This window comes from Schistocerca cancellata, chromosome 1 (genome assembly GCF_023864275.1).
Source record: "Schistocerca cancellata isolate TAMUIC-IGC-003103 chromosome 1, iqSchCanc2.1, whole genome shotgun sequence".
NCBI lineage: Eukaryota > Metazoa > Arthropoda > Insecta > Orthoptera > Acrididae > Schistocerca > Schistocerca cancellata.
The window spans coordinates 673,076,485-673,337,122 of record NC_064626.1 but is presented as its reverse complement, the minus strand read 5'-3'; the positions used below and the strand labels follow the sequence as shown (position 1 = coordinate 673,337,122).

At 43.5% G+C, this 260,638-nt stretch overlaps 1 protein-coding gene across 3 annotated transcripts; it reads right to left on the bottom strand.

Annotated features, from left to right (window-relative positions):
• Positions 1–102,867: 102,867 nt before the first annotated feature.
• LOC126184014 (titin homolog) lies at positions 102,868–259,669 on the bottom strand. Of its 3 annotated transcripts, XR_007536825.1 has the most exons (16): positions 256,222–259,669; positions 220,784–220,839; positions 208,566–208,765; positions 203,610–203,797; positions 182,775–183,073; positions 166,154–166,289; positions 160,258–160,428; positions 156,531–156,630; positions 150,044–150,280; positions 142,677–142,935; positions 137,518–137,649; positions 132,586–132,879; positions 130,829–130,959; positions 114,167–114,238; positions 107,529–107,576; positions 103,599–103,689 (listed from the first exon to the last, which is right to left on the bottom strand). XR_007536825.1 is itself a non-coding variant. In XM_049926370.1 (15 exons), exons 1-15 carry the CDS (start codon positions 259,646–259,648, stop codon positions 103,656–103,658), a joined length of 5,712 nt encoding a protein of 1,903 aa, XP_049782327.1. In that variant the 5' UTR covers positions 259,649–259,669; the 3' UTR covers positions 102,868–103,655. The 3 variants fall into 3 exon arrangements, 2 of the variants coding, with proteins under 2 accessions (XP_049782327.1, XP_049782339.1); XM_049926370.1 differs by lacking the exon at positions 114,167–114,238 and having other exon boundaries at positions 102,868–103,689; XM_049926382.1 differs by lacking the exon at positions 107,529–107,576 and having other exon boundaries at positions 103,551–103,689.
• Between the last annotated feature and the right edge of the window lie 969 nt (positions 259,670–260,638).

The following is a 260,638-nucleotide window of genomic DNA, read 5'->3' as shown; positions in this document are numbered from 1 at the left end:
CTGCGTCAATGGTAGACGAAGCAATGGACGTCTTGCGGACAGACCACTCTGCTGTAAACGGCGTCGAATGGTATGCGCAGACACTGAATGATGCGTTACAGACGCAATGTGCTGTGCTATGGTTCGGGATGTCACTGAGCGATCCGTCACTGCCATGCGCACAATTTGCCTATCAGCACGTGCAGTGGTGCACCGAGGTGAATGCGATCGACCACGTCGGTCCGTCGTACCCTCCTGCATCCAACGGTCACATATCCGCATTACAGTTGTTTGGTTTCGTCCAACACGACTAGCAATTTCTCTGTATGATAATCCACAATCTCGGTAAGCCACTATCCTTCCTCTGTCGAACTCGGATACTTGATCAAAAGATGTTCGCTGTGGTCTATGAGGCATAACTGATCGTCTTGATAAACAACCACAAGGTAAACACACGTGCCGAACGTACACTCGTCGAAATCGCCAAGCCTTAAATGGCGCTATGAGGTGGCGCCACAGGCGCGCGTGATGTGCGTCTGCGCTGAAATTCTAATCAGTTGCATATCGCATCGCTGCAAACCCATGGTGTAAATTTCACTTGATTCGGATGCACCCTTCAGGGTGTTGCATTTACGGTGGCCAGCAGTGTATATTGTACAGATTGTATGAGGCACGTTAAAGCTCTAAGCGCTCTTTGGGGTGCCTATGATGCCATCAGAATGTGCCTCGTGGCGTGACTGAAAGCTCCAAATTGTCACAGACTCCCCATAATTCTTTCATATCACATGCTCTCGTGATCCTGCGGAACTCACGCCTTCCAGATAATGTACGCTGCGGAAAGTGTGTGGAGAGTGTGTGTGGGGAAACCACGTGCTGTGAGGAGCGTGCTCTTAGTGGTCAGTAGCTAAAGCACTGTCCACCAAAAGTAAGCCTCCGGTTTGATGTCGCCTTCAGTTGCACTGTTTTAACTACCCACACACAAGCGACTTATCGTATTTTCAGCCAAAAGTAAAATAATTCAGTTACATCCACAACGCTACTATTAAGTCAAACCGACCTACCTTGGTTGCAAGAATAATAACAAAAATTCTAATGACAAAAATTCTCTCGCATTGCCCCAGCCTGACGCGTCGTCTACGGCTTTAGACTACACAAGACATTTTCGTAACACTACCACAGAAACCGAATAAACAGAAGAGAGAAGAGCTCCCGCCGCAATACTCTTGAGTTCGTTGCATTACCATCTCGGTAGTGTTTCCACAACTTTGAGAAATAAATTAATTACGACTGTTGTTTAAGTAGTCTCCTTTTATGAGATACAGTTTTCAAGTAGTCTTACATCGAGAACGCAATGATGGTTCTCATCACTACTGCAAAACACAGATACACACGGTTATCCGTAAGTCTCTCCAGGGTTTCAGAAGCACAGAAAATCGGTGCAGAAAGCACCTTTCAAAGCTCTAACTCACACACAGGTGCTCAAAGTGGGCCTGTTTGTGACGTGGAAAATGTCAATACGATGGTCAAACTCTTCCTATACACGTCGCAATACGTGACGATCGATATATGCGATTGCATTAATTGTCCTTCCTTTCAATCCTTCCAAATTAAGTGGCACTGTCTTTGACGCAACGCTGCAACATGAAACAGCATGAAGCCAATGTCAGGTGACAGGCGTAAGACTCTGCAAAATAAGTGTCCTGATGGTAAGCACGTCCAATCCAACAAAGGCAGTTCGGCACTGAACTTATTACGAACGTCTGAAATAAAGGATGGCGAAGCACCTTCTTGTTGCAAAATTAAGTGTCCACCGTCTTGCTGTATCTGTGCCATGAACCATTAGTGTTGCTTGCCCAGATACCCGGAACCAGTAACAGTTTCCTCCGCAAAGAAATATGGTTCAAGGAGACCTTGACGCAAAAAGCGTCAAATTAAGGTAAATCACGAATATGTTCCACTATATCGTATTGGCATTCTGTGCCCCAGACGCACCTTTCTAGATACGTGAAACCTGGCTTTGCCACTGAAAATCAGCTTTGTGAAAAACTTTTCTGACAATCTTTGCCAAAGCAAAACGAAGCTACTGTCCCGACTAATGAAAGCATGTAACGCCTCTAGCCGGTATGGTTTTATACACAGAAGATTTCTTAGAGCACGTCACACAGTTGACTGAGGTATCTGCAGCTCTCTGCTCTCGCTAGTCGTCAGTTACTTCGGGCTCCGGACAAATGGTTCTCGCTCACGGCCCACCGTCTCTGCTGAGGGTCCTAGCCGGTATGTTTCTTCGTACCACATAAGCAGCCAGTCTCACGAGATGCTACCCATGGACTGTTTCGTCTGCTGCTGCTTTCATCTGATATTTGGTACGAAAGCATCACCTCACGTCTAGAAAATTCAAAGACAAAACGCACGCATGGCTCCATTAATATGCCATGGTCCGCCAAGCCCGCTACCTAGTGGGGAGCTCTGCAACTACGTCACAGCGTATATTACGAATCGAAATATGTTCTAACGACTGATATGTGTCATTTTTCTGTATGTCTTGTGGTTTCGGGCAGTCGTCTTCTGAAACCTTGGAAGTACTTATGAGTAACACTGCATCTTAGACAACTTTGGCTACGTGATGCTACACAAATAGAGGTGACCCTACCCGGCCGGAGTGGTCGAGCGGTTCTAGGCGCTTCAGTCTGGAACCGCGCGACCTCTACGTTCGCAGGTTCGAATCCTGCTTCGGGCATGGATGTGTGTGATGTCCTTAGATTAGTTAGGTTTAAGTAGTTCTATACAAGGGCGATGTACTTGAGGACAATATTATGGAAATGGAAGAGGATGTAGATGAAGATGAAATGGGAGATACGATACTGCGTGAAGAGTTTGACAGAGCACTGAAAGACCTGAGTCGAAACAAGGCCCCTGGAGTAGACAACATTCCATTGGAACTACTGACGGCCTTGGGAGAGCTAGTCCTGACAAAACTCTACCATCTGGTGAGCAAGATGTATGAAACAGGCGAAATACCCTCAGACTTCAAGAAGAATATAATAATTCCAATCCCAAAGAAAGCAGGTGTTGACAGATGTGAAAATTACCGAACAATCAGTTTAATAAGCCACAGCTGCAAAATACTAACACGGATTCTTTGCAGACGAATGGATAAACTAGTAGAAGCCGACCTCGGGGAAGATCAGTTTGGATTCCGTAGAAATACTGGAACACGTGAGGCATTACTGACCTTACGACTTATCTTAGAAGAAAGATTAAGGAAAGGCAAACCTACGTTTCTAGCATTTGTAGACTTAGAGAAAGCTTTTGACAATGTTGACTGGGATACTCTCTTTCAAATTCTAAAGGTGGCAGGGGTAAAATACAGGGAGCTAAAGGCTATTTACAATTTGTACAGAAACCAGATGGCAGTTATAAGAGTCGAGGGACATGAAAGGGAAGCAGTGGTTGGGAAGGGAGTAAGACAGGGTTGTAGCCTCTCCCCGATGATATTCAATCTGTATATTGAGCAAGCAGTAAAGGAAACAAAAGAAAAATTCGGAGTAGGTATTAAAATCCATGGAGAAGAAATAAAAACTTTGAGGTTCGCTGATGACATTGTAATTCTGTCAGAGACAGCAAAGGACTTGGAAGAGCAGTTGAACGGAATGGATGGTGTCTTGAAGGGAGGATATAAGATGAACATCAACAAAAGCAAAACGAGGATAATGGAATGTAGTCGAATTAAGTCAGGTGATGTTGAGGGTATTAGATTAGAAAATGAGACACTTAAAGTAGTAAAGGAGTTTTGCTATTTGGGGAGCAAAATAACTGATGATGGTCGAAGTAGAGAGGATATAAAATTTAGACTGGCAATGGCAAGGAAAGCGTTTCTGAAGAAGAGAAATTTGTTAACATCGAGTATAGATTTAAGTGTCAGGAAGTAATTTCTGAAAGTATTTGTATGGAGTGTAGCCATGTATGGAAGTGAAACCTGTACGGTAAATAGTTTGGACAAGAAGAGAATAGAAGCTTTCGAAATGTGGTGCTACAGAAGAATGCTGAAGGTTAGATGGGTAGATCACATAACTAATGAGGAAGTATTGAATAGGATTGGGGAGAAGAGAAGTTTGTGGCACAACTTGACCAGAAGTAGGGCTCGGTTGATAGGACATGTTCTGAGGCATCAAGGGATCACCAATTTAGTATTGGAGGGCAGCGTGGAGGGTAAAAATCGTAGGGGGAGACCAAGAGATGAATACACTAAGCAGATTCAGAAGGATGTAGGTTGCAGTAGGTACTGGGAGATGAAGAAGCTTGCACAGGATAGAGTAGCATGGAGAGCTGCATCAAACCAGTCTCAGGACTGAAGACCACAACAACAACATAAGTAGTTCTAAGTTCTAGGAGCTGATCACCTCAGATGATAAGTCCCACAGTGCTCAGAGCCATTTGAACCATTTGAAGGCGACCCTTTTTAACGCCCATTCTACAGTTTGGCTTACGGGAACCATGCCCGTTTCAAGTACGTATGTGTGTTTATGTAATTATTATCAGCGGGGCGCTGGTAGGAGAATAACTTAGGCGATGGCAGGTTTCATCTACATCTACGTGACTACACTGCAATTTACAATGCCTGTGACTAGCATAGGTTTTTTTGAATCAGCTTCTCTATCGTTCTACTCGGTAACAGCGAGAAATGAACACTTAAATCTTTCTGTACAAGCACTGATTTCTCTTATTTTATTATGATTTCTCAATTTCTCCCTATGTAGGGTAGCGACAGTAAAAACTTTTCACATTTTGAGGAGAAAATTGGTCACTGAAATGTCGTGATAAGATTTCGCCGCAACGTAAAACTGCTTTGTTTTAATGATTGCCATCCCAACTCGCCTATCAGACCCGTAACACTCTCCCATCTTTTTTGCAGTTATCAGTATTCAGACTGTCCACAAATTTTTCCTCTGTCCCAACCTCTTCATCCCAAAGTAGCAGTTGCAACCTATGTCCTCAATTATTTGTTGGATGCATTCCGATCTCTGTCTTTCTCTACAGTTTCTCCATCGCTCCCTCTAGTACCATAGTAGTTATTCACTAATGTCCTGTCCCCTCTCCATGTAAATGTTTTCCACTTATTCCTTTCCTCGCCTATTCTGCGGAGAACCTCCTCGTTCCTTATCCTCCTAATTTTTAACATTCTTCTGTGAACAACATCTAAAATGCTTATATTCTCTTCTGTTGCTGTTTTCCCACAGTCCATATTTCACTGCCACGAAATGTTGTGCTACAGAGGTACATTCTCACGAATTTCTTCATCAAATTAAGGCCCATGTTTGATACTAGCATACTTTACTTCGCCAAGAATGCCCATTGTGCCAGTACCAGTCTCCTTTTGAAGTGCTACTTTCTCCGTCCGTCATGGGTTATTTTATTCCCCGGTAATAGAATTCCTTAACTTCATCTATTTCGTGATCATCACCCTGATAAGTTTCTCACTGTTCTCCTTTCTGCTGCTTCTCATTAGTTTCGTGTTTTTTCTATTTATTGTCAGTCCATACTCTGTACTCATTAGACTCATTCCATCCAACAGATCCTGTAGTTCTTCTTCATTTTCACTGAGGATTGCAATGTAATCAGCGAATCTAATCATTGATATCTTTTCACCTCGAATTTTAATACCACCCTTGAACCTTTCTTTTATTTCAGTCATTGCTTCTTCGTTATACAGAATATACAGAAGCGGCGAAAGACGAAATCTCTGTCTTACACCCTTTTCAATCCGAGTACTCCGTTCTTGATCCTCCACTCTTATTATTCCCTCTTGGATCTAGTACATATTGTATACTATCCGTCTTTCCCTATTGCTGATCCATATTTTTCTCAGAATTTTTAACATCTTGCACCATTTTCCAGGTCTACAAATCCTATGAACGCGTTTTGATTAATTTAGTCTTGCTTCCATTATCAACCGAAACATCAAAACTGCCTAGTGCCTTTGCCTTTGCTAAAGCCAATTTGACAGTGAAGTAACACGACCTCAATTTTCCTTTCCATTCTTCTGTATATTATGCTTGTCAGTAGCTCGGATGCATGAACTGTGGAGCTTATTGTGCGATAATTCTCGCACTTGACAGCTCTTGCAGTCTTCGGAATACTGTGAATGATATATTTCCGAAAGTCACTTGGCATATCGCCACTCATATATTCTACACACGAACGTGAATAGTCGTTTTATTGCCTTTTCCTCAAACGATTTTAGAAATTCAGATGGAATGTAATCTATCCTTTCCGCCTTACTTGATCTTAAATCTTCCAAAGCTCTTTTAAATTCTAATACAGGATCTCTCATCTCTTCTGTATCGACTACTGTCTCTTCTTCTATTACATCGTGAAACAAGTCTTCCCCTCCCTCTCGTAGAAGAATTCAGTGCACTCCTACCATATGTCTGCTCTCCCCTCTGCATTCAACAGTGTAATTCCCACTGCACTCTTAATGATGCCACCCTAGCTTTTATCTTTACGGATGGGTCTCTCGACTTTTCTATATGCCGAGTCAGTCCTTCCAACAATCATTTCCTTTTCGAATTCATTACATTTTGCATGCAGCCTTTTCGCCATAGCTTCCCTGTACTTCCTATTTCATTCTAAGCGATTTATATCTCTGTATTCCTGAATTTCCCTGATCATTTTTGTACTTCCTTCCTTCATTGATAAGTTGAAGTATTTCTTTTGTTATTCATAGTTTCTTCGCAGTTACCTTCTTTGTACCTAAGTTTTTCTACCATCTTCTGCGATTCCCCTTTTACGAGATGACCATTCCTCTTCAACCGAATTGCCTACTGAGCTGTTCCATATGGCAATATCTACAACAACTTCAAGCGTACCTCTCAGTCCATAGTAATTTCCGTATCCCACTTCTTAACGCGTTGACCTTTCTCGACTACTCTCTTCAACTTCAGCCTACTCTTCACCACTACTAAATCGTTATCTGCATCTACATCTGCTCATGAGTAAGCATTACCATCCAGTATCTGATTTCGGATTCTCTGCCTGACCAAGATGTAATCTAGCTGAAATCTTCTTATGTCTCTCGGCCTTTACCAAGTACTACCTCCTCTTCTTGTAATTCTTGGACACAGTATTCGCTGTTACTAGCTGAAATTTATTGCAGAGCTCAATCAGTCTTTCTCCTCTCTCATTCCTAGTATCAAGCCATATACTTTCTCTATATCTTCATCTTCGCCTTGCGACGTCGGCATGTATAACTTGTATAACTGGATTTCCGGAGGTCTTTTGACACTGTACCACACAAACGGCTTGTAGTGAAATTGCGTGCGTACGGAATATCGTCTCAGTTATGTGACTGGATACGTGATTTCCTGTCAGAGAGATCACATTTCGAGTAATTGACGGAAAGTCATCGAGTAAAACCGAAGTGATTTCTGGCGTTATCCAAGGCAGTGTTATAGGCCCTTTGCTGTTCCTTATCTAAATAAACGATTTGGGAGACAATCTGAGCAGCCGTCTTACGTTGTTTGTAGATGACGCTGTCGTTTGTCGACTAATATAAAGTCATAAGAAGATCAAAACAAATTGCAAAAGATTTAGAAAAGATATCTGTATGGTGAGAGAATTGGCAATTGACCCTAAATAACTGAAAGTGTGAGGTCATTCACATGAGTGCTAAAAGGAATACGTAAAACTTCAGTTACACGATAAATCAGTCAAATCTAAAGGCCGTAAATTCAACTAAATACCTAGGAATTACAATTATGAACAACTTAAATTGGTAGGAACACGTAGAAAATGCTGTGGGGGAGGCTAACCAAAGACTGCGTTTTGTTGGCAAGGCACTTAGAAAATGTAACACCTCTAATAAGGAAACTGCCTACACTACGCTTGTCCGTCCTCTTTTAGAATACTGCTGCACGGTCTGGGATCCTTACCAGGTAGTACTGGCGGAGTACATAAAAAAGTTCAAAGAAGGGCAGCACGTTTTGTATTATCGCGAAACAGGGGAGAGAGTGTCACTGAAATGGTACAGGATTTGGGGTCATATACCCTGTGGATACACGTTATGTACCTTTAATGCAGTGGTTTCCATTGCCTCGTGATCCAAATGCCGTTGATCATTACTGAATCTTCCGCCTTTAGAGGCAGCTTCCCAACCCAAGGGCAAGAGAGTGGACTTGGACCTCTGCCCGCTCATCAGATCTCTTTGAAAAGGACGTTGGCTGAATGAGTGTAACTTCTTATGCTGGAAATCTTCGGCCGCCATTATTTATCATTTTTATTCAAAGTTTAAGCAGTGCCGGGTTTCGATCCCGGGACGTTGGACGTTTTATTACTAATCAGACACTACCCCTGTTTCGCGATGATACAAAACGAGCTGCCATTTTTTAAACTTTTTTGATGTCTTCCGTCAATCCTACCTCATAAAAATCCCATAAAGCACAGTAATAATCTAACAGAGGACGAACAAGCGTATTGTAGACCTGTTGCACCTTATAAGTGTTCTCCCAATAGAACGTAGTCTTAGGTTTGCCTTCCCCACAACATAATCTATGTGATCGTTCCCGTTTAAGTTATTCGTATATGTAATTTTTCGATATTTAATAGATTTGACAGCCTTTAGTTTTTTGTAATTTATTATGTAACTGAAATTTAACGGATTTCTCTTTGTGCTCGTACTCATGTGGATGGCCTCACACTTTTCCTTACTGAGCGACAAGTGCCACTTTTCGCACCATATAGATGTCGTGTCCAAGTCATTTTGCAATTTGTTTTGATCTGCTGATGGCATTACTAGACGGTAAATGATAGCGCCACCTGCAAGAAATCTAAGAGGGCTGCTCATATCGTCTTCTAAATCGATTATGTAGATTAGGAAAAGCAGAGGGCCTATATTACTTCGTTGGGAAACCCCGGATATCACTTCTGTTTTACTTGATTATTTTCTGTCGATTATTACGTACTGTGACCTATCAGTCAGGAAACTACGAATCCAGTTACACAACTGAAGCGATACTCCATCAGCACGCAGCTCGACTGGGAGTCCCTTGTGAAGATCGGTGTCAAAAGCCTTCCGGAAATCTAGAAAAGTGGAATCAATTTGAGAACCCTTGCCGATAATCAGTAGTTCAACTGAAAGGACCTCGACAGGTTGTAGTGTTATTAAGGAATAATCAGATATATCCGTCCGCAGGTAGTTTCAGAAATGTTCCCAAGTTATAGTCTTTGGGGAAAGAACTGGCTAGCAACACTGTGACTCAGCCGATGTTGTATCAGTGAATAAGATATCTGATTCCAGTGTAATTTTCTGCGCTCGATCTTAAAACTCCTCTACTAGTGCCGAAAACGGTTACAAGTCTCGGTGAAATGCGTCTGTGCTTCTCATTCGAAAGAGTTATGGAAATGGAAACAAATGCACACATACTGATGAACGTGATGCAATGATTTTGAGGGGCTCAGTAAGAAGAATAATAGCAGGCTCTTATATGTTTGCACTTCCGTAGGTTTGTTTCTTGACTCGATACGTCCATGTATTGTAATTCTGTATGTGTTTGGTATAGTCTTCAACTTGTCGGAACAGCAGGTTTTAGAAAGCACATTTAGATGAAGCGGATGCTTCTTCTCTAAGCTTAACGAAAGGCGGCCAAATGCTGTGCTGACGTCACATAAGCAAAAGGCTTGGCATCAGGTAAGGAATGTGCAGGTGCTAGTTACCAGCAAATCGCTGGCGTCGTCGTAGGTATAGCATATAATGATGCCCCACGCACGAGAGCCTAACCTAACAACTGATCAAAGATAAGCATACTCCTTTTATACGGGGTTCAAGTTCGAGGTACAACTTTGACACGGGCATTCCGTTCCAAAGAGCTGATAATGGAAGGATTATGAATTATTACCGTGTTGAGATTTAAGTATTTCATACGGACAGAGGGAACTCTTTAAGGCTGTAAGCTTTTGCAAAAATTAAATTCTTTTAAAATTTTAATATAGAGCGACAGCACTCGTATATGTTTTTCGTATATGACTCTGAAGTGACAGTTCCTTTACGACATGATACTCTGTAACTACAGCATGCGGTTTGTTACATAACTGTTGTATATTAGAAAGTTTTAAAAATTATTTTTTGTGAACATGGGATTAGGATAAATTGTGATTTATTTCATTGTTTAACTGACCTAAAGATGGGCGATATTACCCGAAAAACTGTAATTTCGAAATAAAAAGCAGCGATCTGCAGACTAAATAAGTTAGACAAATTTGGGAACTCGTTCTTCAGCTCTATCGCCGTATAATAGAAAGCGTGCGGCTTTCCGTCAGTTCGTGTGGTTTTCCTCCGATATTCTGGAGCGGACGCGCTCACAACTAGGAGTGGCAGCGTGGTGACACAATAAATTCCGACCACATAAGGCAGGCGCCCGGCGTTCGATATTCGCCCTTCTTGACGCAACAGCGTCATTAGCAGAGAGAGGTTTCCTGTTTGTAGAGCGACACGTGCTACTGGTTTCCTCGAGAGGAAGTGGGAGGGACCGAGCGGACTGCAGTAGACTCCTCGCAGCGGCTATTCGAAATAAGCCTGTAGGACACGATAGGATAATTACTCATTTTGCAGGATGTGTTATGAAACCTCTTAAGCAGCACACTCACGTGGAAGCTAAAAACGATATAAGGCGTTCACTTCCTTTGTACCGTAGACCTCTGTGACAGAGTTATAACGGTCAGTATAAGGCGTTTCGTTCTTGAAACCACCGACTTGCCCGATACATGGCTTATAACTATCAGTGTCATATATAATAAACGTACTAATAGGTACAGGCATTTCATAACTTTTCCTCGTTAGCATTTGATAGAAATGATGGACGACGCGGCTCCGAAAGATTCTCAATCACTACATTATTCGACAGCATTTTCCGCCAAATTACAAGTCTTTCTGCAATAACTCAAGTGACAAAAGTTACTAGATAACTCTTACAGTGTTGTTTTCGTCAGATCGGAGTTTTTAGATGTGCTCTTTGGTTTAGAACTGGTTACTTTCGTCTGTGTTTTGCCTGATATTTCTAGCGTTTAAAACCACATAAATACACGATTATACGTTTTCAGCATTACTTAAGTTGTCCACAGCGACCAAATGCGCTTCAACTATAACGTATATCGTAATTTTATAGGTAAGGTGAGAAAATCGCGAGGAGCAGAAAAGCTGTCGACTTCTATAATACCTTGTCATCATCAGTCACGGGTTTTTTTTTTTTTTTTTTTTACAAAATTTATTGACAAGGCGCGTTTCAGCAACTTGCTGCCATTATCAAGTGCCTAACTCTTATTTGTAATCAATTCTTACATTGCACATTCTTGTGAAATGCGAAAGAGCTGGATGTGCTAGAAAGAGTATCTTTCAAGACATTTTAGCCCCTGTTCGGAAAACAATTGATGTAATGTGAGCCATTTTGTTTGTTGTTTTATTTAAACGATCATCATGACTGGTTTTTCACCCAGCTGCCCGGATGTGATTCACAAACGCTCTCCACTTGTGCCTGACCATGTACTATTGTTCTCTCACGTCCGTATCACGGCCAATTCCTCTTGTTCCTAAAACACCGGACAAAAAATCGCAGAAATTATTCAAGCACCACTTAATGTGTTGTAATTCCGCCCCTGGACTTGATAACCACGTGAATTTGGTTTGGAAGTGTGACCATAATGTTGTGCAGGTACGTCGCACCTGCGTTAAGCCACTCGCTGAGGATTTAATCGAGCAATTCCACCAAATTGCGGGGATGCTGATGTCAGCGTTTTACGCGCTGTTACAACAAGTAGCACAGATTTCCTATGTGCTTCAAGTCAGACGATGTTGCAGACCAATTGAAATGTAATAAGGTGGAGGAGAGTAGTTCAGAAAACCACTTACATATTCTTGCAGCCCAATGAACTCAGCTGCTGTCGTCTTGAAAAGTAGGGGTGTGAATGGATCATTATCATGCAAATGTTGAAAGGCAACACACGACCATTCAGAATGTTTAAATAAACATGCTGGTTTGTGCTAGTGGTCACCTCAGTGGACGGGCCCAATTCATGATAAACATCACAGATACACCTCCTATTTGCACCTCATTGAGAATGAAATGCTTCATTTGCCCATTAGTGAACTCGATGAAATGCGTGATTTGAATATAGGCAACAAAGTGATTCCTCAGGCGACATTACGTTCCACCCGTCAGCTACTGCCCACGTTCGATGAGTCCACTAAAGACACGCAGCATTATGTGCCTGCGTGAGTAGTGACCACTTGGGAGGTGACCGACTCCAAATGTTCAGTCCATGCATTTCCCCTTCCAGAATTCTCCCGTTAACAGGTTTCGATGGACCTTCATTCACTGCCTGCAGCAATTCCTGTCTGGTTTGGTAGCGAGTTTGATTCGCAAGCGTCACCGGTCCCTCCCAGTAGGGATCTTTTTCCGTCCACAATTCTGACGTCGTGTTCCGTGGGCACCGAAAGGCGAACAAATCCAGCAACTTTGTCACGGCCAAACACGATTGCCCCTTTTTCCCACCCCGTCAAGTACTTATATGTAGTCACATTTATGTACAATGTCCACCTGGAACATAAGAGTCTTATGGATCGCTACTTACTAAATCAAAACTTAGAGGCAGTCGGCACGCTGTTGCGCACGTGACTCAATAGCTGTATCGTCTATAAAGGCTTCATCTGTGCGTGTGTAGCAGGGCTAATTGTTTTCCAAACAGCTTATATTCCTCTTAATTTGTCCCAGCCTTCTCACCCGTTGTCTTCCTGCCATTATTATCCCAGATTACATCTGTGTATAGCTACTGTCTTGCTCTCCTTCTTTCCTCCGTTCGTTTGATTCGCCAAACCATCTCAGATTGGTCCTTGTCACTTTTTCTTTCTAGTGTGTGTGCATTCCAGCTTCTTCTCATATTTTGCCATTTATTACCCTATAGGTCGTAAAATTTTCATTTCTGTGGCTTGCAGTTTGTTGTCGGCCTGTATGGGTGATGTGCAGGTTTCTAGGCCACATATTATTATGGGGATAAAGTATGACGGAAGGAGAGCCTCTTTTGATCCAAAGGGATTTGTTAGTTCCAGAGTGCATTCCGAACTCTATGGTAGAATTGAGCTGATTTCTGAGTTCAGTTACTGATCTTATGCTGTACCCTGTTATAGCTTGAAATGATTCACCCAAGATATCTGTATTGGTCTGCTGTTTCCAGTTCTGTGTCTTCCACTTTCTCGTTCTCCTGGTTGATTGACAGTGCAACAGTTTTTATTTATTGTTAACCGTGTGCTTTTAGATTGTCTTACTTCTCTATATTACCCCAAATTACTACACCGTCTACAAAACAAATTCTTATTACTCTGCTTCATTCCTTTCATGATTTCATCCACGATACTGATAAAAAATTACGGGCAAACGTCTCTTCGTTGTTGAACTCCTTTAGTTGCTCAAAACCAATCAGAATCGCCATTTCCTCCCTACGCAACTTCAGTATACGTAAAGTATTTTAACTTTCTGGATTAGCCTTGTGGCTTTCTTTCTTAGACTCTCCTATTTGATGTTCCTTAGGACATAACCAAACACTTTTTCAAGAAGAAAAAACACAAGTGTTAAGAATCTGCTCTTCTCATAGTGCTTTTCCGGCACCATTCTAAGTGCAAATACGAGCTGCATATTTGCGCATTCTTCTCTCAATACCTACTGCACTTCCTGTAGTTGTAACTCTGTAATTGTCCTAGTGTATTCTCGACTTTTTGTTCAATTTTTCAAGACCACTAGACAATAGGACGATTTCTCAATAATTCATGTGTTTCTTTCAGCCTCCTTTTATGAAGTGAGTTGCTGTTATTCTCTTGCTCCAATCATTTCCCTGCCCTTCGCCATTGCGTCTATTACTCTAAGTAGTCACTGTATTCCTAATGGAACTTGCTTTGACTGACTCAATCAAATCCTGTCGACCTTTGTTTGGGGCTTACTATTTAAGGCTGCTTCTACTTCCTTCCATGTTGCAAATTCTTGGTCAGGAAATCATTACCGAGACGCCTGCTAAACCCGCAGATCAGAACAGGTGATTAGGATTGTGAAAATGGCCAAATAAGGTGTCAGTCAGGTTCACTCAAAATTGTAATTTATTATAATTTAATAACACCTTTAAACCAAAACTGCACATAGCCGAACGTTTGCCCGCATCTCGTGTTCGTGCGGTAGAGTTCTCGCTTCCCACGCCCGGGTTCCCGGGTTCGATTCCCGGCGGGGTCAGAGATTTTCTCTGCCTCGTGATGGCTGGGTGTTGTGTGATGTCCTTAGGTTAGTTAGGTTTAAGTAGTCCTAAGTTCTAGGGGACTGATGACCTAAGATGTTAAGTCCCATAGTGCTCAGAGCCATTTGAACCATTTTTGAAGGAGAAATATGTGCTCACTTTCACTTGGTGTAACTCTGATATCACATATGACGTTCCCTACTTCAGTCACTGGTTTGACGTAATCGACCAAAGTCTTAGATTCTAAATTCCATTGTTACTCTATGACGTAGCCGTTTTTTTGGAACCAGCTGTTATTTACTCTCAGTTCACTTCAATTATTTCAATAATAACGAATATGTTTTTACTCACAGGTAGAGGGAATGCATCTTTAGCTGTCACACAGAGCACAAGAATGACACAAATCCATCAGTTTCTCGTACAGTCTATTTGTTTACAGTGGAATGCCTAGAGGATGTCAAAGATTCTGTAACTCCTAAGATAATACTGTAGTGCCGCCGCTGAATTTTGGGCACTACCATGGAAGTAGCAACTTTGCTACGCCTGTGTTGAAAACCAGGGTCAATTGAATGGTGCTGAGGCGATGGTATGCTGATTTATTAAATAGGCTTGTCTATCTACCACGATGTGGGCCGAGCCTCGCTTCGCAGTCCTGGCAACGTAGCGGAAATTCAGCGCAACTGCGGGACCTGGCGGATTCTATCTCGTTGAGGTAAAGGGTTGTTGATTCGCACGTAGTTTCGTCCGTTCATCGACATAATTTCGACTTTGGCAGAGATATACGCGGTCTGGCAGCCGCCATCATGCACGAGGCCCACGCCAATCAACGCTGTGTTAATGCTCAACAAGTAGCAGACACCAGATAGGTCCGTCACCTCCACCAGACCAGCTCGTATGGACTAACATGCGATGGGTGCGCCACTCCCAGGTTCACTACAGCAGCATCCGAACTTTTATTTTGGAAAGCAGCAGTTCGCTTCCAGAGCACTGCAGTTGTTCACGCTCTACTACCTGGATGAGCGTTCCAGCAACTGCCATTGTCGCCGTTAGAGCGAGCTGTGCTTCGGCGTCCTGACGTCTCCATGAGTATTCTGGTAGATGGACGTGCCGCTGGCATTTACTTCATGCCACCGCTTCTCTCCCCCCCCTACCTCCCCCCCCCTGGGGCATGCATAACTGAGTGGGCAAAACAAGTGTCAGCAAATGATGGTCGCGAACGTCACAGCCGAGCACGCTGCCAGCTGACCGTGGCGCCACCGCACTACGAATCCGATAAAAGTGTTCTTCCTTCCAATTGTGTCTTCCTATCCACCACCGGGCACCACCAACATATCCGCTACCCACCACACATCAGCTACTACACCGCAGTGCCCTCTCATCTCCAGGACTCCACAGTCAGATGTCAGAAGTCCTTGGCTGACAGCTGACGATCCCCAAGCAGAACGCTGTGTCGTCACATAATGTGGTGAGTGAACAGAATGTTGATTTTTTGGTTGTCTTCTTGTTTTCGTGTGCAGAGAACATGGAGTCTAAGCAAGAGATTCGCTGGAATTTCAAGGTAACTTTAGTGCAGCCATCATAACCGGCTGAAATTTCTTGGTTCTTTGGTAACAACGGGGACTATTATTTATAGCCTGTGATGTGTACCCAGTGTGATTTGTTAGGTTATTCTACACATTGGCAGTAGTTTATTTTGGTTATTGTACTAATAGTCATATGGTTAATCATTGCACGGAATCGAGATGGCTCATGATTAGACATAGATTGTAACTTTTGTATTATGGTGTATAAGCTATTGCTGATTGTTGAAGCGGCTAAGAAAAAAGAAAATAAAGAACGGTCAGGATGTGTACCTCTGGACAAGGAATGCTTAAAGATGGACATACTATCAAATTCAGAAAAAGTTGAAAGTGCAATAAATCCAAAGTGTGACAGCACGCAACACATTGTAGTAGTGGAGTGTGATAGCACGTAACAGCTCATAGAAGAAGAATATGAAAATATACAGGTCATAGAACCTACAGATGGCAATGGGAATTACGAAACTAATACCAACAATGATGGATATGACATGAAAAATGGAAGACGTTTATGGCCAGACACGTGGCCTGTTTACTAAATGGGTGAAAATGCAATGAGACTGGCTAAATTAGAGGTTAAGCAAGTGTTACCAATAATAATTAGTCACCTGGTTGGGCACAGTCATCCAAAAGGCAGTATGATAAATTTGCTGTCATGGAGCAAATTGATCATATTTAGCTCAGTGTCAACAACTTGTGTACAAATACAAATGAACTGCAGAACTGCTGAAGGAGAATTAAGACAATTGATATTGAGCGTCTGTATAGGCAAATGACAAATAGCCGAATTGAATGTGATTACAGGTTACACTGCCCAATGGTATGTACTCACTAGGTTACCATAGCATAACTTAAGTCAATTGGCGCCCCAAAGGCAAATTATTAAGATCGGCCTAGTAAATGCAATCTGCAGTTCTATGGTGATGTAAGAACTTGAGAAAGTGTTAGAGGAGTTGCATCTACAAATACTGTGTATACTGAGGCTATATTCAAAAAATGGGGCATTGCCCTACCTGCCGGTTAGAGTACAAATCATAACAGCAGGTCAACATACAATGATCTCGATCGTGGTGACAGATAAAAAAAAAAAAAAACAGTGACAAAATTACATCAGCTTTCTTACGAACACGCTGTGACAGTAGAAATAATGATCACCTTAGCAAAATTTTACATTACTAATCAATATTTTCAATATAGTCAGGACATACAGCCACATACAGGAAACATAAAACAAGAGGAATACTGGGTCGATACGACAGACACATTCTCGTTTTTTTCCCCTTCAGTCATCAGTCTTCTGACTGGTTTGATGCGTCTCGCCACGAATTCCTCACCTGTAGTAGCACTTGCAGCCTACGTCCTCAATTATTTGCTGGATGTATTCCAATATCTCTCTTCCTCTACACAGTTTTTGCCATCTGCAACTCCCTCTAGCACCTTGCAAGTCACTCCCTGGTGTTTTAACAGCTGTCCTATCATCCTGTTCCTTCACCTTATCAGTGATTTTCACACATTCATTTCCTCTCCGATTCTGCACAGAGCTTGCTCATTCCTTACCTCATCAGTCCACCTAATTTTCAACATTCGTCTGTAGCACCACATCAGTAGTGGACCAAAGAGCGATCTGGCGCAATTTTTTTATTGCAGGTTGCCTACATCAGGGCAGGTATGCACTCAGGGGCAAACTTATTGTTCTCCTTTGACTGACAGGTACTTAACCTATTGTTCCCCTTTGATTGACAGGTACTTAACCTATTGTTTTGCTAAAAGGATCCTTCCTTATGATTGACAGCCACTTCACCATTCTTCCCCCAACCCCTTTCCCCCATCCCTCAGGAAACCTCCCCCGTTGCTGCTACAGGTACACTTTCAGGTTGGAGTTACTGGAATAGCCCCTCTCACTCTTATCAATTTGATTGACTACTTAATTAAATTGATAATTAATTAACCTCCCCCCTCTGGTAAAACCCCTCCCCTCCCACCCTCTCTCCTGGAAATTGGCAGCAAAAAGACCCAGCTGATCGGTATTTTGAAGGGAATTCAGTTGCAGTGTGTGGAATATTGTTTAAACACTTCAGATAATATGTAGAATATTATTAAATTATTTATGGCAGTGTATGGAATATAGTTTATTTACTTACTTAAGGAATTTGTCTGGAAATCGATTGCTGTGTATTGAATATTGTTTGAACAATTTAGACAAAGTGTGGAATATTGTTTATTTAAACAATTCAGGGAATTGAAGGCAGTTTATGGAATATATGGAAATTGGTGGTTCTTTGGTGGAGAAGAAGGATCTCATAACAGGAAATTCAAGGGTATATTGTTTATTTATAAAAAATTCAGCTTGTGAGGGTTGGGTTTCTCTCGCTCATCATTCTCTGCTGTTTGGAAACATGTAGGTCTTGTCAGAAGTAATTACATGGGGCTAACATGTTGCATAAGCTAATGTTTGGCACTGTACTCTGTGTGTCTTAACCTAATGTTTGGCCCTTTGTTGGCACTTAAACTATTGTTCTGTTAAGTGGTTTTTCATGTCACCCCCATTTCCTTAAACCATTGTACCGCCTTTGATACCAAATTAAGTAATTAGTTATGTCCTCCCATCATTTTCTGGTACGCTTTTCGAATTTCACATTCTTTTGAACGCCATTTCTGGCGCATTCTTCTTTGTCACACACCCCCTTAAAACTATTGTACTGTGTTTTACATAAAATTTATGCAAATTAACCTAGTGTTCTGCACTTAACCTGCTGTTCTGCTCCATGTCAATCACTCATGGACACCCTCCCCTTAACTACTGTGTCCCTTACACCATGCTGATATAAAAAATTTATGCAAATTAATTAAATCGACATTCTTCACATGTATGGGGTAATTTTTTTTTTAATTTTTAGCATTCTATTGGTCAGTGAATTTGATGGAATTTAGTTTAAACAAAAGATCGCTAGTAAAAAACACACCCTGCCACCAGACACCCGACACTGACACTGCCGACTCCGCACACGCCCCTAGGAGTCGGGGTCACCAGTGGGCCCCATGAAGTGACGACACAGCCGTCAGCTGCAGAGCCATGCACAGGTGTACATTCGGATCCCACAAGCATGAGGCGGCAGCGTCCCTTCCATACCTGACACCTGAGAAATCCTTGTCGAAATACATGTTCACCTAGGCACCGTTGACAGCACGATGGCTCATAGCTGTGGTGCGAGTCCAGCACCAAGAGATGTTTGCATAGCAACTTAAAGGTTCTCAGTGTTATACCAGTGTCATGTATCTATGTAAATAACAGCCAAGTTCCCCCTCTGGACAAGCTATAGAAAACTGTTGCAATGCTTCCCAGGATAACACAGCCTGATTTGTTCCTAGTAATCCTAATGGGTCATGCGAGCAACATCTAGCCTTGCATGCGTGCTTACCTGCCCAGCATGGCTGATGCCTTGCCGCAAAATGTTCGTCCAGCTGTCAACATACATCTCAGAAACATTAAACATTCTTACTGCTAAAAGCCTTCATCATGTCTGTGCATACTCGAAAAAACACCGTTAATCCTAAAAGCATTCTTAATGTTCGGAAAGAGAGCACTGTCTAAGCACAGATGGGAGGAAATGAAAACAATTACATGAACAGAATTTGAAGCACTGTCTCACAGAGGAGAAAATGGCGGTAATTTTCGGTATCCTACAGCTACTAGTCTGGAGATGTCCTAATGCCACTGCGGTGGATGAGTAACGGCATCCCTGCCAGAGATGAAAGGTCTTCTTCAGCTTGTCTTTGAACACTTGCCTTCTCAGAACTTTTCCTAGATACCTAACATCGATCTTGTTCGAATCAGTTTGTAGACACTCCTACGTCCTGGGACAAAGGATGTCTTGTGCATGAATGGAGCATTATGATTGGCTCTTATTGAATTTACCTGCCGAATTATTGATACCGCTGGTGTGGGAGCACTGTCCGCCTCTTTTTTCTTTCTGCAGACGAGACTTTCAGCGACAAAAACTATTTTGTACAGATCACCATATTGCACCGACAATTAAACACTGCAAAGTGCCCTACAATTCTTCAAATATTAGAGTGTGAAACCAATCTCCAACCCAGCAATATATCACCGCATACCATGTCGATACAATTCGTATCTTGCGCCATACAAAATCGCCCCTTTTACATCATTTGTACGGCTATCGACAGCAAGACACTCGTACATATACCGCAAAGACAGCACATGCACCCATAGGTATACTCCTCGCTTCACTAGATATTTCCCGCGATGTTGGGAGATCATCCATTCCTGATGCGTGACCAGAGCACCCTCAGTAGGCCGAAGTCACTCTCAGAACTGTTGTATAAAGGCTGGGTCGGTTCCCCTAGGCAAAACGACGTCACTGTTCCTGGTCCCAACCCGCTTACTTGTTTGCTTGTTTTTCTACACCAAGCCGGCCAGTGTGGCCGTGCGGTTCTAGGCGCCTCAGTCTGGAACCGCGTGACCGCTACGGTCGCAGGTTCGAATCCTGCCTCGGGCATGGATGTGTGTGATGTCCTTAGGTTAGTTAGGTTTAAGTAGTTCTAAGTTCTAGGGGACTGATGACCTAAGATGTTAAGTCCCATACTGCTCAGAGCCATTTGAACCATTTTTCTACACCAATCTCCAGACTCTAGCATTACAAGAAAATATGTAATTTCACATGGTTTGTCAGAATATCATACCATTTTCGCGATACTTCTCGATATCGGCACATAGTAATATCATTTGCGTAGCAGTACCACTCATGCAGCATAATTCCAAAGATGTAGACAGGAATTTATTTCTCTACAAACCCGAAACTTTAGCCAGGTAGAGTGTGCTGCAAACCACTGAGTAACTAGAAATTTATTCTGTCTGCAAATACCTTTACGTAAAAACTCTAAACAAATAGAGGAAATTGATATTTCCTCTCACGACTACCGATGTCGGTGATATAACAGATTCCAAATCATCCCTATAATTTAAAAAGTCAACTAACGTATTTCTCATGTCTACAGAACCAGAAAAGGTGTCTTCCACCAGTCTTTCACCTGCTAGACACGCAAACCATGGTCGATGTTCTCTCATCACAAAAGCTGTCCAACATATAATAAGTATTAGTTCGATATTCGGCCGTCTAGAGGACGACACAGTTAAGTCAGCTACATTCATGCATCCGAATACGTCTCTCCATTCAGACAGCTCCTACCGTTAGGCAGAAACGTGAATCATTCCCGCCACAGGCCACCGGTGCTGTGCTGCACGCACCCCCAGTCAGAGAATCATTCTAGAAAACCAGTCATATGTATATTTTATCACTGCACTTACAATTAAATATTATGATCACTGTCTCAGTTGAACGACATTCGATAATGAGTGAAGCATCGGAAATACATCCTGCTGACAGGTGTGGCTTTGGAAATAGAAATATCTCTACCATCCTTATGACTTGACATACTCTTCCCTTTACTATCACAGTATTCCACATTAAATCCATACCTTCCTTACGACAGACATAGTCATTTCCTCTGCACGTGGCAGAACACGAACACATACTTTATAAGCCTGATTCTCCATGTGAAGCTTTCATTCATACCCTACTACTAAGTATACTTCGCCTGTAACTGATTGCTGACGATACGAAATAATACTGACCAAAAATCAACGATGGGTGGACATGTCTCATAAGTTTTTCTTGCGAGTGGTACCACTATGTCTTAGAAAGAGAGACGTAATCGTCTTACAAACCGCCAGATGTTAAAAAACACGACCATATTACTATCACAAGCGGTCATGGTCCTACAGGTGCATACAAGTATCCAAGTTAAAAGCTATACTTGCTTTATAAATCGAGGTATGGCGTTATCTCCAAATGAATTGGTTTTTCCACACAAATACCGCGACGATGAATATAGATGGTGATTGTAGGAGTGTATATTATCAGACCAGCAGTGCGGTTACTTGTAGCCAACAATGCAACCTCGTGAAAAAATCGCTGAATTTTGAAAGTGATTCGGCTAAAGAACGTGGTATGAAACCGCTATTTGCAACTCCCTCATGCCACCAATAGATATTTCTCCAGTATTTGTAACATATTCTGTCTCAATACATGTCAGAGCTTCTGCATTATATCCACTGGATTCTAGGCGATGGTTGATTGAGAAGAATCACAAATAGTAGATGGTGTGTGATGTGTTGGCAGAAGAGCCAACACCGTATAGCTAGAGGAGGCCGAAATTCAGGCGTTAAAGCTCACGCAGGCTGGCGTGAGGTCTGGAAAATGACAAGGAATTATAGTAGCCAAAAATAGTACATAGCTTCTGGAATACTTAACTTTAATCCATAATTGGTGTACATCGCTCTTTACGGTACAGGTTTTACAATCTCAATATTAACTGGTAATGGCGCCTTGCTAGGTCGTAGCAAATGACGTAGCTGAAGGCTATGCTAACTATCGTCTCGGCAAATGAGAGCGTATTTGTCAGTGTAGCATCGCTAGCAAAGTCGGCTGTACAACTGGGGCGAGTGTTAGGACGTCTCTCTAGACCTGCCGTGTGGCGTCGCTCGGTCTGCAATCACTGACAGTGGCGACACGCGGGTTCGATGTATACTAGCGGACCGCGGCCGATTTAAAGGCTACCACCTAGCAAGTGTGGTGTCACAACAGTGTGCTGATTGATGTCGTAAGAAATGTACACAGGCTTCTCCGATCTCTAGTGTTACGGTATCGGTTAGAAATGATGACTATCATTTTGAATCAAGTCTTCCCATTCAACGACATACCTGCGTTGGATCCTATGGAGCAGTTCTTTAATGATTACAGCCACTAGTGAAACATATTTCAGGCACTCTCATATCTCGAAACAAGTCACCTTTCTCGAACCTGTCTGCTACCGCAAAATTCCAGTGTGGTTTTAGATTGTCCCTATGCGTCTTACAACTACTGCCATTTCTGCAGCTTTGTGCATGTGAACGTTCCAATTTAAATTGGAACTGAACAGAAGTCGAAAAGAGCCATATCCACCACCTTCTGCAACCTGTTTAGGATCACTGACCTGAGTTAGTGCGACAGATTTTTTTGACTATTCGGTGGAACTGGGAACAAATTGCCAACAGTGTACTACATTTAAGCTCAGTGTCAAACGAAACCTGCTCCTGCAGCACTAGGTAGTATAAACGACAGTACGGGAACTGGGAGAAGGACGAAGATTTTGCTACTTCATTGTGGTGCGTCCCCAACAACTTACAGGAACTGAATTCCAAAGCAGATCCGCGTCCATCACGGCCCATTCACGTCTATCACCCCAACATGCTATCTTCGTTATTGTGTACCATCCAACAGAGAGAAATTACGAGCTATAAAAGCTCCACTAACTTCATCTGATAGAGAACTCGATAAGATATTTACCACATCTCTCTCATCCCATATATCGAAAACAAATACCGTCTGCATGCTGGCATCGAGCACATGTGATGATCCTATTAAATATATATGTATTGATTCACTGCACAGACCAGGTTAAAGTTCCATCACATGTACTGTAGTAGGATGACCGTATCCCACAAACTATACTGTAAGTCGCAAGAGACGCTCCCTGTAACCCTGTTTGAACATTGCTCTTTTCTGCTGTACACTGCGATACATTTTGTTTTTCCCGCCACGACTTCGAGGTCTGTGTCAAGTTCTAAACTGACATTTACACGTTCTGATCCATTGCTGCTCACAGAAAACTAGATGTTGCAAGGTATAAGTCATGTTGTTACTGCTGCTAGAGTAACACACCACACACACTGGATGATTTTAAATAAGACAGTTACAACTTAAGGAAACTGGAAGAGTTCGGCGGTGTTGTGGGGAGTTTCCAAACTGCAGTCCAAAGGTGACTGACGATCTCTGCTTTTAAGCTCAACTGCCACAGTGACGGAATAGCTGATAGCTCTGCATTCAGTTTCGACTGATCCCTGATAGCAGTCATGTACACGATCACTGTTTTGGTGCTAGCCATCCCCAGAAGGTGTTGCCCCTTCACAAAAACTCTTTTTTCAACTCAAACAAGCGATGTGAGTCAATCATTATGTGGTAACCAACAGTGTGCCACTGGACGGATGGGATGGAAAAGACATTGTCGATGTACCGTAATAATAAGCATCACAGTTGATGGCGCAAACATTTTTAGCAATTTTACAATAATTTCAACACTGATCAATGATGCGACAGCATGTTTCCCCAATTTCAGTATCATAGATAATCCGCCCCTCCTTTGCGAATATCATTGCGAATGTAGATAGATGACTGTGCAGTACGTCCGTTCATTGTTAATTCTCGAACACATACATTACTAAAGTATACCAGACAGCGCTCTACATATTTCGAACACCTCGAGCATAGTGCATAATTCACGACCTATTTCTATGGAGATGGGAGTCACAGAGCATTTTCGCAGTCAGGATAAAATAAGAGACTGAAAGAGCCCCTCGCACTGTCGCACTGCATTTGACCAGCCCGCCCTGCAGCACCGTTACTAATTTAATGCCGGCCGCTGTGGCCGAACGGTTCTAGGCGCTTCAGTCTGGAACCGCGCGACCGCTACGGTCGCAGGTTCGAATCCTGCCTCGTTCATTGATGTGTGTGATGTCCTTAGGTTAGTTAGGTTTAAGTAGTTCTAAGTTCTAGGGGACTGATGACCTCAGATGTTAAGTCCCATAGTGCTCAAAGCCATTTGAACCATTTGAACTAATTTAATCTGCAGCTCACCAGAAGCAGACCACTACATTCCAAGTCTCGTGAATGAAAGGAGCTTGCCGAATCCTCACCCATCCAGGTGCACAAGTTTTCTCCAAGTGCGCCCATGTCGAGGTGCTTAGCACTCCTTATCGATGTACAGTAACAGATTTGAATGTGTTGTGATGTAATAGCAGACAGTTAAGAAGAACAAGAAACGGGTATTTTTATGCATGATGGTGTTCAAAGCATTTTACGTAAATCAACTACGTTATCAAATTTACAGTATTGTTCTAGTGTCTGGTATCAGGGTATTGGTAAGAGAGAACATAAACACACGCACTCCTAAGGCTACATGGTTCTGCACTTAAAACAGGCTATAATGTTAGACTGCTTGAGTTTCCGACCTATCAGTCGTGTGTAATGCAGCGCTGTTAATTTTCCAATGTAAGAAATATATTTCCAGAGCATTACGTACGTCCTTCTTGCAGGTTGCTCTACGATAAACAATGGTAACAAACTGTAAAACGAAAAAACTACTTTCTTAAAATAGTGACTCTGTGTGATATATGCGTGATATAGATTACCAGAGATGTATAGCGTCCACTGTTCACATCCGATCACGGTTCAGAAATTATACTATGCCCACATCAGTCCTATATAAAAAGATCTTTAGTAACGGTGAACACCTCTTACAAAGAAACGGATAAATGTATAGCAGCAGCGTCCAACATGTGAAATTACAAGCCATGCCACCACTAACTCTGTAAACAGCACATCTGTCAAGCAGATGTATACACGGGGATTGCAGTGTCTCACAAATACCTATAGTTGACGTAGTTATGAAACTTAAGTATCAATTTTACACCCAAAATACGACAGAGGAACAGAGTAAATTGCATAAATCTTCGTTCGTTTAGAGGAATGTGTCATGTTTCATCACACATGAGATGGAAGTCCTCTGATGCCCGAGAGATTTACTGTTATTGATCGCAAGTAGACACTGCTCTAAAACCCACACAGAACACACGGTTGTATACGAGTCGAACGAAGGCTATGTCACAAAACTGATGCATCCTGACAGAACATCAGGAAAAAATGGTCAAATGACATCTCTCTCTAGAATGCATCATCAGTCTACAATTAAATCGTACCTCGTTACAACTCCATCTCAACCAACCAATCAATCCACTCTGTCATCCTTCAACGCAGATGCAAGTAAGTTTAGAGGCGGATGGTTCTCTGTCTTCCTGAAAAGCGTCAAATACAGTAATAAACTTGCGTGTATCACTGTTACGTCGATAGACATACCGTAGGATGCTGCCTCGACGGAAAAAAAAGTGACTGTTTCCCTGGTTCCCTTCGCTTCCATGTCGACATTTTCTCGGATTCCTCTTGCTGTACCATACTTCTCATGTACAAATTTTTCTGCGCCAACCAGAAGACACGCAAGTACTTCCTCAATTTCCCCGCATTTCGGTGTACATTCCCTCGATTTATATGTTTTTTTTAGCAATTCTATCGATTTTATGTCAGTTCTACCCATGCGGTCATGACATAACCTCTCGTTCCGTCTTCTAAAATAGCTTGTAAATGTAGTACAGCTGCCAACACCTTGCGCAAATACACTGATCGGGAGGCATAGTATAGCACTGTACTCAATTGTACCCAGTAGCCTCCACACCACATATTCCACATTTGCAGAGCGTCTGGTCTGTTTTCCGTATGTCTGTGTATGTGCATATGTCACCTCTCGAGATCGCTGATCGTGGATTGTGAAGATACTAGTACTAGAAGGTGGCAGTGCCTTCCGGGCATGCCACTGCCATGGTAATACCCGTCAGGCGCCTCCCCTTTCATTTTGTTTCGGTGATTATCATACAGTTTCATTCGCCTTTGGTGTATCAAAATTTTCCTTGACTGATATTAATCTGATGGACTATTAGGGTTAGTGTAAAGCACTGATTGATTTCACACTTCTTGCATGACTTGAGTAGCAGTAGTAGAATTTAACTCGGCTATACGTTTGTTAGATTTCTGGATGCATTAGGGGTAGTTTTAGAACTTTCCCCGAGCAGCAAGCGAATTCGAGGAGTCCTTTGTAGTCACGGAAGCGGGCCGTGGGCACTGCAGGGCCATGGTTTGTGGGCCGCGCCATTTTGGCGGTCAGCCTCGTACCGCTGTCGGCCATGCAAGAAGGTGGGAACGCCGTGGCTGAATACGAAATGACACTTTTTTAGAAACTGTCGGCGCCGGGCATCCTGGCGCCAGCCTAAATGCTTTATTAGCGACTGGACGCAGTGTGGGAGGCTGGTCTCCTTATCCCGTGTGCGGGTCCAGGTAAAGCGCGTCGGGCTGGCGACAGGGTAATGTGTTCATTACAAGAACAGTGTACCCTATGAGACGGGACGACGAATTTCTCCGGATGTTTCGTTTCTTATATGCCCCAGATTCCGCCAAAACGGCGCCCACTAAATCATTTTAGGACGAGACAGAGCTTGTTTTCACTAGGAAACTTCCCTCATTGTGTGAAATGGGTCGGGGGTTAGGGCTGCAGGAACTCCAGGTACTGTGTGCTGTTTTTTTCGGAAAGCAGAATGTATACTGCACTGCAGTGATTCGTTGAGGCCTGCCGTTGTGGCCGAGCGGTTCTAGCCGCTTCAGTCCGGAACCGCGCTGCTGCTACGGTCGCAGGTTCGAATCCTGCCTCGGGCATTGGTGTGTGTGATGTCCAGTCTAGTGGACTGATGGCCTCAGATGTTAAGTCCCATGGTGCTCAGAGCCATTTGAACCATTTTGATTGGTTGAGGAGGATCCTGTCTCCCTGCTAGAAAACATGATTGGCACAGTAACCACAGCTAGGCCATGATAGGTTTATTTGAGAACATCGGAGGGAATGGGTTTTTCGGAAGGTTTTGAGCAAAAGGGAGAGATGAGTACTTGCTTCTCGACCGTCGCGGAGTACACTCGCTAGAGCTCCTCCGATTCTGTGGAGAGAGCAGTTAGTTGCAAAGACGTCCGGACACACGTGCGAGACTTCATATTTTCGCAGACCTGAGACAATCACTTGCGGACGTTAGGTCATCTCCCGCAGTACGGCGCTTCAGCAGCGCCCGCAAGCTGACGACACCGTCTCGTCTTCCACCAGCTATATTGGTAACGTCGCGCAGCTTCGGAAGATTCAGAAGCTATCAATCGTTTTCACGACCATCTTTTTGTCATAGCAGCCTTGTACTCGCAGTAGTCACTGCCAGTGTCCATTGCTTTCGTAATTGTATCTTGACGCAAAGTTACATCTAACTTATGCACCATTTCAGTGCAGTAATGTGTTCATTGTAAATAAGTATTGTAGTGGTTCTATTACATGTTTATTACCTTATAAATAAAAAAAACATTTTTTTGAAGTTAAATTCAATGCATTAGTGTAAGTAAAATGATTTTTTCATATAGTGCTCATTAAAGAAAATGACGATCATTCCACTTGGGACCTGTGGAAGGTACATCAACTTATTTGTTTCAGTTGTAAATATTTGTAATGTATTATTGTTTTTCCGACGTGTTGTACATCCTGGGGGACCTCAACACTACGGATCAATTGGAATGAAAGTAAATATGATATAATCTAAAAGACCAACCAGTGGAACAATAGAGCACAGTGTGCTTGCCTAGACTGGCATCCTTCCACTCACAGTAATCAGTCTCATCTGCACGTAAATTCCAATTAGGTTCCAAGTCTACTGCCATCCATCCTGAGTTCGTGTTAATGAAATGTTACACAGTTGAAGTTTCTGTTTATACGTTTGTTCTGCCTTAATCTTGATATTAGATAGTAAATCTCTTTGTGATACCGTAGGTCTATGTTATTAATTTCTCAACGATGCTCATTCTCAACGATGTCATCTATTTTGTTGTGGGTTTGAAGGAATTAAATTAATTTTATGAGGCGTTAGCCAACTCATGCGTGATCCTCACTGGGGCCACTAGGCAGATTTCTTTGCGCTGTTGATAACCCTGGCACCTGTTGGGTGTGGTGGTTACGACTTTTTAGTCGTTTGGCAGACGGCGAACTGCCGCCACCACAGGCTAGCTTGCATATGCCAGAATGGCGGCCCATAAACCATTGCTCTGCCGTGCCCACGGCAAGCTTCGGTGACTACAAAGGAATCCTCAAATTCGCTTGCAGCTCGGGGAAAGTTCTAAAACTACCACTAATGCGTCCAAAAATCTAACAAACATATAGCCGAGTTTAATTCTACTACTGCTACTCAAGTCATGTAAGTACTGTGACATCAATCAGTGGTTTACAAAAAAATGGTTCAAATGGCTCTGAGCACTATGGGACTTAACATCTATGGTCATCAGTCCCCTAGAACTTAGAACTACTTAAACCTAACAAACCTAAAGAGATCACACAACACCCAGTCATAACGAGGCAGAGAAAATCCCTGACCCCGCCGGGAATCGAACCCGGCAACCCGGGCGCGGGAAGCGAGAACGCTACCGCACGACCACGAGCTGCGGACAGTGGTTTACACTAACCCTAATAGTCCATCAGATTAGTATCAATCAGGGAAAATTTCGACACACCAAAGATGAATGAAATTGTATGATAATCACCGAAACGTAATGAAAAGGGAGGTGCCTGACGGTTATTGCCATGGCAGAGGCTTGCCCGGAAGGCACCACCATCTTCCAGTACAGCACCGCTCACCAGTCACTATGATTGACGAAGTTTCACTTAAAGGTGCAGTAGCCTCGTCTATGCTTCCCCACGAAACGACCACCTTAATTCCTTTTACTTATGGATTATGTATATCTTCAGGGAAAGAGGACTGGTACAAAGCCATGGAACAATGGAAAAAAAAAGAACCTACGGGTAGTTGCACTACACATATGCTGCTACTGACTCCCGATGATGTTGAGGGGTTGCTGTTTCAAGCTCCACCTGTCAGCTGTGTAATCTCGGCACTTGTCGATACGAAAACATTCTGACTCCAGTTGAAATGGCCACAGCGTCCTTCGACGCTTCTGAAACCAGTAGTAGTGATGTCAGAAGGCGCCGACAAATTCTGTCTCCACCTGCGCCAAATCGTTTCTGACACCAGACGTAACGGTCCAGCGACGACCGTCCGTCGCTGTAAGGTGGGGCACTGCCCTTCACTAAGGTGTTTGCGGTTCAGTGAACTGGCGAGGGAGACAGAAGTCCGTCGGAGGCGAGAATGTCCCAGCACTTTAGTCGGAGATCAAGAAGACTCTTTACTATTTATTAGATTATAGAGGGTACAGGTGCACAACTTTGTCTGGTGAGAGCTGTTTGGCGTCGATCCACGCCATCTTCGTACCAGTGTAGCGGCGGCGGTCATCCCTAAGAGCGCACACTCTGCTGGAAGGCAGCGGGCTTACACAGCGCTGAATAGCAACATTTATTCATTTCCCAAGTAAAGACCTGGTGCCTGATGTTGTATAGCAAGTCGCACACTGTGTGATTTTGCATGTTATGTCATGCAAATTCAGTTTTATTACTGGTACATTTTTTGAGAATTTTACAAAAGGGTTAAAAACGTACATATAGAGAAAATACAGATATATATATATATATATATATATATATATATATATATATATATATATATATATATATATATACAATTTTCTTTACACTTGTTGGCAACTTAGATAAGGATAATAAACAAGATACATAATACGTTGTGGCTGCATTATAACTTAAAATTAAAAGTGTATTTAATGGAAGAAACAAGAGATGGCAATTTGACTTAGATATGATGTGACAGTTCTTCCCTTTATACTTCGTATATGTAAGATTACATCTGTTGCCTATGCTGTCTTGACTGCGGTAATATTTAATTAATAATACATTTATCAATTAGGTTACAATGTGTTTCCGAGCTTAATGTAACAGTGGAGGTTGGGAGCTGATTTAAAATGTCGTAATCAGCTGTGTAAGCTGCGACGGCTCGGTAAAACTTGGAGCCAGTCGTACCTGACGCAGCGAAAGATGAAAAAAATTCACATCTTTAGATAGTGTTTCTTGCTATGAAATGGTATAGCAACCAGCTACATAGACAGTCACATACTTTTGCTATGTCAGTATGTTTGTCTCGTCTTCACTTCCTGTGTGTTATATAGTATCTAAAAAAATGGTTCAAATGGCTCTGAACACTATGAGACTTAACATCTGTGGTCATCAGTCCCCTAGAACTTAGAACTACTTAAACCTAACTAACCTAAGGACATCACACACATACATGCCCGATCCAGGATTCGAACCTGCGACCGTAGCGGTCGCGCGGTTCCAGACTGTAGCGCCAAGAACCGCTCAGCCACTCCGGTCGGCTCCTGCCAACAATATTCCTTAAAAAAAAAAATAGTCGTCTAACTCGAACGATAGGATTTTAGTCTTGTAGACAAGTTCGTTTCTACAGCTATAATTACATCTGGTTGAATTTTTCTTAATTCAGTTGTATATGCGCTCCTAATTCAATAAATTTTGCCCTGCAGCTCAGATATTTTCGAACTATCTATGTTCTGATCGCACGTGATGGTCTCAGGAACAGCGATATGTTGCTTATTTTTGTAATCAGCATCACTGAAATCCCACAAACACCTATGCAAAGCACAGTCATCCAAAAAGCAAACATTATTCTCCGTTCCCCACTTCATATTTCAGTTTGTCTACACTCTATGAACACACATAACCTCAAAACTCATGCAACTAGTGACGCCGAAGTTTAGTTTCACCGACGAGTTACGCAAACGCGCGGCGCGCATGAGCAGTGGCCGGTTTTGCAGTCTCCTGCAACCCAGTGTCGTCGTGTAAACTAGGCTTCATATGTCCTCATTGGGGTAGTCTGTATCTTATGATGTCGAGTCTTGCAATATTATGCATGAGTGAGGTCAGTTTGTTAATTGTCATTCTGCCTTGTTCGTTAAAGTGTAAATGTTCGTCTACATAATTGCAGAGGTTTCTTGTCATAGCTTTCTTTTTTATAGATAAACTTTATTACTGGATTTCTTTTCACTGCTATGCTTCTAGGACGCTTACAAAAGACTAGAGAAACTACTCAACTACAGAAAGAGAATGAATTGCTGTGATCTGGGCCATGTGCAAATTTCGACAGTATCTCTATGGAAGGCCATTCACAGTTGTTACAGACCATCATTCACGTTGTTGGTTGACAGGTTTAAAGTATCCAACAGGACGACTCACCAGGTGGGCACTACGTGTTCAATAGTATGACATTACCATAGTGTATAAAAGTGGAAGAAAACACCAAAATGCCGACTGTCTCTCAAGAAATCCTGTGCAATACCATCAAGACTTTGATGAAGATAGTGACTGTCTCGCTGCACTACAGGATTAAATCGGTCAGAGGATGTGAAAGGACAATTTAAGATAGCTAATGTACTACGTTGCAAGAAAAACTTTGATCCGTTTGGAAAGAGGTGGCTACCAGTGATTTCTGCACACATGCGCTTAGATGTTCTACAGAAATTCCATGACACACCTGAGGCCGGACATTTAGGGTTTATTAAGACGTACGATAGAATCCGCAAGAGATGTTTCTGGTCAGGTTTATTCAGGAGTGTCCGTCACTATGTGTCTCACTGTCGAGAGTGCCAGAGGAGAAAGGCAGTTCCTCAGAAACCACCTGGCCGACTCATACCAATTCCACCAGCCGAAACGCCTTTCCAGCGAGTTGGGATTGACGTCTTCGCACGATTTCCAACGTCTGCTAGTTGGAATAGATGGATTATTGTTTGCACTGATTATCTGACACGCTATGCCATTACAAAAGCCGTGAAAACAGCGGAAGCATCTGAGGTAGCCAAATTCATCGTGGAAGACATTGTACTAAAACACGGTGCCCCAAGGTCGTTAATTACGGATCGAGGGAAGATTTTTCAATCGAATCTTGTGACAGAGATAAACCGTCGGTGCAACGTTACTCATCACATGACGACTGCCTACCATCCGCAAACTGACGGGCTAACTGAACGCCTTAATAAGACCTTGGCCGACGTATCATTGTTCGTCAGTGTTGAGCAGAGCAACTGGGATGAGATGCTAACTTTCGTGACGTTTGCCTACAACACCGCCAAACAAGACACCACAGGATTTACGCCATTTTTCCTGGTGCATGGGCGTGAGGCGACTACGACGATGGACACTGTGTTTCCGTTAAATCCTGATGACGTGGACGACGACTACTTCGGCCAGGTGTTAACTAGAGCTTAGGAAGCTCGGCAGTTAGCTCGACTCCGCACGCTGCAGGCCCCAGAAAACGATTGCCGAAGGTATGACGCGAGCCACCGCCCTGATGTCTACCAGCCTGGTGACCTCGTCTGGATCTTCACTCCTGTTTGCACGGTTGGTCTCTCTGAGGAGCTCCTCAGGGGCTACTTTGGACCTTTAATGTTGTAAGACAGTTGTTTGATGTTACTTATGAAATTGAATATTTCGCCCCCGACACAAGACGACAAAAGATCAGAGATACGGTCCACGCCCTTCAAATGAAGCCCTATAAGGATCCTGCAACACAGGGTAAATTCGAGGCTTCAGCAACAGGCAACAAGCGGAAAGGTGACGGAAAGCGTAGCGGCAAAAGAAGTTCTAAGAAGATCACCGCCAGGGCGAGAATCAGGCATCAGGAGTCGGAGTATGCAGGACCGATGACTCGTTCCCGGACTAGGACGACGTAATACCGAGGCGCTGTTCACTTAAGGAGGAAGCAATGTCGCAGAAGAAGCTGAGTAGCTTCCTGTTGTAGTGGTTATGATACCAAGCTATTGCATGGAGGGTCGTGAGTTCAAAACTCACCTGAACTGTAAAATTGAAATTTCTATATTCGGTTCGAGTGGTTTCTAGAAGTATCCACAAATGTCAAGAATCGTTGTACTGGAATGTTCTGTAGCTGGATTTTACTCTATGTGTTCTGGTCGGAGGCAGTTCGCTCCTCGCTCTTGTATGTGCAAGTGCTGAATAAACCCTCCTTAAGTGAAGTTAGTGTTCGTTATTAATCTAAATACACCATCTTCTACTTGACAATATATTTAAAATTTCCTTGCTTCTTGATCACAAAATGGCTCTGAGCACTATGGGACTCAACTGCTGAGGTCATTAGTCCCCTAGAACTTAGAACTAGTTAAACCTAACTAACCTAAGGACATCACACACATACATGCCCGAGGCAGGATTCGTACCTGCGACCGTAGCGGTCTCGCGGTTCCAGACTGCAGCGCCTAGAACCGCACGGCCACTTCGGCCGGCTCTTGATCACATGATTTTCACAGTACTCCTTATTATTTCACTACTCTCACGATGAATAGTATGCCCCTTCTTGCGATCTGAAGACACTGTGGAGGTAGAAGATATCATCCCAGTAGCTAATGGCTTACCAGTCGCTGAACTATGCATTTTTCTTGACAAAAGAGAAAAAATAACGAAACAAAACAGCAAACTATACACATATAAATAACTGAAAAATATACAGGGTGTTACAAAAAGGTACGGCCAAACTTTCAGGAAACATTCCTCACACACAAAGAAAGAAAATATGTTATGTGGACATGTGTCCGGAAACGCTCATTTTATTACTTCTCTTCAAATCACATTAATCATGGAATGCAAACACACAGCAACAGAACGTACCAGCGTGACTTCAAACACTTTGTTACAGGAAATGTTCAAAATGTCCTCCGTTAGCGAGGATACATGCATCCACCCTCCGTCGCATGGAATCCCTGATGCCCTGGAGAATCGCGTATTGTATCACAGCCGTCCACAATACGAGCACGAAGAGTCTCTACATTTGGTACCGGGGTTGCGTAGACAAGAGCTTTCAAATGCTTCCATAAATGAAAGTCAAGAGGGTTGAGGTCAGGAGAGCGTGGAGGCCATGGAATTGGTCCGACTCTACCAATCCATCGGCCACCGAATCTGTTGTTGAGAAGCGTACGAACACTTCGACTGAAATGTGCAGGAGCTCCATCGTGCATGAACCACATGTTGTGTCGTACTTGTAAGGGCACATGTTCTAGCAGCACAGGTAGAGTATCCCATATGAAATCATGATAACGTGCTCCATTGAGCGTAGGTGGAAGAACATGGGGCCCAATCAAGACATCACCAACAATGCCTGCCCAAACGTTCACTTAAAATGTGTGTTGATGACGTGATTGCACAATTGCGTGCGGATTCTCGTCAGCCCACACATGTTGATTGTGAAAATTTACAATTTGATCACGTTGGAATGAGGCCTCATCCGTAAAGAGAACATTTCCACTGAAATGAGGATTGACGCATTGTTGGATGAACCATTCGCAGAAGTGTACCCGTGGAGGCCAATCAGCTGTTGATAGTGCCTGCACACGCTGTACATGGTACGGAAACAACTGGTTCTCCCGTAGCACTCTTCATACAGTGACGTGGTCAACGTTACCTTGTACAGCAGCAACTTCTCTGACGCTGACATTAGGGTTATCGTCAACTGCACGAGGAATTGTCTCGTCCATTGCAGGTGTCCTCGTCGTTCTAGGTCTTCCCCAGTTGCGAGTCATAGTCTGGAATGTTCCGTGCTCCCTAAGACGCCGATCAATTGCTTCGAACGTCTTCCTGTCGGGACACCTTCGTTCTGGAAATCTGTCTCGATACAAACGTACCGCGCCACGGCTATTGCCCCGTGCTAATCCATACATCAAATGGGCATCTGCCAACTCCGCTTTTGTAAACATTGCACAGACTGTAAAACCACGTTCGTGATGAACACTAACCTGTTGATGCTACGTACTGATGCGCCTGATGCTAGTACTGTAGAGCAATGAGTCGCATGTCAACACAAGCACCGAATTCAACATTACCTTCCTTCAATTGGGCCAACTGGTGGTGAATCGAGGAAGTACAGTACATACTGACAAAATTAAAATGAGCTCTAACATGGAAATTAAGCGTTTCCGGACACATGTCCACATAACATATTTTCTTTATTTGTGTGTGAGGAATGTTTCCTGAAAGTTTGGCCGTATCTTTTTGTAACACCCTGTATGTACTAATGAGAAACGATCGAGAGTTTAAATCTACATCTATATGAATACCCTGAAAATGAGATTTAAGTGGTTGGCAGAGGGTTCATCGAACCACCTTCACAATTCCCTATTACTGCAATCTCGTATACCTCGCGGAAAGAACGAACACCTGTATCTTTCCGTACGATCTCTGATTTCCCTTATTTTATCGTGGTGATCGTTTCTCCCTATGTAGGTCAGTGTGAACATATTTTCGGATTCGGAGGAGAAAGTTGGTGATTGGAATTTCGTGAGAAGATTCCGTCGCAACGAAAAACGCCTTGTTTTAATGATGTGCAGCCCAAATCCTGTATCATTACAGTGACACTCTCTCGGCGAAAAACGAAACGTTGCTCACAAGGGAACCTCCCCATCGCACCCCCCTCAGATGTAGTTATAAGTTGGCACAGTGGATAGGCCTTGAAAAACTGAACACAGATCAATCGAGAAAACAGGAAGAAGTTGTGTGGAAGTATGAAAAAAATAAGCAAAATGCACAAACTGAGTGGTCTATGCATATGATATGCAACATCTTGGAAAATGTAAGCTCATGAGCGCCGTGGTCCCGTGGTTAGCGTGAGCAACTGTAGTGCAAGAAGTCCTTGGATCAAGTCTTCCCTAGAGCGAAAACTTTAATTTTTTATTTTCAGACAATTATTATCTGTCCGTTCTTTCATTGACGTCTCTGTTCACTGTAATAAGTTTAGTGCCTGTGTTTTGTGACCGCACCGCTAAACCGTGCGATTAGTAGACGAAAGGACGTGCCTATCCAATGGGAACCGAAAAAGTTTGATCGCAAGGTCATAGGTCAACCGATTCCTCCACAGGAAAACACGTCTGATATATTCTATACGACACTGGTGGCGGCATATGTTGTCGACCCGCCTAACTTGTACACTTGGCGAATGAGTAAAAAGATTCTTCTACCTTGCACGATTTGGGTTTTCTTGTGGATGTGATAATCACTCCCAAAAAAGTGATCGCATCGGACGGACGGACGGACAGATAATAATTGTCTGAAAATAAAAAATAAAAATTTTGGTTCTAGGGAATACTTGAACCACTCGTACAGCAGCTGCTCACGCTAACCACGGGACCACGGCGCTCGTGAGGTCAAGGTGTCCTTGATGTGACATATGACATGCGTGGACTACTCAGTTTGTATATTTTGCTAATTTTTTTCATACTTCCACACAACTTCTTCCTGTTTTCTCGATTGATCTGTGTTCAGTTTTTCAAGGCCTATCCACTGTGCCAACTTATAACTAAATCTGAGGGGGGTGCGATGGGGAGGTTCCCTTGTCAGTAACAAGATATAGAGAAGATCCAACGGAGAGCAGCGCGCTTCGTTACAGGATCATTTAGTAATCGCGAAAGCGTTACGGAGATGATAGATAAACTCCAGTGGAAGACTCTGCAGGAGAGACGCTCAGTAGCTCGGTACGGGCTTTTGTCAAAGTTTCGAGAACATACCTTCACCGAAGAGTCAAGCAGTATATTGCTCCCTCCTACGTATATCTCGCGAAGAGACCATGAGGATAAAATCAGGGAGATTAGAGCCCACACAGAGGCATACCGACAATCCTTCTTTCCACGAACAATACGAGACTGGAATAGAAGGGAGAACCGATAGAGGTACTCAAGGTACCCTCCGCCACACACCGTCAGGTGGCTTGCGGAGTATGGATGTAGATGTAGATGTAGATGTAGAAGTTCAGTAGTAAGTCAAATTTTTTTTCGGATGGCCAAGATTACCAATACTCAGATGCGCGGTATGGAAGGGAGCACAAGGGAGGACTGGTTTCCGCTCCCCACCTCACCTCGTGGCCCGTGGTGCGAGAAACCGTGCCGCAACCACAACGCCACGCGACCTGGCGCTGGCACGACTCACCATAGCGTCGCGTCCCACTTTGCGCGGTCCCACCCGAATCTGTTAAGGGGGGTAGGGCGTCAAACGGGCCGACTTGGAGCAGGAGAGGCACCACAGGACATTTTAATTTCCACTGTCTATACTTTTACAAGTAAATTCATAAAACTTTGTCAGCATGACCAGGAAGGATTCAGGATTCACACTCGTAGCAGCGGAAGTTCAAAAACATTAAAAAATATTTTTTTTTACATGTGAAATTTCATCATTTTTTCACTTACCATTGGCTGCATTTGTTGCTATAGATACATTTTTCTTCATAAGTAAGAGAGACTGTTCGATGAATTTTGCACAGCATACAAACCATACTTACAGGTGTCTCAAACTCTAGAATCTATTTAATTTATGAAAAAATGAATGAGCTGTTACGTTTTAAACTTTGTGTTTAGAAAAAAATCAAATTTTGTAGTTAATTATCTACATTTTTACCACAGTTTTTAATAGATCTGGAAAACTCTAGAGTTTGATACAACTGTAAGTATGGTTTGTATGCTGTGCAAAATTCGTCAAAGAATCTCTCTTACTTGTGAAGAAAAAAGTACCTATAGCAACAAATGCAGCCAACAGTAAGTGAAAAAATGATGAAACTTCATATCTAAAAAAAACTTATTTTGTTTTGTTTTTGCATTTCCACTGCTATGAGTGTGAATCCTGAATCCTTCCTGGTCATGCTGACAAAGTTTTATGAATTTATTTGTAAAAGTATAGACAGTAGAAAATAAAATGTCCTGTGGTGCCTCTCCTGCTCCAAGTCGGCGCATTTGACGTCCTACCCCCCTTAAGTTACAACAATGCACACTGCCCAGCGCCGCCCACACGCACTATGCGCGTCTCAATTTGTGCCTAGCCTACCCAGCGCTGAGTTTAAAGGCTCTTCATCCACAAAACTCATTCTCCTTTGTGGGACGGTATATGCACGACGAGATGTGGGAGCACAAAATCAAGAGCAGGGTACGATTATTTTCAAAAGTCAATTGATTTCCTGCTAGGGAAATACTAAACTGAAATGTAAAAGTACGGCAGAGATTTTTAACCATGCTGTAACCATAGTATTTTCTGTTATCTGCTGATTTGCCCCGAGTGTGCTCCCACGATTGTCTGTTTCTTTGCTCGTAACTGCGCCTAATGGGGGAGGGAGAGGGGTTCTGGAATGTTGGGCAGCAGCAGACCTACAGTACAGTACACTCTGGAGAAAAACACCTGCACGCATCGTGACAGATGGCCGCCCGAGTCGAGGTCTCTGGCCCTGCGCCGGAGCAGCCGCGACACAACAATTCTCACGCTGCCTGTTTCGAATCGCTGATGGACACATCTGGTTCTGCCAGCAAGACGGCGGCAGAGCCGTTAGCAGTGTGACACATTCTCCAGTAGCGCTACGTGTGGCAAGTTACGTGCCAGCCGCCGTTATGTGGCTTTCCTGCCTTCAGACTACTTAACACTGTTGCAGAAATCAGGTTCCAGGCTCAACCACCGGCAGCTCACAGAACACTTATGTATCAGATTTGGAAAACAGATAAGGAGTTTCTGGCGTTTGTGGGGCAATATTGTTTTTTACTTGCACGCATTCGCCCGTCTGACCTTTTCTGTCCTCTCTTCCACCTCGGATCCCGTTCATCGCTCCTTCTGGAGGATACACGTAGTCCAATTGTCTTTATTTCACAGTTTCAGGAGCTTCAATATCAACCGTACAAACAGGACTACGTGTGTGGCGAAATAGTGCACTGCCAAGTGAAACGATAGAGAGAAGATCTACCGACTCGTAGCCCCATTCAGCTCACCGAGTCGTCTGACCACACGGCTCTCGAGGCTCCCCTGGAATCGTTACAAAAACAGTCCAGGCAACGTACTTAAGAAATGAAGATTAGAGTCTGAGCACAAACTATGATTGTACAACGATGGGGATGGAAATCGGCTGTTTTATTTTTCTACAAACTACAGCGGCATTCTTTTGTACCACTCCTCCTGGCGAACCCAGTACTTTAACCACTGCACCACTTCTCTCAGTAAACTGATGTCCAACCAGGGCTGTTGATGAAATATCGATATATCAGTATTTTTCTAAGAAATATCGATTTATTTAGGGGAAATAATTTTCAGATACATCGTTGCATCGATATCGAAGTTGCAATATCGAGTGTCGATATTATTATTTCATATTATATATTTTTCGCAATTTTAGGTAAATTAAATGTTCGAAGTTGTTCTTTTGAAATTACAGTAGAACATAATTTCACTTTCACTGTGTGAAGGAGTCTTACTACTTTCTGAGTTTTCGTCATGTGCAGTCTTTGTCTTTGACTGTGTGAAGCAAGTATAGGTGGCACAGAGAAGTCCGATTGCACTGGGGGCTGGCGGTGTGAATGGAATAACAAACTTTCTCATGTAAAGAAATAGCACACTAGTTGCGTTAAGAAACCATTTTTAACGCAACTAGTGTGCTATTTCTTCACATCGGCATTCTTCAAAAACAGAATGAAAGTTGCTGAAAATGATAAAAAATATCTAAATGACAACATTGCACTATGCGGTGGGCGGAGACATGAGAGGGGAAATCTTGACGTAATCGGCGCTACCTACAGAAACTGCAACGTTTAACTTCACCACGCAATTGCGAAAACGCAACTGCTAAGCCGCTGGCGTTCGCAGAAATGAAAAAATAGGGAGGTCGACATGAAGTGTTCCGGACAAATCCGTTACGTGACGAAACCGAACGACGGACCCATCAGGCACCTTACATTGTGCCACGTACATGCAGTTACCACTGCTAGCAGAGCGGTTATCGCCAAGCGTATAGGTGCATCGTTCTCTTTTCGATTCTTGCTCTAAGAGGCATAAACAAGCTGCTAGCTTGTTGAAGAGAATATCTAATAATAAATCAATACAGAAATGTTGTTGTGGTCTTCAGTCCAGAGACTGGTTTGATACAGCTGTCCATGCTACTCTATCCTGTGCAAGCTTCATCTCCCAGTACCTACTGCAACCTACATCCTTCTGAATCTGCTTAGTATATTCATCTCCTTGTCTCCCTCTACGATTTTTACCCTCCACGCTGCCCTGCAATACTAATTTAGTGATCCCTTGATGCCTCAGAATATGTCCTACCAAGCGATCGCTTCTCCTAGTCAAGTTGTGCCACAAATTTCTCTTCTACCCAATTCTATTCAATACCTCTTCATTAGTTATGTGATCTACCCATCCAATCTTCAGCATTCTTCTGTAGCACCACATTTCAAAAGCTTCTATTCTCTTCTTGTCTAAATTATTTATCGCCCACGTTTCACTTCCATACATGGCTACGCTTCATACAAATACTTTCAGAACGACTTCCTGACACTTAAATCTATACTCGATGTTAACAAATTTCTCTTCTTCAGAAACGCTTTCCTTGTTATACTTAAATATACAAGTCGAAAACGGCAGTGTATTTACAATGTGCAGCCGATAGTTTTATAGGCCACTACGTCGATATCTTTTCATCCATATATCGATTTTTTTTCGGTATGTTGAAGGCAGATAATGATATTTTTTAAATATCGATATACCGGGTTCCCGATATTTTAAAAAAATACCAACAGTCCTTTGTCCAACAGAGCTGAAGTATCGGAAGGAAATAAACTGAAAAACGTTGTATTTAACTCAGGCATGAAGGTAAACTTAAAATTTTAGACGAATAAAATACTTGAAAACTGAGTGGTAGTTAGTGATGTTCACATACGGCGCAATCCTTATGAGATCAACGTATATGCTCAGTATTCGAGAATGACGCGGTCAGCTTATGAGTATGTATAATAGTAAACATTGATCATAGAAAGCTCTGTACGACTCATAACCTGTAGTCTATTTACATGCCTCAGTGGTGTGTCAGGCATTTATGACTGTACATCATGTCCCAGTATACATCTTATGTTGGTTACACGCTGGACAGAAGACAGGAGACGAAGGAGGTGGGTGTACTTCTTACCGGGAAAATGATTCAGAGCCTCCCTCCCAGTGACGGACCGATGCATAGCCGCTGGCAGCAGGTGTGGAACCCACAACGTTGAGGAAGTACAAAATCACTACTTCGCCAGTGACAGACTAATAGAGGGGCGGGGGGATGTGATGATGAAAAAGTTGAATATTGCCTATGGAAAATAAAAAAAAAACTAGCAGAGCCACACCAATATGGCGGAACTGACAAGAGTACTGGATAACTAACTTAGTTTGCTCGTCTTTTAATACAAGCCTTTCATATTTTTTATGAAAAACAATTAGTTAGATCACTGTGAAATTAAGGGGTATTCATGAAATGGAATGAAAATGTCAATTTTCAATTTTATTTATTTATTAGTAGAACTCATGGACAAGGATGAAATCGCATCCGAAGTGCCTGAAAAATAATTAAATGTGTGACGCGATCTTCCTGCCACGCCCACTTTTTGAAGCAACACTTCAGTATCTACAAGTTAAGAGGGATAAAAACCCCAAAATTAACAAGGATAGGCTTCCAAATTGTATCCTGGATACTGTCAAGCCCACTTACAGGTTTCTGCCCAGTCCTGAACTTCTAAAAATGTGTGTTCATGGCAAAACTCAGAATGAAATGAATCTCTAAATTCAGTCATATGGAAACGATACCTCGATGCCACATCCATCTACTACAGGTTTTAGAACTGAAACTTATGATTTAATGACGGGAACGTAGAGACGATGAAGATATTAGAATAGATTTAAGATCGAAAATTTCACTCAAAACTTGTTGAGAAAAATAGATTTACGGTGCCTCTCAGCAGCTGTGCCTCTGTTGAAGACTCGGTAAAGCTAAAAAGGCAGAAAACAAGAAAAAAGAAGAGAAGCCTTGAAGGGAAAGAGGCCCCTGAGTTCAAATCTGGGGCTTTCTGACCGGGTGACATAAGAAAAAACGTTAAGTTGAACTTTAAATTGAATTTCCTAAAAATTATGTTTTTTAAAGTTCGTATGCCTTTTTCTCAGAGTTTTTGAAGGCTATACTTGTCAAATTTGGTACATTTACTTCTATAGACCCAATAAATGTTGTATCAAGAGTACATTTTGAAATTCTGATTGTATACTGAGATGTGGGGCAAAGTGCTTGGAATATTGCTTGAATTTTAAACTATACTTACAGAATTATAACTGAAAAAGTATTAACATTATCCTATTCGATATAATCAGTAAAACCTCATAAGAGAAGCTCACTATAGGCAAACGGATTAAACAGAGAACATTTTTGGAAATTTCTTGAATAGTTTTTGAGAAAGAGGTACTTGTATTACTTTTTGAAGATGACTTCTTTCATGGAAATTAAAAATTTTAAGTATGCATGACCCATGGAACTTAACCATAAACGTGCTGTTCAGTATCTTTACTAAGATGTTCAGTGATCGGGCAGGCCACATGACCTCTCACCCAGAGAAGTGTTAATCCTTCTTGTGGGAGGGTTAATCATGGCACATATTCTAGAAATCCTTCATGTAAGTGCAGAGACACGTGGTATCGAGATGCCAGGTATATATTAGGAAAGTCCTTTGGATAAAAGCTGTAACCAATAATATGTACTGTTCCATTTCTGTGACTCCAAACGGAGAGTAGTCCAGTGAATTGGAGCTGCAAAGGGCCAATTGAAATGCCTGCAATGAGCTCCTGTGATGATCAGCAAAAAGGGATGAATGGCAAAAGGCTGAATGTTAAAAGAATTTCGTGGAACAGTTTGGAAACGAGAGTCTCTTGCCAGGCCTGGAGCAGAGGTGCTGCTTAGAGACTACTCCTGATTCCTGTTTTCAGAAAAATAGTGAGTCATTGTGGTCCATAAATTATTCCTTCCATAACATAATAAGGAGGTAAGTGGTAAATCCAGGTCATATTAATGCCAACTGAGGGACCAAGAGAATAAAATCAGAGAGCAGAAAGTGGCAAGTGTAGAGTTAAGGAAATCTCAGAAAACAGACATTGTTCGTAGAGAGATAAAGCAACGGATGACGGCAAAGCAGAGGTCTGAACGCTCATTCTTAAAGCATTCCAAGAGACTACAAGCGAAATTCTCAGTTTCGCTCGCATATGGCAGGAGCATTTCCTGCGGTGGATAAACCGAACTCAGGGACAAAATAATGTACATTTTTCCAGTAACAAGAAAATCGATGAAACTGTTTTATGATTGCTGGGTGTGTTTCCTAAACAGATCTGATGGTTCTCGACGAATTTCTCGTTCCACTTATTTTAGGAGCGGATTGGCTAACACAAGAAGTGGTTACCGGACTATAAGACGCTACGGACTAAGATGCACTTTAACTTTTAAGCATTTTTTAAGAAAATAACATTTTTACCATTTTTATTACGAGTATTAGACTGCAAAGCCAGATTTTAAAAAATCTTAGTTTACAAAACCCAGTTGACCTTTCAGATCACTGTAAATCGTCGTATTCTAGTTTTGGCCATTTTGCATTCAGGCCTCTCCTCATTTTTTTTCAGTTCTTCTTTCTAGCCGCCAATCGCAAATATTCAAAATGTTCAAATGTGTGTGAATACCTAAGGGACCAATCTGCTGAGGTCATCGTTCCCTAGACTTACACACTACTTAAACTATCTTCTGCTAAAAACAACACACACACCCATGCCCGAGGGAGGACTCGAAATCTCCGGCGGGAGCAGCCGCGCAATACGTGACATGTCGCCTGAAACATGGCGGACACTCCGCGCGGCAGTCGCAAATGGTTTTTCTGTTGGTGGAGGACCAAAGAAGAGCTCAGCTGCTGTGTTTCCACGTTCTTCTGTATATGCTATTACTTCCAATTTATAGTCCGCATCATATGAATACCTTTAATTTTTTCCGTTTCAAAAGTAGCTACTAACAAAAATATTGTACTGTTGTTCATAACACAAATCGCTTTCAATTCAAGTTCGCTGGCACCATAGGCTACTATGGCGCATAATAGGCTAGACAGTGTTCTGAGATTGCGATGGCGGGGCGGGAGGGAGGCAGTGTTAGCAAGCTTATGAATCCCTACAACTCATATTCGTCGCATCGGTCCACTGCTGCCAGTTGAATCCAGTGTTGCCAGATAGAGATAGGTCTCCAGTGGAATCGAATATAGTGCTATTTTTAAGACTGGCGGGAATTTTAAATCAGACAGTGGACCTATATATTAATTTAGAACACAAGACGCAACTGTATTTTGGAGGCAATTTTTCAAAGAAAAAAGTGCTTCTTATAGCCCATAGGGTACGATGTTCTTAATTTTATGGCGGACCTACTAGCTACCAACAACTATAAAACTGTTTTCCGAGAGATGATTGAATCAAGAGAAACCCGAGGAGACATTAAGTATTGCCCCAGCGTCGCACCGGAGAAGAAGAAACAGAAAAGAAATTAGGAGAAGACTGCAAGTGAGAAGTAACGAATTTCTTAAGCAGTCAGATGGAATGAACAGAGAATTAAGAAACAGGAGGGAATCAGCGACAAAGGGGTGGTTCTGCAATAACGCATGTCAGCAACGTAAAATGGAACAGAGGGCGCGGCACAGAAGGCGCAGAAAAGTTCCGTCTTCTCACCGAACCTCGAAGGAACTGATAAAAACAAAAATATATGGAAAACAACTGTGGTCTAAGAAAAACGGGAAAAAAGGTACGGGGGGGGGGGAGGGAGAAGCACTTCATGCCAGTCGGCTTTCTACTCATTAGCGAGTCGTGAGCCAGAAGTCTCACGGGCAGCTGACTGAAGAAGGAAACTGAATTTCGGTAGGAAGGTGATTAGCATAGGACAAACGTAGTAGACCTTTCTCCGTCACATAAAGCAGTACAATCAGAATTCTTCTCCCTCAGCTATGGCTGGTGATACGAGTTAATTTTGCCCAATTCTAATTCTTCAAGAGGCTTTGATTCAAACAGCGTTCCTGTTCGTTATACACTGAAGTGCAAAACAAATTGGTGTAGGTATGCGTATTCAAACACAGAGATATACAAACAGGCAGAATACGGCACTGCGGTCGGCAACGCTTATATAAGGCAATAAGTATCTGGCGCAGTTGTTAGATCGGTTACTGCTGCTACAGTGGCAGGTTATCAAGATTTAAGTGAGGTTGAACGGGATGTTATAGTCGGTGCACAAGCAATGGGACACAGCATCTCCGATGTAGCAATGAAATGGGGATTTTCTGTACGATCATTTCACGAGTGTACCGTGAATATCAGGAATCCGGTAAAACACTAAATCTCCGATATCGCTGCGGCAGGAAAAAGATACTCCTAGAACGGAACCAACGACGACTGGAGAGAATCGTTCAACGTGACGTAAGATTAACCCTACCGCAATTTGCTGCAGATTTCAACGCCGGGCCATCAAGAAGTGTCCGCGTGCGAACAATTCAGTGAAACATCATCGATATGGGCTTTCGGAGCCGTAGGCCCACTCGTGTACCCTTGATGACTGCATGTTTGACACAAAGCTTTACGCCCCACCTGGGCCTGTTAACACCGACATTGGACTGTTCATGACTGGGAACATGTTGCTTGACCTGACGAGTCTCGTTTCAAATTGTATCGAGCGGATGGGTACGGGTCCGCAGACATCTTGAATGCATGGACCCAGCGTGCTTGCATGGGACTGTTCAAGCTGCTGGAGGCTCTGTAAGGCCATGGGGCGTGTGCAGTTGAGAGTGATATGGGACCCCTGATACGTCTAGATACCACTGCGTCCATTCATGTACGTTGTGCATCCCGACGGACAATGCGACACCCCACCCCAATGCATCACTTGTCAGTCCCTGCAAAGGCAGCAATCGCTAATCAAGTGTTACAATGCCTTGAGCAGAAAATACGTACGTAAGACAGAAACCACCTGTCCTAAGTGCATCTAGCAGATTCCAATGACTTGAGTAAGAAGTAATACAAAACCGTGTGTAAAACACATGCAAGAGTACTACGGACCAAATATACTAAATTTGTTAGGATTTTTTTAAAAATAATTAATTGGTGAATATCTACAGTTTAGAAAACTCTTCAACATTAGCAACAATAAATTTTTGAGATATTTTGTTGTTGAAGTAAATATGTAATTATTAGTTATTGTGTTAAATAATTATTGCGTTTACTATAAAAAAAGGTATGCATTAACAAACATTAAACAAAGAATACCTTCCTGCGGTTTTAGGAACTCTCAGTTCTGGTGTTAAGAACTCGGCGGATTTCTTACGTCGATTAGGGCGAATGCGTTTGAATGGCTCTGACATTCTAATAAGTTTTGATGTGGTCTGTCTCTTCACTGGTGTTCCTCTGTTGATTCGTTACGGTTGACTGAGGTTAGGTTTGGTGTTGAATTAATGAACCTATAACGGCATGTGTTGACTTACTTTTTATTCAATGACCAATACTACGAGCAGATAGATGGAATTGCGATGGGAGGCCCATTGTCACTTATCACCACCAATTTCTTTATGGAAGACTTCGAGGAATGTGCCTTGGAGTCGGCGGGTTTTAATCTGGATTATCTTTTTTTTCTTTTTGATAAATAGAAAATATTTCTGTTGTTGGCTTCATGGCAGTGAGAATTTGAACGTCTTTTTAGAAGACCTGAATTCTATCCATCCGAACATTTGTTTCACGATGGAATGGAAAAGGATGGATGTCTTCGCTTCCTTGAAGTGTTGGTCAGGATGAAGGTCGATGGTATGTTGGGATACGCTGTTTACAGGAAGCCAACTCACACTGATTTGTGTGTGCAGGTTGACAGTTGTAGCCGTCCGACTCAGCGTGAAACGATACTTTGTATCATCGTTCACGGGGCCCATGTCATCTCGGACGTTGAGATTTTGTCAGCTGAGATAACCCATCTCGTGGTCACCTTTCGAAAGAATGGTTGTAGTGAAAGACAGACCAGACTTGAGTTTCTCTGTCGACGAACTGTGTACCGGGTGAACGATGATATTACTTGTGTGGCACCAAAGTTTACGGCCTTTTTTCGCCTTAACATGGAGCATTTCGAACAGGATTGGTCGTATTCTGCGAGAATGTGACGTGGAATGTGTTTTCGACCACCATCTGATATCAGCGTCCTTTTAGGTTCCCTAAAGAATGACTTTGGGTGCTTAAGACGAATGTCTACCGCATTCCTTGCATGTCACCTATTGTTCAGGCTGCCAGGACTATGTCGGACCGGTGTAATGAGCACACGCGTCCCACACGCTTACAACAGATCAGTAAATCCGCTATTGAACATCTCGTTAATTCTCTACACGTTTTTTCCTAAATGCTGTTAAAGAGAGTACTTTTATACAGAAATACCCCAAGTGCACAGAGAATATTTTATATAAATATATTCTTGGGTTTACATCGCGACGACATATTGGTGACACATGTCGAGTACGGGCATCTGCGAAAAGATCTGACGAAATTGTTCTTTTCCTTGTAGACGTTGGCTTTTCGTCTTATGTTACGATACTGCGCACTATTTGAGTGAACTGTAAGTACACTCCTGGAAATGGAAAAAAAACACATTGACACCGGTGTGTCAGACCCACCATACTTGCTCCGGACACTGCGAGAGGGCTATACAAGCAATGATCACACGCACGGCACAGCGGACACACCAGGAACCGCGGTGTTGGCCGTCGAATGGCGCTAGCTGCGCAGCATTTGTGCACCGCCGCCGTCAGTGTCAGCCAGTTTGCCGTGGCATACGGAGCTCCATCGCAGTCTTTAACACTGGTAGCATGCCGCGACAGCGTGGACGTGAACCGTATGTGCAGTTGACGGACTTTGAGCGAGGGCGTATAGTGGGCATGCGGGAGGCCGGGTGGACGTACCGCCGAATTGCTCAACACGTGGGGCGTGAGGTCTCCACAGTACATCGATGTTGTCGCCAGTGGTCGGCGGAAGGTGCACGTGCCCGTCGACCTGGGACCGGACCGCAGCGACGCACGGATGCACGCCAAGACCGTAGGATCCTACGCAGTGCCGTAGGGGACCGCACCGCCACTTCCCAGCAAATTAGGGACACTGTTGCTCCTGGGGTATCGGCGAGGACCATTCGCAACCGTCTCCATGAAGCTGGGCTACGGTCCCGCACACCGTTAGGCCGTCTTCCGCTCACGCCCCAACATCGTGCAGCCCGCCTCCAGTGGTGTCGCGACAGGCGTGAATGGAGGGACGAATGGAGACGTGTCGTCTTCAGCGATGAGAGTCGCTTCTGCCTTGGTGCCAATGATGGTCGTATGCGTGTTTGGCGTCGTGCAGGTGAGCGCCACAATCAGGACTGCATACGACCGAGGCACACAGGGCCAACACCCGGCATCATGGTGTGGGGAGCGATCTCCTACACTGGCCGTACACCACTGGTGATCGTCGAGGGGACACTGAATAGTGCACGGTACATCCAAACCGTCATCGAACCCATCGTTCTACCATTCCTAGACCGGCAAGGGAACTTGCTGTTCCAACAGGACAATGCACGTCCGCATGTATCCCGTGCCACCCAACGTGCTCTAGAAGGTGTAAGTCAACTACCCTGGCCAGCAAGATCTCCGGATCTGTCCCCCAATGAGCATGTTTGGGACTGGATGATGCGTCGTCTCACGCGGTCTGCACGTCCAGCACGAACGCTGGTCCAACTGAGGCGCCAGGTGGAAATGGCATGGCAAGCCGTTCCACAGGACTACATCCAGCATCTCTACGATCGTCTCCATGGGAGAATAGCAGCCTGCATTGCTGCGAAAGGTGGATATACACTGTACTAGTGCCGACATTGTGCATGCTCTGTTGCCTGTGTCTATGTGCCTGTGGTTCTGTCAGTGTGATCATGTGATGTATCTGACCCCAGGAATGTGTCAATAAAGTTTCCCCTTCCTGGGACAATGAATTCACGGTGTTCTTATTTCAATTTCCAGGAGTGTATTATCTTCACTTTTATTTCTTATTTCATTACTGAGGTAGCATAAAGGTGTAATGAAGCTACTGCATCCGCGCGTCATCCTATAGTGATTTGCAGCTTTCTTTCTTTTTCGGACGTATCAATGGCTCGTTACTGGGGAACGCTACTGAGTAACAATTTTCTCGCTTTCAGCTTCTTCCAGCCGGAACATTACGAAGAAGCTGCTGAGTGTGAAGAAAGTCTGACGATGGGCTAACGTTCCGCAAACTGCACGCCGCTGAGGAGCAGAACATTAATTCTTCGTTGCGGCGTCAACAATTCGCCGCGCTTTAGGCTTCCCAGGCGCCCTGGTTCCTCAGCCGTCTAACGAGCGAACCTCAACCGAAGGCAAGTAACGTCTCATCTTCGCACGGATACCAAAATTTATGTGGCACACTACAGATGCTGAATAGACGAATTACGAAAAATCACTTGCAAAATCAATTTGTGATACCAAACGATGGAACAGGATTATTGGTCTTATCTACAATACTGTAGCAATGTTTTCAGTAAATTTAAATAATATGCCGAGAAATGTTTTAATACACCGGTAACACTAATTATGAAAGAACGCACAACCTTACTAACTTTACTACGCACTCAACACATTGAATACACTACGGAAAATACCACGTAAATGTCCTCCAGACTATCATATTTTGATATCAGTCGTAACATTTTACAATCCAATTACGAAAAGGTTAATCAGATCTCATGTAAAACCATCATTGATCGTAACTCACGTGCTGTTGCTCGACTATGAGACTGCTGGCTCGAATCTTGTTGTTGTAATAAACCACCAGTATTCGGCAGGAAACGCGAGGAGAGGTGGTGCGTACTATTGGTGATAGACTGTGTGCCAGTGTCTTGGGCTAAAACCCATACCTCTCTGCAGCGCCTCGTGGAGTGAGCGTACGTTACACACTTATTACTCCTCAGCCGATGCGGATTTTAAGCCTCCAACCATTCTCTGCAGTTTTTGAGTGGAGTAGTCTACTTGTCGTGACCTTCTCCTTTCTTTTCGTTTACTTAATAGTAAATAATAAAAAGTATCACACTGAGATACACAGAATAAACAGACGGGTATGTCATTTGAAAGCACCTAATTCTGGATCACTACCGGATGGAATCAAATGGCTCTGAGCACTATGGGACTTAACTACTGTGGTCATCAGTCCCCTATAACTTAGAACTACTTAAAACTAACTAACCTAAGGACATCACACACATCCATGCCCGAGGCAGGATTCGAACCTGCGACCGTAGCGGTCACGCGGTTCCAGACTGTAGCGCCTATAACCGCACGGCCACTCCGGCCGGCCCGGATGGAATCCTTAGATACATCAAGGATCACCACGGACACCTTAAAATGAAGGAAGAAAGTGTTTGACTTCCCGTCGATGAAGATGTCGTTAGAGGAGGGTGGTGGTATTGGAAGACAAATTGGCCACACGCATTTCAAACGAATTATAACGTCAGTTTCCTTAAGTAGTTTGTGATATCAAATGCCGAAACACGATTATTAGTCTGATCTTAAATACTGTAGCAAGTAAGTAAATTAGGGAAACAGCGGAAAATCTATGTCCGGATGGTCAGGCAGGGCGTTTCAAACGCTGCCCTCCCGAACACGACACCAGCGTTTTACGATTGCACCCCACCACTCCGTCTTTACTATGCTATCCAGTCATCCACTGACCTACCAAACACACTGATGATATCCCTCCTCGTACCCTTTCGTTGCGGCACCTGACTCTGTCACACTGCGTCTCCATCTACTTTCCAACAACATCTACTTGTGTTAATCGTCCCACACTTCCTTCACAATTTTTACATCTCCTCCGTGAATACCTCTAATTAGACCAACCCTTTCTGCTGATTCGTGAATAGGGTACATTCGCGCTCCATCAGAAAACACAGACATGTTGGAAACTTACAAAAGCTTAAATTATCGCTGGGATTAAGTTAACAATAAAACATGTGTTGATAAAAATTCGATATCAAAATCAGCAAATTTCCTATGCTGATTATCGTTTTTGGCTCATTACCGAGCCATTCTGAGGTCAATCTAAAATTTTGTTCAGTGTGTGACACTCATTACACATCGTTTGTACATTTGCGTCTCAAAAAGGGCACTGTAATAATATTTTAATAGTGATAAAGGTTGTCAATTTACATAACCAACTAAGATTTTCACTTTAGGATTTTTTATTTAGCTATAGCGACTTAGCTCTAAAAAAATACCAAGACGTGTAGTGAGTATCACACATTGAACAACATTTTAGACTGATTTGAAGATGGCTCGGTAATGAGCCGAAACCGGTAATCAGCACAAATAATTTGCGATTTTGACTTAGGATTTTTGTCCACACGTGTTTTAAATCGACAGATGACATATCTCCCCCTTTGACATTGTCAAAGAATGACATGAGTTAACCACGCTCCAAACATGACGCTACTCTCCACATAAACTGCGTGCAGCACAAGAAAGCGTTCCACATATATTCTGCATTCCGATTTCCACTCCTCAAGAATACCGCAGTTAATGATCATCTCATTTCGATAACTCCCAGTTCCTAAATGGTTCAAATGGCTCTGAGCACTATGGGACTTAACATCTGAGGTCATCAGACCCCTAGAACTTAGAACTACTTAAACCTAACTAACCTAACGACATCACACACATCCATGCCCGAGGCAGGATTCGAACCTGCGACCGTAGCGGTCGCGCGGTTCCAGACTGAAGCGCCTAGAACCGCTCGGCCACTCCGGCCGGCCCCAGTTCCTACAATCTGTGAATGTCCAGATATGTCAGTCCCGCTTTTTGCTCCCAAGCTTGAATCGGCAAGAGAAGACAGTACAGACACAATGGAACCCAACAGTAACAGCACACAATATCAAACAAGTACTCCCCAAATAACAGTACATTACAACTTAAAAGAAAGTTCTCAGCTGTTAGAGAGAACGAGAATGGGATCTCGCATCTCTCCCTGGCTGATGTACGAGTTGGATCCGGCGCTACGAGATGGCTTTGGCCCCCTTGCGGCGAACTTTCCAACGGGACCCGTCAGATTGGGGGCCGGACCCGCGTACACCTCACACCCACCCAGCACAGCGGCCGGCCACCTGCTGGCAGGGGCAGGCTCCTCTGACCCCAGCGCCGTGCCTCCTGCCGAAACGTGAATAGCGGCCCTTGCTGAACATGTGCGGCTACTGCATACTAATAACGAAATCAAACACCATCCTTGTGTACGTCGGTATAACGGATTCTAACAGCCACCAACGTACCACTGCGTATACGCATCGTAGATGCGTAGTTTCAGATACTTCAATTCGTCGGATTTGACAGTCACATTGATATAACGTGATACTCGCATTCGGGAGGACTGCGGTTCTAATCTTCATCTGCCCTTCCATATTTTGATTTTCCCTGCTTTCCCTGAATCACCAGACGCTGGGAAGGTACGTTTGGAAAGATAAAAACCGATTTATTTCCTCGACCTTCTCTGTTTCGTTCGATGGGATTCATGTTGGGTGATTTGCGTGGCCAGATCATTCACTAGAATTGGCCAGAATATTCCTCAAAAAAGTGACGTAACATCGTTGTTTGGGAACATGAACTCCATGAATGGCTGAAAATGGTCTCCAAGCAGCCGAACATAACCATTTCCAGTCAATGATTGGTTCAGTTGGACCAGAGAAGCCAGACTATTCGATGTAACCATAGCCCACACCATTATGAAGCCACCACCAGCTTGCACAGTTCCTTGTTCGCAACTTTATGGCTTCGTGGGGCGCCACACTCTTATCAACTGAAATCGGAATTCATCTGACCAGGCCATAGTTTTCCATGGTCTAGGGTCCAACCGAAAGGCTCACGATCCGAAGAGAGGCGCTGGAGGCGATGCGTGTTGTTAGCAAAAGCACTCGCGTCGGTCGTCTGCCGCTACAGCGCATTAACGCCAAATTTCGCCGTACTATCCTAACGGATAAGTTTGTCGTACGTCCCTCATTGATTTCTGCGGTTATTTCATGCAGTGTCGCTTGTCTGTTACCACTGACAACTCTAAGCAAACGCCGCTGCTCTCGGTTGTTAAGTGAATGTCATTGGCCACTGCGTTGTCCGTGGTGAGAGATAATGCATAAAATTTCGTATTCTCGGCATACTCTTGACAATGTGGATCTCAGAATACTGAATTCCCTAACGATTTCCGAAATGGAATGTCCCATATGTCTAGTTGCAACTACTATTCCGCGTTCAGAGTCTGTTAATTTCCTGTCGCGCGGCCATGATCAAATCTGAAATCTTTTCACACGAATCTTCTGCGTACAAATGACAGCTTCGCCAATACACTGCCCTTTTATACCTTGTGTAGGCGATTCTACCACCATCGATATATGTTCATATTGCAGCCCCATGACTTTTGTCGCCTCAGTAAATTGCTCCCCAAATGGCCCACTAAATCAGCTAATCTTTCTCGTGGAAAATGTTTGGGACTATTTTGAAGAGGGTCTGGAACGCAGCACTCAACAGCTCTGCCAGTTTTGCAGCTCTAAGAAATCTAATCATCAGAGCGTGGCTTCAGCTGGCTCCTTGCCGGATGAACCCATTATCAAGAGAACAGACGGCTTTAGAGGTTGTTAGTGTGAGTTTCCGTACTGATGACTCATCTTTGTCCGGTCTGCTTAGAATCTGTGTTGATTTTTCCTATCCGTATTTACAATAGTTTCATTGTTAGTGTCATTCTATACGGTCCACCAATACGAGACATATATGAAGATGGTATCTGTCCTTTCGGACATGTCCGAAACAACAGATACCATCTTGATGTGATTCTTGAGTTTCTCCCGGCGTATTTGATAATCAAAATATCCACGGGTATGCTGCCGGTCTATAGTGTCCAACGGGCACAATATTTCGGCGATCAAACATGTCGCCATCATCAGGTGAACTGACGGACTGAGCTCCTGTGAACGTGCCGGCACGGAGATCCGTACGCTATGGCTGCTCAGAGGGAACTGGGTTCGGTCGCGGCGGCGGCCGATTTAAATACCCTCCGCCCGCGGCGCGCTCCGTCCGCCGTCCGCGCCCAGCGCCACGGTCGCGCGGTGGAACAGATTGCGACGGCGTCTGAGATGACGTCGGTGTGATGGCTCTGTCCGCCGTGGTCGTCACAACTATACGTCTGCTCGATTTACTCTTGATTAACCCGATCGCTGGTTCCCAAGCCTTGCTAAGATTATAGCCACAGTCCCGGTTTATGAGGTCGTCATTGGTGCGAATTTCGATGGCCTCTCTAACAACGCTGTCCCAGTATCTCGACGTCTGTACCAGAATCCTCGTGCGGTCATACTCCATGGCGTGATTTTCCGACAAACAATGTTCAGCGACCGCCGACTTGCTCGGATACATCAGTCGAGTGTGCCTCTGGTGTTCACGGCATCGATCCTCGACGGTACGCATCGTCTGACCAATATACGACTTGCCACATTGACACGGAATCTGGTACACGCCGGCCTTCCTCAAACCGAGGTCATCTTTGGCGCTCCCCACTAGTGCACGAGTTTTATTTGGAGGACAAAACACAGTTCCGACCCGGTGTTTCTTCAGAATGCGGGCGATTTTCCCCGAGAGTGCGCCTGTGTATGGAATAAATGCAGTGCCTACCTCCTCCCTCGTGACTTCATCCATCTCAACAGGTTGTGCTGCAGTGGTTGGGCGGAGAGCACGTTGAATCTGCCACTCTGAGTACCCATTTTTTCGAAATACAGTTCTCAGATGTTCCAATTCCTGGGGTAGACTCTCTGCGTCAGAGATAGTGCGCGCCCTATGTACTAGAGTTTTAAGTACCCCATTCCTCTGTGAAGGGTGGTGGCAGCTGTCTGCATGCAAATACAGATCAGTGTGCGTAGCCTTCCGATACACCCCATGACCTAGGGTGCCGTCAGCCCTTCTCTTGACCAAGACGTCAAGGAAAGGTAATTTACCCTCCGTTTCAGTCTCCATAGTGAATTTGATGTTGGGGTGTATGGAGTTTAGATGTGTAAGGAAGTCAAGGAATTTATCCATACCATGTGGCCAGATGACGAACGTGTCGTCCACGTAACGGAAAAAGCAAGTAGGTTTCCATACGGATGACGACAGGGCTTCCTCCTCGAAGTTCTCCATGTGAGAGTCACTAGAATTGATTAGTCAGAAGTTTGATGAGAAGACCACTGAACTTTTTAGGCATGTCTTGACTTCCACGTATTTTCTTTTTAATGGAGAATACTACGAGCAAACGGAGGGAGTCGCCATGGGTAGCCCACTCTCACCGGTGGTAGCGAATTTGTACATGGGGGAAATGTTTCCATCTGACCTTTTCTTGTCAGTAGATGCTCGTTAAACCTAACAGGGAAAGATCTCCCTGTTTGGCCCATATACTTGGTGGAATATTCTGTACACCTAGTTTAAAGACACCTGACTTAGGGAATAAATTCCTGATAGGTTGCCCGTTATGGGAGAGAGAGTGTATTGCCTGGGATAGCCCATCGAAAAAACAACGTGGACATCCGTATGCCTAAATAGCTTAGCCAAGTTGTATGAAAGAGACCCAAGAAATGGGATAGTTACACATGTGCTTTCGCGCACCGCAGATGTAGGCGAAGAAATAATAGTAGAGACTACAGCCCCTATTCATTCATTGTATAAACGGTTCACCAGCGAAGGACTGTAACCATTTTTATGTGCTACAAAACTCAGATTGTCTAATTATTTACTGATATCACTATAAGATAGAGGGAGTTCGCACATTCGTGTTACAGAAGTTCTAAAATATCTGAGTTTATATCTCTTCTAAAGATTGTGGAGGAGTGCACTGTTGAAAAACTAGTAGAAAGCTTTCTGAAAATATCGAAAGTAATTTTACCGTCACTCAGCCGCAGAGAGAGATCGAAATAATTTAAGATTCCATGTCGGTCCATTATTTAATGGGTGAAGATTAACTTAGGATGCAACTGATTAAAATTCCTTAATCACTGACTCGATCTCTTCGCGAGTGCCATTGAAAACAATCAAAATACCATCCACGTATCTCTTGCACAAGATGATTGTTTCAGTAATGGAGGATTTTCGTTTAAAATATTCAGATTCAACGTGATCGACAAACACATCGGCCAAGAAACCTGAGAGGCACCTGCCCATCGCAAGGCCGTCTTTCTATTTGTAAAAGAAATTGTCGAGAGAAAAGTAACGTTTCTAGAAGACCAATTACCTCTTCGACTTTTTGTGTTAAGAAGGACTGACGTACAGTTCCAATGGTTTCGACCACAGATACATTTGTATAAAGGTTTTTGTTATCTAGGGAGAGGAGATAACAGTTTTCAGGCACACTAGTGCCTTGTAGACAGATGACTGACTGTTTTCTATTACGTACCGAATAAACCACCTCAAAGGTGACATTCTCTTTTAAAATCTGAAGAACAAATTTAGCAGCGTTGTAGACAGGGCCATCTACGCTATTGACGATTCATCTCGCGAGAGCGAGATGGTCACTCGTGAGGTTTTATTTGGGCAAGTAGCACAAGGGCGCGTGGGTTCATGACTTTCAAACTGTAAAGTTGCTGCAGCGGAATTATGAACATGCAACTGTCAAGATAATTTTTTAAAACCTTGTCAATCGCCGATGTAGGGTCCGAATCAATACGGTGAATACCATTTTCGGCAAAAACTTTTCGACTTTACTAATATAATCATTTCTGTAAATAATTACATCCGAGTTACCTTTATCAGCCCTAACTAGAAAACTATCATGCTCCGCCAATTTTTGTTTGATACCCAACAAGATTCGTTGTTCTTGTGACGAAGATGTTTTGTTTACTGCTCTCTGGACAATCTCACTCGCTTTGACCGTTATACGCATAGCTTCGTCTTTTCCAATTGGGGCTTTATTTAAGACCAATTTTACATCAGTGGTGAGAGAAAATGATGTTTCCGAATCTTCATTTTCTTAGAATATCATAGATATGTGCTGCTAAAGTTACCTTCATGTAAATATTTTCTGGATTGTACAGCTGTTTGTAAAATTTTATCTCTATCATTCTGTCCTTTACGTAATAGTAATTTCTGTTATGTCTAATAGATGACTCTTTACACTTAATTTACGTAACTACTGTATATTTTCAAAAACACATTAAGCTCTATTTCTTTGTATTTTGTTTTTTAAAATTGACTGTCTTTTTTCAATTATTTCTGTTGTAATGTTTCAAATGGCACATGTCGCAACCCGCGCCTGATAGGCGTTTTGTTTTCGTGGCAGCAATGTAATCCACTGGACCGCCCAGTCTGATGTTCCCAGCTGGACAAACGTGGGACGTTTTATTTAAGTTTTGACACGAGCATAGCTGCTCTAAATCTGACTATATCTCTTTAGTAATGTAATTTCACATAAATAACCTTTGTGTGTCATGAGACTTGTTACTTTTGTTAATGTGTTTTTGTCATACCTAATTTTCTATGTACTATTTTATAGAATTTATCAAAAATTTCATTTTGATGAAGACACTCCCAGTAGGCATTGAAATCTAGGTTAATTTACCTACCAATTATGTACAACCAGTTGGCTGTTTAAGAAAATGGTTCAAATGGCTCTAAGCACTATGGGACTTAACATCTGAGGTCATCAGTCCCCTAGACTTAGAACTACTTAAACCTAACTAACCTAAGGACTTCACACACATCCATGCCCGAGGCAGGATTCGAACCTGCGACCGTAGCAGGAGCGTGGTTCCCGACTGAAGCGCCTAGAACCGCTCGGCCACAGCGGCCGGCGGTTGGCTGGTTAATCCTGTGCTGAAACTAGTATACGGTTGCTGAGTAACAGCCATGTTTAAAACTATAAAACAATGTGTGTCCTTGTAATAAAATGTTTCCTATTTAGTGACATGTTACTGGCATTTTTTTAATGTTTGATACCATCACGACTATGGAGACAATAATGATGGTGGTTGTTATGGTGGTGATACAAGTTAGTTGTTGTGGGTTGGCAGGAGAGCCGACACCGTGTTATTAGAGGAAGCCGAAAGGCGCGCGTTTTAGCTCACGCAGGCTGGCATGAGGTCTGGAACAGGTCAAGGAAATTAGAATTTAGAAAAAACGGACGTAGCTGGTGGAATACTTAACTTTAATCCATAAATGGTGAACGTCGCTCTTGACTGTACATTATTCACAATATCAATAGTAACTGAACATGGCGCCTTGCTAGGTCGTAGCAAATGACGTAGCTGAAGGCTATGCTAACTATCGTCTCGGCAAATGAGAGCGTATTTTGTCAGTGAACCATCGCTAGCAAAGTCGGTTGTACAACTGGGGCGAGTGCTAGGAAGTCTCTCTAGACCTGCCGTATGGCGGCGCTCGGTCTGCAATCACTGATAGTGGCGACACGCGGGTTCGACGTATACTAACCGACCGCGGCCGATTTAAAGGCTACCACCTAGCAAGTGTGGTGTCTGGCGGTGACACCACATTAGTAATGGCAGAACCTGACAAATACTGTAATTCTCCTTTAGTCTATTATAATTATTTCTTTTTGTGTGGAATTTATCCCAGAACAATAGGATATCTGCCCCAGACCTGGTGCAAAGGTATATTTTCTTCACTTGTAACGGTTTTTGAATATAGCTTTTGTTACATCATACAAGCAGTCCTGAACTTATGGTCTAGTGCAATGTACTATTCTATGTGTATTGTGTACAATTTTCATTGTGATGTAACGAGAAAATAAGAGGGAAAAATAGAAAAGTTTTAAGTGTGTACCTTTGCCGCCGCCTACCTTATTTATCGCGACCCAGAGTTTATCAGCGATTTAAGTATTATCCTCAAGAAGACACAAACACGAAGCGCTGGCACCTTGAAGACTTACTTTTGAGGTGAGGCAAGTTGTGAAGCAGTGCAGCCTCCTCCAACGGTAATGGATGGCGTTACATCGACTACTGGAAATCCTCACTGATACTGTAGCTGCCCTGGGCGTAATGTATCGTGATAAAACACCGGAACGGTATAGTAGCTTCTCTTGAACTATTTTTGGGAATATCTCTCAGATACCTATGTCAGTTACATATTTTTCTGTTGAGCATCACGGCACTTTCTTCCACCGAATCCGCCGTCTCAACTCCTTCGTCCCAAAACCCAAATGCTTCCGCAAAGTGATGAGTAGCTACTATTTTGAATAAACGTTTCTATTTAAGTACCTAAAGATCTCAGTAAAGATCTTTATGCGGCTTTCGATGACTCCGTCTATCCAACTCTTAGAAGAGTGTTTGAAAGTATGAAGTAGCTACACACTATTTTGCTTCTTCCAACGCCTCGGGTAAAGAGACATCCCGTTCTTGCAGTCAAGGGATGTCCTCGCAGGAAAACGGCGTCATACACTAGAGTCAGCGGAAGTGTTAAGGTGCTACTGTTTTGGAACCTTCCAGATGTAGAACCCGCCCTGTACGCCAGTCATTGGACTTGGAATGTACACCTCTCGAGCGCGAAGTGCCATAAAGACGGTCAGAATGGTTCTCTCATACTTAATTTCATGCACATATATATGGTGCTTAATATGAGTACAAATTAGAACATGAAATGAATTACATACACAGAATTAGTCAATAAAGATTGCCCCAAAATCGTCTTTTCCATTCTTAATTAGTATTCGTAATTAAATTAATCAAGCAATAATTATCAACAATGTGGAGTAAGGTAGAACGGAGCTTCGGTTCCCACTCAGTGTCACTCTTCTTAATCTGTAAAAGACAGGAAGATTAATACCAGAAAACGAAGGAACGAATACAGATTTCAATAAAAGATTAATTTTTAATGCTTGCGGGAAACTGGAAACTGAGAGTGAGAGAAGGAAAGAAGACTTATCCCATCATACGTAAGAAGGGTATAATAATTAAAGAGAAAAATACCACAGTTACAGTGGACAATTTTCTACAAGGAATGTGGTACGGTTCAGGCTCAGTCCATGTGAAAATGGAAAGGTCGACACAACATGGAAAGAAATAGAAATTTATACCAAAGTACGGGAAAATACTTCTTAGCTAGCCCTTAAGTGAAATTCCGGCGGTTGAGGCCCAGCTTAATTAAGAATAAAATGTAGACTTTTTCTTTATTTTGTTACTTCATCTTCCCTCCATTCTTGGCAATCAATTGAAGATGTCAGTAAATGCTTCGGGAGCCGTATATGCAAAGAGCGGTCCTCGTGTGAGAATGTTCGTGGCACGTTCGGTAGACACCGACTTCCCGCCGCCATAGAAGCCGTCTAGACTCTTAGGGAGTGCGATATTGCTCTGTGGTTGAAGCCGGCTCTTGAGAGATTCTGTTATCGCTGTTTCTTTCTCCCTCCATTTTCAGCACTAGCATGAGAAGCAACCACCCGAAACGTCGATAAGAAAATTAGCTCTGTTCCTTACAATTCTTTTTTCAGTTCAAAATAGAATACGTATACAAAAATAATTTCCATTTCTGTAGGTCCACTTGTATAAGTGCAAAAATAACGCACTCTAGTTGCTATTCAAATAAAGCAGTCATAACTGGTAGGACGGCCTTGGAAGGAATCTCTTTGCTCTGACACCGTTAGATCAATGTCAAATGAGAAGGACATTAAGCGCTGAACCTGGAGATAGCAAATTTCACTAGTTTGCCTCAGGGTGTGTTTCACAGGCTCTGAAACTCAACACGACATACTTAAAATCTGAAAACAGAATTCCGGACAAAAGGCTGGACTTAGAACATGCATGAAAAATCGGTTCAAATGGCTCTGAGCACTATGGTACTTAACTTCTGAGGTCATCAGTCCTCTAGAACTTAGAACTACTTAAACCTAACTAACCTAAGAACAGCACACACACCCATGCCCGAGGCAGGATTCGAACCTGCGACCGTAGCGATTGCACGGTTGCAGACTGTAGCGCCTAGAACCTCTCGGCCACACCGGCCGGCATGAAAAATCGGATGTATGTTACTCTAGACAGCGACTAGGAAGCATAAGTTGTTCAGTGTGCAATTCCTTTGAATTTATCCGTTCTTGGCTTTACTGTACTATGAGTGTAACGTTTGGGGAAAGTCGTTTGATAAATTTTACAGACTAAACAGATTTACTAGTTGTTAGCGACTTCTACATTGACTTTAGTAAAACCGGAGGTATCTCATAAATTATTATTGTCAGACACTGGCTGTATCTTTGGATCTCTTGTCCTTTTCTCTTCAGCTTTAATCTCCGATTTTGCCACGCTGCTGGACATGGTTTCTTCTTCCTCGTACGGGCTTTCGATGTGTGTTTTCCATCTATCCAAAACTTTTCTCTCTCCACTTCGGAAGTCAACCATTTGTATTTCACGTTTCATTCTGTTATCTTTTGTGTACATATTTTTCATGGTGAGTTTCCTCTTACATTTTCAATACTTACAATTAATATTGTTTCTAGTCGATCTGTACATGTAGTTATCTTTTCACACTAGCGTGTTTGTACATTATTTCCTCTTTCTAACCATCATCAGAAGTTTGCCTTAGTTCCAGGTAAACTTTTAAACCTACGGCGAAGATATTGCTTGCTGAATTATGAAGTAGGCGCCGTGGCTCACGCCACTACTCCTGATGGTTAGTCCTCCCTACCGTCACAGTGGCGTCTTCCCGTAGCCTACATCCAGGGAAGGCCAAGAGGGTTGAGGATTTCCGCTGCTGTCCACAGAGGTCGCCAGTGGCACCCACACTGCCTCGCCATGCCTCGTTGCGTGCGCCAGTCGGGCAGGCTAGTGACTTCACTCCGCTTGGGCGGCCAAAGAGCCGGATGTGAGTCATCGCCAGTGGCCAAAACCAGTCACGCAGATTAGGTGCATCAATCAACAGGGCTCTACAAGTAGCGGCTAAGTGAGTCAGTAAGTGTTCTCAAACAGCAGCAACGGAGTTCATCGAGAGTACATCAGCTACTCTGTCCAGAGTTCGCACTTAGCAACTGCACTTAGCCAGTCTGGATTCAGCCAAATACAGTAAACAGCACACGAGAACAGAAACCAAGTGCAGTTACTCTGTACTGATTGATATGTTACCGTCTAATGTTGGTAAATGAGAAATGTGAAATAAATGATATGAATAACACAAGGCAGAAGAAATATAATCCTATAATTAGGGGGCAGTACCGTTGAAAAAACATCCTACATGAATTCGGCTGGATGATAATTTAACATTGGAAAAACATGCTGAACTACTACTATGTCTTAAAACATTTAGGAACTACTGAAACATTGAAACACTTTGATGTTGAGACTACGCAACTCTGCCTAATCTGTTACAGTATAATGTGATGGTCCTCGGAAATGCAGATCTTCCGTAAAATTATTAAAATTTCAGAAACGAGGGAAAGGATAATGAAATGGGTTACCGGCAGGGAGTGATGATGGAACGTGTGATTTTTAATTTTTAACTCAACCAGCCTGGCCGGTCAGGGTGGTCGAGCGGTTCTAGGCGCTACAGTCTGGAACCACGCGACCGCTACGGTCGCAGGTTCAAATCCTGCCTCGGGCATGGATGTGTGTGATGTCCTTAGGTTAGTTAGGTTTAAATAGTTCTAAGTTCTAGGGGACTGACGACCTCAGAAGTCCCATAGAGCTCAGAGCCATTTTTGAACGATTTTCACAGAGAAATAGATGGCAATGCCGCATGTTAGAAACGTATTGTGTGTAATACTAAAATAATCTTCAATGCACTGCCTGCAGAAATAAATAACGTAAACACTTTAGGTACATCTGTAAGGTAGAGTTGAAAAGTTGCTGTGATAAATATACAAATTATTCGCTTTGGCACAGGTTACCTACTTTATTCATGAATACGTGGTATATGTTTTCTATATTCTTCACGTAAAAAAATGCTTCTGCTGCTGCTTTTAAGATCCGAGTATTTCATACAGTTGTTGGGTGTTGAATTATTTATTTCTGTGTATTATATACCTCTTTGATGTTATTTGTCCACATCAGTGTACAAAATTATCAAAAGATGAACAAATATTTTTTCTCATATTACTGTTATACAGTCCATATGAGCTGATATGCTGGAAGCACGAAAGAATATTCAGAAGATATCACCAACTGTTGACGATCTGTTTCGTGTTTGGATCCAAATGCATATAATTATTACTTTAACTAAGGGTGATAATGAGGGGCAGACCAAATTAATCCGTTTTCCAAAATAAGCGTTCCTATTTCTTTTATTTCCAGCAGAAACATAGATGTGCTCCAGTTTTGGGGAACCCATCAGTGATGCTTAGCTGAGGCATTACGTTAACCCGGATACTATTTTTCACACGGTATGCACAACAGTACAGAAGGTCGCCAAATTGCCAGACAACTACTCGATTCCAGCCATAAAATTTGTTTTCTGCGTTTATTTCGAGGATTAGCATTTACTACGATGGAGACATTTTTTACTGCTTTTTGCATGCTGCTTTCTGGTACTTCGTGTCAATCTTGCTTCAAGTCCAGGGTTAGAAAGTTCTAAGCAACTGCAGTTCGATGAATGTGTAATCTCCGTAGCAGGATGCGTAGCCTCCGTAACGCAGTGCTGTATGATAACGCAGCTGGTGAACGTTTCACTGTATGTCTGTTTCCGCAGCTTTATCGCAAGTTGTTTCCAATATATCGTTCAATAACTCATTTCAAGTTACCATCTTCCGAGGGGCCTAGTTGGTTCAAAAAAATACTTTATACTTTTTACTGCATATGTGTTTCCAAATATAGTTTCATAAGTAACCTGTTTACGGAATGTTAGGACATAAGAATGAACATTCCTCGCATTCAGTAATGAAATTCCTCGTAAATAATAAATTACAGTTTGAAAAGAACGCTAATGTTCATACCTTTAACACGAGAAGAATAAAAAACGGGCAAATGCGAAAAGGACTTGCGCTCTGAGGGTTCCATACAGTCTTTATTGTTTATATAGATGTTTCATCTACAGTTCCTGACAAGTGAGTTTGCATCAAACGCGTCTTTTGATTGTACTGAGTTAGAAAGTTCAATTTTCTCACCGCCATGGGACGTAGATTTTGTATTTCATATAAATTTCATCTTGATAACTTCGTCCGTTCTTGAGAAAAACAGGCCTTAACAGGCGGACAGACAGTTATCCGGCCAAAAAATTGATCGTGTAAGTGTTCCGTTTTTTCCGATTAAGGTAAGGAACTCTAAAAACGAGTAAAAAATTCGTCACTAAAGCCATCAGTAGTTCATAAAGTTATTCAGAACTCAGCCATAGTCCTTTCTCCAATTACGTAATAATCTGACTGGTAGCATAACAAAATTGAAATATAAAATGAAATAGTTTGTTCTTGACAGCTTATATTCTATTGGCAGATTTTTAATTAGAAACTAGCATGTGCAACTTGGAAGAAAAATATGTTTGCTTTCGTTGTTAAATTTAAGCTTCTTTCACAAGTAACGCGAGTAAAGTCATATGCTGTCTGACCATTTCCGTCATATCTGAGATACTGTCCCGTTAGTGATCTACCAAGTAACATAAACCTATAGGTAACCTGCAAACCAATTTGTTCCGTCTTGGATATTAATAACCGCTTCAGTCCGCAGCTCTTGGTCGTGTGGTAGCGTTCTCGCTTCCCATGCCCGGGTTCCCGGGTTCGATTCCCGGCGGGGTCAGGGATTTTATCTGCCTCGTGATGCCTGGGTGTTGTGTGATCTCCTTAGGTTTGTTAGGTTTAAGTATTTCTAAGTTCTAGGGGACTGATGACCATAGATGTTAAGTCCCATAGTGCTCAGAGCCATTTGAACCATTTGAATAACCGCTTCAGCTGTACTTAGTCCTTTGTTATTGGGTCATTACCGGTTCCATGGCACTAAAAGCCACATCTTCAGATGGACATATGTATAACAATAAATCCAGAAGTGATAACAATCCTGATATGTATACTGGTATGGTAAATTATTAAGATTTTAAATTTTTTTAAATGTGTTATTTACTCTTACAAGAGAATATCAAAATCTAAGTACTCATTTTTACCCAACATTCGTTTTCCATCAGAACAAAATACCGCTAAAAGGCACTATGTCATGGAATAAGTCGGATTCCAATAAAGTGGATGGATCCACACCAAACCCTGAAAGGACAAACGGAGTTGAGACTCCGTAGCATTTTGGCAAATTTCGACTGCCGAATTTAGTTGGCGTAGTACTTTGTACTTTCTTTTCCTAGCCTCCCTTCGTTCCTCCTCGGCCTTTCCACTTTCGTACCCCCCCTCCCCCTCACCACACCTCTCACCTTGTGATCAAATAATAAAGGGCTAAGTACAGCAGAAGCGGTAATTAATACCACGATGACAATTCGTAACTGTGATTGTTCTGCTTACAAGGTTTGGCTGCACAATGTTTTCCACATTATTAAGACAAAAAAAACTTGCAAATTATTTAGAGAACATTAAACTTTGAACACTGTCCTAACGGACAGCTGTGAAAGAAACGGGTTCCTTCCCAAAATATTCAAGGCACGCCTAGCAATCTGAAAGCGCCACCGGAATTCCAAGTTTCTACCTCCTGGGAAAGCTTGCCAGGTCAGCAATCGACACCACTTCCTCTCACACGAACGTTGCCGAAACTGCGACCTTGCTCCCAATGCGGCGGATCGTCTTAAGTAGCGCGGCAGACGACTCTCGGCATTTAAATGTTGCGGCCAACGGGGTCGTACCAGTAGTTAAGCGTGACTCTGGAACGCGGTTGCGCTTTAAGTCGCATAAGAAATGTCCTGTTTCTGGTGTGGTTTCCTAAGCTGTGAAAAAGGTTCCACAAGATTTTGAAGGCTGAAAAATTCGGGACTTATACGGGTTAACTATGAGTGACTGGAATTTATCAGATGTGAAAACTGATTAGTATATGATGTAAAAGATTTCACTTATGAAAATGGTTATTAATCTGCAGTGGAGATTTTCCACAGGGCGAACAGAAAGCTTCCAAATTACTGTTCTCACAAACGTGCTCATTACTACATGTAAACAGGAACCGACTATTAAGTGAACAAACCGAGACTGCCGTCGGAATCATATTTCACTAACCGAACAAGGAACAAACTTCTTTGCTCGGTTCTTTTTCCAGGCTCGAAGCAGCATGACTCCCACGCTGTTTCGTGCAAGGACTGAAGAACCAATCGATCCGAAAGTTAGAAATTTTCACAGCGGCCTTCACAGTGCGCTAGTGAACGTGAATGAGTAATGGACAACATGACTACTTCCGGAAAATAATTGTTGTTTCCGATCCAGTTTTGAGTACAACAATTTACTATTACACAGCGACAGAGGTAATGCTATTCAGATTGTCTACGCACGTCACCTACATAATGTGCATTTAATAAGATTTGGAGCAAATAGAATAATTTTGCTTTTGCTTTGAGAAACAACAGATAAACAATTAAACGTATTATGTTCGTTATTCCAATAGACACAATGATGATATTGACAGAACAATAAATTTAACATTTTACGTCTCTTAATGACTCAAAAATAATTTCATATTTATGTGAAATAACATAGAAAGTCCGAAGTAAAGCTGTGAGTACCGGACGTGAGTCGTGCTTCGGTAGCTCAGTTGGTAGAGCACTTGCCCGCGAAAGGCAAAGGTCCCGAGTTCGAGTCTCGGTCGGGCACACAGTTTTAATCTGCCAGGAAGTTTCAACATAGAAAGTTTTGGGACGGAGTGCAGAAATAAACCAAAAACTAGGAAATAATGAAGAATTAATACCTTTTACTTCTACCACGGCTTTGTAACACCTGTGTCAGCCTTTTTGGCGTACTGTGCAAGCCTCCGTAAGTACGAAATACTTAGATTTTCCCATTCTCCTTGCAGTAGTCTCCTGAAGCCTTGTTTGGACTGTAGGGACACTTTTCGAATATTTCTTTAAAACGCATCCCGTAAAGTCTCTATGGGGCTCAAGTTCGGACTTTGTGGAGGAGAATGACAACTTTTGGACAGTTGTACAGGAGCCACAAGTTGTAAAGGAGTCACAACCGTACAACATAGGCGGTACGTTTGGGGTCGTTGTCCTGATAAAATATGAAACATTTTCTGCGCTCTTCTTCAAATTGTTCCTCAGTATCTGCAGGTATACATTTTTATCCATTTCTTCATCAATGAAGCCCAGATCACCCACTCCCTGGGCCGACATACAACCCCAAACCATATAAATGGCCCCTGTCATGTTTCGCTATAGCTTGCATATTTTTTTTCTGTCAGCTCTTTGTTGGACTACCGCCAGACCGTTATTCGTCCTCCAGTCCTGATATGTCAAATTTTGATTCATCCGAAAAAATTACTTGATTCCACCTCTCGGTGTTCTTGTTTATGTGTTCCTTGCGAATAGCAGCCTCCTCTTCGTATTGGCAAGACTGATGTAAGGCTTCCTTCTTGCAGTTCGCCCATGGTAATTTTCCCTGTACAGTACTCGTCTGACTGTGCTAGGACAGGCTTTCTTCCCGAACTTTTCCTCAGCCTCAACGGCAATTCGTGCAGTTGTGATTCGTGGATCTTTTCTTGGCCTTTTATACTATTGTCCTCTCTTCTCTCCTCACAAATACCTTGGACGGCCTGCCTGTGGCAGATTTTCTATCCTGTCTTGATATTTATATCGACGGACGATGTTCCCCACAGTACTTTTCTTCATATTCAGTAACGTTGTTATTTCTCGGTATGTTCTTCCCTTTTCGTGGTGGAATATTACTAACTGCCCCTGTTCAAAAGTGCTGTTTCTACCTCTACGTAAAATTGTACACAAACACATGTGTTTCCTTTGAGCTCTCGACAGGTAATGAGAAACATCGCAGGAAGTAACGAATGACAGATATATGCACACTGACACTGTTACCAAGATTTGCCCCAAAACTTTTGAAGTGCAGAGTTTCATATCTCGTAGTAAGAAATGGATTTTGCTGTGTTGTAAACAAGCAAACAAAAGTGACTGCACTTTCCATCGCCCGTAATTACATGTACAACCTGTAGACATACATCTTTATTTCCATATTAACCATCGTTAATTCTTTCATACCCAGACATACTGTGCACAATGTTTATCCCAAAACTTATGAGAGGCACTGTATATTGCCGATGTGGAACAGCAATGAGGATAATTTATAAGCGTTAGAGCTCTAAAATGCTTCGGAGTTCAGTATTAGCGTCCACTTTGCTAAGAGTACAAATGGTACAATATACCTCAGTAACTGACTTAGAGCATCATCGCGGGATCAACTGTTGGAACGATGTAACTGACCCGTCACAGTATGATCAAAGGAAACGCAATCCGTGACTAAATATCGTCAACTTATGCTCTCAGTCGAACGTTTAAAAGCAACGAGTCTTGCGAGTGACAATAGGACTCTGAAAACTGAGGCTCTTCGCAGTCGTCCTCGTGAAGCTGACTTGCGTGCACCTAAGGCCACAGTTTGAGTCCCATTAACAACGTGAGACAATCGTATGACGGTGCGGGTGTTCGATCGGTCCCACTGAGTGTTAAGAGCCTAAAATATACAGCGTGTCACTTTCTTCTGTGCTGTTTATTACTTGCTTGTCAAAGTGTATCTGTTCATTGTGTTATGTGTGTGAATTTCTACGAGGTGCATTCAAGTTCTAAGGCCTCCGATTTTTTTCCTCCAGACTGGAAAGAGATAGAAACATGCGTATTGTTTTAAAATGAGGCCGCGTTCATTGTCAATACGTCTCAGAGATGGCAGCACCGTACGGCAGATGGAATTTTACCGCCAGCGGCGGAATGAGAACTGTTTTAATTACTTAAAATGGCGAAGTTTTCCTTACTTGAACAGCGTGCAATAATTCGTTTTCTGAATCTGCGTGGTGTGAAACCAATTGAAATTCATTGACAGTTGAAGGAGACATGTGGTGATGGAGTTATGGATGTGTCGAAAGTGCGTTCGTGGGTGCGACAGTTTAATGAAGGCAGAACATCGTGTGACAACAAACTGAAACAACCTCAGGCTCGCACAAGCCGGTCTGACGACATGATCGAGAAAGTGGAGAGAATTGTTTTGGGGGATCGCCGAATGACTGTTGAACAGATCGCCTCCAGAGTTGGCATTTCTGTAGGTTCTGTGCACACAATCCTGCATGACGACCTGAAAATGCGAAAAGTGTCATCCAGGTGGGTGCCACGAATGCTGACGGACGACCACAAGGCTGCACGTGTGGCATGTTGCCAAGCAATGTTGACGTGCAACGACAGCATGAATGGGACTTTCTTTTCGTCGGTTGTGACAATGGATGAGACGTGGATGCCATTTTTCAATCCAGAAACAAAGCACCAGTCAGCTCAATAGAAGCACACAGCTTCACCGCCACCAAAAAAATTTCGGGTAACCGCCAGTGCTGAAAAAATGATGGTGTCCATGTTCTGGGACAGCAAGGGCGTAATCCTTACCCATTGCGTTCCAAAGGGCACTACGGTAACAGGTGCATCGTACGAAAATGTTTTGAAGAACAAATTGCTTCCTGCACTGCAACAAAAACGTCCCGGAAGGGCTGCGCGTGTGCTGTTTCACCAAGACAACGCACCCGCACATCGAGCTAACGTTACGCAACAGTTTCTTCGTGATAACAAGTTTGAAGTGATTCCTCATGCTCCCTACTGACCTGACCTGGCTCCTAGTGACTTTTGGCTTTTTCCAACGATGAAAGACACTCTCCGTGGCCCCACATTCACCAGCCGTGCTGCTATTGTCTCAACGATTTTCCAGTGTTCAAAACAGACTCCTAAAGAAGCCTTCGCCGCTGCCATGGAATCATGGCGTCAGCGTTGTGAAAAATGTGTACGTCTGCAGGGCGATTACGTCGAGAAGTAACACCAGTTTCATCGATTTCAGGTGAGTAGTTAATTAGAAAAAAAATCAGAGGCCTTAGAACTTGAATGCACCTCGTAAGGGATCAACCTGGTGAGGTCACCGGTCCCTAGACTTACACACTATTTAAACTAACTTATGGTAAGAACAACACGCACACCCATGCCCGAGGGAGGACTCGAACCTCCGGCGGGAGGGGCCGCGCAGTCCGTGACACGGCGCCTCTAACCGCACGGCCACTCCGCACGGCTCTTTCTTTCCACAGAGTAGCGTGTAAACTGAGTTCTCACTTTTCCACCTGTTGAGAATTTCTGATGTAGTTTTTCAAGTTCTGTACGGCTAACTGTATGTGTTAGAGAAAGGAGGATAGCTAGTCTTCTTGAAGTGGACAGGTTGTGGTGCTTTAAGTCCGCGCTCTTGTATGAATTACCCTCCGTGAGCGGGTACTTACGTCGGCCGCTGTTGGGTTTCAGGCTGTTGCCCTGTGTTGCGACTGTGATGAATTGCCTGGGATCTTGACTGTGGCACGCCAAGTCACTCGAGAGCTGGGACCCTGCTGCGCCGTCCGACGGCCCATAACCTGGCCAGCCTGCCCTCAGCTGAGGATGAATGGCGAACCATGTCCAGGTCACGTGCTGAGTGACAGCTGGAAGCTGGGTCGTTCTCGTACCCCTCTAAAACAGGCGCTGGGGTCAGCTGTTACTGAAAACACGTCTAAGCCGACATGTGGCGCCTCATCTGTTGAAATTCAGGCCACACGTCCCGGTAGATTCCCTGAGAACACAAAGCATACGTTTTCGCTATTCTGAGCTACAAAGACGGAGAATCTATCAGAGAAGTAGTAGAATAGGATTAAGTCCAATTTAACCAAAGCGTGTATGGAATATGAAGAATACTCTGCTGTTGCCTATCGAATCTTATGGACGCAATCAGCTCCAGGGTAAAGCAGAAATTATCTCAACATGACGGAGCTGAAATTGACAGTAGTGAAAGAAGTCGTTGCACATGTTGTGCAATAACGGAAAACAAGTTTTAGTTTAGAATGCGTACCAGTTATGCCTGCATGGTTTTTGGTTGACAGGTTGTAGGCGCTTAGTCCGGAGCCGCGTGTCTGCTACGGTCGCAGGTTCGAATCCTGCCTCGGGCATGGATGTGTGTGATGTCCTTAAGTTAGTTAGGTTTAAGTAGTTCTAAGTTCTAGGGGACTGATGACCTAAGATGTTAAGTCCCATAGTGCTCAGAGCCATTTGACCCATTTCTTTGGTTGATGGAAATAAACAAGAATACTGTGACTTTGAAATATTGTTTGATCGATTCGTCACCAACGTAAAGTCATCCAAAAGTTGATAAGGTATTGTAAGATATACGGTGTTTCATTTTCAAGACTTAATTTGCGTGGCTAAGTGCAGACACCAAAGTACTTCTCTTCATTACTATCCACGGGAAGGAGTTCCGAAAACTGTAACCACAGAATAAAATATCGAGTAATTGCACATAATGGTGTTTAAAGCTGTATGATTTTCTGCCGCAATGGTCATTCCAGGAGAAAGAGTGCGCTACATTCTGTACAAAGAATTAACTATTTTACTTTGTGAAAGCCTTGTGTAAGACTGGTTTCAAATTTTCAGTTGTTAATAAAAATCGGTTGCAAAATCTATTATCTTATCACTGTTTGTAACATTTAAAAGTAATATAACTGATTGAATAATGGCCAAGGTGATGACACTAGAAAATGTCAATGAAAGAATATTCTCCATCAGAATCAAAGGCAAATATAGAAATATCTCATTAATAAGTGTCCATGCCCCAACTGAGAACAAGGAGGAAGAGATAAAAGACGAATTCTATGACACCTTAGACTAAATGTAATCCAGATTTCCACATTATGACATCAGAATTGTACTGGGAGATTTAAATGCCAAAATAGGACAAGAACAGCTATGGAAACCATATATAGGCATGTTCAGCCTTCACACTGAATAAAATGATAATGGTATAAGGCTTGTCAACTTCGCCACAGCTAGAAACATGAAAATAGCAATTGCATCATTCCCCCATAAAGACATAAATAAAACAACATGGAACTCACCGAATGGATTAGCTAGGAACCAAATAGACCATGTTTTGATAGAGTAAAAACATCAAAAGCCCATAATAGGATCATGAGAGGGTCTGAGATAGGATCAGACCATTTTCTTGTGCTACGAAAGATGAAACCATCATTACCAAAACCACCAAGTAAGGACAACAGTGGTAAAAGAACCCAAAGAGTAGATGTGAGAAGGCTAAAAGAGAAGGAGGTGAATAAACAGTTTAAGATTAAACTTAAAAATAGATTCGATGAATTGGAGAATGACAACAATAGAAGAGAACATGAAGATAACAACACATAATGTAAGAAGATAACAGCAGTTATGAGGGAAACGACGCATGAACTACTAGGAGATAATAATGATAGCAATATAAAGCGCAAATCATGGTTCAATGAAACATGTAGAAAAGCAGTACAGGACAGGAAGAGAGCCAGACAGGCAATCATGAACAATAACAACCATGAAAACCAAACAACGTACATCAAAGCCACGAGAAAAATGAAGAGTATAATAAGATGAGAGAAAAGAGCATTCATACATAAACAGATAGAGAAGGCTGAGGAAGACTATAACCAGAACAATGGTAAACAGTTTTACAGGACAATGAACAACTATAGAAAAGAGTATAGAGGTAACTCTGTGATAATGAAGAACGAGAATCAAAAACTGATCACTTAGAACGAAGGAAATATAGAGAGCTGGAGGAAATACTTCAAAGAACTGCTGAACAACCCGGTAGATACCTACAATAATGAAAACAAGACAGAAAACAATCAGAACGTACAGCCGTTAGTCGAAGAACCAGCTCTGATGGAGGTGAAGAGGGCAATAAGAAGACGAAAAAATCGGAAGGCCCCTGGCATAGACATGATATCAGCAGAGCTAATCAAAGAAGGGGGAAAGAAGATACATGAATGGTTATCCGAACTGATAAAAGGGGTAAGAAGAAAAGAAGTAATGCCAGAGTAATGGTAAACTGCTGCTGTGTGTCACATATACAAGAAAGGAGACAAAATGCTGACACAGAACTACAGAGGGATATCTCTCCTATGCACATGCTATAAAGTAACATCAAGAATCATATTGAACAGTCTCAACCCATACATTGAGGAAATATTAGGCAAAGCACAAGCAGCGTTCAGAAAAGGTAAACCAACAATAGGCCAAATATTCGCAATAAGACAAATATTAGATAAGAGCTGGGAGCGCAATCGTGACACCTTTGGCCTGTTTATAGATTTCAAAAAAGCACATGACTGCATAGTAAGAGAGGAAATGTGGAGGATAATGCAGACTATGGGATGCCTGACAAGCTGATAAAGCTAAATAAAATGTGTGTGATGGAATCAAGGTGTAGAGTGAAAGTACAGGGGGAGTTCTCAGAAGCATTTGAAGTAAAAACAGGAGTGGTACAGGGAGATATTATATCACGAACCTTGTTCAATTTGGCCCTCAACAACACCCTGAGGATAGTAACAAGTGTAAGTGCAGGAGTCACCATAGGAAAAAAGATAAATGTCCCGGCTTTTGCGGATGATATTGTGCTAATAGGAAAGAACTTGGAAGACCTGGAGAAAATGGGGACTGTGCAAATGGAAGAACCTAAGAAAGTAGGTCTAAGTGTAAATGAAAGTAAGACAAAGTACACGGTAGTAGGAAGAAGAGCTCATTTAGGACCAAACGATCTAAAAATCGGAAATCTAACACTACAGAAGACAGACACATTCACGTACCTCGGTGTCAACATCAACCAACAAAAACTTATAGAACAAGAGGTAGTAACAAGAATTCAAGCTGAGGGAAGACAATCATCAAACCAATAGTATGCTATGCAAGTGAGACATGGACCCTGACAAAGAAAACAGAGAAAAATCGCATCACTTTTGAAAATAAAGTACTTAGAAAAATATATGGATCAGTGAAAGAAAATGAACAGTGGAGAATACGGAAAAACAGAGAACTCAGACAATTATACACACTGCCTGACGTCGTAGCGAGAGTGAAAATTAAGAGACTAAGAAGGTACTGACATGTGAGGAGGAGAGGGGAGAACACGGTAATAAAGGCTGTAATGGATGGAGAAGCAGAAGAGACCACTGGAACGGTCGAGAATGAGATGGAAGGATAATACCATGGGAGACTTGCAGGTACTGGGTCTGGGAGAGGAAGATGCAGATAACAGTGAGGCCAAGGACCGGCTGCTGGTTGTGTGATCAGTATAAGTAAAAATATAACTGATTATGGGCACCACCTCGTCAGAATATATAGAATGGCGTTTCAGCAATTAAATTTGCACACTGCAAACATATACAAAAATCACTGACATAAAAAAGGACTATATGGAAAACAAGTGCTTACTTGATCTGAAAAGCAATAGTTCTCCGCTAGCCCAAGAAATTTTCTACTTGGCTACGCGTCATCCTTCACACACAATTTTTTGTTTTGTACAAATATAGATATGGATTTGTTGTTGTTGTTGTGGTCTTCAGTCCTGAGACTGGTTTGATGCAGCTCTCCATGCTACTCTATCCTGTGCAAGCTTCTTCATCTCCCAGTACCTACTGCAACCTACATCCTTCTGAATCTGCTTAGTGTATTCATCTCTTGGTCTCCCCCTACGATTTTTACCCTCCACGCTGCCCTCCAATACTAAATTGGTGATCCCATGATGCCTCAGAACATGTCCTACCAACCGATCCCTTCTTCTGGTCAAGTTGTGCCACAAACTTCTCTTCTCCCCAATCCTATTCAATACTTCCTCATTAGTTATGTGATCCACCCATCTAATCTTCAGCATTCTTCTGTAGCACCACATTTCGAAAGCTTCCATTCTCTTCTTGTCCAAACTGTTTACCGTCCATGTTTCACTTCCATACATGGCTACACTCCATACAAATACTTTCAGAAACGACTTCCTGACACTTAAATCTATACTCGACGTTAACAAATTTCTCTTCTTCAGAAACGCTTTCCTTGCCATTGCCAGTCTACATTTTATATCCTCTCTACTTCGACCATCATCAGTTATTTTGCTCCCCAAATAGCAAAACTCCTTTACTACTTTAAGTGTCTGATTTCCTAATCTAATTCCCTCAGCATCACCCGACTTAATTCGACTACATTCCATTATCCTCGTTTTGCTTTTGTTGATGTTCATCTTATATCCTCCTTTCAAGACACTATCCATTCCATTCAACTGCTCTTCCAAGTCCTTTGCTGTCTCTGACAGAATTACAATGTCATCGGCGAATCTCAAAGTTTTTATTTCTTCTCCATGGATTTTAATACCCACTCCGAATTTTTCTTTTGTTTCCTTTACTGCTTGCTCAATATACAGATTGAATAACATCGGGGAGAGGCTACAACCCTGTCTTACTCCCTTCCCAACAACTGCTTCCCTTTCATGTCCCTCGACTCTTATAACTGCCATCTGGTTTCTGCACAAATTGTAAATAGCCTTTCGCTCCCTGTATTTTACCCTTGCCACCTTTAGAATTTGAAAGAGAGTATTCCAGTCAACACTGTCAAAAGCTTTCTCTAAGTCTACAAATGCTAGAAACGTAGGTTTGCCTTTCCTTAATCTTTCTTCTAAGATAAGTCGTAAGGTCAGTATTGCCTCACGTGTTCCAGTATTTCTACGGAATCCAAACTGATCTTCCCCGAGGTCGGCTTCTACTAGTTTTTCCATTCGTCTGTAAAGAATACATGTTAGTATTTTGCAGCTGTGGCTTATTAAACTGATTGTTCGGTAATTTTCACATCTGTCAACACCTGCTTTCTTTGGGATTGGAATTATTATATTCTTCTTGAAGTCTGAGGGTATTTCGCCTGTTTCATACATCTTGCTCACCAGATGGTAGAGTTTTGTCAGGACTGGCTCTCCCAAGGCCGTCAGTAGTTCCAATGGAATGTTGTCTACTCCGGGGGCCTTTTTTCGGCTCAGGTCTTTCAGTGCTCTGTCAAACTCTTCACGTAGTATCGTATCTCCCATTTCATCTTCATCTACATCCTCTTCCATTTCCATAATATTGTGCTCAAGTACATCGCCCTTGTATAGACCCTCTATATACTCCTTCCACCTTTCTGCTTTCCCTTCTTTGCTTAGAACTGGCTTTCCATCTGAGCACTTGATATTCATACAAGTGGTTCTCTTATCTCCAAAGGTCTCTTTAATTTTCCTGTAGGCAGTATCTATCTTACCCCTAGTGAGATATGCCTCTACATCCTTACATTTGTCCTCTAGCCATCCCTGCTTAGCCATTTTGCACTTCCTGTCGATCTCATTTTTGAGACGTTTGTATTCCTTTTTGCCTGCTTCATTTACAGCATTTTTATATTTTCTCCTTTCATCAATTAAATTCAATATTTCTTCTGTTACCCAAGGACTTCTACTAGCCCTCGTCTTTTTACCTACTTGATCCTCTGCTGCCTTCACTACTTCATCCCTCAAAGCTACCCATTCTTCTTCTACTGTATTTCTTTCCCCCATTCCTGACAATTGTTCCCTTATGCTCTCCCGGAAACTCTGTACAACCTCTGGTTCTTTCAGTTTATCCAGGTTCCATCTCCTTAAATTCCCACCTTTTTGCAGTTTCTTCAGTTTTAATCTACAGGTCATAACCAATAGATTGTGGTCAGAGTCCACATCTGCCCCTGGAAATGTCTTACAATTTAAAACCTGGTTCCTAAATCTCTGTCTTACCATTATATAATCTATCTGATACCTTTTAGTATCTCCAGGGTTCTTCCATGTATACAACCTTCTATCATGATTCTTAAACCAAGTGTTAGCTATGATTAAGTTGTGCTCTGTGCAAAATTCTACCAGGTGGCTTCCTCTTTCATTTCTTAGCCCCAATCCATATTCACCTACTACGTTTCCTTCTCTCCCTTTTCCTACACTCGAATTCCAGTCACCCATGACTATTAAATTTTCGTCTCCCTTCACTATCTGAATAATTTCTTTTATTTCATCATACATTTCTTCAATTTCTTCGTCATCTGCAGAGCTAGCTGGCATATAAACTTGTACTACTGTAGTAGGTGTGGGCTTCGTATCTATCTTGGCCACAATAATGCGTTCACTATGCTGTTTGTAGTAGCTTACCCGCATTCCTATTTTCCTATTCATTATTAAACCTACTCCTGCATTACCCCTATTTAACTTTGTGTTTATAACCCTGTAGTCACCTGACCAGAAGTCTTGTTCCTCCTGCCACCGAACTTCACTAATTCCCACCATATCTAACTTTAACCTATCCATTTCCCTTTTTAAATTTTCTAACCTACCTGCCCGATTAAGGGATCTGACATTCCACGCTCCGATCCGTAGAACGCCAGTTTTCTTTCTCCTGATAACGACATCCTCTTGAGTAGTCCCCGCCCGGAGATCCGAATGGGGTACTATTTTACCTCCGGAATATTTTACCCAAGAGGACGCCATCATCATTTAATCATACAGTAAAGCTGCATGCCCTCGGGAAAAATTACGGCCGTAGTTTCCCCTTGCTTTATGGATTTAGGTGGTGGTAAATCGCAGGGGAGAGCTAGTGTATGTAACTGTCTGGTTCTGTAACAAATTAATATCTACTGAATTAAAAAGAAGGTCAGCGTTGGCCGTAATATTGATGTTTTATTGATAGCAGAATCGATTTTCGATCACATAGTGATCATCTTCAGAGCTGTACAAATTAAACTTAAACACTAGTATCAAGTTATCAATAACCAAAACTGAGAAGCGATCACAATATTGTGATCGCTTCTCAGTTTTGGTTGTTGATAACTTGATACCAGTGTCTGAGTTTAATTTGTACAGCACAATATTGTGATCGCTTCTCAGTTTTGGTTACTGATAACTTAATACCAGTGTCTGAGTTTAATTTGTACAGCACTGAAGATGATCACTATGTGATCGAAAATCGATTCTGCTATCAATAAAACATCAATATTACGGCCAATGCTGACCTTCCTTTTAATTTAACATACATGGTCGTTGTGCACACAGCACTCCATGGATCCCCAAGCAATGATATCTACTGACAAACCTAAAAATTCCACATATATCGCTGAGACGTCCCAGTACCGCCATACTGAACTCATGTTGTGAACAGGGAACGACGCGTTCCCACCGTTTACTTCAGCGCATGCTGGAAGCATTAGCGGCTCTTACCTACTACTTACGATAGTGTTCGCCCCACAGTGCTCACACTCTCGTGTGTCTCACTAGCCTTAACGAGATCTATTTTCACAGAATACTTATCGGGTTTAATGACCTGGATGCAATTGATAGGGTATTCGATCTGGACAATGCAGTATTATAATTCAAACGCTTAAGTAGAATTCAGGATCAAATCCTTGCTTTACCCATTGTTTACCTCCCACATTAAACTCGTCAACGAATTTAATGTGAACGCGCAAGGACACCAGACTTTCTTCACGTGTAGTGAATAGTTGAACTACAAATATTTTGTCTCTTTTGATTGGTACTAGTAAAACAGTGACATCCTCGATGCTTTATTGCGTACCGGACTGCTGACAGACAGGTATACTTCAATACACGTCGAGCAAGTCCTACCCCACGGAGAGATTGTTGTGCGCATCTTTGCACAGCTGCACGAGTTCTTCGGATATTTTCCAGCTTTCACACTTTCATTTCAGGTCCCTTGTGCTGTTTCACGTCGGAACCAGAACGCGCCTCTTGCCATCGTTTTATCCACCCGCATATTGTCCTTCAGTCTGGAACACGGTAATGACGATCTCTTGCAAGGCGTATTTTGTGTTGGACGGCCCCAGCGCTTTGCACACGACAAAAGTCACAATACGCACCTGCACCGACTAACATTGCATACTGAAGTGAATGGTGTGCCATGTGGGTCAGATCACATGAGATAGAGGGCGCAAACACATTTACATCTTATCAGGGTGGCCGATTGGAGATGTACTATTGTCTTGGGCTACTCTGTATTTTTGCATCAGTGTTACCGTGTGACTCGTGCAACGTTATTTTCCATCCTTCTTTTAACAACTGTAAGACTAACAGCCTCTCGCTCACTTCGTGACAAGTCAACCAGCCCGGCACCCTGCGCTACGGCAATGGTTCCAGTAGAAAATGTACAGAAACTTCGGTACAGAGGAAGATAGAAAAAAAAATTTCTTACTTTCTATAATGCTATTATATGGAATTTGTAACCAATATACTGTGTGCTTCATAATTCCTGTAGTAGGCTTCTGGGGCTGTTGAGCAGACCTAGTAGGTAAGGTTTTGGTCAGGAGCCACTCTAAAAATGTACCGTTCCGATGTAAAGTAAGTTTGAAGTTCGCATCACAGTTCTGAACAGTAAGTTCCACAGTAGTCCCTGACATGGGCAATGTTTCACATACCCGTTTCCGGGTTGTTTTCAACGTGTCGAGAATCCGGCGCGTCAGAGGAGAACCACAGTCAAACCTCCCTAGTTACGAACGTATCAGTTTCTGGTAATCGTTGTTGTATTCGGAAGAAAATGGAATGCGATGTCAGAATTGCAACAGGGACTGACGATGGCGCTGTCTTCTCCGTTTGCGTGGGTGCCGTGAAACAGGAGACGTGAAACCGGTCCGGTCTCCAAACTTATTTTATATCCAACCGGTACGTTCCCGAACATCGGTTTCTTATCAAAACATTTTCTACTAAGTTTCCCCCGCAGCGCCTAGAAGCTTGTAATAGGAGTCGTGCAACATTCAGTATATTAGTTACTAAAACGACATGTGGTGCATTTGTAGAAAATAGTTCTTTTTTATTATTTTCTTTTGTCTCAAGGTTTCAGTAGACTTTGTACTGACGCCATTGCCGTAGCGCAAGGTCACGGGATGGCTGACTTGTCACGAAATGAGCGAGAGGTTGTTACAAGCACTTGTAATAGGAGTCGTGCAACACCCTGCATAAGCATGAAGCCCAGTTATAAATCTACAACAGGGCAGTACAGTCTGTAACAGGGAAATGATGTCTATTGCAGGATGCGACAATGAAGCTACTTGTGTAAAGGAACCTTGTCATGTTCAGTTGCATCGTCGTTTATTGATGTGGAAATAATGAGAACTCTTTGTCACAAAATTTCGTTCTTAAAGTTCCAGGGATGGTCAGGCAGATAAAATACTGTACTTTCAGATCCAAAAAACCTGATAGACAGCTAACTGCGTAGATACATACTTGTGTTAAATGTTTGGGTATAGAGTTTATCGAGGGAAGGAGAGTCACACAGCAGTCAGTCGCAATCCGATTAGTTTTTATTATGCTTGCAAATCTATATTTCGGATATAAATAGCCATCCTCAGTGCATTTCCATTACAGTTCAACAGCCTCGCGGCAGTTTGTGTCACCGTACGTTCTTACCGGTGTATAGGCCTATGCACCTGGAGGAACATGTGGTGACATAAACTTCCGCGAGTCTGTTGAATTGTAAAGGAAATGCACTGCGGATAGCTATTTATATCCGAAATATAGATTTGCAAGCATAATAAAAACTAACTGCATTGCGACTGACTGCTGCATCCCTCTCCTTCCTTATAGTCTACGGTCGCTGTGTACAACGGTTCTTGACAGAATCAAAATTGGTCAAGAGTTCATTGTACCTTATGACATCTATTTTAAAAAAATAATATGACCTCAAAACTACTTATCGTGCATAAAAATTGAAAATTGACTGAAATCGTCATGTAGGTGATAACTAACGGCTTATGAAAAGTGTTTTTAGGTTCAGCATTCAGCGCAGGTGAAATCTACGGTCGCTGTGAGGAAATGGAAGTTTTGGCCTGCAGAGGTCTTGCCGACAACAGTTAGTGACGGGAAATTTGAAATGATAAATCCTTATCTGTTTCAGTAGTCGGCCCCCGGTAGCTGAGTGGCCAGCCGGCATGGTAGCTCAGCGTGTGCGGTCAGAGAGCTGTTTGGCCTCTGTAACAAAAAAACTGAGTGAAAATAACAACAACGAATTTGAACGGATGTCATGTGACGTCTGCAACGACCGAACACAACGATCAACAACGAGAAAAATGAAAAAAAAAAAGTTGGTCAGCGCGACAGAATGTCAATCCTCAGGCCCCGGGTTCGATTCCCGGTTGGGTCGGAGATTTTCTCCGCTCAGAGACTGGGTGTTGAGTTGTCCTAATCATCATCATTTCATCCCCATCGACGCGCAAATCGCCGAAGTGTCGTCATATCGAAAGACATGCACCCGGCGAACGGTGTACCCGACAGGAGGCTCTAGTCACACGATATTTACATTCATCTGTTTCAGTAAAAGTTTGTTCCTTAAAAGCATAATGCACGTCATATATTCGATAAAAGTGGCTACTAACAAGATCTTTTTTTTTTTTTTTTCAATAGAAGGATCTGCTGACTTTATCTTCACCGCTTCTTTTGATGTCACTTTCTACATAATTCTAAAACCAACGACAAAAGTGTCCTTTGTTGTTTAGCCAAACGTGTGTTTTTGGTCTACAGAAGTAACGTGCCTGAGCTGCGCTCGCAGTAATGCTCCATTATTATAGTGAGGAGCGTGACACTCCGACGCGAGCCGCGGAGGTGGGGGCGCCGCGCCAGTTGGGTGCATTCACCCCAGGCAGCAGCTCGGTGACACAACGCGTAATTGCAGATTGCCGTGGAGAGTCTTTCGTAATTACGGATGAAGAGCGCGACGGGATTGCGTCGCGTCACCCAGGTTAATGAAGCGGCTGTTCTGACCCAGTACTGTTTCCGCGACGTTCGGCTCGGCTTGCTGCCCACGGTAGGAAGTGTACGGCACCGCGCAGCACAAAGTAGTTCCGCTGTAGAGCGCTCTAGCGACGTTTTAGTCAGTGCCGTGATAAGATTAACATCAGATTCAATATGTGGCTCACGTGTCAAAGGGAGGAAAAGGGTAGTATCGGATATACGTGTTCCATACAGTTTTGTTTAAAGACCGTCTATGTTAAACGTCAGCGCGCAGTAACCACTCACAGACTCCAGATGGCAGCATTAGCGGTGCAGAGAATATGAAGTGTGTCGGGGGATACGGAAAACAGCGCAGTCGTTGTCATAATGCGGAAAAGGAGCGATTTATTTGACGTCCGAAACAACATGATCATTAGCTTTACATTTACATCTACGTCTACATACTCCACAAGCCACCTAACGGTGTGTGGCGGAGGGTACTTTCGGTACCGCTATCTGATCCTTCCAACCCTGTTCCACTCGCGAATAGTGAGTGGGAAGAATGATTGTCGGTAGGCCTCTGCATTGGCTCTGATTTCTCGAATCTTCTCCTCGTGGTCAATACGCGAGATGTACGAGTATGTGGGGAGGGGGAGTAACATGTTGTCCGACTCCTCCTGAAAAGTGCTGTCCCGAAATTTCAATAGTAAATCTCTCCGTGATCCACAACGCCTCTCTTGTAACGTCTGCCAGTGGAGCTTGTTTAGCATCTCCGTAATGCCCTCTCGCCAGCTAAACGATCCCGTGACGAAACGCGCAGCTTTCCGTTGGATCTTTTCTATCTGCTCTGTCAGTCCTACCTTATAGGAATCCCAGATAGCTGAACAACATTCAAGAATCGGCAGACTATGTTTAAAAAAGGTGAAACAGATTCAGCAATTAGTCACAAATCCAGCCTATATTTTTTTACCGCAAATCTAGATTTCAGATATTGAATAGTCCGCAGCTCGTGGTCTAGTGGCTAGCGCTCCTATCTCGCGTTTAAAGTAGATGGTCAGCATGAAAACATTGTAGGGAATTGTACTAAATGCGCTCTCCGAAAATTGTTTTGAGGAGTTGACTTGAGAGCACATAAAGTGTAAATGGTTGTGATTACATACTAGACTTTTTAGTAATAAATAATCTTGAGCAAATACGTAGCATCATGACAGGTACAGAGATTAGTGACGACCAGGACGTTGTACCGAGACTGAATACCGTAAAATTCAAATCGACCAAAAAATGGAAGCAAAATATATCTACTTAAAAAAGTAAAAAATAAAATTGCTTGACGCATTCCTAACAAATAATCTCCAGTCAATCCAAACTATGTAATAGTAGTAGATGTAGGTTAAATTAAGAGAAACAGTGTTGGCTACAACTGAGAGTTTCACATAAATTAAACTAATAAGAGATCGAGCAGCCGGTCACTGTGTCCATGCGGTTCTAGGCGCTTCAGTCCGGAACCGCGCTGCTGCTACGATTGCAGGTTCTAATCCTGCCTCGGGCATGGATGTGTGTGTATGTCCTTAGGTTGGTTAGGTTTAAGCAGTTCTAAGTCCAGGGACTGATGACAGATGTTAAGTCCGATAGTGCTTCGAGCCATCTCAACCATTTTTAGATCGAACAGATCCTCCCATGTGACACGGAGCAGGTCAGGTCACTGTTGCAGAAGCAACGAAAAAGCATTCCAAGTGTAATAGAACGCTAATCCCCAATAACGATGTTTTAAGAAAACCCGAAACTTCACGGGGACTTGAATGCGATATGTTTCTAATAGTTTCAATAGCGAAACTCTGTCTGGGAATGTGGCAGAAAATCCAAAGTGATTGTGACCAAATTTGATTCCACTGGGACCATTGGGCAGTTGAGTGATAGAGCGATTTGCAGGTGCAAGCAGCGTCCTTAAGCTAGGAAAGTCAGGAATCGGGAGCAAGTCCAGCAGCTGACCCCAGGAAACAGTTCTTTGATCAGGAGTTCAGGACCAGCGGTTTAGGTAGTCCTCTGGCTAATCATTTCGCTAGACTATCCAATTGAATTAGGTGCCTACTCAACGGTATTTCGCAGTTTCCACTCGATACCTTGGCACGTGTCCATCAGTTTCTGTGGCTGTTGGTGCTGTCTGAATTTCATGAGTATGCCTTGGGGATGCATCACCAGGTTATATTAGTATTACTTTACCCCTTGGCTAAAGGTACACTGAATGATTTTATATCCGAAGTTGTGAAGCGGGAGGGCTCAATACGACAGCTAAGAGGACTGACTGTCGATAGGAAGCTCTCACCATGGATGCGGAACGAGCTTCAATGCAAATATTACTGGTGGGTGTAAGCATCATTTGAACCGCTGAGCCAATATATCGAGTGAGTGCACCTAGCCACTTTGGCTCTTGTGAAGTCGGTTTCGGAACAGAAAACTGTATCAAAGATTTTGGAAAGCGTGCATCCCGAGGATTGGTCGCGCTTGGCCTTTTCTTTTCGCCCCACTAGCTTCTGGTTGATTCTTGTAAAGGATGGACGGATGGGAATGCGGTAGTTGTAATTAAGTCATCTGGATAATATTTAGACAATGGCCATTTATTGGCGAAAGCATGTTAAAAAGGGGTCACATAGCCAGGCCTAGGGAGGCGAGAGTGAGCCAGAGTGTAGGGTTTGGCGAAACATAGTTCGCGAAGCTAACGAAAGTTGGCGACTGCCAATCGGGTAAGTTCGAGCGGCATGCTGGCTGCGAAACGAAGTCCATAGCGCCGCAGCACCGGGAGAAGCGGAAGATGTTCACTGCTACAGGCGCGTGTCCAAGAGAGCGAGCCCAGTGGCGGGCGGCCTAGTACATCCAGCATGGCCACGCGGCTTCCTCTGCCCTGATTGGTCAAGTCCGAGAAACCCGCGGGGGCGGCAATGGAACTTTCCAGAGTGTGGCTTGTTCAGCGACGCCTAGGACGGCGTTACTTCGTCACCTCCGAAGGGAGGCGCGTGATCGAGATTGCCTGCCTAGGTGCTGACTTCCTGTTGCTAGACCGTGAGACGAGAAAATTTACAGCCAACCGACGCTGCCGGCCGAGGCTTGGCCGTAACAAGATAAGTGAAGTTACCGTTTGAAAGCTCATATAATAAAGTAAAATCCCCTACTGTCTGGCTCATCCTTACATTCCATTGAATCCTTGTCATTTGCCGATGAGGAGCGGAGGCGTGAGGAGCGCCTGGAAACTCCTCCGCCCACCTGAAGAGTTAATAGGGCTCCTCAAGCATCCAACACATTTTCTGGGAAAGGTTGTTTTCGGTGCGGCGTCCGCGGTCACTTGGTGTGCGAATGTCCCATAAGGCGACCTCCTAGACCCGGCAAATGTTACTGGCAGTTTGTGATGCTGACTATCAATTTACATTCATCAACGTAGGTTCATATGGAAAAAGTGGAGGCTCAGAAATTTACGAAAATAGTGACCTTTTTAAAAGAATGAAAGCTATTGAATTTGCCTAAGCCTTAAGTTTTGCCCGAGTCAGGTAGGCTTCTTCTCTTCTGCTTTATCGGAGGCGAGGCAGCTGATCCTGAAGACAATAAGCAACGTCTGTACCTTCGAAACAAACTGACAGAGAAATAATTACAGGTTATGGAGGGGACTCCACTACGTAGTGTACTCTTGGGACCCTATCCAACAAATGACGAATATTACGAGGGTAATCCTAAAAGTGAGGTCTCCTATTTTTTTATAAGTACATAGACCTGTTTATTTCTGCAATGGTTTACATCAGTTTACAGCTTGAACATTTAGCTATTTTTCGACGTAATCACCATTTATGACGATGCATTTTTGTAGACGCTGTGGCAGTTTTTGTATGCTCATGACAGATCAGTTCGCCGCCATGCTTTTCAGAAAGTTATGAACCTCTTCTTTCACGTCGTCGTCGGAGCTGAATCGCTGGGTCCACAATTAACGCTGACAGGTACTATGAGACTCTGAAAAAACTCAAACGTGCAATTCAGAACCGGAGAACAGGAATGTTGAGCAAGGGCGTACACATTCTCCATTACAATGTTCGCCCACACATCACTCGGCAAACGGTTACTCTCCTGCAACAGTTTCAGTGGAACATAACCACTCACCCAGCCTATAGTCCTGACGTGGCACCCACTGACTATCACCTGTTCCCTAGGTTAAAAGAACATTTGGCCGGAAAGCGATTCAGCTCCGATGACAAGGTGAAAGAAGAGGTTCATAACTTTCTGAACAGCATGGCGGCGAGCTGGTATGACATTGGCATACAAAAACTGCCACAGCGTCTACAAAAATGCATCGTCATAAATGGTGATTATGTCGAAAAACAGCTAAATGTTCAAGCTGTAAACTGATGTAAACCGTTGTAGAAATAAAAAGGTCTACGTACTTGTAAAAAAGTAGGAGACCTTACTTTTGGGATTACCCCGTAAATAATACCATTGTAGAGATAAACAGATCTATGTACTTATAAAAAAAATGGAGACCTTGCTTTTGGGATTACCCTCGTACATTGCCCTTTAAGAGTGAAGGAGGACTTCTGTTCAGTAATAATTAGAGCATGTCGAATTTAGCACAACTTTGTTTGCAAAAGGGATGGATTAAGGCTGGGTGAGACTCTAGAAAGACTTCGGTTTAGAAAACGTACAAAGCTACAGGAAACCCCTATGCCACTAGTGTACAAGTTCGCTCATTACTTTGTTAGCTTTGTGTTGTGTGCTACTCCATACACAATGGTAAGGAGAGGTTGGGTTCAGAAAGGTGCAGCAACTATCTTTGTACGAAAGCTCGTCAGGTGCAGAAATAATCAGCGAACAAGTTGATACTGTAAACGGAAGATTTACTTAACTTGTATTTCTCTAAGTCCACGAAGACTCATTACAAATAATGCAACAAGAAACAGAGTCCAGCTCATACAATAGCAACAAGGATGAGGTTCTCTGAACGACAGCACTAACGACGGTATCGGAGCCACGACTAGGAGTTGATACTGTAAACGGAAGATTTACTTGTATTTTTGTAAGTCCACGAAGACTCATTACAAATAATGCAACAAGAAGCAGAGTCCAGCACATACAATAGCAACAAGGATGAGGTTCTCTGAACGACAGCACTAACGACGGTATCGGAGCCACGACTAGGAGTCGTCTGCATGGAATAACGAAGCGAGGAAGCTCCAAGTGCAAGTGGGCTGTGAGGCTCTCACTAGCCGCCCTACTACGCGGCGGCAGAGGGCGCTCCTGGTGCATGCCCATCGGACCCCACGCAGCTGCTATCGCCGTCTGACGGATGCCATCTTTGACGCCCGTGGGGTGGTATCACGTATTGTATGTAAGTATCAGTTCGCGATACCACAAAATAAAGGTGCTGTTCCTTGGCAAATGAACAAGGTATAAAATGTATTGTAATAAGCAATAAATAATATAACATATATCACGTTCGTTTATCTCTGATATAGTTTTATTTTTGAAGTTAGAAAGGTAGTTTTTACGTCTCCTCTCAAGCATTATGTTTTTCAATCTTATTACTTTAATCCTTATTTCCCGAATCCCTTAATACAGGACAATGTTCTCCTTCAGTGACGAAAAGTTCCTCGTCGAACGTCATTTTTGCAGCAGAAAAGAGAACAAAACTCTCTAAAACGACAAAGAAAATGAACAGGATTCAACAATCACAAACGACAAATGCAGCACAACCGTGCGAGGTGGCAGCTGTTTACCCCGGCCCTCTGAGAGATCGCCACGCGTGAAAGGGTCAAGTGCAGCTTAATCAAATGGTTCAAATGGCTCTGAGCACTATGGGACTCAACTGCTGAGGTCATAAGTCCCCTAGAACTTAGAACTAGTTAAACCTAACCAACCTAAGGACATCACAAACATCCATGCCCGAGGCAGGATTCGAACCTGCGACCGTAGCGGTCTTGCGGTTCCAGACTGCAGCGCCTTTAACCGCACGGCCACTTCGGCCGGCCGCAGCTTAATCGCCACGATCAGTAGCGGGGACCGGTGGTTCCACAGTGGGTCACGGTGTCAGACCGGCAGTGCGCGAGACCTTAAGGGAATTACGTGTTAAATGAAGAATGCGACTCAGGCCCACGGGTGAATCGTCTGACGAGATCGCGAGTGTGTAGGCGCGTTCTTCATTTAACGTGTAGTTTCCTCAGGCCGCTTGCACACCGGCGATTTCGTCGCGCGCGTTACCCCCGCGGCTGAGTCACATTCTTCTTCTAACACGTAGTTGCCGTAAGGTCTTGCACACTGGCGACCTGACACCGCGACCAGCTGAGCATCCGCCGGTCGCCACAAGTGGTTATGGCGATTCAGCCACGTGACACTTTCATATGGACCGATCTGGCCGCGCGGTTGCAGAGTGCGAGGGTAAATACACTCCTGGAAATGGAAAAAAGAACACATTGACACCAGTGTGTCAGACCCACCATACTTGCTCCGGACACTGCGAGAGGGCTGTACAAGCAATGATCACACGCACGCCACAGCGGACACACCAGGAACCGCGGTGTTGGCCGTCGAATGGCGCTAGCTGCGCAGCATTTGTGCACCGCCGCCGTCAGTGTCAGCCAGTTTGCCGTGGCATACGGAGCTCCATCGCAGTCTTTAACACTGGTAGCATGCCGTGACAGCGTGGACGTGAACCGTATGTGCAGTTGACGGACTTTGAGCGAGGGCGTATAGTGGGCATGCGGGAGGCCGGGTGGACGTACCGCCGAATTGCTCAACACGTGGGGCGTGAGGTCTCCACAGTACATCGATGTTGTCGCCAGTGGTCGGCGGAAGGTTCACGTGCCCGTCGACCTGGGACCGGACCGCAGCGACGCACGGATGCACGCCAAGACCGTAGGATCCTAAGCAGTGCCGTAGGGGACCGCACCGCCACTTCCCAGCAAATTAGGGACACTGTTGCTCCTGGGGTATCGGCGAGGACCATTCGCAACCGTCTCCATGAAGCTGGGCTACGGTCCCGCACACCGTTAGGCCGTCTTCCGCTCACGCCCCAACATCGTGCAGCCCGCCTCCAGTGGTGTCGCGACAGGCGTGAATGGAGGGACGAATGGAGGCGTGTCGTCTTCAGCGATGAGAGTCGCTTGTGCCTTGGTGCCAATGATGGTCGTATGCGTGTTTGGCGCCGTGCAGGTGAGCGCCACAATCAGGACTGCATACGACCGAGGCACACAGGGCCGACACCCGGCATCATGGTGTGGGGAGCGATCTCCTACACTGGCCGTACACCACTGGTGATCGTCGAGGGGACACTGAATAGTGCACGGTACATCCAAACCGTCATCGAACCCATCGTTCTACCATTCCTAGACCGGCAAGGGAACTTGCTGTTCCAACAGGACAATGCACGTCCGCATGTATCCCGTGCCACCCAACGTGCTCTAGAAGGTGTAAGTCAACTACCCTGGCCAGCAAGATCTCCGGATCTGTCCCCCATTGAGCATGTTTGGGACTGGATGAAGCGTCGTCTCACGCGGTCTGCACGTCCAGCACGAATGCTGGTCCAACTGAGGCGCCAGGTGGAAATGGCATGGCAAGCCGTTCCACAGGACTACATCCAGCATCTCTACGATCGTCTCCATGGGAGAATAGCAGCCTGCATTGCTGCGAAAGGTGGATATACACTGTACTAGTGCCGACGTTGTGCATGCTCTGTTGCCTGTGTCTATGTGCCTGTGGTTCTGTCAGTGTGATCATGTGATGTATCTGACCCCAGGAATGTGTCAATAAAGTTTCCCCTTCCTGGGACAATGAATTCACGGTGTTCTTATTTCAATTTCCAGGAGTGTAGTTGCCCCCTCCCCTTACGGCTGTGCTGCACTTGCCGTTTGTTAGCACTTGAGGAGTGTTAAATAACGCGCTTTTCCCGTGGTGTTTTAAAGATTTTTGTTCCTCTTTCGAGTTGCAGAAATGACTTTCGGTGTGAAGCTGTTCGTCATCGTAGTAGAACGCCATCCTGGAATTTGGAATTCAGGAAATACGGATAACAGTAATAAGACCGAAGAACATAATGGTGGAGTGGAGACAAAAAATGTGCCTTACTTCGAAAATAAAACTGTGTAAACAACCAATGTTGTATGTATTATTTTGTTTATTACTTATTTGAATACATTTTATATCTTGATCTTTCGGCAAGTACAGCGCTTTCAGTGCTAATAAAGTAATCTGCAAATTTGTCCCGCATTCTCACGCTTAATGGCATTTTAAACGTGTAGTCCTGGTTAAGTACTCTCAATCAATTATTCTTAAAGTTTCACCCAACATGAATACATCTCTTTTGCGAGCAAAATAGTGCAGAATGCAGCATGCTTTTAGTGCTGAATATTTAACTATTGATTTATTATAAGATATTCTGCATGGCAACTAGCTAGCAACCTGCTTATCCTCCTTATAGCAAGAATTGAAAGGAACATGATGCACATTTACTCTTGGTGATAACGACATTGTGAACCATGGTACCTACATGCAAGTGGCACAATAAAAGGTGTTCGACAGGCCTGTCTTCGCGAACCATGGTAACTGCATGTAAGTGGCACAATAAAAGGTGTTCGACAGGCCTCTCTTTCTGTTTTGTCACATATCGGTTTTCATTTCTGCAAACGCCAGTGAACTAGCACATGTAGCGTCAAAATTGCATGGCGAAGTTAAAGGTTGCAGTTTCCGTTGATAGCGTCGAGCACCGATTATGTCAGCACCTCCCCTTACACACCTACGCCCACTGTAAAGATCAGTCTTGTCTTTTAGATTTTCGTTCATCGTTTTCAGCAACTGTTTTTGAACAATGTAGATGTGAAGAGATAGCACACGAGTTGCGTTAAAAAACAATTTTTACGCAACTGGTGTGCTGTTTCTTCGCATCGGGAATCTTGTTATTCCTTTCACACCATCACCCTCCCCCCCCCCCCCCACCCTCTCAGTGTATTGGACTTCTCCCTTATCCCCCTATACTTGCTTCACACAGTCAAAGAGAAAGACTGGAAGTGATGAAAGCTCAAAAAGTAGCAAGACTCCATCACACAGTGAAAATAAAACTATGTTCTACTACATTTCATAAGAACAATTTCAAACATTTATCAAAAATTGTGAAAAAATATAAAATAAAATAATATTATCAGTATCGATGTTGCCATATCAAAATCGGTATAGTGGTGACAATAATAAAGCTAATATATCGACATTATTTGGCACAAATATCGATATATCACTATTTCATCAACGACCCTAGAACAAGGCAAAGAACTATACAACATGAAATTTGATGACATAACATATTACGTAAATAGTTCTGTTGAGGAAGAAAATAATTCATTCCTACATAAACATTATATCAATAATGATTAAATTAAAAATAGATTATATGCCAATCTTCTAACATCAGCAGAATATATTCAACCTACTATTGACATTCAAGAGTTCACAACTAAAGCAAAAAATAAGATAGTTAATAAAACTGTTGTAGATTGCCTGTGTAGAGAAGAACTAGCCCCAATTATTTCTGAAATCTTTGAAGAATAACGTGAAAAAAATAATGTCGTTAGTGAGCCTCGTTGCAAGGTCGATCCTCACGCCGGAACCACGAGTTATGTCTGTGTTGCTGCGATGTGAGGCTCTCTGTGCCTTGCTTGGACAGTGCAGGCTGGGGTGAAACACGGAGCGATTTCTGGTGGCTGCCTTCGAAAGAGATCGCTGGTGGTCTGTTTTGGCTACGAGATACTAAGTACGGATGGAAATTGTTTGGAACTCGCTGGGCGAATAAGGAGAAACAGAGTAAACACTCTAAGGAGGACGTTCATACAGCCGGGAGGCGCCGCGACCAGAACACGTTTGGCCTGTGGCAACTTCTGCTTTCCAGATCTCGCTATAGGTGCTGTTTTATCCAGAGGATGAAGCCTTGCTACTCCTGGCCTTATGAAGACTGTATGAGCACCGTAATTATTGTCGTGCGTTGACGGTTTTGCTCAGACCTGGGCGGTGGACGGTTTAGAACAGTTCTTGGAATATGATTTGGTAGTTTGCCCAGTTGTGGTGCATCATTTTCTTCTTCATTTCGACACGTGCCTGTATTACTTACTTAGTACGCCTTCGGCGTGTTCATGTCGACCGAGCAACGCTATGCTCTCCTACCTCTTGGATGTAATTTATTTTCGCTCTTGCCTTCTACTACCAAGTGTTTCTATTCTATTGTTTTCACCTATTGATTGGGTTTTACAGGGTTATTACAAATGATTGAAGCGATTTCACAGCTCTACAATAACTTTATTATTTGAGATATTTTCACAATGCTTTGCACACACATACAAAAACTCAAAAAGTTATTTTAGGCATTCACAAATGTTCGATATGTGCCCCTTTAGTGATTCGGCAGACATCAAGCCGATAATCAAATTCCTCTCATACTCGGCGCAGCATGTCCCCATCAATGAGTTCGAAAGCATTGTTGATGCGAGCTCGCAGTTCTGGCACGTTTCTTGGTAGAGGAGGTTTAAACACTGAATCTTTCACGTCATTATGCGTGAAACTTGCCCGCACGTGTTCAACCGTTTCTTCGCTCACTGCAGGCCGACCGTTGAATTCTCCTTACAGAGGCATCCAGAAGCTTTAAACTGCGCATACCATCGCCGAATGGAGTTAGCAGTTGGTGGATCTTTGTTGAACTTCGTCCTGAAGTGTCGTTGCACTGTTATGACCGACTGATGTGAGTGCATTTCAAGCACGACATACGCTTTCTCGGCTCCTGTCGCCATTTTGTCTCACTGCGCTCTGGCGGCAGAAACCTGAAGTGCGGCTTCAGTCGAACAAAACTTTATGAGTTTTTCTACGTATCTGTAGTGTCTCGTGACCATATGTCAATGCATGGAGCTACAGTGAATTTATGAAATCGCTTCAATCATTTGTAATAGCCCTGTACATGTTCGACTAGTTTACCACTATAAATATTTTTGAAGCACGGATGACTATTCGAGCCACCTTTTGGTATTCCAAATTAGAATTTGTTAAAGGTTGCAACCTCTCTCAGGGCACCCCTTTTCTTAATTACATTTAACAGAGGGATTGCTACACGCATTTTCTCACCTGTCTTAAAGAGTTTTGATGTGTTATGGAAGTCAGTTATAATCTGGTCCCTGACATCAGTCCTGGAATGTGCCTGCAGGTCCTGGGCAGACCTTGTGCGTGTCTGTTTCGGTTGTCGTGTTGGCTGGGAGCCTTAGCTGGTCTTAGGTCACACTGTTGGTGTTCACAACTACAGGCACCACTTTGGCTTCAATTTTACCTACTGTGTTTGGTATTTTTATCTTTTACCATTTGTAAGATTTACGATTGTGTGTGTTTTGTTTTTTTTAAATATAGAATCTTAAACCTGTTCGTTTGGACATTTGGATAAAACTTAGTTTTGAAAGAACACCCAAGTATGTTACCTATCTAGTAAGTACTGGTTCTGTTTTATGTTCTTTCTAATGATATAGTGATTACTTGCTAAACTCACTGTAATTTACAATAATCATCTGGTGCTCAAATTCAAATTGTGATAATGATAATTTTGTGTCCCATCAAATTCAAAATGTTTCAAAAGAACAATGCCCAGTCGTTTCCCCCATAACCAGCCATTCCTAATGTGTTAAGTCGAGCACACACAATAGGTATGTACTGCCACATTGCAGTTAGAAAAATGCCAGAAGGGCTTCCTGAATGAAAGGGATAGAAATTTAACTGAGAGAAAATCATATATAAAGAGTAAATAAATATTAAAAAAGTTAAACATAAAATTTAACTACTGTGCAAATTAACTTAAATCAAATTATTCCTCAATAAAAGTTAAAACCGAATTACTTCTTAAATAATAAAATTTTTTAAAACATTCATAACTATTTTTATGTACATCTAGTGAACTAAACATGTTAAATCTGCCTGATTCAATCAACTCAGATTTAAAATTCTCAAACGGTTTTGAATGTATGTCATTGTTATTAACTTTTATTTTAATATCAAAATATACTTTGCCTTCTTTAATAACACATACAGCAGATTTAATATTATAATCAATACAACACAGTTTTAAATTTTCAGTAATAAATTCCATTTACATATATCAAAATTTTTAGAGCAATTTTTCTTTATTTACCTAACCATAGTGTGATTCATCTACACCTAGCCACTTCACATAGGCTTTACTACTTTTATTCCTCAAAAATTTCTCGACAAGATGCATGTCTAGATTTTTGTTTCCAGTGGTTCTTATTCATTAATATTTTTTTTCACTTCTTCTCCATCTAAAGCTCTTAATTTGTATGTGACTGGGTCAGAAGGTAGAACACTGTCAATTTCGAAATTTTTTCCTGACCAATTGGTTGTGTACCCTTTTTCAGAAATTCCTCTAAGTTTACTAGTTCTAACATTATCTCTAGTTTATATTTCTGTTTATCATTAGATTCAATGGCATTTGGCTTATAATTTTTGTCATTATCTTCTGTTGACTTCATTGTCATTCTTGAATGTTTTGTATTATTGTATTAGTCAACTAGTTTTATAACTAATTCAACACACTTATAATTTCCTTGAAGAGTAAATCTCTTCCACATTATTTTTAGTGCCCTGTTAAATCTCATGACAACAGATGCTTTTAATTGAGTAAAAATTGAATAATGATTAATACTACATTTTTAATAAGCTCTTGAAATTCTTTATTGTAGAATTCTTTACCATTATCTGTCTGGAGAGTGCTTGGAGCTCTCTCTTTCAATATAATAAGGCTAAGCTGGTTTTTATCTGTTTTGTCTTTAACTGGAATAGCACCAAGCAAATTTTGGAGAAACATAAAAAACAGTCAATATTTATATCCTTTATTTATTTTTGAGGTTCCTTTTAAATTCCAGAATTTGTTTATACTAGATCATCTTGCCCTAAATCATTTAAATCAAGAAAACAAATTTTCCTTCTCTTAAACTTTTTTCCCTTAGGTTTGTGTAACTCACTTATAAATTCTTCACAAATATTAGGTTGCATCCGAGCACCTACAAAATTTTTTTAACAATTTTATTCTTTTTACCTTTTCATACTGTGCAAAGACCTTCACTGTCTGTCTTCCATTTTTAGTTGTTACTTTTGGAGGATGTGTTTCAGTAAATTTTCTACATTTCAAGCACCACGCGTGGTTATCTGTTTATAAAGCAAAAAATTAAACATTAATATTTAAATTTTTGGTGATCTAATAATTTCACCAAATATAATTAATGTTATACATACTGGTACAGAAACAAATGTATTTTTTAATCTTACAGTTTGGAAATTTGATTTGTACTCCAATATTGCTGGATTATAATTATTTATTTCATATAGCTTATCAGATACATTTGCTGTTATATCAAAGTCATCAACAGATAATCCTTTGTAATTTTACCAACAACAATAATTCTTTTGAGATTGAAATCCTATTCAAAGTGTAAATCTCTATTCATAAAAGTAAATTTAATTATTTGTCTATCCTGTACTATATTTTCTACTCTGTATCACCTATCTAAAGTACATGTAAGAGTTGTATGCATGTTTTTCATCTTTTCATCAAGATTTGTTGTAGTGATATAGTTATCATTATGAAGCTCTAAATTTTTATTGTGTAGTGTTGTTGTAACATAGGTATTGAATTATGTTAGGATACTTGTGTATTCAGATTTGGTAGCAACATTATTTAATTTATTTTCTGAGTATTGTTTGGTAACTGCATCATAACCACTTATAGGATCTTTTATATTTACTAATCTTCTGCCTTTGATGTCGCTATAGCTTTTAGACATTTTAAAATTTTTTTGCCTTGTTCCTTCCAAAATTGTTGGACTAAATTTTCTATTTTTGAATCAGTTTTTGAATCTAATTTTTTTCATTTTTTCTGATTTTCCAGATTTTATATTTCCAGTGTTTTCCTCAATTATCTAGCAGTTGCTGAAGCAGCCTTTAGGCTGCAGCTTAGTTCCAAAAATATCTGTTTACTAAATTCAGGATTTCAATAGGCTTGGAACAATCTGACAACAGCTTTGAAACAAATAGCCACAAGTGATCACATACTACTTCATTAAAATTTTGTTTTTGTTGTCCATTACAGAATAATTCACTTGAACCAAGATAATAAACCAATTCTTCAGAAATAGTTCATCAAAATGAATCAAATACTAATTTTCATCATCATTCTTATAATAGCATATTCAATGAGTGCCAACATTTAACATTTTTAAATTAACTATACCAGATTCAAATAAATTAGGTAATCCATCAACAATAAAAATACCTTTAGAATGCTTAGTTGTGTAACAAGTTTTTCTATATCGAAATTACTTTTGCATTAGGATGTACATTGTTTATTTTTTGGAAATTTATTTGTACCACTTCCCTTCTTCTCCATTGAAATATTTTCTCTGTCTTATTCTTCCCATTCTGCATCACCTTCCTTGACTGCATCAGCAACAGCAGCTGCTCCTCCAGCCATCACACCAGCAGCAGCCAAAAATGGCAATGCAGCCAGTGATGAAGTGAGATATTCACCTTCTTTCATTTTGTTAGATATTTAATAATTTTTTCACAACAGAGGTGCCTAGCGTTACGAGCAAATTTCTGCCAGTTTTCTTCTCTCCCTTTCTTTCTTGAGCATCTGTTAATAAATAATCACTACCATGCAACTATACATTATTTAGTTTGATTTTAATTGATTTAGATTTAGTCTTGGCACTGAGTAGCACAGAGCAACTGATCCTAAAATTACTCATTTATATAAGTACAAAATTTATAGAGATGAATTACTTTTACTATCCCCAACTATTTTCATCAACATCCAATCCCATTCTCAATTGTCATTTTCCATACAGTATTCCTGTAACTGCAGTTGCTGCAACTTTTTCACCAACCAAAGCATCTCTCTTTTGCATCCAACTGGAGTTATTTATCTTCTTAATGTGTTCTCTTTAAATCTTTATGCCCGCATCTCGTGGTCGTGCGGTAGCGTTCTCGCTTCCCACGCCCGGGTTCCCGGGTTCGATTCCCGGCGGGGTCAGGGATTTTCTCTGCCTCGTGATTGCTGGGTGTTGTGTGATGTCCTTAGGTTAGTGAGGTTTAAGTAGTTCTAAGTTCTAGGGGACTGATGACCTAAGATGTTAAGACCCACAGTGCTCAGAGCCATTTGAACCATTTTTGAGCCATTAAATCTTTATGATCTCTGTAGGCAATGTCATGTTTTTCCCATGTTTTATCTAATGGATTAATTTCTTGATCTCTTCTAGCTAATCTTCCATCTAATTTTGTTCCAGGACCACAAAATCTGCAGCCTGATAGATCCACTTCAAATGGTAGTTTATTGAGTAATGTGCTTACAAATCCCTTACCAAGTTTTTCACTCTTCCAGAATAATGTGTGACGTAGATTACAGAGAAACTTGATCACATGTTCTATTCCCTCAGGATTGTTGTTGATGATGAAATCACTAAATTTATCCCTTAACATTTGTGTTATTCATACCTTTCATTACAATAATTATTTTCTGCTAATTCTTCTTTAAAAATTTCTGATAATTCATTTTTAATTGATGCATATCATTCATCCAGATATATTCAACTGCTTTTGCTGAACTTGATTCTACTTGTTTTGATTTCATAAAATAGACACCTACAATTTCTTTTCTCATATTTTTGTATTACTTGATTTTATTTTATTAGGGTTTTATCAGAATATACCATTCCTGGATGGAACCAGATCCTGCATACTTTGATAAATGAACACCATCAAATTTTGTACCCATATCCATAGTAATTCTTTCTTTCGATAAAAAACGATTTATCACTCCATCTGTAGCATCATACGTTTTTTCATGAGTTGTTAGTTTATCCCCTTTGAATTGAATGGGAAAACCACCAACATATTTGAAATAACCAACATGTTCCACTGCAAAAACTTTACCTTCACTGTGGTTGGTACATTGCAACAATTTTTCGCTCTTTTTTAAATATTTTGCTGTTTATCTTTTATTTTCTCTACATTTTACAATTTGTTATTTTTCCTATTTTCATGTTATTTAATGCATCTTATATTTCAGATTCAGATGATGTATATCCATATTGTATAATTAGTGGTATATCAATATTGTTGTAAATAATTGTGATAAGGAACCATTTGTTTTTCAGCTTCTCTGGTTTCTTCAATAGCTTTCAATACATTATCACCTAACCTTCAATCCTTCCTTTACCTGCTTAATAGCATCATATTTGTATATTCTGTTCTTGGTTGTTTTTTCCATTTATTAAATTTTTTCTCATCCTCTTTTTTTCTTTCTGTTTCGTTTAGCTTTTTTAACAATTTCTGGTTCATATTTTGTAAACATCAACTATTTTTTAGTGTTTGTGTTTAAGTATATCATGATGTTATAAAGAAATCTTTAATTTGATGTCTGCATTTACCTTTATTGGGTTTTCTAATCATATCAATTGTAAAAAATCCAAACTGCTCATTCAACATTTACTATATATTTCTTTAAATCAGATCATCATGAACAAATTCATGGTATATATGATTTAAATTTGTGTTATCTTGTCTAAAAACATTTTAAAAATTAAGATTAGCTCTGATTAATCGTTTTGGAATCATAAAAAATGTCTGAGCTACATGGAAACAGTCTATTCCTTAGTGTCTGCCTCTAGTGAAATATTCTTTACCCACATGCTGATTGTTGAGGATTAAGTCACCGAATATTAAATGTTAATTATGTTGACATCAATCTAATGTTATAATTTCTTCATTATTCTCAATAAATATTAGAATTTTCTCATTATTTTTATTTTCAGCTTTTTTTGCACATTTTCATAGATTCTTGATATTTTGGCAGATCCATACTTTTTGAACAAACATATCAATGATTGATTTTCTTCCAGTTATCATCCAGGAGCTAAAATATAATTATCATTCATTAATTGTTCTTCTGCAACCACTTGGTCCTACTATGGAACATCAGTAGAATTTGGTAAAAGCTTACCATGCTTCTTTTTTGGTTTCATCTCTGAAATTTTATTGATATTGACACAGTCACTTATTTCAGTTGAGTGATAAGTCATCTGTCTTCAAAAAGATATTGACTGTACCTCTACAAGAGAGCTACAGTAATGTTGCACTAGTTGCAGTTTATACAACATTAAAAAAAATAAAAATTGGTATAGTGATGGAGAGACAACAGAAATTCCTGTTGCTCAATATATTTTGAAAAGCTTAGAAAAAATTATTAATTCATAAAACGCAAACATTCACATTAAAGCAGATGAAATTTTAAACAGTTACTATTGAAAGTAATGTTAAATTGTATATTGATATAAATGATAGTATTGGAAGTGTGTTTTGATTTGCTGATGAAAATACTATCACTAATGGTGTTCCTAAAATTATTCCAGTTAATCAACATAAATTTTAATCTAGCTGATGGAATGCCTGTGAAGTATTGAGGTCAATTTCATTAATAAATTAATATTATTACTTCATTCAAGCCTAATGCTGAATTTGGTGGACTGGTAATTTATGAACCATGTTCATGATAAAATTCAGGTCTTAGAAATACCTATAAGTGATGAAAATGACAATTTGACTTCAAAGAAGCTACTGTAATATTGATTTAAAAATCAGTTAATAAATTGTTATTCTTTATAAATGAATAAGATTGTGAGCTATCGCTTTCACTCATTCCTTGTGAATGCGAAGTTTAAAAAACCATAAATCTTCCCAAAAAAGGCACAGAGATTGATATAAATATTGGAGATGGTTGGCTTCACCCTGATCATGCTCCAATGTATATGAGCTTCAGTATTATTGGAGCTGATGATACAGATTATCCAATGTATGACTGGAAAATTCGACATAAAACTAACTGATAACTATGTGGCAAATCTGTTTGGAATTATCATCATAAAGAAAAGAAACAATGTTTTGTCTGAATGGAACATTCTTTTAATTTTCATCTATCCTTATGTGACTGACATCGTCTCTAGCCAATCAGTTGACCATGGAAGGTCATATTCTCAATAATGGGAAGAAAAAAGTAAGAAAAATGAACTACCTTTTCCACTATACTTTCTTGATGGATTTTTTTTAAAAGATCATAAAGAAGTAATGTAGGGAGCAGATTTAAAAGCAATTTTTACTTGAAGTTCTAGGGCAAACAATGCCATTCTTTGATGGGTTGACCATTATCAAGCTGGTGTTGAATATGTGACAACACTTCCTAAGGAAGGCAACATTGTTGTGGAATCCATGGAAATCCAAGTTCCTGTGGTTAGATATAAACCACAATACTCGCTTAAGCTATAGCCAGAAAGACGAAAAATTTTGAAGATTCCCATATTTTTCTTTGAACCATAAACTGCTGAATGAATGGAAAGAGAAATTTTGAGCTAGATATCACCAGTTACCATAACTGTACAGAATTTGATAAGCATTATTTTATTTTTGTTGTGTTTCCAACTAATTGAAGAAATAACCAAACATCTAACTCTTCCTTGTTTGGTCACATCAAACTACATAATATCTATACAAAGAATCCAAAAAAAATGTGGTTCTTCCTCAAGAAATGTGGAATCTATACCCACCAGACAATTACCTGTGGACATATAATGCTTTTTTTAAACAAATCACACAATTGGAGGGTAATTTTAACGTAAATTCATACAATTTCATTACAAAGTATACTGTCCATGTCATAAATGTGCCGAGAGGAATGAATGTATTGACCACACATAAAAGACATGAAGTTGTGTACCCCATTCAGCGATAAAATTCCAAATGAAACTATTTGTCACATGATCACGATTATATAATAAGTTTAACATATTATACTCAACATAGAATTTGAGTAAACATTTTTAATTATATAAATGAATAAAAAAATTATCGAATTATTATCTTCATGTTTCTATTTTTTGCAAGCATTCTAAGAAAGATAAAGGAAAAGTAAAAAATTTATTATGTCAATTAGTTGGTATACAATTTTATTTATTGTTATTCCTCTGGATACCTCTTTTCATGTACATTATGCTAGTTTTCGAATTTTTAAAATTGGTTACTGTTTTGGCTGAGAAATAAACAAAAATTGATCTATTCAGCTGGAGCTACAAGTAAATATTTTTGATAACATTACTGTATGTGAATATTTAAATTCCAGATACGGTGAAAGAATGTGTTTGGTTCTCAATAATGATTTAAAAATTATTTTGCCAAACAGATATTATAAATTAATTCCTGTTTGGGATTCTTCAATTTTTTGAACATGAAAATGTTAATCGGAGATACAACGGAATGAAGAAACTTAAAAATACTGATAATGAATTTCGTGATTTGGAATATCTAGTTTAATTTTGTAATTGAAAATTTACTTTCGATTTTTTATTATTATAGCTCTTACTCACCACTATACCCCTGGAATCATTAAAAAGTAATAAAAATTAAATGAAATAAATAAAATAAAAGCAATAAGAAGTAAGTAAAATAAAAATAGAAAATAGAGCCCCCACTCTTTCTTGGTGTGAAATATTACAATTTTTTGTGTCCCACATTATTATAATTGAGTGTTACCCATACTCACAGAAAGTAGGCTCATGAAAAAGTCCGTTAGTGCACTCAGTGTGCCCACTTACCACTTAAAAAGCAGCCTGACAGCGCTGTGGAACATCTTGCATCAACAGTAATTTCTCTCTAGATGCTCAGACAATTGTGTACACACACACACACACACACACAGACATACATTTACATATGGAAAGGTTTATTAAGAAAATGTATTACAAGTCTCAGACGTTTCCAATCATGCTCAATCGGGATCATATCTGTTACATTTTCCATGGAGCTACCTATATGTCATACATTGTAGGTAATATTCGTTAGATGTTGTTGTTAGCCATTCGTGACAGCTAAAGGCATATGTTCAATATTTTCTGTCTGAGCATAGTAGCTAAATGTTTGGATAACATCACTTTTATGTCCACCAACTTGCCATCCTTCTCATGGCGCCCACATTTTTGAACGCTACAAAAACGTGGACAGACTTTCTAATTTTAGTTATAGCATTTCCTTAAAAGTTGAATATATTATCTCTTAAACTTTTTTCCTAGATGTCACAATTATGATGCGAATGGTTTCCTGAAATTTGAAACCATGGTTAGGAGATAAATTAGCATATTTCCACGTAAAGGTCGCAACTACTGCCTTTCTTACGTGAAGAGTGGAATGAATTTCTCGGGAAGCAGTCTTTGCCATTGTACGCAGATATTACCTACTGCAGACTGAAGTCACTGAATGTGGGAAGGAGCATCGAGATCCTGTGTCTGCCGAAACTACATTCCTTAAAATAAGTACTAACTCCTTACTAAAGATCTCAAATCTGTCATAGTTTTTTATTCATTTATTCGAAAGCAGCTGTCGTTTATAGTCTGACTTTTATATCTCAACATGTATACTTTGCTTAATATCCATGATAGCCTGCTATCCCTTCTGGAACCAAGTTAGCTACTTTTGGATGTCTTGATAATTACTTACCTAACGTCATTCCTCCTCAGAAGAGACACTGTGCTTAGAGGATATTTTTTCTTATTTTGGTCATTTTATTCATAAATCAAGTCCTTCTTGCATTAATTGAATAGCTGACGTATTTCGAAACAAATTTCTAATTTACATTTGTGTAATATATGACCACTGTAGTGTGGATGCTTTTGTGTATTAAGGAGAAAGTCACAGAATACCGAGAAATTTTTTAAGCATCTTTTTATTTTGTAACTGCAATAATTCAATAATTACAAGCAGATAAATTTGCAGAACAAGTTCATCTACATATGTCTTTTACAAATGAGAAAAACATACATCTAGAAGTCAGAAAAATCTTTTGTTAAAATGCTTACTCTGTCAGGATAAGAACATAACCCACAAAAATGTAGCTATGTAGCAAAAACAAGTACACTTTAACAATTCCCCTATCTACGAAGAACACATCACTTTCTGCTGTAAATAAGTGCTGCTAAGACTACGTGACTCATGAGATAAATGGGAAAGTCTTTCTACGGAGGAGAAAGAAATTTTCACGGAGGCACAATGAGAATCCACCGCAATAATTAGTTTTACTTTAGCAGCTAAATACGGACAGGAAAGTGATAAAGAGTATATATCAGCTGGACTAAAATAACAGGAACCTCGGCAGCTGCACCAATACGAATTACAAAATATCTGCAACATTGCATACGCCTCTGTTAGGCATATATATATATATATATATATATATATATATATATATATATATATAGTTACATGGTATTTCACTTTTATTACTCCAAATAACAAGGACCCATTAGTTGTAGATATGTGGAAGATATGCGAAGTACTCGCAAAAGTTCAAAAGAAAGGAGAGAAATGTACGCTCGCCATGGAAGCTTTCTGTCCCGTATCCCATACAGTGTTAGGAGGTACGGCGAACGCCGCTTTGAAGATCAGTCTCAACGTAAGCCGGCTGACAGCTGAGCTGCGCCTTTGATGGAGGAACGGTCACCAGCCGTCTTGTTGTTGTTGCTGTCCACCCCTGCGAACAATAAACGAAACCCAAGGTAGGGCGTGACGTACACGTGTGTGTGTGTGTGTGTGTGTGTGTGTGTGTGTGTGTGCGTGTGTGCGTGTGTGTGTGTGTGTGTAAATATTAAACTTACTACGTGCTTCAAAAAAATATACAAGAGCCAGAAAAGGAGAGGGAGAGAGAGAGAGAGAGAGAGAGAGAGATGAAACAATAACACTTGAAAGTAATGGAAATGGTACATCGCAGTCGTATCTTCAAACTACGAGTATTTATCATTCAGACGAGTAGTTTCGACGCTACATTTGCGTCATCTTCAGGTTCTACTGCCAACCAAATAAGTACTTCCAGTCATTGGATCTTGTACCGTAGGGCCCATGCAGTAACTAGATGTCGTAAACTGCTGTTCATCATGAGTGTATATCTCGAACGTATAGTCACTACGAAAGGGACTACACGTTAGGAATATACACTCCTTATGATTAGGCCCATCTGGTCAAGCCACAGTTCCGAAGAATATATTGTTCTCCCACTGGTAGCTTTCTAGAAGGTAGTGGAGTGGGAGGCCAGTCGCAGATACAGATCTCTGTTGTCTCGTGGGAAGGAATTCTACCCCTTTTCTGTAAGGGTGATGTGCGACTTCTTAAAAATAGCGGAAAGAAATTTCATAAGGTACCCTTAAAAAAACTAACACAATGTGAGTCAGGACGCAATTGTCTGAGAATATCGTGTGCGGGAATTAGTATATTGGCTGCAGTAAAGATTTAACTGAAGACTGGGAAACTGACAATTATTTAAAAACTTTAACCGTGTGAAGACACCGGAATGCTTAAATTTATAAAACTTTTGCCAGTTGGGGAGCTAGTTGGTTGTTAAAAATAATATCTTTGACCAGTGTTTAGTGGAGCCTTTCCATTGTGAAAAGAGAATTAAGTATATTTTGCGGAGAGCAGGGAGATGAGTCTACTCCCGCTCAGTACCGTGGAGTCTGGGCCTTCAGCTTGGGTGGACCACAGCCGTGGTCTCTCGACGGCGAAACGAGATCCAGCGGCCGATGTGCTGCTGTGGGCAGCTGACCACATTGCTCGCAACTTCCGCTGTGCAGTGTGCAAAGTATGGTGACAACTTGCAGCATGGGAGGGTGGGAAATGGCGTTATTAACTATTTGTGGACGAATTCTACACTTTTTCTTAAGTTACTGAGGGTTCATTCATGATCAGGTCAGTTATGTTATACTTCTTGCGAAACTGGAGCCCTTAATTTGCACTCATCGTGATCATGTCTTTTCATTGATGTCTTCTGAGATGATGGCCGTTCTCGGTCTCCCATCCCACACGGAATTTGCCAAGATATTCAGTTGTTAGTTTAGGTTTGTTCAACGTTTGTAAACGTTAATTCTCGTGTTCTCTGTGCTTTATCAATTTCAATAACATTCTGTCATTAGCTTACATTCAACTGCATGGTAACAGATAATACTACAATAAACTGAGATTGTATATCTTTATATGGCGTCTACATCTTATTTGATCCAGCGGCCATACAACTTATCGTTGAAAGGTTTTAATGACGTTAGTTGCTTTCATCATCATCATTTAAGACTGATTATGCCTTTCAGCGTTCAGTCTGGAGCATAGCCCCCCTTATACAGTTCCTCCATGATCCCCTATTCAGTGCTAACATTGGTGCCTCTTCTGATGTTAAACCTATTACTTCAGAAGCATTCTTAACCGAATCCAGGTACCTTCTCCTCGGTCTACCCCGACTCCTCCTACCCTCTACTCTACTCTAGCTGCATTTGGGCATTGAAATGTATCGGTGGTAAAAGGTGTGAATTTGTGCCGAACCATGACTCGAAACCGGATTTCCAGCCTTACTCTAGCTGTCGCCTAACCGTCTCTGCCATCCTAGCACCCTTCCCTTCCGACCCAAATTCCCAGCCTGTTAGTCACTACTGACGCAGCGACACCTACCCATGAAACCCTCACTCGCAGTCTCTGATCCCCTTATATACATAAATATCAATAAGGTGAGATCGACCAACGATTCTGTGTTTCAGTGCGGATGCAGACGATTCCTGATCTCTTAAGCCAGTCAGGGATTGCGAGTGTGGGGTACATGGGTAGCTGCCGCTACGTCAGTAGTGAGTAACAGGCTGGGAATTTGGGTCGGAAGCGAAGCGTGCTAGGATGACCGGACGGTTAAGGAGACCGCTCGCGTAAGGCGGGAAAGCCGGGTTCAAGTCCCGATCTCGCACAAATTTGCCTGTTACCACCGATACATGTCAGTTCCCAAATGAGGCTAAAGTTCTCAAAAATAGGCTTAGTATTGGACTAGTCATTCATTTCATTACTTATATGGCCACCTTTGTAATAATCTGTTGTTTAATATTTTCATACCATTTTCCGTTGCAAGATTTGTTCCTTAAAGCATCTCAGTCTATAGGAAGCCATTTGTCTTTCGGATGATTCATCCGCAGGAGATCATTGCGAGAGCCGAAGGGGCATGTCAAGAGCTCCGTTGTTGTCTCTCAGAATTCGTCATTATGGATAGTCCTGTCTGCATTTATTAAGGTACTGAGAGGTCAGCTCTACTACTTTTTGGTTTGTGAAATGGGTGTGTGGTCATCTCCTAAACCTTAACGTAGTCACTTAACATTAAAAATTCATCACAGATCTGGTACCCTTAACTTGCTAGGACTTTGTAGTAGCAACTGGAGGCAAGCACGTTGCAAAAGGTACACTGAGTCGTCCGAAGTGTCAGTGAAACAATTGATACCATTTCAAATCGTCTATTATCAACAAAGAATTGACCAGCAAGTGAGATTTCTTCGCTACGCCATCGATTGTAAGAAATCTTAGTGGACACAGGCTGACACGAGAGTGTGAAATGCAGATATTATGAGATATAAATGTAGCGTTTTAAAAGGTAACTTGCAAGTGTTAACGCAAATGGAAGTAGGATGGACAGTTACAACGACAGACAGGAAACTGGAAGAAGGCACTCAGTTCATAATGTGAATGTATATCACGATAGCTGTGTCACTTATGATTCAAATAAGTTAAGCGTGTTTTAATTACGTAAACGTTTCTTTCTAAAGCGTAAACAGAATCTGTTAATTGTTCACTGAAGCTGCTGTTATCTAGAGGAAATAAATGGCACTGAAGAACTATTATCCTTCTGCAATCACACGTCTCTAGAGCTTGCAGTGACATCATCTCCTGCTTTCCCACGTCTCGATTCCGCATAAAACTGTGCTCCAGACGTACACCTACAGAAACTTCTTCGTCAACTTCACTCCAGCAACTGACACTAGCAAAGCCCTTTAGTTGCAGAACTTTTTTTTGTTTACTTATGTCAAGCTACTTCAGATACGCTCTTTGCCTCAGTCATATTTTAGAAGCTTGTAAGATTTCTTCCAGAAAGGATTACTCTTTCACTTTTATCTTCTCCTGTGGACACCCCAATTTATAAGTCTAGTACGCGCTAGTAATCCAAATTAAATGTTCTAAAAATTAAAGAACTGAACTAAATCAGAATTGCAGACACAATATTTTGGTGCCAGAAACGTGTGTTGAGACGTTCTGGTGCTCATCGTACAGCTAAGACACTACAGGCCTTCACACCACAAAGAATGTTTGACAAGTTCGCAGGAATGTAGCGGAATCATTATTCTGACTACTAATGTCACCCACACAGCTTGGCAGTGGGCCCTTCTTCCTAAGTCGGAATAGTGAATCGAACAAAATTTGATTAGTGGGACACAGTGCAAAATATTAAAGTATAGCTCAGTGTTTCGTAATGATTTGTTACCCGAGAATGCGGCACATGTAGGCGCTTGCAGAGCGACTTACCCTGGTGTGTTCCAGTTGTCCGGAATGTCCACAGTCTCGGATGGACTCCTGCAACAGTCACACCACCTCTCGTTCACTGTGCGCCCAGGCACAGATTCCTATCTAGCAACAACAGGTCTATGCGCTCAACAGATAACAAAGCGCCTGTTACAGAGAGCCGATTAGTGACAGGTTGCGAAGAGAGTTCTGCGCCGACTATGGTTTTACCTTGCGAGTAAGCGTTCTAGCATTTCCACATGAAGCGTGTATTTGTACATAGCAAACCATGTAATACAATCGAATGGTAAACTCACATTTACCTTACAAATAACTAAGTAGTTTCTACCGAGCCCTCTATTTCAGTTTCAATTTTTCATTGTGTGGACATAGTTTACATTAGCAGTCTGAACAACAAAGGAAATCAACATAACCCTTACACAGTGCAATTGTAATTATCTTTGACAGATTGTTAGTCTCTACCTGACAAAAGATTTGCTACTATCCAACAGCCCACAAAAGCACAGTAATGCTTCGATAAATTAACAGTCGGTGTTAAGTAAGGAACTACACTCCTGGAAATGGAAAAAAGAACACATTGACACCGCTGTGTCAGACCCACCATACTTGCTCCGGACACTGCGAGAGGGCTGTACAAGCAATGATCACACGCACGGCACAGCGGACACACCAGGAACCGCGGTGTTGGCCGTCGAATGCCGCTAGCTGCGCAGCATTTGTGCACCGCCGCCGTCAGTGTCAGCCAGTTTGCCGTGGCATACGGAGCTCCATCGCAGTCTTTAACACTGGTAGCATGCCGCGACAGCGTGGACGTGAACCGTATGTGCAGTTGACGGACTTTGAGCGAGGGCGTATAGTGGGCATGCGGGAGGCCGGGTGGACGTACCGCCGAATTGCTCAACACGTGGGGCGTGAGGTCTCCACAGTACATCGATGTTGTCGCCAGTGGTCGGCGGAAGGTGCACGTGCCCGTCGACCTGGGACCGGACCGCAGCGACGCACGGATGCACGCCAAGACCGTAGGATCCTACGCAGTGCCGTAGGGGACCGCACCGCCACTTCCCAGCAAATTAGGGACACTGTTGCTCCTGGGGTATCGGCGAGGACCATTCGCAGCCGTCTCCATGAAGCTGGGCTACGGTCCCGCACACCGTTAGGCCGTCTTCCGCTCACGCTCCAACATCGTGCAGCCCGCCTCCAGTGGTGTCGCGACAGGCGTGAATGGAGGGACGAATGGAGACGTGTCGTCTTCAGCGATGAGAGTCGCTTCTGCCTTGGTGCCAATGATGGTCGTATGCGTGTTTGGCGCCGTGCAGGTGAGCGCCACAATCAGGACTGCATACGACCGAGGCACACAGGGCCAACACCCGGCATCATGGTGTGGGGAGCGATCTCCTACACTGGCCGTACACCACTGGTGATCGTCGAGGGGACACTGAATAGTGCACGGTACATCCAAACCGTCATCGAACCCATCGTTCTACCATTCCTAGACCGGCAAGGGAACTTGCTGTTCCAACAGGACAATGCACGTCCGCATGTATCCCGTGCCACCCAACGTGCTGTAGAAGGTGTAAGTCAACTACCCTGGCCAGCAAGATCTCCGGATCTGTCCCCCATTGAGCATGTTTGGGACTGGATGAAGGGTCGTCTCACGCGGTCTGCACGTCCAGCACAAACGCAGGTCCAACTGAGGCGCCAGGTGGAAATGGCATGGCAAGCCGTTCCACAGGACTACATCCAGCATCTCTACGATCGTCTCTATGGGAGAATAGCAGCCTGCATTGCTGCGAAAGGTGGATATACACTGTACTAGTGCCGACATTGTGCATGCTCTGTTGCCTGTGTCTACGTGCCTGTGGTTCTGTCAGTGTGATAATGTGATGTATCTGACCCCAGGAATGTGTCAATAAAGTTTCCCCTTCCTGGGACAATGAATTCACGGTGTTCTTATTTCAATTTCCAGGAGTGTAGGTCTTAATTTCCTTACGTCTGAACACTCCATTGTTACACATTGCATTATCAGATACTCGTAATGTATCATCTGACGAGAAGCTGAAAAAATGCTCGTCTCTGTCAATTTTTTGTTGTCATGTGCATCTTCGACTCTTGTCGGGACTTTTCGTTCCTTTTTTTAAAATCAGACATCATCAATGCATTGCATCTTCCACAGTATCAACAGATAAAAGAAAAAATATTCTTAGTATCGCATACGAGAAAAATATATCAGCTGTATTGCAAATCTCTGACAGATACGTAAACATCAGTATGCGGTACTAGTTTGTGATACTAAGATATATATTTTTTCTATTAATATTCTTCTGTTTATTTTCCTGTTAACAGTTTTATATATATAAATACCATAATATCAATACTGCACAAATTATCATGCAAAATTTCTTTACATGTTGTCGGGCAGGAAATAAATTGAACCCACTGAGAATTGCGAAATTTCACTAAAACGTGTTTGGGTGACGAACAAGCTTTCTCAAGGCAAAACAGTATTTCCATAATTACATATTAGAGACATACTCGGACAAAAAATGAGCTTCAACCACAAGATGATTAGTACGAAACTGTTTGCCGTGTTGAAGGAACAACCAAGGCAGTAAATGTAAATAGCTGCCGCAAATGAAAATTAAAAATTCTTTGAATAACTGAGCCTCAGATGACTTATCTATACTTCACAGCGTCCTCAATTCCCGAATAGCAATTACATACCAAGATAGAAGGGTAACTCCATAATTCAAACCTAAATTGTCCTTTGAAATCAAAAACTGTTCCTGAGGACTACACAAGTAGAAATGCAACTCCCTTCATGATATTATGAAACAAATGGTGCAACAGTTATGTGATAAATCAGAACCCTAACTATAAACATTGAGACGTTGGTTAGCGTTGCTCTTAGAGTGTTATAATCTTTAGCGCCTTGTTAGGGTAGTCCATTCAGTTTTCTACATGTATCATCTTCAGATGTACGATTTCCACGTCGCAGTGTGAATGCGAGGAATACCGAATTTTTTGACATGCGTGTAGAGGAAATGTTTGCAGTTAGCCATTATACTTGCCGAGTATGCATTCCATGTTATAAGACTTTGCATTATTGAGGAGGTAATGACAGTGCAAAAGAGTCTTGGTGTAAGTTGAAGAAAAAAATGTTTGACTCGTATGGGAACTTGGGTATCAGTACGTGGTGTATCAGAATTTTGGTTCCGTGTCGCACGGCACGTACGCTGTGGCGCAAGTCGCCGGAGTTTGTTTGGCATTCCAGTGATGCTGTAGGACTGACCACAAAACCTATTGCGAAGCAGTCTCACCTCCCTAACAATCACCCAAGTAACTGCGGATAGCCGCAATTAGCTAAAATTGTTTCCTACAAGGTCATTTATACATATCGTAACGATTGTACCATACTTCCTTATGGTGCGCAGGGTGCCACATTTAAGAACGGCGGATTGATGTGTGTTGCCTGGGAAGACTTCAATCTAATTTATCATCTTTTCGGATATTTCGTATGTACGTTCATACTGCTCACTAGGCGGTGGTACGCAACAGTATCGCAGCCTGTCTGGAAGTCAGTAAACACGGCATCGACTTGAGCTCCACTGTCTGCTTCCTTCTGGACTCATGGATAAACAGAGCAAACTGGGTGTTATGTGATCAGTGCTTGGAGAAACCATGTTGATCGCTGCAGAAAGGTTGTTCGATCTCAACAAAAGTTACCAATGCGTGAACAAAATGTCATCTACAATTGTACAATAAACGTATGAGTGTGTAGTTCTGCGCAACTTTCTTATTGTCTGGAACAGCGAGTGCTATTTTACAGACACTCGGAACGCCGAATGAAGTAAAGTTTCAACTCCACGCTCAATTATCAGTCATTTCTGCATCTGTGTCAACTGTCGGAAGGACAAACAGTGGTGAGACTATTTCGGTGAAGTAATTTCGGAAGAGGTAATTTAGTACTTAATCCTTCATTTCATCATTGGCCTTTTTGTTGCCACCATGCACGCATTCCGACATATAAATTTAGTTAATTCGGTGCTTTGCTGCAAGACCAAAACTATTAAGCGCTTTATGAGAGCTCAGCTGGTATAGTACCATCTTTACGTTCACTCAGTCGAAATATTTGCGGCTGTTTGTTGCTAGTAAACCCAATATGTTTTCCTCGCTCTGTTGTCTCATAAACCGTTGAATATAATTTGTTAACGAAATTAATAAGCTAAAGCCAGCACCAGCCACCTCAGTCATATACCTAACAATAATTTAGATAAAAATAAAATTGTAATGTAACTTTTTATATCGGATTAAAAAGTATAAAATAATTTTTCGTCGCCTCATACAAATTCCCGACCTGTAAAAATTGTAAATAACGAAAAGCGTGGTGCCCATGCAGTGGTAAATAGTTAGGAGCTGAATTATTCATGCATCAGTTATCTTTTGCACGCGCCCCTCGTTTTTCGTTATAAATCTTACAAATGTTTTCACAGCTATTAAAAATTCACTAACGCAAATTTTCAGAACTACCTGTATGTGGTAAAGTCACTGTAAGGGGCAGGGAAATTTTTTTTACACTCTTTACACCGATATAAAACCGTGTTATATTAAAATTTATTTTTATTTAAATAATTATTTTCTGCATTTTCGTCTTTTGTGCGTAAAATTTTTAATCGATTTCAAACATCGTGATGAAATAACAGGAGAGATATGTGGTGAATTTAAGGTTTATTTTAGTTTCTCTTCACTTAATTCAGCCAGAAGATTGCCTTTTCCTATATATCTCTCGTGCAAAGACCGAGAAGGTAAATATCAGAGAGATTCGAACTCACATGGAGGATTACCGGCAGCCGCTCTCCCCACAAATCAGTCACGACTTAAAGAGAAAAACTGGGAAATGGCAGTGACACACAAGTACCCTCCGCCACACACAAGATAAGAAAGCGTGTTAATGTTGCATTGTCATCTACTTCTGAGCTATGTTGAAAGTTCGATCTCTAGCTCCTTGGAAAGTTAATTTAAAATCAGTTGCGAAATTTTTACCGAAAGTACAGATAGACAAGAGAGTGAGTTAATAAAATAGTGGTGAAATAAGTCATCTGTACATCAAATCTGGTCGAAATCGCTCCAGGAATTCTGTGTTATGTTTTTACATCATCCCTTTCTACCCCTACCCTCCGCATAGGGGTGTTGGGGGTGATACTCTCATAGTAATTTTTTTCCGGGTTGAATTCATACGTGTGCCCAGTTTGATAGAAATTGCTTCAAATGATGTAGAGGTCAACCTATAAATAGAATGAGTTGCCACCCCTCTTTCTGTAGCAGGTAATTCATGCATACTGCGCCTGTAGGGCCTGTGACGCAACATGCTAAGGACAGCCATCTTGCAGGAACTCCAGCTGGACAAGAAGTGCTCTGACTTACACTTCTTTGTTACCCAATTTTCAGCCTCAACCCCTTCCCTATTGCAAGTAGGTGGTCCTTATCACCGCAGTATTCTACTGTCAGTGTTTAAAATTTCAAGTCTCAAGCTGATTCAGAAGCTAGCTTAAAACCAACTGCAAAATTTGTACTGAACAGACAGAAAAGAAAGAAACCGAATAAAAAGTGTTAATATGGTGGCCTAGCTGATTGACAGCTGGTGAAATGGGTAAGTCCTGGCATCCAAATATTGCTATTTATTCGAAATTAGTTACTGGATTGGGATAGTGGAATGTGATTTAATTCACCTATTTGAGGTACTGCAATATTAGCAGCATAAATTATTATAGCTCCATGTGGAAAACAGTTAATTCTGATATATATATATATATATATATATATATATATATATACGAGTATATATATATATATATCATTAATGCAGCTAAAGCTATCATTGGAACGTCATTTAGTAAACATTTACATACAATTAATCTAAGTGGTAAAATAATTGCGATGTCTTAGACAGTTCCGGAGAAATTTGAATTGAACAGCTTACCAGAAACATCTTTGATACAGTGTTGGCCTTTGTTTTCCTTTTTCTGGCGCCAAGAGCAAATATTACGTCTAGTAACATTTGGTGGGTTTGTAAAATACTGAATTTCTGCTTAAGGCAATTTAAGTTGACAATTGCTTCGTAGACGTAAGGTAACATGAACTTTGGGTACGCATTGGATACAAGGAAGCTACAGGTGTTTACGATGGATACACTCATTTGCTCAATTTGTTTAGTTTATTACTCAACATATAGATTTCTGGCAGTTGGCCATTATTGATGAGTCCAGGTGGAGTAACGAAATCGTTCACGGAAATCTTGCACCGAGATGCTCTCTTCAAAATGCTAGGGAAACTGCGGACTATCTAACGTGGCAGATGCTTCAGAGAAAACTGTGTTTTGCGTCCTTTATAGCACCTTGCAGTGATCATGAGCCACACTAGAGATATTATGTTTTCTTTTTACAAATATGCCTCGTTGTATCTTCAAAAATGTTATAAAAATACCTAAAAGATGTCTCTAATTTACGGAAAAAAGATTCCTAACCCTGAAAACAATATTTAAAAATAAGATTCATGCAATCTAAAAAATTCCAGTTTTAAAAAAAGTTTAAAATATTAAGGTAATTGTAAACTTTTTTGGCTACAAAAAACAAAAAGTGCCTTACGCAGTGTTGGAACGGGCGCTGTCACTCGGCGGCGTTTAGTAATAGTCCTTGGAGCTCTTTTCTACCTGCCATCTGCGAACAAAGTAACAACATCTCTGGCGCCTGCTTGTGATATCGTCAGCGTTCACACCTAAGCTGCGGAACGGAGCAGCGAACGCAAGTTACTGCGGTTGATGTGTGTGTTATCACCTGCGGCGATGAGCCCCACAACAGCATTTTCGAAAGGGGCAGCGGTGAAGGTTTTGTAGTCAAAACAGCTGCAATTTTTTTCTGGTGGCTATATTATTTATATTCGTGAGTTATGCGATTTACGGATAGCTCCGCAGTGGATCCTTGGTGTATTGGTGCAGTGATTTGCCTAAAATTCCTAGAGTTTCGAAGGAAATGTTCCAACTACGTTGGCAGATTTTACATTTGTAGCCTGCAATTTTCACGACAGACTAAACTTTTGCACTTAGTACGGAGAGTTGAGACAGCGCGGGATTTCTCTAACTGTTCTGTCGGCAACGTGCTAATCGATGGTGTTCCCCAGTTGTCTGTATGGATAACAAGTATTATTTAGATGCTTATGATGCATCCATGTGCTGTACGACGAAAATCAGAGATCAGTATTACATCGACAAGATACTATACAAATGGGATCGAATGGAAGATAAAATCATCCGTCGACTTGGTGAAGGAATGATGCTGCCATTCATCAGAGCTGATTTAAAGATACCAGGGAAAAATCACGGAGCCTCATTACTCGGTTGCTGTTTTAGTTTCGTTTTATGTTTAGCTTATAAGTTGCGTGACCTATCCTTCACCGCCTATATTCAACTGTCGAGTCTCTGAACCTACACGTTTTATGTCACTCCTGTTTTCGACGGCTTTAGTTTGTACATGTAGCTTTACATCTCGCAATTCTAATCACAGTGACATTTCTGGACCATAAACAGTGATGTTGGCATTACGTAATTGCCTCCATAAGAATTGTCTCAAGAAATGCTTTCTTAATTAGCCTCAGAGCCATCTCCATTTAGAACACTCGCTCTCCTCGATTCCTCTAAGAAGAAAATATATCTTTGGAAACTTCAGGGAATCTTACAAATAACAAAATTCATTACAACGATGCTTTCAAGATGAAAGTTAGGCGAATGATGGAAGCAGATATATGTTTGCATGCATGCATGTTGTTGTACTAGCATAGCATCACAGAACGAAGACCGTCTCCATGTGCAGGATTTGGTCACAATAGGAGAGTCTTGAGGTGATACACATGCTGGCCTGAAACAGTGTGAAAAGCTCGTGAAGTTTTGCCGGGTAGGTTGTGCTGAAAAATAATTGTTACGAAGAAAATTCGACACTTTGCGCCGTTTCCAAATTAATTAGCATTGGAGTTGGTGAAATAACCTAATTGATGCATTCTTCGCAACAACTATAAAACAATCTGTAACTATAGCATAGGCCTGAGCAGAAGAATCAACTAGAATCACTTGCAGAGAAAGACATACGGCTCTTGAGTGTTTTACTCTACATTGACTATTGGAGCTTTCTTGAAGGCCATATCCAGAAATGCTCTCACGGAAATCTTACAACGCACGGCGAAATTCAGTTTACCCGTGTCGCACAGATAGGTTTACGGTGAAAATTATTGAATAATATTCGTCCTCCTTGTCATGTAAAACTGCTGTACTTAATATTGACAGTTTTTTCGTTGATCGAAGAATTGTCTCCTCTAAATCTCTTTCGACATAAATGATCTAGAAGAAGTAAAGAAAATATAATATTCAATCAGTTGGAGAGGACACAAACGCAGGCTACAGAAATTGTATTCGAGCAGGAGTTAGCGTCATTCTACCTAATAATATCATGTGCCCTTTCTAGTCCATACTTTGTGTCACCATTTTAAATCACTTTTTACTGAATTAACACCTGGCGTATTTGATCAGTAATTGCGGCATTATTATTCTATGTTATTTATAATTGTTACAGCGGGAAATATGTTCCTTAAGTTCAGTCTGATAAAATAAAATTAGTAGTGGTGTAAGACTTTCGGATGAGGGTTTGATACGCAGTTGCTTGTGACCTCGTATGACTAATATACTGGTTGAAAATGTAATACCAGACTCTACCTTTCAAAACCTCAGAAGGAATTTGAAACAAATGCAGCATTCATATGGCGGAAATCGCAATAGGAATATATATTTTCACCATTCTTAAGTAATGAAATTATTACATCTAGCACAGGAAATTACCCATGTCAAATAGATAACCAGACTCTCTTACAGAGGAAGTTTATTATGATGCTCTGTCTGATCTACAGCTGTTCTGTTTATCCGTCTAATTAAGAGAAACACCTTCGTGGGCCACACTTAATGATAAGAACAAGTCCACAGAACTTGAAGAAGTAAATGAAGAAGTAACATTTAGAAGTCACTTCCATGAGAGTTGGCTCAACCAAAGATATGCTTGTGATTCTTGCGCTAGGTAAAAAATACGAGAGCGAGAACGCACAACAAGCACATAACGATTATATATTCAGAACGGAAGAGGTTTTGAGTTATCAAATATAATGTGAAAGTTGCCGCCTACATTTTCTTTGCTGTAATATAGACATCCACCGAGCGCTGTTCGCTCTTGTTCCCAACAGCTTCGGTGTGAACGCTAAATACGATGTTTTAGCTATCTTTGTAGTGGTATTTATTTCGGATTAATGCATCAAATGGCTTTAAAACTATAAACGTCTACAATACATTGATATTTTTGTTCTACCTACATAACAGTAGGAATCGCTAGAAACAACCAAGTTTTTTTTCATACATGATGGATAAAGAACAACTATTCTGATTTCAGACAACCAACTTCTTCTAAGCTATAACTATCTATTCTGCGGGATACAGAACTAGAAAGTAAAGGCTAGCAAGTTCTACGCAACTATTTCATTCAATTGTTATAATAGCAAGGCGATTGGTTACGTAATGTATCATAATTAAGGAGAAACATGGAGGAAGTATACAGCTTAAATTTTTTTATTTTTTACTGAAACCCATCTAGCGGTTCCTAAAGTTCATTTTTCCTAATGAAATTGGGAGCAATTCAGAAGGGAGTAGTATGACCTGGGAACTTCACGCGTAAAACAATGTGAGTTTGTGTGTGTGTGATTGTGTGTGTGCGTGCGTGAGTGTGCGTGTTTGGCGGAGAAAGAGAGAGAGTAGATCAATAAGTGGAAACAAACACCCAGCGCGGTGGCGCGGTAGCCCAGTGGAATCGTGGTGGAAGAGACGGAGTTCAAATCCTCATCCTGATTTCGATATAAGTTCTCTAAATCTCTTCTGGTGAATACTAGGATGGCTCCTTCAACATGCTCACAAGCGTTTACCTCAGATAGCATTTTCTAGCCAAACAAGTAGTTTGTGAAAAACGTCTATGGTACGTTAGAAACTTTCATTCATTCCACCTGCGAACAGCAGGATTTTCTTCTGTTAGTGTTAGAATGACCATATCCATTACAAATGGTATAGACGTAAACAAATAGCGAAGTAACGCTCGATGCACTCGATGTACCGCTGAGTGGAGTGTCATCAATTATTTTAGTAGAATCTTAATAATAATTACATAAAGAAAACCATCGTCATTTGCTTACGAAATAATAGAGTAAAGTGAAATGGTGATTCAGTACTGAATGTTCTAAAACACATAGCACGTGTAATTTGTAACAGTTTAACTTGGGATGTAAATTCGCACTGGAAAACTACGAGCGTTATATTATAACTGAGCACATCTCTGTGTCACTTTAGGTCGCTAATACCAAACAGTTCCACTTCTTGTTACAACATTTTATTTGCACGTTTCGGGCATGTCCATCATCAAAATATTAGAGAAAAAATAGTGTCGCGTTATGTGTTATACATGGCAACATTATGACTCCCTTACTTGAGCAGTCGAGCACAAGAGCGCCAACGATTATATATATACGAGGGTCGGTCCAAAAGTAATGCCTCCCATTTTTTTTCTACTTAAAGAAATTAAGTTAAGTGAAAAATTTGAATTTGGCGCCATTCCTCAAACCTTCTTCTGCAATCCACTGCAGTAGTAACTTTCTGTGTCAACAGGTGGCAGCACAGCAGAAGTTTGTAAGATGGCCGACATCGATGTTCGTTTGAGACAGCGTTGTGTGATTGAATTCTTGAATGCAGAAGGTGAAACGCCCATACGCATTCATGAAAGACTGAAGAAGGTGTATGGTGTTGTGACAGTGGATGTCAGCACTGTTAGACGATGGGTTCGTCGTTGTAAGGAAGCTGAAGGGCAAACACCGTTGACTGACGAAAAGCGGAGCGGCAGGCCGGTGAGTGCAGTGACTCCACACAACATTCAGCAAGTTGATGACATCATTCGTGGTGACCGTCGGGTGACTGCAGATGAAGTGTGTCGCATTATTTCTCTTAGTAAAGGCAGTGTGATCACGATTATTAAACAATTGGGGTACTCAAAATTTTGTGCACGGTGGGTTCCAAGAATGTTAACCGATCAGAATAAAGAGGCAAGGAAAACAATAGCCTCCCAACACTTGCAGCGCTTCCGTTTGGAGGGAGATGAGTTTCTGAAAAAAATTGTGACCGGGGACGAAACATGGGTGCATTTTTTTGAACCCGAATCAAAGAGGCAGTCAATGGAGTGGCGTCACACAAGCTCGCCGAGGAAGAAAAAATTCAAAACTGTGCGATCGGCAGGGAAAGTTATGGCAACAGTTTTCTGGGATACAGAGGGTGTGATTCTGGTTGATTTTTTGGAGCAGGGATGCACAATAAATTCTGTTCAATACGTCACAACCCTCAACAAACTTAAAGCACGTCTTCAGCGAGTTCGCCCAACAAAATCAATGGTAGATGTTCTTCTTTTGCATGACAATGCAAGACCACACACCAGTCGTCACACCTCTGACGAGATTGTCAAAATTGGATGGGAAGTTTTGCCTCATCCCCCATACAGCCCTGACCTGGCACCATCAGACTTCCATCTGTTCGGGCCACTAAAAGAAGCTCATCGTGGGATTCATTTTGAAGATGAGGAGGCCGTCAAAACATCCGTGCGTCAATGGCTTAGGAAGCAGAGCTGTGATTTTTACCGTGCTGGGATACATGCCCTTGTTCAAAGATGGACCAAAACTGTAGAGATGGGCGGAGATTAGATTGAAAAATGACAAAATGATCCTCAATGTTGTGGTTTTCAACCTATGTAATTGCATTTAAATTTCCTGACAGTTAAACGTAGAAAAAAAAATAGGAGGCATTACTTTTTGACTGACCCTCGTATAATCACACGACTCGACATTCTGCATTAAGTTTTGCTCTGATATTCTCATACCTGACCCTGTCGGAAACTTGTAAATAAAAAAAGCTTTAGTAACAAATGAACTGTTGTAAGTATGGCTTCCGGCGAGACAGGGGAAATCACCGTGAAATTTCCAAAATAATTCGTCTGCGCGACTGACTGACATCTCCTGTGCGGTGGACATTCGACGGTCTGAGAAGAAACTGCGCAGGCGTGAACGCGCCAAATTCGGTAACCAATAGAGCAGATACGCATATACATTACTGGCCATTAAAATTGCTACACCTAGGAGATGACGTGCTACAGACGCGAAATTTAACCGACAGGAAGAAGATGCTGTGATGTGCAAATGATTAGCTTTTCAGAGCATTCGCACAAGGTTGGCGCCGTTGGCGACACCTACAACGTGCTGACATAAGGAACGTTTCCTACCGATTTCTCATCCACAAACAGCAATTGACCGGCGTTGCCTGGTGAAACGTTGTTGTGATGCCTCGTGTAAGGAGGAGAAATGCATACCATCACGTATCCGACTTTCATAAAGATCAGACTGTAACCTATAGCGATTGCGGTTTATCGTATCGCGACATTGCTGCTCTCGTTGGGCGAGACCCAATGACTGTTAGCAGAATATGGAATCGGTGGGTTCAGGAGGGTAATACGGAACGCCGTGCTGGATCCAAGTCGAGATGACAGGCATCTTATCCGCATGGCTGTAACGGATCGTGCAGCCACGTCTCGATCCCTGAGTCAACAGATGGGGACGTCTGCAAGACAACAACCATCTGCACGAACAGTTCGACGACGTTTGCAGCAGCATGGACTATCAGCTCGGAGACCATGGCTGCGGTTACCCTTGACGCTGCATCACAGACAGGAGCGCCTACGATGGTATACTTAGCGACGAACCTGGGTGCACGAACGGCAAAACGTCATTTTTTGTGGATGAATCCAGGTTCTGTTTACAGCATCATGATGGTCGCATCCGTGTTTGGCGACATCGCGATAAATGTACATTGGAAGCGTGTATTCGTCATCGCCATACTGGCGTATCACCCGGCGTGATGGTATGGGGTGCTATTGGTTACTCGTCTCGGTCACCTCTTATTCGCATTGACGGCACTTTCAACAGCGGACGTTACATTTCAGATGTGTTACGACCCGTAGCTCTACCCTTCATTCGATCCCTGCGAAACCCTACATTTCAGCAGGATAACGCACGACCGCATGTTGTAGGTCCTCTACGGGCCTTTCTGGATACAGAAAATGTTCGACTGCTGCCCTGGTCAGCACAGTCTCCAGATCTCTCACCAATTGAAAACGTCTAGTCAATGGTGGCTGAGCAACTGGCTCGTCACAATATGCCAGTCACTACTCTTGATGAACTGTGGTATCGTGTTGAAGCTGCATGGGCAGCTGTACCTGTACACGCCATCCAAGCTCTGTTTGACTCAATGCCCAGGCGTATCAAGGCCGTTAGTACGGCCTGAGGTGGTTATTCTGGGTACTGTTTACTCAGGATCTATGCATCCAAATTGCTTGAAAATATAATCACATGTCAGTTCTAGTGTAATATATTTGTCCAATAAATACTCGTTTATCATCTGCATTTCTTCGCGGTGTAGCAATTTTAATGGCCAGTAGTGTAGGTAGCGAGAGAGACAGCTACGTCACTTGTCGGACGATGAACTCACGCACACAGGCTGTCTGGCATACTGTCGCTGCCGTCAGCCGTCCTAGCGCCCACATTTTTGAGCCGCCTGCCGAAATACGTGTCCGCGCTGACGGGTGCCCATCGTCGCCGTTGTCAACCGAATATCTATGCCGCCACCGCAGCGTCATCCCTGGTGCGACCAACAGTTCTTCTTTGTGGTCGCAGTCACAGCCTCAGTAGTGTGTTCACCGCACCTGAAGACGTGGATCAGTTGTGCAGATGAAATGGGGAAATTTCACGACGACATCCGACGTCTCGCCTGAGAATCATATTTACAACTAGTCCGTCGGGAAAGCCTCAAGCGACACAAATTGACTCTTGTTACTAGTGAATGACATAAGGACGTGCTCCGTCATTTCATTACAACAGATGTGTTAGTAAGATCAGTGCTGCGTCTTTTGGCACTAATCGGTCATGATAACAAAAGTCCAGCTTATACAAGGTCACAATATACCACACAAACAGCATATTTGCCATGGAGAGTTACGGTGATCATTTGTTCAGAACAGGCTTTTTTTCTCTGTCGATAGCCATGTCTTCTTTCAGAATGGCAAGTTTCGGGCAACGTCGCCCATCGTTAGATCCTTTCAACAACGAAACAAATTATAATTGGGTTCTAATCCTATGTTTGTTTATAAGGCTTAAAAATGTTGTAATCTATTTACAGTACAAAAGCTGTATAATGCATCATATGTCATAGCTACAGAGTAACCTGTCGTAGTGAAACTATCAGTTCACTGTCATATACTAAAACCATACTTGCATTTGATTGATGCAGACACCTGGAGCGTTAAAGAATTTAAAATACAACATCAAATAATTCATATTCAGTGTGTCCCAAAAAAAAAAAAAAAGCACCAAAGCTTAAAGAAACACCTAGTAAACAAGGGCTCTAAAGCGCACTTGCACAGTAGAAGAGATGTGTTTCACACTAGCGAAGAGCCGGCCGAAGTGGCCGTGCGGTTCTAGGCGCTACAGTCTGGAGCCGCGTGGCCGTTACGGTCGCAGGTGCGAATCCTGCTTCGGGCATGGATGTGTGTGATGTCCTTAGGTTAGTTAGGTTTAATTAGTTCTAACAAGGGAACCTCCCCATCGCATCCCCCTCAGATGTAGTTATAAGGTGGCACAGTGGATAGGCCTTGAAAAACTGAACACAGATCAATCGAGAAAACAGGAAGAAGTTGTGTGGAACTATGAAAAAAATTAGTAAAACATACAAACTAAGTAGTCCATTTCAAGATAGGCAACATCAAGGAGATCAAGGAGACTGGGAGTTAAGGAGCGCCGTGGTCCCGTGGTTAGCGAGAGCAGCTACGGAACGAGAGGTCCTAGGTTCAAGTCTTCCCTCGAGTGAAAAGTTTAATTTTTTATTTTCAGTTTATGTGACAAACCCTTATGTTTTCATCACATTTTTGGGAGTGATTATCACATCCACAAGAAAACCTAAATCGGGCAAGGTAGAAGAATCTTTTTACCCATTCGCTAAGTGTACAAGTTAGGTGGGCCGACAACATATTCCTGTCATGTGACGCACATGCCGTCACCAGTGTCGTATAGAATATATCAGACGTGTTTTCCTGTGGAGGAATCGGTTGACCTATGACCTTGCGATCAAATGTTTTCGGTTCCCATTGGAGAGGCACGTCCTTTCGTCTACTAATCGCACGGTTTTGCGGTGCGGTCGGAAAACACAGACACTAAACTTATTACAGTGAACAGAGACGTCAATGAACGAACGGACAGATCATAACTTTGCGAAAATAAAGGAAGTAAAATGTTCAGGCGGGGGAAGACTTGAACCAAGGACCCCTCGCTCCGCAGCTACTCACGCTAACCACGGGACCACAACGCTGCTGAGCTTAGAGTCTCCTGAATGTTGCTTATGTTGCGCATGGACTACTCAGTTTGTATATTTTTTTAATTTTTTTCATAGTTCCATACAACTTCTTCCTGTTTTCTCGATTGATATGTGTTCAGTTTTTCAAGGCCTATCCACTGTGCCAACTTATAACTAAATCTGAAGGGGGCGCAATGGGGAGGTTCCCTTGTAAGTTCTAGGCGACTGATGACCTCAGAAGTTAAGTCGTATATTGCTCAGAGCCATTTGAACCATTTTGAGCCCACTAGCGAAGATGAACACGTGCTCATAGCTATTAAAGTATGGATTTTAGACCCCATGTTAACTAGACAGTTTTTTCTTGTTTTGATCAGTACTTCCTCCTTCGAAAATGTGGAAAACAAAACCTTGCAATAGTTTCATAGTATCGAAGATGAACAAGTGGTCATACCTTTTGAGGTACGCATTTTAGTGTCCATTTACTAGACATTTTTACTTATTTTGTGTAAGGAACTTGTCCCTAAAGTTTGTCGGTCTTTTTTGGGACGCCCTGTATAAAACATTCCTAATCATTATACACAAAAGACTGATGGATATTTCTTAGCTTTGCAAATATATTAAAATGTTATAGGTAGAAGAGGTTTCTGAGAAATTTCAGAGAATAAATAGGCCAGCCAGATGTAAACCTAATGGAGAAAGTCTGGAATGTGATCGAAATATGTACAGATACTCAGACTCATGCACATCAAACGATGGAGTTATGCGATCAGAGGTTAAACCATTCGAAGTCTCATTTGTGGAGAGGTAACGTATTATTCTTACTTTCCTACAATACCGGTATACTGCTCGCTTCGTGAAGATCCAAAGTCGTTGCCCAGGAAACGCCTTTAATCCATAAGACAATTACATGAAGGAGGAGACTAAATGCTCTCCACCGTGTTCAAACGGGACGCTGAATGAAAACGTGAGTGACAAGGCACGGAAACCCGGAATCACGAACTTATTGATAACTGCACTATTAAAGTTCTAGGCCTTCATCGTCCTAGGGAGATGTGGGTGCAGCTTGATTCCGGGCTGGAGAAGATGTGTGCATATACAATACGTGGGCCTTTCGCACTGACAGTACGTATGACTGTAGTGATATTCATTCAGCCACATTGTAAATGAGTGCGCTAACGGACGTTTCCTGGTGGTAGCAGGAGTCTACCAGAAGCATCCGACGAGGCTCTCCACTGGACTGAGTCTTCCGTAATTCATGTATAGTCTGGACCGTTGGATTTTGATATAAGGCAAATAGTTCCACATGCGTATTTCTTATTGATTAAATACGTATTGAATTTCTTGTTGCGATTGATGCATCCCTGATAATAAGACATGTAGCTCGCTTAGCAGAAGGATTCACATTTGACTCTTTTCAATATTCCTCTGGACTTCTGGACACGGCGTGCCATTTTCAATGTCAAAGAGTGTCATATGCATAGAATAAGCTTTCACAGTAACGTGTAGGAAATGTCAACGATTGCTCCATTTTAAGGTGCCCACGGGGAACATTGATCTGTGCAGAATACTCTCTCCTCACTAGAGTTACACCTCTGAACTATAAGAGTATGGTGTCGTAGCGTAGAGTGTCACCTCAAAAGGATAGAGAATTTACCTCGAAGCTTCAAAAAATATTGTACGACTAACTGCACCAATGAGACTTTCCTGACCGTATCCGATCAACAACAGCGATGAAAATGGCACGAGGAGCTCACGTTCTGGCTGCAGTACACTTATGAACAAATCTAATATGATCAGAGGCAACTTTCCGTTCTCGTGAACCCTCGCCTTTCACAACTTTCCAAGTGTCCTTTGAATTACTTCTCTCTGTAGTGTGGGGGAGGGGGGGTGAAAGGGATTTAGGCGTGTGCTATATCCAGCCTCCGAAGTTTATGAGACATTCAGCATTCTTTCATCCACAGCGTCACGTTAATATGGAGGACAGTTCCTTGAAGGTCTCGGCATCCAACCATAACAGCACTCTGCTCGAAAGCGGTTACGTCATGATATAGAGTAGCATCTCCTAGCAACAAACGTCTGAAGTAGCCGACCGTATGTAACAAGGCGCCAAAAACAAATACGGGCTTTACGAAGTGCATAATCATAAAACAGGACAGTGGGGCTCACATCCCCAGGCCTTCTGTGCCCCTCTTCCCGTGTGATACACAAATAGAAAATCCTCCACAGTTTTTCAGTTAACATCACACCTATTTCCTCGTACAAGGAATTAAATGCAGTTTAGGACAGAAAGTAATATGGCCTTCTAAAACTGCGCATAGAATATTATTGCGCCAACAAGATTGCATGCTGCAATTTTTAAATCCATATGAGTTATTTCTTACGTAAAATATAAAAAAACTTAAAAAGTATGTAAAGCCTTCAATAATTCGTAGTCATAAGCATTGTCTCTTGCGTGCAAGAAGCATCCGCATTTCCGAACGATCAGGCCTTTTTTCCCGTTGATCGAAGTAGAAATCTAATAATTGTAACAAAAACAAATAGTGTTATGACTCACGGACAAACTGTTGCTGAGGGTTGATGAGATAATAAGGCAAAAAGAGGTGCTTCTTCCTTTTTCTTAAGCAGTTCATCCATTGTTCCCTACTCTCTATCCTCTCGCTCCCTAATCTGCACACATTTAATCATAAATTTTTATTAATGTTTTAATACAACAAGAAATTTCTGAGTCTGTGATAATGGACTGTTTTCTGATGAGCCGTAGATCACAACACTGCATAAGATCGGTGACGTTACACTCACAGAGCCTTGCTTATTACTTAATTTTTTTGTAGTAGGAAGGGGACACGAGGTTAATTTGTAATCAGGTGAACGAGGTATTCTAATTAATACAGGTCAGTTCAATTTATTAATACAGCTTATCTTATGCTAATCACTTCTTTGTACCCACCATGGATAACTTTTACATCTACATCTTTACTCCGAAAGCCCGCATACCGTGTGTGGCGGAAGTTACTTCAGGTGGCACTAATATTTCTTGTTCCGTTGGCAAATAGTGCACGAGAACAAAGGCCGCTGGTGAGTCTCCGTATGAGCTAAAATTTCTCTGATTTTCTTAAACATATATGAGTGGAAATTATACGTGTGTGACTCTTCTTTGAACGCACAGTTTCGTAAATTATACAGTAAACCTCTCTTGAAGTGTCTGCCACTGGAGTTTGTTGAAGATCTACGTGACATTCTCACGTGTACTACAAAAACTCAGGAAAAAACGAATCGGTCTGCTTTCTATTTAACCCCTTCTACACTGCCTGACAAAAAGTATTAAGTACCCAGAAGACATGGTATGATGTGAGTGTAATTTTCTACACGTACACGTCGTCGGAGTGTACGTAATTGATTCAAAGTTACAATTCTCTGTACAACTAGAACTGTTACGAGAGTGCATAGTTTTGTTGGTGTTTGATGTAGCTACCAGGCATGATAGGATGTATGAGGGACACGAACAGCGTAAGATGTTGAGTGAGCACTGTGAAGAACACGGAGATGCCGCGCACACGTGTGCTGACCGCTACGGTCGCAGGTTCGAATCCTGCCTCGGGCATGGAAGTGTGTGATGTCCTCAGGTTAGTTAGGTTTAAGTAGTTCTAAGTTCTAGGGGACTGATGACCTCAGATGTTAAGTCCCATAGTGCTGAAAGCCATTTTGAACAAGGAACAGTTAATGTGGAACTGGAAGAGTGGAATGCTGAACACGGGTATCGGTGCGAGGAGAGACCACGTCATCAGTTGTCCAAGATCATTCGATAGATTCGTCAGTATTTGTCGTCATTCTGGGTCACTAGGAGGATCGATGTAATCCAGTGTCTGACAAAAAAGTGAATCACTCAGAAGGAAAGGAGGAAACAAAACAGAAATTCACGGATTGATGGGTATTCGATATTGCAGCCATTACAAAATCGAGTCAAACTTACAACAAAATTGGCACTTTGGGCTTACTTATAAGTATGACCTTAAACGTCGTCTTGCCTAGATGCATGCACTTATTCTGTTGGGAAAGGTGTCGTAAACCCGTTGTATCTTCTCCTGAGGCAAAACGATCCACAAGCGTTGTAACTAGCTCTTGATATTAAGGATACTGGCACTGGGGTGAAATTAACGTCAGAGATGGCCCAAAATACGCTATATCGGAGATATATCTGGGGATGGTCACAGAAGTAACGTCAACATCACGCAGACATTTCATAGAGGTACGTGGGCGTGTGGACGAGCGTAGTCATGTTGAAAAATAGCATCACGGTACTTTCGGTGGAAGTCCGTGAAGCATCGTTGTCTAGAGTTCCGCCCAGTCACTGCCAAGCGTGACACGAAGTCATACCGTATGGCTTCCCACACGTTCACGCCAGGAGTAACACTGCTGTGCCTCTCCAAAACACGGGAAAATGGGACCTCTCCTCAGGTCGCGACTATACTCGCTGACTATGGTCATTCGGGGCAGTGCAGAACCGCTATCCGCCGCCGAATACAATGCGACACCGTTCATCAGCAGTCTATGCTTACCGTTCACGGCACAACTCCAAGCGAAGCCGTTTGTGTTTTGGTGTAAACGGTGGCCTATGCACGGGACGGAAACTGCCTACTTTGGCTGTTGGTGACCTCCGATCAAGACATTGTATGTTCCAGGGAGTCGATTACTTGTTGCCGGACAGCAGGAGCAGATGCGAAGGGACTAGTATGCTTGGTACACAATACGGAGACCTTTCCTGGTGGTTAACAGACGTGGCAGACTTGACGAGACAAGTATGCCTCCCCTCACGTTTCCATGTAGTCCAATACACGACCGCTGTCACATTCGAATACCCCAGTAATCCGGATATTGCGCGATTCGACCATCAGGCCAAATGGAGACCCACAATGAGGCCCCTTTCAAACTCTGTCAGGCGCTAAGCACTAAGCTTTGAATAGCTCTAAGCACTATGGGACTTAACATCTGGGGTCATCAGTCCCGTAGACTTAGAATTACTTAAACCTAACTAACCTATGGACATCACACACAGCGATGCCCGAGGCAGGATTCGAACCTGTGACCGCAGCGGTCGCGCGGTTCCAGACTGAAGCGCCTAGAACCGCTCGGCCACATCGGCCGGCTTGTTCTTAGTTATTTCTCCACATAATTTCAAAAGTTCCTCTAGTTGCACGCCTTTATTAGGATAGTTCAGCCAGTGATCTTCTTCAGTGGAACCCGAGATTTAATTTGTGAAACTTGTAATTCCTTTTTTTTCGTTTTCTGTCTGAATTTTTATATCTTGTTTCTTAACGCTAGTTGTTTGTATCTTATGTGTATCATCGTAAGTGATTTGCTACGCCATATGCTAAAAATATAAATAGAATAATCCTAATAGCCAATTTATAAAATAAAACTACTTCCATCCACGTCAATCTACTGTTGATGTAGATGTGACGTGTTCTTCATTCCGTTTATCCCCTCTAGCTTTCCTTTTTAGATACTGGAATACATTGACTTATTGTAGGTTTGATCCTGAGCAAGTGCACCTTTTCCTATCGTTAACATCTTATGCCATCCAGCACATATTTATTCAGTGCAAGATCTCGCTCCTTCCATTCACTATGGAGAGCGAGAAGAATGATTGTTTGAAAGCCTCTGTCCGTTCAGTATTTATTCTAATCTTAACTTCATGATCCCTGCGTGAATGATATGTAGGGGGTTGTGGTAAATTCCTAGAGCCATTATTTAAAGCCGGGTCTTGAAACTTTTTTAATAGGCGTTCTCGAGATAGAGTCTTCAAGAGTCTTCCAGTTCAGTTGCTTCAGTATCTCTGTGACACTTTCCCACGGATTAAACAAACCAGTGACCATTTGTGATGCCCTTCTTTGCATACATTCAATATACCCCGTTCGTCGTATCTGGTACGGGTCTCACACACTTGAGCAAAATTCTAAAACCTGTCGCACGAGTAATTTGTAAGTAATTTCCTTTGTAGACTGATAGCACTTCCCCAGTATCCTACCAATAAAGCACTGTCTATCAGTCAGTGAGTCACTCGTGATATTCAGCAACTCTTATGATGCCGATGTTACTGCGTTTAAGACGAATTTGTATCGAAACTTCCACAATGCTCATGTTAAGCGGTATGCCGACATATCGAAACACACGTGCGAGAAAGATATTAATCGTTTGTGGAAGAAAGCTAAGCTGAAGTTCACCGGTAGGGCGGGCCGGAGTGGCCGAGTGGTTCTAGGCGCTACAGTCTGGAACCGCGAGACGCTACGGTCGCAGGTTCGAATCCTGCCTCGGGCATGGATGTGTGTGGTGTCCTTAGGTTAGTTAGGTTTAAGTAGTTCTAAGTTCTAGGAGACTGATGACCTCAGAAGTTAAGTCCCATAGTGCTCAGAGCCATTTGAACCATTTTTTCACCGGTAGGTATTATGTTACTGATCGTATACATCAAGAGACTGGAAAGTTCTGTAAACATGGAAAGCTTTGTAAACATACGGTTCCAAGAAAGACACAATGTTCTTTTTCATCTGCAAAATAACTCACACTCAGTGATATTTAATGTATATAATATAGCAATAAAATGTCGATTTTTTTACGGATCCATCAAAGCGGTTAATACTGGTTTAGTGGAGCCTTTTTGTCCGGTCCTCTATCTCTGTCTGTCTGTCCGTCCGAATACTGCTCAGTATTGGCGTGATTAAAATAAAGTGTTTCTAACCACGTGTTAAAACACGGTTTCTTACACTTTCTACTCAAATATGTTTCTAATAAAGTGTTTTAATCAATTTTTAAAACAAATGTGTAAAATTCATTATTTGGTATTTTTACCCAACTACGGGGCGAATCTCCCGTGGAGGGGCTCCCACCAAATCTCACCAAATGGTGAGAAGTTGCTCAAAATTTAAAAAAATGAGCGTCAAATAATTAATGGAAGTCGCCAAATCAGCTGTTCGGTTTCCGATCGTGAGCAGCATGGTTGTTGGTCTTCTATTAAATATAGCACTCCGTCTTCAGGCCACAAGTGGCCCATCGGGACCATCCGACCGCTGCGTCATCCTCAGTTGAGGATGCGGATAGGAGGGGCGTGTGGTCAGCACACCGCTCTCCAGGTCGTTATGATGGTTTTCTTTGACCTGTGCCGCTACTATTCGGTCGAGTAGCTCCTCAATTGGCATCAGGAGGCTGAGTGCACCCCGAAAAATGGCAACAGCACATGGCGGCTGGATGGTCATCCATCAAAGTGCCGGCCACGCCCGACAGCGCTTAACTTTGGTGATCTCACGGGAACCGGTGCATCCACTGCGGCAAGGCTGTTGCTTCTATTAAATATAAGAGATGGAAAAACATTGGGGTCAGTATTATATTTGTTATTGTACTTCGCTGCCCTAATACTCACTCTGTCCAGGTTAGGCGCCAATTTTTTAAAACAAGTAAGGAACTGACAACGCAAGCGAGTTTCAAAAACGGTCGAGCGTTTACAATTGAACGATTAATGGTCGTGGAAGAGGAAATGCGGCAATAGAAATGCGTGACCAGATTCGATTTGGAGTGTTTGTATGACCAACCAAAAGTGATACTGTGAAGCTAGTTTACGAAAAACACACACGAGAGCGCCGTGTAAACGTAGTAAGTGGAAGCCAACTGACTGACAAATTTTGGGCGCCGCTGTAGAATAGCGGAGTGTTTGGCTGCGGAGCGCTACTGCTGCAGGTTGGCTAAGCTTCTGGCAGACAGCTAGGTGCGTGCTACAGCGAGCGGCGGCGGAGGCCTCAGGACTCACTCGGAGTTGCGGGAGCTGAGCAGCGACGCCGAGGAGTCGCGCCGGCGGTAGGCGTCCGCCAGGCGCAGGCTCAGCGGCACGGCCGCCACCAGCAGCACCAGGCACCACGCCGAGGAGAACCACAGGCCGTTCTGCAGGCACAAACACCAGTCACGTGCAGCGAGGGAAGGTGGGGAGTCGTGAAAGGGTACGTGTGAAAGTAGCCAATATGTTGTTAAACGGCAACAGATGGCCCTACACTGGCTCTGCCTTCATGTTCCAAACTTATGTGCAACCAGTAATAATATCCATGTGCTATTTTTTCTGTTGTGACAGATATTAATAGCGTACAGCGTGAAGTACCACAATACAGGGTGATTCAAAAAGAATACCACAACTTTAAAAATGTGTATTTAATGAAAGAAACATAATATAACCTTCTGTTATACATCATTACAAAGAGTATTTAAAAACGTTTTTTTCACTCAAAAACAAGTTCAGAGATGTTCAATATGGCCCCCTCCAGACACTCGAGCAATATCAACCCGATACTCCATCTCGTTCCACACTCTCTGTAGCATACCAGGCGTAACAGTTTGGATAGCTGCTGTTATTTCTCGTTTCAAATCATCAATGGTGGCTGGGAGAGGTGGCCGAAACACCATATCCTTAACATACCCCCATAAGAAAAAATCGCATGGGGTAAGATAAGGGCTTCTTGGAGACCAGTGATGAAGTGCTCTGTCACGGGCTGCCTGGCGGCCGATCCATCGCCTCGGGTAGTTGACGTTCAGGTAGTTACGGACAGATAAGTGCCAATGTGGTGGCGCTCCATCCTGCTGAAATATGAATTGTTGTGCTTCTTGTTCGAGCTGAGGGAACAGCCAATTCTCTAACATCTCCAGATACTGTAGTCCAGTTACAGTAGCACCTTCGAAGAAAAAGGGACCAAAAACTTTATTGGCTGAAATGGCACAGAAAACGTTCACCTTAGGCGCGTCACGTTCATACTGAGTTGTTTCCCGCGGATTCTCAGTGCCCCATATACAGACATTGTGACGGTTGACTTTCCCGTTAGTGTGGAAAGTTGCTTCATCACTAAACACAATCTTTGAAACGAAAGATTCATCTGTTTAGGATAAAATCACAGAAATCGATTCTTTTAATCTTATCAGCTGCAGACAGTGCTTGAACCAATTTCAGACGATAAGCTTTCATAACTAACCTTTTTCGTAGGACTCTCCATACAGTTGATTGTGGAATTTGCAGCTCTCTGCTAGCTCTGCGAGTCGATTTTCCTGGGCTGCGAACAAATGCTTGCTGGATGCGTGCTACATTTTCATTACTCGTTCTCGGCCGTCCAGAACTTTTCCCTTTGCACAAACACCCATTCTCTGTAAACTGTTTATACCAACGTTTATTACACCACCTATCAGGAAGTTTAACACCATACTTCGTTCGAAATGCACGCTGAACACCTGTCGTCGATTCACTTCTGCCGTACTCAATAACACAAAAAGCTTTCTGTTGAGCGGTCGCCATCTTAGTATCAACTGACGCTGACGCCTAGTCAACAGCGCCTCAAGCGAACAAATGTACAACTAAATGAAACTTTATAGCTCCCTTAATTCGCCGACAGATAGTGCTTAGCTCTGCCTTTTGTCGTTGCAGGGTTTTAAATTCCTAAAGTTGTGGTATTCTTTTTGAATCACCCTGTACTTTTCCCTCTCAATAGGTCTGAGTATGTGTTAGAGAGCAGTGGCCAGTAGGTTACTCACGAGCGGGTCGAGGGCGTGCCGGCAGAGCAGCTGGCGCGCCGCGTGGAAGACGTCGAAGAGCGGCCTGCAGGGCGCCACGTGGCGGCCCACCTGCGCCAGCACGTGGGTGCGCGCCTGCTGCAGGTACGACAGCAGGCGGTCCGCGTAGTGGCGCACCGCCGCGTCCGCGATGCTCTCGCCCTGCTTGCTCACGAAGTACTGGATCGTCTTCAGGTGCGACAGCGACTGGTTCGTCTGCCTCTGCAGCGGCGACAGCGCCACCTCCAGCGCCGTCAGCCGGTAAACCAGGTCCTCCTGGCGATCACACCGAACGTCGGTACATCTCGTATCTACAGTTGCCTTGTTAGGCAAAATGTTATCATCCACGTCCATTTTAAAACAACGTATGATCTGTGTCTAACAGAATATTAATCAAAAGTTATAACATCGGTCTCCAAGCCCGTAGGAAACGCGATTTCATAGTGGATACATACAAAAACATTGTGAACTAGGAGTATTTGTTTCCTCTTACAATATGTGGGACTCCCCAGTCGGAATTCCAGGAAATCAAATTGAGCATGTACTGACCCAGATAAATCACCAATACGCAAAATGATCAAAAAAGCAGTCGAGTAGCAGACTGTGACTCAACCAGTTTTAGGTTAAAATTAGTCCATAATCTAAATGCAAATGACAGAAAATCACACACATCCCCAAAAATAAAACATCTAAACTTCATATTTTTTTCAATAATAGATAGAGAAATAATTGAATAAGAGTTTCAGAAGATCCTCTACATATGCCAAAGAGATACAATGACAGATATCTCAAAAAATTATAATTTATGAAACATATCAAACACATATTACTATACGAGAGCTGTGCTGAAGATGTCGTTGATTGAAGGATAGCTGTTATACTTTGAAGAAAACTGCTGCAGAATCGCATAGAATGCTTGTCGAAGCAGTAGCTGTCTAACCCTAGTGATATATGCTTCTACATCGTTACATTTATCCTCTAGCCATTCCTGCTTAGCCATTTTGTATTTCCTGTAAATCTCATTTTTTAGACGTTTGTATTCCCTTTCGCCTGCTTCATTTGTTGCATTTTCATATTTTCTCCTTTCATCGATTAAATTCAATATCTCTTGTGTTACCCAAGGATTTTTATATGTATAAAGGGTGTCTCATCTAACGCTGCCACCTCAAATATCTCTGGAACAACAATAGATATTCAAAAACGGTTTTCACCAGCATGAACGTACGGCAAGGGCATAGGAAACCAAATACTATGCGAAATTTTAAAACGTAAGCAAATACTATTTTCAACACAAACTTGTGTATTTTTAGATTGACACCCCCTATTATTTCGTATGCAGTCAACAGCATGAAAAATCACAAAAATAATGGCGTTGGTTGCATCACAATACGTCAATTACATCCCGAGATTGTTGCGAAGCGAAGTTGACGCTTGACATAAATTAAGCGCACAGCTAGCACACGTCCTGACTCTCAAGCGTGCACCTCACGCTGTCTGTGTCAAGGGTTCACACAATAGGAAGGTATGCACAATCCACAAAAATAAATAAGTAACACGTCCAAAGTAAAGTTACTTTTTTCAAATTGTAAATGTACACTCCTGGAAATGGAAAAAAGAACACATTGACACCGGTGTGTCAGACGCACCATACTTGCTCCGGACACTGCGAGAGGGCTGTACAAGCAATGATCACACGCACGGCACAGCGGACACACCAGGAACCGCGGTGTTGGCCGTCGAATGCCGCTAGCTGCGCAGCATTTGTGCACCGCCGCCGTCAGTGTCAGCCAGTTTGCCGTGGCATACGGAGCTCCATCGCAGTCTTTAACACTGGTAGCATGCCGCGACAGCGTGGACGTGAACCGTATGTGCAGTTGACGGACTTTGAGTGAGGGCGTATAGTGGGCATGCGGGAGGCCGGGTGGACGTACCGCCGAATTGCTCAACACGTGGGGCGTGAGGTCTCCACAGAACATCGATGTTGTCGCCAGTGGTCGGCGGAAGGTGCACGTGCCCGTCGACCTGGGACCGGACCGCAGCGACGCACGGATGCACGCCAAGACCGTAGGATCCTACGCAGTGCCGTAGGGGACCGCACCGCCACTTCCCAGCAAATTAGGGACACTGTTGCTCCTGGGGTATCGGCGAGGACCATTCGCAACCGTCTCCATGAAGCTGGGCTACGGTCCCGCACACCGTTAGGCCGTCTTCCGCTCACACCCCAACATCGTGCAGCCCGCCTCCAGTGGTGTCGTGACAGGCGTGAATGGAGGGACGAATGGAGACGTGTCGTCTTCAGCGATGAGAGTCGCTTCTGCCTTGGTGCCAATGATGGTCGTATGCGTGTTTGGCGCCGTGCAGGTGAGCGCCACAATCAGGACTGCATACGACCGAGGCACACAGCGCCAACACCCGGCATCATGGTGTGGGGAGCGATCTCCTACACTGGCCGTACACCACTGGTGATCGTCGAGGGGACACTGAATAGTGCACGGCACATCCAAACCGTCATCGAACCCATCGTTCTACCATTCCTAGACCGGCAAGGGAACTTGCTGTTCCAACAGGACAACTACCCTGGCCAGCAAGATCTCCGGATCTGTCCCCCATTGAGCATGTTTGGGACTGGATGAAGCGTCGTCTCACGCGGTCTGCACGTCCAGCACGAACGCTGGTCCATCTGAGGCGCCAGGTGGAAATGGCATGGCAAGCCGTTCCACAGGACTACATCCAGCATCTCTACGATCGTCTCCATGGGAGAATAGCAGCTTGCATTGCTGCGAAAGGTGGATATACACTGTACTAGTGCCGACATTGTGCATGCTCTGTTGCCTGTGTCTATGTGCCTGCGGTTCTGTCAGTGTGATCATGTGATGTATCTGACCCCAGGAATGTGTCAATAAAGTTTCCCCTTCCTGGGACAATGAATTCACGGTGTTCTTATTTCAATTTCCAGGAGTGTATGTTTATTCCAGCGAAATGATAACTGCACAAATTCATAAAATCAAATTTGTGTCAATTTCAGTTTGGGAGCTAGAAACTTTCAGTTTTACGGGTGGATGCAACATGCTGCATATAACTAGTGTTCCGATGGATGTTCTGGTGGTGGAATATTGATTTAAGTGATATATTCAAAGAAGTACCCATTTTTCCGACTGCAGAGCTCCATGAACCTTGGAAACTAGACTCATTTTAACCCCTGTTTCCTCTTCATTACGGTACCATTACTTGGCATAATACTGATAGCTTCATTACTATCCCGTATTGGACATTTCAGGGTCGCTATTTACTTGAAAATTTCGCTTCACAATCCTGGCTACAGTTGAATTGAACCACTCTCTTCTACTTTATCAGCGCCCCGCAGCAATCAGCTTTTTGAAATATACTGTGCTGCACAATAATCACTCAGTTAATTACAATGATATTGATATACCTGGATCACCATTATCAATTAACTACGACGTGTCCTAGGCTATAGCAAACGCACTTACATTAAAAGAGTGACTGAGTGTGCCAACTCAGATACGAAATAAATACAGAAAAAATATCGCATTTCCTATTTGACGTTTCATAAAGCGCTTTTCAATTCAGGTCATTTTGCAGCGCAGGCGATAATGACACGCGCGCGCCCGTGCACACATCCGGAGACACACACACACACACACACACACACACACACACACACACACAACGCACGAACCAATGCGATGACACCCAACCAGACTTTGAGGTAGCAGATTTTATTGCTGATAGTGGAGGAAATTATTTGGACTGGAAGACCAGGAGATGAACAATTCTTTAGTTTCTCCCGGCGTATTTGTTGCTCGAACAGTCCACGGGCATACTGCCGGTTCATAGTGTCCAACGGGCGCAATATTTCGGCGATCAGACATGTCGACATCGTCAGGTGCGCTGACGAGCTGGTTCGTCACCTGACGATGGCGACATGTCTGATCGCCTAAATATTGTGCCCGTTGGACACTATGAACCGGCAGTACACCCGTGGACTGTTCGAGCAGGAGATGAATAGTAAGCCAATATATTGGTTTAAATTTTTATCTTAGCTTGAGGGTTACGTTAAGCTCGGAATATTCTCTGGAGCTGTAGGATACGAGCAGAGCATATATGCTGGCACAGGATTTCGCCCATACCATTCCTCTTATTTGGACAACAAATAATATCAGCATAACATCAGATTCTACAACGATTCACCACAATAAGCCACCAAAGATTCACACACATTCACACTTGACACATGTACCTCCAATTCTGATGTCGCCTGAAGACTCACAGAACTGGCTGCAACTATTTAACTTACAGTATTGGCTACTCACACTCCACGTGTTTGCTACTTACTCCATTCAAAGTCAAAGTCAATCCCAAGCTCAACTGATGGGTGCTGCAGGGACGGAAAGATGCGAGTAGTCGGCATTGCCGGCCACGGAAAATCTTAGTGGGGGGCAAGCTTGTCGTTACCTTCCTCAGACTTGTTATGACGTGTCAAGTGATTATCTGGTGCCTGCGGATGACTGTATGAGAGCTTCTATGGAGTATTGGATGAATGGCTGGAGAATAAGGAGAATTCCAGAACAAAGGCCATTCTCTGGAAAGCATCATCGGGGTCGTCGTGCGTAATGTCTTCATCCTACGGTCCGATAACAATCAACAGCATCAGATATCCTCACTCCATGACAAACTATGTAGAAACTTGAAATTTCATCCAGAAAACTGGCCCAAGGTTTGGTCGTCAAGAACTTGACGCTATAATCTCTTCTCCCTCTACTGGCTAAATATTGCCGGTAAAATTTCTTCCACCTCCATCATAGGAATTAGGTACCTCTGAATCGACGACTGCCGCGCAAGCATACGTCAGCGATGCCTGGAATGTAAGGCGATGAGGCGGCGGCGGCGTACCTTCCTCTGCTCCAGCGGCGAGATGTGGGACGACAGCAGCCGCTTGGCCCGCGCCGCCAGCGTCTCCAGGCGAGAAGCCGAAGACAGGTCTGCCACCTGCGAGGACACGCTCAGCAGCTGGTCCGCCAGCGCCTGCGCAAGTCACAGATCATCAACATTGCTGGCTAGTTGCACTCAGTAAAAGAGCTTCTTACTGGATAGCAGCTATCAGGTGTGACTCTAACGCCTGGTTAACCGTATGTCATGACCTTATGAAAGGTACAATAATACGGATATTAACAGTCGATAAGCAACGCCTTTTAATCTGCTTATGGCGCCAGTGTTACAAACAATATTGTTGTTTTTTTACACATTACGCTTTTTGGTTACCGCACTACGTATCACGCCCGTCTAAAGTTCAGATGTGTTCTTTGTTATTAACACTTTTTTGCAATCACCGATGACTTCCTATCATAAGACCGTGGTATACAATTCAAGTATCGACTGTAAATTAAATGCCTCAGTGGAAGAAAGTGTTAACGCACAAGAACATCATTTTACATACTTCGTGTTATTTGTTGGCTAAATTCGAAAACAACAACAAACAAACAGTTTGAACAGATTACTCGTTACCAAATTGAGGGACAGCATTTTCTTCAATTGATCCCTTCAGTTAGCAAAATTACATACTTAACTGGTATGTGCTAATGAAACTGTATGTGTTTCGGTATTCTGAACGCAATAAAACCCTCATCAAGATATAGGCCTACCATCACAATTTAATACTGCGAGGACCAAACGGTTGTACAGAATAGTCACCAAACTTGTTACCAGACATATATTCCTAACATTGTATCAGCGTGAGGTGCGATCTTCAATAGTGTGAACTCTGAAGAAGCTTTCAAACGCTATGATACATAGAAAAGCATTTATTAGATGTAGGTAAACGGTTTCGGGAAGAATACGTTGTCTTCTTCGGATCTGCAACAGAATAGAACCGCGTCTGACAGGATAAATAGTGAACTAGCAAAGATACAACGTCACAAACAAATATGTCCACTTTCCGCAATATGTGGAACAACAACATAAAAAATGGTTCAAATGGCTCTGAGCACTATGAGGTCATCAGTCCCCTAGAACTTAGAACTACGTAAACCTAACTAACCTAAGGACATCACACACGTCCATGCCCGAGGCAGGATTCGAACCTGCGACCGTAGTGGTCGCGCGCTTCCAGACTGTAGCGCCTAGAACCGCTCCGCCACTCCAGCCGGCGAAGAACAACATACCTTATGCTTTATAACATTACATCATTTTCTCCTCAGCACTGTAAGCGGTGTTACATCACGTACATATATGACAGTGTCGTAAAATTCACTAGAAATGGGAATGTCAAACATAAAAGAAATACCATGTACAAACGTGATACTAATGCGCCGACTACAAGTGCCCACACACAACAGCTGACAACTGGCTGAGAATCAACGTAAACATTCTAAGTGTTACACAAGCCCACCAGATGGGAGTGTGGTGGTATAATACCGTCTTTCATTGGACAAAGGCATGGATATATTATTCCTAATGATTGTGCTATGTTAATTAACTCTAATTGTTATTTATTTAATCTGAGCGATTGCAGATGTGAAAATGGCAGCATAGTCTTGCCGAAACCGGTTATCTAAATCTGATAAATGCTTTACTAGCGATCTTGGCATTTAAAAGTTTCTTCAGAGTCCTCTTCATTACTAAATGTCACAATATATTTCTCAAGTACCATATAGATTTAACAGTGAACTTGACGAAATTGTCCTAGACTTCGTTGTTGCGTGGCGAAAGCTACTATCATTTGCTGATTGAGGCGTCATTGTAAGACCGTGTAACGTCTGTGGTTGATAAGCCAAATGCACCAATTATATCTGCCTCTCAGAACCACATTCAGTGGCTATATTTTTCTGTTCGAGGAGCAGTAGAGTTATTTAGATATCTTTCAAGACACATTACCGTCGCACGGATTATTAGCAGCTACTGGCAAAACGATGTCTAATAATGTGTTACATTTGTGTGATGTCGTAGGCTCTACATATGGACTTCATTCCGTCGTATTCGCTTCGGATTTTTTGCATTATCATTATTGTGACGAATTTACTTTTGACTCGAATGCCCTTTGACTTACGGAAACCAAACCTTGACAGCGCTAGACGGAGATACCCATAGTCCCGAAAGCCTACCGATGACGCGTCGAAGAACATTTTGACGTCTGCGCTTCTCAGCAGCAGGAAATAAAACCTATTTATTCCGTTTTTTTTATTATTTGTGTGACCAAAGAGGCTGAGTTGAGGATCAGCCGCATTCGTTGATGGATATTTGCTGTCTCATATACTTGCAGCTGTGTAATACGCAGACTCCAGCATTAAGTGTCTGTGGACAAAGTCACAGGGCTTTCAAACCGATCGCAATATCGCTACAGAAGCAACAAGATTTGCAATGACAACTTTCTGTGGACTGTCGAAGGACAGTATTGCTCACAGAATTGTGTCCTTATGGTCTTCACTTACAGAAACGTTCTTTCAAATGTAGTGTGTCTGAGGAAGCTCCTGATAAATTGACCACACTGTAATTTGTTGGTTAGTTGCTAGCAGCGGACTAGTTGGTGTAGTGGTATGGTTCTTGATTTAGGGTGTAGGAGATACCGGATTCAGATACTGAATTATGGTATCATAGTTCGGTACCACCCTCACCAACGTCCCGCAGCTGACAACGGAAACGCACGTTTCCGACAGACGCCAGTAGCAGTCACAGGAGGACCCGGCGGATTCAATGATGTGCAACCGCTGAACTACACATCAGCGACTCTGATTACGAGCGCCCACTGCTGACAATATACAGGGTGGTCCATTGATCGTGACCGGGCCAAGTATCTCACGAAATAAGCGTCAAACGAAAAAACTACAAAGAACGAAACTTCTCTAGCTTGAAGGGGCAAACCAGATGGCGCTATGGTTGGCCCGCTAGATGGCGCTGCCGTAGGTCAAACGGATATCAACTGCGTTTTTTTTAAATAGGAACCCCCATTTTTATTGCATATTCGTGTAGTACGTAAAGAAATATGAATGTTTTAGTTGGACCACTTTTTTCGCTTTGTGATAGATGGCGCTTTAATAGGCACAAACATATGGCTCATAATTTTAGACGAACAGTTGGTAACAGGTAGGTTTTTTGAATTAAAATACCGAACGTAGGTATGTTTGAACATTTTATTTCGGTTGTTCCAATATGATACATGTACCTTTGTGAACTTATCATTTCTGAGAACGCATGCTGTTACAGCGTAATTACCTGTAAATACCACATTAATGCAATAAATGCTCAAAATGATGTCTGTCAACCTCAGTGCATTTGGCAATACGTGTAACGACATTCCTCTCAACAGCGAGTAGTTCGCCTTCCGTAATGTTCGCACATGCATTGACAGTGCGCTGACGCATGTTGTCAGGCGTTGTCGGTGGATCACGATAGCAATTATCCTTCAACTTTCCCCACAGAAAGAAATCCGGGGACGTCAGAACCGGTGAACGTGCGCGCCATGGTATGGTGCTACGACGACCAATCCACCTGTCATGAAATATGCTATTCAATACCACTTCAACCGTACGCGAGCTATGTGCCGGACATCCATCATGTTGGAAGTACATCGCCATTCTGTCATGCAGTGAAACATCTTGTAGTAACGTCGGTAGAACGTTACGTAGGAAATCAGCATACATTGCACCATTTAGATTGCCATCGATAAAATGGGGGCCAATTATCCTTCCTCCGATGATGCCGTACCATACATTAACCCGCCAAGATCGCTGATGTTCTACTTGTCGCAGCCATCGTGGATTTTCCGTTGCCCAATAGTGAATATTATGCCGGTTTACGTTACCGCTGTTGGTGAATGATGCTTCGTCGCTAAATAGAATGCGTTCAAAAAATCTGTCATCGTCCCGTAATTTTTCTTGTGCCCAGTGGCAGAACTGTACACGGCGTTCAAAGTAGCCGCCATGCAATTGCTGGTGCACAGAAATATGGTACGGGTGCAATCGATGTTGATGTAGCATTCTCAACACTGACGTTTTTGAGATTCCCGATTCTCGCGCAATTTGTCTGCTGCTGATGTGCGGATTAGCCGCGACAGCAGCGAAAACACTTACTTGGGCATCATCATTTGTTGCAGGTCGCGGTTGACGTTTCACATGTGGCTGAACACTTCGTGTTTCCTTAAATAACGTAACTATACGGCGAACGGTCCGGACACTTTAATGATGTCGTCCAGGATACCGAGCAGCATAGATAGCACACGCCCGTTGGGTATTTTGATCACAATAGCCATACATCAACACGATATCGACCTTTTCCGCAGTTGGTAAACGGTGCATTTTAACACGGGTAATGTATCACGAAGCAAATACCGTCCGCACTGGCGGAATGTTACGTAATACCACGTACTTATCCGTTTGTGACTATTACAACGCCATCTATCACAAAGCGAAAGAAGTGGTCCAACTAAAACATTCATATTTCTTTACGTGCTACACGAATATGTAATAAAAAATGGGAGTTCCTATTTAAAAAAACGCAGTTGATATCCGTTTGACCTATGGCAGCGCCATGTAGCGGGTCAAACATAGCTCCATCTGGTTTCCCTCTTTTAGCTAGAGGAGTTTCGTTGTTTGTAGTTTTTTTCATTTGATGCACATTTCGTGATACATTTGGCCCGGTGACTATCAATGGACCACCCTGTATAGGATGGCCGGTGATAGCTACACAGCCAGTCTCAGTCTTAGTCAGCCATCGATAGTTCGATTGTGCATTAGTAGTTGGAGCCTTACACAACACAACACTGTTTAGTTTGCTTCTTGTAACAGCTGGACTTTTTGTCCTTTCGCAAAGTTTCTTCGCAACGCTTGGAGAGAGCTACAGATCCGGTAAAACTTCTCTTTACTGTACTTACGTGTTCGATCATTATTTCTGCTCCTGTCCACCTTCTCTGTGATGACAGCTGCTGCACCACTCTGTAGCCCACCCCTCCTCACCACGGTGCACAAAGTAGTACACAACACGAACAAGGCCTAGTGTCAGAAGTGCCGTACATCACGCTTAGCATCGGTACGGAGCCGCTCCAGCGACGCCGGGAGTACCTGCAGGTCCCTGGCGGTGACGGGCCCCTGCAGCGCGAGCCGGTGCAGCGTGAGGTTGGCGCTGGCGGCCTGCAGCGTGTCCTCGAGCTGCGCCTGCAGGCCGGGCGTGAGCACGCGCAGCTCGGCCAGGTCGACGCGCAGCCGCGACACCTGCTGGCGCACGCCCTCCCACTGGCCGCCGCGGCCCGTCGCTGCGTCGCTGTCGAACAGCTGCCGCAGCTGCAGCGCCTGGTACGCCGGTCGGCCCAGCTCGCACTCCCTGTCACAGCGGCGAACCTCATTGCAGCTGACAGAGCCTGCAACTCCTATCCTTACACAGTCGTCTTACACACATGTAACGTTCTGGTTTTGGGCAATCCACTGGTCTTTGGAATATAGAGCGTTATCGCCGGTACCCATTGATAAACACACTGGGCGATTCAGCTGCCCCTACCAATGGGTTTTATGCAACTCGCAGTGCCCTTAAAAAACAAGCGCGAAATTTTTATATTCTATCGCCGTTACGTACAAACTATTACTCCTACAGAAAAATTGAACAAACCGTTTAACAGGAAATTTAATGTGGTAAAATTTTGTTTTCACTAAAGGCCATAGTTCTCGAATTATTCAAAAAAATGAAAACTGTCCTTTCAATTCGTTTTTCCTGTCACTCGAAAGCCATGGCCTCCAGTGAAAAAGCATCCCATTACAAAATTTAATGTACGAGGTGTGTTTTTAAAGTAAGTACCGTTTTCAAATTAAAAAAAGACGTGCTAAGATATCACAATAATTTTATTTTTACATGAAATCCTGTACCGTAATTTACTTTTCTACATAATTTTCGTCAATATTGAGGCACTTGTCATAACGTTGTACCAGTTCTTGAACACCCTCGTCATAGTAGTCTGCCGCCTGACTTGTAAACCACTGCATCACCACTGTTCTGACTTCGTCATCGTCTTGAAGCCAAATTGTTTCGGGCGTTGAAGCATGGGTGGCTTACGTCACACCAGAATCGAAGCAACAGTCCATGGAATGGAGGCATTCAGATTCACCCAGAAAAGTGAAGTTTAAGCAAACAATTGCTGCCCGGAAAATGATGTGCACAGTTTTTTGGGACAGAAAAGGAGTATTGCTTGTGGAATTTCTGCCTCGTAATGATACAATCAGTGCAGCAGCTTACAGTAAGACATTGCACAATCTGCGCCGTTCAATTCAGAACAAAAGACGTGGCAAGTTGAGTAAGGGCATCGTTTTGCTGTAAGACAACGCCCGTCCGCATGTGGCGAATCTGACCAAAGATCTCATCACATCTTTTCGATGGGAAACTCTACATCATCCTCCATACAGCCCCGATCTTGCGCCCAGTGACTACCATCTGTTCCTGCACTTGAAGAAACACCTGGGCGGTCAGCGTCTTCAAGACGATGACGAAGTCAAAACAGTGGTGATCCAGTTGTTAACAAGTCAGACGGCAGACTTCTATGAGGACAGTATTCAAAAACTGGTACAATGTTATGACAAGTGCCTCAATATTGACGGAAATTATGTAGAAAAGTAGAATAAGGTACAGGCTTTCATCAAAAAATTAAATTATTGAAATATCTTAGAACATCTTTTTTTTAATTTCAAAACGGTACTTACTTAAAAAACACGCCTCGTACATTAAATTTCCTACAAAAAAGTTCTGTCGATGTTTTCGGGGAGGCTAAAAGCTTGCGCATAACAAGCGAGAGAATACGAAAATCTCGCGAGCGCTTTTTGAAGGCGTTGCGGGTTGCATAGATCAATAGGTAGGGGCAGATGAGTCATCCTTGCTGAACTTTCGTCACCCTGACCCAGCTCTCAAGCAAAAAATTAAATCTCTTTTTAGTGATACAGAAAAGGAATGCTAAGGAAGATCCACAGGAGGGTGTTTGGATTAGGGTATTTTTGCCATCACAAGATGTCACTCAACCGCGACAGACTGAAAAGTTCCGCCAACAGAGTTACGGTTGCGCCAGCGCGATTCCGTCAGGGCACCGCGACACCAACACTGGCGCCAGTCAGCTTGCGAGGCAAGCTAGACACTGGACAAAACTGGGAGTACGACCTAGCGAGTAACGGGAGAGGGAAGCCTGCAATACCACCGAGCAGCCAAACAGGACGAATTTGACGGGGCGCCAGAAGAGCCGTGGTCTAGTCGACGGCCGATAAGAAGAGTGCTGTACAAACGATGGAAGTGCAGCACTCTCTATGCTGTTTTCTATAAAGCAGCCTGTTCCTCGCGGTTCCTGGAAATCACAATTGTGGTAGCGTCTTGAGTAGTGTGAATGTTTTGTGATACTGTGCTTCCCTTAAAAAAAATGGCTCTGAGCACTATGAGACTCAACATCTGAGGTCATCAGTCCCCTAGACTTAGAACTACTTAAGCCTAAGGACATCACACACATCCATGTCCGAGGCAGGATTCGAACCTGCGACCGTAGCAGCAGCGCGGTTCCGGACTAGAGCGCCTAGAACCGCTCGGCCACCGCGGCCGGCCGCGCTTCCCTTATTTCTCGTGCACCTGTTGTTAACTTTCCCTGTTGGCCGATATCATGCCCATAGAAAATAGTATGTGGTGATATTGGTATGTAAGTAGTTTCATACTCCGTGCAAGTGATTATTTATTATTGCATGACTATTAACCATTTTTATGATAGATTACCCCTGATTCTGAATATTTGTCCTTTGATCATTTCGATGAATTGTGTAGCAGTGCTCAGTGTTCCCCGAAGTTATGTTATTGCACCTTTTGCTAGGTGACTTAAGCACACCTAGGGAAAGCAGACGTTTGGCATATTTTGAAGCCTTGGACATATTGTTGTTGTAATTACCGCTCTGGTATTGAGTGAGCTGTGAACTTTGCATATTCTTGTTATGTTGTTCTGCATAGCGCCAGTTTTGTGTACACGACCTAAAGCTATTTTGGAAAGTTATTTGGAAACTTTCTGTCACCGCTTATTTTTGAATTCTAATGAAATTCGTTACTCCGTTGTTATATTCACTGTGTTATTTGGCAGTGACTTTAGGCATTATTATTCAGAGCAAACTTTCACATTTATTTCTCTCTGTTATAGTGAGATCAGGTATGGAGCTCTGGCCGATGTGCAGTCGATTCACTTGTGAATCTGGCGTGTGTTTTAAACAGTTATTTCGTTTGCTGCCTGAGTGTAATTTTCATATGTTATCTGTTTTTAATATTATGGTTAGTATCTTTAGGACATGTTAGCTGATTTTTGGATTTTAATTAATTGTAATGGCTCTTGCATTTTGCTTTGATTTAGAGGGCATTAGCCCTTTATTTAATATACGTTGTTACTCAGTCGCTTGTTGTTGGAATTTAAAGCATTCCGCTTATAAGTTTTTTAAACATTGGTTGTATTATAAAATCTCTCAACATGTTGTTAAATAAAAGTTTTAAAATTATGATCACTCACAACCCAACTCAGTGATACCGCTTCCTGTGCCGTCACAGTATTAAAATTTTGTATTATATATGTATGCACACTTATTACTTTATAATATTCCGCAGAATACGTATTCATCATTTTTAACTACAGTTGATTTGCAAAAACAAACCTTTCTGAAGGTAGTGAGAATGTATATGCTGTGCAGAAAATACGTCGTATTTTTAAAGGGCAAAGAGAATTCAAATATATTTTCGCACCAACCGCGAAGAGAAATAAAAAGGTTCTTTAATCAACATGGTATGGAAAGATTTAATTTCTGCTTTCTTTTCCTCCAGTGGGTGGTTCCAATATTGACATCTCCAACGGAATAGATTCTATCACGAATAAAAACCTGTTTGTATCTCTTCTTTATTGTAATTATTGTTTTTGACGTTAAATACATGAGAAGTGGTATTTATCAACATTATGAGTTGGTGCACGTCATTCTAGTTGTAAAACGATGCACAACAGCTGACGCCAGTGACATCTAAAACCTTTCCTTTTATTTTAGTCCTTAAGATAACCTTATTTGGACAGGACAGATAATTACAATAAAAAAAGCGGACAACTGTGAATAAGACTATCCCTATGAGAGTTCTGTATAAACTTAATAACATATAGATCATTCATCTGCAGGTACTAATGAGTGAATTTGCGAGTGTCAAAATATGTGATATAGAAGGCCATTCTTTTGATCGCATTGACTGAGAAGCTTAAATTTTTTTACATCGTCAAAGGACTGTAGATCTTAGTATTTGATGTAAATTTGAAATCGGTACCTCATCCCGTTCCTAATAAGAGGAGGCCTTAACAGATGGACAGACAGACTGACAATAAAGTCACCCCGTAAGTGTTCTGTTTTTACCGATTGAGCTACGGAACCCCAAAAAATTATAGAGACTGTTTCATTCCGAAAATTATAAATAACGATCACTATTATGTCCTGCGACACGTTGACACCTTTCCCTGAAAAATTCCGCACTTCAAAAATGACAGCCGAGTTATATTTTCTTTTTCAAAACTTTTTTCAAAACTCATCAAATCTCATGACGGAGAATGCCGATACAGTAGTAGTAGGTACGACTGGGAACACCGATATGCTTGTCTCGCTCAAATGACGATTGGCCCTTTTCGTACTTATTTGACTGAACGTTTCACGCTGGATCAATAAAAGCAGGCGGCAACCGTCTCGCAGAAAAGCCTCGCTCATCTGGTTTCGAGGCAAGTTTCGTACAACTTAAACACTAAGTCCTCACCATAAATGAGTCGTGCCGCTCGTAGTTGTTGGAGCGCAAACTAAGGAACTGTAAAAGTACCACAAACAAAGCAAAACTGCTGCCAGGCCTGTCATGAAGTAATCTGTAGAGGTTACACTGACGTGACAAAAGTCATGGTATAGCGATATGCAAATATACAGATGGCGATAGTGTCGTGTACGTAAGTTATAAAAGGGCGGTACTCAGGTGATTCGTGGAAAGGTTTCCAACATGATTATGGCCGCAAGGTGAACGAGGAATGGTAGTTGGAGCTAGACGCATGGGGAATTACATTTCGGAAACCGTTAGAAATTCAGTATTCCGAGAGACGCAGTATCAAGAGTGTGCCGAGAACATCACATTTCAGACATCATCTCTCACTACGGATAACGCAGTGGCCTTCAGCCTTCACTTAACTACCGAGACCAACGGCGTTTGGATAGGGCTTCAAATGGTTCAAATGGCTCTGAGCACTATGGGACTTAACATCTGAGGTCATCAGTCCCCTAGAACTTAGAACTACTTAAACCTAACTAACCTAAGGACATCACACACATCCATGCCCGAGGCAGGATTCGAACCTGCGACCGTAGCAGTCGCGCGGTTCCGGACTACAGCGCCTAGAACCGCATGGCCACCGCGGCCGGCTTTGGATAGGATTGTCACCGCTAACAGACAGGTAACAGTGCGTGGCATAACCGCAGAAATCAATATGGGGCATACGACGAACGTATCCACTAGAACAGTGCGGCGAAATTTGGCGGTAATGGACTATGGCTGCAGACGACCGACGCGAGTGCCTTTGCTAACAGCACGACATCGCCTGCAGAGCCTCACCTGGAGCCCTATTCTGTATCTTTCCGCCATTGTGCCGATGGTTTCGGTACTCAAGAGCACCGAACGGTCTAGTACTCGTGACCATATCGTTAGGACCGTATACTACTAGATACCTGTGGCCTGATCAGATGAGTCCCGACTTCAGTTGATAGGAGCTGGTGGTAGGGTTCGAGTGTGGCGCGGACCCCACGAAGCCATAGAGCCAGGTTGTCAACAATGCACTGTACAAGCTGGTGGTGGCTCCAGTTTATGTTCAGCTACGTGGAGACTATTTGCAGCCATTCGTGGAATTCATGTTCCGAAACAACGATGGAACTTTTATGGATGCGCCATGCCACTGGGCCGCAGTTGTTCGCGAGTGGCTCAAAGAACATACTGGACAGTTCGGGCGAATAATTTGGCCACCGAGATGGAACCATGGAACATTTATGGTACATAATCTAGAGGTCAGTTCGTCCACAAAATCATGCACCGGAAACACTTTCGCAATTATGAACGGCTATAGAGGCAGCATGGCTCAATATTTCTGCAGGGGACTTCCAACGACTAGTTGAATGCTGCTGAAAATTCTTCCGGGTTTTATGGCCGTGGGCCATGGAACTCTTCAATCCCTGACGTTTCTTCGAAGGAAACGTTGGACATCTTCGAAGGTGCTCCCCCAGACTTAGTACTACCAGGAGCACCTCCGAATATGTCCAACGTAGCCTTGGACGAAACGTCCATATATAAATGACCTAGTAGATAGTGTCGGAAGTTCCATGCGGCTTTTCGCGGATGATGCTGTAGTATACAGAGAAGTTGCAGCATTAGAAAATTGTAGCGAAATGCAGGAAGATCTGCAGCGGATAGGCACTTGGTGCAGGGAGTGGCAACTGACCCTTAACATAGACAAATGTAATGTATTGCGAATACATAGAAAGAAGGATCCTTTATTGTATGATTATATGATAGCGGAACAAACACTGGTAGCAGTTACTTCTGTAAAATATCTGGGAGTATGCGTGCGGAACGATTTGAAGTGGAATGATCATATAAAATTAATTGTTGGTAAGCGGGTACCAGGTTGAGATTCATTGGGAGAGTCCTTAGAAAATGTAGTCCATCATCAAAGGAGGTGGCTTACAAAACACTCGTTCGACCTATACTTGAGTATTGCTCATCAGTGTGGGATCCGTACCAGATCGGGTTGACGGAGGAGATAGAGAAGATCCAAAGAAGAGCGGCGCGTTTCGTCACAGGGTTATTTGGTAACCGTGATAGCGTTACGGAGATGTTTAACAAACTCAAGTGGCAGACTCTGCAAGAGAGGCGCTCTGCATCGCGGTGTAGCTTGCTCGCCACGTTTCGAGAGGGTGCGTTTCTGGATGAGGTATCGAATATATTGCTTCCCCCTACTTATACCTCCCGAGGAGATCACGAATGTAAAATTAGAGAGATTAGAGCGCGCACAGAGGCTTTCAGACAGTCGTTCTTCCCGCGAACAATACGCGACTGGAACAGGAAAAGGAGATAATGACAGTGGCACGTAAAGTACCCTCCGCCACACACCGTTGGGTGGTTTGCGGAGTATAAATGTAGATGTAGATGTAGAGCGTCAGTGATTGAAGAGTTCCATGGACCACGGCCATACAACCCGGCAGAATTCTCAGCAGCTGAAACATCCGGTCGTGAAAGCCTTCATTGTATGACTAGTTGAATCCTTGTCACGTCGACCTGCTTCACTACACCGGCATAAAGGAGGTCCGACATTTTTATCACCTCAGTATAGATATCACGTGTAATAGTGTGTGAGCGATGTGATGAGAGGCGGCTAGGTACTCACTGCAACACGTCCTTGAGCGGCACGTCGAGGCTGGCGTTGGAGCCGGCGACGTTGCGGAAGAAGCCGCCCGCGGGGAAGAGGACGCCGGGCCGGTCGAGCAGGCGCGACAGCTGCGGGTAGTCGGGCGCGCTGAAGAGCGGCCGGCACGCCAGCACCTCGCCGTGCGCGCCCAGCGCGAACGCCACCAGCGTCACCGCCCACAGCACCACCGACAGCGCGCTCGCCGTCGCCACCGCCCTGTTCCCGACTCCCACTCAGCTTCCAGCTTCCCTCAGATCACCGACGTACACAGTGCGAATAAAAATTATTAGACTATTAAGCCAGGCTGAACAGTTGCCTACTAGGCATGCACTCTTAAGAAGTGGGAACACTCCCTTTCTGAAACTGCCTGGCACATTAAAACTATGTGCCGGACCGAGACTCGAACTCGGGACCTTTGCCTTTCGCGGGCAAGTGCTCTAACATCTGAGTTACCGAATCACAGCCGCGCGGGATTAGCCGAGAGATCTCAGGCGCTGCAGTCATGGACTGTGCGGCTGATCCCGGCGGAGGTTCGAATCCTCCCTCGGGCATGGGTGTGTGTGTTTGTCCTTAGGATAATTTAGGTTATGTAGTGTGTAAGCTTAGGGACTGATGACCTTAGCAGTTAAGTCACATAAGATTTCACACACATTTGAACATTTTTTTGAATCACAGCTTTACTTCTGCCAGCACCTCGTCTCCTACCTCCCAACCTTTACAGAACCTCTCCAGAAGGTAGGAGACGAGGTAATGTCAGAAGTAAAGCTGTGAGGACGGGGCGTGAGTCGTGCTTGGGTATCTCATATGGTAGAGCACTTGCCCGCAAAAGGCCAAGGTCCCGAGATCGAGTCTCGGTCCGGCACACACTTTTAATCCGGCAGGAAGTTTCATATCAGCGCACACTCCGCAGCAGAGTGAAAATCTCATTCTGGAAACATCCCCTAGGTTGTGGCTAAGGTATGTCTCCGCAATATACTTTCTTTCAGGAGTGCTAATTCTGCAAGGTTCGCAAGAGAGCTTCTGTAAAGTTTGGAAGGTAGGAGATGAGGTATTGGCAGAAGTAAAGCCGTGAGGACGGGGTGTGAGTCGTGGTTGGGTAGATCAGATGTTAGACCCCTTGCCCGCGAAAGGCAAAGATCCCGAGTCTCGGTCCGGCACACAGTTTTAATCTGCCAGGTACTTTCGTATCAGCGCACACTGCGCTGCAGAGTGAAAATCTCATTCTGGGAACTCCCTTTTCTAACAGTTACTATTGTGCTGATATCGGGAAAAATAAAGAAACCTGATTCTCCTCTGCCTAACCTAGCTGCATGAGACTAACGACCTGCAAGACCGAACCATGTGGCAACCTCCAACATTTATTTCATCTCAGTTGTATGACTGTTTAACGCCTCTGAGCTGGTGATTTCAGAGATTAGGACTGGCTTCAAGTTTCCGGGATAGTACGCCACTAGGAAGACAAAGACGACTACGAGACTGCTGCTGGGTCCAACTGGGCCCAGTGACAAGGGGCAGCAGAGAGAACGACTTTGTGCATGCCCCCAGCAGAGACACAGACAGGGCGGCAGCACAGCCTACAGTGAGGCATCTCGAACAGGAATCACTGGCGTTGAGCAGCTGTGCAGCAGGACGTGGGAGACGAGCAGGCTCCAGGAAATCTCTCTCTCTCTTCTCTCTCTCTCTCTCTCTCTCTCTCTCTCTCTCTCTCTCTCTCTCTCGAGGAGACAAGGCGAGATTATATCCAGTGTAGAACAGAGAGCTTGACTGAAAAACTTAAATTTCGAGGGTAATCCCAAAAGTAAGGTCTTCTATTTTTTTATAAGTACATGGACCTGTTTGTTTCTACATTGGTTTACTTCAGCAGAGCTTGAACATTCTGTCGATGCAATTTTGTAGACGCTATGGTAGTTTTTGTATGCCCATGACGTACCAGCTCGCAGCCATGCTGATTAGAAAGTTATGAACCACTTCTTTCACCTCGTCGACGGAGCTGAATCGCTAGGATCACAGTTAACGCTGACAGGCACTGTGCGACTCTGAAAAAACTCAAACGGGTAATTCAGAACCGGAGAAGAGGAATGATGAGCAAGGGCGTACACATTCTTCATGACAACGCTCGCCCACACATCGCTCGGCAATCCGTTGCTCTTCTGCAACAGTTTCAATGGAACATTATCACCCACCCACCCTATAGTCCTGACTTGGCGCCCAGTGACTATCACCTGTTCCATAGATTAAAAGAACATTTGGCCGGAAAGCGATTCAGCTCCGACGACGAGGTGAAAGAAGAGGTTCGTAACTTTCTGAACAACATGGCGGCGGGCTGGTATGACATGGGCATACAAAAACTGCCGCAGTGTCTACAAAAATGCATCGACAGAAATGGTGATTATGTCGAAAATTAGCTTAATGTTCAAGCTGTAAACTGATGTATACCATTGTAGAAATAAACGGGTCTATGTACTTATAAAAAAGTAGGAGACCTTACTTTTGGAATTACCCTCGTATTATTGTTTTGGCAAATTGATACAACATTATAGCTCTTCCTCTCATCCTAGTTTGCGAGATCTACTATCTTTCTAATCTCCTATCTGCGAGTTCCCTTCTGGCGTAGCTGTTCTTACTCCCTCTTCCCATGTTGCTATCAGGCGTCCCCTTCTTCTATTATTTGGAATTCGTTCCATCATTTTCTTAAGCCATCTGTCCTCCCCCAACCGGCGTACATGCCCATACAATCTCAGTCGTTTTTTTCTTCGATTGTGTCCAACACAGTGGTGCCCAGGTTCATTGTCTTGCGTATTCATTTTTAATGGACCCGTACTGTTGACCTAAAGCAACACCTCCAAAATCTCACCTCCATTGAGAATAAGTTCCTCTTAGTTTTCCCAGTTATTTCAAATGTTTCTGCTCCAGGCGTTGCTCTGCTTTCTACAATAATTTTATATATCCTAATCTTCGTTTCTGATCTAAGATCTGTGTTCGAGGACACCTCATTATATTGTTTGATTGCTTGTGTACTTTGCCAATGTGGTTCTTACTTTTGCTCTCACTGGATCTATCTTTGTTAATAGCGACCCACAAACATTTTTAAGACCCAGCAGGTCTTACTATCCCAAGTATGTCGTCACGTTTCACCTACTCCTACAATAGACAAATACTCCATTTTCTTTAAATTAATCGTTAAATCCCATTAATGATATTCTTTGTGTAACTTTACAGCCATTTAGTACATGTCATCTTAATCCACTACTGAAATGACTTGGTCATCAACAAACTGCAAAGCGAATAGCTTTTCACAATTTATTGACACGCGCATAATACGGCAAGAATGTTTCCATAACCAGAAGGCATAATTCAAGTACATTTTCATTAATGTAGATACTATCGCGTATCCTTGTTGTAACCCTTTTGTCACTGGGATTTCTCCAGATACTTTTGTATGTATCTTAATTCTGCAAGTTGTGTCACTATATGAAGCTCTAACGGCTTGAACATACAGTATAAACGACTCACTCCATCCTCTAACACTGCAGACCACAATTTACAGAGGAGAATAAGATCATAGGCTTTCTTAAAATCAATTAAAACATGTGGGCCTCTAGATTCCTGGCTAGTCATGTGGGCATCTAGATTCCTGGCTAGTCTTTTTTGCACTAGCTGTTTTAGGATAAACGTACTGTCTGTGCATGATCTTGAGGCATGGTATTGATTCCATTCTTCTTCATCCATAGTCTGTGATTCGATCCTCCCATTTGTAATTTTCCGTATAATCAAGAGACTGAATTTCTTACAGTCTTGACACTTTTTTCCATTGCCGTTTTTATTTGTGTTATATATGTATGATATCTGTCGTCCCTCTAGTAATTGTTCCCCCCTTACGCACCGATTGAAAGCATAGGTACTATATAGAAGTTTATCTAGTCCATTTTTGAATAATTCGATGGGCAATCCAGTCCATTTGGATCTGAAGGTCGTCCATTCTTCATAGTCATAAGCACGTTTTTCAGCTCTTCAGACATAGTTATTTCATCCCCTTCATAAAATTTAAACAAGATAAATGACTCATTGCTGTCATTTACAAAGAACACTGGACAGTTTTCATTAAACACATTCCAATAATACTTCCTCCATCCTTCCAATGGAACTAAGGTGTCTCGAATTTTTAATGTTCTGTTACGAGTACATTGTAGAGATTTCAGCGCTCTCCATGCGTCACGGCTTTGTCCATGTCCTATGTGCTGAATACTGATCAATGGGTCTACATTCCGAAACGCAGTTTTGACAGTCTGAGACTATCCCCCTTCGTCGCATAGTCTACTGACGATTTTTCCGGAAATAATGTACAGGATACACGTACGTGCATACCACAACCTCCAATTTCAACGTTGAAAGTGTTTAGATCGTCGTCATTTGTACCGTATGTGCGATCCTTGCACAACACATCACAAGTCGAGGTGGTGCTTTGCTTGGCGACAAGTCCTCTCTAGCATGTCTGTTGCGAATGTTGCCACAAAGCATCTTCTCACTTCTCCATTCCAGTCGTTCAGTTGCAAGCGGGGAACGACGAATCTCAGCTAGAAGAAACCGCACACAGAGAAATGGGGAAACTGGCATGTACTATTTCTGCACCAAATCAGCGATCAACAGGACTACCTGACAAATATCGATTTATGTGCTACCAGCCACTCGTACGAGAACATGAAGGCGCCTCAACGTGTTCTCCTCCTCATCCCTGAGTTATAGCGTTAGGAATTCATGATGCCCAGATGTAAATGTCGTTCGGAAATAGTAGGATCCACCCTTACTTGATTATTGTCTTCCAGATTTGCAACGTTTTGTCTTCTTTGACTGGTCTGCATTTCGTAAGACGTTCGTATTTAAATCGCAAAGAAAGATGTCCTAATTCTTGGACATTTTAACATGTTGAGAGCACAATATAATGAAACTAACATGACGAGTGCCCATTTGACACGAAAGTAAGTTGTAACAAATTTACGTTCATGATACAAATTAAACAGAAGTCATTATTCATTCCTTGTTCAGTGGTTCCTTCCTCTGGCAGAAGGGCTGAACGGCAAGGAAGAGGGATGAAGAAAAAGGACTGGCGAAGTTTACGGAACGAGGAGATTTTGAAAAGTCCCCCGCAACCAAGGACCAGAGAAGCTGATTGTTGGGAACTTCCTGGCAGATTAAAACTGTGTGCCGGACCGAGACTCGAACTCGGGACCTTCGCCTTTCGCGGGCAAGTGCTCTACCAACTGAGCTACCCAACCACGACTCACGCCCCGTCCTCACAGCCTTATTTCTGCCAGTACCTCGTCTCCTACCTTCCAAACTTAACGGAAGCTCTCCTGCGAACCTTGCAGAACTAGCACTCCTGAAAGAAAGGATATTGCGGAGACATGGCTTAGCCACAGCCTGGGGGATGTTTCCAGAATGAGATTTTCACTCTGCACTTGCCCGCGAAAGGCAAAGGTCCCGAGTTCGAGTCTCGGTCCGGCACACAGTTTTAGTCTGCCAGGAAGTTTCATATCAGCGCACACTCCGCTGCAGAGTGAAAATCTCATTCTGATTGTTGGGAGCTGCACCGGACGACATTTGAAAACCTCAGAGCTTAGAGGTGGCAGATAGCGTAATAAGCAAGACGGAGATTATTGACAGAACATGTGCAAGAGTTAATAAGAGCGGAAAGGTAAGTGCATTGTATGTGTTACATGTTACAGGTGTGCGTGCGGGGGGGGGGGGGGGGGGGGGAGGGAGGACAGAATAGACGAGTCAGAAAATAAATGATAAATGATGTAGAAAACTGACAAGTAAGATCGAAGAAATTACCGTAAATTAGGGTCAGGTAGGTGGGGAGAAGTAGGAAATGTTAGGAAATGTTATACGCCAGTTCCCAGCTGCCAAGTTCTGAGAAGCTAGCGTCTGCTGGAAGACTCCAGAGGGCACGTGAAAAAGGCACCGAGTTCAGGTCTGTCAAATTGTAGTGCATTCTCTGCAACAGGATATTCTGTGTTTCCAGTGTACATTCTATATGTCCATTCATCCTGATTGATAACTTATTAGTAGTCATACCAATGTAAGAGGCCGAACAGTGTTTATACAACAGCTGTTTACATAACAGCTTGTGTCGTTTCACAGGTGGCTCTTCCTTTGATATTATAGTATTTGTTTTGCCAATTGCAGGGCTGGTGTAGGTGGTGATTGGAGGGTGCACGTGACAAGTCTTGCAGTGGGGACGCTGGATTAGTAGGTTCCACAGATGTGGAACTGAAACTGCCTCTTTTTCAAAGCCGCACAAAAAGTTACACGGTGTGAGATGAGTGCTGGTAATTTAACCTTCAAATCCTTTCCTTTCCAACAGTATGTATATTCAGATTCAGTTTATATCACACGAAACAGGAATTCGTTTCACTGGGTCTATCTATCCTACGCGAGGAGAGAGCAGAGCGGGCTCCGGACTCACGTGATGAGCAGCGGCCGCGCCTTCTCCTGCGAGCCGCAGCAGCCGCAGCCGCCGCCCGCCGCCAGCAGCAGCCACAGCACCAGCATCGACAGCGCCGACCCTGCAACACAGCGGACAGCCGTGCCGGCTCCCACTTCTCGTCTTACTACTGGCGTTCTCGTTAGAGAAAACGATATCCTTGTTTTACAAACATTCGTAGTGTTGAACCATCAAATTCAAATTCCCCGTCCTTTGCTAATTGCGGTATGAGGCTACAGATGAACAATCGACATACCCTGTGGATATCAGAATAACCTGTGTCGGGCGACCTTACCGATAAACAGATGGCACCCCACAGGTCCACGAGAGTTTCGTAACAGGTGTCACGCAATGGTAACTTAATGAATTAGTTAAGTAAACAAGGTTGGCCCTAATGTACATGATACGTGGAAGCTGTGATTCACAAAGATGATAACGATAGTGAATTCATCAAATTACAACAGTGACTTTCATGAAGTATCAACACAGGTTACAACTGAAGTAGATTGTCAACATCTTGGCAAAGGTCGGATAATGAATCCGGATTGTGCAAGTTAGAATCAGAACACAATTGGGGAAGCAACTAACTTCTCAGAAGCCTCTCAGCAATTGTTGATTGCTAATCAAGAAGGGAACTTTAGCAGAAAAATCACGCATGCACCTACTCTCTTAGTCCTAACGTTGATCTGAAGTCTTTACGAACGTCATACAGACAGGTTTAAGAGCGCTGCTGTTTCTCACCCTACTCAGGGTTACCCGTGCCCATGAATCGCTGCTGTGGTGGCTGCAGAACTCTAAGTCATCTGTCCTGCAACTAAATCTGCTCTTCCTCAGAGCCCGGAGTCAAAGTCCGTGTCTCAGATGAAGTGTCGCCTTCTGAGGCTCGGATGGAACTGTTCTACAGAGAGCTTCCAGCAAGAAGTGAATTTTCACTCTTACTTTGTGCATGTCAGCTTTGTACACGATTTTGATCGCTACCGACAGTGGTTCTTCAGAGCGCCGACCAGTCAGATAAATTCTAATAACGCATAAGTCTACCTTCAATACTCAGTTTTAATGTGATTAACCAACAGTAGGGTTTTTAGAGCTGGAGCTTAAAAACAGGCAACGTCTGTGTCCCACTACGTGTCCTACTTAGTATTACAGCCAAAAACGTCTCCTCCACCTATGCACAGGCGAACTCCGTTCTTCTACTCCAGAATTTGTTTATGTTAACCAATAGTAGCTTCTCTTACAAGTTCTTAGCAAAATTTAACAGCCTCATTTAGCTTAGTACCATCCTGATTGCTGGTTGTGCCACTTACCCATGCACAAAGTTGCAGGGTGGCCTCTCCTCATTCCATATCCTACATCTAACCTTTAACTGACAGCGTCTCTCAGAGTTCAGTTTCTGAAAGGCCTGTCACCGATAACTTGTCCGGGAGAGTCATGACACTCCCCTGCCACTGGCGGACACACCACGTTAAAAATAGTCTTTTGTTACTCAGTAGCCTTCCATCACATACGACAAAAGCAGTATTCCCATCCAATAAAACGCAGGCGGAACCTGTGCTGCGGGCCTCTCCTTACACACAATACTTGTTGTTAGTTTACTGAGCTCCACGTGGGCTAATGGCGCCATTTGAACACCTAGTTTGAAAAGCATTGAATTATACTTATTCAAATCGTATTTTATAACTTGAATATTAATGTTTTAAAGACATCTGGCTTTTTTTATAAGTACCAAGAGTCAAAAAATACGTATAAAGAATAAAATAAAATAAAATTTGAAGGGTACGTCCTCAATACTAGCGTCACCTGTCTATTAAAACTCACAACTTCGTAAAATTTTTTTAACCAAGCCTTCAGCTGACACCCCGGTTAAGCAAAGGCTTTGGTTGTGACACAGACCATTTTTTTAATAAGTTATAAGCCTTTTTAGTTAGTGTACCTTCAAAAACATTATTTAACCTTTTAATTTATTATCTTTTGTTAAATTCTTGTTGTGTAACAAACTCCTGTCCCTCCGTATCTTCCATTCATTGTAACTGCAGATATCTAATGATGGTAGTAGCCAAAATGGTTGAATAAACAAAGAAATTTTAATTAGCGAACTTGACGGTTTTATGCAAAAAAAAGATCGTACTGCTTGTCAAAAAAACATTTTATCATTTCTGAACACCCACCTCCCTATCCACAGAAGTTACCAACAGACTGAAGATAGACGGATTATGCCTCCTAGATTATACAGCCTTGCTAAGTCCGACCAAAGAAACTGGTACACCTGCCTAATATCGTGTAGGGCCCCCGCGTGCACGCAGAAGTGTCGCGACACGGCGTGACATGGACGCGACTAATGTCTGAAATAGTGCTGGAGTGCACTGCACATGTATCCTACAGAGCTGTCCATAAATCCGTAAGAATTCGAAGGGATAGAGATCTCTTCTGAACAGCACGTTGCAAGGCATCCCTGATATGCGGAATACGGTTCATGTATGGGGAGTTCGGTGGGCAGCGGAAGTGTTTAAACTCAGAAGAATGTACCTGCAGCCGCTCTGTACAAATTCTGGAAGTGTGGGGTGTCTCATTGTCCTGCTGGAATTACCCCAGTCCGTCGGAATGGACAATGGACTCAAATGGATGGAGGTGATCAGAAAGGATGCTTACGTACGAGTCACCTGTTAGAGTCGTACCTAGACGTTTCAGGGGTCCCATATCACTCCAACGGCACGCTCCCCACACCATCACAGGGCCTCCACCAGCTTCAACAGTCCCTACCGACATGCAGGGTCCTTGGGTTCATGAGGTTGTCTCCATACCCGTACGCGTCCATCCGCTCGATACAGTTTGAAACGATACTCGTCCGACCAGGGAACACGTTTCCAGTCATCAACAGTCGAATGTCTGTGTTGACGGGCCCAGGTGAGGCGTACAGCTTTGTGTCGTGCAGTCATCGAGGGTACACGAGTGGGCGCTCGAACTGTCAACACAACTGCCACTGCTAAAAGTATCCTACTACTTCCAGATCGCTGGCAACTTGCTATACACAATGCTGGTAACTACTCTGAAGGTCAGTAAAACTTTGAAACACATATCTATTTTGTACAAGCTGTAAATAAATAGTAGCCACTATTTAAGTTCCAATGGGTGACCATCCAGCCGCCATGCGCTGTTGCCATTTTTCGGGGTGCACTCAGCCTCGTGATGCCAATTGAGGAGCTACTCGACCGAATAGTAGCGGCTCCGGTCAAAGAAAACCATCATAACGACCGGGAGAGCGGTGTGCTGACCCCACGCTCCTCCTATCCGCATCCTCAACTGAGGATGATACGGCGGTCGGATGGTCCCGATGGGCCACTTGTGGCCTGAAGACGGAGTGCCTGCCATTAAAGTTCCAATCCTCGTACACTAATTAAGTGTGTACATACATGTAACAAACATACCTATGTAAAATAGCATGGTAATTCAGAAAATAAAAAAATTGTAGTCCAATGGATAAGTTAATATTCATTCGTCTAGAAGTCATAGTCTGACGAAGTCGGATGAATTTTCTCGAAACCTCCTGTACCGTCAAGGATGTACTGGAGGTTTGTGTTGTTTTAGTGTCTTGTATCGAGGAAATTAAGGTACAGCGGAAAGCTCGGATGAGTCAGGGAGGTCATAGAGTTGACTGGCGATGCAGAGCGGAAGGAGGCGGGCGGTGGCGGCGCGCGCTGCAGCCGCGACGCACCCAGTCCGACGAGCCAGCGCCAGTAGTCGGCCTCGGCGACCACCCTGGCGGCGTCCTGGGCGGCCGCGCGGGCGCCGTCCACGCGGCCCGACACGCTGCGCGAGAACGCGTCCAGCGGCGACAGCGACTCCTGCAGCTGCGCGCGCTCACGCACCAGCTCGCGCCGGATGCCTGCCGGAAGAGCAACACCTGTCTGGTTAACTGTCCGTCACTCACACTCCCCAGCAGGGACGTAGGTTGGCAGAGCATATTCAGCCTCTGATTGAAACAATTATAAAACATGGAAAGCAGTGAAGCAATAAAAATAATAATTTCAGCCTCATGAGTTGTTGTGTACTCTCTTCCACATCTGTAAGTAAAATTCTGCTGCAGCCTCCTGGTGCCATTTTCTGGGGAACGGGAAAGGGGGAAAATGGCAGCGGTACTTGACGTACCCTCAGCCACAAATTATTCAGAGTGTCCGAGGAGGAATGGTCAGTATTCGGGGATATGACAGCGACGACCACTCGAAGCAAAAATGTGTAGTAGACACGGGCTCTACAATACATACGTTAAAAGCTAAGTGCACATAGTCAGTAGAACGGATGCGTTTCACAGCAGCGAAGATGGAAAAACGCTCTTAACTCTTTAGGTATTCACTAAGAATCCATATTTACTGGAAATTTCTTATTGTTTGCCGGCTGCTGTGAAGGAGCGGTTCTAGGCTCTTCAGTCCGGCACCACGCGGCTGCTACTGTCGCAGGTTCGAATCCTGCCTCTGGCATGGATGTGTGTGATGTCCTTAGGTTAATTAGGTTTAAGTAGTTCTAAGTCTAAGGGACTGATGACCTCAGATGTTAAGTGCCATTGTGCTTAGAGCCATTTGAACCATCTTCTTGTTTCGGTCGGTACTATCACCTCTCAAATTATCGGAGGCAGAGGTCTACATCTACATCTACATCTACATTTATACTCCGCAAGCCACCCAACGGTGTGTGGCGGAGGGCACTTTACGTGCCACTGTCATTATCTCCCTTTCCTATTCCAGTCGCGTATGGTTCGCGGGAAGAACGACTGTCAGAAAGCCTCCGTGCGCGCTCTAATCTCTCTAATTTTACATTCGTGATCTCCTCGGGAGGTATAAGTAGGGGGAAGCAATATATTCGATACCTCATCTAGAAACGCACCCTCTCGAAACCTGGCGAGCAAGCTACACCGCGATGCAGAGCGCCTCTCTTGCAGAGTCTGCCACTTGAGTTTGTTAAACATCTCCGTAACGCTATCACGGTTACCAAATAACCCTGTGACGAAACGCGCCGCTCTTCTTTGGATCTTCTCTATCTCCTCCGTCAACCCGGTCTGGTACGGATCCCACACTGATGAGCAATACTCAAGTATAGGTCGAACGAGTGTTTTGTAAGCCACCTCCTTTGTTGATGGACTACATTTTCTAAGGACTCTCCCAATGAATCTTAACCTGGTACCCGCCTTACCAACAATTAATTTTATATCATCATTCCACTTCAAATCGTTCCGCACGCATACCCCCAGATATTTTACAGAAGTAACTGCTACCAGTGTTTGTTCCGCTATCATATAATCATACAATAAAGGATCCTTCTTTCTATGTATTCGCAATACATTACATTTGTCTATGTTAAGGGTCAGTTGCCACTCCCTGCACCAAGTGCCTATCCGCTGCAGATCTTCCTGCATTTCGCTACAATTTTCTAATGCTGCAACTTCCCTGTATACTACAGCATCATCCGCGAAAAGCCGCATGGAACTTCCGACACTATCTTGTAGTAGAAGACATTTGTTTCGCAGTATCGAAGAAGAAGAAGTGATCATAGCTCTTAAGACATGCATTTCCGACCACATGTTTACTTGACTTGGTTTATTTTGAATGGTCGTTCCTGTCATATCCATGAATATTGACCATTGCTCTTGGAATGTCATGTATTGTGGCTCGCGGTGTAAACGTAGATGTACATTTCAATACAGATGAGGCAGAAGAGGAAACTGAAAAGAGAAAGGATACAGGATGAGTGTTGCAAAGGTTTCAGAGACGCGACGTAGGTGGTAGAAGGCATGTAGCATTTCAGGTATGCAGGTAAACTGCGGATCGCGTCTTCATTGGGAATGGAAGAGGTAGGGCAGGTTATAGTTGAGAGCGTAAATACATATCAGAAATTATTTCGTCGTTTGAGGGGACAAGATAGCTGAAATTATCTGAGAAGAAAAATGTAGGGTATCGAGATGTAGGGATGGTGAGACTTGCTGATAAAGGCGCCGCAGCATGACAGGTTGACTTCTCAAGTACAAGACGGGCGGACACAACAGCTATTTTCCTATTACTTGTATACTCATGACCAACTGAATCACATCCAGTTGCTGTGTCGGAGAGACAGTGCTCCTGTCGTTACAGAGAATTGAACAATTCCGTGTGTTACGTGATTGCAATGTCGCCAGAGCTTGTAGTAGTCGAATGTAGCGAGGGAAGATACGCGATATTAGCCGATTTCGTCACCGCCAGTTTATGGATGCCCGACCTCTCGAAGGTGGTACATGGACTACTGTCTTTTATGGCACTGTGTAAATGATCTATCGAGGGTAGCTCAGTCCCGAAGAAAACGAGGCCGCTAGAGACAACAACGTGTCGATAGCAGGCGTCGTCGTCGGCTGTCGCAAACTCTAACAGCGGCTTCTGGGCGCTAATGACCATAGAAGTTTTGCGCCCTAAAACCCCAAACAAAAAAAAAAAAAACAAATCTAACAGCGGCTTCATAAGCCACAACCAGAAAATCGCTCGTCACTTCTTCTGGACAGCAACATCTGATAAGCATCCAAGCCGCTGTAGCACAGGTACGCATCTGTTCTGTGAGTAAGACCGTCTAGACCGCTTATATGCAATTATTGATAACGTCGTTTTGCCTACTGCCATCATCAGATCAAAAGTTAGAGCTTGTACAGCAAGGTTCAGTGTCAGTGTCCATAAAACCTGTGCCTAATCGCTCCGACTTGTTTTACAAGTTCTAAGTTTTGATTAGATGAGGCAATAGTCGAAATTAATATGTAAATAAATACATACAAAGCGATCTAGACGGTTTCATTCATGAAACATTCACAATGATGGCGGACTTATGCAAGAAATTTATTTTCTGTGTAAATACCTATTTTCACCGTACGTCATAGGCTAAAGAAATAAGACTACACTGTATCCCGCAGCAGTGTATGCAATATACCGCAAGGATGCTTACCCTTATTGTATATTTCCAGTATCTATTGAGCTGTTTCCCATAATTTCATAGGTACAATGTACAACCATTACACAATATAGGGCATTATTAAATTTATAGAAAGTTATTAAGTTGTGAACTGACAGTAGCTGGTAAGTTAGAGGAGTTTCTTGTAATAGAATAGTATAAAATGTGAATGGTAATCGGTTTTGGATGTGAATGCAGATACACAGAGAACTCCTTGTTAGCCACATGAGGTTGCTGCCCATTCATGACGTAGAGACAGTCATAAAGAATATGTAGACAAGACTGTAATGGAAAAAGCTTGAATTACTGAAGAACTCCCATACGCTAATATATGATGTAACTGTGGGAGGAAGCACGCCAGAGCTGTAGCGTCAGAGGTGTAGAGGTCTGGGCGCCGAGCGTAGTCGGTGAGCGAATGAATGAGTGCGAAGCCCGACAGCGCATGCCCCGGATACGATGCAAAAATGACTAGTGGGGAGGTTTTGAGTCTTTGATTATCTCCTTGTCCTCTGATTTACAACGGTGGTTTTGGTATTAAAAAAAAAGGATATGGTTTGTGTTACTGTATACAGTTGCACTCGTTTTTGTTGGTGTGGAGCACTGGAACGAAGAGGGATGAATCGCACTGTCAATAAATTGACGGCTCGTCATTAATGGTTGCAATGTCTGTCGGTATACAGTACCTGTATCTTCAAATGACCATGTCTTTCAGATATGCATCATATCGCTCGAACTCGTTCAGTGATTGGGCTGAAGGAACAGACACTGTCATTGACGAATACAGCTGTGGTAAACATTTCGAAATAGTTGTTTTGTAAATGGAACCGCCTGTTCTTGTTGGAACTGTAATTTATTCCTCGCAGGCCCATTTCGCCTTTTTTTACTCTAAGGCACCTTCAGTGGGATAGTTTGTTGACATCCACTTTTCCTCTCATCCGGTCTGGAGGTCGCACTATCACTTCATCACAGGGAGGAATAAATTACAGTTGCAGCAAGAAAAGGCGGTGTTATTCACTAAACAAATATTTTATGCTTGCTGCGGAAAATGGCCATGCAAATAAAGTTGTTATTACGAAATAATTTCTCATTTTGAGACTACGCACTGACGTCAGCTGTTTGCGACACATGAAAATTTGTGCCGGACAGGGACTCCAAACCGAATTTCCCGCTTATAACGAGTGGTCGCCTTAACAGTTTCGGCTGTCCGAGCACACCCCCAGGAGGGATCCAAGCTTCCGTATACCACACTGTCACAACGCTCATTCTCGGTCAGTTCATGATTCCTGCACAGGGAGGCAAATATTATATCGCCATTTTAACTCATCGAGCCATGGATACATCATTAATGGTTACAATGTCCGTGTTTACACAGTTTCTGTATCTTGACAATAAAGTGTCCTCCAGACATGCTCGCATGTCTGAAGGAACAGTCACTGTCTGACGATTACAACTGTGGTAAACGTTACGAAATAAGACTCGAACTTGGGACATTTGCCTTTCGCGGGCAAGTGCTCTACCAACTGAGATACCCAAGCACGACTCACGCCTCGTCCTCACAGCTTTACTTCTGCCAGTACCTAGTCTCCTACCTTCCAAACTTAACAGAAGCTCTCCTGCGAACCTTGCAGAACTAGCACTCCTGAAAGAAAGGATATTGCGGAGACGTGGCTTAGGCACAGCCTGGGGGATGTTTCCAGAATGCGATTTTCGCTCTGCAGCGGAGTGTGCGCTGATATGAAACTTCCTGGCAGATTAAAACTGTGTGCCTGACCGAGACTCGAACTCGGGACATTTGCCTTTCGCGGGCAAGTGCTCTACCACGTGAGCTGCCCAAACACGACTCACGCCCCGTCCTCACAGCTTTACTTCTGCCAGCATCTCGTCTCCTACCTTCCAAACTGCCAGGAAGTTTCGTATCAGCGCACACTCCGCTGTAGTGTGAAAATCTCATTCTGGAAACATCCCCTAGGCTGTGGCTAAGCCATGTCTCCGCAATATCCTTTCTTTCAGGAGTGCTAGTTCTGCAAGGTTCGCAGGAGAGCTTCTGTACAGTTTGGAAGGTAGGAGACGAGGTACTGGCAGAAGTAAAGCTGTGAGGACGGGGCGTGAGTCGTGCTTGGGTAGCTCACTTGGTAGAGCACTTGCCCGAGAAAGACAAAGGTCCCGAGTTCGAGTCTCGGTCCGGCAGACAGTTTTAATCTCCCTGGAAGTTTCATTACGAAATAAATAAGCATCTGCGATTGTGCTTGAATCAAGAATTGTGCGAGCACTAGGGTTGTCACTACTTGACATACGGAAGTTTGGATCGGTCTTGGAGACGTGTTTGCGTAACGAAAGTAGTTAAGGTGACCTCTCGCGATAAGTGGAAATTCCGGGTTCGAGTCCCGGTCACGTACATATTTTCAGGTGTCACAAACAGCTGACCTCATGCATAGTCGGAGACTGCGAAGTTATTTCGTGAAGTTGACGATGATCTCTGCCATCCACGTGTTGTTCGCCTCAGAAATTATCTTGGGAACTGGAATTATAGACTAGACAAAACATTCAGGATATACCCCCGCGACACTACCTGGATGCTACGAGGTACGCTTTCACGTCTTGCAGCAGGGTGAAGCCGTGAGCGTGCCACGCTGCATTGCCGACAGACTCACCGAGCCTGGCGTCCCTGGTGCTCTCGAGGACCTGTCGCGGCAGCAGCTGGAAGTCTGCGCGCGCCTGCTGCGCCGCGGCGCTCAGGTTGCCGTTGCGCAGGTCTCGCAGCGCCAGCAGACGCTCGTCAGTCAGCAGCTGCAACACGCGCGCGTCACTGGCACACACATCCGCCAGTGTATCTTCACTTACACTCTAACAATAGTTCATAATAAGTCAGCCGCGTAGCAATGCAATGTGCACTATTTTCTCACTTCCTTAAGGCTTAAAACCGTCTGGAAACTAACAGAGAGGTTCTGTCGGAATAGAAAATCATGTGGACAGGCCGTTAGAAGCGCCTGGGTAGCTCAGTCCATAAGAGCGTTGCCCGGGAGAGGTAATGTTTCGCGCACGAGTCCCGATCCAGCATAATGTTTTAAGTTGCCAGGAAATTTGGTAGAGGACTTCGTATTACGCGAGGATAGGAACTTTAATAGTGGCAACTATTTATTTACAGATCGTACAAAATAGATACGTGTTTCAAAATTTTGCTGACCTTCAAAGTAGTCACCAGCATTGTGTATAACCCGTTGCTAGCGATGTGGAAGTCGTAGGATACTCTTAGCAGTGCCAGTTGTATTGAATGTCGAGCGGCGCAGTCTATTGCCCGACGAATTTGTAGCAGTTCTGAAGCGAGTGCCGTGAAGTGTTTCCTTCAGTTTAGAAATCGAGTTGAACTTACGTGGGCTTAAGTCAGGGGAGTGCAGTAAGTCGTATAGCACTTAGCAACACCATCAGTCAAACAAATCAGTAACAGCTTGCATTCTGCGCGACCGCTACGGTCGCGGGTTCGAGTCCTGCCTCGGGCATGGGTGTGTGTGATGTCCTTAGGTTGGTTAGGTTTAGGTAGTTCTAAGTTCTATGGGACTGATGACCTCAGAACTTGAGTCCGAAAGTGCTCAGAGCCATTTGAATTGAACAGCTTGCACTGTACGTGCTTGAGCATTGTCCTGTGCAAAATGATGGTCAGGTCCTGCAGAAAGTGTCATCACTTCTGTCTCTTTGCTGCTCATTTTTGGAATACAACCTACGACCAGCTGAGAGACAGAAGTGATGACACTTTCTGCAGGACCTGACCGTCATTTTGCAGGACAATTCTGAAGCACGTACAGTGCAAGCTGTTACTGATTTGTTTGACTGATAGGGTTGCTTTTAAGTGCTGTACCACCTAATGCACTCCCCTGACTTAAGTCCTCGTGAGTTCAACTCGATTTCTAAGCTGAAGGAAACACTTCACGGCATTCGCTTCAGATCTGCTACAAATTTGTCGGGCAATAGACCGCGCCGTTCGAACTGTCAACTCAACTGGCACTGCTAACAGTATCCTGCGACTTCCACAATGCTGGCAACGGGTTATACACAATACTGGTGACTGCTTTGAATGTCAGCAAAACTTTGAAATACGTATCTATTTTGTACAAGCTGTAAGTACATAGTTACCACTATTAAAACTCCAACCCTCCTATCTTTATCCTATGACGTGTTATTAATTGCATTAGCGGCAAACACGGTTACAGTAATTTCATCGGCCGTATCAGGTGCATACAAGATCTCATGGATAGTTGTTATGGTCTCCTGGTGGTATAAAGGGTAACTCCTGTTTGCAGAGTATACAGCAGCCAGGTGATCCTAAACGTCTCAGTCAGCTGTCGACAGCTCTCCGCAGTTATCTAAAGGCCTGTGGTGTGCAGTGTTTTCTACATTCAGAGCACGATGCCTGACAGGTAGTATACATTAAAGAGCTCCACGACCGGGAAGACCCGTGGAATTGGAATTACAGTAAGGTCTGTGGATTTTGGTACACAGGAAAGTACATCGTTATGTTCATCGTCCTCTTGCAAGTACTTGCCTGGGATACTCATTATCGTGCTGATTGCTTTCATACTCGCATGACAAAAACAAAAAAAAAAAAACAGATCACTTAAGTGTGTACTTAATCTCCAAGTAAGGTTTACCGACGGAAGGTCTGAAAATCTCGTCACATACTCATTAACGATCAAAGGAACTTCCACTAACACAGTGCTTAGGCCATAAACTTTTACACATCGTCTTGGTTTCTTCCATCAGTAATTTGCGGCAAACTATAATTACTGATGGCTGCATATTCCACTATAATTAATAAGGCTGTCAAGTATCAGGAAAGAACGACATGAACTATATACTAATTAAAATGAAATACAATAATTCATAAACTTGGCAACAGAGGAAACTAGCTCAGTAGTCTTATAAAGTTGTAAATGAACGATGACTGACAAGCAGACTAATTAATTATTTTCCGAACATGAACTGAGACTTTCTCAAAACGTTACCAGGGTGAGACGTGATTTTGATCTATAGGAGATGGAATACACTCCTTACCATTGACAACTGTCTTGCGCGAGTTGAAGCAACAATAATTGTTCACTCAGATGCGATACAGAGCGCCTTGCATCCTACAGTGTCATACCAGACAAGGGAACTCGTTCTCACACAACAAGAAGCTACAGATGGTCTGACTGGGTGCCTATAACGAGCTAACGTGCCATTTCTAACAAGGGAACCTCCCCATCGCACCCCCCTCAGATTTAGTTATAAGTTGGCATAGTGGATAGGCCTTGAAAAATTGAACACAGATCAATCGAGAAAACAGGAAGAAGTTGTGTGGAACTATGAAAAAAATAAGCAAAATATACAAACTGAGTAGTGCATGTGCAAGATAGGCAATATCACAGGAGCGTATGACCCCAGGAGCCCCATGGTCACGTGGTTAGCGAGAGCAGCTGCGGTATGAGACGTCCTTAGTTCAAGTCTTCCCTCGAGTGAAAAGTTTAATTTTTTATTTTCAGACAATTATCAAAGTTCAGACACTCACACATAATCATCTCGTTCTCCAAAACTCCAGGACATGTTCAGATTTGCTTGGACATATGCAGGATTTGACTGTCTACGCACGGAAAAATTTGAAAACGTTAAAAACATATGTTTTGACAGAGCACAGGGAAAACTGTGAGACTGTGAAACTGTTGCATTCATTTGTTGCAGTTTATGTGACAAACTCTTATGTTTTCATCACTTTTTTGTGAGTGATTATCACATCCACAAGAAAACCTAAATCGGGCAAGGTAGAAGAAACTTTTTACCCATTCGCCAAGTGTACAAGTTAGTCGACAACATATTCCTGTCATGTAACGCACATGCCGTCACCAGTGTCGTATAGAATATATCAGACGTGTTTTCCTGTGGAGGAAACGGTTGACCTATGACCTTGCGATCTTTTTCTTTGTTCCAATTGGAGAGGCACGTCCTTTCGTCTAGTAATCGCACGGTTTTGCGGTGCGGTCGCAAAACACAAACACTAAACTTATTACAGTGAATAGAGACGTCAATGAACGAACGGACAGATCATAACTTTGCGAAAATAAAGAAAGAAACATTTTTCACTCAGGGAAAGTATTGAACCAAGAACCTCTCATTCCAAAGCTGCTCACACTAACCACGGGACCACGGCACTTTTTTTTTCTTTTTTTTTTTTTGGATTCGAACCCACGCCCTCATTCGAGGACCAGAAGGCTCTAGCTGCTACTGCAGCCAAGGTTTTTCCTTGAGTCTGGCGCCTTAGACCGCTTTTTTTTATTTTTTTTTCCCATACGACCCCCAAAAACCTATCTAGCCTAAAAACAAAACAAAGCTAGTGCCACCGCCACTTTCATCCTAAAGCTAACTAGGACGGCCGTTCGCCACCACTTCAGGTTCCGCCAAGAAACAAAAATTAAATATGCCTCTGAACTTTGTGTAAAAAAATAAAATAAAAGGAAAAGGAAAGGGTATAATACTTTATTATTATTATTTTTTTATTTGTTGTTCATTTTGTTCTTATTTTGTTCTTGTGTATTTATTTGGATACGAACGCAGGTCTCCTGTCCACTTTTTTAATCTTTTTTTATTTATATAGATATCAATGTGCGAACAGTCATAGTTAATCAAGCCTGGAAAACTGAAACAGAATGAAGACGCCATCGAAGATATGAAACATAAATAACATGAAAAGAAAGCTACCACGTCGTAGTGAGGCTTCCCAGCGACTGCGCCCACTGATAAAGATTGTTCAATATATGCTCGTTTGCGGTTCGTTCTGACCTCATCTGCCACTGCCGGGAACATTCCAGCTGCACGGCGGGCTGTGAAAGGCACTCCATAGGTAGTTCGCGAAGCACTGTCGATATCTGGTATGCCCGGAAATAGCATGATGTCTTTCTTGCAAATAGAGCCAGAAGTCAAGGAAATTCTTGTGTCCGTCACGACAGAGGTAATGGACTGCATGTCCACGTATCCAGTTGACAGAGTTGGTTCGAGTCTTGGGGTAAAATGTCTCATCCGGAAACAATAACGTGCGTGCAGATATATGCTCCGGCCGAACTCGCAAGAGATAAGCCAGCATCTGCCGCACTAGGTGCCAAACCGCTTCCGCCTCTCCACAGCTGAGGCGGTGCTCGTCAGAATCTACTGTATTACAACCCACACAATTGGGAGATTCTGCCATGTGGATATTGTAGAGACGTTCTTGCGTCACCAGCTTCCCATTAACGACTACGTACCATTGGGAAACAACATCGGAATCAAGCATGGCGTCGTGGACAGTCTTCCACACCACGCGCCATCGTACGTCAGGATATTTTAGTTCGACCACATTAAGGGGGCGGCGTTGCAGCATGTCATAATAGAGGCGTCGAGTCGTGGCCATTTGTGGTGTCGTGAGCGCGACACTGCAATAACTTTGTTCTAAATAGAAACGTCCTATATAAAAGAGGGGCGCTGGGATATCCTGCAGTGGCACCGGCGCTCTTAGTGAAGCAGGTCGTAGTGCCGTCAGAAGCAGACTCGTGAGGCTCGTAGGACAACGGCGCAGCAGACATAAATGTGAGCTAACATAGAGGGCAATGGCCCTATCATGGATGTGTACTAGGCCGAGACCACCTTTTTCCTTGGGTAGGGTAAGAGATACGTATCTGATCTTCAGTAACATACCAGCGGTGACGAAGTATCCCAGCGCTGCCATAATGCTACGAGCCAAGGGCTTCGGAATGGGTAGCGTTTGGGCGACATGCGGTATGCGGGACGCAAGGTATACATTGGCATAATACGCCCGCTGAACGATGTTGAGGGATCGCAAGCGCTGATTTGCAATTCCGGCCCTAATTTGGTTAAGAAGGCGTCGATAATTGAGCGTCGTCGCGCGTCGCATGTCGTTCATGAAATCTAAACCCAAGCAGCGTACAGTATCACTGAAGCGTAATGGGGCAATGTGTTCCTGCGGTAGCCCAATTCCGATGCTCAAGGCGACGGACTTGTCAACGTTGATTTGGCTACCAGAAGCTGTACCGTAGGTTGCAATCCAGTCCAATGCCGCGGCCATGTCGTCAGCTCCACGTATGACGATCATCAAATCATCCGCATATGCGGTGCAACGATAGATGGAGCCGCCGAACGGTATCCCAGTGAGTCTGTCTCGGAGACCACACAACAAAGGTTCTAAGGCCAATGCAAATAACAATGTTGATAATGGACATCCCTGTCGTACTGATCGGCGGATCGGCATGGGTGCCGTCAGTCTTCCATTGACAAGAACTCGAGAAGTTGCACCATGTAGCAGGCGTGTCAACACTGTGATAAAGGGGTCGGGGTATTCCATGCGCCGTAGAACGGCCGTGAGGAAAGCGTGGCCCACACGGTCAAAAGCCTGGCTAAAGTCGATAGACGCGAGGGCTGCCGGCAAACTTCTCACCCGTGCAAGGGAGATGAGATCTCTGTAACGACATAACGCAGTTCTGATGTTGTTGGGTCCCCCCAAGGACGTCTGATCACCGGACAAGACGTGCAATAGTGTGCCACGAATACGTTCCGATAGCAGCCTCGAAAAGATCTTGAAGTCGCTGTTCAATAACGTTAAGGGACGATAATCACGGACATGATTCCGTCCCTTCGGCTTATGGATGGGGACAATCAGACCTTCCAAGAATGGTGCAGGCAATGTTATACCCGGGGACATCAATTCCTGGCAAATTTCAATCAAACACGGTAGTAACAGGTGTTTAAAGGTTCGATAGAACTCTAATGGTAATCCATCGATTCCCGGTGATTTATGGTGAGCACCTTTACCAATGGCGTCGAGCACTTCCTCTTCTATCACTTCTCCCAGTAAAGTCGGTACCATGTCTGATGGAACTGTACCGTGGACATGTGATGAAACGGTGTCTACCGTTGCCATATCAGGGAGCACTGCTGAATAAAGTTGAGCGTAATGCCCATAGAAGACTTCTGCTATATCTGCTTGTTCCACCACGTGTCGACCGTCGTCGGTTATCATGTCGGTTACCAGTGTCCTACGGCGCCTCCTGCGTTCTAGGAGCACGTGGTGCATAGATGGCCTTTCTGATTTTATCATGTCTGGAGCACGCGACCGTATAACAGCGCCTTGTAAATGATGGCGTGCTAAGGAGACCAGCTGCGATTTCGCGCGATTGACTATGATCTGCCTGTCAGGTGAGGGCTCCATAGCAAGACATTCCCGTAGGACGGTGTAATAAAAGTTTTCCGTGCTCCTCCTCCATGCCGCTGCTTCCCGGCCGTAAGCCATGAAGGTGCGCCTAAGAGCAGGCTTCGCACATTCAATCCACCAACTGAGGGTCGATCGGTAACGACCACGACGCTGTAAGGACGTGTTCCACGACTCTTCGACAGCACCGTTACATGCCGGCTCGTCCAGATGGGCGACGTTCAGTTTCCAGGGGGGCCTACTGCGCCACACACGTGCAGGTTGGAGGGTAATGGTGCAAATATAGGCTGTGTGGTCGGTGAATGCAGTGGGCCAGAGCTCTGCTCCTCTCGTCGCCATCGAAAGGGTGCTTGTGACGTAAATCCTGTCCAACCGACTTGATGAATGGCTTGTATAATGCGTGTAACCAGGAGCTGGGCCATGGATGTGGCGCCACGTGTCAATCAGGTGGAGATCACGCACTAGAATTTCCAATTCCGCACACGGGACGTGATGTGGCTGCTGATCAGACGGAGATAATGTACAGTTAAAATCTCCTCCGATCACCATATCGTCTATGCGACCCATAAATAGACGCGTAATATCTTCCGAAAAAAAGCGGGCCCGATCTCTCCGTCTCCCTGATCCTGAAGGGGCTTATACATTGATGAGTCGTACACCGTTGACAGTTATTGCCATGGCTCTTGCACTCGGTAAGTACAGTACGTCCGTAGCCGCTAAACCGTCCCGTAGCAGAACAACCACACCACAATCGGTAGAAGAGGCGTGGGAGATGTGGGCGGTATATCCATAGAAGTCAGGGAAACTAGCGACACATACTTCCTGTAAGAGGGCCACGTCGATGTCCGCCGCATCAAGCATGCGTTGCAGCATTGTCAGTTTGTGTGGTGCCCTTATCGCGTTGATATTGATTGTGGCAAGGCGAAAGGTGTGCTGCCTAGCCTCTTCACCTAGGGTAGACGCCATGGCAATCAAAGCTAACCGCAAGAGATGCCGGACCCACCAAACCCGTCACAAATTATGAGTCTTTCACGCTAGGAGTGGCATCCGCAATGCCGCCCCCTCCCTTGTCACCCGTGCCCTCGTCAGGAAGTTCCTCAACATCGTCCGACCACAGTGGGTGCAACACGACGTTGTGTAGCTGATCGGCACCTAAATCTCTCTCACGTACGTCGTCTGTGTTAGATGTAGACTGAGCGCCATCCATCGACGCGACCTGCCGCGTTTGTGGTGCAAGAAGTAACTGGGCACTCGTAGTATGGGCAAGTGAACCGTCTACACCACTTAGATCCTCAGCAGGCGCAGCATCCATGCCGTCTGATGAGATGTCACCTTCTTGACCGGCCGTGTGTAGGAGGCAATCGTCAGAAGGGGTTCGCCGACGTCGCTTGCGTCGTCGAGGCGAACGTTGCTTTCGAACGTGGACATCCGTATCCGAATGTGGGAGGCAATCCTGCGTCGTATCACCTTCCGCTAGGAAAGCCTCGGTCGGGACAATGTTCGCGTCCACGTCCATCGCGTTCTGAATGTTATGTTGCGTCTGGAGTTCGTGAGATTGTTGCAGCTGTTGTTGCTGTGGAGGGGGCGACATATGGGTTGGCACCAAGGGTCCTTCCTCTTCCTCCCTTGGTACTAGTGGCGTCGATGGATGTGTCTGCTCGCCCGTTTCGTCCTCAACTACGGTGCGCATCGTCGTCTGTGCGTACGTCAGGGGCAGGATTGTCGTCCCCGTCGGGGAAACTGAGTCTCCCACTGGTATCTGCGTAATTCTACGTTGTAAGCAGCTCGATCGAACATGGCCTTCCTGCCCACATCCGGAACAGGTACGCGGTTGACCGTCGTACATGATGATTGCACGACAGCCACCGATGTTCAAATAGGACGGCACATGTTTCTTGAGCTCAAGTTTAATTTGGCGCACACCATTGTAGACCTTATACGTCGAGAAAGTTTGCCACTTTTCTGCAACGTGGCTGATAACATTGCCATATGGTCGGAAGGCGTCCTTGACAACTTCCTCTGGGACCTCGAAGGGGAACTCAAAAACCCTTACAGTCCTTAGGCCCATGCCTGCATGATCCACCGTCACTGCACCGATATGCCCATCAGAATGTTTGAATCTGAGAGAGTTCGAGTATTTAGAAACCACTGTCGCGCACACCTCTGCACTTGTCATTTTAACATAAACCACGCTCGCCGTTATAGAAAAATGTATTCCGACGACAGTCGCCGGATCTAAACGAAGATCGTCGCGTATGAACTGTTCTATTTCATAAGCTCGAGGACGCGCGTGATCTGGTTGGAAAGTAATTTTGATCGTATCGTGTCGCCATGTGTGTGCCATAGTCGCACTGAACTTGGAACAAATACAACTCGCGCCGCGAGAAGGTAAACACAAGCAAGCGCTCACGGTCGCGCACGGCGGGGCGCAGCGGACGTCCTCACCCCACCGCAGCCGAAAGCAGACTGACACTCGATGGCAGAGAGTCTCCTGAAATGTTGCCTATGTTGCGCATGGACTACTCAGTTTGTATTTTGCTTATTTTTTTCATAGTTCCATGTAACTTCTTCCTGTTTTCTCGATTGATCTGTGTTCAGTTTTTTTAGGCCTATCCACTGTGCCAACTTATAACTAAATCTGAGGGGGGTGCGATGGGGAGGTTCCCTTGTAAGGTCAATGTATCATGTACGTCTTCATTAATTTTTTCACCCGTCATACTGTTCTGATTTTCATGAAATTTTACCACAAGATTTTAAGTAACAATAATAACTCTTATTAAAAATCTCTAATCCGTGACGTCAATTATTACTGAAGTATTCAAATATATCTCAAATACATATTTCCCATGTTTTGTACATCAAATAAATTCTTGGTATCAGTGCTGCAATCGAATAATGCAGATATCTCACGGAGATTTCTGATAAACATTTTATTACTCAGTAGCTCAGAAACAACTTTCTGTTGTAACAGTCCATCTGGTAATTATTTCAATTCGTAAATCTGTGTATGAAGTCATTATACTTAATATCAAATACTTACAGAGTCAACAGAGTATATGAGAGACTGAATGTAAGGCATGAATAAAGTGTTGTTAATATTATGCATGAAAGTATTTTAATATTTTCCAGTGCATGAAGTGAGTTACATACAAGGTACGAAAGGGTACCGTAGAGCAGCCAGAACTTATATAGTGAGAGGAATATTTCTACTCCTGCTCTTCAGACAGTTAAAAAGTATTAATAGCTGCAGTTCAATTATTTTTCAAAAAGGGTAATTTCCATAAAACTCTATGTTTGGTTTGTAAAGGATTAGGAACTTTGTGTAGCCAATACAGATTCGCGTTACTGCGATGCATGCATTTTGTAAATGACCTTAGCAAAGTTTCTCGTGCAAGAGAACTATCAGTTTTGAATTGTATTGAGTCTGACGATGCAAAACTACTGTTTGGCACGGAGTTGGTAGCAATGTTTTATATTGCTGTTTTCGTGAACAACACAGTGTAAGTACATTTTCTTAAACAGATAATCTCTATTGATCCCTCATGGATAGGGGACATCAGCTGGTTAAGTAATTGTCAATATCAATTAAATTCTCCAGCAGCCGTGCAACTAGGATATTATTTTATATTGACGACGACAACCAGTTTCGGCATTCCACTATGCTATCTTCAGGCCCCATATGCATCTCTCAAAATACACGATAATGCCATAAAGTGGCATACATCCCTGGATTTCGTGAATTCAAGCCGTTTAACAAGTGCTCCATTCGAAGATTTGGTAGCAACCATTTAACAAATGCTACATTCAAAGACTTGGTTGTTACCAAGTCTTCGAATTAAGCACTTGTGAAGCGGTTTGAATTCACGAAATCCATGGACATAGCCATGTATGGCATTATCGTGTGTTTTGAGAGATGCTCTGTATGGCACCATATGCCATTATCATGTATCTGTCGTAGTCAAAACAAAATAAAATAGCATCTTAGTTACACGGCTGTTGGAGAATTTCATTTGATATTGAAAGTTAAACAATTAATTGTGGTTATTTTGAAAAAGGAACAGCTTCATGATATCTCGCAGAAAAATTAATATTTCTTTTTATAGCGAGTCAGAAAATTTGTGATACACGGGCAGGTTGCTGATGACAGGCCCTGTCTGAAGAACGCAGCTCATCGTCCTGGTGAAGGGAGCCGATTATCAGCGGTAGGTGAATAAAACATAAAGCAGCCTCTGATTCCTGCCCACGGCGTAGCAGTACACACTGCACCGCAGGCACACTTTCTACAACTTTGTCCTCGTACGAGCTCAATACGGCAGCGCATATGCAGACACTGAGCACTGCACGTAACTCCTAACTTCCTGTGAATACTCTTCAGGAAGAACTCCCAAACTGTAGGGTTACCTGAAAGATGTCAGTATCTTACTTCTAATGCACATCTTCCCTTTTTGTAAGGAAAGTTGAAAATTTATCTCCATCTCGATCTCACGGAACATATGGCCAGTGAATTTCCTTGGCATGTTGTCGCCTCCTTTGTTTCCTACAAGACACACACACACACACACACACACACACACACACACACATATACACTCCTGGAAATTGAAATAAGAACACCGTGAATTCATTGTCCCAGGAAGGGGAAACTTTATTGACACATTCCTGGGGTCAGATACATCACATGATCACACTGACAGAACCACAGGCACATAGACACAGGCAACAGAGCATGCACAATGTCGGCACTAGTACAGTGTATATCCACCTTTCGCAGCAATGCAGGCTGCTATTCTCCCATGGAGACGATCGTAGAGATGCTGGATGTAGTCCTGTGGAACGGCTTGCCATGCCATTTCCACCTGGCGCCTCAGTTGGACCAGCGTTCGTGCTGGACGTGCAGACCGCGTGAGACGACGCTTCATCCAGTCCCAAACATGCTCAATGGGGGACAGATCCGGAGATCTTGCTGGCCAGGGTAGTTGACTTACACCTTCTAGAGCACGTTGGGTGGCACGGGATACATGCGGACGTGCATTGTCCTGTTGGAACAGCAAGTTCCCTTGCCGGTCTAGGAATGGTAGAACGATGGGTTCGATGACGGTTTGGATGTACCGTGCACTATTCAGTGTCCCCTCGACGATCACCAGTGGTGTACGGCCAGTGTAGGAGATCGCTCCCCACACCATGATGCCGGGTGTTGGCCCTGTGTGCCTCGGTCGTATGCAGTCCTGATTGTGGCGCTCACCTGAACGGCGCCAAACACGCATACGATCATCATTGGCACCAAGGCAGAAGCGACTCTCATCGCTGAAGACGACACGTCTCCATTCGTCCCTCCATTCACGCCTGTCGCGACACCACTGGAGGCGGGCTGCACGATGTTGGGGCGTGAGCGGAAGACGGCCTAACGGTGTGCGGGACCGTAGCCCAGCTTCATGGAGACGGTTGCGAATGGTCCTCGCCGATACCCCAGGAGCAAAAGTGTCCCTAATTTGCTGGGAAGTGGCGGTGCGGTCCCCTACGGCACTGCGTAGGATCCTACGGTCTTGGCGTGCATCCGTGCGTCGCTGCGGTCCGGTCCCAGGTCGACGGGCACGTGCACCTTCCGCCGACCACTGGCGACAACATCGATGTACTGTGGAGACCTCACGCCCCACGTGTTGAGCAATTCGGCGGTACGTCCACCCGGCCTCCCGCATGCCCACTATACGCCCTCGCTCAAAGTCCGTCAACTGCACATACGGTTCACGTCCACGCTCTCGCGGCATGCTACCTGTGTTAAAGCCTGCGATGGAGCTCCGTATGCCACGGCAAACTGGCTGACACTGACGGCGGCGGTGCACAAATGCTGCGCAGCTAGCGCCATTCGACGGCCAACACCGCGGTTCCTGGTGTGTCCGCTGTGCCGTGCGTGTGATCATTGCTTGTACAGCCCTCTCGCAGTGTCCGGAGCAAGTATGGTGGGTCTGACACACCGGTGTCAATGTGTTCTTTTTTCCATTTCCAGGAGTATATATATATATATATATATATATATATATATATATATATATGTGTGTGTGTGTGTGTGTGTGTGTGTGTGTGTGTGTGTGTGAGTGTGTCTTGTAGGAAACAAAGGAGGCGACAACATATATATATATATATATATATATATATATATATATATATATAGAGAGAGAGAGAGAGAGAGAGAGAGAGAGACGCACACACTGGCAAGGTACTGGCGTGTCTGTTGGACGAGTATGGGAAACATGTCTGTGAGCAGATGAAAGGAATTCGGGGTTCCTCCTAGTATGCCTTTTTCGCATAGGCCATGTATCGGCATCCACAAAATATAGTGGGTTTTGCGGAGTGTTTATTTCCCTATGTTCCACAATAAGTACGCTGCAATTATGAGCGTATGGCATTGGTGGCCGGGAGACCCCTCGCGGGGCGGTTCGGCCGCCGCTCCAGAAGTACTTTAACGCCACTACGGCGACTTGCGAGTGAATGAGGATGAAAGACACACAACACCCAGTCATCTCGAGGCAGAGAAAGTCGGGAATCGAACCCGGGACCCCGTGCGCGGGAAGCGCAATACCACGAGCCGCGGACTACGCTGTAGTTCGTTTGTGATATATACATTAGACACAAATTTATTGTAGAGATATGCGACTACCCTTTGTTCAGCACCCAGCAATAAATAGGAGAGTCGACAGCAAATCTTCGGCACATCCTCAGATTCCGTAATATAAACGTTCCTGTTACAATGAGTGCTGGACAAAATATTATCGCGTAGCTGTACCTCTATAAGGGAAAATGAATTAAAACTTGGGGCCAAGATTTTGTTATTTATCATTGAGTGCCGATTTGTCATGCAAGTATCAAAGCGAGAGCAACTGAAAAAGGATATATGTCGTCAATCTGATTTTGACATTATTGAGCAGATTCAAGTATTTTTGTCCGCTACGTTGTTAACATGGCTGATTTAGAACATTTAAAAATTACTTAATTGTTGTGTTTGTTAGAAGTGTAGTTGCTCTCCTAGTTTATTTGGATAATGACCTATTCGACAGTACCACGTCAGTTAACATTCACATAACGTTGTAGATATTTATGATTCGAGGCATGTGTAGTTCGATAATATCCGTGACGGTTTTCACAGCAGCGTAAATAGTTCAGATGGTCTGGCGAGTGGTGCCCTACGCTTCGGCCCTGGAGGTGCTGAGTTCAGTCACAGATAGGGGTGCGGATTATTTTAATTTACAGTCCCTCGAGGACGGCGCTAAGTCCACTTAGCCTGCTATCAAATCAGCTCTGGGGATCTTTCCCAGCGATAAAAGTTGGTCAGAGCGACGACCGTGCCCAATACCGGGCTGTGAACTTGATTACCTTAACAGTTACAAGACAGGATTTGGGAAGAGCCGGATTCAAATCCACGCCCAGACATACTGGTTTAGCAAAGTCTTAAACATTGCTGCTTGGTTCAGTGACCATTTCTAAATTAAACTGAAGCAAATGAGCCCTCGGCCACAGTCATTTTTAGTCTTATTGACCAGGTTTCAACACTTCCAAGAGTGCCTTCATCAGAATTAAAGCAATTAAAATGGCCTATAACATAGTCACAAATTTGTAGGAAAAGACATTTTTATATAAAAAAGATAAGTACTGACGAACAATAAAAGACAGAGGCAGTACTTACATGTCACATATAAAATAATTAACAGGCCAGAAGTGCTTTAGTCTCAAAATAATAAAAAGGAGTGCGTGAAAGCGAGCCACTATGGGCTGGTCGTATGTATGTACGAGGTGCATTCAAGTTCTAAGGCCTCCGATTTTTTTTCTCCGGACTGGAAAGAGATAGAAACATGCGCATTGTTTTAAAATGAGGCCGCGTTCATTGTCAATACGTCCCAGAGATGGCAGCACCGTACGGCAGATGGATTTTTCCGCAAGCGGCGAGAATGAGAACTGTTTTAAATACTTAAAATGGCGACGGTTTGCTTACTTGGACAGCGTGCAATCATTCGTTTTCTGAATTTGCGTGGTGTGAAATCAATTGAAATTCATCGACAGCTGAAGGAGACGTGGTGATGGAGTTATGGATGTGTCGAAAGTGCGTTCGTGGGTGCGACAGTTTAATGAAGGCAGAACAACGTGTGACAACAAATCGAAACAACCTTGGGCTCGCACAAGCCGGTCTGACCCCATGACCGAGAAAGTGGAGAGAATTGTTTTTGGGGATCGCCGAATGGTTGTTGAACAGATCGCCTCCAGAGTTGGCATTTCTGTGGGTTCTGTGCACACAATCCTGCATGACGACCTGAAAATGCGAAAAGTGTCATCCAGGTGGGTGCCACGAATGCTGACGGACGACCGCATGGCTGCCCGTGTGGCATGTCGCCAAGCAATGTTGACACGCAACGACAGCATGAATGGGACTTTCTTTTCGTCGGTTGTGACAATGGATGAGACGTGGATGCCATTTTTCAATACAGAAACCAAGCGCCCGTCAGCTCAATGGAAGCACACAGATTCACCGCCACCAAAAAAATTTCGGGTAACCGCCAGTGCTGAAAAAATGATGGTGTCCATGTTCCGGGACAGCGAGGGCGTAATCCTTACCCATTGCGTTCCAAAGGCCACTACGGTAACAGGTGCATTCTACGAAAATGTTTTGAAGAATAAATTCCTTCTTGCACTGCAACAAAAACGTCCGGGAAGGGCTGCGCGTGTGCTGTTTCACCAAGACAACGCACCCGCACATCGAGCTAACGTTACGCAACAGTTTCTTCGTGATAACAACTTTGAAATGATTCGTCATGCTCCCTACTCACCTGACCTGGCTCCTAGCGACTTTTGGCTTTTTCCAACAATGAAAGACACTCTCCATGGCCGCACATTCACCAGCCGTGCTGCTATTGCCTCAGCGATTTTCCAGTGGTCAGAACAGACTCCTAAAGAATCCTTCGCCGCTGCCATGGAATCATGGCGTCAGCGTTGTGAAAAATGTGTACGTCTCCAGGGCGATTACGTCGAAGTAACGGCAGCTTCATCGATTTCGGGTGAGTAGTTAATTAGAAAAAAAATCGGAGGCCTTAGAACTTGAATGCACCTCATATGTATGTTAACTGGGGACCTAGAAACGACGGAGAGGCTCCGTGCCAGCCGCAGCCGCAGTGGTCCACAACCACACGACGACTACGGCAGTTCACTTCACCCCTCCGGCGCCCCACACCGAACTCTGGTTTACTGTGGGGTTGTACCCGGTGGACTCTCCCCCCCCCCCCCCCCCCCCAGGGAACGTCTCACACCAGACGAGTGTAACCCCTATGTTTGCATGGTAGAGTAATGCCGGTGTACGCGTACGAGCCCGCATTCGCCGAGGCAGATGGAAAACCGCCTAAAAACCATCCACAGACTGGCCGGTTCACCGGACCTCGACACACGTCCGCCGGGCGGATTCGTGCCGGGGACCAGGCGCTCTTTCCCGCCTTAGACCGCACGGCCAACCGGGCGGGCGGTCGTACGTGTCCAACCACAGGCAGCAACGGACTGAGGCGCCCGCCTTAACAAGTGCGGGCAGGTGAACATGACATTGCTTCGAAAGTGCCATCTAGTAGCCGCAGGTACAACTTGCAACCTGTGGCTGTACAGGTGCAAGCAGCCCATAGTGGCTCGCATTCACGCATTCCTTTTTATTATTTTGTGACTAAAGCCCTTCTGGCCTGCTTATTATTTGATATGTGACATGTGAGTACTGCCTCTGTCTTTTATTGTTATTCAGTATTTACACTTTTTTATATAAAAATGTCTTTTCCTATGTATATGTTATAGGTTATTTTAATTGTTTTAAATCTGATGACGGCACTCTTAGAAGTATTGAAACCTGGTCAATAAAACTAAAAATAACTGTGACCGAGCACACATTTATTTCAGTTTAATACTGGTTTAGGTTTTCGTAGTTTCTGTAAAATGTCTTCAAAAAACAGAAGGTGCATGTTTGCTTCCCACTACTTCTCCGAATGAGACAGTGCACCGCGTCCCTGACGCCAGCTGCAGGGTGCGCTACTGACCGCCTCGAGCCGCACGGAGACGTCGAGGCCGACGGCGTCGACGGTGTCGCAGAGCGGGCGGTCCCTGGCGGCGCACTGGCGGCGCGCCGCGTCCAGCTGGTAGCGCAGGTCTGCGAGGCGCTCGCGCGCCACCAGCGCCAGGCCGCGCGCCTGCGCCGCCTGCTCCAGCACGGCGGCCGCCCGCTGGCTCGCGCCCTCCGCCGCCGCCGACACGTCGGACAGCGCGTCCAGCGCCACGTCCACGCCCGTCTCGCGCGACAGCTCGCGCTGGATCGGCGCGCCCAGCAGCGCGTCCGCGCCTGCCGGCACCGAGCTTCGTACAGCTCCGCCCTCTCACACGTATAAAGCACTGAACTTAAGCAAAGCACGGGTACACTGTTGCAGTGGTCTTCAGTCCGCAGACTGGCTCGATGCAGTCAAAGCATTCTAAAATCGGCAGTAGATAATCAATTACCTGTTTTCGATTCAGGAAGAAACTGATATTATCCTACAGAGTTTTACGTGTTCTACGAATAATGCCACAGATTTTAGTATCCAACGCAATAATTTAACACAAACCATAGGTGACATGAAAATTTACAAGGGCTATGTTTATTCAATGGAGTGTAGCCATGTATGGAAGTGAAACATGAACGATAAATATTTTAGACAAGAAGACAATAGAAGCTTTCGAAATGTGGTGCTACAGAAGAATGCTGAAGATTAGATGCGTAGATCACATAACTAATGAGGAGGTATTGAATAGAATTGGGGAGAAGAGGAGTTTGTGGTACAATTTGACCAGAAGAAGGGATTGGTTGGTGGGACATGTTCTGAGGCATCAAGGGATCACCAATTTAGTACTGGAGGGCAGCGTGGAGGGTAAAAATCGTAGAGGGAGACCAAGAGATGAATACACTAAGCAGGTTCAGAAGGATGTAGGCTGCAGTACGTACTGGGAGATGAAGAAGCTTGCACAGGATAGAGTAGCTTGGAGGGCTGCATCAAACCAGTCTCAGGACTGAAGACCACAACAACAACAAGGTTTATTCACTCTTCCTAATCATGATAACACACTATATCCCAATGAAATAAAGCGTGTAACAGAGATTAACCTCAATTGCCGAAGTAATTTGCTAATCGTGTTTTCAGTAGTAGGGCTCATACACTAAAGAGCCAAAGAAACTGGTACACCTGCCTAATATCGTGTAGGGCCCCGCGAACATGGAGAAGTGGCGAAACACTAATGTCTGAAGCAGGGAATTTGACACCATGAATCGTGCAGGGCTGTCAACAAATCCATCAGAGTACGAGGGGATGGAGATCTCTTTTGAATAGCACGTTGCAAGGTATCCCAGATAAGCTCAACAATGTTTATATCTGGGGAGTTTGGTGGCCAGCGGAAGCGTTTAAACTAATAAGAGAAATTCTGGACGTGTTGGGTGTTGTATTGTCCTGCCGGAATTGCCCAAGTCCGTCGGAATGCACAATGGATATGAATGGATGCAGGTGGTCAGACAGGATGCTTACGTACGTGTCACCTGTCAGAGTCATAGCTAGAAGTATCAGGGGTCCCTCATCACAATATCACTCCAACTGCACACGCCCCACAGATTTACAGAGCCTCCACCAGCGTTGTCAGTTACCTGCTGACAACGAGGGTCCACGGATTCATATGAAAATGGTTCAAATGGCTCTGAGCACTATGGGACTTAACATCTGAGGTCATCAGTCCCTTAGACTTAGAACTACTTAAACCTAACTAACCTAAGGACATCACACACATCCATGCCCGAGGCAGGATTCGAACCTGCGAGCGTAGCGGTCGCGCTGTTCCAGTCTGAAGCTTCTAGAACCGCTCGGCCACTGCGGCCGACTCCATGGATTCATAGGTTGTTCCATACCCGTACACGTCCATCCGCTCGATACAATTTGAAACGAGACTCGTCCGATCAGGCAACGTCTTTCCAGTCATAAAATGTCCAATGTCGGTGTTGACGGGCCCAGGCGAGGCGTAAAGCTTCGTATCGTGCAGTCATCAAGGGTACACGAATGGGCCTTCAGCTCCGAAAGCCAATATCAATGATGTTTAGTTGAATGATTTGCACGCTGACACTTATGATGGCCCAGCATTGAAATTAGCAGCAATTTGCAGAAGGGTTGCACTTCTGTCACGTTGAACGATTCTCTTCAGTCGTCTTTGGTCCCGTTCTTGCAGGATCTTTTTCTGGCCGCTGCGATGTCAGGGATTTGATGTTTTACCGGATTATTCACGGTACACTCGTGAAATGATCGTACGGGAAAATCCCCACTTCATCGCTACCTTGGAGATGCTGTGTCCCATCGCTCCTACACCGTCTATAACAACACATTAGTAACAATACTAACCGATTTAACAACTGCGCCAGGCACTTGTTTTATGTAAGTGTTGCCGACCGTAACGCCGTATTCTACCTGCTTATATATCTCTGTATTTGAATTCGCATGCCTACACCAGTTTCTTTGGCGCTTCAGTGTATGATTGCACGCGTCTACATGGCTATTAACAGCACAGATACTTCATAGGCATGTGCTTACCACTGCAGGGGACGGTTCCTGATGTGCGATTTTCATTCGCAAACATTCAGTGGAAGAATGTTTGCAGTGAGTGACACCATATATACAACACATACATCACAAGCGACATGTGCTAGAGCCTGTATTGAGATAAAGGATCCCTTTTTGGAAATCATATAATTGCCTCCCATTCCAACGCATAAGTTTGAAATTTCCCTCCAAGCTGCCTACAGCCTTCCTCTCTAATGGTACAAAAGCGTGGTGGCCTCTGATGTCTCCCTCTGGCTCGTTTCAAACAGCAAGGTGTTGACCATGCAAATTAAAGGCCATAGCTCAGAAGTTCATGTGAGCTGTAAGGTGGGGTAATGGTGTCACATTGGTACGATATTCACCACAATTCTGCCAAATGCCACCCTGGACGTTTCACTCCATGGCAAGGTCGTCACACCCCCTATTATCCACATTTCAACGCTTCTTTTGATGCCTCTACAATGGAGGCCAGAACTGCGATATTTCACGGTCGAAAACGACAGTTCGTAGTGCGATAGGCAGCAGAATGACGTCCTTGATAACATTCGACTCTGCTGTCACCCCCTGACCATTTCAACCATTAGGAGCCGTTCAAAACCGTTCGATGAAATCTGAACGTGATCCGAAGCAATAAAAGGCGTTTATGCTTTCCAATCTTCCTGTTATCACCGGGGGGAGAGGGGGGGGGGGGAAAGCTGGAACTTTAATATGTGCATGAAGGAAACGGCAATGGGCTCATAAAATACCCCTCCGATCGGCAACATCCTCTGTGCCACACACGCAACTTTTTTGAGCACGTTCCAAATGTATCTGTCAGAAACTTTGACACACATTCAGCCTCGCGGCCGCTCTAGGGCTTGAAAGCAGACAAACCCCACCTAGGGGGTGTGGAAGGCGTTGCTTCACTCAGGCGCTAAGCAAGCTGCGAGGGTGAATGCTTGGCGAAATTTCTGACAAGGTGAGTGGGCAGCACCGAGGGTTTTACCGAATTTGGGGGGGGGGGGATTCTGATACGAACCTATTGCCGTTTTATTCACGCATTTGTAAATGTTGCATACCCCCGCCGTGATGACGCCACTGAAGGGTGCGAAACAAGATGGCTGTAAAAGCATAAATACCTTTTTCTATTTCGGATCACGTTCAAATTTATTCTAACGGTCTTGAACGGCTCCTGGTGGTTCCACATTGAATACCTAAACTAAAATTGCGGTGGCAATACACTCCAAAGACATCAGATCACGTTCAGTGGGGCTGCAGCCCCGCGTAGTACTTGCGAGGAAAGATGTGGTTTCATTGACTCTCTTTACGCCGCTTCTCAGGCCTTTTTCGTGACGATTATGAGCGGCGGCGTGTCTGAAATGTTTTCGTCGGCCACCCGTAAGAAATCAGCAACAATGGTTGTCGCAGTTCTGACCTCCACCGTAGAGCCAAAAAAGAAGAGGGGTGAAATGTGAATAAGAAGGCGTGTGACGACCTTCGTATCGTTTGACGTATCCACGGTGGCATTGGTCAGAATTGTGGTGAAATTTGGTGCCAGTGTGACATCATTAATCCACCTTACAGCTCACATGAACTTCTGAACTTTCAACACCTTGCTGCTTGAACCGAGCCCGAGGATGACGTCACAGGGCGTCAGGCTTTTGCACTATTAGAAAGAATGGCTGTAAGAAGCCTTGTGCCAAATTTCAAACTTATGCGTGAGAATGGGGGAAATTACGTGATTTCGAAAAGTGTTTTTTTTATTTTGTAGTGCAGTGTATTTTGCTACAAAATACGCAAACAGTCTAGGTAAGCAAAGATATTGCTAGTTGCTGCTAGGTTGCGATAACTATACAGACAGCTCATCTCACTATTTGTTTGTCGCGGTCTTCAGCAAGAAGATTCTTTTGATGCCGCTCTGTATGCTGGTCTATCTTGTGAAAGCCTCTCCATCTCTCCATTGCTACTACAACTTACGCCCATTTGAACCTACTTACGATAGTCAAGCCTTAGTCTACCGCTACAATTTTTACCCTCCACACTTCGTTCCATTACCAAATTGACTATTACTACATTCCTCAGGACTAGTCGTATAGTCATCCCTTCTTTTAGTCAACATGTGGCATTTCTACCCATTCTGATTCAAGTCATTCTCAGCACATATTCGATCTACGCTTTTACTCTACTTCTACCCTGCAGCATTCTACTGTAGTACCAAAACTCAAAAGTTTCTAGTCTCTTCTTCGTCCACGTTTCACTTCCTAAAACGCTACACTTCAAATATTTTAGAAAAGACTCCTAAACACTTAACGTCCTATTCCTTGTCTGTGATTTACTTCTTTTAACAGAAACTGAGTCTCATTCAACTGATGCACCTTGGTAACGGTATCGCATATTTCTGGGGTAGATATCAACTACATTACTGTTCCCTTCAGTTATTTGATTGGTGATAGCAGGTATCTGAAGTTTGATTTTAGGTACACAAGTTTGTTCTGGATTCATGCTTCCCCAAATGGTTCAAATGGCTCTGAGCACTATGGGACTCAACTGCTGTGGTCATAAGTCCCCTAGAACTTAGAACCACTTAAACCTAACTAACCTAAGGACATCACACACATCCATGCCCGAGGCAGGATTCGAACCTCCGACCGTAGCGGTCGTGCGGTTCCAGACTGTAGCGCCTTTAACCGCTCGGCCACTACGGCCGGCATGCTTCCCCCCATGCACACAACAGCACGCTGGACGCTGTAAGATTCTTCAAAGTTTAGAGCAAGAGAAATCTTCGTAAGATTATAAAATCAAAACCATACATATTTGTAGTTTCATTAAGTGCTAAGAGGGTTTCTTTTTATCATCTACGGCTTTCATTGTTCGGTTAAACAGTACAGTATGTTGTACTGAAAAGTAATACACAAGTTACTGTAAAAGTGCAAGACTTCAGCGAGGTGGTCCATGCCAGCAGCTCGATTTGTATAAGTCGAAAGACGTTAAAATGTATTGTTTACTATTCGCTACCAATGTTAGCCAGCAGACAGCTTTTTTTAACTTCTTTCTTTGTACATGTAGAGCTTCTAACCACAAATCTGTTAGGAAAAGAGCAGTCACTAGAAATCTTAGTTAATACTGATTGACGTATTACAAATTATTTCGATTCTGTATCTTTCATGAGTTACCTTTTCAGAGTCTTCTTACAGTGCACCTACAGTGCTTTATGCATCACTTTCTACTTCTCTTTCAGGACGTTTATTTTCGCAGTCCTGCCTAGTTTCCTTCCTCGATTTACAACACTCTCCTACCTCACTTTACACATTCGCTGTGGTAATCCCGGGTTCCTGTAAGTAATGTTATATTTCATCAGCCAGAAGATATTTATTGTCGTTCTGCCTTATCAGTTCCCAGTAATTTTCGTGGTCCACTTGCGTCACCACTCAGCGGATTATTTACGGCATATTACTTCCGCTTTTACATACTCGAATCTTACGTCTTATCGGTTGGTGACATAAATAATGTCCTTAAATGTCTGAAGAACTGACATGTACAACCAGACAGCAGAATGTTCTCCCCATTTCGTCCATCTCAAGACCTATCCGTCTTGAAATAGAATGGAACAACAAATAAAAAGGGAAAGCAGTCATCATTACTGCTCCTGGTGATTATATTTCGAAGTGGGTTTAAATATCGAGATGTCCCTAGTATTATATGTCGAAGTGTACAGTCTTAAACATAAAAACTGACCGCCGGCGGCCGCCACAGAGAATAAGTCCGAGTCGTTCACTTAAGGTGGCCAATAAAACTGACTGCCCCTGACATCTGCACAATCTGGCAACACTGTAAAATGCGGATGTGTTAGGACGAAGTGTTGTCTACTTCCGAGGTGATCTGGATTGAGTGAGCCCGTGGTTTTGTGGTAATGGGCGTGCACTCTAAACTTATAGTCGCATGTTCGCGTCCAACTGTACTTTTTTTTTTTACCACATTTCGGTCAAAAGTTAGGAGACTGATTGAACATCGAAGATAATTCGCTTAACATTCTACACACCAGCAATAACAAGTACTTCCAGAAACAATTCCGCAGGACAGCTCGTGGCTGCGTCGCAATCATAACAGCTTACGCTCGGGCGTTTCCTCGCGCTGCAGCGGCTACCGGCCACCGGCCAGACGCCACACGCCGCCTGAAATCCGGCGCCGCCCATGTGAAGGCGGCGCCACGCTGTCAGTGTGTGTATCAACGCCATTTTCGAATTTTAAGTTCTAGTTATCATCTTGCAGTTAAGCATTGGATGTTGCATATTTGAAAATCATGAACTACAGTTAAGCATTCTAAAATTGAGTCCCAAGTGGAAAAAGGTGTAACATCTGCAACACAACGTTTACTTTTGGTATAACAGAGGGGTGAATGTAGAGGAGGCAGCTAGAAAGATTTGAACTGTGTGTGGAGCGAGTGCTTTTGGGAAAAATACGCCAGAAAAAGATATTCTTGTTTCAACAAAGATGGTTCTGGCATGAATGATTTTCCACATTAAGGAAGTTCGACTACTGATATATGTGACAGATTACCATTTTACCATCATGCGACATTTGAATTCAACAGGCAAAGTTCAGAAGTCTGGTGTAGGAGTACTGCATGCTCTAATTCGAAACAACAAAAATCAACGGAATGACTATTATTGAACGTCATCAGGTTTCTCATTGAGCATTCCTATGCAGTATTGTTACTGGTGACGTGTTATGATGCCTTTATCATTAACTTCCTAAGAAAGAAATGAAAGGATTAGCTCCATCAAAAGACGTAAACTCGAGCAAAGAGTAGTGTGAACATAATATTTTACATTTGATAGCTCCAAAAGTGTGTTTTGGGCTACGAATTCTGCCCCAAGGGGTGTGTGCTACACAGCTGGAATTTTTTGCTAACAACTGAGACACCTTTCGATCCCAGTGTAACAAAGTCGAGCAACAAAACTACATCACCTGTGCTACTGCATGATAACTCACTCAGTTGATTTGAGAAACAAAACTATCCAGGATATTGACAGGAAAGTCGTCTCTCAGGGTCTTGTATTGATAGGGAAGTCCTCTCTCGAGCACTTGTCCCTCTCGTCATATATTCGTAAAATTTTACCTTTCCCGCTCTTGATCGATCAACCGTCAAGGCAATTCATTTCTAGACGAAAATACTCTTAAAACTACTCTGGTTTAATGACATCGTTAGTACAAGTAGGTTTCTACGGGTGAAGAATTTATAAACAACTTTAGCATTTTTCAGATTGTTTTAGATATCGTGAAAGAAAATTCTGTTGCTGATTAATTTCTCTTTGATGATTACTGTTGCTATTAGTAAACTAATGGAAAATGCAATTAAAATATTCACTGTACTAATACAAATTAAATTCAGCTTACTGCAGAAACATCACTACGGCAGTCTATCTTAATAAAGCATTTAGTGTCTGTAAGACGATTGAGCCTATTTTAACACGACTTTGTAGGATATTACCGATCTTTGACTTCGAAAAGCTCTGTATTTACTTCATTTCCTGTATCATTCGCAAGTATTATGAAAATGTGGCATTTCATAGATAAAACTATGTATTCACAACAACAACAAATATGTCGGCAGAAAACAAAAACGTGGCATTATGAATTTGGCAGTACCGTAAAGTTTTCGCTTTGGCGCTGAGGGTTACTAAAAGTAGCAAGACCATTTTTGCTAGAGCGTTGTCTTACGATTCCCTCATTGAATTTGTATCTGCCTGCTTGTAGCTGTGCTACAAAAGAATGAAAAATCTGGCTTTCAGCGAGGCTCGAAAGGCGAACAGAGGCAGCATGCACCTGACAGGCAAGCATGTTACCTGGGAGCTAGCGGATAGGGCGCTGTTTTCCACTTACTTATTGACCCAGTAAGTACTATGGCAGATAAACCGCAACATAAGAGGCGACAGTAGTTGTATTTCCCATGTGGAACGACTTTTGTGGACTCAAAAAGATTAACTGATATCCTTATGTCACATCTTAAGCGAAAATCACTCAGTATTAAATTGAAATGACACGATAATATCAACTGAATTTAGCAGGATAGTTCTGTGCCATGAAGGAAGTAACTCGTCGGTCACAGAGTTGCCAAACATATTCTGTGATGTTGCCAAGTTTCAGTTATACTGCCAGGAAGGATACCAGCTGATGTGTTCTGTGAGTGACCTCGGAAGTGACTACAGCTTCGTTTCAAAGTTGCGGGTGGCAAGGGCTGCAAGATCCTCATTATATGTCAATGAGTCTTATTCACATTTCTGTAACTAGGGTTAGGGGCTAGAATGCAATTACTTGTTATACATCGATGCACTGAATGAAAACTAAATGTCATAAATTAATAACTGCGGCAATTATTTGTGTTTTACTGACTTAATCGGACAGAAACCTTCAACGCGTATTCACCAGACGCTATTCACAGTTTTGGAGCTTCTCCAGTGGTTGAGTTGATAATGTATATTTGCTGTACAATTTTGTTATTGAGATCGCTGTCATTGGCACATCGACCAGAAGACAGGCATGGCCTGGCTTATTGTTGTCAGCTTTCCTGACGGATATTCTGCCTTTGCTCGAAACGTGAAGACTTAAGGTGAATTCGAACACTCCATATGGCGAAAATTTGATGTTTCTATTCTTTCTGCTCTAACATTCAAATAACAGTTTCAATAAACGGCAGAAAAGCGCCTGTGAATCAACAGTTAATAATGCAATCATAATTATTGGAATCTGACAAATTCCATCTGTCATCTGATAATTGTGAAAAACTACTTTTTTCATCTTCACAGCACCACAGTATGATCTCAAGGGTTTCATAGGATACCTATACTTAATTTCGTTGTGATCGTTTTCAATGACAGTACCGGAGGAGCAAAACCATCTGAGTTGAAACATACTTTTCCAGCGGGATTTGAATCTTTGGCTACAGTTGCAGTAGCACGTCCAGTGAGGTATCAAGAATGTGAGCAATCACTCATTGCTATAGTATAGGCTAGGGCAGAGCGAAGCAGGTTTCCGACAAAGTAGACGATGAGAGACACTGTCGCTGTCACTTATTAAACAGGAATTGTTCAGAAAATTACAACTATATCTAGTGAAATGAGTAGGTTGATGCAGCTCCAGTCCGGCACTATCACTGAGTTGCCAAACATTTTCCGAATAGCACTTAAGATATAAATGTGTGTTTGTGTGTGTGTGCGTGTGTTCTTTCGGACATTTCCGAAAGAACAGACACTACGAATCGAAATAGACAGCCTTGTTAATCAATTAAAGATTGAAGGACAGATATCCAGGCTGTCATGGGCATTAAAATAGAGCAACGGCGTCAAATGAAAATTTGTGTCTGACCAGGTTCGAACCCGGATTCGTAGTGTCTTTTCTTTCGGAGATTTCCGAAAGAACAGACACCACACGTATATCCATATACAAGGGATGGCATTTTTTCTGCAATTTGTCTGTACCACCACGTCCTACAATATTTACTATTCCTCTTCAAACATCCTGTATAATTATTTAGGTCTCGACGGGTCATCGAAAGTTTTCAGTGCCAGACACACGACATTGTCCGAACCCTAGCGGGAATACAGTGTGGCCGAGAGCGAGTGGAATAATGGCCGCGGGGGGTGGGCGTACCGCGTATGTGGTATGCGGCAAAGATGGGAATTCGCGTCTGACGAGGAGCGTGTGTAGATAGGTGCTGCAGAGAGGTTGGCTGCTGTGTCCCAACAGAGCCCACCGTCGGAGGTTCGAGTCCTCCCTCCGGCATGGGTGTGTGTGTTGTCCATAGCGTAAGTTAGATTAAGTAGTATGTAAGCTTAGGGCCCGATGACCTAAGCAGCTTGGTCTGATGAGTTCTTACAACGAATTTAAAAAATTTAATCCAAAATACTGCATATCGGTTCTTACAATAGTGCAATAGGTGCGCACTGGTTAGGTGTAACTGAAGAGAGACTCCAACTCGGATTGTGGTTAAGGGCGAATCCCACGCGCACGGCCACGAAAATTGGGAGCGGAAACTTAATGTCATCGGAACCTTGTTGAAGGACCATGACGAGCGATCGTTAGACCGACTGCAGAAAGTTCAGTTTATTTATAATACATCATGTCGCAGCAGTCTTACCGATACTGCAGGTCCCTGCACATAAAACATTAGCTGTAGCCTCTTGGTAAGTGTGGAAACAAAATATCTTCAAAGGATCCTTCCACACGGCGACTTTGCAGAGGCAAAACGGAGGACTTGGAATTAAAGACGTGCTTTTAAACTAATTCATGACACTGAGACAGGCATCACGAAACTTCTGTTCCTCTCGTTAGATCCTGGAGATAGGAACGCTCCTGTTAATGTAGCATGCCTGCCTAGATTACATCCGAAAGTACTATGGCGATTGAAGGTGTATAAGACTTCCACCAGCACAAACCAACACTAGAACCGTCTATGATTATATTACCAGACATCGTCTTCACAAACCAATTCCGGTAAATTAACCTACAAAAAACTGAAGGAACGTCTGGAAAAATACCAACAATAAAATTCTACCAACTAGAGTCAGTGCCGTATGGTGCGACGTTGTAAAGGAAACCATATCCTCAGCGGAACGATTATGGAAAATCAGATTGAGACCATCTCCATACTGTGACAAATGTCGGCTTTTAGAAACTGTAGCGCACATCTTCTTATGTGAAAATAGAATCAGTATTTGGAACTGGACTAGGAAGAAATTAGCACTATTAACAGAACCGCAGAAAGTCATATACCGATAACTGAAGCTTTACAACCCGACTCGAAATGTTACCCGTCCGCAAAAAATAACAGTTATTCGTGGCTTCTGGGACAGTTTGTGCTTTACGTCGTAACAAACAAAACTTAGAACTTAGAAGGGTACATGTTTTATATTGCAGAAGAACACTTTACTCTGAAGAAGAATAACAAATATAAGGAATGGTTTCAAATTTTTTTGTCTATTGCTTTATGTGGGCTACGAAGAGGTGGACAGTTTTTTTGATTAGAAGCAGAATACTATTCCTTCACTTTTTTTATTCCTGGAACGTTCTTTTACGTTGGTTCTAAAATCAGAACTGTTCTAATTTGGCAAAACCCCTCCGGCTCCGATATTTTTTTCATTTGTTGAAAAATATATTGCTTCCTTACAGACCTCATATGCATCCAGTGCATAATAACTTAAATTGTGAACATATTTCTGAATGAATGTTTGTTATGTATTTTTCCGTCACCCTTTTCACTGTTATAAGTTATGTTCTACAAGGAACGCACGCCATTGGAGGCGGCAATCTGTAATTTGTTTTACCTTAATTACTACTTCAATTTTGTTCCACAATTTAAAGGCAAATATGGGTGCAAACATGGAATACATGGGAATAATGCAGCTGCTCAGTGACAGGTATGGGGGAGGCATTGAGGCCAGGCCTCGGATCTTCGACGCCTGCCCTCTTTGCCTCCGCCTACCTAGTGCTGAAAGTCTTCGCAAACATTTTTAAAAAAATAATAGTGCAGTGATCAGCATGTCTGTCTAGTAAGCAGGAGGCCCAGGATCGAAGCCCAGTCGGTCACAAATATTCATCTACCGTCTTTGCTGTATTTCAGCGCGCTGTGACAGTGTGGACGTCGTTCCTTCTATATTTAAGATGCAATTGTTTTTTTCAGGCAATGGAGGTGATTTGCGAACATTTGTCTTGCCGTCAGTGTAACGGGACTTCAACGGCATCCAACCCTTAGTCATTGCTTTGTGTCGGCGCTAACCCATATCATACATACATGCGAATCAGATTCTAGTTCATATTTAGTCAAATAACGATTAGTCAGTATACAAATATGCCGGCCGGGGTGGCCGAGCGATTCTAGGAACTACAGTCTGGAACCGCGCGACCGCTACGGTCGCAGGTTCGAATCCTGTCTCGGGCATGGATGTGTCTGAAGTCATTAGGTTAGTTAGGTTTACATAGCTCTAATTTCTAGTGAACTGATGGCCTCAGAAGTTAAGTCCCATAGTGCTCAGAGCCATTTGAACCATTTTTGAAATATACAAGTATTTACGAACAGTAGAAGCAGGATCCCTTAACCAAGTGCAACATGGAGTATCTGTGTAATGACTCATTCCAGCTGCACAGCTGAGGGTAATATTTGTGAAGCAAATTAATTGCAGAATTAATGTAATACCCGCACGATGATCTCTGTAGTCATACTGTATCATTAGCAGCCCTCGAATGGAGTACTATGTTCGTTAAATCGGATTACTCAAGCTGAGGCCAAATAAAGAGAAGCGACGACGCCACAACACTATCTTTACTTAAGTAGGTAGTCAGCGCAAAATTATGTGGGCCACCATTAACGTTACTGTAAGCAGTTTAACAGCATAACACCACCACAACTACTGTCAACCTGAACTATATCATCACACAGTTGTAACTCGCAGTGATTACAAGTTGCTGATGTTTTTCAAGAATAGCGGAAAGCGCCTCTGAAGTTCCATTTGCATTACGCCTAGGACGGAGAGAACCCCAAATAACAGTAATAGGTCACCCAGCGAAGAGAAGAGTCCACGTATTGTCTCAAGTTCTTGCAGTTTGATATTAATGCAGTTCCCTATAGGTTCACTAACGGGTTCTTTTAGCTATCGGAATACTCATATGGGAATTATAAAAGTGTAGTTGCTAGAACGCTCAACCACCTTAATAACACCTCATTCTGGATTGAATACGACTCGGAAAGCGACGTTAATTTGACGTTTCCATCCATCTCCTGACATCTTACTGAACGAAGTCTGAAGTGCACGCTCAGTTCTGTTGCCTGCCGCATGGATTCTGTGAAGTGTTGTGGCAGCTGGCAGTCATTGCTGAATACAGAGATGTGCAAATATCCCCACTGCTTTAGGGGAAATTGTCTTTGTTGCATGTTTTCCATACCGTAATTAGCACAATAACATAAGGCTTGTTCTGCTGAAGAACTTGATGCCCAGAAGTCCTTAAACAAGAATCTCCTAGCGGGAGTAATGCATGAAAGGAACAGACTGTTGGACCAAAGAATGGACAGCTCCCTGCTTTTTACATTTCCGATAGCGCCTACGATAAGAGTCTGCTGTCATATTATGCTTCACAACCTTAAACTGTTTATTTTTTTTACTTCATACTAAAACAAAAGTTAACATATGAGAAGAGGAAATGACTGATATGCTTCTCAGGAACTTTAACTTTTCGTGTATATTTTCTCACTTAATACTAAAACAAGGGCGTTAATATGAGAAGAGAAAATGAAATATACGCTTCCAAGACATAATATTTCCTTGTTTGCTACTACTGCATACATGAAAGCCCTGCAGTTAATTTTTGCATGTGGGATAAATTTTGATATCACCTCACATTCCTTTGTCAGAAGGTTCCTATTTTCTTGGGATTCAAATAGAGTGGACATTTCATCACTGGTTAATATTCTGATGACTAATGACATGATAAGGGTTAATTGCTCCATGGCACCTGTGAGTAGAATCTCACGTTGGTTACTATAAGAACACGCAGGCAGTGATATCCGCTCACTGCAGTCAGAGCCAAAGTGATTTCTTTCTGTTTATGGCGAAGCGTCTGCTGCAGTGACCACGCTCAGCCAACATAAACAAATCGCGGCGGCATTGGGCACTGCTAATCGCTACACTTGTCGCGAGGCTCGACAAGAAGAGCGCACTGTCTCAGTAAAAGATACTATGGAGTTAATACATCTTACTTAACGTAATATGCAGGTCGTGGATTGGGTAAAAATTCAGTTTATAACTCCCCATCGCATTAAAATACTTTACAGTCATATTTGATGCAATATTTATCGTTGGTTGTCTCTCTAACGTAAATAGTATTGATTCAGATAGAGCGTGAACACGAAAACACACACACACACACACACAAACAGTCATTGATTCCAGTGAGAGTGACATCTGCCGGCCGCGGTGGTCTAGCGGTTCTGGCGCTGCAGTCCGGAACCGCGGGACTGCTACGGTCGCAGGTTCGAATCCTGCCTCGGGCATGGGTGTGTGTGATGTCCTTAGGTTAGTTAGGTTTAAGTAGTTCTAAGTTCTAGGGGACTTATGACCTAAGATGTTGAGTCCCATAGTGCTCAGAGCCATTTGAACCATTTGAGAGTGACATCTACTGTGTGTTGAACAACACATGCACCAGTCAATTCCTCAGTTGGCGTCGAGTGGATGATATTTTTCTATTACCTTGCATTGCAAGAATTGTAAAGAGGAGACTGAAAGTAAATGGCCTTCTATCTAAAGAAGTGCGACAAAGTACAGCTTGTCCGACTATCAAATAATTGTCCACATGGGTTTTGTGGACGAGTATGCTTCTAGTAACCAACCCACCCACGATCATTACGTAAGATTTCTTGAAGGTGTAGGGGCATTGATTTCATTAAGTCGTCGCCATTGTAGCGTTATGGTTTACTCCCCAACATACGTTTTCTATATTCGTCCAAAGGTCGCTTGCATTTGTAGGTCCACATGGCAATGATCTTGTTACCTCTGCCCACATATTCTCTATCTGGTTGGTGTTCGGTAATCGTGGAACAAACGCAACAGCTTTATCCTCTCTTGGCCCTGAAACCAATCTCGCACTGCTCTGCTATGATGGATGGGGCTCTCCTCCTGTAAATAAACTGTTATCTCGTTCGTTCATATATTTATATTTAAGTAACTTATTTGTAATAAGCACATTGTATTATTATTTTCCACAGTGTTTAAGAATTCAGGCCCTGTCATAAGTAAGTGATCTAGATCCAACCGTCCGGTTAAGAATGTGGTTTACCCAGTCTATCAAATGATGAGAGTCGTATTCGGATATCCACATTAAGCATGACTGGCTGAATCCGATTAGAACGATCTGGTATCGAAATGAAATTACAGAAATCGGATAATTTGAACGTCTGTATTGCAACAATGCTGGGCACATAAATCCCTATGATGGAGTAACAGGTAGAAACTGCCTAAGAAAAAGTGAGAAATATGTCTACTAGCAGCAATGTAACGTAATTATAACCCCTATTTATGTGATGGAAATACTTAATCGAACAATGCACATCTATTTCCATATCGGATTTGCTGATAACTTAATCACAATAATAATAATAATAATAATAATAATAATCACGTGGGGCCGATAGGGGAAACCCTCCCCCATATTGGTGGTACCGAGGAAATCAAATACTTGGGGTGAACCAAATACTAACACAATCCTGAACGGCTACTCAATCCGTTGAACCCAAAATCCAGGCACGTCTGAGTGAAAATCACCGCTACTCTGGTCACCGTCTGTTAGCTCAATGAGCTCGGCTGAAAATATTTGCTTCCAAAGGCTTCAACACCATCTGGTCCTGTCCGGTCCTGGTATCACCCAAGCCAAACCAACGAAACACAAGCAAACATGAACTGTGCAAGCACAGTCAATTTTATCCCAGGTGGTACACAACCCGCCTGTCGACAGGCGGCAGTTGGATTTTCGGATTATGGGGAGTCCAGGTTATCACGGCAGAGAATATCGAAGATCTCTGGTATATTTCCCTACAAGGAGAAAACATGCATTTGAAAATTAAACATCGATACATTGATCCAAGCACGAAAACTAAATAATCTCACAAAAGAAATCGACCATCAAAAAACTCTCATCCTTGCTCTTCAAGAACCACGACTAATTGACAGTGAAACCTTGCATTACGGAAACCATTACATCTTCAAGAGCAAAATACAACAAAAAGTAGCGAAAGGCGCACCAATCTTTGGCATTGTTTTTCTCGAACACAGATCTATCATCAGCTCTGTCAAAGAAATCACACCCATCAACAATCGACTTACGATTATGCTCATTCAGAGCCCCAGTAAAAAATATACACTCATCAATGCCCATGCCCCCACCAACATCGAAAATAAGAAAAACACCGAAAATGTCGAAAAATTCTGGAACACACTCGAAAATACTATGAGCAAAATTCACCAAGATGACGTGAAAATACTAATGGTAGACTTCAACTCTATATTTGGGACAGAAAAAACCTGTAGAAAAATCATTGGTACAAATTCAACATACGGAATCGCTTAGATCTACGGCACACGTCTGACAGACATTTGCCAGCAATTCAACCACAAAAGCATGTCTTCCCACTTTAGGAAAAAAGCCAGTTCCCAGGTAACATGCTTGCCTACCAGGTGCAAGCTGCTTTTGTTCGCCTTTCGAGACTCGCTGAAAGCCAGATTTTTAATTCTTTTGTAGCACAGCTACAAGCAGGCAGATACAAACTTAATAAGGGAATCGTAAGATAACACTCGAGGAAAATTCGTCTTGCTACTTACAGTAACCATTAGCGTCAGAGCGAAAACGTTACAGTACTGCCAGTTTCATAATACCACTTTTATTTTCTCCCGACATATTTGTTGTTGTTGTGAATACATAGTTTTATCTATGAAATGCCACATTTTCATAATACTTGCGAATGATACAGGAAATGAAGTAAATACAGAGCTTTTCGAAGTCAAAATTCGGTAATATCCTTCTAATTCGTGTTAAAATAGGCTCAATCGTCTTACAGACACTTAATGCTTTATTAAGATAGACTGCCGTAGTGATGTTTCTGTAGTAGGCTGAATTTAATTTGTATTAGTACAATGAATATTTTAACTGCATTTTCCATTAGTTTACTAATCGCAACAGTAATCATCAAAGAGAAATTAATCAGCAACAGAATTTTCTTTCACGATATCTAAAACAATCTGAAAAATGTTAAAGTTGTTTACGAATTCTACACCCGTAGAAACCTACTTGTTCTAACGATGCCATTAAACCAGAGTAGTTTTAAGAGTATTTTCGTCTAGAAATGAATTGCCTTGACGGTTGATCGATCAAAAGCGGGAAAGGTAAAATTTTACGAATATATGACGAGAGGGACAAGTGCTCGAGAGAGGACTTCACTATCAATACAAGGGCCTGAGAGACAACTTTCCTATCAATATCCCGGATCGTTTTGTTTCTCAAATCAACTGAGTGAATTATCATGCAGTAGCACAGGTGATGTAGTTTTGTTGCTCGACTTTGTTACACTGGGACCGAAAGGTGTCTCAGTTGTTAGCAAAAAATTCCAGCTGTGTTGCACACACCCCTTGGGGCAGAATTCGTAGCACAAAACACACTTTTGGAGTTATCAAATGTAAAATATTATGTTCACACTACTCTTTGCTCGAGTTTACGTCTTTTGGTGGAGCTCATCCTTTCATTTCTTCTTAGGAAGTTAATGATAAAGGCATCATAACACGTCACCAGTAACAATACTGCGTAGGAATGCTCAATGAGAAACCTGATGACGTTCGATAATAGTCACTCCGTTGATTTTTGTTGTTTCGAATTAGAGCGTGCAGTACTCCTACACCAGATTTCTGAACTTTGCCTGTTGAATTCAAATGTCGCATGATGGTAAAATGGTAATCTGTCACATATATCAGTAGTCGAACTTCCTTAATGTGGAAAATCATTCATGCCAGAACCATCTTTGTTGAAACAAGAATATCTTTTTCTGGCGTATTTTTCCCAAAAGCACTCGCTCCACACACAGTTCAAATCTTTCTAGCTGCCTCCTCTACATTCACCCCTCTGTTATACCAAAAGTAAACGTTGTGTTGCAGATGTTACACCTTTTTCCACTTGGGACTCAATTTTAGAATGCTTAACTGTAGTTCATGATTTCCAAATATGCAACATCCAATGCTTAACTGCAAGATGATAACTAGAACTTAAAATTCGAAAATGGCATTGATACACACATTGACAGCGTGGCGCCGCTTTCACATAGGCGGCGCCGGATTTCAGGCGGCGGGTGGCGTCTGGCCGGTGGCCGGTAGCCGCTGCAGCACGAGTAAACGCCCGATCGTAAGCTGTTATGATCGCGACGCAGCCACGAGCTGTCCTGCGGAATTGTTTCTGGAAGTACTTGTTATTGCTGGTGTGTAGAATGTTAAGCGAATTATCTTCGATGTTCAATCAGTCTCCTAACTTTTGACAGAAATGTGGTAAAAAAAAATTACATTTGGACGCGAACATGTGACTATAAGTTTAGAAGGCACGCCGATTACCACAAGACCACAGGCTCCCACAATACAAACCGTCTCGGAAGTAGACAACACTTCCTCCTAACATTTCCGCATTTTACAGTGTTGCCAGATTGTGCAGATGGCCGGACTTAGAGTTGTCAGGGGCGGTCAGTTTTATTGGCCATCTTAAGTGAACGACTCGGACTTACTCTCTGTGGCGGCCGGCCGGCGGTCAGTTTTTATGTCTAAGACTGTACATTGAACCTAATGTAAAAACATTTTAATGCTCAATAGTCGATATTTTAAATCAGTTACATAGACGATGTCAAGGTAATTCCAAACAGTCATACTCCGATAAGTAACATAACATTTTTCCTTTAATGATAAGCCTCAGACAACAAGTAACATTGTGCAGTGAGGAGACTGTTACTTGTAATCTGAGCAAGATAGTGTTAAAATTCCCGTCCAGCCATACAGAATTAAATTCCTCAATTTTCCCGAACATATATTTTTAAACTTCTCCGCTAAATAATTTGGTCTACGTGTTTGTTACGAGGGTAATATAGAAAATAATGACCTATCGTTGATTTCCGCTGCTCAGATTGATATCAGGTTACATCCGAAGGCGAATTATTTCCTCGGCATTTTGTCTTAGTGTTGAGTGAATGCCAGTCGAAACAAGTTGTTAATGTTTATATGGAAGAAATAAGAGGTGTTATCCCATTTTTCAATAATCGAAAGTTGAAACCTGCAGAAAATTACCTTCACCTTAAGGAAATGACACACGTGTAACCCTAGCCGAGTTACACGTCTCTTTCCCATATGTTTATCGTTCTTCCCTTAGTGAAATTCTGTCCGAAAATCTTTGCAATGGTAAAATTTATGCCCGATGACTCCCCAGCAACTGGGATCCACACACAAAACTGAGAGAACGCTACAGCACTGATATTTTTGTCGCGGTATCACTCAAATGGGCGTGCCTTTCTTCATAGAATTGTTACTGGCAATGAAACATGGCTGTCTCCACTCACTTCAGACACCAGGTGGCAACCACTCCAATGGCATATACTCACCTAAGAACCAGCGAAAATTCAAATCCTGTAACTCGAAACATCACGGTGACTGTTTTTAACGATGGTAACGCCATTGTCAAAGCGGGTTTTTGCCAAAGGCACCGTGGTCAATGCAAATCGAAGAAAACTTCGGCGAGAAATTCAAAATCGTAAGTGTGGAACTCTTTCTTGCAGTATTGAGTTTGGTCGCGACAGTGCTCGAGCTAACACTACTATTGCAACCAGGTAGGTGCTGTCTCACTGTGGATGGGAAGTGTTTCACCAACCATCCTCCAACCTGGACCTTTCTCCCAGCAAAATGTGAAGCTTTCCTTGCTGTAAACATGTTGGAAGTGACGCAGAGATGAAGAGTGCAATGATCAACTGCTTTATACTGGACTGGTGGCAGTGGCTTCGACATAATAGATCTAGTGGAGGGAAGTGACAAAGCTTAAATAGCGGAGGTGATTATGCAGAAAAACAAAGTAAGCTTCAGTTTTGTAAGTGACATGGTTTTATTTTGTTATTTCATTCACCATTTTCTTTAGGCGCAGAATGTCTGCAACTGGCAGCAATATTGTTATCGAATAGCATCACCAGCTGCACCAGCAATCCTCGACGACCGAGTTCGGGTCTGGTCAATTTTCAAATGTTCAAAATCGAGCAACAGGAGCCTCTCTGAAACTTCCTGGCAGATTAAAACTGTGTGCCGGACCGAGACTCGAACTTGGGACTCATTCAGGAGCCTCTCTGTCAGTTGGAATGTACAAGTTGAAGTATGTCTGTCACATTCCCACTAAGAGAGGGCTCCTGTTGTTCGGATTTAAACATTTGAAAATTGCCCAAAGGCCGAGACCGATTGTGGAGGAATTCTGGTGTAACTGAGCTGCGATTCAACAAAAAATGTTCTTAGTAAATTATATTTCTTGAATTTTTTACATCCAAACGTTCGTCATGTCTGAATAACTGTCGCACTAAATCACTCGCCATTGGACTAAATATCTGATGAGACGGTAAGTATAAGATTACTACTCTGACCTGTCAAAGTGATACAGCTGGATGGGAAAAGTGCCCTACATGCCGACTCTCGTTCTACAAGGATTAAGTTGAGGAAGCAGCGGGCTTTGGCGTTGTGTGGAAGTACTCACTGTCGAGATCCTCAACTGCGGCGGCGAGTGCCTGGTCGAGCGACTTGGAGGCGACGAAGCCGATCTGGTGGTGCGTGGAGCGCACGAAGGCGGCCGTGTCGGAAAGCGCCGTGTGCAACACGCGGGGCGACCACTGCACGGCGGCGCTCACCTGCTCGTTGCTCGCGAACATGGCCGCCACGCCCACGCTGCGGGCACCCAGTCCGACCGGGGCTTACCACACAGCCGCCAACACCACAAAGGCGAAAGGCACATAAGAAAGGAAACTGTGACTCTGCTATGGAAAACCAACATCGTTAGGAAATTCAGAAGCTCTTAAGTGGTTTTGTTTCTACATAACAATGCTCGAGCGTTTATAGACGAAGCGTTACCATTACTTCGAGAATACAGTGTTGCATAAACAAATTCATAGTAAGTAAGCGTGCAATATGAGACGGACTAACAATTATTTGTTATGTGTTTAAAGGAGGTGCAAAGAAACAGCTTTTTTATGTGACAAAAACGTCACAACTGCGCCGTTTCCACGCTAAGGATCCAATATGGTTTTGGGGCTAGTGATGTTTTGGTGTTCAGACTGCTGTGTGCCGGAACAATTACTGTTCGAACACTATATTGTTCTAGCTCTAACCTCAGTTGGCGCCTATAGCCGAGTCACCAACCACACACTGGTGTACCGCGGGTTGCCAACATTCCAGCACGTCAGCAACACAGCTGCAGAGATCACACAACCTCCAGCCATTACGGTACCACGTGACGCTACTCTCGCCGTTCACAGTGCTGCTAGCATATCGCCTCCACGAGTCACGTGCCACCATCATGCTTTACTGATATTTTTCCGCCGGACGGCTTTATAGGACACCGCCCAGCCATTCTTTGGCAGTCAACATTAAGAGATCACAGTTCACCATCCTCTGCGCTTGACACCGAACGCCACACGGTCCCTCAATCACAGTTCGAATCACTGACTGCGTAGTACAATGAGGGCCTTACGCCATGTCCGCAGCCCACCTGTCAGCGCCTACTGCCTCGCACACCGCAACCAAACTGCCGAGTAATCGCAAGTGCAGCAACTATGTTCACGTACGAACAATTCCCAGCTATGTCTGTGATACCCTTTCAGGACAGACCGGTATTTCTAACTTAATGATCATGGCTACGATAAACGATATGGTTCTTACGTTCTAAGAAACAGTTGTGTCACACTCCTGCAAGATCAGGATGTTCTTTTAGTTGTCTTATTTCTGAACCTGCTTGGTGTTGAACTTGCGTGGCACATCCATTCGTCAGTAGTGTGTATCACCCACAACGGGACTTGAGAATTGTGCTGTCTGAGATAGGAGAAGTATGAAGTTCTCTATTCCATCGTGTTCTCGGTGTTCTCTAGGCTTGACGTCGAGAAAACAAGGTGTCCTGTTTGAGGTTGTGCGTGGTCTCCTTTCATCAGCACCCTAGACCAGAATCACAACAGCTACTGTTTGTTCTCGGCTCTTGGATGTGTAATCGTTTTCTTTTGTGACCAGCTGCCTCTTAGTATGAGGGTTTGAATAACAGCCTCCGTTTATTCGCTTGTTATACAAAAAAGAACGTTGCATTCAAAATGTGCTTAAAAAACAACTTTCCTTCATACTTACTTTATATTACCATTACCACAGCCCCACAGAACTTCACTGAGAATCGTTCCCTTCATTTTCAAAAATTGTTACGAAAACACAATTTTGAAAACAAGTTCTGCTTGATTTTCAATTTAGTTCTTAAATTCTCAAAAAGTCTTTTACAGAATTCTAATAGAAAGAGAGTAATAGAAATAATAAAGTAAGAAAAAGAATAAACCTCTTACAGAATAGTTTCCTTAGAGTCTGCTGAGGAATCGTAGCAAAGGAAACCTGCTAATCTAAAAGTAGTGCTTCAATATTTTTATACGAAATTAAAATGTAATCCGAAAAACTACAGAAGCCGAAGTACCTTTACTTCGTTCACAAAAAAACTATTTTCTTGAATGGCGTAGCAAATGGTATGAAATCCAAAACTTCGAAGGTAGGTATCCAACACGCACATTCGAGAAGTGAGAAATTTACGAGTACAGCCCCCTCCATAGCTGAAGCATATGATGCCCTGGCACCTAAGGTGCATCTGTAAATGTCCGCCATTCTCAGATGTCCATCTGTCTCATTGAATCTCTCGATTTCAACCAGGAGCAGTGTTGGTTTTCACGTGTAGCAACATGGGACTGCTACGAATCATGCTTCCTTGTTGTTGCCAGGTGCACAAATATTCGAGTCACTAATACGAGTGATAATTTTAAATACAATCCCAAAAAGGTAATGTTACGTAATTTAATTTTTGTTTGTTTATAGGTACATGTCTGCAGTTCTGGTACACAGTCCAGTTTCTCCACAGCAGCACCACAGCATACCTCTACAGGGAACAAAACAAAATGGCACAGGTGTATCGTGTGGAAACTAGTTTACTGAATTTGAAGAGGAACAACGCTCCAACAGCCATATACACTTTGTGGAGTTATCTGGCAGTAAGTGATGTCATATGATAAAGTAGTTTAGTGGTGCAGACGCTCTTAATGTGATCAAACAAATCTGAAAAACGAAGAATTAAATAAAAGATTATATATTTGTGAAAAACTAGAACTGCAATGGTTGTGGGAGGCCGTGTTGCTCGAAGTCCGGCGTATCACAATCGGGACAGTGGTGGAAAAAGTGAAAATCAGTTTTTAATCGGTTTTCAACATATTGCGAGACAATTTGGACATGACAAATGTCTCCGTCCAATGGTTTCCGCTACTCCTTACACCCTTTTAAAATGCCAGTCAAACCGAAGCAGCAACGGAAATATTGAAGCTCTGTCAGCCCCATACAGATGACTTATTTACACTACTGGCCATTAAAATTGCTACACCACGAAGATAACGTGCTACAGACGCTAAATTTAACCGACAGGAAGAAGATGCTGTGATATGCAAATGATTAGCTTTTCAGAGCATTCACACAAGGTTGGCGCCGGTGGCGACACCTACAACGTGTTGACATGAGGAAAGTTTCTCATACACAAACAGCGGTTGACCGGCGTTGCCTGGTGAAATGTTGTTGTGATGCCTCGTGTAAGGAGGAGAAATGCGTACCATCACGTTTCCGACTTTGATAGAGGTCGGATTGTAGCCTATCGCGATTGCGGTTTATCGTATCGCGACATTGCTGCTCGCGTTGGTCGAGATCCAATGACTGTTAGCAGAATATGGAATCGGTGGGTTCATGAGGGTAATACGGAACGCCGTGCTGGATCCCAACGGCCTTGTATCACTAGCAGTCGAGATGACAGGCATCTTATCCGCATGGCTGTAACGGATCGTGCAGGCACGTCTCGATCCCCGAGTCAACAGGTGGGGACGTTTGCAAGACAACCATCTGCACGAACAGCTGGACGACGTTTGCAGCAGCGTGGACTATCAGCTCGGAGACCATGGCTGCGATTACCCTTGACGCTGCATCACAGACAGGAGCGCCTGCGATGGTGTACTCAACGAGGAACCTGGGTGCACGAATGGCAAAACGTCATTTTTTCGGATGAATCCAGGTTCTGTTTACAGCATCATGATGGTCGTATCCGTGTTTGGCGACATCACAGTGAATGCACATTGGAAGCGTGTATTCGTCATCGCCATACTGGCGTATCACCCGGCGTGATGCTATGGGGTGCTATTGGTTACACGTCTCGGTCACCTCTTGTTCGCATTGACGGCACTTTGAACAGTGGACGTTACATTTCAGATGTGTTACGTCCCGTGGCTTTACCCTTCATTCGATCCCTGCGAAACCCTACATTTCAGCAGGATAATGCACGACCGCATGTTGCAGGTCCTATACGGGCTATTCTGGATACAGAAAATGTTCGACTACTGCCCTGGCCGGCACATTCTCCAGATCTCTCACCAACTGAAAACGTCTGGTCAATGGCGGCCGAGCAACTGGCTCGTCACAATACGCCAGTCACTACTCTTGATGACCTGTGGTATGGTGATGAAGCTGCATGGGCAGCTGTACCTGTACACGCCATCCAAGCTCTGTTTGACTCAATGGCCAGGCGTATCTAGGCCGTTATTACGACCAGTGGTGGTTGTTCTGGGTACTGATTTCTCAAGATCTATGCACCCAAATTGCCTGAAAATGTAATCACATGTCAGTTCTAGTATAATATGTTTGTCTAATGAATACCCGTTTATCATCTGCATTTCTTCTTGATGTAGCAATTTTAATGGCCAGTAGTGTACTCACCTAATAAGCACGGATAAGTACTAGGTGTATCAGCATGACCAGAGACAACGGAGAAAAAGTAGTGGCAACATTTGGATTTAGCACTACGCCCAAGGCCAAGACGCAGCCATCGTTAGGTAAGGCGATGCAGTGTGTGTCTTGGACCTGCCATGACTGTGTGCTAACAGATCACGCTGCTAAGAGGTAAATCGTCGCAGGAGCACATTACCGATCTCTCCTGACGTGGTAACGGGTTTCTTTCAAGACGAAGCATGGCGGGAAGCTGTCTGGATGTGTCTGTCCTCCACAATAACACCCCATCCCATTCTGAACAGGTGACGGTCACAAATGCTGCTTTCTTGGGCTATCAAGTTTTGGCTAACCGTTTGTGTTTTCTCGACATGGTAAGCAGTGAATTCTCGCTATTTCCTGAGAGGAACCCACTGCGTGAGAGGCAACTGCAGGACGATGCCGCGGTTATTTTCGAGGCGGAATTTTTCCTGAGTAGCCGAATGGCATACTTCTACCTACAAGGTTTGCGGCCAGGTAACCATCATTGGGGAAAATGTGCCAGTATGCAGAGAAGGAGTAAACCAAAGATTCAGGGTGGCATAACAACTTTTTCGAGGCGTCAACTGAAACTCTAAAAGTGCCCTTGTAGAGCACTGCTAGTGGAGAGGGTGGTGGTACTGACGCCATGAGCAGCAGCACGGTCCAGAGGCCGCAGAGCAGCGAGCGCCGGCGGCAGGCGGACGGCTCGAGGTCGCGGCCCGCGTCGGCGCGCGCCTCCAGCAGGCGGCAGCACGTGAGGCCGAGCGCCGTCAGCGGCACCGCCAGCGCCAGCGCCACGCCCACCGACAGCACCGCGATGAAGCCCACCTCCACCTGCAGCGTCTGCAACCGCACGCATCACACCACTTGTGGCGCACCCGAAATCCCCCGTCACAATTTCGTCGGGGATACTTTCTGAGTATTTTGGTATAAGCGACCCGCATTCCCCAGTGGCATGTTACAGAGTAATCGCACAGTGTTTGATTCCTTACCACCATCTACCTTTGTATTACACAGATATCTGCACAACAGTGCAAAATTTGACGGTTTCAAAAGTTGCAGATCCAGAGCTACTGTCATGTGGTTTCGATCGCTGAGAGAACGGTTCAGCATAACGTCGTTGTGCCGCTCTTCCAGTGCACTCAGAGAACCCACACACGAGGTGCATATAAGCCAATTCTTCGTTAGTAAGCCTATCCATACTGCTGTGCATCACTGTTAACCAACACTGGCGGATAAACGAATCCGAGACAGAACCTAACATTACTGAAGGCAACTTTGAGGGCGAAAATAAAATGGCATTATTGTCGTCAACAGCAACTATTGCTTAGTGAATGGAACAAGATTGTATCCAGACAATACACTAAGCCCATAACGTTTCCGCTGTCATACAGCTATTTTCAGTGCGTACAGATACAAGGAAAAATGAGGGTAAGCAAACGAAATGCATTTACTCTGTAACTAGCCACCAGAGATCATGAGTTACCTTATACCAAAATAATCACAAAATATATCCGTACAGCCTCCGAAATTTGGTTGGTGGAGTTCTGATTCACCCTATACTGGGTGTTTCGCTATTCCTATTGCAGGCCTCTACGGTTTGTAAAGGGGACTTAGTAGATAAAGCTTTGATAAGGAAGCTATTCCTGGAAATCTAACGTTTGGTTGTAAACACAGATCGGAGACAATGAACTCTGACCTCCGTGCTCTACAGGACAACACGACGTAGCCATTGTTTCCCGTATTCGTCGTTGGGTTGTCTTCCATGTGATGAAGGACGTCCTCTTCAACGTTGTGTGCGCCGTGTCTATGGAGCAACCCTCTTAGTTGTGAAAGAACCAATTTCTTGCACATGTTGTTTTAGCCGCATGAAACTGGTATGTGATGTCATTATTAGAATACGGACTAAGGATGACGCCCTCTACTCACTTTGTGTGCGTATCGTGAAGCAGCAGATTTCAAATTCATCCGATTTTAAATTAACGTTATATGCAAACGGTACATGTCCAGACACGGATTCCTTACCAAAACCTTATCTAGGAAGTACCTTCTGCAGGCCCTGGAGACCAGTAATATCAATTTTGAAACGCCTAATATACTTTGTTATGGCGTCCAAAAGCTGTTAAATAGTACACATGCCAACAGACGGTTAAAAAGAAAAAGAAAAAAAAATCATAGCAGCGAAGCAAATGATCATTTGGCACCTTATACTTCTTAGTTATTAGTCTATCATAAAAGTCAAAGAAATACTTCAGCACGTATTAGAAAAAACTAGGTTGATAATATTCTGTACACGAAGAAAATACTTAGACTGTCTACTGTAACAATCCTATCAGTATTCGTAATGAAAAACAAAAAAGTCAGCTATGTTTTTCACTGACCCTGTCGCTGTATGCAGTACATTTGCTTGTTAACAAGAAAAAATGTTAAGACGCCAAAGAGCAAAATTATAAAGTATTGGCGTTGCAGAAGGCAGTGCCGACGACTGGTGCCTTATGACCACACACCACACAACAGTCAACTCCTGTTGTATCTTCATCTTCATCCCACCTGTCGCCGAGTTTTCACACCTGCCTTCAGTGTCCTCATTCCATTCCCAGCTCTCCTCCCTTGCCGGCCAGTGTGGCCGAGCGGTTCTAAGCGGTACAGTCTGGAATCGCGCGACCGCTACGGTCGCAGATTCGAATCCTGCCTCGAGCATGGATGTTTGTGATGTCCTTAGGTTAGTTAGGTTGAAGTAGTTCTAAGTTCTAGGGGACTGATGACCTTAGAAGTTAAGTCCCATAGTGCTCAGAGCCATTTGAACCTCCTCCATTGATACTGTAAATATCGCGTGTCTCACGTCCGCACCTTCTTCTCCGACAGGCAACTCTATGTCGCGCGTTCCGCTCTCAGTGGGAACCTGCCCAAAGCTGCACCCAACTGGTCGCCGTCCTCGGACAGTCTTCCTCACGCCCATCTCTGGCGGTCTCAAGAACTTCCCAGCACCTCCTATACTACGGTCTTTGACGTTTCACCGCAAGGCCTGGCAACGTCTGGTCTCACCGCCTTCAGCGACCTGGTTCTCTTTTCTTGACGTCGGCTTTGCATGTCTCTCGTTCTTCCAGGTCTGGCGGCAGATATCCAGCTGGCCACGCCCAGTGTCACTAGTGCCTTCTGCCAGAAGCCATGGCCGGCTTTCCTTCCAGGGGCGACTCACTGCTCCTGACTCCTCCCAACGCTGTCGACGAGGTGTCAGAGGCTTTCTAGGATCATTTCCCACACTCTGGACCTGGCTTCACCGTTTCTTCTCCTGCATTTCTTGTTCGGCTTGGCCGATCAGCAACCTCGCATCCCGGCGGCCTCTGTTGATTCGAGCGCCTGTCTCTCATTGGCTGCCAGCGCCCTGCCGCCGTACTCCTGGCCAGGTTTCCCTGACACGTCTCTGAATGCCTTACAGCCCCCACACCGCTCGGTGTGACTTGTCCCGGTGAAGCCGCCACTCTGGCCACCAGTCCCGGTACCTCCGCCCGCATCTCGTGGTCGTGCGGTAGCGTTCTCGCTTCCCACGCCTGGGTTCCCGAGTTCGATTCCCGGCGGGGTCAGGGATTTTCTCTGCCTCGTGATGGCTGGGTGTTGTGTGCTGTCCTTAGGTTAGTTAGGTTTAAGTAGTTCTAAGTTCTAGGGGACTGATGAGCATAGATGTTAAGTCCTATAGTGCTCAGAGCCATTTGAACCATTTTTTGAACCGGTACCTCCTCAGGTTCCAGCATCAAGGCCGCACATCGCAGATTCGCACGCCGCTGGCCTCATACCACTGGCACGTATGATGGCAGCCCACCCGCTTCGAGCCCGCTCACCATGGGCCAACACACTGGTGGCCTGCTTGCATCCGTCCACCGTTGGCGTCTCCCTGGTGCTTCTTGTACTATCAGCTGCGGCCTCCTGACTGCCAGCACCAAATCGATCCAGTGGTAGCATATCTCTGTCCTGTCGCCTCTGCTGCCTGCTCCTTGTCCTCAGGCCATGGCTCTTCCTTACATCTTCTTTCCTGCCTGTTATCAGAATTACGCCTTCATCCTCCAGACTCCACGGTTTTCTTCGGACGTCTTCCCTTCCGAATGTGTCTGTTAAATGTCTCAGAAACGAGGATTTTTCTTCCACAACGCGCACCTTCGTAGTGTGCCATGTGCCTTTGTCTCGAGCCCAAACACTATGCCGTTCTGCAATTGTTGTGGATCACATACGTCTTTGATCATTGTCCTCTCCTACATCCTCCAGAGTCTTCCCCTCTCGTGCAGAGTGCAGGCTTCATTTCTATGGGGCATCCCCTCCGGGCCTTTCTGTCTCCTGTTCTCAGCTCCACTCCTTCCGGAAGACTCCGCCGTCTCCTCCATGGGGAAAACGATTGCCATATCTTCGGATGTTGTCTCCTTCAAAGCCATGGCCTACGCAACGAGATGGCTCTGCCAATTCTTGCGAGGGCGAGAGGGATGTGGCGTATGTCTCATGCCTTATGATTCAGCCGCCCGCCACACGACAAAGTGATGCAGATTGATGCACGGTGAAGGCACTGCAAGTCGACGCAACTCAATTTGCGTGCCCCAGCTGCTGCAGTACTGAGGGCTCCACATTCATCGGAAACAGCCGTCACTAGATCGCAGCCGCGTGCCACGTGACACGAGGCTGTTACCTGTATTTCCTGGCCCTTACAGGACACCGCTCTGCACCTCGCCAATCAGTGTGAAATCCTGTACCGAACGAGATAGCGCAGTGGTTACCCTGGACTCGCATTCGGGAGGACGACGGTTCAAACCCAGGTCCAGCCAACCAGAGTGAGGTTTTCTAGCTTGTGCTCCGTCTCTAACGACCTCGTTGTCGACGGAGCGTTATACACTAATCTCCTCCTCCTGAGTTCCAGTTTGACCTCGATGATGTCTCGACTCAACATCAGAAGTGCCGCCAGGCTAGTCGTCAAAGTTGATCGCTCACCAGTAAACCCTGAGATATCCAGGGCCGCGTATACAGACTCTGACCACGGCAGCTATTCTCAGTAGTGATCGACAGTGTCCTTTCTTGTAGATTCAAGAACTGTTATTCTCGGTGGTTATCGACAATATACTTGCTTGTAGTTCAAGAGCTGTTATTCTCGGCCGGCCGAAGTGGACGAGCGGTTCTAGGCGCTACAGTCTGGAACCGCACGACCGCTACGGTCGCAGGTTCGAATCCTGCCTCTGGCATGGATGTGTGTGATGTCCTTAGGTTAGTTAGGTTTAAGTAGTTCTAAGTTCTAGGGGACTGATGACCTCAGAAGTTAAGTCCCATAGTGCTCAGAGCTATTTCAACCATTTTGTTATTCTCGATAGTGAGCGACAATACACTTACTTGTAGTTCAAGAACTGTTATTGGTTCAAAATGGTTCAAATGGCTCTGAGCACTATGGGACTTAACATCTGAGGTCATCAGTCCCCTAGAACTTAGAACTATTTAAACCTAACTAATTTAAGAACATCACACACATCCAAGCGCCTAGAACCGCTCGGCCACACCGGCGGCGAACTGTTATTCTCAGTAGTGACCGTCAATATACTTGCTTGTAGTTCAAGAACTATTATTCTCGATAGTGACCGACAATAAACTTACATGTAGTTCAAGAATTGTTATTCTCGGTAGTGACCGTCAGTATACTTGCTTGTAGTTCAAGAACTGTTATTCTCAATAGTAGCCGACCATGTACTCCTCCTGTTTTTCTAGAACTGTTATTGTGTTTGGGACAACATTCATTATATCAGGACGATCCTTCTGTTGCTTTACCCGGAAATTGTTTCTGTTGCTAACGCTGTAATATTCTTTCTCTGTAGCAAGTTCTGTTGACCTTGGCTACCTGGGTAACTTTTTCTTCTTTCGCGGTCATCAACCACAGTAGGATTCTTTTAGGCAGTAGATATGAATGCAAATCTGTCATCGGAACATGAAAATTACTATCGATAATGAGTTTTGATCAATAACATGAACAAGTAATTGACTGCATATGGTTCATCCCTTCGTATATAAAATATCGGAAAGCTAAACCAACACACATGGCCGACATAGGACGGTTATCTATATTACTATATCTACATCTACATCTACATTTATACTCCGCAAGCCACCCAAGGGTGTGTGGCGGAGGGCACTTTACGTGCCACTGTCATTACCTCCATTTCCTGTTCCAGTCGCGTATGGTTCGCGGGAAGAACGACTGTCTGAAAGCCTCTGTGCGCGCTCTAATCTCTCTAATTTTACATTCGTGATCTCCTCGGGAGGTATAAGTAGGGGGAAGCAATATATTCGATACCTCATCCAGAAACGCACCATCTCGAAACCTGGCGAGCAAGCTACACCGCGATGCAGAGCGCCTCTCTTGCAGAGTCTGCCACTTGAGTTTGTTAAACATCTCCGTAACGCTATCACGGTTACCAAATAACCCTGTGACGAAACGCGCCGCTCTTCTTTGGATCTTCTCTATCTCCTCCGTCAACCCGATCTGGTACGGATCCCACACTGATGAGCAATACTCAAGTATAGGTCGAACGAGTGTTTTGTAAGCCACCTCCTTTGTTGACATAAACATTGTTACCAAAAATCTCGAAAAGTACTTGACCGATTAACTTTAAATTTTTACTCTAATAAACGTTCGGAAGGACATATGCTACATATGTTTTTAATTTGTGTAATACATAAATGTACTAGCGAACTCCGGAATGCCTCACAATTGCTAAACATGTGCTGTATTTCGTCATATGTCTTAATCCCCTTCTCACCTCCTCTGTCTATCTCCTCCCTCCCCCTCTCTACGTCCATTTTCTACTCTCCTATTTTTGACCATCAATTCCTCCCCCTCTCTCTAAACTTGAACCTCGTTTATTTTTATTGCAAATTCAGATTTCGCAGTAGTATTCTAATCATAAGCTAATAGGCCATAAATACAACTTTCCCTTTTCTGTGAAAACCGACTGTGAGAAAGGAAACAAAACAGCACATTGTTTTGTGTACAATTTTTGGCTTATGATTAGAATACTACTGCGAAATCTGAATTTGCAATAAAAACAAAAGAGACTCAAGTTCAGAGAGAGGGGGAGAAGTAAATGGACAAAGAGAGGAGAGTGGGAAATGGGCATAGAGAGGGGGAAGGAGGAGATGGACAGAGCAGAGTAGGAGAAGATTAAGACGTATGACCAAATCCAACAAATGTTTAACAATTCTAGGCACTGCTGGGTTCGCTAGTTATTTATATATTACACATATTAAAAATATATGTAGCCTATATACGTCCGAACGTTCATTAGAGAATATCAGAGCGTTTTCTTAAGAGCGTGCAAAAATGTGACAGGAAACAAAGAATGCTTCACTGAACAATTTGAGGTGGGGAACCTGAGGTCGGCGAAGTAAACTTGTCTACAGCTTTGTCTAGCATTACTGTTTTCCAGCTTATTTACAACTAACATATGTGCACGTTTACACGTACTATGCTGTTTATTTACTTGTACATTCTGTATTTCCCGCAAGGAAACAAAGAGGACGAGCCTTATTACCAGGAAGTCATGCTGCAGGTTTTGTTTACTTCCCTGGTCCATAAGGTGGCTCTGATGTATCGTATTTACATCATCCCATGACAGAACGTGCTATGAATCAATGACAGACCCATTCAGTTCACAGTATATTCAAAGACGTGTAGTACAATGCGATGAAGGCAGTACCGGAACAGTATTTCCTGGTCGCTGAATTGGAAGATCATCTGACCTGAATCACCTTGATTATTTCCTATGGGGATATCTAATATTACTTGTGTATGAGGCCCCAGTGGATACGAAGATGGATTTAGTTACCAGAATTGTAGCTGCCTATGACGTGAATCGAAATATACCTGGGATATTTGTCAAGGGGCGTCAGAATCTTGTTCGCCAGCGTCATGCTTGAATTGAGGTTGATGGCTGTCTGTTTCAGCACATTTTCTACAATACAGTACAAATGGTACGTTCATTCCGTCAATAATGGTATTTGCACTTAACTAATGTAAATAAAAGAATACACAGTGATGTGATTTTATCCCTATTATCTCTTTAGGTTGCCTTTCCGACGCTAGGTACCCTACCCGTAATTGTTCAGTGGAGCATCCTCTATGTCCTGCTAAGTTATTACACGCTTACGGAAACACCATTTATATATGCATGGGAAAAAAACATTATATATATTCTGCCTCCATCCTCCAGACTCCAAGGTTTTCCCCAGACGTCTTCTCTTCCGAATTTGGCTGTTAAAAGGTCTCAAGAACGAGTTCTTTTTCATCAGGCACCTTGCAGTGCGCCATGCGCCTTTGTCTAGAGCCCAATATAGAATAAAGAATATGCACTGGAGAAAATATATATATACAGGGTGCAGAAAAATTGTGTCACGAAATTGTAACCCTGGATAGCTGATGCCAGTAGGAACCAAAATTAATAATGTTGTGTAGGTCGACAACGGACCATTTTTAAACTACGGAAACTTGGCATCACGCGCTCCGATTGGCCTTGGGATTGTCCTATTGCCGTTCGTCGGTTGACGGCAACGCTATGGTTGTCGGTTCACACATGCAATCGTCTCTCTCCCCGTCACTATCCCAACGTGATACGCACACGTGTCGAACAGGCCTTGCTGTTTGTCTCCAACTCACGTCAGATGCATTCGAAATAAGCCTCGCTTCGGAACACATGCACGTCACCTGCGATTTAGTCATACAGTAAGCATGGCGGCACAGTATTCGTTTGAAGAACAACGAGATATGGACTAGCTGACGGTAATGCGCGTCACACTCGACGGTTGTATGAGGAACGGTATTCAGCAAGTCGCCACCAACACCCTCAAACATTTACAGCAATTCATCGGCGACTTGGCGAAACAGGCTCGTTACCGGGATATCATGGTGATGCTGGAAGATCTCGAACACAACAGGATGCTGCATTTGTAGAGACTATTCTCGAGCGCTTCGAGAAAGTACCTACGACAAGTGCTCAAGCGGTTGGACATGACATGGGGGTCACTCATCGGTTAGTCTGGGAGGTTTTGAGGGATAAAGGCCAGCATACATTTAGTTTCCACCCTGTCCAAGACCTAAATCCTGTGGCGGACTATGAACACAGGCTACGGTTTTGCCGGTGGATTCTGTGACGTGTTGCACGAGATCCCGACTTCTCCACCATTGTGTTGTTTACCGACGAGTGCACCTTCCATCGGGATGGCCTTTGCAACACTCGAAACATTCATTACTGGCAAGGGGAGAACCTCACGTCACGTACGTCCACGGACACCAGGAACGATTTTTCCTCAACATTTGGGTAGGCATTGTGGGTGACCATCTGATTGGGCCAGTTCGTCTACCTCCTCGACTTACGGGGGCAAATTACCTTTACTTTTTGCAAGAAACTCTAACTGGCCTGCTGGAAGATGTTTCCCTGGACATACGGCTACGCATGCTGTTGCAGCATAATGGGGCACCCGCACATAACAATCCTGCTGTGCGCGGATATTTAAATGAACTCTTCGACGACCGGTGATTGGCAGAAGTACTCGTAGGACATGGCCCCCACGCGATCACCAGACCTCACGCCAACGGACTTCTTCCTGTGGGGATTCTTCAAGGTTCTAGTTCAGCCACCCGGACGCGAACCACCTTGAAACGAAGAGGAATTGATGGATCGCATTCAACATGCCGTCAGTCACATCAGGGCGATGCCAGGAATCTTTGAAAGAGTTCGGCAAAACACCATTTGACGTTACACAAGCTTGTGTCGCGTCAGAGGGTCGCCAATTCGAGCACCTGCATTAAGTAAACAATGTCCTAGGTCCAAAAAAGGCCCATTTCAGGGCCGACACAATTTGTAAAAGACTCACTGTACGCGAACTAATAGCTGTTGATGGGTTTGTTCCCGGTACGTCTTATCATGAAACTACAATGGATGTGTCGGGACCCGGGGGGATTCGTCCCCAGGCCCCCACAGTGGAAGGCTGGCGTGGGACGTAAATCAGTCAAGTACTTTTCGAGATTGTTGGTAACAACGTTAGACAACGACTTATCTTTATATCTTAATATAAATATTTAATATATAAATGGGATACGTTGTTACCAAAAATCTCGAAAAGTTTCCAGATCGATGCATCCATGTCGACAACACAGGGATTGCAATACCATATTATCAGCCGACACCGGGCTAGCAACTTTCAATTAAAATGTCAGTCCTGTCCGAGAATACACATAACAGGTGTATGAGTGCTGTTTGTAGACGCATCATTGACATATGGAAGTTTCAGACTGGCCGTGGGGCGAGCTCATGCAGCCTGATGGCAAGGCGACCGCTCACGATAAGCACGAAACCTGGGTTTGAGGTGAGATCTGGCACAAAGTTGCTCTGACGTCATTCCATTATACAGCTGATGGTTGTCCGTACGCAGTTGTGAATATATTTCATGTAGTTCCACCAGAGCCAGTCTTTACCATTACGAGTAAAAAGAATGAACTTTACAATTCTTTCCAAAACTTTTTTTATGTGATATACTGTAATTATAACAACGATAACATTACAACAATATTTTGGATTAGTGAGGTTTCAATTATTTGTGGAAAGTAATATGCAACGAAGAGTGTAGAAAGTTGTATCCACCGTCGATCGTCATCTTCATGGTTGGAATAGGTAAAGACACAACCACAGTTGCAGTTCGAGAGAAGAGCCATTGAAAAGAATACGAAGAAAAATGATAGCAACTAACTTTGTACAGGTCGCTACACATAATGATGATTACAGATGCATGCAACAGTCCACAAAAATGGTCTTAACACTTAACTTTCATTACAGTTGCGAAAGACGGTTTTTCACTTGTAAAACTTGTATATCTGCAACTGCGGAAAAAGATGACGAAAATCAAAGAAGACAGCATGTACAGGTACACTGCTTTTGGGAAATCGCAATATAAAAATGTTCAGAGGAAAGAGATCTCTGGCACCAGCTACAGGTTAGAAACCACGAACTTTGAGCAATGAAGAAAGCGTGTTACCAAGGTCAAAACAGTGTTTCACAAACCTCTTACTCACTCCACTGTAAAGTACTTCGAGCTCGAGCATTAAATTTCTGCAGTGGGGCGTAGCGGGTGACAAACAGGTAGTGACCGCGCGTAATTAAAAGCTATACATTTAAAAGGTCATAACTGCGCTCTTTCAGAATTATGACCCAAATTTTTGTGCCGCTTCGGTTATTGGCAATGGTATCTTGCAAGTGTGCTCTCCTCTCCTTAAACTATGAGCTCAAGTTGGTGATGTTCCCTTGCTGGAGTTACGTATTTTGGTCAGTTAGTATTCTAACCATAATTATAATCTCACTCCATTATAAATAGACGAAAATAATAAGGAACAAGATCGCCATGACGTAAACCATCAAAAGCTGCTGTAATGCCTATCCGTTCACCGTCAACGTGTTTCGTTCAAGCGAGCCTCTCCAAGTTGCGAATTAACATTACATCAGGTTAATGTGTTTCACGACAATATATTTTCCTCAGTCTGATGTACTGTTAATACGCGATCTGAAGACGGTCGTTTGGCCGAAATTGGTTGTCCTTGGAGAAATAACATTACAGCAAGTTTTGGTGGTTTCGTGATTCCATTTTCGAAACGGATTGCAGCTGTGTAACAAACAACGTTAATGAGGTACTGCCTGTTTTCATGTATGTCAATTATTCCTATTGCATTCAAATGATTTAAGAACTCTAAAAGAACCATAGTCTTATTGTTCAGAATAATGTAATGAGGGCACCTGGCGTGCTTGTATTTCTCCGACTTGCAGCGAAACAAGAGCTGTATCGTTTGTGAGATACAGGGGCGAGGGCGAGCCAGTGTGCCGGGATTTACCCCAGTACACTACTAGTAGCGCCACGTCACCATAACGCGCCTGCGAGTACTGCACAATAATTGCACCATAATTAAGAATAAAATCAAAAGTTAAAATTGCTTTTGAAACTTTGTCAACATATACTTTAATGTAATAATGTTTTAAATGTCAAGTCTTAGAGTGATTAGATAATACTTTTCCTAAATACATCGTTTTAAGAAAAAAATATGTGGTGCCAAATAATAAAGCTAGAAAGTCATAAATTGTTTATAATGTGCACTTGTATGTCAAAATTAACTGGTGCAAGTCTCAACATGATAAAACAAAAATTTTAATCCGAATCCATGTTTTTAAGAAAAATTGAAGACACTAAATATTAGACTTAGAAATGTGAAAAATTTTGTGATGCTTCAGTTCAAACTAAAAATAAATACTAAGTGACCCCATTAAGCTACCTCTAATAGTTTTCGAGTAATTCAATGGAAATTAAAATTGGAGCTAAAACATCCTTAATTGTAGTACATTAAGTACTTTAATACCAGAAAATTTTGGTTGCAGCACATGATAAAACCTATTAAATAATAGAGTTATGACAAGTTTTAGGATAGAAAGATTTACTGTCAGTAGAACATAATGAATGCTTCATGTTATGCGTGAGAAACTGTACTAAGTATATGTATCCATTAGAATTCCAAATCTTCATTTATAATCATAGTCCTGATCCCGCTAAGAAAATAGAGAATAGAAACATTTCTTTCAGTGGACTGGACAAGAATGGACGTGCAGACTGGGAATTATGGTCAGTATGTTCTCCACCGCTTTCTGACTGACCACAAAAATGGTTGGCAGGCACTCGTAAAAGACGGTAAACTACCCGAAGTTTTAAACCCGCGTCCCACAGACTGAGTATGTTTTCCATCAGATGACATTCAAATATTATCACTACGTAAAACGTGCGAAAGTAAGGATGAAATGGGCGGCTTACCTCAGTTATTAGATCCGTTAGTGAGATTCTGTTCCACAGCGCATCACGAACGAGTTCTGGAACATTAAAAAGACTGTAAGCTGACGAAAAGACGCATATCAAGGAAGTAAAACAATAAATTATAGTAAACTGTTCATAGTGTGTTTGCGTGTGTGTGTGTGTATGTGTTTTATTGACATTACTACCACTCCTATTGGTTGCTTCCAAAAGTATTTCACAATTTCGTAAAATATTAAACTCCCCTTAGATAATTTAAGCAATTTCATTGCGCCCCTAGTACCCTCCTTATAAAGGACGAAATCCCTACATTTTTTCTAGTAATAATAACTTGTTTCTTGAGCACCTTTAAAAGTCAGTTTAATACTCAATGCTTGTGACGTAATTGTGAATTCCAGAACACAGTCAACGTAAAGCGATTTTGATGTGAAAAGTCTATCGTATCAAAATACGAAGACGAACCTTGTGAGACGGAAAAGGTTATGTCATATCTGATTTACGAGCAAGGGCAAAATAGTGGGAAAGCGCATCTTACACCATCACAATCGAAGCTTCATTCTTTATCTCCAGGAATTTTAAATCATTTATTTACTCTTGCATTAGGAACAAGGATTTTGCATACACGTTGTATGACGTTGTAGAGTACTTCACTTTCATATGCACATTCCTTCTAAAAGGATCTTGCGGTAATGAAGCGAACCGAGAAATCTTTCACTCACATTCATAGCAGTCAAGTGTACTCGACTACTGTGTGCCACGTAGAACCGAGTATTTATTCACAGATAATCGTACAAGTAAGCTGCGTTGTTTCAAGACGTAGTGAAGGATTGACAGTTGGGTAATGTAAGAGATTGAACACATTTCATGTTCAGACATAATTATGTCAGTGTCTTTTATCGAGTTCGCTATAATTATTTTTGGGGAAATTTAAGCAATATGTTGCCCGAGAACAATAGCCTAAGCATCTGTCATTTTTATTAAACATTCTTTATTTTGAAGGGTTCTGTCAATTACCATATCCTTTTTCCAGTGCCACTAGAATGTGATTTAATCAAGGATTCTTCCTAGAACACGCTTGATCTTAATATCGTTGCTTTTGGGTTCCCTGTTCCACTGGGAGTAATCTCACTAGTAATTAGTTAACGTGTTATATCCACGCATCTTTCAGTAACGTAATTTGTCCTCACGTGGGCATTCCGATTTGTAATTATGACTTCCGTGTGCTCAATTTCGCGATTGTAAGTACTTCGTGTTCAAAGCGTTAATGGAATTCCACTGGTAGCTGTAAGTTTTCCTAACCCTTGCTTCTTCTGCGTAGCATATGTTTGGAACTGTTACGTGGTCGGGTTGTAAGGCTTCTTGCAACTTCAGCTCACACATTAATCCGTTATGTCACTACATGTACTCCAAACTAGCTTAATGCAGGAAGTGCATTTTGGTTGTCTGTGGAGCTAATTTAATCAAAAACTTAAACCAAAACTATTATTTTTCCTTAATTTAAGATACTACATCTAAAAGAGAAAATATACTCGCAATGCAGGTGCTGGAGGTAAAATTCACATAGCAGTTACGTGTTACATGAAGAACTACCACGTGGGTTCCACTGAATACCTAGGGGTGACAATTACGTACAGTTTAAATGGAACCATCAAACAGAATATTTGTGGGGCAGGCGAACCAGAGACTGCGTTGGATTGGTAGAACATTCAGAACGTGCTATAAAGCTACCAAAGAGACTGCCTGTACTACGCTTGTCCGTCCTCGCGTATTAGCGTGCCTTATGTGATCCTTACCACATATAGGACTGACGGAGAGCATCGAAAGACTTCAAAGACGGGCAGATCGTCTTGTTTTAGCGCAAAATAGGGCAGAGAGAGCCACGGGTATGATGAGCGAGTTGGGGTGACAATCATCAAACAAAAGGTGTTTTCCATCCGGCGAGATCTTTTCACAAAATTACAATCATCAGCTTTTTCCTCCGAAAACCAATATATTTTGTTGAAACCCACCTACTCATGGAGAAATGATCATCGTAACAGAGTAAGGAAAATCAAACGTTACACGGAAAGATATAGGTGTTCAGTTTTCCCACATGCCTTTCGAAAGTTGAGAATAGAGAAATAGCCTGAAAGCGGTTCTAGGAACCCTCTGCCAAACACTGAAGAGTGAATTGCAGAGCAAATTATCCAGATTCTACAAGCCTCTGATTACTGCCGCGTAGTTTTAAATTGACTGTATTCTTCTCTCCTTGCAACGAGACCATTTGGGGATCAATATATTCTAATAATCCTTGTAATTCCTGTGTTATATACGGATACTCTATGCCACACACAAGATTAAATCTCAATATCCGTAATTAAGGTTACTCCTACTTCCTACTTTCACAATACTGAAGAAGAGGAGAAGTTCAAGATATAACTTAAGTTCTCTCATTCATCAGTTTTATTTTATTAATTTGCACTTTATTGGATGTCTCGTCAAAGAGACAAAATCGTTTAGTATGTCACGAGATATCCAGAACTGCTCGAAAACAAATCTGTAAAATTTACCAAAAATATAATTCTCCATCATATCAATAACAGTGAAAATAGCAACATAAAACACACAATATAGAATTTTAATAAAGGGCAAGGAAATCAAAGCCTGTTTGTAGAATAATCCCGGCATATGTCCGGAATTATTTGGGAAACGGTGGAAAAACATATTCAAGATGGTCTAATAAGGCACCCCGCTTCCTGTTGATGGGACCAGTCGTCGCACTTTCCAGTTCATTTCATTGGTTTACATCAAATTGATCTGAAGTACTTTTATATGGACAATTGTACCTACTATTTCTTTGATTTCAGCTAATTAAGCTCCCATGAAATAATTAAACTCATAAAATACTTCTAAATGGAAGTGAAGGAGTTCCCTGTAAGGGGAACTTCCAACCTGAATTTCAAAACATGCAATTTCTCGTGAAGAGGTATCAAATATTGTGAAAGCTGTTAAACAGGTGTCAACACAGTGCTGTGAGCGCTAATTACGTGCTCGCACAGAAATATCGATTCTCTATCTCGTTTCCACTGAATGAATGCGTTTATTTCTTTTAAAGAAGCTAAAGTTTCTAACAAAAAATCTCCTAAGCGATTATATACACTGCGTCAGAACCCCAATAGCAGTATTTAAAAAGAAGCCCGTGTAAGGTTCGTGAATAAACACCACGAATGACACATGACTAATGTAAGTTGCGTGAGGAATGGAATTACTCAACGTAAACAAGTTTCAGTGTATCTAAGCAGAAGATAGTCAATATCCACGAGAGCTTACCATCACATGAGACCAGGTATTTTCTGTTTCATTAGTCGTGTCACAAGGGAAATCACGAACAGAATCATGTGTAAGAAACTGGATGTATAGGGTATCAGTCCTACCACAACTTACTAGCTGAAGCCAAAAGTTGTTATTTTCCAGCTCATTATTCGCTATATTATTCAGCTTCTGACCTGAATCTACAGCAATTAGGCTTGGTCATCAGCTAAGAAGACAGTCTTATAGTTACACATACAGTCAGCTTTAGAGCTGCCCGTTACAGCTGAAGACAAGTCGTTAACGCATATAAAAAAACTTCCCTGACGTAGAACACTGAAGATCACCCTAAGTCATACACCAAGATGACAAAAGTCATGTGATAGCAATATGCACCAATAGATGGCGGTAGTACTGCGTACGCAAGGTTGTTGTTGTTGTGGTCTTCAGTCCTGAGACTGGTTTGATGCAGCTCTCCATGCTACTCTATCCTGTGCAAGCTTCTTCATCTCCCAGTACCTATTGCATCCTACATCCTTCTGAATCTGCTTAGTGTATTCATCTCTTGGTCTCCCCCTACGATTTTTACCCTCGACGCTACCCTCCAATACTAAATTGGTGATCCCTTGATGCCTCAGAACATGTCCTACCAACCGATCCCTTCTTCTGGTCAAGTTGTGCCACAAACTTCTCTTCTCCCCAATCCTATTCAATACTTCCTCATTAGTTACGTGATCTACCCATCTAATCTTCAGCATTCTTCTGTAGCACCACATTTCGAAAGCTTCTATTCTCTTCTTGTCCAAACTATTTATCGTCCATGTTTCGCTTCCATACATGGCTACACTCCATACAAATACTTTCAGAAATGACTTCCTGACACTTAAATCTATACTCGATGTTAACAAATTTCTCTTCTTCAGAAACGCTTTCCTTGCCATTGCCAGTCTACATTTTATATCCTCTCTACTTCGACCATCATCAGTTATTTTGCTCCACAAATAGCAAAACTCCTTTACTACTTTAAGTGTCTCATTTCCTAATCTAATACCCTCAACATCACCCGACTTAATTCGACTACATTCCATTATCCTCGTTTTGCTTTTGTTGATGTTCATCTTATATCCTCCTTTCAAGACACTGTCCATTCCGTTCAACTGCTCTTCCAAGTCCTTTGCTGTCTCTGACAGAATTACAATGTCATCGGCGAACCTCAAAGATTTTATTTCTTCTCCATGGATTTTAATACCTACTCCGAATTTTTCTTTTGTTTCCTTTACTGCTTGCTCAATATACAGATTGAATAACATCGGGGAGAGGCTACAACCCTGTCTTACTCCCTTCCCAACCACTGCTTCCCTTTCATGTCCCTCGACTCTTATAACTGCCATCTGGTTTCTGTACAAATTGTAAATAACCTTTCGCTCCCTGTATTTTACCCCTGCCACCTTTAGAATTTGAAAGAGAGTATTCCAGTCAACATTGTCAAAAGCTTTCTCTAAGTCTAAAAACGCTAGAAACGTAGGTTTGCCTTTCATTAATCTATTTTCTAAAATAAGTCGTAAGGTCAGTATTGCCTCACGTGTTCCAGTATTTCTACGGAATCCAAACTGATCTTCCCCGAGGTCGGCTTCTACTAGTTTTTCCATTCGTCTGTAAAGAATTCGTGTTAGTATTTTGCAGCTGTGGCTTATTAAACTGATTGTTCGGTAATTTTCACATCTGTCAACTCCTGCTTTCTTTGGGATTGGAATTATTATATTCTTCTTGAAGTCTGAGGGTATTTCGCCTGTTTCATACATCTTGCTCACCAGATGGTAGAGTTTTGTCAGGAATGGCTCTCCCAAGGCCGTCAGTAGTTCCAATGGAATGTTGTCTACTCCAGGGGCCTTGTTTCGACTCAGGTCTTTCAGTGCTCTGTCAAATTCTTCACGCAGTATCGTATCTCGCATTTCATCTTCATCTACATCCTCTTCCATTTCCATAATATTGTCCTCAAGTACATCGCCCTTGTATAGACCCTCTATATATTCCTTCCACCTTTCTGCCTTCCCTTCTTTGCTTAGAACTGGGTTTCCATCTGAGCTCTTGATGTTCATACAAGTGGTTCTCTTATCTCCAAAGGTCTCTTTAATTTTCCTGTAGGCAGTATCTATCTTACCCCTATTGAGATAAGCCTCTACATCTTTGCATTTGTCCTCTAGCCATCCCTGCTTAGCCATTTTGCACTTCCTGTCGATCTCATTTTTGAGACGTTTGTATTCCTTTTTACCTGCTGCATTTACTGCATTTTTATATTTTCTCCTTTCATCAATTAAGTTCAATATTTCTTCTGTTACCCAAGGATTTCTACTAGCCCTCGTCTTTTTACCTACTTGATCCTCTGCTGCCTTCACTACTTCATCCCTCAAAGCTACCCATTCTTCTTCCACTGTATTTCTTTCCCCCATGCCTGTCAATTGTTCCCTTATGCTCTCCCTGAAACTCTGTACAACCTCTGGTTCTTTCAGTTTATCCAGGTCCCATCTCCTTAAATTCCCACCTTTTTGCAGTTTCTTCAGTTTTAATCTACAGGTCATAACCAATAGATTGTGGTCAGAGTCCACATCTGCCCCTGGAAATGTCTTACCATTTAAAACCTGGTTCCTATATCTCTGTCTTACCATTATATAATCTATCTGATACCTTTTAGTATCTCCAGGGTTCTTCCATGTATACAACCTTCTATCGTGATTCTTAAACCAAGTGTTAGCTATGATTAAGTTGTGCTCTGTGCAAAATTCTACCAGGCGGCTTCCTCTTTCATTTCTTAGCCCCAATCCATATTCACCTACTACGTTTCCTTCTCTCCCTTTTCCTACACTCGAATTCCAGTCACCCATGACTATTAAATTTTCGTCTCCCTTCACTATCTGAATAATTCCTTTTATTTCATCATACATTTCTTCAATTTCTTCGTCATCTGCAGAGCTAGTTGGCATATAAACATGTACTACTGTAGTAGGTGTGGGCTGCGTATCTGTCTTGGTCACAATTATGCGTTCACTATGCTGTTTGTAGTAGCTTACCCGCATTCCTATTTTCCTATTCATTATTAAACCTACTCCTGCATTACCCCTATTTGACTTTGTGTTTATAACCCTGTAGTCACCTGACCAGAAGTCTTGTTCCTCCTGCCACCGAACTTCACTAATTCCCACTATATCTAACTTTAACCTATCCATTTCCCTTTTTAAATTTTCTAACCTGCCTGCCCGATTAAGTGATCTGACATTCCACGCTCCGATCCGTAGAACGCCAGTTTTCTTTCTCCTGATAACGACGTCCTCTTGAGTAATCCCCGCCCGGAGATCCGAATGGGGGACTATTTTACCTCCGGAATATTTTACCCAAGAGGACGCCATCATCATTTAATCATACAGTAAAGCTGCATGCCCTCGGGAAAAATTACGGCCGTAGTTTCCCCTTGCTTTCAGCCGTTCGCAGTACCAGCACAGCAAGGCCGTTTTGGTTATTGTTACAAGGCCAGATCAGTCAATCATCCAGACTGTTGCCCTTGCAACTACTGAAAAGGCTGCTGCCCCTCTTCAGGAACCACACGTTTGTCTGGCCTCTCAACAGATACCCCTCCGTTGTGGTTGTACCTACGGCACGGCTATCTGTATCGCTGAGGCACGCAAGCCTCCCCACCAACGGCAAGGTCCATAGTTCATGGGGGGGGGGGGGGGGGGTACGCAAGGTATAAAAGGAAAATGATTGACGGAGCTGTCATTTGCACTCACTCGTGAGGAAAGGTTTCCAATGTGACTATGGCCGCACGACTGACATTAACACACTTTGTACGCTGAATGGTAGTTGGAGGTAGACGCATGGGACATTTCATTTTTGGAAATCGTTAGAGAATAGAATAAGCCGAGATCCACAGCGTCAGGAGTGTGCCGAGAATGCCGGCCGCTTTGGTCGAGCGGTCCTAGGGGTACATAGTTCCAAGTTCTAGGGGACTGATGACTTAATATGTTGAGTCTCGTAGTGCTCAGAGCCATTTGAACCTTTTTTGTGCCGAGAATACCAGATTTCAGGCATTATCTCTCACCACGGAGAACACAGTGGCCGACGGAATTCACTTAGTGACCGAGAGCAGCGGCGCTTGCGTAGAGTTGTCAGTGCTAACAGACAAGCAACACTACGTGAAATAACGGCAGAAATCAATGTGGTAAGTACGACAAACGTATCCGCCACGACAGTGCGGCGAAATGTTGCGTTAATGGGCTGTGGCAGCAGACGACCGACGCCAGTGCCTCTGCTAACAACACATCGCCTGCAGCGCCTCTCGTGGGCTCGTGACCACATCAGTTGGACCCTAGACGACTGGAAAGCCGTAGCCTGGTCAGATGAGCCCCAATTTCAGTTGGTAACAGCTGATGGTAGGGTTCTTGTGTGGCGCAGACCCCACGAAGCCATGAAGCCAAGTTGCCAACAAGGTACTGCGCAAGCTATTGCTGGCTCCATAATGGTGTGGGCTGTGTTTACATGGAATTTATTGGGCCCTCCGATCCAACTGAACCGATCATTGACTGGAAGTGGTAATATTCAATTACTTGGAGACCATTTGCAGCCATTCATGTACTGCATGTTACTAAATAACGAAGAATTTTTATGGATGACACTGCGCCATGTCAGCGGGCCACAGTTGATCGCGATTGGTTAGAAAAAAAACATTCTGGACAACTCGACCGAATGATTTGGCAAACCCAGGCCGCCGGACATGGAACATAATTTGGAAGTCAGTCTATGCACAAAATCCTGCACCGGCAATACGTTCAAATTATGGACGGGTATAGAAGCAGCGTGGCTCAATATTTCTGCAGGGATCTTCCAACGACATATGAAGTCGATGTCACGACGAGTTACTGCTGTACACCTAGCAAAAGGAGATCGGCACTATATTAGGCGGTATTCCATGACTTTTATCACCTCAGTGTCGCATTATTAAAACGAACTGAAGGCCTTATCACTGATTCTATAATAACTGCTAATCTGTCAATATGTTATGCTCAGAGAAATAGATACTTTCTATATCGTGTTTTATCTTTTCCAAAAGTTTTCATCAGGCAGATAACTCTGAAATGGACCTACAGTTATCAACTATTCCCAACATTAACCAGTGAAGGAACAGGGGAAAGGCCTTCGTAAGTGGCGTTAAAACATTAGTTAACTTAAATAGTCAGAAGAAGTAGGCTTTGTGAACTACAGAACACCTGGAAATTTGGTTGAACAACAGTATACTTCATGAAAACCTGTAATTCAGCACCAAACACAGAACCTCAATCGAAAAAATAAAAAGATTCAAGAACGTACTGAAGCTAAAAAATATTTCGTTTGTCTTAATAGTTCTTCCTGTTTTCTGGCCGGGAGCTAAGATGTAAAGCTCAGATTAGAAGTAGTGTAGGAATGAAGAACATTTTAAACCTGTTTTTTCAATCACCAAGAAATAGAATGCAGGTGGTTGTAATTTTCATACAGGTTATGACTGTCCTGCCAGCAACGCAGTGAGGCGGCTGTGCGGGGGTCGTGTCATGAAAGTAGCTATCGACATTGACATTCATCTTTGTTTTTTATTTCCCCTGGTCACTATGCAGGGTAATCAGAAGCTGCCTCAAAAGCTTGTAAGCGTGTTTCAGTGTATATTGTGCTGAGAAATAATTGCTAAGAAAAAAATTCGACACATTACGCCGCTTGCGAATTAATTAGCATTGGGCGGTTGCGCGTTCATATTCAAGAGGCCCGTCAAACGCAATTAGCCTCAGTTGAGAAATTTCCTGGCTGATTAAAACTGTGTGCCGGACCGAGACTCGAACTTGGGACCTTTGCCTTTCGCGGGCAAGTGCTCTACCATCTATTTTTTATATTCGTCGAGATCACATATAACGCCCTCCAAGCGAAAAATAATGATGTGTAATTACCATCAATAACAATCAAAATATAGAGGGAATTAAAGAAATTAAAGAAAACGCCCTCCTGACAAAACAAACAAAGTAGCACCCGGCTACCGTCAACTTGTGGGCAGACGCACACTGAATGCCAAGGCAGGCAGACATGTTCCAGGCACGTCTTCACGAAGTATATTGCATTTTGCCGGTACATTGGACCGAGTCCCAGTATTACACAATGTCACTGAAATCGCCTTCTCATACATGGGACACCCCAGCTGCAGGGGGGATCGAAGAAGGCAATACCCAAAATGTTGGCATAATACTGACGGCACCGCGGATGACACACGAGAAAGGAAAACCAATCTTGCAGGAACGTCCAAAAATCAAGAACACTCTTCTCACCTTCGTGGAACAAATAAGAGATCGAGAGGGCTTTTATCCAGATCACAGCGTTGGTCTTCGTACGCGGGAAATATGTCTCATCTGGGAACAGAAGAGATTTCGGTGTAATGGCATGGGGAGCCGTAACGTAGAAGAAAGGCAAGCATCTTCTGAATCAGCTGCCACACCTCTGCAGAAGATCCATACATCAGTCGATGTTCGTCCGTATCAAGCGTGTGACAACTAGGACACAGCAGCGAATCTGTCATTTTTATGGCATGTAGACGAAGTTGTGTATGTATTTTTCATTAACGACCAGATACCATGTCGCACTAGCGCTCTGTCGAGGAGTACATGGTGGACAGAACGCCAAACCGCGGGCTATGCGATCGTAGGATATCGGCTTTCCACAACATTTCGAGTATGATTTCTCGTCATTAGGCGGTAAACATCACGTGCCGTAGGGTTCCTCTCTAGGAGAGAGGAAGAAATATGGGCTCCTGCAACGGGTGCCACTCGAGAGGGAGGGGCCACTTCGTCAATCAGGTTTGCCGATAATCCGGTTCGGCGGCGGGTCCACGCTTTAACCATCGTACTTACATAAAAGGCACCTGCTCTTGCTTGGACGTTGACAAGGCCGAGGCCGCCATCTTGAGGAGGCTATGTCAGCGTGTCGTAGCGGACTTAAGACTAGACCCGCGCTTACAAAGTAGCCGAACGCCGCCTGAAGTCTGTATGGCATTGCCTTTGGCATCGGTAAAACCTGTGCTAAATGGGATACTCGGGAGATTAGATGAGTGTTAGCAAAATCCACCCTTTGTAACAAGTCTAATGCTCTCAGGAGGATGCCAGGAACGTTCGTGCGGATAGCTTGAAGCAGGCGTTTGTAGTTAAATGAGACCGTGCGCTGTATGTCACAAGTGAAGGTGATCCCCGAACATTTAAGCTTGTCCACTAATGGCACTGGAGCCACACACTCTGCTGTAATACCACTACCGACGGACATATCAGTAGATTTCGTCAGGTTCACACGGCTGCCCGCAGCAATCCCGTACTGGTTGATCCATGCCAGTGCCTCTCGCACTTGATCCTCCAATCCTCCGATAGAACCAAGAACACGACGTCATCTGCATAGGCGCGACAAATGAAAGCATGCCCCCCCCCCCTTATTGTTATCCCTGTCTGCCGGCTCCTCAAACCGTGCAGCAGTGGCACAAGGGCGATGGCGAAAAGCAGCATCCACAGCGGTCATCTTTGACGGACCGATCGCATGACATTAATACGACCCGCCACACAGCCATTGATCAGTACTCGCAACGTGGCACCTCGGAGGAGCCGCAAAGCGATATGTATAAGCCTATGGGGATAGGCCATCCGTCGGAGTACTCACTGTATCAAAGGCGTAGTCGAAGTCCACTGTTACTAAGGCACCTCGACTGCGGCAGCTCGTGGCCAGTGCTATGACGTCACGGTAATCGCTGAGTGCCGTCTGAATGTTACTGTCACCACCAAAGCACGTTTGATCCAGAGAGATGACTTGAGGGATGGCGCGCCGAAGGCGAGCGGCAAGAATCCGGGCAAAATTCTTGAAGTCACAATTTAACATGGTCAATGTCCGATAATGTCCAACTCCGTGACCTCCCGATGGTTTGGGGACCGGGATAAGCAAGCCTTCTGCGAATTCGGGTGGGAGGGGAAGGTGCGGTAAAACTCCAGTGGAAACCAGTCGGGACCTGGGGCTTTGTTCATGGCACCCTTATGAAGAGCATCAGCGACGTCATCAGCCGTAATTGTCGCTGTGAGAATCTCCGCAGCAGCCTGGTCAAGGATGCCTGTCAAGGAACGGAGGACATCAGTCGTTACCACCATGTTCTGGTCCTCTGCTGCATAGAACTGGTTGTAGTGATTTACAAATGCTTTTACGATGTCATTCTGGGATGCCAATCGATGACCATCTGGCATGTCGAGGACATTGACCAGCTTTTTCCGACACCGCTGCTTCCCTCGAATATTATGATGCAGGAATGGGAGCTCTCCTAGTACACAATCGTGACATCTTGCGCATACTATTGTGCCTTCAAGGTGGTGACGCACAGGAGAAATTATCTTCGCCTTAATCCGTTGAATTTCAACCTGTCGTTGTTCCATGCGGCTTTCCGCGGATGATGCTGTAGTATACACAGAAGTTGCAGCATTAGAAAATTGCAGCGAAATACAGGAAGTTCTGCAGCGGATAGGCACTTGGTGCAGGGAGTGGCAAGTGACCCTTAACATAGAGAAGTGTAATGTATTGCGAATACATAGAAAGAACGATGCTTTATTGTATGATTATATGATAGCGGAACAAACACCGGTAGCAGTTACTTCTGTAAAACATCTGGGAGTATGCGTACGGAACGATTTGAAGTGGAATGATCATATAAAATTAATTGTTGGTAAGGCGGGTGCCAGGTTGAGATTCATTGGGAGAGTCCTTGGAAAATGTAGTCCATCAACAAAGAAGGTGGCTTACAAAACACTCGTTCGGCCTATACTTGAGTATTACTCATCAGTGTGGGATCCGTGCCAGGTCGGGTTGACAGAGGAGATAGAGAAGATCAAAAGAAGAGCGGCGAGTTTCGTCACAGGGTTATTTGGTAAGCGTGATAACGTTACGGAGATGTTTAGCAAACTTAAGTGACAGACTCTTCAAGAGAGACGCTCTGCATCGCGGTGTAGCTTGCTGTCCAAGTTTCGAGAGGGTGCGTTTTTGGATGAGGTATCGAATATATTGCTTCCCCCTACTTATACCTCCCGAGGAGATCACAAATGTAAAATTAGAGAGAGATTCGAGCGCGCACGGAGGCTTTCCGGCAGTCGTTCTTCCTGCGAACCATACGCGACTGGAACAGGAAAGGGAGGTAATGACAGTGGCACGCAAAGTGCCCTTCGCCACACATCATTGGGTGGCTTGCGGAGTATAAATGTAGATGTAGATGAACAGAGGGGGCATGGTTTGAGAGTTTTGAAACAGTCTTTCATGATATGTCGTTGCCACTGCATTTTGTCGCGACCGTAATTCATCATCGAATGTCGTAAAGCAGTCGATCCACCACCGGAGTTTTGAAGGATACGGTGGAGGGCGTCTCACACAGTTGTTCCACGTCGTTTCTGCGACCTGCCTGCATTCCGGATCCTTGAGATGGGCGACATTCAGCTTCTGCCTATGGAGTGAAACAGTGCAAATGTAGGCGATATGGTCGGAGAAGGCGGTAGGCCATAACTCATCGCAAGCATGGCAGTTACGATTCCTTGGGAGACGTAGACACTGTCAAGACGACTTGCTGAATGGCTGGTGACGTACGTATATCCAGGTCGATCACCATGCACGCGGTCCCAAGTATCGGTGAGCTTCAGTTCATGCACGAGCAGCTTGAGCTCCTGACATGTGGTGAAATGGGGATGTTGGTCCTTCTGGGATAACACACTCGTAGCGGCCTACCAACAAAGGAGCGACCTGTTCTGAATAGAATCGCGACCGTTCCCGTCGCTTGGCCGTGCCCGAGGGAGCGTAAACAATGATGACTCGGACACCGTGGAAAGTCACAGCAAGACCCCTAGCCGATGTGAGCTAAATCACGTGTCTACCTCAATGCCTTCCTTTAAAAGAATAGGTGACCCATTGCCACCGTCAGCACACGGCGTGAGGTAGGAATCATAGCCATATACACTCCTGGAAATTGAAATAAGAACACCGTGAATTCATTGTCCCAGGAAGGGGAAACTTTATTGACACATTCCTGGGGTCAGATACATCACATGATCACACTGACAGAACCACAGGCACATAGACACAGGCAACAGAGCATGCACAATGTCGGCACTAGTACAGTGTATATCCACCTTTCGCAGCAATGCAGGCTGCTATTCTCCCATGGAGACGATCGTAGAGATGCTGGATGTAGTCCTGTGGAGCGGCTTGCCATGCCATTTCCACCTGGCGCCTCAGTTGGACCAGCGTTCGTGCTGGACGTGCAGACCGCGTGAGACGACGCTTCATCCAGTCCCAAACATGCTCAATGGGGGACAGATCCGGAGATCTTGCTGGCTAGGGTAGTTGACTTACACCTTCTAGAGCACGTTGGGTGGCACGGGATACATGCGGACGTGCATTGTCCTGTTGGAACAGCAAGTTCCCTTGCCGGTCTAGGAATGGTAGAACGATGGGTTCGATGACGGTTTGGATGTACCGTGCACTATTCAGTGTCCCCTCGACGATCACCAGTGGTGTACGGCCAGTGTAGGAGATCGCTCCCCACACCATGATGCCGGGTGTTGGCCCTGTGTGCCTCGGTCGTATGCAGTCCTGATTGTGGCGCTCACCTGCACGGCGCCAAACACGCATACGACCATCATTGGCACCAAGGCAGAAGCGACTCTCATCGCTGAAGACGACACGTCTCCATTCGTGCCTCCATTCACGCCTGTCGCGACACCACTGGAGGCGGGCTGCACGATGTTGGGGCGTGAGCGGAAGACGGCCTAACGGTGTGCGGGACCGTAGCCCAGCTTCATGGAGACGGTTGCGAATGGTCCTCGCCGATACCCCAGGAGCACAGTGTCCCTAATTTGCTGGGAAGTGGTGGTGCGGTCCCCTACGGCACTGCGTAGGATCCTACGGTCTTGGCGTGCATCCGTGCGTCGCTGCGGTCCGGTCCCAGGTCGACGGGCACGTGCACCTTCCGCCGACCACTGGCGACAACATCGATGTACTGTGGAGACCTCACGCCCCACGTGTTGAGCAATTCGGCGGTACGTCCACCCGGCCTCCCGCATGCCCACTATACGCCCTCGCTCAAAGTCCGTCAACTGCACATACGGTTCACGTCCACGCTGTCGCGGCATGCTACCAGTGTTAAAGACTGCGATGGAGCTCCGTATGCCACGGCAAACTGGCTGACACTGACGGCGGCGGTGCACAAATGCTGCGCAGCTAGCGCCATTCGACGGCCAACACCGCGGTTCCTGGTGTGTCCGCTGTGCCGTGCGTGTGATCATTGCTTGTACAGCCCTCTCGCAGTGTCCGGAGCAAGTATGGTGGGTCTGACACACCGGTGTCAATGTGTTCTTTTTTCCATTTCCAGGAGTGTATATTAGGAAACGTCGCCAGGAGAAGTTCCTGCAGAAGGGCAACATCGAGGTCCGACGCCCTCAACATTTCACGGAGCAATTGTAGTCTGACAGGGGCGCCAATGGTTTTGACATTGATGGAGCCAACCCTGTAAGCCTGTCGTGGAACTGGGACTACTGGGCCACTCATGGAGGCACGAAGAGCAACAGCGAAAAGGAAAGTTGTCCCAGTAGGCTGCACATCCCCATCCAATAACCGTGTCGATTAGCAGTCGTGGGTTGGTGCAGCAGCATTAGCTGCTGTCTCAACGGTGGGTGTTTCATCGTCTACATCGTCAGGCCACGCAAAGGTGCGTGGATTGAGTGCGTCCAGTGGAGTACCTGAGGAGTCCGAAGGAGGCGTCTCGTTGGCGGTGGAGGAGTGGTACTGGCTCAGCTGCTGTTCAACGTCCATAGGTACAGCAAAGATGGTTGTACCTCCGACGGGGCGCAGACTGGTGCTTCCACCACGGAATCGGCCATCGAGGGAACATCTTGATAGTTGTGATGCTCATGGTCTTGAGACTGCGTCCTGCAGGTGTTAGACGGGGCGATCCGCCGTTTCCGACGTCTCTTCGGAGACCGTTGCTTGCGCACGTGATCTTCAGTGTCCGACGACGCCTGGGGATCCGGATGGTCAGGCACAAAAGCATCTGTAGGCACACCGTGGAGTCAAGGGCCATTCCCTGTCCTAGAGATTGCTCACCAATGCACATGTCGGGAGGAGCAGGCAAGTGCGTCGGTCCGTCCGCAACAGCCTGAGTACTTACCGGAGACGACGATGTGGCAGTAGTAGGAGCCAGTGGTGATTGCGGTAGGGCGTCGTTATGGAGAACTTCGACAATCGTTAGTGGTAGCGTCGTCGGAGAGGTCGTGGCCGGTAACTGTGTGATTCTGGGTTGTAGACAGCCGGAACGGAGGTGTCCTTCTTTGTCACATCCTGAGCATGTCTTCGTCTGGCCATCATAAATTATAATTGCACGGCAGCCACCAATATATAATTAGGACGGCACATGTTTGGTTAGCCCTGTGCGGATTTGTCGTGCTCCACTGAGAACCGGGTATGTAGTGAACTGAACCCACTTTTCAGCTGTATGATCACCTTTCCATATGGGAGGAATGCAGATACCACTACCTTTGAAGGCACCTCGAAAGGGAGTTTAAATACACGTGTCGTCTGCAGTCCAAGTCCCGCATGTTCCACAGTTACGTCACCGTCGTGTCCACCAGAGTAACGGAACTTAAGAGCACTTCGAGTTGCGCTTAGAATTTTATCTCATATGTCTTCGTTAACCAATTTCATGTATACCACACTGCTCACTATAGACAAGTTGATGCCAACAAGATCGTTGTAATCAATCTTGACTTCATCTCTGATAAACTGTTCGATTTCAAGTGCTTTTGGTCGGGCATATTCAGGTGCAAATCTAAACTTCAGTGTCGATTTTCTGGTCATAAGCCATTCTCTTTCGAAGAAATACTCGTATAGCGCGCTAAGACGGCAGAATCACGTAAACAACTCCGCGAGCGAGCTGCGCGTCGATGACGCTAGCGTGCCGTAAGGCGACTGACTTCCTTCTGAGCCATCCAAGCACGACTCATGACCAGTCCTCACAGCTGCAAGGTCTGCAGGAGAGCTTCTGTGAAGTTTGGAAGGTAGAAGACGAGGTACTGACGGAATTAAAGCTGTACGAATGGGTTGTTAGTCGTGCTTGGGTAGTGGAAATTAATTTGTAATACAGCGGAAGGCATTAATTGCAGTCATTGTCATGTGTGTGAAAGTCATCTTTGACCATCTTGCCAAGCAAATTTTCTGAACATCTCTACGTTCAGTTCGAATCCTGGTGTTATTTCGAAGTATATGGCACTGCTTTTATTTCATTCAACCTTCCCCTGCCTCTTTTCCTATTTATGCTACACAGATATTAGTAGCAGTAGTAATATTGTTGACAACAACTGTGCTTCCACGTCAGATGTAAAATATAAGTACAGGTAACAAGTGAATGGAATGTAACAAACTTGTCAAAATAAATGTTAAACATCAATCTCATGTCATTATTTAAAAGGCATAGGTGTACCAAAAAAGACTGCAAAGGCGATGGCCCTCCACCCAATGGGGGAAAACCAGAAAAAATTATGACGTATTACGTTATCTTTGAATGTGTGTCATTATCAACGTTTTCAGGCTACATTCATGTAACGTGTACTTCCTCTGCTAAGTTTGGTAAATTAACTTTGCTTGAAAATAACTTTGCAAAAGGACTATTTCTGGTGAGTGAATAAACATAAATATTAATAGATAAACATTAATAGAAACAGATTTTACTAGACACTGGAGCACGTTGTTATTTCGCAGTTTTAACTTGACTACGAAGCCCACCTATAGAGTACAAACTATTGTCACATCTATTACACGTATTTCGGAAAGCAAGATTACGGATATTCGCGGCATATTTTCCCGTGTTCGTAGTTCACCGCAAGGCTATTTCGAGTACTGCTGCCGTTCTCCTCTTCCATATCTTAACATGAGCCTTGAGCTATTTCTTGTCTTCTATGGAAACCTCTTATTTCAGGTGTTCACTGTCAAAGAAAGATTTCTTGCAGCATTTTTATCTTTGACACATCAGTTTTTTCTGCAAGTGACGGTATTGTACCGACTATGTTATCTGCGATCCATACGCATCCTAAGACACAGTGTAGCTTTGATCATGTGGTTTTGGCATATCAAACAAATAAACAGGCACACCTGGTCATCAGGAGCTTTCACGAAATCACTTTGAAGACGGTTGTAATTTTCACACCCAAAATATCGTAAGAATTGCCTTGCCGGATGTAAACCAAAAAATGATGGAATATACACCTTCCGCTGTTCACTGTTCATAATATCGTCAATGAGATAGTACCTCATCATGCTAGAGACTGGTAGTGCATGTAGTACTTCACAAAATCGTAAAAAGTAAACTTTATATCGACATACAGGTGGGTTTGGGTAAATAGTAGGGCTCACTGACTACAGCTAACGATTTATTTAACAATAGCATAGAGCTCCTGTGGGCGCAGGCAGTCTCACAGTATAATATTGTCTACAAACACGCGCGCGCTTACGAGATTTCTGCCAATTATAACGTGCTTGTACATTCATTTCCAAAACACTTTATCTACTTCCAGCACTCTTTTTAACAACATGGAATTTTTGTTTAACTTCTTGGTAAATATTAAAACCAGTGCTGACCGTTCTGAAGTGTGCTGGCATGTATATAACTTATTGGTGAATACTGGCTACATACCTTATTAATACAGTACAGTAATTTCATTGGAATGATTTTATAAAAATGAAAACGAATATAGGTAATTGTCTTGCAACCAGTTAAATTAAGGAGTTAAAATGGTTCAAATCGCTCTAAGGACTATGGGACTCAACATCTAAGGTCATCAGTCCCCTAAACTTAGAACTACTTAAACGTAACTAACCTATGGACATCACAGACATCCATGCCCAAGTCAGGATTCGGGCCTGTGACTGTAGCAGCCGCGTGGTTTCGGACTGAAGAGACTAGAACCGCTGGGCCACAGCTTCCGGGAAGAAGTTAAAAAATGAGCGCCTTTTGTCAGCGACATTTTGTTTAGCACTTATTTTAGCCGTAGTTGTCATGAAGTGATAGAACACTAAAATGACGTTTCATAATGCGTTAAAATAATTTTTTACAAGATCAGAGATTGAAATTCAAGAGATAGCAAGGTAAAATGAACAACTGTCACCAACCAGAGAGGTGGTTGAAACATCACATTGTTTTACTAGGCACCGTGCTACTGGATTTTTCATGCCCTTGCCTGAACTTTGAACTGCCTCTTACAGGTGGCCTCCAATTTAAAGTAGACTCCTAATCACGGTGCAAGTACGCATTTCTCACATTAAGGAATCAGTCCCACAGAAGAAAGAAGCGATATTAAATCTCATAGTTTAATATGAGATCTTCTACAGCGAACTCTAAAACTATAGCTATTCATGTTTGAAGCCAAGTTAGATCAAATACTGTTATCAACAACAGGCGCTATACGCAAAGTTATCCGGCAATCGTCAGGGTCATCAGAACAGAAAAACATGTGTCACAGATGTAGTAAGGAAACATTTAAGTACTTGACTGCACATTATTAATAAAGGAAATAAATTTTCTGAATGAGACTACAATCATTGTGAATATGGTTTAAGCAAAACTCTCTAGATCACTTTATACATGTATGCATCTATAAAGCCGTTTGGGTTGCTGCCATCATCAGGTGAAAACAAAGAACTTGTAGAGCGACGTCCAGTGCATGTACCATTACGAGTGGTGTGTCCTATAAGTGCAAAGCAATGAAAGAACTCTAAATGAGCGTCATATAGCTGGGAAGTTGCCGTGAGGCCGCTGTATCAGTTTGACGACACACAAGCGCTGGGGAGAGCTGCAAGTCTCTGCAGAAGGCAGGAGAAGAAGTGGCGTGAAGAGCAGCGGACCGCTGACTGGGGCTAGTGTGTCACCGCGTGGCTGTGGACGCTAAGCAGTGAGGTGAGGTTCTGACTGTGTTAAAACTAAAGCTTCAAACGTTTACCGAAAATACTAAAATTGTTTCCAGGCAAACTAAAGAAAATTTAATGACAACGTTGAAATGGTCAAAAAAGACAAGTTTAATTATATTATTAACATACTAAACAACAAATATTATGAAATTTATTAACTTTTATGTGCAACATTGTTTATAACAACAGTAACAAAAGCTACAGACGTGCTACAAATGCATAAGACACACCACTGATAGGGCCTGAAATCTATCATTAAATGAGTGCCAAAACAAAGAATTCTCCACAGATACACGATATATTGGCTTCAGCTTGAAACAAAAATGTTCAAATGTGTGTGAAATCTCATGGGGCTTAACAGCTAAGGTCATCAGTCCCTAAGCTTACACACTACTTAACCTAAATTATCCTAAGGACAAACACACACACCCATGCCCGAGGGAGGACTCGAACCTCCTCCGGGACCAGCCGCACAGTCAGTCACTGCAGCGCCTTAGACCGCCTTTTTTTAAAAAAATCTCATTTTGTTCGTTTTCATTTGTTGTATCTGCTCGGGGCGGACGTCGCAAGACACCCGTTTCAGTTCGTCGTTGACCCATTAACTCATTTCAGCTAATCCTCTGACCAAACACGCTGAGTTACCGAGCCGGCTAACCGCTAGGCTAATCCCGCGCGGCTCAGCTTGAAACGTTTATACTATTGTTTCAATTTGTTTATGCTTGTTTAATAAGAAAATTTGTGAGTCAATTTTATAATATATGTGTCTGAGTACTGCAGAGAGGAAGCGGTCTGCTGAATAAAGTAGGGTATTTGACTATCTCTTGCCACGCCATTTTGTGTGAAATTTAAAATATAACTCGGTTAACTACCTTGAAACGTTTGACGTACAATGAAGTAATATTTATCTGCAAATTGTTTAAATATAATTCAAATATTTAAAATTCTAAAAATGTACATCCAGTAGAATGGCAGTGTAACTTCCACGTACTCATTTGACCGTGGTAGTCTGTCGCATATAAGAAATGATAAAGAGCCACGCAAAGATGTTCTAAAGTTCTTTTTAATGTATTTAGCTATTTGGTTAAGGTGTTTGGTAAGGCAGAGTGGCCAGAGTCCCTAGAGAATATTTGAACAGTGAGACTTAGTAGAGCTACTACTGACTGCAATTTTCAATGATGTATTGTTTATTGCACATAGACTTGGCTAAACTTGTTGAGCATTATGAACTTATTTCAGTTTAAGTTGATTTTTATGCACTTCACAATGTCTTTGGCTTACAATAGTCACTGCCAGCGAATCCTCTGCTCCCTGTGCCAGATCAGTTATTTCATATTTCACTTGTTTCATTGTGTACAGTACTGGCGGTATAACGCCACCACTCAAACTAATTTTATATAAATAGCGGCTGCGAGAGAACTGCCGTGCAGCCTTAAAGCCTTGCTGCGGGAAGACATTACCCCCGGGATATAAGCTGCTGATTTGCTACTGCCGTCCAGTCACCAAGGAAAGATTGCTTACCAATCACTAATCAGAGTGGCACCGGCAATAGACAGCCGATACGCTACCTTCAACCAATCAAGACTAGAGTATCGATCCAATCAGCCACCAGGGTACCACAGCAAATAGCGAACTCCAGAATGAGATTTTCACTCTGCAGCGGAGTGTGCGCTTATATGAAACTTCCTGGCAGATTAAAACTGTGTGCCCGACCGAGACTCGAACTCGGGACCTTTGCCTTTCGCGGGCAAGTGCTCTACCATCTGAGCTACCGAAGCACGACTCACGGGCGGTACTCGGTGAGTCGTGCTTCGGTAGCTCAGTTGGTAGAGCACTTGCCCGCGAAAGGCAAAGGTCCCGAGTTCGAGTCTCGGTCAGGCACACAGTTTTAATCTGCCAGGAAGTTTCATATAAGCGCACACTCCGCTGCAGAGTGAAAATCTCATTCTGGAAACATCCCCCAGGCTGTGGCTAAGCCATGTCTCCGCAATATCCTTTCTTTCAGGAGTGCTAGTTCTGCAAGGTTCGCAGGAGAGCTTCTGTAAAGTTTGTAAGGTAGGAGACGAGATACTGGCAGAAGTAAAGCTGTGAGTACCGGCCGTGAGTCGTGCTTCGGTAGCTCAGATGGTAGAGCACTTGCCCGCGAAAGGCAAAGGTCCCGAGTTCGAGTCTCGGTCGGGCACACAGTTTTAATCTGCCAGGAAGTTTCAATAGCGAACTGTACAGCCACCCCCACCGTAACAACCTTTTCAAATTTCCTATTGACATCTCGGATACGTGACGTCGATAGACATCAGATAACCGAAAATGACTGTACATAAAGGAAGAAATTCGCCAGGATACAGCAGTGAACCACCCTGAAGGGGACCGCAGCAAGTCTTTCGAAACGTCGGCAATTGGTTTAGTGGTTTACAATGACGGGGCCCAATACCCAAAATTATTTCAGCCAAAATAACTTATGTTTGCAAATACATTTCTCGGATTTTCCGACTGATCGTACTGTGTAAATCCCACAATATTTCATCGATGCAACTGCTTGACATCTTCAAGTGGTGGGAGTTGCTGCTCTCACTGCTGCAAGACGCGTCTATTGACAATCGCGAGGCGACATCCAAAGTTATAAGGCCAGGAGCAGCAATACGAGTGCGCCGGAAGATGTTCGCAATAGGAGGAAAGTGGCGCTCCCAGGGCCCCTTGCTGGAAGCCGCAGGAAGGCCTTCCGCGAGTGCGCTGTAGGCAATGACTGTGCTGCCGGATGCTCCTGCAGTTAAAAGCCGAATTAAATATTAGCAATACTGATGAATCGGGGGTTCTTCTTTTTCCTATTTTGATTTAATGGCAGCCAGTGCTGGATTCCAGGAGGCACTTAATTGAAAACCTGCGTCCCTGTTGATAAGATTGCCTGCCATACGAATTTGCATGGCCTCCTTAACAACACAGTCCCAGAAAGATGACGCTGGGGATAAAATTTCCGCCTTTTCGTAACATATGCAATGCCCCGTGTCCAGGCAATGTTCCACCACCGCTGATTTATCAGGTTGCCCAAGCGCGTATGACGATGGTGTTCGATGCATCGTGCTTGCACGGTTCGGCATGTCTACCCAACATAAGTTTCTCCACAATGGGATGAGATCTTATGTCCCTGCACAACGTGGTAGTATATTACGCTCTTTGGCGCATAGAGCACATGTGATCTCAAATGCCGACAGTCTACTTGGTGAGCTACAACACCTAAGAACGATATACCAGCAGAATGCCTATTCCGATAGACAGATACGCCATGCAGGCACCCATTGCAATGGCGTTCTTGCCCTATTTTGGTGGCATTTCTTCAGGAATAGAAAGGACACTGAAAAGGCACGACATCACGTGTGATTTTCTGCCACCAGCAAAACTGAGTAATTTATTGTGTTAGGTCAAAGACAACCACGGCCTTAGGAAACGTTGCGCGTGTAATATCCCATGCCAATGCGGAGAATCTTAAACTCTTTCTCGGAAGGAAGGATGAGGAAACAAATCTCATGTATTCCAACGAAAATCAAATTGTCTTTAGCGATTTAGGAAAACCGAGCAAACCCTAAATTTGGATGGTCGTACGGGTATGTAAACCGTTGTCCTCCAGAATACGAGTCCACGTATTGACGGTAACCCTGTAACATCTCGCTCGATTAGCAGTCAAGACAGCTTGTGCTCAAACGTTTTCATGTAATTGATATGAAATATGTCTACTCATTCTTTCCTGTCAAACTACGGAGTTTAACGAAAATGTGATGCACCTAAATAACCAGTAGTTCGGTGATGACATTGAGTTCGAACGTATTTTTGGCAGTTACTAACTGAGCGTACTGTTATTCTCACGTTGTAACGTGCAGCTCTGTTATTATGGCGATCTATTTGTGCAATCGAAGTACGTTTAGCTTACCAAATATTTAAATCAGGATTGGTACTGGAGAAGTTTGGAACTACATATTACAAGGTTTGGACCTATTTGCACGCTATAAAGCGGATACCTAAAATTAATATAAGAACACATAGGCTGCAGTGTTTTATGACCGCGGTAAGTGCTTTTTCTCACTTATAATTTTCGCATCTTCTGACTTGCCTATTGTGCAGCAGCGGTTAAGTAAACATGGGCAAACAACAAGCAGAAAATTTATTAAGTATGGTTACACTCTGCAACTACAGATGATTTTCCTAGTTTAAAACCGAATAACCAGTTTGGATGAATTCGAAACTTATTGTCTATAAAACAGAATTTCAATATATCTGGTCGCTGCTCCATTGCGGAGTAAAAAAATCAGTAACTTTGCGTGTTGTAGCTTGGGGAACAGTTTGCATGTGAACGTGACTGCGGTGAACTTTAAAATTATAGAACGCAATGACCTACGATTTGTGATACATGTGTTAACACGTACGAAGTACATAGAAGTGATTATCCTTAGTGGGAGACCAGTATTTGAAGTTGCTATAACGAACAATGTACAGATTTTGTAATTAATAGAATTCATGCATCTCAGAAAAGATGAGCAGTATGTGTAATTCTTCTGATTACGTGAAGTTTTTAAACACTAGTAACCTTTCACTGGGATCAAACAGTCTATAACAAAAGCAGCAATGCACATCCGCATACAAAATCGATTTTACTAAGTATTGTCATTGTTGCGCCGGCCGTTGTGGCCGAGTGGTTCTAGGTGCTTCAGTCTGGAACCGCGCGACCGCTACGGTCGCAGGTTCGTATCCTGCCTCGGGCATGGATGTGTGTGATGTCCGTAGGTTAGTTAGGTTTAAGTAGTTCTAAGTCTAGGGGACTGATGACCTCAGATGTTAAGTCCCATAGTGCTTAGAGCCACTTAAACCATTTCAACCTTTGTTGCAGCTGTATACATTATGATTAGAAATAGGATACATACACTGTAAAAACTTATATCATGTTTTTATTCTGTAATTCATTGTTTAAAGGGATAAAACAGATTGGAAGTACAGTTTTTCATCAGTTTACTGTGGATTCCAACATACATATACGCTCACCTACATGTGACTGAACAACAACAAAAAATGACACATATATGGACATACATATTACATCAGGATGACTTTGTTTCCTGATGCACGTGCTTCTGATGTTTGTAGCTACAAATTCTACATCTACAACTACATCTACATCCATACTCCGCAAGCCATCTGACGGTGTGTGGCGGAGGGTACCTTGAGTACCTCTAGCGGTTCTCCCTTCTATTCCAGTCTCGTATTGTTCGTGGGAAGAAGGATTGTCGGTATGCCTCTGTGTGGGTTCTAATCTCTCTGATTTTATCCTTATGGTCTCTTCGCGAGATATACGTAGGAGGGAGCAATATACTGCTTGACTCTTCGGTGAAGGTATGTTCACGAAACTTTTCTCTCCTGCAGAGTCTTCCACTGGAGTTTATCCATCATCTCCGTAACGCTTTCGCGATTACTAAATGATCATGGAACGAAGCGCGCTGCTCTCTGTTGGATCTTCTCTATCTCTTCTATCAACCCTATCTGGTACGGATCCCACACTGCTGAGCAGTATTCAAGCAGTGGGCGAACAAGCGTACTGTAACCTACTTCCTTTGTTTTCGGATTGCATTTCCTTAGGATTCTTCCAATGAATCTCAGTCTGGCATCTGCTTTACCGACGATCAACTTTATATGATCATTCCATTTTAAATCACTCCTAATGCGTACTCCCAGATAATTTATGGGATTAACTGCTTCCAGTTGCTGACCTGCTATATTGTAGCTAAATGATAAGGGATCTATCTTTCTATGTATTCGCAGCACATTACACTTGTCTACATTGAAATTCAATTGCCATTCCCTGCACCATGCGTCAATTCACTGCAGATCTTCCTGCATTTCGGTACAATTTTCCATTGCTACAACCTCTCGATATACCACAGCATCATCCGCAAAAAGCCTCAGTGAACTTCCGATGTCATCCACAAGGTCATTTATATATATTGTGAATAGCAACGGTCCTACGACACTCCCCTGCGGCACACCTGAAATCACTCTTACTTCGGAAGACTTCTCTCCATTGAGAATGACGTGCTGCCTTCTGTTATCTAGGAACTCTTCAATCCAATCACACAATTGGTCTGATAGTCCATTTGCTCTTACTTTGTTCATTAAACGAGTGTGGGGAACTGTATCGAACGCCTTGCGGAAGTCAAGAAACACGGCATGTACCTGGGAACCCGTGTCTATGGCCCTCTGAGTCTCGTGGACGAATAGCGCGAGCTGGGTTTCACACGATCGTCTTTTTCGAAACCCATGCTGATTCCTACAGAGTAGATTTCTAGTCTCCAGAAAAGTCATTATACTCGAACATAATACGTGATCTAAAATTCTACAACTGATCGACGTTAGAGATATAGGTCTATAGTTCTGCACATCTGTTCGACGTCCCTTCTTGACAACGGGGATGACCTGTGCCCTTTTCCAATCCTTTGGAACGCTACGCTCTTCTAGAGACCTACGGTACACAGCTGCAAGAAGGGGGACAAATTCCTTCGCGTAATCTGTGTAAAATCGAACTGGTATCCCATCAGGTCCAGCGGCCTTTCCTCTTTTGAGTGGTTTTAATTGTTTCTCTATCCCTCTGTCGTCTATTTCGATATCTACCATTTTGTCATCTGTGCGACAATTTAGAGAAGGAACTACAGTGCAGTACAAATTCATGAGATCCAATCATAAAATGGGAAAATGTTATTTAAAGAATTGTGAATATGTACCGATGAACTCTTTAAAGGCGGCATTTCTATCACCCTCGGGAGAAATAGTGCGCTATGAGCTGTGAGCTATTGTAAAGCGTCTATCACAAATTACCTCTTTTCTTTTGTCTCGTATATTGCTTCAGTAACATTCCCACCGCTCAAGACAAACACAATCCACTACTTCGACATTACAAAATCTTAAACTTGGCTGCGAAACAGCAACTGTGTAAATCTGAAGCTGTTCAACCTTACAAAATATTACCGTCTCCTTTAGCAAGATGTTTATAAATTTCAAGTTCTTCTAATAAATCAAATTTCCAGCCTTTTATTTCCTTACGTAAAACTACAGTTTCTTCTAATTCCCTCGGAAAATGGTCTGAAATAAGTAAATGTTCAGCAAATGAAGAATTACGTACATTTCCCCCTTTCTTACCCAACAGGTGTTCTTTATATCTGGCTTTAATTGAAATTTGTAAACTTCTTGCTACGGGAGATGAAAACATTTTGAACGATCAGTTGCAACTGGCAAGTAAGCACTTCCTTGATGGATTTAAACCGCTGCTCACAGTCACATAATAAGTACATACGATCTCCGCCAATGTCGGTGAACATGCCTTTTTCGTCAAAATATATTTTTTCTATTGTTGAGCCCCTGACATTTCATATCACTGGCTTTCATTTTTCGTGGCCTTATCAATACATGGTCATACAGTTGATATTCAAAAAATGGTATTGGTACAGTTTAACAGAAAATTCTCTTTTTTATGTTTTGATGTAACTTTATGTTGTGATGTAACTTTATCCATTTATTATGCCGTCCACCTCCTTGGTAACGGAAGTAAGCTTTGTATCTGTTATCTTCTGCACACTAAAGCTACGTGCAGTGTCACTGTGCTACATAAATGTATTACAGATTTTATATTTAATGTATACCTCTAAAATTATTGCATTTGTTAGTGGCCTTCTATAAGGGACTTCCATATTGCTTTAATGTAAAATGATGCAACTTAACACAAGTAAGACGCAGTGTTTACGAGCATGTATATAGCGCCCACTGCTTTCCCATTTTTCTTATCGCTTAAGCTTCCGTATCGTTAAGCGGAAGTTTTTTCTTATTAGTGAGATTGTTTTAGCTTATAATTGCTCTTATTTTCCCATGCCATTGTAACAGTTATCTTTTATAAACAGAACTGTACCTTCAAACGGTTCCAATGGCTCTGAGCACTATGGGACTTAACATCTGTGGTCATCAGATCACTAGAACATAGAACTACTTAAACCTAACTAACCTAAGGACATCACACACATCCATGCCCGAGGCAGGATTCGAACCTGCGACCGTAGCGGTCGCGCAGTTCCAGATTGAAGTGCCTAGAACCGTTCGGCCTCTCCGGCCGGCGCTCTACCTTCTGCATGTTGAATTTATGAACAATATTACTTGTCAGGAAATGTATTAATAATTTTATAAGTAACGTATACTTGTAAATCTACTATATTTTTAATAGCCGTGTAGAAGAAATTTCATATTTATTTTATTATTAAATGCTTTTGTCCAACACAACCCAGACGCAGTTCTGACGCGCATATATTTAGCGCCTTCTGCAGCCCATTTTTCCTGGTCGCTTGAGCCTATATATTTGTAGCAGTTGGCCTTAATCTCCATCATAAGGTACATGTAAGTCATGCAAATATTTTTCCCTGTGACGCCTATTACAATTTTATGCTGACAAGAGCCTCTACCTCTGGGCATTTACTAATGAATATTCATTCTGAAGTACTATGTACGTAATCTGGCGCTATCTAAAGCCATGGCTTGCAATAATTCTTATTTTATCAAATTTGTTTATGACAAGAACCGATCGGCTTCATCTAATCTATTGTGCCATCGTGTGATGTAATAAGTGATTAGGTTTACCTCGCAAATATTTTTCTATTAATATTTTATTACGTTTGTAAAATTAATGTTGTATACATTTTTAGGGCACTACTTACGAAGAAGATATTTTTACGGATATTGAAACCATGGTCAAGGGCTAATAAACCATTATTTGCAACTGGCTGGCTGATTTTTCAACCGCTTCAAGAAAATGGTTCAAACGGCTCTGAGCAATATGGGACTGAACTGCTGAGGTCATCAGTTCCCTAGAACTTAGAACTACTTAAACCTAACTAACCTAAGGACATCAGACAGATCCATGCCCGAGGCAGGATTCAAACCTGCGACCGCAGCGGTCGCGCGGTTCCAGACTGTAGCGCCTAGAACCGCTAAGCCACCCCCGCCGGCTCAACCACTTCACTTCAACATTGGTAACATCCTTTTGCCCTGTCAGCTTTGTCCGTAGGAATATGTCGCTTTTATCAAGATTGGATTCCACATTGCACAAGAATGAAATGTCAATCCGCAGATACGCACACCATGTAAACCTCGTGAAAACAATACAACTGCTCCGGCACACTGAAGTAATCTTCACCGTTTATCTCAACACTCAGTATGTTTCGAGGGATAGACTAGACTGCCTCCCACATTTGTGAAACTTGAGTTTTTATAAATGAAAATTGATTTAGTTTTTATTTCTCGTAACGCTATGCCTAGAGCATGTCTACAAAGCAGATACTTTAGATATTATCTGCGAATTTTCAGTCTAGTCGACATACCTTCAAATAACAGTGGGACTAAAGGGTTGCACTCGTATGATACACAACACAGCCTGAAAATCTATTTTCTGTGATTTCACCAAATAACGTAAGACGAATAACGCTATAATACTTTCAGATGTAACTCATTTCCTACGGTATCCAGAAATCGTGAACATTCCTATCTTCATTATTAGGTAAACGTTCCTATATTCATCATTAGGTAAATAACGCAGCAAAAACGTTTCTCGGAGGTAATACGTTGCGAGCACACAAAAACTTTGCTTGGCACCTCTACTTTACGCTTTTAACTAAGCGGCATGAGACTTCACTGCTTGCTATCCTTTCGTGACGCTAACTTTACTTGCATTTGGAACTGCTGCCTTTACTCCGACTCAAAGCTGCATTTATAATGTTCTTCTGTAGACAAGAAGAAACACAGTCCAGTGAACGCTGACCGAACATCGGGAAAAGAGAACTTTAAGAAACGGACACCATTTTTATTCATTTTTGCTATTTAATACCACTTAATCCCTCTCAAAAAATGACGTTTTCTGACGCGAATCTGTCGACAGCTACAATGAAATGAGGGCTCTGGACTCACATCTGGGAGAAGAGGGTAACAAAGCTCCTCCCGGGCGTACTAAAAAGGACGTTGTGATGGATTCGTTAGAAATAACACGTTCGATATCCCACTCCGGCATTGTGCATAGTCTTTAATGGTTTCGTCCAACCTAAATCCGTATGTTTTTCCTTTGTAAAACTCTTCATCCACTAAGTACGTCACGCATTCGCCGAAGACATCTCCGAAATTCAGTTACTCAGTGAAATCAAGAGATATACTTTCTTTAAGGATTAGTCAGCGTGGTAGAGCAGTAAGTGGTGGACAAACCAACGTTTTTAGTCGCCACCGCCGAAGGAGAAAACGAGTAAAGCCGAAGGATGCCCAACGTGTGATTACAAGCATAGTATCCGAGTTTATGTGTTTCGACGATTAGAAAGCTGTGAGGTTCTTACTGCTGCACTCAGTGGCGCTGTCCCCTAAAGCACGCGTCCCCACCCTGAAACAGCGCCGCCTGTCGTCCCTGAGCTCGTTGTGCAGGCGGGCCCCGTGACGCATTTGCATTCTCTGCAGACCGTAAAAATCAAATACCAACTTGTGAATTAATAGTCATTTCCCACACCATTCGTCATGAAATTTCATGCAACGTCTAAGAGTTTCAGTACTGCACCCGAAATAGTTTCTGAGTTGTTCAAAATTACTTAAAACCAAAATTTTTTACAAGTCACATTTACATTTTTGTGAAAAAGTCAGAAAAGGACTTTAACTAAATACTTTGCTGCTAAACAGTTAATTTAAACCGTATTTCGTTTATAAGAACATATTTTACATAATGGTTTCAGTTTCGAACAGTAATTATTCTACTTCGTTGTTTCGTGAAACAATCATATCATTTCATTTGGTATGTTGTCAGAATGAGAGGTGGGGTGAAATAAGTGTGTATGCTACAAATTTTAATGATGACGTAGCGTGTGAATCTCAATGTGCAACTCAGTACACCTACTAATTTTCGTATGGTCGCTGTTGAGCATTCGTAAACCTCAGTCACATACACACATACACACACACACACACACACACACACACACACACACACACACACACACACACACGTTGAGAATTGTTCCGCGGGACACATGTATGGCATAAAATCCTTATTATAAAGTAGCCACTTTAGATATTCTAGAAACAAACTCTTTATTTTTGTCCTTAAGACCAATTTTTAAGATTGTTTGATTTTTGGAAAGAATTTTCGTATACGGTTAAATTAAATTCAGAGTTGGTCAAGGAGGGATATTACCGTGTTGTCAGAGAAAAGCTGTGAAGCTTATTGGCTACAGTCTGTTCCAACCAATTAGAGCAGAGAGCGATTGCGCGTCCTGGAAGTGGGAGAGATTTGTGTGCGATCGTCGCTAGGAGTCAGGGTTCAGACATGGCTCGACTTTACTATCTTGAGGATGTGGTGCCTGGCACCGTAGTATTTTCGTGAAATCTAATTGGCTTTTTGCTGATAAGCTGATTAGTTTAGAAAATGATGAAATCCGTTGTAAACGACGTTTCCGGTTCAAATGGTTCAAATGGCTCTGAGCACTATGGAACTCAACATCTGAGGTCATCAGTCCCCTAGAACTTAGAACTACTTAAACCTAACTAACCTAAGGACATCACACACATCCATGCCCGAGGCAGGATTCAAAGCTGCGAGTGTAGCGGTCACGCGGTTCCAAACTGAAGTGCCTAGAACTGCACGGCCACACCGGCCGGCGACGTTTCCGGAAATTTTGGGATTTTTGGTGTAAATTGTGAGTTTCTCTCGATGGGCTAAAATTCAGAGTGACACACTATCCAGTCGTATCTCATCAACTTCAGATTGCCAAATAGTCGTGAGCAGACTAAACAAGTAAACATCGTGAGGACTTCAAAACTGTTTATTTACTATAGGATGTCAAATTAAACACCTTTCAGATGTCTAGTTTCCAAATTTATTCTATTTGGCTACTAGTTTCGGTGATTTACTACGGCATCTTCAGGCCCCTGATCGACGTGTAGGAAGATTCCACCTCGGTTCTTATCAAAACAGGGACCAGCAATACTGGTAATAGTAGATTTCTGCTTGTTCTAGAAATCACTGTTTTCATCGGAACCGAGGTGGAATCTTCCTACAGGTCGGTCAGGGGCCTGAAGCTGTGGTAGTGAATCGCCGAAACTGGTAGCCAAATAAAATAAGTTTGGTAACTAGACGGCTGAAAGGTGTTTAATTTGACATCCTGTATCGAACAGCCGAGCCCCGCAACCACCTCTGAAAATATGATCATACAGACACTGTTTATTTATGGGTTAAAGTTGTGCTCCGTTGGATGAGAGGTCGCGAGTTCACTCCTTACACTGGCTGCTGGTGAGAAATGGGCTGTGTGAATGAACGGAATAGTACAAATTGTGATCAGGTATTTGCTGTGTGGACTTGGTAGCAGCTATAGTGGCAATACAACACCGTCATTTTATCGAAAACCTATTTTTTTAGTAGCTTTCTATATCTGGCTGTACAGGGTGGTCCATTGATAGTGACCGGGCCAAATATCTCACGAAATAAGCATCAAATGAAAAAAGTACAAAGAACGAAACTCGTCTAGCTTGAAGGGGAAAACCAGATGGCGCTATGGTTGGCCCGCTAGATGGCGCTGCCATAGGTCAAACGGATATCAACTGCGTTTTTTTTTTTATTTTATATTCGTGTAGTACGTGAAGAAATATGAATGTCTTAGTTGGACCACGTTTTTCGCTTTGTGATAGATGGCACTGCAATAGTCACAAACGTATAAGTACATGGTATCACATAACATTCCGCCAGTGCGGACGGTATTTGCTTTGTGATAAATTACCTATGTTAAAATGGACCATTTACCAATAGCGGAAAAGGTCGATATCATGTTGATGTATGGCTATTGTCTCTCGGTTTGCTTATTTCTCTAAGTTATCTTCTGTACTACACTGTAGCAGTTCTTTCTATGTATAGTCCGAGTTTCATCAAGCTATGTTACGTGGCAGTGGCACATCATGCGAAAGTTACTTTGTTCCTTTTGCGCACCAGTGTATTTACAAGAAGGATTCGTCTTCAAGTCTGTACGTCAGCTGGCAGTTACCACCAATCCACAATGTCGAATTATCAGTGCTGATAGTTTGTTTTCCACGGGAAAAAGAATTTATATAAATAAGAATACTAGTTATGATGAACAAACTCGTTTCAGCCCCTCGACATCCACAACTGGACGTAAAACGCACAAAACTAGTCTGAGAGAAAACGGGGAAACATTTCTTTGCAGTGAGACAAATCGAGACTCGTTGCAAAGGCGGCATGTGCGGCAGGATTAACAAAATTGTCTCTGAGTGATATCTGTAAACTGTAGGCTCACGTGGTCACGGCACACGCGATAATCTAATGCATCTTCCCGTGTTGAGACCGACTTGCTACCGCGATTAAAACTCTGCGCTTCTGACTCCAGGGTAATGAAAGTCAGAACGTTCTAAGATGGCGGCAGACTTATGGGTCAGACTTCACAAACGATCAACATCAAACTGACGAGACGACAGACCGTGTAAGTATGGGCGGGAGGCCGTGTCTGCGCTATGTTTATTGCCCATATCGAGTGCCTCCCCTACTGATCTCTCCCATAGCTTCCTTGCAGTGGTGCAGGATGGCTTCCAAGCTCTTACGTTGGTATTCCATTACGGCCCTAATTCGAGGGCGCCGAGACAAAAACGAGTTCTTATACAACAGTATGGCCACAAAACAAATTTGAACCAAATGGCTTTTATTTTCTTTTAACGGTCCACGCCATACGTTGCAAGGATCAAAAATTTATTCTGACTTTGACATCCGACGGTCCTATACTTTCACAAAACATCAGTGGGCCTAGAATCTCTAGCAAAATTGATTTAACGGGGAAAACTAGTGTATTTAAATGATTTGAAAAACTTGCACTCTGTTGATGTGTGCAATGCAGTTAGTTTTCAACAGGTTTTCTCAGCTGGGGTACATTCGATATTAGCAGAAAGATGAAAGAAGAAGCGGCACCGTAGAAGACTGTAGGGCTGTTTCATACTTAATCAAGGAAATTAATATTATTAAGCTGCCTTATGTGGAACCTTAACTCAAGCTATCATTATCAGCATTTGCAGCCGCAGACTACATCTTAAATTCCTTCATAATGTGGGGATCCGATACATTTTACCAGTATTGTAGGATTGTTATAAAATCTTCGGACATCATCAAACAAGTAACAGCATCGCCCTGATAAACCATTTCGACGAGTTTCCTGCTTGTCAAAGCCACATTCCAATAAGCAACCAGCATGAGACTTGTCGAAAATCGGGTTAAGACGGAGCTGCAATAAAACTGCCGCATGAAGCATAACGCTTTAATTTATTACTTCTTTACTTCTAACTCTGTCCGCAACATATTTCTCACGCAGCAGCCACATATACAACTGGATGTACCTGCAAAATTATTATGTACATAGATCAGGTCATTCCTCGTCATAAATATTGAGCTGCGTGAAAATGAAACTGCGGGGCGAAATTGGCCAGAGATATTGGTGAAATATGTCTACAAAGACATGTGAAATATGTTAAATATATCTGACAAGTGGGTACAAGGGCAAAATCACGGGTAAAATGCTCATCGTAAACCTCTGAAACGATTCCAGCCAAATTTGGTACACGTGTTATTTGCAATGTGAAAAGAAATATTTTGGGGGTGAGTAGCACCAGGCGCCTGAATGAAATTCTCTCTCTGCAGCGGAGTGTGCGCTGATTTGAAACTTCCTGTCAGATTAAAACTGTCTGCCCGACCGTGACTCGAACTCGTGACCTTTGCCTACAGTTAAAATTGAAGCTGTAAGGAGGGGTCGTGAGTCCTGGTTGGGTAGCTCAGTCGGTAGAGCATTTGCTCGCGAATGGCAAATGTCCCGATTTCGAGTCTCGGTCCGGCACTCAGTTTAATCCCGCAGGAAGTTTCATGAGCCGCCTATTGAAATAGTCGTAATAACGTATAGCGAGAAGGGGGGAGGAGGAGATGAACAGACAGCGAGGGGAAGAAAGAGAGGGGCAGAGATAGGGGGAAAATGAGGTGGACAGACACAGGAGAGGAGGAAGTGGACAGAGATTGGGGAGACGGACACAGACAGGCGGATGAAGAGATAGGTAGAGAGATGCAGAAGGAGGATATGAATAGAGGGGAGAAGGAAATGGACAGAGAAAGGAAAGAGCAGGAGATGAACAGGGAGAGGGGGATTGACAGAGGGAAAGGAGGGGATGGACAAAGAGACGTGGGGGGGGGGGGGGGGGGAGATGGACTGAGGTGGGAGGAGCAGATTGGCAGAAAGAGTGGGGAGAAGACTGACAGAGAGAAGGGCTGGAGGTGGACAGGGATTGCAGATTGAGGAGGTGGAGAGAGGGGCGGGATGGAAGAGATGGACGGAAAGGACTAAAGGAGGAGATGGACAGAGAGAAGAAAGAGGGACTAATAGAAGACTGGAATAAATACATACCCAGTCAACACCTGTGGGTCAGCTAGTGTGTTATAAACACTGTGGGCTCTTTCATACTCCCCATGGGATACTCCTGAAATTACTTTTCCATCTGTCGATCTCTTCCGTTAAAAGCAAAATGTTAGGTTCTGCCTGCTGGAAATTCCAGATCTGGCTGACTCTGAGCACTATGCGACTTAACTTCTGAGGTCATCTGTCGCCTAGAACTTAGAACAAATTAAACCTAACTAACTTAAGGACATCACACACATCCATGCCCGAGGCAGAATTCAAACCTGCGACCGTAGAGGTCGCTCGGCTCCAGACTGTAGCGCCTAGAACTGCACGGCCACTCCGGCCGGCAATTCCAGATCTAGTCATATATCCAGTATCAGGTAAAATCGCATTTTGTTCGCTCTACGACAGTACGAAACTGTATCGAATGCCTTCCGAAACGCAAGGAACACCGCACCGACCTGGACGCCCTTGTCTACGGCGGTCTGGATTTCATGAACGAACAGAGCGTGTTGTGTTTCGCAAGTCTGGCGATAAATTACACATCAATGTGAATTGTTTTGCGCATAGCAATCTACTGAGACAGCATGGGATCCTGAGAACATAAGGAATGTCGTGACATTGCAGAAAAACAAATGTAGAACGTGGCGTTGGACTCACCGACTGGGAAGTCTTGCGGCTGCAGCCACGATATGAAAGTGGAGAGGTAGCCGAAGAGGAAGATGCCATCGGAGAGGCCCAGCTTGGCGGCGTGGAAGTCCTCCCCGGCCGGCACGCTGGGGAAGTGCAGCTGCGGCTCGTCGAGGCGGTCCCTCTCCCTGTCCCTCCCCCTCTCCTCCTCCGCGTCCCTGCGGCCGCCGTCGCGCTGCCGCAGTCTGTCCGCCAGCACCAGCAGCCGCTCCGAGTCCTCGCTGTCTTCCAGCAGCTGCGGCTGCGGCTGCACAGCCTCCTCTCCCCGCTCCTCAACCCTGCCACTGGACTCTGGCATTACCCACTTCTCCGCCACGGCCGCCTCACCTGAGCTGTCACCAGTCTGCGCCTTCGGCTCAGACTCCGGTGGATCAGCACTGTGAGTGTCATCTTCCGGAGGCTGGCTCTGTATGGCCTCAGCAACTGGGCCGCCTCCTCTTTGTGGTTCACCTTCGCCAGCAACAGTACCTTTGTCAGTTTCTTTGGCGACCACAGGCTTATCCGCTCCAGAAACAGAGCTGAGCTCCCTTGCACCCTCATTTATCACCGAGGGGTGAGCTCCCTTCGGCTCCTCACTACGCTCTGTTGCCACAGCTGAAGAAACTTCTTCCTCCCCTCCTTTCATCATTCCTGATTCCTCTGTTGCAACAGATTCTGTTAATGATTTCCCGCCCTTGTCGCAGTTCTCTTTCTCCTGGAATGACACAAGCCTCTGTGGTACTGGTTCACGTTTTGTTATTTTCTGATTAGGCAGACCAACTGCTACAGTAACAACTGATTCACTGGAATTAATTCCTGTATCTGGTATGTGAAGCGCGTCATTCGACACTGATTCCTCGTTCTTCTCCTCGCCAGATTCTTTTTGCTTTTCGTCAGTAGACTGCTCACTTCTGGAATCTGTTCCATTTTCTATAACTTCAGTTTTCACGCTCTGCATTCTTCCCGAAAGCGCTGCTGTACTTTTAGTATCGTCTTCCTTTAGTTTTTTTACTTCATCCGATTCACTACTTACCGATTCTATTTCTTGCGACTGGTTCTCTGCGTTGATGTTGGTTATCGGATCAGTGACTAAAGGAGGAACCTCGTCTCTCATATTCTCCTCTCCTATTTCCGTCTTCACTTCCGGGGCTGTCTCCCGTTTTATCCTCAGCGTCATTTCTCCTCTACTTGGAGACGAGACAGGAGCTTGTTCTTCCGGGGGAACATCTGCAGAATTTTCTCTTACATCTGTTGACTTATCTCGGGAGCTATTAGTCTGTTCCGCTTGTGCCTGATTAACCTGTAAATCAGACTCAGTGTTTTCTGATGTGGAAAACGACGCGGATTTCAAGCCCGACTCGTAAGACGATGGAGCGATCGGAACTTCTGGAGAGTCCTCAAGTTTCTTGCTCTTATCGATTTCAGTAGTATTCACGCGATTACCAGCAGAAATGACACTCCTGTTTGATGTTTCCGAAGAAATATTCTTTGACTCTGTAAACGTAGAATCTGGCAGCTTCGTTGACTTCCCCTCCACACTCGCTTCCCTGCTTACTTCATTTTGGCTGGTATTCACCGTCGATGACAGTTTCCACGTTTTCGATCCAGAACCTCTAAAAAGATTCCCGTCTACTATTATGGTCGTGGATGCTGTCTTGTAGCTGTCATCTACTGTTGACGACCTGTTGCTGAAAGTAACTTTCTTGACTGTTGCATTCTTTACTGTCTCGTTGAGGTGCATTTCACCGAAATGATCAGTGTCCAATTTAGAATCTTCAGAAACATCTGAAACACTGAATGTACTATGATCACCTATTTCTCTTCTTACTCTTTGTTTTTCGATCTGCATATTAGCATCCTGATTTAACTGGGATGTATCATTGTTCTTTAATTTCACAAGAGTATGCTGCGTCTTTCTAATCGTAGGAGCTGTTACTTTATTATTCGCTGCCTGATGTTCTCCAAAGGCGACGTTTGACAATTTTGAACTTGGATCTTTAACCTTTGCTCTATATACGCCAGATGAAATTTTATTCGGCCCAACTACAGTTTTACTCTTCGCTTCTGAAACATGTTTTCCTTCAGTGCTTCCCGTACTTTTTCGAGTTTTGCCTTGAAGATTTTCTTGCTGATGTGAGTCCTGACTTTTGACAGGATGTGTTTTCTGAGCTTTTCTAGCACCATGGCTTTCCTCTGAAGAACGAAATCGCTTTATTACTTCTTTCTGTCCATTACCGTGAGACTGTGATTGCGTTGATTTCTTTGGCATCGCGTCTTCAGAAGAGCTGGACCCACCGTTATTCGCAGGCTTCTGAGATTTGACACTTTGATACTTGTTAACCGTATTAGCGTTCACTTTACTGTCACTGCTGGCTGGAGAAGCTTTCTGTGGGGCGTGCTTCAGTACGTCAGGTCTGTGAATATGTTCGACATTTTCCACGTGTCGATCTTGTTTCTCTGTGACATGTTTATTCTGCTTGTGTGCTTCCTTTATTACGTTAGGTGCGGGAGGTAAATCTTGTGCAGTCTTCACGGTCGATGTGGATGGTTTACTAGTTCCCTCATTTCCACCAGCAGTTACAGAACTCACCGACTTCCCCACTGCTTTTCGCTCACCTTCTGAAGCCGATTTTTGGGCTCTGCCTGAATCCTCGCGAGGAGACTCAGTCTGTAGGCGTCTGCTTTGTCCCGCACCGACACCGCTTTTTCCCGAAGGAACAGCAGCTGCTCGGTCAGGAACGTCGGACGCAACCTCTCTTTTCCTTCGCGATTTGGATCCGGACGGTACAACAGTTGGCTGCCGTTCTGTTTTACTAGCCACGTTCCTTTGTTCCACTAGCACTTTTACCTGGTTCTCAGACGATCCTTCGGGCATTTTCTCCGTAACGTTGCTCTGCTGCGGAACAGATGGTTGTGCTACACTGGCTGGAGGTATAACACGTGTTGGAGATTTACCTGCAGAAGTTTTCGGCAGATCTGCAGCCGCCACTGGTGACTCGTGCGCAGAGCTGTCCTCTCCATGACGGTGCTTCAAAATGTCCTTTGAAACACCCGACTGAGTCAAGGCTTCAGGCTCTGAAGTCACTGCCTGCCCTCTATTAACAATGGAGGACGTATCCGTTCGCTGTTTCGCTGCTGTCGCTACGGGTGTCCTCTGTCGCGCTGTGTCGCTTTCACGACGCTCCTCAGTGTCGTCCCTGGAAACAGCCGGCTGGGCCGCGCCTCGGCCCTCGCCACCGCTGCCGGCCGCGGGCAGCAGCCGCGACAGCACGGGCTCGTCGCCGGGCCCTGGCTCCGGCTCACAGCTGCCCAGGTGGTCGTCGCACTGCAGGAAGGACGCGCCCGCCGCCGCCAGCAACAGCACAGTCGCCGCCGCCAGCAGAGGCAGCGGCAGCGCACCGCCTCGAGCTCTCGCCATGTCGCCAGCCGCACTGTGCCCGCTGCGGGCCCGCACTGCTTACTCCGCGCCGCCGCACTTGGCGCGCTTCGCCCTCTCGGCCCACAAGACCCACAAGTGCTCCGCGGCCCACCGCTGCCTACCGCTCGCCTACCTAAATCTCATGTTTATTCCCTGCTCCAAACCGACCACTGATGAAAGCTTTTCTCAAAGAATCATCTAGCATATAGGAAAATCCACACGTGAGAAATACAGCGTACCCTATCCATTTGCCGGTCGGAGTGGCCGAGCGGTTCTAGGTGCTACAGTCTGGAACCGCGCGACCGCTACGACCGCAGGTTCGAAACCTGCCTCGGGCATGGATGTGTGTGATGTCCTTGGGTTAGTTATGTTTAAGTAGTTCTAAGTTATAGGGGACTGATGACCACGGCAGTTAAGTCCCATAGTGCTCAGAGCCATTTTGAACCTATCCATTTGCATCTACATCTAGATTGGCTAAAATTTACCAACGCACGAAATTTGGCACGGACTTCAATGCGAGATGCCTTTAATAGGTTTCACAACGAAACACTGTCTCGAAATTTGGTAGAAAATCCGAAGAAATTCTGGTCGTATGTAAAGTAAACAATCGGCAAGACGCAGTCAATACCTTCGCTGCGCAGTGCCGATGGTACTGTTACCGACGACTGTGCCGCTATAGCGGAGTTATTGAACGCAGTTTTCCGAAATTCCTTCACCAGGGAAGACGAATGGAATATTACAGAATTTGAAACACGAACAGCTGCTAGCATGAGTTTCTTGGAAGTAGATACCTTAGGGGTTGCGAAGCAACTCAAATCGCTTGATTCGGGCAAGTCTTCAGGTCCAGATTGTATACCGATTAGGTTCCTTTCTGATTACGCTGATACAATAGCTCCCTACTTAGCAATCATATACAACCGCTCGCTCACCGATAGATCTCTACCTACAGATTGGAAAATTGCGCAGGTCGCACAAGTGTTCAGGAAGGGT

Bases quoted from the DNA above. Each gene is read 5' to 3' on its own strand.
- LOC126184014 (XM_049926370.1), bottom strand. From the start codon at position 259,648: ATGGCGAGAGCTCGAGGCGGTGCGCTGCCGCTGCCTCTGCTGGCGGCG. The intron at 130,960-132,585 runs GTGAGTAACCTA...TTGTGCCTGCAG, and splicing joins GGCACGCCCTCGACCCGCTC to AACGGCCTGTGGTTCTCCTC. The intron at 107,577-130,828 runs GTGAGTCCTGAG...TGACTGTTGCAG, and splicing joins CTCAGCTCCCGCAACTCCGA to GAGTCCATCCGAGACTGTGG.